We start from the raw sequence: 288,358 nt of genomic DNA on the forward strand, positions 1-288,358 counted from the left end.
CCTGTTTAAGTAAATATTGTTTGAAAATGACAAGAATTAATAGGTTCAGGTAAATTAATGTCCTGCAACAATGCCTCAGGTTTGATTAGTCTTAATGGATTTCTGCTCTAAACATTTATCTACAAAATAAGACACAGGTATCCCAAAGCTTATAGGGCAGGCGTTAACCTGGAGGTAAATATTTTAAAAATCACTGCATTAATTATTCAGGTAAAGCCACTCTTGGGGAACTATTCAATTCAATCATCTCTAAAATTTAGGAGAAAAAGATAAGGCTGTTTTCACACTCTGAGAGGCACAAGTAATTAGCAAATTAGTTTTCATATGATCTTTATAAAATTGTATATATGGTCATCTGTTTTAGGAATTCCTGGAAAAATACATATAGAAAGAAATAGATAAAGACTGATAATGCCCTTACATTTTGATTATATCAGTTACTCTATAGAGACTATAATTATCACTAATGTTTGTTGGGCAAAAATATGTTTCTGTCTGCAAAACATATAAAGTGATGTGTAGATATTAAATTTTAGTTCATTTGATCTCTTCAACATCAACTCTAGTTGATGTAGATGAAAGCACTAGTTGACCGAATATAGTACTCTAGTTCTCCTTCCTTCATCTGCCTTAGCAGACTAACAGATTACTTTCAATGTCAAAATCTTCATCAAGCCTTCTAAAGACTTCCCAGACAATCTCAGAAAATTATCATTAATATTAATGATAGCATGTTTCCCAAATTCTCACTGCCCCTCAAGTACTCTTGTAAACTGCTGAAAAAAACAGGCAAGTTTGAATTTAGACTATAAAACCTATACAAACAATTCAGAATATGGAAATTAAATATTGCATTCCTAGAGACATCACAAATAGAATTCTTTATTTGTCTATAACCCACACACATGGCTAAAGAAACAGTACCACTTCTAGGGTGATCTTCCCAAAGACTCAGTGTAAGAATCATGTTTATTCTTGTGACATTACTTTACCAACAACAGTCCATCTAGTCATAGCTATGGTTTTTCCAGTAGTCATGTATGGATGTGAGAGTTGGACTATAAAGAAAGCTGTGCGCTGAAGAACTGATGCTTTTGAATCGTGGTGTTGGAGAAGACTCTTGAGAGTCCCTTGGACTGCAAGATCAAACCAGTTAATCCTAAAGGAAATCAGTGCTGAATACTCATTGGAAGGACTGATGTTGAAGCTGAAACACCAATACTTTGGCCACCTGATGCAAGGAACCAACACATTGGAAAAGACCCTGATGCTGGGAAAGATTGAAGGTGGGAGGAGAAGGGGATGACAGAGGATGAGATGGTTGGATAGCATCACTGACGTGGTGAACATGAATTTGAGTAGGCTCTGAGTGTTGGTGATGGACAGGGAAGCCTGGTGTGCTGCAGTCCGTGGGGTCGCAAAGAGTTGGACACGACTGAGCAACTGACCTGAACTGATAGCCCATGAATGGTTCAGTCATTTATGGTATTGCCTCTCTTGTCCCCCCAGATAAGGTCCAGAAAAACAGGAACACATCCCACTCTTTAAAACTTAGATCCAAAGTCAGAATCACTTAGATCAAATTAAAACTCTGATGCCATTGAATCTAATGAAAACAATTCCAAATCATTAAAGGTAAGATTCACATCAGTGTCATAGAACCAACTACATTAAACTTAAAATTAGCTTAAAAAAATAGATGATGGCAAATAAGTTGAAACAAGGATAGAAGTGGGGCATCCTTGAATTCTTTCTTCAACCTCAATAGGTTTTCATGGTCAAACTTCTAGGATTAGTTACTATGTCCATATTAGATAGTTCAACAGATGAAAATGGGGGCTTCCTTGGTGGTCAAGTGGTTAAGAATTGCCTGCCAATGCAAGGGACATGGGTATAATTCCCGGTACAGGAAGATCCCAGATGCTGTGGAGTAACTAAGCCCATGCACCACAACTATTGAGCCCAAGTACTGCAACTACTGAAGCCTGTGTACCTAGAGCCCATGCTCCACAACAAGAGAAGCCACTGCAAGGAGAAGCCCATGAACCACAAGAGTAGCCCCCACTTGCCACAACTAGAGGAAGCCCACGCCAGCAACGAAGATCCAGAGCAACCAAAATGAATGAAGATATCTTAAAAAAGTATGGAAGTGGAAGGCAGCACAGGGTCTAGGAGAGTTATAAGCAGTATGGAATTAAGTAAGATGTAAAGAATTTGTATTTTCAAGGCACCTGAAGATAGGAGACAGGGGATTTGATTAAGATGATAATTTTTGACCAGCCCTAGCAAGCAATCTTTCAATTTCCATCAGAAGCAGGTGGTATAAATGTGTCAGATGGAAGGCCAGGTGGCATTTGGAAATCACAGTTTATCTCTGAGAATTCAATTTCTATCAGCATATAGTAGGTAACTCTCTTGACATATTGTGTTGTGTTCTGTTGCTCTTTCGGTGTGTCCCACTCTCACTCAGTATCATCTGGGTACAGACTGAATATTGATGTTTTGCTACAAACTTGTTACAGAAAAGTGTCAGGATAGTGTCAGGATATTTATCATGGAGTGATGTTTTAAGCATAGAAGTATATGCAGTGAGTTGCTGTGGGAAAACATGGTCATGGCCAGAGAAGGTAGGGGGTTGGTAGTTTTCCATTTCATTCTAATAGAATTGTAATAGTGTAGGCATTTCCCAAGGTCCACTTGAAATTTCTATGTAGTAATTGGATGATGAGTGATGGCTAATAGACAGGCAGCTACAGAAAGGGACTGTTTTGAACAATGTTTTTCAATATCATAATAAAATCTACAATGACTGCTGATGTTAAAATAGTTTCTGGAGACAGAAAACTTATTTGATAAAATAAGAGAAATTTGCTGAGGCAAGCCAGAAATGATAGTGATATTATTAAAGAAACCTTGTCCTAATAGACATTATGAGTGGAAGTATATTGATTTTAAATGTCATTGTGATGTTATAGGACAGATGGTATGTCAATGAATGGTGATTTTTGAAACTATCTATACTTAGGACATGCTTAAGGCAGGATGTGGATGTACTATTCCATAGACAGAACTATCAAAAAACTTAGTGAAGCACATTTAACATTTATAATAAACTATTTTGAACTCAGAGATGGGGTTGTATATGTGGTGGGCCATGAAGAGGCCCATTCTGCATCTTAATCCAGAGATTTGTATGTGTAGTTATTGTTTTATTTTGGCTATACCATACAATGTATCTTCAGCTATGGTTGAGAAATATAAATTTTCAAGAGTGAAGAACGCTTGATGTTCTTTCATGGAAATTCTGCTTCAATGAAAAGACATCTGTTCAGGTGTCCTCCTTTAGTGATCCCTACTGAAGAGAGGATTTGTACAAAATGCACAAAAATGTATTCACTTCATGAGCCTGAGATTTTTCCTTTGCTTATGTTGTTTCCAGTTTGAAGTTCCAGATGTTAAAGAAATGAGGTAACAGACTCTCATAAAGTAAAATCACCGTGTACTAAATCAGTCACGAATGGGTTCTGGCCCCACCTTATAACTGACTTCTGCTGTGAACAGTATACTTAAGTCAGTGGGTCAGTGTTTCTTACATCTGCTAGAGTCAAGTTATAAAGTTTTCTGGTCATTCCATGTGGGAAGGCATCTGGGGTGGGTGTGGTAAGATTATAACAAAGTAGAATTAAAGCTGTCACAGGTCATAAATTCCTGAAATACTGTGGTTGAGGCTGATGAAAGCACCAGAGATTGAGTCATTCGTGATTTATGGTTTCACAAGGACAAAGTCTTGATTGATATTTGTTGTCTTATCACTGGAATGTGAAAACCTCTTACTGAGTTCACACATGGAGGTAATGGTTTTTTTACATATTTTTCATGGCACAATCATTGAAACAGATATTGCCTACTTTTATCTCAATGAGGCGAAGAAGGCAATGGCACCCCACTCCGGTACTCTTGCCTGGAGAATCCCGTGGACGGAGGAGCCTGGTAGGCTGCAGTCCATGGGGTCGCTAAGAGTCACACGACTGAGCGACTTCCCTTTCACTTTTCATTTTCATGCACTGGAGAAGGAAATGGCAACCCACTCCAGTGTTCTTGCCTGGAGAATCCCAAGGACAGGGGAGCCTGGTGGGCTACCGTCTATGGGGTCACACAGAGTCGGACACGACTGAAGCGACTTAGCAGCAGTAGTAGCAGCAGCATCTCAATGAGGATCCAGTGTAGCTGTTTTTGCTGTTGTTTTCCTTTTTCTGGGAATGGTAGGCTGGTTTCATAATAGGACCCAAATAGTTCCTTTGTTACTGGAAACCCTGGGGTTCTCAATAATGGCTTTGATAATGTTCAAACTGAATTCCTATGATTGAAACTTCAGTAGTCCAACAACATAAGGAACAGGAGAAAGAAGTCACTGTGTTGTAGGTTAATGAAAACAAACAAACATAAAACCAACAAACAGAATCTCTTAGTATCCAAACATGTATCAGCCAGGGTCTCCAGAGAAACAGAAACAGCAGTAGCAGTGAATGTGTGTCTGTGTTTTGTGTTTCTGGAGGACAGAGAGTGGGGCCATTAAATCCAAAATCCACAGTGTGGCCCAGCCAGCTGTAGATCATCAGAAAAGTTTATGTTGCAGGTTGAGTTCAATGGCAATCTTCACTATAGCAATATAACCAGAACTTTTTACCATACTTGAATAAGTCCTAGAAATCCATTCATCCATTTTGTAAAAATTTTCTCAGTGCCTACTTTGTAGCAAGAACTGTTCCAGGTACTGAGGTGACTGCATTGGACAGAATCAACAAGATCCTGCCCCCAAGGAATTTTTTTCAAGTGTGATGGTGTTCAGAGAAGAATCTGCATATATACATAATATCAGAGGTTCAAATATGTTATGGGAAAAAATAAAGCAATGGAGGAAAAGGTGTCAGGTAATCTGATGCAATAGGCCCTGAAGAAGACTGCTGTTTTCTGACTGGCACTTTAAAACTTTTTGGCAGCCCAGTCAAATAGAATTCTAGAAATATTGTCTTCTTAGGTTTCTTCACAAAATAACAGCCAGCACAGTCCATAAATAGGTTATAGCAGCTGGGAAAGGCCACATATTTAAAGTTTTTTTGTTTTTGTTTTTCTAAACACACAGAAAGACTGCATCCAGAAATAAAAAAAGAAAGTCCAAACTCAACCTCAACTCTGATTGCTGGCTTCCAAAAGTAGACACCAGTCATCAGAAAGCTGAATTTTCATCGCATTTATTATATTTCTAAGTCCAGTCGATAAGAGTTGTTCTGACTTTCCTCTTGTCAGGTAGGGCACAATAATGGATTTGTAGCAAGTTATCTAAATCTTTCTCTCCCCTGCAGAACTGAACCTAACCCATAAAGGATGTGGATTAAATGTAAAGGGTAAGAGTTTAGGTTTCATAAAACTCAGATAAGGGTGAAGTTTTCTCTTTAATAAAGGAGGGTGTACAGTACCGATGTGCAACTTTAGTAAGAATATACTAAAAGATAATTAGAGAGGATTAATCTATTAGGAGAAAGTGAGATCTAATGACTGAGAAGATGAATGAAATCAGAAAATGCAAAGAATGGAAATTTGATTGTTAGTGACAATTGAGCTAAATACAGAACAGATAAGGAATATGCAGGATAGGCATTTCCTGGATTTACTGTTAGATCCACTTTGAGGTCAATCGGGATATGATGTAAGGACACCAATTTGTCTTAAAGAATAAAGTGGGCAAAACTAGGTAATTTTTTTAATGGAAAGGAAAGAAAGAATCTCCCAATCTTTTCTGAATTTTGGGAAACATTCCTAAGTCCTTTTCTATGATGCCACTATTTAAAGCTTTTTATTTTGTCATTTCCTGGTAAATTATTCAATTGAGTTTTCCTTTTTTTCATTGAATAAGCCAACCTAATTCTTTTAGGAGGTGACATCTAGCTAAACTGTCATCCACCCAAATTATAGAACAGCTATTACAGAATTATGACTCTTTACTATTTACTAGATATTGATACAATGAATGATTTCCTTGGATAAATATAAAATTAAAAATAAGTGATTGACAACTTTATTAAGTGTATAAATGAAATAAAATGAGAAACTGCATGAGTTTAACTTGGAAAATGTATGCTCTTTTCAGCCATGGAGAAGTAAAAAAGGGAAGGGGACTTCCTAATCACATAAGAAACAAAGCAGCTGTGGGTCTTAAAAGTTACTGAACTGGTTGTGCTTTCTGAGAAAACTCCACCAATGCTTCACACAGAGGGTAAATCGACTGAATAAAATGTAATCAAGCAACCTCTCCATGTCAGACATCCTGACCCCATTAGATGGTGTTGTAGGAAAAGGAGCATAGACCTACTTTCAGAATTCTCATTAAATTCATTGGAATCACATCATGACAAATTTTAAATTAGAAAGTCACCAATGCCACTCATAATTTTTCTTCAGTTTGAAAATACAGTTTTTAATGGTAGAGTTCTGATACTCACAACTTTGAACATTCTTTCCAAATTTTTATCAGCAGAATATTTATTTCCCAAATCAAAGAAATGAAAAGTGACATTGTAGAAAGATCTGAAAATCACCAACCTTGACTGCTCAGCATTTCTCTCATCATCTACAGTGATTCTTTTGCTGTTTTTGTGGAACCTAGAGTTGAGTACAGCTGTTTGTAAATCACTTATCTGGAGGACCTCAAGAGGATAGAATTTAATGAGCTATGATGATAATGGTCCTTTGGGAACTAACAGCTTTAAGTAAAATATAGTCTGCTACTCATTTAAATGAGTGGGAAGAATATGGTATAGTACATTTAAATCCTTCAGTTCATAAACTGCACCTAGTAAGAAATATGCTACAACATTTAAAAATGAATGAAGTGTATTTTTTTTAAACTACAATCTGGCTTAAAAAAGAAGATTCTGCAATGCTGAGTATGCAGCAAAGCAACAATTAACTGAATTGAAGCACTGGCCATCCTTATGGGTAGAGCGTGCACTCTTGAATTGCCAACTTCTTCATCTTCCTATTTTTACATATCTTGTATAAGTCACTGATTCACTGTTACCTGTATGAGCTTGCAAACTGTGTAGAAGGACGAGGACAGGTTCCAGGGTAAAAATTATTTTATTCCTTATCCCTAACAAAAAATCATACAATACTTGGAATTTTGGAGTCTCAATCTGTACAACAAGGATAAAACAAATTACATTTAAAACATCTGTGTGAGAATTAAACAAGCAAATACATTCTGAATAACTGTATTTAGAAAGTAAAAAGAGTATCATTACTTAATAAGACAAAAATCACTATATATGCTTCTTTACTAATGTAAAGTCAGCACTGAAATACTTCAAATTTGTATTTACTTATTCACTACCCTTTGATTTCTCACTATTGAGTCACACCTTCAAAAATATTACAAGACTAACATAAAAATTATAAGGAAAAGCAAATGTTGTACTCTCCAATGTGAGTAAACGCAGCTGTATTTTCATGCAATTATATCAACATCAATAGTTTTAGTGAGCTACTGACTAGAAAGTGTTGCCCTGCCTAGAAACATGTTCTTGATTTGAGGTTATGCTAATCCTGTAACCTTGACCAAAGAACTTTAAAATTAAAAATCAGATAACTTATAAGATGAAATTAACTATGTTAAGTACTCAACAGCCAATTAACTTCGTGACCTTCTAGGTATGACATGGGGAGATTATATAAAAGAATGTAGAGAGAAGAAGATATTCAGCTAGTGCCCTTTAGGATTAAAGAAAATTCTAATGATGAGCATAATGAAGAGAATTTCATTAGCAGATAATTCATGCATTTGATATAAACTGATTAATTGACTGGAATAATTACTTGGCTCTAACTTTTTTTAAGTTTATTTTTTTCTTTTACATGACTTTTAAAGGCACAATTAATACTAAGATCCCCTGAACTCTAGTTTACATTATTTATATGAGTTTAATTAGAAATCATGAGCAATATATCAAAGGTAAAGCCTAAGGACAATTTATTATATATTAAATTGATTTTAGCCTTATGGTTTAAAAAATTATTACATTGGTTAGACTTATGTTTATCAACATGTTCAAAGATATCAAACATATATTACACAGCAGGTTCTCATGTTGAGATAGAGTAAACAAAACACACAAGGAATATAGTCATCTTGAAGAAAACATTCTAGCAGGAGAGAAAGTTAATAAACAAAAAAATGTAGTATTTTATATGGTAACTACCATGGAGAATGAGTAAGTTAGAGAAGAATGGGATGCTAGCAAGAGAGTGTTAAGTTTCAAATAGAATATTCATCTGTGAATAAGATGACATAAACCCAATGACTTAAACATGGTCAGGGAGTAAACTGTGTGTATATATGTCAGCAGAAAATATAAAGGTAAAATAGAACGTTCCTGAGTTTTAAAATTAGCCGGGATATCTCAACTACAAGACTGAACAAGGCTGAAAAGGAATGATAGAGGGTGAGATGAAGGCTAAGAGATAACAAGGGTGTAGGTCATCATACAGAACATTTTACAGGACTGTAGGAGTTTGACTTTGATGGTGAGATGAGAAGTCATTGATATTGGGTGGAAAAAACATATGACTTTGCTTATATGTTAAAAGTATTACTTTGGCATTTTACATGGTCTGGGGATGGCAAAAATGAAAGCAGGGATACCATGATAGAGTCTGTATGATGGTGAAACGGTGACAGGATTATGATAGTAGTTGTGAATATTAAGTAAGTGTATTCTAAATGAGTCTTGAATTAGAACCAATGGGAATTAAGGATTGAATATGGGGATTGAGAAGGAGAGAAGGATTAAATATGATTCTAAATTATCTATCCTGAGCAATGAGGTTAGGAAATGAAAGCACATATTAATCAGATGGTCTGACTCTATTAAAATATGGTTTAAAATTTAACTTATAGGGGGCCTTCCCAAACTGTGGGAAAGTAAATTGGTAAAACCACTGTGAAGAACATTATGGACGTTCCTTAAAAAACTAAAAATTGAGCTACCATATGACCTTGCAATCCCACTCCTGGGCATATATCCAGAGAAAAACCTGATCTGAAAGCATACATGCACCCCAAAGTTCATTGCAGCACAATAGCCAAGACATGGAAACAACTTAAATGTCCATTGATAGATGAATGGATAAATTCATGTGATATATACATACAAAGGAATATTACTCAGCCATTAAAAAGAATGAAATGATCCCATTTGTAGCAACATAGATGAACCTAGTGAATGTAATATTGAGTGATGTAAGTCAGATAGAGGAAGAGAAATATGACCCCCCTTATATGTGGAATCTAAAAAAGAAATGATACAAATGAACTTATAAAACAGAAAGAGACTCACAGACTTAGAGAATCAATTTACGGTTTTCAGGGGTGGGAGGATGAGGGGGAGGGATAGTTAGGGAGTTTCAGATGGACATGGACACACTGCTGTATTTAAAATGGGTAACCAAAAAGGACTGACTGTGTATCATATGGAACTCTGCTCAATGTTGTGCAGCAACTTGGCTGGGAGGTGAGTTTGGGGGAAAAGAATATATGTGTGTATATATACATACATATATATATGTGTGTGTGTGTGTGTGTGTATTTGTATATGTAGGGCTGTGTCCCTTTACTCTTCACCTGAAACTATCACAACATTGTCAATTGGCTATACCCTCAAACAAAATAAGAAGTTAAAAAAATTAAAATTAACTTATATTGCATCTTAATTGCTAAAATATATAGCTTGGCACTGGAACAGCCAAGAGGAGATACCCTAGATCCAAGGTTAGTAGCGGCATCCATGAGGAGATACACCACATCTAAGGTAAGAGAAAACTCAGTAAGACAGTAGGCGCTGAGAGAGGGCATCAGAGGGCAGAGAGACTGAACCACAAGCACAGAAACTAACTAATCTAATCACATCGATGACAGCCTTGTCTAACTCAGTGAAACTAAACCATGCCATGTTTGGCCACCCAAGACTCATGGGTTTTGGTGGAGAGTTCTGACAAAATGTGGTCCACTGGAAAAAGGAATGGCAAACTACTTCAGTATTCTTGCCTTGAGAACTCCATGAACAGTATGAAAAGACAAAAAGATAGCACACTGAAAGATGGACTCCCCAGGTAGTAAGTGCTCAATATGCTACTGAGACCAATGGAGAAATAACCTAAGAAAGAAGGAAGAGATAGAGCCAAAGCAAAAACAACACCCAGCTGTGGATGTGAATGGTGATAGAAGCAAGCTCTGATGCTAAAAAGAGCAATGTTTCATAGGAAACTGGAATATTAGGTCCATGAATCAAAGCAAATGGAAAGTTGTCAAACAGGAGATGGCAAGAGTGAACATTGACATTTTAGGAATCAGGGAACTAAAATGGACTGGAATGGGTGAATTTAACTCAGATGACCATTATATCTACTACTGTGGGAAAGAATCAATTAGAAGAAATGGAGTAGCCATTATAGTCAACAAAAGAATCTGAAATGCAGTACTCGGATGCAATCTCAAAAACGACAGAACGATCTCTGTTCATTTCCAAGGCAAACTATTCAATATCACGGTAATCCAAGTCTATGCGCTGACCAGTAATGCTGAAGAAGCTGAAGTTGAACGGTTCTATGAAGACCTACAAGGCCTTTTAGAACTGACACCCAAAAAAGATGTCCTTTTCATTATAGGGGACTGGAATGCAAAAGTAGGAAGTCAAGAAACACCTGGAGTAACAGGCAAATTTGGCCTTGGAGTACAGAATGAAGCAGGGCAAAGGTTAACACAGTTTTGCCGAGAGAACACAATAGTCATAGCAAACACCCTCTTCCAACAACACGAGAGAAGACTCTACACATGGACATTACCAGATTGTCAACACCGAAAACAGATTGATTATATTCTTTGCAGCCAAAAACAGAGAAGCTCTATACAGTCAGCAAAAACAAGACTGGGAGCTGACTGTGACTCAGATCATGAACTCCTTATTCCCAAACTGAGACTTAAACTGAAGAAAGCAGGTAAAACCGCTAGACCACTCAGGTATGACCTAATGATTATATGATTATATGATTATATGATTATAAATCCCTTATGATTATACAGTGGAAGTGAGAAGTAGATTTAAGGGACTAGATCTGATAGACAGAGTGACTGATGAACTATGGATGGAGGTTCATGACATTTTACAGGAGACAGGGAGCAAGAAAAAGAAGTGCAAAAAGCAAAATGGCTGTCTGAGGAGGCCTTACAAATAGCTCTGAAAAGAAGAGAAGTGAAAAGCAAAGGAGAAAAGGAAAGATATACCCATTTGAATGCAGAGTTACAAAAAATAGCAAGGAGAGATAACAAAGCCTTCCTCAGCAATCAATGCAAAGAAATAGAGGGAAAAAAATAGAATGGAAAAGACTAGAGATCTCTTCAAGAAAATTAGAGATACCAAGGGAATATTTCATGCAAAGATGGGCTTAATAAAGGGCAGAAATGGTATGGACCTAAAAGAAGCAGAAGATATTAAGAAGAGGTGGCAAGAATATACAGAAGAACTATACAAAAAAGATCTTCATGACCCAGATAATCAATGATGGTGTGATCACTCGCCTAGAGCCAGACATCTTGGAATGTGAAGTCAAGTAGGCCTTAGGAAGCATCACAATGAACAAAGCTAGTGGAGGTGATGGATTTCCAGTTGAGCTATCAAATCCTAAAAGATGATGCTGTGAAAGTGCTGCACACAATATGCCAGTAAATTTAGAAAATGCAGCGGTGGCCACAGGACTGGAAAAGGTCAGTTTTCATTCCAATCCCTAAGAAAGACAATGCCAAAGAATGTTCAAACTACCGCACAATTGTACTCATGTCACACACTAGTAAAGTAATGCTTAAAATTCTCCAAGCCAGGCTTCAGCAATACCTGAACCATGAACTTCCAGATGTTCAGGCAGTTTTAGAAAAGTCAGAGGAAACAGAGATCAAATTGCCAACATTGAAAAAGAAAGAGTGTTCCAGAAAAGCATCTACTTCTGTTTTATTAACTATGCCAAAGCCTTTGACTGTGTAGATCACAATAAACTGTGGAAAATTCTTAAAGAGAAGGGAATACTATACTACCCCACCTGCCTCTTGAGAAATATGTATGCATGTCAGGGAGCAACAGTTAGAACTTAACATGGAACAACAGCCTGGTTCCAAATAGGAAAGAGAGTATGTCAAGACTGTATATTGTCACCCTGCTTATTTAACTTATATGCAGAGTACATCATGAGAAACACTGGGCTGGATGAAACACAAGCTAGAATCAAGATTGCCAGGAAAAATATCAATAACCTCAGATATGCAGATGACACCACCCTTATGGCAGAAAATGGAGAAGAACTAAAGAGCCTCTTGATGAAACTGAAAGAGGAGAGTGAAAAAGTTGGCTTAAAGCTCATCATTGTGAAAACTAAGATCATGGCATCCTTTCCCGTCACTTTTTGGCAAATAACTGGGGAAACAGTGGAAACAGTGACTGACTTTATTTTTTTGGAGAAAACTAAGATCATGGCATCCATTCCCGTCACTTTTTGGCAAATAACTGGGGAAACAGTGGAAACAGTGACTGACTTTATTTTTTTGGGCTCCAAAATCACTGCAGTTGGTGACTGCAGCCATGAAATTAAAAGATGCTTACTCCTTGGAAGGAAAGCTATGACCAGCTTAGACAGCATAGTAAAACACTGAGACATTACTTTGCCGACAAAGTCTGTCTCATCAAGGCTATGGTTTTTCCAGTAGTCATGTATGGATGTGAGAGTTGGACTATAAAGAAAGCTGAGAGCTGAAGAATTGATGCTTTTGAACTGTGGTGTTGGAGAAGACTCTTGAGAGTCCTTTGAACTGAAAGGAGATCCAACCAGTCCATCCTAAAGGAGATCAGTCTTGAGTGTTCATTGGAAGGACTGATGTTGAAGCTGAAACTTCAATACTTTGGGCACCTGATGCAAAGAGCTGACTCATTTGAAAAGACCCTGATGCTGGGAAAGATTTAAGGCAGTAGGAGAAGGGTACCACAGAGGATGAGATGGTTGGATGGCATCACCAACTCAATGTAGATGAGTCTGAGTAAACTCCGGGAGTTGGTGATGAACAGGGAGGCCTGGCTTGCTACATTCCATGGAGTTGAGAAAAGTTGGACACGGCTAGCGACTGAACTGAACTGAACTGATAGTGACACTCAAAGAATAAGATATTCCTTATTTGAAAATTGATTTTTAAATTTGCTTAGAGTCAAAGAGGAGAATACTACAGTATAATCCTCACTATATTAAGTCCTTAATGTCTTAAATAAATTCATGGTTTAGTAATTTTTGTAAACTTTAACCCTATGTATCCCATTATTGGACAATTTTGACATCATAACCTATTTAAAACAATTTTTTTCTCTTCTATCTCATACTTAGTTAAATTGCATCAAATCAGCTTGTACTTTCAGAGCTAAAACAGAGGCACCAATCCTCCCACTTACCTGCTTCATTAGAGAACTTAATCTAGTTTAAGTCACGGAGGAATTATTAAGCAATGCCTCATCTATTTTAGCATACTTACCTCTGTAAATGTGACAAAATTATTTCCATGCATTTTTGTTAAATTTAAAATAACTCAGAGATGTGAAGGTAATTGAAAAAAATTGAAATACTTACATGATATACCTATTGAAAAATACAGAGAAATTTCAGGTATTTAGATTGCTCTAAAACCCCTTAACATGATATCTTTAAATTTATAATCTGTAGCCCTTTTCATCATGCTTCATCCTGATATTCAGCTGCTTAGATTAATGGGGAAAGCTATCATTTTGACTATCATCATTCATTCCAAAGAGCTTGTTTTAGATTCTGCATTTTAATACAGTATTATCAATGGAAAATAGCAACATATTTTGTGGTTGCAAGTGACCTTATGGAACCTATTATGTTGGAATCACTTTAATAAACCTTTATTTAAACATGCAGAAAATACTGTTATTAAAGGTGCAGTATTTGTTATTAGTCTATCATTTAGGTCTCTTTCAGTGGAAAATGACTGGAAACATAATGCGTTCTAGACTATACATTAATGGGAATGTATTGACTCATTGATATAATGTGACAGGCCTGGATTTCCGAGATACTTGAGGTGTACTTTCTGAGCAACATAGTTTAGTCAAGTCAGGAGTGTGAGTCCTCTGTCCATCTCATTTCTAAAGAAAACTCATGGATTTTTTTTTTTTAAGTATTTTAACATGTGTATGTTTTTAAGAGACTCCATTATTTAGAAGAACTAGATTCCTCAAAATTAAGGACACACAAATAAATTCACAAATACAATAAATAAGAAACTAAAAAATCTACATATAGAGGGAGGGGAGAGCACAAATAATCTCTCTTAGCTGTGAAGTTTTCTCTAAGCTGTGACAGTTTCTCAGACTTTACTTGCTTTTAATGGTCTTGATTTTTAACATGCAGTTAGGGATTTTGTTTTATATTTGATAAGAGGGATTTCACTGATGTTTTCCTCATTATTAAACAGCGGTTTTAAGTTTGGGGGAGAAAGATCACAATGCCTAAATGCCACTTTCATCACAATATATCAAGGGTACATTCTATCAACATGACTAATCACAGCTGTTGACTCTAATTACATGGCTGGAGTAGTGTTTCGTTTCTCCACCTTCAATTTACAATCCCCTCACCCCTGCTTCATACTCTTCACAAGTAAGAGACTATGGGCATGCCATAATTAAGGAGTAGGGAGTTATGCTCCCCTCCTCAAGAGTATGAGTGTTTCTGATCCATTTGTCTCCAGTTAGTAAAATACAAATTATTACACCAAATTAACTACATATAATCTTCCTTACATGTAACAACTGACTAGTTCAAAATTGGGAAAGGAGTATGACAAGGCTGTATATTGTCTGTTGTTTATTTAACATATATGCAGAGTACATCATGAAAAATGCTGGGCTGGATGAATCACAAGCTGGAATCAATATTGCAGGGAGAAATACCAATAACCTCAGATATGCAGGTGATACCACTCTAATGGCAGAAAGTGAAGAGGAACTAAAGCGCCTCTTGATGAAGGGGAAAGAGGACAGAGAAAAAGCTGGTTTTAAACTTAATATTCAAAAAATGAAGATCATGGCATCCAGTCCCACCACGTCATGGCAAATAAATGGGGACAAAGTGGAAGAAGGGACAGATTTTATTTTTTGGGCTCCAAAATCACTGCGGATGGTGACTGCAGCCATGAAGTTAAAAGATGCTTACTCCTTGGCAGAAAAGCTATGACAAACCTAGATAGTGTATTAAAAAGCAAAGACATCACTTTGCTGACAAAGCTCTGAATAGTCAAAGCTATGTTTTTTCCAGTAGTCATGAATGGATGTGAGCACTCATAAAGAAGGCTGAGCACTGAAGAATTGATGCCTTCGAGTTGTGGTACTGGAGAAGACTCTTGAGAGTCCCTTGGAAAGCAAGGAGATCAAATCAGTCAATCCTAAAGGAAATCAAGCCTAAATATTCATTGGAAGGACTAATGCTGAAGCTGAGGCTCCAATAATTTGGCCATCTGATGTGAAGAGCTGACTCACTGGAAAGACCCAGATGCTAGAGAAGACTGAGGGCTGGAGGAGAAGAGGGCAACGGAGGAAGAGATGGTTAGATAGCATCACTGACTCAAAGGACATGAATCTGAGCAAACTCCTGGAGACAGTGAAAGACAGGGAAGCTAGGAGTGCCATAGTCCATGGGATCTCAAAGGGCTAGACGTGATTTAGCAACTGAACAACAACACATATCCTAAATAGTGATTAACTTACTTTTTTTAAGCCTCAACTCTCTCCCTCACCCCACACACTATTTATTAATAATAGCATTGCTTGGGTGGAAAAACTACAAGCTTAATTTGATCTTTGCTAGCAAAATGAATTTTAATTTACTTTTGTACTTAAAAGTTTTTCAATCCTAATTCAGATTATTCGAAATTTCGAAGCAGAAGCTTTTACCAGCTATGCAAACCTTCATCTTTAAATGCTATTGCTCTTTTATTTCATTTCTCTTTTCAAAAATATCTAGTCCTTTCAAGAGCTTGTCTGCTTCTTCTAGTACTTTATTAAATATAGCCAGGAATGACCAAACACACACATCTTCTGCAGCCTCTTCTTTTGCAGTAACATTTAGCAGCCAATTTGGTTTATTTGGGTGTTTTGATTTTTAATACAGGTTACCATAACATAACATTTCCTCCAAATTCAAGTAGTTTCTTTGTCCAACTACAACTTACCCTTTAAACCAGTGCTGTATACAGTCATTTATTCTTATTATTGCAATACCCTACTTAAGGAAAAGTTGGCTTAAAGCTCAACATTTAAAAAACTAAGATCATGGCATCCAGCCCCATCACTTCATGGCAGATAGATGGGGAAATAGAGGAAACAGTGGCTGACTTTATTTTTCTGGGCTCCAAAATCACTGCAGATGGTGATTGCAGCCATGAAATTAAAAGATGCTTACTCCTTGGAAGGAAAGTTATGACCCACCTAGACAGCATATTAAAAATCAGAGACATTACTTTGCCAAAAAAGGTCCGTCTAGTCAAGGCTATGGTTTTTCCAGTAGTCATGTATGTATGTGAGAGTTGGACTATGAAGCAAGCTGAACATAGAACAATTGATGCTTTTGAACTATGGTGTTGGAGAAGACTCTTGAGAGTCCCTTGGACAGCAAAGAGATCCAACCAGTCCATCCTAAAGGAGATCAGTCCTGGGTGTTCTTTGGATGGACTGATGTTGAAGCTGAAACTCCAATACTTTGGCCACCTCATGCGAAGAGCTGACTCATTGGAGAAGACCCTGATGCTGGGAAAGATTGAGGGCAGGAGGAGAAGGGAACGACAGAGGATGAGATGGCTGGATGGCATCATCAACTCGATGGACATGGGTTTGGGTAGACTCTGGGAGTTGGTGATGGACAGGGAAGCCTGGCGTGCTGCGGTTCATGGGGTTGCAAAGAGTTGGATACGACTGAGCGACTGAACTGAAACTTAAGGAAACTACACCTGCATTGTTTATGGTATACTAACTAGTGTATTAACAGTTTCAAATTTCTACACTTCATACATCAAAAGTTTATCTCCTGGTCCTACAAAAGCCTAAAGTAGCAGATCCTGAGCAGAATGGATGGTCCTAACAAACACTAATGAGATGATATTAGATCTTGATGACTGAGAGGATGGACTGAGGGACTATGATATTTGGGGACTGACTACCAGATTTCTAGTTTGAGCACCTGGGTATTTTACAGCACCGTTAACCATGTGAGGAAAGTATAAAGTTGGATCAGGTGTTAAGAGGTTGGACATGGATTGATTATATACATGCTGTATATAAAGTGTCAGTACAGTGTTTAGGATGAGCTATAAAATGGCAATTGCATAAATGATCCAAAAGAGATTTCTAGGTTAAAGATTTGTAATGTCATGTAGCCAAGTTCATTTGACCCAGCACAGCAGTTTTAAGTGAAGAATGCAGATGTTTGGTTCACTCAGGATTGCTCTTTTGCTGAGGAGGTAAAATGAAGAGGACAGAAGGTATATAATTGCTACCAGTTTGGAGTAAATAACATTCTAAGATGATGCCCAAGATTTCCACTGCTGGTGCAGCTGTGATTAGGATGTATGACGTGGCAAAGACTGAAGGTTTATACAGATGTAATTAAGCCCTTAATTGGGTTAACGTTGAGTTAAAGGTAGATTAACCTAGGCAGGACTTAAGCAAGTCCTACTTGCTCAATCTGTTTATCTCTATAAAAGAGGACTCAGGCCTTCCCTGAGTTCAAAGATGTTTTCCTGTTGGCCTTGAAGAAGCAAGATACTATAAGTTCTATAGATGTAAGAAAATGAATTCTGACAATAATTTCGTAAGCTGGGGAGAAGACCCTGGGCTTCAGATGAGGTCACAGAACTGATTGCAGCCTTATGACAGCCTGAGCAGAGGAGCCACATAAACTGTACCTGGGGTCCTGGAGATGGTGAGATAATAAAGGTGCTTCATTGTACTTCTAAGTTTGTGGAAATTTATTACACATCAATGGAAAATGAAAACAGTTTTATAGGTATTATTAAATGATTAAACTTTTGAGTCTGAGTTGAATAAGGAGAAAAATAAAGGCAGGAACAGGCTGACAAGATGTAGCTGGAGGGTTTAATATACTGCTGGTCCTTATGAGGTTGAAGAATAGTCATTTAAGTACATAAACTGAGGGCAATTGTGATCAAAAACAGTGATATTTTTATACAATGAATTTCTATAATTAATAGTGACCTGAATAAAAGTGCATGAGCAACTGGACTGGACAGAGAGACTCTGGGCCCTGATTAGCTGGGTTCTCTGCTTGAAATCTCATGAAGCTGAAATCAAGGAGTTGCTTGGCCTGTTTTTTTCTGGAGCCTGGGGTTGTGGTGGGGCAGGGCCCCGTTTCAAGATCATGTGGTTCTTGACAGAGTTCAGTTGCCTGCAGATACAGGACTGAGGTCCTTTCTTCGTGCCAGATATCAGTTGGGAGTCACTTTTATCCCTCCAAGGCTGCCCTCAGTTCTTTGCCATGTGACTTCCACTCCCATAGGCAGTTCACAAAAATGACTTTTTGTTTTTTTTCTGTGCCAGCAGAACTCTTTCTCTCTGACTTTTCCTTCGATTCCAGTCAGCTATAACAGAGTCTTATCTGATGGAATGTGACCACAGGAGTGACTATCCCACAACCACTTGCCTTATATCATAACATGAATACTCAGTTGCTCAGTCGTGTTCAACTCTTTGTGGCCCCATGGGCTGTAGCTCACCAGGCTGCTCTGTCCTTGGAATTTTCCAGGCAAGAATACTGGAGTGGGTTGCCATTTCCTCCTCCAGGGGTTCTTCCCCACCTGTCCCAGGGATTGAACTAGTGTCTTCTGCTTCTCCTGCATTGGCAGGCAAATTTTTTCCCACTGCATCATGTGGGAGGCCCCTGCCTTATAACATCACCAGTAACAATCCCAGCATACCCATCTGTTCCCAGGTTCCCTGGGCACTGGAGTTTCCAGGTTATGCAATAGTTGAACACCAGGATGCAGGATTAATCTTGGCCATTTTAGAAATTTGCCTAGAGCAATTATCAAGGATTAGGAAAGCAAGAATATTTATTCACATTTTATGGATTAGAAATTGATTAAAAGTCTGTAAGTAAATTTTACCAAAACTCCTGAATTTTTCATATCATTTAATTTTTCATATCATTTTTAGGGCTCAGTGGTAGTGAATCCACTTGCCAATGCAGGAGGGATGGGTTCAATCCCTGGGTTGGAGAAGGAAATGGCAACCCACTCCAGTATTCTTGTTTGGGAAATCCCATGGACAGATAAGCCTGGTAGGCTATGGTGATGGAATCACAAAAGAGTCAGATACAACTTAGCAACTGAAATATGTATGCATATATATATTTAAATGTAATCTTAAATGTAAAATTAAATATATATGCATATATATTTTGCATTTTTACATTTAAGATTTATTCTGAAGAAATAATCTTCTCTGAAACTCTTTGAAGTGTTTTTATAAAACATAAAATAAGATTAAAAAATAAGACTTTTGGAGGATATGTGATTGAGTATATAGGTTTTTAGTATCCACAGTGATGAAAATAATGTTTTCAAAATTGTAAATATATGATTAACACTAACAGAAAAAAATGAGACTGTCCTTTCACTTAGTATACCACAAGTACTCTATAAGTATACATGTGTATATATGTATACCTACAAAAATATTTAAGCTGTTTAGTGAATTAAGGGAAAAACTCTTAGTAAATCATTATCAGTGTTCTTTAACAATTAGGGAAAACTCTCAATATGTCATTATTTGAGAATTTCCTGATGTTCTTCAGATTGTCAAGATTCATTTTAACAAATAGCAACTTTTTTCATGAGATAGAGTTGCCCATATTAATCATCTTAAGACAGAAATTTTGACATGATAGAAGCATCCTATTGACTTACATTCCAAATATAAAAATTCTTTTGAAATTAAAATATACTGTTTCTTGCAATAAAAAATTAATTTGTTTATAATCAATGCTTTAGTTAAGAACATTTAAGAATTAAAAAGCAGAAACTCTGCAGAGTTTGGTGGATTTTTAAATAATATTAGTATAGAGCATCAATACAGACTTAAATTCAGTTTTTGATTGGGGTTATTAGGTATGTTTTTTATTTGTGTTGACCAGATGGATTATAATACTCATTAAACTGCTGAACAAAAAAAATGGGAATATATTTTCATGATAATGCTTTTTATCATGCCCCACATCTGCATTCCTAATTTGTCTTAATTATCTACATATACAATTTGGTCAATGCTTTGCATTTCAAAAATCTTTTTTAGTTTCAAATGTATCTGATAGTTCGTATGAGCAATTATGTATATAAATGAGACAGTCATTGTCTAATTGGCATATTTCAATTTCCACTGAGATGTGCCAATTAAGTAGAATCCACTGTAGACCATACATAATATCTCCAACAGAGAATTTATGGACTATCAACTAAACACACTGGTTTGAAGTAGCATACCCTTTTCGAAAAATGACTTTCATCAAGTTGGGTTGTGCTCCATCACATAAAATGCATTTCTACTAAAACATATATCATCATTGGTGGTGCTTTGCTTACTTTTAGATTCAATATCCTCCTGTTTTATATAAGCAAATGTAATAAAGTTAGGGTGTTGGAATGATATTTGATCCATTGCATTTGTATTTAACATCCCAGAAACAATGCTAATTTCTGAAGATGACTGAAAAAGCAGTGCTTTATTATTTTTACTTTCTGTAAAATGTCCAAACAGTGATGCAGCAAGATCAACCTTTCTGTCTATCTACCTCCATGTGTATCTACCTACCTATCTCTCTATGCTTTGTTCTACATGTGGCAGTGCATGATAAACTGTGTGAGTGACTTATACAAGTTTTTAGGAATACTGAATTTCAGACAAGGTTTCCCATGTTTTAATCTCTTAAAATAGATTTACTGAAATGAGCATTTAAGCCAGTACAAAATATCAAGTTCACAAGAATGAAGTCAAGAAATCTGTTTTAATATGAAAGTAAAGTCTTGCTATTACAGTATATGACAGCATTTCCTTCCTTTTCAAGGCCAAATAATATTTTACTGTTATGTGTAAGCCACACTTTGCACTAAGTGTAATATACCAGACACAAAAAGACAAATACTGTATAATTTCACTTACGAAGAATTAAAGTAGTCAAGTTCACAGAAAGAGAGAGTGAACGATTGTTGTCAGCGGCTGAGGTTGAGGAGGGAAAAGGGAATTATTTAACAGATTCAGAGTTTCAGTTCTGCAGATGAAAAAGTTCTGGAGACGTTTCACAACAAGGCAAATACTAACAATACAGTTCTGCACATTTAAAAATAATTAAAGTGGTAAATTTTATGTTATTTTTTACCACAGTAATAAATGTAAAAAAAGTTAAGTTTTACTAAATTGTTCTAAAAGTCTGGGAATCATAATCTGTATTGTTTGCTTATAAAATGGACCCATTGTCAACTCTCACTATCATACTTTGGAACTTCCTTTTTTGTTTTCGTTTGCTTGTTTTTAGATTTTGAAACTTATTAGTATCTGTTTCTCTTTACCCCATAAATTTCACCATTTTTTCTTAGCTTATAACATTACTTCTATTTTTCTTTCACCTTTATAAAATAATATGGCCAACAGTTTCTCATTTGAAAAAGATGGTTATGTTCAAAAAATCACTTTTACAAATTTGTCCAAATTTTACCTAATACAATTACATTATGTGATTGGGTCATATACCAATTTTAGATATTTTTTGTGACTGCTTTATCATTTTTAACACAGTTTTTTTGTTTGTTTTTCTGTTTTTGTTTTTTTTTTTACTAAAAAGTCTTTCAAAATAGTGCTTTATGGAAAAGATGTCCTCATAGATAGAAACTGAATTTCAATTGGAACTTTGTTTTTTAACCTTATATATCAGATTATAATAGTGCAACTTTGATAAGCTCAATCACAGCTGGATAATGACAATTTATGACTAGTTTCAAGGCCTCATTCTACTGGTTGCAGCTTTTAGTGTGGGAAAAATGTAGATTTCTGAGTTCTACCCCCAGAAAGTCTCAATCTATATTATTTAAGTGGATCCAAGTAATTGGAATATGAAAAGAAATTGATGTTGTATTTTCAGAAACTCTGACCTCTTCATATATAGGTATAAAAGAACCCCCAAACTGTAATTACCAGTGACAAATTTATGAACATAGCATGCCATAAAATTAAGCATTCAATAAAAATGCATTATTGTCATAAAAAATGAATCATCTTTAGCTTCAGATAAGAAAATACAAGGTCCCTAACTTAACTATGTATCTCATTTGCAGTTTCCACCCCAACCTATCTGTCAAGACCCTCCTACCAATTCATAGGCAGCTATGCAGCCAGACACAAGAAGATTCTAATAACACTTTCAGATACAGGACATGTGACTTAGAAGACTTTTTGCACAAATAAACACAGGATGAGAAAACAGTGAAGAAAACTCCTGCTCTATAAATAATATTTTAAAAATATAACTATAAAACAGCTTCTTCCATATTTAAATAGGACTTATAAAATATAGATGTAAGATTTCGGGAAACTGATCATTATTTAAATTCTAAATTTTAAGAGTAGATATGTTAACCCTGTAGCATGTCTTTTAAAACCTGAACTTACTTCTTCCACTTGCCACTTCACAAATTCTCTAAAATTAGTATTTCATCAATTTAGTCTAATTATTAGACTAATTATTAATTACATCACTGTAGTCTAAAATCTTTCTGACCTTTTTGGCTTTCCATATGTCTAGGATTTCACACTTCATCTTTACAACATAAATTTGAGTCTGAGCTCAAATTCTCCTTGTCTAGGACATTCTTAAGGTGTTGTGTTTATGCTGTTTTTCCTTTGGCATTTATACTTTCCCAAGAAGCAAATCTTGCTATTACTGTAAGTGGAAGGGCAATCTCACTCCCTTTCTCTCAATCTTTCTATTTTTTTTCCCCCTGGGCTAGTTCTGCTTGAGGTTGTTTTCAGTTCAGTTCAGTTCAGTTCATTTCAGTCTCTCAGTCTTGTCAAACTCTTTGTGACCCCATGAATCGCAGCACGCCAGGCCTCCCTGTCCATCACCAGCTCCCAGAGTTTACCCAAACCCATGTCCATCGAGTCGGTGATGCCATCCAGCCATCTCATCCTCTGTCGTCCCCTTCTCCTCCTGCCCCCAATCCTTCCCAGCATCAGGGTCTTTTCCAATGAGTCAACTCTTTGCATGAGGTGGCCAAAGTATTGGAGTTTCAGTTTCAACATCAGTCCTTCCAATGAACACCCAGGACTGATCTTTAGGATGGACTGGTTGGATCTCCTTGCAGTCCAAGGGACTCTCAAGAGTCTTCTCCAACACCACAGTTCAAAAGCATCAATTCTTCTATGCTCAGCTTTCTTCACAGTCAAACTCTCACATCCATGCATGACTACTGGAAAAACCATAACCTTGACTAGACGGACCTTTGTTGGCAACTTTCCCTAATGTCCTTTGCTATTTAGAAATAATCATTATTTATCTTAAACAGGGCTTCTCTAATGTCTTTATGAATTTATGCAATTAGAAATATGTTTAATGCTACAAAATGTATGACAAAATGTAATACAATTTTCACTTATCTAGATAATTACTAAATTTAATTTTTAAATAAAATTAATTCATGGTGGCTGTAGATGGCATATAAATTTAAACTTGTATGAGAAACATCCTATTTAAATCCAACAGTCTGTGATTGCATATGTAAAATTTGTTCATATATAACTTGATGTCTCTATTTGAGACCTTTATTGGACATGCAGTATAGCATCAAATGAAACAACTGTTCCCAAGCTCTAACTGGCCCTGAATTACACTAACTAATAAGGTAGTAATCCATCTCTAATCCCTATAATAAGGGGTGACACCATTACAAGGTTCAGGATGCAACTTGCATCTGTTTATTTTAATTTTAAATCAATTAATTTATTTTCATTAGAGGCTTATTACTTTACAATATTATGGTGGTATTTTCCATACATCAATATGAATCAGCCATGGGTGTACATGTGTCCCACAATCCTGAACCCCCTCCAACCTCCCTCACCACCCCATCCCTCTGGATTGTCCCAGAGCAGTGGGTTTGAGTGCCCTGCTTCATGCATCTATCTTGCACTGGTCATCTATTTTACATATGGTAATATAAATGTTTCAATGCTATTCTCTCAAATCATCCCACCCTCGCCTTCTCCCACAGAGTCCAAAAGTCTGTTCTTTGCATCTGTGTCTCTTTTGCTATCTCACATATATGGTCATCATTACTATCTTTCTAAATTCCATATATATGTGTTAACATACTGTATTGGTGTTTCTCTTTTTTACTTACTTCAATCTATATAATAGGCTCCAGTTTCATCCACCTCATTAGAACTGACTCAAATATGTTCTTTTTTTATAGTTGAGTAATATTCCATTGTGTATATGTACCACAGCTTCCTTATTTATTCATTTGCCAATGGACATCTAGATTGCATCTATGCCCTAGTTATTGTAAACAGTGCTGCAATGAACATTGGGTTACATGTGTCTGTTTCAATTCTGGATTCCTCAGTTTGTATGCCCAGCTGTAGGATTCCTGGGCCATATGGTAGTTCTATTTCCAGTTTTTTAAGGAATCTCCACACTGTTCTCTATAGTGGCTGTACTAGTTTGCATTCCCACCAGCAGTGTAAGAGAGTTCCCTTTTTTCCACACCCTCTCCAGCATTTATTGTTTGTAGGCTTTTTGATGGCAGTCATTCCGACTGATATTAGATGGTATATTGTTGTGGTTTTGATTTGCATTTCTCTGATAATGAGTAATGCTGAGCATCTTTTCATGTGTTTGTTAGCCACCTGTATGTCTTCTTTGGAGAAATGTCTGTTTAGGTCTTTTTCCCACCTTTTGATTGGGTTGTTTATTTTTCTGGTATGGAGCTGCTTGAGCTGCATGAGCTGCTAGTATACTGTGGAGATGAATTCTTTGTCACTTGTTTGTTTGCTATTATTTTCTCCCATTCTGAAGGTTTCCTTTTCACCTTGCTTATTGTTTTCTTCATTGTGCAAAAGCTTTTAAGTTTAATTAGGTCCCGTTTGTTTATTCTTTTTATTTCCATTACTCTGGGAGGTGGGTTGTAGAAGAACTTGCAGTGATTTATGTCAGAGAGTGTTCTGCCTATGTTTTCCTCTAAAAGTTTTATAGTTTCTTGTCTTACATTTAAACCTTTAATCTATTGTGAGCTTATTTTTACAACTTACATCTTATGTGGGACATTTCATCCAAAGATAAGAATGGTTAATTCTTTTCTCAAAAATGAGTCATTTTTGTTTGAGGTACCACAGATTTTACTTATATTTCCCTTGAAATTTGTTTCTTGGTCTAAATTAAGTCACATAACCATTTAGGTTAAATAGGTTTGAGGTAGAGTCATGAGGTGAACCATGGGTATTTTGAGAAATGGGTTTTCTCCAAAACTACATAGAAGGAGGTAGTATTACTTTTACAGACATTGAGCAAAGCAATCCTGAAACAAAACAAAACAAAACAAAACCCAGAGCCTGGAGACATAGCACTTCCAGACTTCAGATAATACTATAAAGCTACAATAATCAAAACAGCATGGTATTGCCACAAAAACAGATATGTAAATCAATAAAACAGAATATAGAGGCCAGGAAAAAAATCACACACCCACAGCCAACTAATCTACAACAAAGGACACAAGAATATACAATGGGGAGAAGATAGTCTCTTTAGCAAGTGGTATTGGGAAAGCTGAATAGCTCCATGTAAATCAAGAAAATTATAATACTCACTCACAGCATGTACAAAAATAAACTCAAAATTGTTTAAATGACTAAATATGAGAGATGACACTTTAAATTCCTAGAGAGAACATAGACAAAACATTCTCAGACACAAATTGTAGCAATGTTTTCTTATAACAGTCTTTCAATATAAAAGAAAGAAAAGCAAAATTGAGACCTATCAAAAGCTTTTGCACATCAAAGGAAACAATCAACAAAACAAAATGACAACCTTGGGGATGGGAGAAAATATTTGTAAATGATTTGAACGACAAGGAGTTAATATCCAAAATATAGAAACCGCTCTACAACTCAATAACAACAAAAACAAAAAAATCAGTCAAAAAGTAAGCAGAAGACCTAAATAGAAATTTCTCTAAAGACATACAAAATGCCAACAAACATATGAACAGATGCCTAATATCATTAATTATTACAGGAACACAAGTCAAAACTACAGTAAGGCATAATCTCACATCCATCAGAAGGGCTACCATCAAAAAGTCTACAAATAATAAATGCTAGAGAGGGTGTGGAGAAAATGGAGCCTCCTACATGTTAGTGGGAGTGTAAACTGGTACAGCCACTATGCAAAACATTATGAAGATTTCTTTAAAAATAAAAACTAAAAATAGAGCTACTGTATGATCTAGCAATCCCTCTCTTGGGCATATATTCAGAGAAGATAAAAACTCTAATTCAAAAAGATATGTGCTCTATGATATTCAGAGCAGCACTGTTTACTTTAGCAAGACAAGGAAGTAATCCAAGTGCCTGTCAAGAGACGTGGCATTTGTGTACACACACACACACACACACACACACACACACACACACACAGAGGAATACTACTCAGCCATAAAAAAGAATGAAAATATTGCCTCTAAAGCAGTGTGGATGAACTTAGAGATTATCATACTGAATGAAGCAAGTCAGACAGAGAAAGACATATTATACGGTAACACATATGTGGAATCTAAAAAAATAATAATACAAATTAACCTATATGCAAAACAGAAACAGACTTACAGACACAGAAAACAAAATTATGGTTAGTAAGGGGAAACAAGTGAGGGAAGTTTGAATTAGGATTATAGGATTAACATACAAAGTACTATACATAAAATAGATAATCAATATGGATTTACAGCACATGGAACTGTATTCGATATGTGAAAATAATCCATAATGGAAAGTAATCTAAAAAAAATATGTATGACTGAATCACTCTACCGTACACTTGAAACTTAACACATTATTGTAAATCAACTGCACTTCAGTAAATAGAAAGTTAGAGTAGTTTCTGACTTTATACTATACATACCTTATTTATATTTCTCTACCTACATACTGCCAGTGTTAATTGTCAAGGAGTATTTGTGTGTGTGTGAGAGATATAATTTCTGGTCATGAAACCCTCATGCTATAATGTGGGGGTATCAGTAAAATTGGTCAGGAATTTTTCTGGAAGTCATTCCTGTATTAGACATCTGACAATGAAGTAAATTTTGACATAGGTAATTATAAACCACATAAATATATCTAGGAAAAACAAACGATTGAGCTTCCAACTCAACTTCCCATTAACGTGTTCCCTATAATGCCCTCAGTAAATCTAGCACAGGGGTAAATAAGGGAAAAAAAATAATGAAGTTGGAGTATTGTTTTAATCAATTGCAATTAAAAAAATCTTGATTTTACTTACTTTACACAGAAGTATGACCATATGAACCCATTGGAAGGGTCCCTAGAAGGTAACTGGTATGCATCTATTTAGCTTCATGGTGATTTATCCTCTGGCTCTGAGTATAATACCGGCATTAAGTACTAGTTGTTTTTCTCACACACACTGGAATTCTGCCTTGCACACAGACCCACCAGGGTCTTTTACAACCTTACTCTCAATAGATTTTTTTAAACAAATTTATTTAGAAACAGACAAAAAGAGTGTGTGAGTGTGTGTGTTTCTTTCTAACTTATAGACTTCCTAAAATGCCAGAACGTTTAATTAGGGATTTAATTGAATGAGCTAGTTCCTCCATATTCTCTTAGGAGTGTGGTATTGCAATTATCAACAATCACTGGGACACCAAAACTCTGATTTAAAATGCACCCTGCTATCCTAGGAATTTAGGACATTTCTGTCATTCTGCCTGTAATTCCACATTCTGCCTGACTGCACCCAACACTGAGACTCCCAAGTCCAGTCCCCATGAACAATATAGTTTTGAATTGTGCCTAAAATTGTGATCAAATTGTATCTAAAAGCTACCAACTAGTATTCCTGTATGCATTACTTTCCCAGAAGGACTTCTAAGAATTATTTTCTAAAGCTAGAATAACACCTGAAATTTCTAGTGCATATTCATTGGTAAGTCAACTTTCAGTTTCCCTTTTTCAGTATTGTTGGTACTATTTTTCAGTTTAAGACAGTTGTGTTAATGCTATACAATTAGAAGGAAGGATACAAAATGGATATATAGTAGCTTATGTTTTTGAATGCCACCACCCCCTCATCTTTTTTGATAACACATTTAATGTACCTGATTACATAGGTGGACATGTGACTTATGCATCAATCATGGTGCTACATATCAGTGGCTATGGTGATAAAATCAAATATTAGGAAATATTAACTGGAAAAATCCATTTGTTCACCAAGAGTCTAGGTTTGTGAAGGATACAGGTAAACGAAAGATTGATATAACTTATTAGGGAGTTTTCATCAAATAAATGAGTTCTGAGATGCTTTCCATAGAAAGAAATGACGTTAATGAAATAGACAGAGTAATATTCCCCCCAAAATGGCCATTTCCTACTCTTCAGCAGCTATCAATAAGGTATCTTACATGGCAAAAAGGACTTTGCAAATGTCATTAAATTAAGAATTTTGAGAAGAGATTTTCCTGGATCATCTGCGTATGCCCAATGTAACTGCAAGAGTCATCATAAAAAGTGAAGGAAGAATCAAATTACAGGAGACAATGTGATGACAAAAGCAGAGGATCACAAAGAGAGAGGTTTGAAGATGCCACTCTGCAGGCTCTGGAGATGGAGAAGGAGCCATGATCCCAGGAAGCCAGATTATGTCTATAAACTAGAAAAGGCAACAGAATGGATCCTTCCTTGAACCATTAGCAGGAACATCTTGATATCAGCCCCATGAGGCTGATATGAATTTCTGCCCTCCAGAATTCTAAGGTCATACATTTATGTTGTTTTAAGCCACTAAGTTTGTAGTGATAAGTAGAAATACAAAACTAATACATTTATCTAAGATCTAAGAAAATTAGAATTAGTTTGTCAAATAATAAAGAAAAATCTATGCAGAGGAAGAAGATCCTTTAGCAAGAGTCTTCCAGTTACAAATAATAGAAAAAGAAAAGTCACTGGGAAAATAATGGATGCATTCTGAAAGAAGATATTGGGGTGGGACTGCTGCTGCTGCTAAGTCGCTTCAGTCGTGTCCGACTCTGTGTGATCCCATAGACGGCAGCCCGCCAGGCTCCGCCGTGCGTCCCTGGGATTCTCCAGGCAAGAACACTGGAGTGGGTTGTCATTTCCTTCTCCAATGCACGCAAGTGAAAAGTGAAAGTGAAATCGCTCAGTCACGTCTGACTCGTAGCGACCCCATGGACTGAAGCCTACCAGGCTCCTCCGTCCATGGGATTTTCCAGGCAAAAGTACTGGAGTGGGCTGCCATTGCCTTCTCCGATTGGGGTGGGAAGGAGTAGCCATTTACCAAAGAGCAGTGTAGGTCAAGGCCAGGATTCTGGGAGGCATGTATGCATTTTAAAATGAGACTATGTGAATGGGATATGATTAGACTTTCAATTTGAAAATACTTCTCTAACTCAACTCTGGAGAGGGTTATGTGTGCAGGGTGTTGCTTCAGGTCTGGAAAATTATCTAGTGGTGAGTGATGGTGGGGAGGGGCATGAGGGAAGGTAAACGTTTAGAAACAATGCAGGACCGATGCTGAAGCTGAAGCTCCAATGCTTTGGCCACCTGATGCGAAGAAATGGCTCATTGGAAAAGACTCTGATGCTGGGAAAGATTGAAGGCAGGAGGAGAAGGGGATGACAGAGGATGAGATGGCTAGATGGCATCACTGAATTGATGGACATGAGTTTGAGCAAGCTCCAGCAGTTGGTAATGGATAGGGAAGCCTGGTGTGCTGCAGTCTATGAGGTTGCAAAGAGTTGGACACGACTGGGCGACTGAACTGAAATGAAATGAACAGAAATCATCAGACAAGGTATGACAGCAGCCAGCCTGAGTGGAAATGTTAAAAGTACACAGAGGTTGACATGGTCAAGAAGTTTTTGGAAGATGAAATTCATGTGTGGGATGTGTGAGGCTATGGTTGTGTACAGTACATTCTCCCCAGTAATTTTATATGGGACACATCAAAGCTGAGACACAGGTTTTCAAAGGATCCTATGAATGCGGTGAAATTTTACTATTAATTACAATCGGAGAGAAGTAAATAACACCACCCAGAAATAAGGGGAAGTAGGGAGGGAAAATGGGAGAAAGAGAGAGACTGACAAAGAAACAGTGATTTTAGATCCTGAAACCACAGGTCTTTGAAACAAGTTCTACCTGGGCACTTGCCATATTTTTACCAGATGAACCAAACTTTTCCTTTCACTTTTTAATTATGGTTCCACAACCAGTTCTTGACAAATACTAATGCAATTCACTTCAAAATAGAATTTCCAAATGTAAATTGTTTTATAGTTAACAAGTCAAGCCATCTTCTAGTGGCTTCTAGAATTTGTACCTAGGCTCTGGGGTAAACCGTATTACTGTAAATGGAGGGTTTTGACCCGTCTGAGCAATTACATGTGTGGGGATGGGCCTCTGGAGGGGCTGACGTGTCTGCACGGCCTCAAGTGCTAAAGCAGCAATAAGCTGGATCCTGACATGTTTTTCAGGCTCAGTTGACTCATAATACTTGATGTAATTCCATCACAATTTTTTGAATTGAAGAATTTTTAGGTGTAACCTCCATTAGTACCTCCTTCAAGACTACTGAAGGTCAGTTATCTAGGATCTTTCTGTCAGCAGTAGATAATTTTGCAGCAGAAATAGCCTTCTCTCAGGCTCTCACAGTCATGTAGGGAGCAGATGGTAAGAACAAGGAGCATACAATAGACCTATTTTTTTTTTTATTCTAGCCAAAACTCAGCAGAAATCATACATCGTGATGATAATAAAGTAATACTTAATTATATGGCCACATCTTATAACACATAGCATTCATTTTATTAGAAAAATCATCTATGGGTCTTAATTCCAAAGCTGACCACAGATAGTACTTGCTGTACATACTATAGATTTATCATAATGCATTTTATGTTATTTTTACTAAAGAGAATTCACACATACATACTGGTGTACAATCTGCCTTTCACCTAAGTATACATCTCAATTATTTTATACTTTAAAAAATTATCCTATTTATGATATCTTGTGCTTTTTTAATAATTTTCAGATAATACATGCTATGTGTTGAAAAGAAAATCTTAGTCTTTTTTAGCACTACAAGCAGTGTGTCAGTCTCATAATCTGAAAAAAAAAATCTTGATTATCAAAATTCCACTGCATAGAGCTAACTGCTGTCAACATTCGGTTTATTTTTTCCAGACATATACATGCATGTGAATCCATATTATGTTACACTCATGGATTGCAAAATTTGGATCACATTGAATGTAACGTTTTGTATTTTTTTCAATCACACAGTATTATAGCCTAAATTTATTTCTGTGCCAGTGGATGTACATTAACAACTTCATTTTTATGATTAATACACTATTTTCAGATCATCTATAATTTATTCATTCACTTGACTGTTACTGATCATTTAAGCTACTGTAGATGTTCTGATATATCAGAGTGTTGTGGTGACTCTGTCTTTGTGGTTACATTCATATATGTGTAACTTCTGGATCAAATTTTGTGAAAAAATATATTTGGATTTCATTTCAATTTTTATTGAGAAGACAGTAATAGTCTCTTCTCTCCTCATATTCTTGAGTGTTTAGAGAGTTTAATAGAGCTTTACTTAATTATCTTTTTCTCATTATAATACGCAAATAACTCTTAAAAGTTATGTCTTCATCTGAAACTGATGTTAACATTGGAAGTGGCACTGAAACAGTGTTAGACTCCAGAGTGTCATTTAAACGTCACTGTATTTTCTCTTTTCAGGTTGGCTTTAAACAATTAACGGTGCTTTAAAAACCAATTAATGGTTACTTTTGCCCCAAGTACATACATACAGATACATTTCCAATATGATCAACTGAAGCGCAGTCCACTAACTCAACAATGAAATGATGCTTATTTTCTACTCTGGGTTATATATACATTACATTTTTTCACATGCTTCTAGTATAATATATTAAAATGTGTATAGATATAGGTACATTTGCCAACATCACCACTATTGATAGCAGGTTGTAGCATAGACTGCAAAATGTTCATCAATGAGCCTCTTTCATAGTAATAGCATACTTACCTGTACCTGTGGCTACTCAGAATAAAGACTGTGTTTTCAGCCTCTTTTTCAGGACACGATCATAAGTTGAAATAATGACAAGAAGAATGTCAGTAGAAATAGTCAGTACAAACTCTGTGAAGTGTCTTAGCAAAGAATATGCCTTTCTTCTTTCCGTTTTGTCTTCTTGTCAACATCAATAGGAGTTTTAGTAATTGAAAGTAGAAAAGCTATTTTGAACCGCATAAGGATGGAGATCGCACACAAAGCAAAATGACATCAAAAGAACGTGAGTCACTGACACTGTAGAGCAAACACCAGCTCTGGACTATTTACCTGAACTTTTATGTTGGAGAGAGGCAAACATCTATCTTGGGGTTCTGTCACTCACAGCTTAAATTAAACCTATCCAAACACAGGGGAAACACAAAACATTACTTTTTAATATCTAAATTAACCAAGGACTTTTATGTTTTTTTGAAAATAAATGTGTGAAATACATATGTATGTATTTATACATATACACACATATACATATACTACATATACTTACTATATATATATGTGTATATAAATGCATATATATATGTATATTTTTTATTACTTGAAATAAAAATCAGGGTTAAATAACTGCAAAATTCCCAAATAATTTTTAAAAGTTATATTTTCAATATATATAGTTGTCATTTACTATTATAATCTGGTATGTAAATGTAACTTTTTGCCATGAATGGCATGATTTTCTGTAGAAATTTTTTTTAATTTTTAGACAATGAAAATACTCAGATGTCATCATATTCTTTATGTGGAGGCAATATTAAAAGGATTTTTTAAAAATCTATATATATATAGATTTAAACCCTCTAAACTTTAAAATTCTCCTTGAGTTTTTGAAGGTCACTTTTAAGAACTGACTTGGAAGATGCTGTAGAAGTCTTCTGAAACATAAACATTCAGCTTTTTTTCCTATTATCTGAAGCAGGAATCTTCCTATAAAAGAATTTCATACTTACCCTGGTGGACATGTTAGTGAAAGTAGAATAAAGCTTTTTCCTACCTGCCACTGTTTACTTTGTCATTTCTACTAAAAATAGTTTGCATCTGTATTTCCCACGAATCAGACACAATTTCTATGTTACTAGAAAACTTTCAAGGGCAACTCAATAGTTAAAATGTAGCTTTGCTAAGGTTTTGGCTTTCTGCAAAGTTAAACCTTTTAATTGACTCATTAAGATGAAGCAGAACAATAATGAACCTGCTGGAAATTAGAGTTCTATATATTTGCAAAAGAAATGGAGTTCCATTCTTGATGATTAATTGTTTATTTCTACAGCAGTGTGTATCCACAACATTGCTTTTCTTGCTTGTATTTTGATTAGTGGCTGAGAACATTTACTGTCAGACTCCTTCTCTACCACAGTCAAATAAAATGAATGCACTTGTCAATATGTAACCTATGGCTGATTCATGTTGATGTTTGACAGAACACAATAAAATTCTGTAAAGCAAATATCCTTCAATTAAAAAAAAAAAAGAACCTTCACTCTTAGATGTTAAGCAGGTTTAGTGACAGTTCAGGGTCTAATTTTTAAATGTCACTTTATTACTACTCTGACTTCTGGATTCAAAAATTCTCTCTGAGGTTCTAGGCCTTTTGTTTCTTAGAAATCTTTACTTTGTCATTTTCATCTTTGCTTAGTTTCCTCAAATAGAGCCATGCTTACCTAAGCATGTTTTGTCACGACCACTTCTTCCTTAGGTGAATTCTCTGATCTTTCGTTGTGATTTGCCTGAATTATTGTGACTCAGTTCTTAACAGTTATTCCCCAGTTTTGTTTTTTACTTACTGGGCAATTAGTACTCTTTTTTTTTTTTTTTCTTTAAGAAGCCAGAATATTTCATTTGCATCATTAACTTCAGTGTATATTGTTTTGCTATTTTGCATTAAACCACATGTTTATTATTTTGCTTTTGTAAAAATAAGTAAAAGGTCCACACTTTCTCTCTCATACCAGCCACATTTGTAGTTCTCTTTTCTGTAATGTTTAAGCATGATGGTGAACAAATTCACATTTTCATATAGTTTAAATGGGATTAATAGTGACTATTTCTGAAGCAGATGGTTTCAGAGGCTTATTGTTTTCTCTATATTTACCTGATATTTTATAACCTTTATGAATCAGAATAATGTTCTTCACAAATTTGTATAATTAGAGTTATGTACTTGTAAGAGGACAGATACACAACTATTTGAGGTTTACAAACTACATCTTTGATAAGGGAAATGGTTTCTTGACATGTATACAATTGCTATTAAGGTATAACTATATTCTATAAGATTGTAAATATTTTATACAACAATACAAATAAAATATTTTGCTATTATATTTATTATGTTGAAACACAGACACTCTTTCCTGTTAGGTAATATAAACAACATAAATAACACTGTCAAACAACAAATTGGAAGTGTTGACAATCCTAGGCTTCAAGATTTAACTCATGCTGTAATTACACTTTTTTGTGCACTTTGGAATTATTCCAATATTTGTTCAATAGATTAAAATAAGAGCATATTTAAACACCATTTATATGCCATTATTTTGTATTTTACTAAAGCAGTTTACATAATAGTTTTGTTATGTTTGGCATAAAGGAAAAATAAAAACATTGTAGCATCTAGGCAAGAGAGTGTCAGAAACAATTTAGGATAGTTCATCTCTCAAAATCTTGGGAAGGGTAGGTAATAGGAAACACTACAACAAGTTGGAAATCTGAAAAGTGGAGGTTCACTTTTGGTGATAGTGGCATGTGCATGCTTCAGTGGAAAACATCTGGTGATGAAAATGGACAACAGAGGATCAGGGCTTCTACGGGAGGAAAGGGGGATTAGGAGTAAGAAATGTGGGTATTAATGTCCAACACTAATATTGCAGGTTTTGCATCTGGGATCTTTCTTTGCATTTGCAGTAGATAAACTCATGAGCTGATGACCAGTGATTTCTGCCATGGTGCCTAGAGAAAGATCTACAGGATCGGTGTAAATGACTTCTAAAATGACATCCTGGGCATGGTGGTAAACCAGCATCCCATCTTCTTCTCTGCAGGTCAGAAATTTATTATCCTGGTAATTTAGTTGAGGAAGGCACTGCTTACAAAATTCATCTCCTGAAGATCCCACAGGGGCAATGATCAGAATCACATAATGATAAGCAGTGTACATACAATAGAAGTCCCCAAAGTATAAATTAGTATTGGGGTTAAAAAGTTTTTCTGCTGCAATCACAAACCTGTGTCTTCCATAAGGTGAATCGTAGGGGTGGCCTCCCAGTACTGAATTCAGTGCTGCAGCTGAAGAAAGTGAAAGTGAGAGTCCTCAGTGATATCTGACTCTTTTCGATCCCATGGACTATATAGTCCATGGAATTCTCCAGGCCAGAATACTGGAGTGGGTAGCCTTTCCTTTCTCCAGGGGATCGTCCCAATCCAGGGATCAAACCCGGGTCTCCTGCATTGCAGGAGGATTCTTTACCAGCTGAGCCACAACGAAAGCCCAGCTGAAGACGCCTTCTAATTTTCCACTGGTAGGAGAGCCATGGCTGCCACTGTTATTCTTGACAGAGACCTGAACAGCATTCCCATGATGTTTTCGAATATAGTCAAAATATTCTTTGTGCTGGTTATGATAAAAAACATAAAATTTGAACATCTGTCCTGCAATGACTCCATCCTTCTCCAACAATTGTGTTAGATGAACTTTTGAATAGTCTGCTGTGTACAATTCTATAATTTCACTCCATTCAGACACAACATAATCACCATCAACCTGTTTTGAGGCAGTCTGCAGTGCTATTGAGGCACTTTGAGAGGGCATCAGAGGGCAGACAGGCTGAAACCACAGTCACAGAAAACTAACCAACCTAACCATATCGACCATGTTTTTGTCTAACTCCATGAAACTAAGCCATGCTGTTAGGGCCATCCAAGATGGACGGGTCATGGTGGAGAGTTCTGACAAAATATGGTCCATTGGAGAAGGGAATGGCAAACCACTTCAGTATTCTTGCCTTGAGAACCCCATGAACAGTATGAAAAGGCAAAAAGATAGGACACTGAAAGATGAACTCCCCAGGTCAGTAGGTGCCCAATATGTTACTGGAGATTAGTGGAGAAATAATTCCAGAAAAAATGAAGAGACGGAGCCAAAGCAAAAGAACACCCAGTTGTGGATGTGACTAGTGATAGAAGCAAGGACCAATGCTTTAAAGAGCAATATTGCATAGGAACCTGGAATGCTAGGTCCATGAACTAAGGCAAATTGGAAGTGGTCAAACAGGAGATGGCAAGAGTGAATATCCACATTTTAGGAATCAGCTAACTAAAATGGACTGCAATGGGTGAATTTAACTCAGATGATCATTATATCTACTACTGTGGGAAAGAATCAAGTAGAAGAAATGGACTAACCATCATAGTCAACAAAAGGGTCCAAAATGCGATACTTGGAGGCAATCTCAAAAATGACAGAATGATCTCTGTTCGTTTCCAAGGCAAACCATTCATATCACAGTAACCCAAATCTATGCCCTGACCAGTAATGCTGAAGAAGCTGAAGTTGAACGATTCTAGGAAGACTTACCAGGTCTTTTAGAACTAACACCCCAAAAAGATATCCTTTTCATTATAGGGGACTGGAATGCAAAAGTAGGAAGTCAAGGAACACCTGGAGTAACAGGCAAATTTGGCCTTGGAGTACAGAATGAAGCAGGGCAAAGGTTAATAGAGTTTTGCCAAAAGAATTCACTGGTCATAGCAAATATCCTCTTGCAACAACACAAGAGAAGACTCTACACATGGACATCACCAGATGGCCAAAACCAAAAACAGATTGATGATATTCTTTGCAGCCAAAGAAGGAAAAGCTCTATACAGTCAGCAAAAACAAGACCAGGAGCTGACTGTGGCTAAAATCATGAACTCCTTATCACCAAATTCAGATTTAAATTGAAGAAAGCAGGGAGAAACACTAGACCATTCAGTTCAGTTCAGTTCAGTTCAGTCGCTCAGTCGTGTCCGACTCTTTGCAACCTCATGAATCGCAGCATGCCAGGCCTCCCTGTCCATCACCAACCCCCAGAGTTTACTTGTGTCCATCGAGTTGGTGATGCCATCCAGCCATCTCATCCTCTGTCATCCCCTTCTCCTCCTGCCCCCAATCCTTCCCAGCATCAGGGTCTTTTCCAGTGAGTCACCTCTTCGCATGAAGTGGCCAAATTATTGGAGTTTCAGCTTCAACATCAGTCCTTCCAGTGAACACCCAGGACTGATCTCCTTTAGGATAGACTGGTTGGATCTCCTTGCAGTCCAAGGGACTCTCAAGAGTCTTCTCCAACACCACAGTTCAAAAGCATCAATTCTTTGGCGCTAGCTTTCTTCACAGTTCAACTCTCACATCCATACATGACTACTGGAAAAACCACAGCCATGACTAGACGGATCTTTATTGTCAAAGTAATCTTTCTGCTTTTTAATATGCTATATAGTTTGGTCATAACTTTACTTCCATGGAGTAAGTGTATTTTAATTTCATGGCTGCAATCACCATCTGCAGTGATTTTGGAGCCCCCCAAAAATAAAGTCTGACACTGTTTGCACTGTTTACCCATCTATTTTCCATGAAGTGATGGGACTGGATGCCATGATCTTAGTTTTCTGAATGTTGAGCTTTAAGCCAACTTTTTCACTCTCTTTTTTTACTTTAATCAAGAGGCTTCTTAGGTCCTCTTCACTTTCTGCCATAAGGGTGGTGTCATCTGCATATCTGAGGTTATTTATATTTCTCCCAGCAATCTTGGTTTCAGCTTGTGCTTCTTCCAGCCCAGAGTTTCTCATGATGTACTCTGCATAGAAGTTAAATAGGCTAGGGGACAATATACAGCCTTGACGTACTCCTTTTCCTATTTGGAACCAGTCTGTTGTTCCATGTCCAGTTCTAACTGTTGCTTCCTGACCTGCATACAGGTTTCTCAAGAGGCAGGTCAGGTGGTCCGGTATTCCGATTCTTTCAGAATTTTCCACAGTTTATCGTGATCCACACAGTCAAAGGCTTTGACATAGTCAATAAAGCAGAAATAGATGTTTTTCTGGAACTCTCTTGCTTTTTTGATGATCCAGCGGATGTTGGCAATTTGATCTCTTGTTCCTATGCCTTTTCTAAAACCATTCAGTATGATGTAAATCAAATCCCCTACAGTTATAGTGGAAATGACAAATAGACTTAAGGGACTAGATCTGATAGACAGAGTGCCTTAGGAACCATGGACGGAGGGTCCTGACATTGTACAGGACACAAGGAGCAAGACCATCCCCAAGAAAAATAAATGCAAAAAAACAAATAGCTGTCTGAGGAGGCCTTACAAATAGCTGCGAAAAGAAGAGAAGCAAAAGGCAAAGGAGAAAAGGAAAGATATACCCATTTGAATGCAAAGTTCCAGAAAATAACAAGGAGAGATATGAAAGCCTTCCTCAGTGATCAGTGCAAAGAAATAGAGGAAAACAACAGAATGGGAAAGACTAGAGATCCCGTCAAGAAAATTAGAGATATCAAGGGAACATTTCATGCAAAGATGGGCTCGATAAAGGACAGAAATGGTATGGATCTAACAGAAGCAGAAGATATTAAGAAGAGGTGGGAAGAATACACAGAAGAACTGAACAAAAAAGATCGTCACGACACAGATAATCACGATGGTGTGATCACTCACCTAGAGCCAGACATCCTGGAAAGTAAGGTCAAGTGGGCCTTAGAAAGCATCACTATGAATAACGCTATTGGAGGTGATGGAATTCTAGCTTAGCTATTTCAAATCCTGAAAGATGATGCTATGAAAGTGCTGCACTCAATATGTCAGCAAATTTGGAATACTGAGCAGTGGCCACAGGACTGGAAAAGGTCAGTTTTCATTCCAATCTCAAGGAAAGGCAATGCCCAAAATGCCTAAACTACCATTCTATTGCGCTCATCTCACATGCTAATAAAGTAATGCTCAAAATTCTCCAAGCCAGGGTTCAGCAATACGGGAACTGTGAACTTTCAGATGTTCAAGCTGGTTTTAGAAAAGATGGAGGAAACAGAGATCAAATTGTCAACATCCACTATATCATCAAAAAACAAGAGAGTTCCAGAAAAACATCAATTTCTGCTTTATAACTATGCCAAAGCCTTTGACTGTGTGGATCACAATAAATTGTGGAAAATTCTTAAAGCGATGCAGACCACCTGATCTGCCTTAAGAAATCTGTATGCATGTCAGGAAGCAACAGTTAGAACTGGACATGGAACAACAGACTGGTTCCAAATTGGAAAGGGAGTACCTCAAGCCTGTATGTTGTCACCTGCTTATTTAACTTATATGCAGAGTACATTATGAGAAGGTCTGGGCTGGATGAAGCACAAGCTGGCATCAAAATTGCTGGGAGAAATATCAATAACCTCAGATATGCAGATGACACCACCTTTATGGGAGAAAGCGAAGAAGAACTAAAGAGCTTCTTGATGAAAGTGAAAGAGGAGAGTGAAAAAGTTGACTTAAAGCTCAACATTCCGAAAACTAAGATCATGGTATCTGGTCCCATCACTTCATGGGAAATAGATGGGGAAACAGTGGAAACAGTGGCTGAGTTTATTTTGGGGGGCTCTAAAGTCATTGCAGATGGTGACAGCAGCCATGAAATTAAAAGACTCTTACTCCTTTGAAGGAAAGTTATGACCAACCTGGACAGCAGATACATTACTTTGCCAGCAAAGGTCTGTCTAATGAAGGCTATGGTTTTTCCCGTAGTCATGTATGGATGTGAGAATTGGACTATAAAGAAAGCTGAGCACCAAAGAATTGATGCTTTGAATTGTGGTGTTAGAGAAAACTCTTCAGAGTCCCTTGGACTGCAAGGAGGTCCAACCAGTTCATCCTATTGGAGACCAGTCCTGAGTGTTCATTGGGAGAACTGATGTTGAAGCTGAAACTCCCAATACTTTGGCTACCTGATGTGAAGAGCTGAGTCATTTGAAAAGACGGTGATGCTGGGAAGGATTGGAGGCAGGTGGAGAAGGGGACAACAGAGGATGATGTGGTTGGTTGGCATCACTGACTCAATGGACATGAGTTTGGGTAAACTCTGAAAGTTGGTGATGGACAATGAGGCCTGACATGCTGTGCTCCATGGATTCACAAAGAGTTTGACACAACTGAGCAACTGAACTGCACTACTATTGTATACTCTGTTCTTGTCCTCAAAAACCAGTGTCCACTGACAGTCATCGGCAAGGGAATAGCTTCTGCCACCAGATTTGTTGGAACTCCTTGTGTTTAAATATATTAGAGTTCTTGTTCTCTTTCTTATTGAGGTCAGTGAAATAGTGTGTAATATGGTCCTTTGATTTTTAATCCATTTCCCATGAAATCTTGTAAGAGTCACAGGTAATGTTGCTTATTTTGATGTTATGTGGTACAGGAAGTTCTTCTGCTATGCCACTGTCTTGTGATTTGTTCCCTAAGAAGTTCTTTGGTTATGCTGCCTTCAGCAGTGTTTCTCCAAGTGCATTTCTCCAAGGTATCTGACTCAACAACCAGTACTCTGGTTTTGAGATTGAACACAAGGATACTTTTGGTATTCCTCTTATTTTTCTTTTTAAGGTGAGACTATTTTAGAAATATTAATTCTGAACCCCAATTCTAATAACCTCTACATTTTCTTAGAAATATTTTAGCATATTCTTAAAAATAGCTCAGAAATGTTATCTAACGTATGAACTACATGAATGAATTAACCCAGATGATCAGATCTTCTATTAAACCTTTGTTGTTGTTCAGTCACTCAGCCGTGTTCGACTTTTTGCAACTCCATGGACTGCAGCACACCAGGCTTCCCTGTCCATCACCACTCCTGGAGCTTGCTCAAACTCATGTCCATCCAGTTGGTCATGCCATCCAACCATCTCATCCTCTGTTGTCCCCTTCTCCTCCTGCCTTCAATCTTTCCCAACATCAGGGTCTTTTCTGAGTTGATTCTTCACATCAGGAAACATGAGGAAAGGCAAACAATGTGTAGATTATTCCAGTAAAATGTCTAGTGCTTATATAACATGCTTGTGTGTGCTCAGTGTCCAACTCTTTGCCAGGTTCCTCTGTCCATGGGGTTTCCCAGACAAGAATGCTAGAGCAGGCTGCCATTCCCTTCTCCAGGGAATTTTCCCAATCCAGGGATCAAGCCCACGTCTCCTGTACCTCCTGTGCTGCAGGCAGATTCTTTGCCAACTAAGCCATCAGGGAATTCCGCCTATATAACATACAGAGGAGCCTGGCAGGTTACAGTCCTTGGGGTCACAAGAGTCGAAACATGACTAGAGACTATACCACCACCATACAGAAGATAACATGGTTAAACAACTGATCACACCACATTTTACTGATGAAACAATTACATTTTCATACACTTATTTTGGCAAAGTTAGTTTACAATATTGCATTGCACAATTTGGGGACAATGGATAGTAAAATTGGCACTAGGTATACTATAATTTTATTCCAGAAAATCCACTCCTGGTATATACTTTATAAGTATGTGCATATATTTTCACCACAATACATGTTCAAGAATGCTCTTAGCAGGGATATTGCTTGTTGTTCAGTCACTCAGTCATGCCCAACTCTTTGCGACCCCTGGACGGCAGTACGCCAGGCTTCCCTATCCTCCACCATCTCCCAGTGTTTGCTCACACTCATGTCCATTGAGTCAGTGATGCCATCCAACTTTTCATCCTCTGTTGTTCCCTTTTCCTCCTGCCTTCAATCTTTTCCAGCATCAGGGTCTTTTCCAATGAGTTGGCTCTTTGCATCAGGTGGAACTTCTGGTATATTTATACAATGGAATAGTATTAAACATGAAAGTGAATGAAATACAATTACAACACAATGCCACAATGAATCTCACAAACATGATATTGAGAGAAAGCAGCTAGATACACAAGATTTAATATATATAAAGTTCAAAAAGAGGCAAACAAGAAGTTAGTGGCTGGGAAAGAGACAAAAAGCAGTTTACAGGATATTGATAATATCTGATTTCCAGATCTAGGCAATGGTTCATGGTTGTGTTCAGTTTGTAGTAATTCACCAATGTGTACACTTGTAATTATAAATTTTTATTTTATTTTTACTTCCAAAAAGTTTAAGAAAGAAAAGTAAGCCAGTATTGAATTATTCACTCTTATTTATCTTTATTCTAATAGGTAAAATATTTGCCACAAATCTTCAGATATAATTATCATTAACCACCGAATAAGGCATTGGATTATTCCAAAACATTTTCTTTTATAAGCTTTAATAGTCAGAGTACTGTTAAGGTTTGCTAAGCCAAAGAAGTTGGGCTGTTTACTTCAGCATAATTTAGAACAATGTAAAGGTTGAGAAATAAACTCTCCTCAATGACAGAATTAAATGATAGCTTCTATGAAGGAGTACAAATTCTTTATTCACACCTCATACACTCTCAACAAGGAGATAATACATTATTTCTGAAGTGCAGCTCATGTTCCTCTGGCTGTCCACACAATTTATTGGATATTTATTGAGTATCTACCATATCCAAGTCACTCTCTCATCTTCACAGGAAATATGCATACTAAGGCATGGAGACTCATAAGTAGTGTACAGAAAACTAAAGGCAAAATATTAAATAATCTCATTTCATATATATTGTTTGTAAATAATTTCCTTCTTAGTTTTAAGCAGATTTGTAAACCTAATGAAAGGGAGGGTATACTTACATGTAAAAAGAATAAAGGAAGACATAACACTCAGGAAGCACATTAAAAGTATGATGATTTACATTTATTTAACAGATGATTTACATTTATTTAAGAGATTCCAATCATTATTAATTAGTAGTTTATATTATGAGACTTATAAAATACATGATTCTATCTCTTTGCCTAATATACTTATATACCGTTATGGATGTGTTCTTCACACTCTAGCCTGAGAATTCTCACGTATCATCAGAACACTGATATTTATACAAAGCAAAGCTTCAGAGCAACATGTGGCTCTTGTTATCTAATGATCTATTACAAAAATCTCTGCTGACTGATAGTCAATATTGCATATATTATAGAGAATTAAATAAAAAGTGAAGTCATCCTCAACATTAGGATATTTTGATTGCTTCTCCAAATTAATTTATCGAAATTTTTGAAAGTATAAAACCTGATCACAAGTTGTAAATAAATAAAAGCTTTTAGGCTATTAGTTTATGTATGCATTGAGTGTTTTATTCAAAATCAGTTAAGATATATTAATTCATTTATAGGACATATAGATTTAAAAGAATGAAACTAGAAATTTTCTAACACCATGTACAAAAATAAACTCAAAATGATTTAAAGACCTAAATGTAAGATGGGATACTATAAACTTGAAAAATAAAATGTTGACAGAACATCCTTTGACATAAATCATAACAGTATGTTTTTGATATAAAAAACAAAGGAAATAAAAACAAAAATAAACAAATCAGATCTAATTAAATTTAAAAGACTTCACACAGCAAAGAAAACCATCAACAAGATAAATGGACAGCCTACTGAATGGAAGAAGATATTTGCAAATAATATGACCAATAAGTGGTTAATATCAAAAAATATATAAATAGTTTATCAAACTCAAGAGCAAGAAACAAAACAAACACACACACACATACACACACACACACAAACACAGTCAACTGGATTAAAAAACGGAAAGAAGACCTGAAGAGACATTTTTACAAGGAAGACATACAGATTGCCAAAAAGCACATGAAACAATGTTAATCATCACAGAAATGTAAGTTAAAACCACAATAAGACATCATTTCACACTTATAAGAATGACTATCATCAGTATGAAAACAAGTGAAAAATTTTGGCAAGAATGTGGAGAAAAGGTAATCCTCATACACTCATACACTGTTACAAACATACACATTGGTGGGAATGTAAGTTGGTACAACCACTGTGGAAAACAGGATGGAAGTTTCAAAGAAATTAAATGAACCACCACCATGTGACCCAGAAATTCCACTCCTGTGTATGTATCAGAAAAAAAATAAAAACACTCATTTGAACAGCTTCATGCACCCAAATGTTCAAAGCAGCATTATTTACAATTGCCAAGATAATGAAGCCACCTAAATGTTTATTAACAGATAAATGGATAAAGAAAATTTGGTACACACACACACACACACACACACACATACTGGCATACTACTCAGCTATGAAAAAAATATGAAATTTTGTACTTCGAAATAAGTCAGATATATAAAGACAAATACTGTACATTATCACCTACATGTGGAATATAAAAAGTACAACAAACTAGTGAACATAACAAAACAAAAGCAGACTCACAAATACAGAGAACAAATAAGTGGTTACCACTGGAAAGAGAGAAAGTCAGAGAGTAAAGTTAGAGGCAGGAGATTAAGAATTATAAATGATGGTGTGTAAAATAAATAAGTTCATGAGACTATAATGTACAATACAGAGAACACAGCCTATATTTTATGATAGTTTTAAATTAAGCTTAATCTTTATAATTTGTGAATCACTATGCTGTACATCTGAAGCACAATATTGTACTTCAACTATATTTCAATTTTAAAAATCAAAAAAAGAAATATTCATTCATTTATTTATAAAGATAAATAATAGTGTTTCCTATAGACCTGGAAATCAGCAAATCTGGTTGATTAAACTCTTTTACCATAGATAAGATACTTAATCTTTCTGATTTTGTGTTCATATAAAAACAGAAAGTGTTAGACTTTAGAAACTGAAAAATCTATTCCAAGTCTAAATTTTCATGAATCTGTTCATACAATATGTGTGAGTTCAGATTCAAAGTACAGAAAAAAAAAGTAAAGGTTTGATTTATGTATTCCACCAATACAGTTTCATGAGGATCATACATAACTGATTTTTATGTAAATACTTTAAAAAATCAAAATCAATATAGTTTACAACCATTCTTAATTTTAAACTCAAAAATCAGCAAACTTCAAAGTATTTATCTTTTATAATAAAAATACACATAGGAAGGTAGTAAAACAGCAATAAAATTGAAAAAGAATGAAAATTGTATGATTTTTGTGGGTTTTATTTATATAAAATATACTTATTTGTTAAATTGTTTATGTTGCTATGAACAGAACAATGAATACCAAAAAATATGTTGGCATTCTGAGGTGTAATTTAATTAATTCCTTTACATCAGACCAGTTAAAACATAGATTATTTAAATATTATTAAGTGATCGAAATGTCCAAGTACATTTTGTTATTGTTATTAAATGTTTATACTATCTTGTATTCCAGGAGCTCTTCATTTAACATGTCTGCTTGTTAAGACATTTTAGGAACCATAGAGATAATATAAATGAAATTTTGGATGAGTGGATAAAAAGTACGCTTTGCTGGAACTCAGTAGACACAAGAACCAAAAATGGGCAGTCATCTTGCTTTACTTTATTATTTCTGAGAAGGAATATGAGCCCTAAGATAACAACTGGCCATATTTTCAAGATAAATAATAAACCTGTATTTAACATGAAATAGTCCAATTAAAAAAGAGACTAATAATTAAATAACAGAATGGGAAAGACTAGAAATCTCTTCAAGAAAATTAGAGACACCAAGGGAACATTTCATGCAAAGATGGGCTCGATAAAGGACAGAAATGGTATGGACCTAACAGAATCAGAAGATATTAAGAAGAGGTGGCAAGAATACACAGAAGAACTGTACAAAAAATATCTTCACAACCCAGATAATCACGATGGTTTGATCACTCACCTAGAGCCAGACATCCTGGAATGTGAAGTCAAGTTGGCCTTAGAAAGCATCACTATGAACAAAGCTAGTGGAGGTGATGGAATTTCAGTTGAACTATTTCAAATCCTGAAAGATGATGCAGTGAAAGTGCTGCACTCAATATGCCAGAAAATTTGGAAAACTCAGCAGTGGCCACAGGACTGGAAAAGGTCAGTTTTCATTACAATCTAAAAGAAAGGCAATGCCAAAGAATGCTCAAACTACCGCACAATTGCACTCATCTCACATGCTAGCCGAGTAATGCTCAAAATTCTCCAAGCCAGGCTTCAGCAACACATGAACCGTGAACATCCAGATGTTCAAGCTGGTTTTAGAAACGGCAGAGGAACCAGAGATCAAATTGCCAACATCTGCTAGGTCATCATAAAAACAAGAGAGTTCCAGAAGAACATCTATTTCTGCTTTATTGGCTATGCCAAAGCCTTTGACTGTGTGGATCACAATAAACTGTGGAAAGTTCTGAAAGAGTTGGGAATACCAGACCTCCTGACTGTCTCTTGAGAAACCTGTATGCAGGTCAGGAAGCAACAGTTAGAGCTGGACATGGAACTACAGACTGGTTCCAAATAGGAAAAGGAGTACGTCAAGGCTGTATATTGTCACCCTGCTTATTTAACTTATATGCAGAGTACATCATGAGAAACGCTAGGCTGGAAGAAGCACAAGGTGGAATCAAGATTGCTGGGAGAAATATAAATAAACTCAGATAGGCAGCTGACACCATCCTTATGGCAGAAAGTGAAGAGGACCTAAGAAGCCTCTTGATGAATGTGAAAGAGGAGAGTGAAAAAGTTGGCTTCAAGCTCAACATTCAGAAAACTAAGATCATGGCATCTGGTCCCACTACTTCATAGGAAATAGTTGGGGAAACAGTGTCAGACTGCATTTTTTGGGGCTCCAAAATCACTGCAGATGGTGATTGCAGCCATGAAATTAAAAGACGCTTACTCCTGGGAAGGAAAGTTATGACCAACGTAGATAGCATATTAAAAGCAGAGACATTACTTTGCCTACAAAGGTCCCTCTAGTCAAGGCTATAGTTTTTCCAGTAGTCACATATGGATGTGCGAGTTGGACTGTGAAGAAAGCTGAGCATAGAATTGATGCTTCTGAACTGTGGTGTTGGAGAAGACTCTTGAGAGTCCCTTGGACTGCAAGGAGATCCAACTAGTCCATCCTAAAAGAGATCAGTCCTGGATGTTCATTGAAAGGACTGATGTTGAAGCTGAAACTCCAATACTTTGGCTACCTGATGCGAAGTACTGACTCATTGGAAAAGACCCTGATGCTTGGAAGGATTGGGGGCAGGAGGAGAAGGGGATGACAGAGGATGAGATGGTTGGATGGCATCACCGACTCGATGGACATGAGTTTGGGTAAACTCCGGGAGCTGGTGATGGACAGGGAGGCCAGGTGTGCTGCGATTTATGGGGTCGCAAAGAGTCTGACACGACTGAGTGACTGAACTGAACTGAATAATTAAAAGAAGTCATAATAAGAACTTGAAATCCAAATCTATTCTGAGTGAAATAAAATGCGCCTATGAAAACTATTATTATACCAAAATTAATGTAAATTTCAACCTTAATCAAGCTAACAAAGTAACTAGCCAGTGAACTTTTTCTAGATGGTTGGTGACTGAGTTCAAATCTGAATGTAAAATCTACAATTTAGACAAAGTAGTATTTCCATATCATATTGATAGGAATTTTGGACATCTTTCAGATTTTTGTGAAGAAAAGTCCAATTGGCACAATTCAGAAACCTTAGTTCAAGTTCAGTATAGTGTTTGAATAAGAGACAGTGAGTCAAGATAAAGAGTTTTCTATCCCAGAAGTATCATCACAATGACACAGTTGGAGAGTGTAGAAGCACAGAATGGCACAAAAAGATTTGCTAAAAAGAGATACCCTAACGTAAGAAAATGATTAGTAAAAAGAAAAATAAGGTGACATATAAGATTCTACAATTTCTTCTGTTTGCACAAATTGCTTTCTCCCTCACAACTTGTTATTCTAATGTTATTAAATACTCCAAATTCTTCTTACTGTAACAATAGCACACCCCCAGTTCAGGATTTTTCCATGCTGCTTGAAGTATTTCAACAATATTGATATTATTATTTTAAAATTAGATGTTCTGAATTGATAGATGATATGCTCTGACCTTTGTGATCTGCCAGTATATACAAAGGTCATGCCAGTCAGGGTCTAAGATAAAAGAAGCAATACAATCTACAGTGTGAAAAGTAATGTCAGAGCACTGACACTGCACAGAAAACAGGTACAAGGAGAGTCCACAAGACAATGGGAAGCCAGATATCTGTTTTCAGTGAACATGAGAATTGGTGATGTTCAGAGTGGCTAAAGGGTCAAAAATCTATCAGCAGGTTGACAAAGGTGCAAGAGGGGTCCAGTGTCATAGGTACCATTGGAGATGAAAGAACAGGTATTGCTTCTCAGGAAAGAAGTGGTTTCATTCAATCTGGCTGCATCAAAAAGTTCTATGTTTTTCTATTTGGAAATAAATATACTTTGTGGGGATTTGTTCATTTCTTTGTTCTCTGGACACTTTCTTTTAACAAATGGGCCATTTTTCTATCCAAATTTCTAATCAATTCTATTCTGAATATATAAAGAAATCATTCAATGCTAGTAGATATCAGGTATTGGACTAGTTTCCTCAAAAAATGAGGCTAGAAGAAAAATGTTCTGAAATTAAGTCACTCAGGCCTGTCCGACTCTTTGAGACCCCATGCACTGTAGCCCATCAGGCTCCTCTGCCCATGGAGTTCTTGAGGCAAGAATACTGGAGTGGGTAGCCATTCCCTTATTTAGGTGACATTCCTAACCCAGAAATTGAACCCAAGTCTTTGGCATTGCAGGCAGATTCTTTACGATCTGAGCCAGCAGGGAAGCCCCTACTCAATGCTGATAGATGTTATGTATTTAACTAGTTTCCTCAAAAATGAAGCTGGAATATGAGGAACATTTCAAATATGCATGCAAATAAGTAAAATAATATATATTTACCCTAATAAACCACACTAACAAACATTCAGCTTTAAAACAATAGATATTCAGTGAAAAATCTGCTAGATATCCATAAAGGGAATGACCTTATAAGACATGAAGGAAAGTCTATACACCCTCACTGAGGCATGCATGGGTTTCTTTCTCTTTACTGTTTTAACAAAGTCTATCTGCTGCTGATATTTCTCCTTTAAAAACCTGGTTTCTTGGACTCCTCTAGAGTTTTTTTTTTTTTCCTTTCCTTTTCACTGTAAAGTCTCTCTGTATTGTTAAAATTTATTCATTTTACTACCTCCTTTTTTTCAACCCATAAGCTTGATGCCTTGTCCTTTAAAAACCATTAAACCAAAGGATAAAATCAATCCCTGGGCCTTATATTGGGCTTCCCTGGTGGCTCAGTGGTAAAGAATCCACCTGCAATGCAGGAGAGATCCAGGTTCGATCCCTGGGTGGGGACGATCCCTTCAAGAAGGAAATGGGAATCCACTCCAGTATTCTTGCCTGGGAAATCCCATGGACAGAGGATCCTGGTGGGCTATAGTCTACGGGTTCACAAAAGAGTTGGGCCAAATTTAGCAAATAAACCACCACCTTGTATCATTTCTATGCTGTGCTGTGTTTAGTCGCTCAGTCATGTCTGATTCTTTGTGGCCTCATGGACTATAGCCCACCAGGATGCTCTGTTCATGGGGATTCTCCAGGCAAGAATACTGGAGTGGGTTGCCATGCCTTCCTCCAGGGGAACTTCCCAACCCAGGGATAGAACACAGGACTCCTGCATTGCAGGCGGATTCTTTACCACCTGAGACACCAGGGAAGCCTGTATCATCCCTACTTAGTATCAAATTCATTTTCCCACAGCAAAGTAAACTTCTGAAAAGAATAGTCTATACCAAGGGTCAGCACACTTTTTAGTAGAAAATATTTCAGCATTGGGCTTCCGTGGTAGCTCAGCTGGTAAATAATCCACTTGCAGTTAATGAACATTTTTCCAATAGTTCAGTTCTAAAATCTTGTAATTATTTTAAATTCCCTTCTTTCTCAAATCCCCTGTATCAGAAAATTTTGTTGAATTTACCTTCACAATGTATGAAAAATTTGATTGCTTTTCATCATCTCCTATACTATTGTTCTAGTACCATTATAACAATCTTTTATCTAGATTCCTTAAAGGTCTGCTCACTAATACCCCTGCCCTCTACAGCCTATCACCAAAATAGTAGCCAAGATGCTCTTCCTAAATATAAATCAGATTTTGTCATTTTACTCAAAACCTATAAAGATCTCTCATTTCCTCAAAGTAAAATCCAAGGACCTTATAATGATTTATAAAGACCTGACTTATTTCCCACTTCTCCTTGAATCAGTCTCTTTGACATTTTCTCTACTTCCCTCCTTCCTATCTAGCTGCATTTACCTCAGTGGTGCCCTTACAACACATGCTTTGAGAACTTCAGTTGAAAATAGTCCCTCTTTCCAGAAGGTTCTTCTTCCAAATATCCTTAACATTCCAGATCACCTTAACAAAGTTTTAATTTTCTTCCATTTTCATAGTTCTTTAAATTGAATTGTATTCTTCATGTAACATTAATTTTTCAACCCACTGCAATTCGAATTTTATCCTAAGGTCTCCTTGAAAATATAAACCCTAAGGTCACTTTTAAGCTGCCATCATTCAGATCTCAATTTAAATGTCACTTACTCAGAAAAGTCTGTCTTAACTCTCAAATACAAATTAGGGAACTCCTGATTCTCTTCCCGGTCTTCTTTTTCTAATAAGGATTCATCATGATTTAGAGTAATGATTTTTCTTTTATGATTTTCTTCCCCACAAGACTGTAATCTCCATGATGCAAAGGAAGGTGTCGTTTTTTTTTTTTAACTCCATGTTGGTATTGAGCAGCACAAATTATCAGTAGATCTTCAGTGTGTATTTACAAAGAAAGTGAAAGTGAAAGTTGCTCAGCCGTATCCTTGCGACCTCATGCCAAGCTTCTCTGTCCATGGAATTATCCAGGCAAGAATATTGGAGCGGGTAGCAATTCCCTTCTCCAGGGGATCTTCCCAACCCAAGGATCGAAACCAGGTCTCCTGCATTCCAGGTGGATTCTTTACCAGCTGAGCTATTTACCAAAGAAGTGAATGTCAAATACCAAGGATATTTTTAGGTCTTAATTTTCTGCTTCATTTGACACCTTTCCTCACTCTTTTCTGAGACTCTCTACTTCCCTGCTAGTAATACATTATAATTTTTTTCTAACTAACCCTTCTTTGCTACATATATTATATTTAGGCGCACCAAATATATTTTTGTTTTACAAAATGCCAGCCAAAGTCAAAGCATTTTTTATTCTACCATCTCGTTTCCCTAGTTGATCTTAACCAACCCATGTCATAATCTAGTAACTGTGTGCTCATGTGTGCTGCACTAAGTCGCCTCAGTCGTGTTCAACTTTGTGTGACCCTATGGACAATAGCCCATCCTGTGTCTATGGGAGTCTTCAGGCAAGAATACTGGAGTGTGTTGCCATGCCCTCCTCCAGGAGATCTTCCCAACCTAGGGATTGAACTGGTATCTCTTATGTCTCTTGCAGGTGAGTTCTTTACCACTAGTGCCACCTGAAAGTGAAAGTGAAAGTTGCTCAGTTGTGTGGGACTCTTTGCGACTCCATGGACTATACAGTTGATAGAATTCTCCAGGCCAGAATACTGAAGTGGGTAGCCATTCCCTTCTGCAGGGGTTCTTCCGCAACCTAGGAATTGAACCCAGGTCTCCCACATTGGAGGCACATTCTTTACTAGCTGAGCTACCTGGGAAGCCCTCAAATTTATATCTTCCTCCTAGGTCACCTCCATGGTTATGGAAGCAGCTCCCCAAGTCGGGAATGCCAAACTTAAACTATGAAAATCCAAATTTTCCCCTTTAGACTTGTTTTTGTTACATACTCTATATTGTCAGCACTATCACCCACTCAGTTTCTTATCAAAAAAGAAAGAAAAAAAAAAAACTTTCACTGTTGTTTGTCTCTAATATCCTCACATTTATTTAGAAATTTTGTGCCTTTATGCCCTAAATATTATTTGGTCCTTTCATTACTTATGATAAATGTTCTACTTCAGAATATCATCTCCCCTTACTTGCAGTACCTTGACAATCTCCTGTTTAGTCTTCCTACCTGCAATCTTTTCTGGAACAGTCTGATATAAATGTTTCTACTTTAACGCTCAAAGGAAATGGTTCAAAAATCTACTCAATATCTTTAACTGTGGGTAACGGATATTTTGTACAAAGTCTCTGAGCCTCAGTGCTTTCAGCAATATGACTGGATAAAATATCACCTGCTTCATGGGTTTATAGTTAACATTACATGGTAAAAGTTATACGAAGTTGTACTCTACACAAAACAGTAATTGTTATTATATGCTAAGTGAATGAATTGAGGACAGTGTTCCCATTTATTGACTACTTTCTGAAGAAGCAGGAAAAAATGAACAGAAGAAAAATGGTATTTTGAAAAATAATCATTAAGAGAAATTCAGATAAGCCATGTCATGCCTCAGGCAAATCCAATTTTAAATGTGTGGTGGTAATAACATTAAATTAGATGTCAGAAGACTAGATTTCTATCAAGTCAGTTATTTACTGTTTTACAAGTTGTAATGCTAAGTACTTTGTTTAGTCATTGTTTAGTCACTAAGTTGTGTCTGACTCTTTGTGACCTCATGGACTATAGCTATCAGGCTCCTCTCTCTATGGGATTTCCTAGGCAAGGATACTGGAATAGGTTGCCATTTCCTTCTTCAAGCATAAATTAAACATTGCTTTGATAAAATTTTGTTATCCATAAAATTTTTCTGATGATCTCCTGGGATAGTGGAAAATTTGGTTAGTGATGATGAACATATATCTATCATTAATAGGTAAGAACCTAATTTTTATGGTCAAACCACCCTTGAGTTAAATACTGTTTTCTTTTTTCTGTTATTTTGATTGGTTACATGACCTCCTTGCAATTCCATTTCCTTCATTTGTTACATAAGATTATTGTAAAATTTAAGTGAGAAAACTAATGTAAACAGCCTCTCGAATAGTATTGTATTCGAATAACTGTAACTGTTATTAATTTTTATCAGCCATTTGGGTTTTAAAATCTTGTGTGAGAGATGAACTTATTATAAAATATATTTGGTTTGAATAAAAAATCATTGTAAACAACAAACTGAATACCCATATATTATCACTTCACTCTAAAGACTATTTTTTTCACACATTAGACTTCAGTCTTTTAGTAATTTAATAGTTCTTAGTGCACATACCATTAAGCCACCAAATGAAAAGCCAACACACACACTAAAGTTATATGATATACTAATGAACTGCATGATCCAAAGATATGGTTTACATTTAGTTTGAAGGTAGATTGAAAATAAAAATTAAGGATATACTTTTCACAGATGTAGTTGTAATACTGAGGGAAGGGTTTATTAAATGAATTCTAGAAAGTCAAAAACAGAAGTTAAGAAACATTTTGGAGAAGGAAATGGTAACCCACTCCACTATGGTTGCCTGGGAAATCCCATGGACAGAAGAAACTGGCGAACTAGTCTATAGGGTTACAAGAGTCAGATAGGACTTAGCCACTAACCCAGCACCACAAAGAAACATTTAAGGAATGAATCAGGACAATCTGTTTATTCAGGTTTGTCATGTTCTTAGCCCTCCCATTACTGGTGGATGGTTTCTCACGTTCCTCACAAAGGCTCTGAATTTCACCTCAGCCGTTTTGTCTGACATCTTCTTCCCCATGTTTATCATTTGCTTCTGGAGGGAAAAATAATTTAGTTATTTGACCAATTATTTATATTGAAATAAAATTTTTCAAAATCAATCTTACTTTTAAGATGTTAAGGTGATTTATGTTTACTACATTTCAGGAAATTTCTTAATGTTGTTTTAGATTCTCTGTGCTAAACTGCTTCAGTTGTGTCCAACTGTATGCAACCCTATGAACTGCAGCCTGCCAGGCTCCTCTGTCCATGGGGATTCTCCTGACAAGAATGCCCTCCTCCAGGGATCTTCCTGATTCAGGGATCCTACCAATGCCCCTTATGTCGCCTGCATTGGCAGGTGGGTTCTTTACCACTAGCACCACCTGGGAAGATCTCTGTATTGCAACAATCAGATCTCCAAAGTTATTTCCTTATTTTTTCTGCAGATATTTTAACATTTATTTTATGTATCCTAATACTCAGACCTAAGTCTAATACACTTAAGTTGCTCAGTCTTGTCTGACTCTTTGCAACGCTGTGGACTGCAGCACACCAGGCTTCTCTGTCCAACATCAACTCCCGGAGCTTGCTCAAACCCATGTCCATCGAGTTGGTGATGGAATTTAACCACCTCATTTTCTGTCGTCCCCTTTTCCTCCTGACTTCAATCTTTCCCAGCATCAGGATCTCCTCTTATGAGCCAGTTCTTCCATCATGAGGCCAAAGTATTGGAGTTTCAGCTACAGCATCAGTCCTTCAAATGAATATTCAGGACTGATTTCCTTTAGGATTGACTCATTTGATGTCCTTGCAGTCCAAGGGACTCTCTCAAGAGTCTTCTCCAACATCAAAATTCAAAAGTATCAATTCTTTGGAGCTCAGTCTTCTTTACAGTCCAGCTCTCACATCCATACATGACTACTGGACAAACCATAGCTTTGACTAGATGGACCTTTGTTGGTAAAGTAAGGTCTCTGCTTTTTAATATGCTGTCTAGGTTGGTCATAGATTTTCTAAAAGAAGCCCTCTTTTAATTTCATGGCTGCAGTCACCATCTGCAGTGATTTTGGAGCCCTAAAAAATAGAGTCTCTCACTGTTTCCATTGTTTCCCCATCTATTTGCCATGAAGTGATGATACTGGATGCCATGATCTTTGTTTCCTGAATGTTGAGTTTTAAGTGGGTTTTTTTCACTCTCCTCTTTCACTTTCATCAAGAGGCTCTTTAATTCTTCTTCTCTTTCTGCCATAAGGATGGTGTTATCTGCATATATGAGATTATTGATATTTCACCTGGCCATCTTGATTCCAGCTTGTGATTCATCCAGCCTGGCATTTCATATGATGTAATCTGCATATACGTTAAATAAACAGGGTGACAATATACAGCCTTGATGTACTCCTTTCCCAATTTTGAAGCAGTTTGATGTTCCATGTCCAAGTTCTAGCTCTTGCTTCTTGACCTGCATACAGATTTCTCAGGAGGCAATTAAGGTTTTCTGGTATTCCCATCTCTTTATGTATTTTCCACAGTTGTAATCCACACAGTCAAAGACTTTGGCATAGTCAATAAAGCAGAAGTAGATGTTTTTCTGGAATTCTCTTGCTTTTTCAATGATCCAATGGATGTTGGCAATTTGATCTCTGGTTCCTCTGCCTTTTCTAAATCCAGATTGAACATCCAGAAGTTCTCAGTTCATGTACTGTTGAAGCCTGGCTTGGAGAATTTTGAGCATTTTTTTGCTAGCATGTGAGATGAGTACAGTTGTGTGGTAATTTGAACATTCTTTGGCATTGCCTTTCTTTGGGATTGGAATGAAGACTGACCTTTCCAGTCCTGTGGCCACTGCTGAGCTTTCCAAATTTGCTGACATATTGAGTGCAGGACTTCCACAGCATCATCTTTTAGGATTTGAAATAATTCGACTGGAATTCCGTCACTTCCACTAGCTTTGTTCATAGTGATGCTTTCTGAGGCCCACTTGACTTCACATTCCAGGATGTCTGGCTCTAGATGAGTGATCACACAATCATGGTCATTTGGGTCATGAAAATCTTTTTTGTACAGTTCTCATAGTCAACAAGAGTCCAAAATGCAGTACTTAGGTGCCGTCTCAAAAATGATAGAATGATCTAGGTTTGTTTCCCAGGCAAACCATTCAATATCACAGTAATCCAAGTCTATGCTCCAAGAGTAATGCTGAAGAACCTGAATTTGAACTGTGCTATGGAGACCTACAAGACCTTCTAATACTAACACACAAAAAAGATGCCCTTTTCATCAAAGGGTACTGGAATGCAAATGTAGGAACTCAAGAGATACTGGAATAACAGGCAAATTTGGCCTCAGAATACAAAATTAAGCATGGCAAAAGCTAACAGTTTTGTCAAGAGAACCTACTGGTCATAGCAGACATCCTATTCCAATAACACAAGTTAAGACTTTACACATGGACATCACCAGATGGTCAACACCAAAATCAGAATGATTATATTCTTTGGAGCCAGTGATGGAGAAGCTCTATATAGTCAGCAAAAACAATACCAGGAGCTGACTGTGGCTCAGATCATGAACTCCTTATTGCAAAATTCAGACTTAAATTGAACGAAGTAGGGGGAACGACTAGACCATTCAGGTATGACCTAAATCAAATCCCTTATGATTGTATTTCTAATATCCCAATGTTAAATAAAAAGTGATATATTTCTTATCATATATATATATATATATATTCATTTTTTTCTCTTTTTAAAAAAAATCTTTATTTGTCTAGACAATTTGCAGAGTTATTTACTTCTGTTTTAAAGAGCAACAAACCATAACACTACATTTATTTCTGAGGAATATTATGTAATGATTTGATAGTTATCACTAGCTGACCTTTAGCAAATGTTTATGTTGGAAGTTGCTTTAAAGTTTGGTTTCACACAAGGAATAGAATGTATTTTGAGACTTCCCTTTTGGCTCAGATGGTAAAGAGTCCATCTGCAGTGCAGGATACCTGGATTCAATTCCTGGGTAGGGAAGATCCCCTGGAGGAGGGCATGGCAATCCACTCCAGTATTCTTGCCTGGAGAATCCCATGGACAGAGAAGCCTGGTAGGCTACAGTCCACGAGGTCGCATAGAGTTGGACCTGACTGAGCAATGAACACACACACACACACACACACACACACAGAGGCATTGAATGTATTTTGGCAAGACAACTGAAATAGCAATCAGAAAAACCTAGGTTGTGGGGAAATGGTAAAACCATGAATAAATTTCAAAATTCAACATATGTTTCCTCAATTAAGTTATAAAATGTTGACTTTAAGTTGTCTTCTAAGTTCAAAATTTTAATATACTTGTTTCCTTTCCACAACCTTGGTAATGAAATATCAGGATATTCACATAACAGTTAACTTTTCAGTTCTGAATGCCAAAGATATTATTTCAGGTACTAATTAGATTTTGTTTTATATCAAATTTGGAACTTGAAATTCAGAGTTAAAATTGTGATGTAAACTCTTTTAAAAGAAAGAGAAAGACAAGTAGTTCTTTTCAGAATAAATCTTCCAAAATAATTCAGAAGAGTTAACTTTTGCCATAATAATTTTCTGCAGCTACAGGATATGGTAGGCTTCTTTGGAGTGTGAATATGTGTTAAGGTAACCCATTTAAAACTGTATATTTAAACATTTTAATAGCTTCAATAATGACTATCACTTTTTCTGTGGAAGTGATAAACAATATGTCTTAAATTTTATACCTATCTGTTCCATTTATCAACTTTAATGAAACAAAAGACACAGACAAACTAACCAGAACAATCATTTAATGTACAACACTGAAAACAAAGAGTGCTGGTGGAAAGCATAATTTTAACAGAGTGAGATCTATACAGCACAATGTGCAATTATTCCTTTTTTGTTCCTTTTCTCCCTTTTTCTCTCCAACATACCCCATTGGAAATTACACATAAATGGCTGGGTTCTTTGTTTGTTTGTTTATTTTACGATATTGCAGGTTATAACTGAAGCAGCTATCTAACAGAGCAACTCTAAGATCAGGATGATTTAGGAATGTGCATCAGATTTGCAGGTACAAATCACCTTTGCAGTATTACCTCAAACCTTAGTCATCAATTGGCTTGTCCAGGGTGCGATACATAAAGTCACATCAGTGGCTAGCTTCCCTGGGATTTTTGAAGTTGAAAGAGAACTAACCAGAAGTTGGTTCCTGGACTGAAAGAAAAATGCTTAGGAGCTCCTTGCAGCCCAGTGTTCAATAACATAGACCAGAAGAGCAAAGAAAATTTGAATGGTGAGGTACTATATCAAGTTCTTACTTGTTAATAACGTGGAACAGGGCCAGGCAAAAATAAAGCATACTAGAGCTGGCCAATAGCACTCACTCTGATCCTCAGAAAGTAAGTCTTTGAACAGTGTGACACAAAAATACAGCCAAGAGGACTCAGAATAAGTTTTTCTGAGCACACCAAGCTTGCAACAGTAGTCTGAGTTTCAGACTTCTCCATATAGTTGAAGAATTAAGTGTACTGGACCTAAAAGGAAGCTCAAAATTTGAACTATGAAAAGACAAACTGACATATTAAAAATTTTAAGTTTACCTGTGCAAAAATTAATTTGAACTGGGATAGTGCCAAGCAGTAACTGCTTAGGGACACTCTACCCACAGGAGCTGGGGGAAAGATTATTACAGAAAAAAGGCGGAATGGAAACAAGGTAAGGGATTATGGATTGGCTATAACTTAAAGCCTCCTTGGCTGCTGGTGATTTGTTGTCCTTTAATTTTAATTTCATAATCTTGAGATATTTACTGGCTTAGATTTTAGTTTACTTACTTATATAGGCTGCCAGAACATTAGAGACACCTCAGTCTAATGGCTTCCTTGTTTAATTGACTTAATAGAGTTTATATTATCTTCATATCTTAATTGTTTGCAAGTATGTTGTAAGTCGGGGGCTTCCCTGGTAGCTCAGTGGTAAAGAATTTGCCTGCCAAGCAGGAGACATGGGTTTGATCCTTGGGTGGGAAAGACCCCCCTGAGAAGGAAACTGCAACCCATTCCAGTATTCTTGCCTGGGAAATACCATGGATAGAGGAGCCTGGTGGGCTACAGTCCATGGTTCACTAAAGTCCGACAGGATTTAGTGAATAAACAGCAACATTCTAAGTTGGCTAGAGGTTCTGTCTTTGTTTTGTGACAAATAGCACAGGAAAAATGAGAGTGTAAAACCCTGAATTCTATGCTTCTGGGATCAGCCAGGGTTAAGAAATCCCCTCTTTTTTTTTTGGTTCAGGAAATGGTTTACTAGAAAGAACCACTCTTCCTCCATGAGTCTCCATAATACTCATGAATATCCCCTCATTTGCATATTATAAGGCTGGACACAGACTGTCCAAATGCCAATTATTTGCTTCATAAAAGATTAACTGAATTGCTGGCCCCCACTACTCAACAGTAAAAAAGTGCTTGTTAACTAATTTAACTAAACTTTAGTTAAGCCTTTTTCCATTCTCCAGGTCCTGAAATTTAACTGACACTCATTATACAATCGCTCTTTAATGACCTCTTCTGCGAACATGATGAACTCAAAGGAAAACAGTCCATGGTGAACCGTCCTCCCCCCACACCCTATGCCCATCTTTCTAGCTGTATTTGATCTTCTCGATAATAAACAACTGCTTTCTTCCTGCCCTTTTCAATTGTTGTCTCGATCCTTATTGCAATAGTCTCTTTTCCCATTGCAACAGACTTTTTAGAAAACTCTCTCTTTACTAAGTTCACTGTGATACAATTGAATAACATCTAAATTTTTAATCATTGAATTTTCTTAATCTATACAGTTTTCTTGAGAGAAAAGAAGATTTTCTGCATCCATAACATAAGGGACATAAAATTATCTGAGGCCTAACAAGGAACACTGCTGTTTAAATACAAATTGACAGAGTTACAGTTCCTTGCTTTCTCTATTAGCTTGCCTTTAAAACACTTTAACTTTAAAAAAAAATCTTAAAAAAATTGAACTTTCTAAAGCCCTGTGAAGTACTAATCAATGCATTTTCTGTAAGGTTAAATTTCCTTACCTTGAAAATACCTATTAATTATGTTATAAAATTGTATATATGAGTACCTAATATGGAAGGATGAATGCCCTAGAGAATATATTAATGTCCCACTTTCAATAATAATTTTCTTCCAAATAAAGTTTAAAATTGTCCTTTCCTTCAAGGCCATGCCATTGTTCCACAAGAGGTTATATTATCTGAAAGTTCCTCCTGCTCTCTTTCTCCTACATTGACACCATTAATTTCTACATACTATATAAATGGCTGTGTGGCAGAGCAGAAAGGGCTTCTGATATGGAGTCATGTAAGCTTGAGTTCAGCGGCAGGCTCTACCATACATTTTCAGTTTGAACTCAGGCAGATACTATAGCCTGTCTATTCATAAAATGGGGATGATGAATTTATCTTGCAAAAAAGATCCCTCAGAAGATTAACTAAGATAAAGATGCAGGCCTTTGCAAAAAGCAATTCTTCCTTAATAAACAAGGATCCCTATTTCTTTTCTTGCATGAACTGCCAACAACTTTAAAAAAATCACTTAGGAAGTGCTTGTTTCATGAATTCTGGATAGAAAGGCATAGATGCTGTTACAATGTAGCATAATGAATAAAACTGCTACTGTTCTCTGTGGAAGGGCATTTAATGAATTCTCCATTTTTCTCCAAGAAAGGACATAGATAGAATTATTAACATATATTAGGAAAATATTTCAAATCACTTTCTATATAATCCTTCCTACCATGGTCATTTCATCCCTATACATTCTTTAAAAATATGTGTGGTAATGAATTCATCTAATTTTCCACTGTTTACATCATGCCCATTTCTTCTACTAATTGAGGTAAGCAAATTTAATACTTCTCTGAAAAAATAAAAAAATAAAAGCAGTGGGTATTGCAATTAACTAGGTAACAAGCTTTTCAAGTATTACAAACTATCTGTATTGCTCCCCTATTGTATCTTAATTTAGGGTTCTTCTTTGTTTTGTTTCTGTTCTTTCAGATAATGTTTGTTTACAGGAATTAGAAGTACATGGCCATTAAATCATATAGGATAGTAACAGATATGTGTTAGGCATTTAAAACAAATCATGAAATGTGAAGTGATTTCATTCATTCATTCAGCATCTGTCTTATACCATATTTCATTTTTTTTCCTTTTTTAACTAAAATTAACAAATTAAACTTATATTTTAGTTGTACAACATGCTAATTATATATTTCACTATATATAAACATAATTAAATGATTAATCGTCAAACTAATCAGCATATCCATCTCCTCACATAGCTGCCATTTTTGCATGTGAAGTTAGAACACCTGAAATTTACCATCTTAGCAAACTTCCAGTACTAGGTATAGTATCATTAACTGTAGTTATCATGCCTTTTGTGTTAGATCTTTAGAATTATTCATCCTGCTGCTGCTGCTGCTAAATCGCTTCAGTCGTGTCCGACTCTGTGCGACCCCATAGTGGGCAGCCCACCAGGCTCCTCTGTCCCTGGAATTTTCCAGGCAAGAATACTGGAGTGGGTTGCCATTTCCTTCTCATCCTACATAATGGTAATTTTGTCTCGTTTGATCAGTTTCTCTGCTTCTGGTAACTAACCTCCATTCTACTGTCTGATTCTATGCATTTGACTTTTTTTAGAGTCTGCATGTAAGTGATATCATGTATTTTTCTTTCTGGTTTATCTTATTCAGCATAATGTTCTCCACTTTCATTAGATTGCTGCAAATAGCAGAATCTCCCTTTTTAAGGCTGAATAACATTTTACTGTGTGTGTGTATGTGTGTATATCACAATCTCTTTAACCATTCATCCATCAATGGCCACAGTTTGTTTCCAAATTTTGGACATTTTGAATAAGCTGCAATGAACATGTTGTTCATGTAGAGTGTAGCTATCTCTTTGAGATATGGTTTCATTCCCTTTGGATATACCTTCAGTAGTAAAACTGCTGGACCATATGGTAGTTCTATTTCTAACTTTTTGAGAGACTTTCCTCCTATTTTCTATAATGGTTGTGCCAATTTACATTCCAATTAAAAGTGTCCAAGGGTTTCTTTTGTCCACTTTCCCACCAATGCTGTTACCCAACCGTTTCAGCAGCTCGCCACTTGAAAGCCAATATTGGAGAAATAAAGTTGGTAGGAAAGGAAAAATTGCTTTATTTAGGAGGCTGATAACCTGGGCACAATGTGGAGTCTTGTCCAAAAGCCAACTCCCAATTGCTGATCAGGGCACAAAGAACATACAGTCTGTGCTTTCTTGTAGGAGTTTCATGTTCTTAGGTCTTATACATTCAAATTTTTAATCCATTTTGAATTGGCTTTCCTGTATTGTGTGAGAGAAAGATCTATTTTTTTTTTTCATATGGCTGTCCAGTTTTTCCAACAGCATTCATTGAAGAGACTATTTTTCTCCATTGAATGTCCAAATTTATATAAATATAGAGCCCGGAATTGATTTGTATAGTTTTGAATAAATGTCAAATACCATTGTTTTCGTTATGTAACATAATTGAAACTTATTAGGTTTCCTCAGTATTCTACTATATCATTGCTGTCAAAAATCAATTGCTCACCCATATGTTTCTCTGATTCTAAAACATTATTCTTTGTTATTGATTTATTTTTCTATCTTACTACCTTTAAAACATTATTTTAATTAACATGGCTTTATACTAAATATATTTAAGATAGTAAAATAATCCCCCTCTTGTTATTTGCCTTCAAGATTGTCTTGGCTACTCTTTGCTTTTTGAATCATCATAGAAGTTTCAGAATAAGTCTGTCTATATCTGAAGAGGAATTTAGAAACAAATCAATTATTTTATTTTATGATCATTAGCTTATCTAATCATAATTCATTTGTTGGTAATTAAAAAGTAACTTTGTAATCTATTCTTACTGCTTTGGTAGGTAGTATTATTAATTCTATTTGCACATGGTGAAAATAATGTTGAGACTTAGGAAGCTTTCACAAGTGAACATAGCTGATGAGTCTTTTAAATTCATAGTTTCCTGAGATCTACTGATTTGATCTAATTTGATCTACAGATCAAATGATTCTGATTTTAAAGTCTGGAATAGGATCTAAGTATCTACATTTCTCACAAAGTTGTCCAAGTGATTTAGATGAATGGTTTGATTTGGAAAACAGAGATATGCTCGATGGTATTATTTTTCAAAAACTAGATTTAGCTAATTAGAAAGAAAATCATTAAAATAGCGAACTCAATTAAAACAACAGAAAATGGTGAAAAGGTATTTATGGCAGAATAAGAAGCTGGACATGATATAAGAATTTAATAGAATATGATGTTTACTTGTATTAGAATTCAAATAATGAAGCAAGAGTACTATGGGTATAATGAAATAAGGAATTATTCTTTAAACAACTTCGGAGGAGCAACAAAATTAAAAATCTAAAAAAGGGGCTAGAAAGATTAAAAAAAGGTCAGTAACTAGTCTGAGTGTAGGTTTCCAGGAAAATCTAGAGGCTAGGTTCATCTAGCTTCTAGAGAAGGAGGATGATAGAACCATGGTATTACTGCCTATGGCAGGATGTTGTCTCTTTGTGGCAACTGCCATCCTCAGTTTAAAAAGATCAGCACCTTGATTCATAAATAGCATTGAAACATGTATATTATCGTATGTGAAACAGAACACCATTCCATGTTCGATGCATGAGACAAGGGCTCAGGGCCGGGGCAATGGGATGACCCAGAGGGATGGGATGGGGAGGGAGGTGGGTGGGGGGTCCAGGAAGGGGAACACATGTAAACCCATGGCTGATTCATGTCAATGTATGGCAAAAACTATTACAATATTGTAAAGTAATTAGCCCCCAACTAAAATAAATAAATTTATTAAAAAAAAAATTCTCTGTCTAGTTATGCTTATAAATATTTTTAAATAAATATTGAAAAAGGTTGCCAAAATATAGACCAAAAAATAGAGAGATACAGTTACTCCTGGCGAAATAAGTCAGTACTCTATTTGTTGGAGCACTGTTAGTCAAAAATTTCCCCTCAAGATAATAGTTTACAGCTTCTCCTGCCTGTTCTGTACAAAAGAATTCAATATGCTTACAACTTCAATCTTGATTAATACAGCAGGTTTCTGTTACCTTTCTAAAGATGGGTTATTTTTCTAAAGATGATTATTATTTTTAGCACACTCTATTCTTTTAATTCGGAGAAGGCAATGGCAACCAACTCCAGTACTCTTGCCTGGAAAATCCCATCGACAGAGGAGCTGGGTAGGCTGCAGTCCATGGGGTTGCGAAGAGTCAGACACTACTGAGCGATTTCACTTTCATTTTTCACCTTGATGCATTATCTCTGTGTTAATTTTATTGATTCTGGTTTTGTGTTCTTTCTGTGGCTAGGGCCTTCTGAGTTTGAGGGTGGGAGTGCCTATCCTTGAGCCAAAAGTAACTGCTGTATCAGCAGAGTGAGCAAACAGAAAGAAGAGCTCTTAGTGATGCAAGAAAGAACGAGAACTGGACCCCACCAGCCCATCTGTATCAGCTTCTTATTTCCTTTAATCAGCAGTAACCTTTATAGCTAAATGGTTGCTGCTTTATTTTTATCTCTTAAATATTGCATGTTTTCACTTTTGTCTAACTCTTTTCAGGAATAAGACTCTGGGAAACATAAATCCAAATAACCTTATTTATAACAGAATAGTCTAGTACACATGGTTAGAAAAAAGGCAGTTTGAATGATAATGCTCATAGAGTAAGGAGGCAGAATTTTAAAGACTAAGAATACTGAATTAAAAGACATAGATCACGATGGGATATGGGTTGATAGTAAATATAAAGAATTTTTCTTTCTAATTCTCTATTTCAAATCTCACATCCTGGTTAATATTTATTTAGGATATTTAGTAAGACTAGAAATAATTACAAAGTCAGAAAATAATAAATATATCTCACCTTTCTCTCATCTATATTGTCTTACACTGGAATGACAAAATTTCTTTCCATGATTTGTTGGTGTTGTAGAAATAAAAAAATGTTTTCTTATTACCTTCCTATCTCTTAAACACTACTTCTCTCCTGATACACAATTAAGCAATTTTCTGACTTTTACCATGAGGCATGAGTTAATTTCTACTTTTTCTGATATTCTCATTTATTTTCTTCACTCTATTACTCTGAATGTAGTTAATTTTGTATCTCCCCAGTGGATCTATGCTTTTCATGCATTTATTCAAAAAGTTTTCTTTAACATCTGTGATTTTTAATTTAAAGAGTATAAATTGACTTTCACACATTGTATTTTATCCTTCTTTCTCACTGAGTTAAGCTTTTGGATATCTATTTTATACATACAAATTTTAATTACAGTACTAATTATATTTTTCAGAAATTGACTGCTTTTACAGTATACATTTCCATTCATTTTTACTTATTCAATTGTTTGTTATAACTTGCCTCAAGGACATTTTTTTCCTGTTTTAATCATTTTTCCTAAGACTATGTAATCCAACAAAGGCATGGCAGTTCAAATGTATGAGCAGATATAGAAATCAGTCAATGAAAACTGGGACTGAAAACAGACCTATGTTTAAAAAGAACACATGTACACCGATGGTGGATTCATGTCAATGTATGGCAAAACAAATACAATATTGTAAAGTTAAAAAAATAGATAAATAAACTAATTAAAAAAAATAAAAAGAAATATTTAAAATCAGTTATTTGGCCCAAACTAGGAATTATAATCAATCTATATTTCTTGAATATATTTAAAATACATAGGTCATAGGAATTAGGATATAGGATAAAACTACACAGAAACACGGGCTTTTTATTCAGTTTATTCCCTAGTAATAGAAAATGAATAGCAATGATCAGAATTCATTAGTAGGATCAACTTTAAGAAAAAATTATATGTGATTATCCAAGAATCCACATGCTGTCTTGTGTTATCATATGTGTTTGCTTTTCTCATTAGGAATAAAGCTCTTTGGCATAAAAAACTTATGTCATTTATTTTGTTGAATCTATCACCTCTGTCAAGAAGCTATCATGAGAATTAAAAAAAAAATCACTGTTTAGTAACTCATAATCTAATTAATCAGTTAATTAATATAGCACATGAAATGATACAAAAAGAACAAACCCAACTTTAGAACTAGTTATACCCAAAGTGGAATAAATGAGCAATAGATTCCAAAATTATGCCTTTTATAATCAAAGCAGTCACTAATGCTTCAAAGTTTCTCTTAATTTTCACTAAGCATTTAAATATATTCCCATGCACTTTTGCGGTTTTATGGCAATACATATATTTTCTCTTGTCCTTTATGCTTCTAAGTTAAGATGGAAAACCAATTACGTCTAAATTGAAAATACTTAGTGCAGTTGAAATGGGGTTCTCACATTAAGTTTGCAACCCTCAGTGTAATTATAAGAGATGATTAAATTTAAAACATATGTATTTATAGAAAATTAAGATGAGTCATGGTAAGTTATTGGTATGATGCTTTGTCTTTAGTGCATTGTCATAAATTCTGTCCAAAAGCCTGCCAGTATCTGTGTTAATGAAACTTCTTCCCACTCTTTTAAGACTTGGATATATCCTGATACTATCAAAAATTAGCATGGATGGATGGCAGTGATTAAAGGTGACAGGGTGAGAGAAGAAAGATGAGGGTTATTTGGACAAGTCTTTATTGAAGAGATATACAATCTAGCTTTGGGAATAATTGAATACAAAATTCCCACTGCAGTATCTAAACCGTGGGGCTTCCCCAAGACTCAGTGGTAAAAAATTTTCCTGCAGTGCAGGAGACGCAGGAGACAAGGGTTTGATCTCTGGGTCAGGAAAATCCCCTGGAGGAGGAAATGGCAGTCCATTCCAGCATTCTTGCCTGGGAAATTCCACAGACAGAGGAGCCTGATGGGCTACAGTCCAAAAGATCGCAAAGAGTCAGACACGACTGAACAACTGAGCATGCACACACACATCTTAACTTGGCTAATAACGTTTTCATACTCATTTACAGTTTGTAATAAATATCACGGTTTTAAAGATTTTTCTTCTGAAAAATTATAAAACTAATGTATTAAAATATACTTGAAAAGGTTTAATAAATATAATCTTGTTTGGTTTTACCTGTAATATATCTAAAATTATTAGTCTTTAAGTTCAGTTCAGCCTCTCAGTCCTGTCTGACTCTTTGCGACCTCATGGACTACAGCACGCCAGCTCCCGGAGTTTACTCAAACTCATGTCCATTGAGTCGGTGATGCCATCCAAGAATCTTATCCTCTATCGTCCCCTTCTCCTCCCTCTTTCAATCTTTCCCAGCATCAGGGTCTTTTCAAATGAGTCAGCTCTTTCCCCTTCTCCTCCCTCTTTCAATCTTTCCCAGCATCAGGGTCTTTTCAAATGAGTCAGCTCTTTGCATCAGGTGGCCAAAGTATTGGAGTTTGAGCTTCAACATCAGTCTTTCCAATGAATAGTCAGGACTGATTTCCTTTAGGATGGACTGGTTGAATATGCTTGCTGTCCAAGGGACTCTCAGAGTCTTCTCCAACACCACAGTTCAAAAGCATCAATACTTCAGCACTCAGCTTTCTTTACAGTCCAACCCTCACATCCATACATGACTACTGGAAAAACCATAGCTTTGACTAGACGGACCTTTGTTGGCAAAGTAATGTCTCCACTGTTTCATATGCTGTCTAGGTTAGTCATAACTTTTCTTCCAAGGAGCAAGCGTCTTTTAATTTCATGGCTGCAGTCACCATCTGCAGTGATTTTGGAGCCCAAAGCAAAATCGTTTATGGATATCTATGTATGCATTTAAAAGCTTTCCTCTCATTAATTTTAAAATTCTTTTAACTTATTAGCTTTTGAACCTCTGGGATGTGTCAGGCATTGTATAAGCAACTAAAGATACAAGAGAGACCTTTCCTATAGATTCTAGAGTCTGCAAAAAGATAGGGAATATGCAAAATAAATTAGTAACATGGAGAGCAGTTTTTTAACTTTGATATTTTGCGGCACAGAACTGCTGGTTGTGGAGGTGTTTTTTGTGTACTACAGAAATTTTAGCAGCATCTCTAGCTTTACCCACTAGATTCCATGATCTTCCACAGCTACTGAAACCAAAAATATTGTCACATATTACCAAATGTGCCCTCAGGAACAAAATCGTTCCTACCAAAATCCACATATAGCTATATGGAGTACAGATAAACCCACTGTTTCTTGAAATTAAGATAATTGACTTCATGTTATCATCTCTGTAATTAATTTAAGATGGGAGTTTTACTAAGATGTTAGTTTTATTCACATCAGAGCAATGACATAAAAATAAATAAATATATAAAACATATTTAAATAGATAAATGCATGCATTTATGAAAATTAAAGTGTAGAAAAGAATCTTATTAGATTCAGTTCAGTTCAGTTCAGTCACTCAGTTGTGTCCGACTCTTTGCGACCCCATGAAGCGCAGCACGCCAGGCCTCCCTGTCCATCACCAGCTCCTGGAGTTTACCCACACCCATGTCCATTGAGTCAGTGATGCCATCCAACCATCTCATCCTCTGTCGTCCCCTTCTCCTCCTGCCCCTAATCCTTCCCAGCATTACGGTCTCTTCCAATGAGTCAGCTCTTTGCATCAGGTGGCCAAAGTATTAGAGTTTCAGCTTCAACATCAGTCCTTCCAATGAACACCCAGGACTGATCTCCTTTAGGATGGACTGGTTGGATCTCCTTGCAGTCCAAGGGACTCTCAAGAGTCTTCTCCAACACCACAGTTCAAAAGCATCAATTCTTTGGCACTCAGCTTTCTTCACTGTCCAACTCTCACATCCATACATGACCACTGGAAAAACCATAGCCTTGACTAGATGGACCTTTTTTGGCAAAGTAATGTCTCTGCTTTTAAATATGCTATCTAGGTTACTAAATACTATATTAATAGTTAAAGTTATTCATTTATTGTCTCTTTTTTACCATTCCTAAAATATATATTTTTGTTATAACTGTGCAAACATTTAAATAGTCATTTTCACATTACATTTCAATCATCTGAATATGACATATGTAATGTAATATTGACTGATATTAGTCATGGTACTAGGGATTGAAATGGCCAAACTACCAAGAAATAATGCAAGTGAAAAGTGAAAGTGTTAGTCACTCAGTTGTGCCCCACTCTTTGCGACCCCATGAACTGTAAACCACCAGGCTCCTCTGTCCACGGAATTCTGGCAAGAATACTGGAGTGGGTTGCCATGCCCTCTTCCAGGGGATCTTCCTGACCCAGGGATAGAACTTGGGCCTCCCTCAACTCAGGCAGATTCTTTGCCATCTGAGCCTCTAGGTAAGTAATAAACTGGTTATTTTCTCACAGATTTTCCTCACACTGTTTTTCACAATATTTCAAAATTGTGTGTTTTATTCAGTGTTGTTACGGTGTTGGGGTCCATATTTAATGAGCAATGCATAAAAGGTTCCATGAAGGTATAACACTCAAAACCACCCACCTTCAAAAGTATTATTTAAGAAACAATATATGAGAAAAAGCTTATACAACTCAATTCTCCAAAATTAACACTGAAATCTACATAAGCAGGAAATATATATGAGAATCTTTTAATATTCTGGTTTTACTCTGTCACCACAATCCCCTCAACACCCATAAAATTAACTGATGTTACTGAATTGCACACCAATGTGGGCATTTTTCCTTTTTAAAAAGTGCTGTTGGAAACATACCTGCAAATTTTTGTTTGATCTTCTATAAGAAATATTGTTGATGATGTTAATTATATCATTTGATTTTATGGTTTTTCATAGGTAAACAAGAATCTAGTATTATTAAGTCTCTAAAATAACTAGCCATTTGATATCACAGGCATTAGCTATTTTGCAATTAACCTGAATTCTTTTCACTGATGGGATTTCTGGAATAGTATTAACAAAAACAAAATTTGTGTCCTAACGATTTCATGTAATAGGTTTGCATTGTATTGTATTATCCTCACTGCCAATTATATGATATGGTCTTTACCCTACTATTACTCATCTTTATTACTTTAACTTATATTATGTCCTAAGTGTCTCTATTTCCAGTCCTGTATCTTTCTGAACCAAGATCATATACAATTAAAATAAACTGTCTGATCTAAAAACCTAAGGTGCATATATGTATTAATTTATATAGATGACAAAAAAGGTTTTGGTTCGTACATATGGTTTAATTAAATATTCATCTGCAATTTCAAATTTAAATTGCTTACATAATCTCTGATTATGTAAAAATAAAATAAAAATTAAAAATAAAAAAACAAACAATCATAAAACTGTTTCCTGAAATTCTATAGTATCCTATAGCTCAACTTAGCAACTAACTAGTGGATCAGTAGAACTCAGAACCCTATTAAAGCCACATCCTTGTCATATTCATCTTCAGTTTGTCTTAGCTTCTGGTTCAACTTTTGCCTGATTTCATTCCACCCTGCATACTGCTGCCTGATATTTCCTTTTAAAATGACTCATTAAAAGTATTTTAAAAGCAAAGAATATTTGAACAGGAACATCTAAAAAGTATAGATACATTTCTTACATGTTTATTATTATCTCTTTTATCAATCTTTGTGCTATGAATAGATGGGAATGCATTTTTCATAAAATTTATAGAAGCAATAAAGGCAATACTTTGTAATTTCTCCTCATGTTCACTATATTTGTTTCCATTAAGCACCCTCTCTCATTTCTTTTTAATGACCACAAATCAATCTACCTAATGGACTTATCATAATATGTTTAGTATCTCATTATTAAGTGATTGAAATGATTCAGTAACATAAGCAATGCTTTGATTATAACAGTTTAAATTCTGAACAGTGGACTTATCATAATATGTTTAGTATCTCATTATTAAGTGATTGAAATGATTCAGTAACATAAGCAATGCTTTGATTATAACAATTTAAATTCTGAACAGTTTGATGTCCAAAGTTTAAGTTTTTGAAGAGAAATTGCTGAGGCAAAAAGCAAGACAAATACCAAAATTCTGACAGAAGATGTCAAGCTGCTTTAAAAGTTGAAAGAATATTTTATTACTTATGTATTACATTGTTCTTATTATGCTAACATATTTATTATATTGCCGTAAGCTTAAGAATCACTACTGTTTCAGTTCAGTCAGTTCAGTTCAGTTGCTCAGTCATGTCTGACTCTTTGCAAGCCCATAGGCCAAAGTATTGGAGCTTCAGCTTCAGCATCAATCCTTCCAATGAATATTCAGGACTGATTTCCTTTAGAATAGACTGGTTTGATGTCCTTGCAGTCCAAGGGACTCTCAAGAGTCTTCTCCAACACCACAGTTCAAAAGCATCAATTCTTCCAGGTTCAGCTTTCTTTATCGTCCAACTCTCACATCCATTCATGAATACTGGAAAAACCATAGCTTTGACTAGACAGACCTTTGTCGGCAAAGTAATGTCTCTGCTTTTTAATATGCTGCCTAGGTTGGTCATAGCTTTTCTTCCAAGGAGCAAGAGTCTTCTAATTTCAAGGCTGCAGTCACCATCTTCAATGATTTTGCCTTAGAAAATAAAGTCTGTCAGTGTGTCAGTGTTTCCATTGTTTCCCCATCTATTTGCAGTGAAGTGATGGGACTGGATGCCATGATCTTAGTTTTTTGAAAAGTGCCTAAGGTCAGCTCAAAACTTGTCTGTGAAAGGCAACCACTAATTGACTGATGCATTGATTTCTATTAACTCGACGAGGTGTATTCAATACTTCTAATATGAAAGTTATATTTTACATCTGGGCTGCAGTATTGAATAAAATATGGAGTAAAATACCTCTTGAATAAATTGAATACAATAAATTGAACAAAATACCTCTCACCTAGATTTTACATTCTAGAGGAAATTTAGTTTATTACCTACACATTACAGGCAAAGAAATGAAGACTTAGAGTGGTTTGATAACAGAACATTTCACACTGAAGCTGCACCATACTCTGTACATTCACTGTAAATGTTAACCTCATCACAAGTTTACTATCACGAGTTTGAATATTTGAGTATCACCTTCGTTCACTTATCTGCCTCAAAATTACTGTTAAAAAATATTCTTAGTTATTTCTCCTTTTGAGAATAATTATCAAAAGGATATGTAGATAACTAGCTAGTCACTTATCTAATTCTCTCTACCTATCTATAAATATACCTATATAGCCCAACCTGTATGTATAATACATATATCAATCATTTCACTTAGCTATTAAAGATGTATTATATGCACATTTACTTATTTTCCCTATACATTAAGAACTGATTTTTATCTTAGCACTATTGTAAAAATATATGAATATTTTAAATATTCTAACTAATTTTTTCTGAATCTAAAAGAATTTGCACATTTCAGATAAATCACATAACTCATTTGATGTTCAAGAAGGAGGGGGCACACATATACCTATGACTGATTCATATTGATACATGACAGAAAACAACAGAATATTGTAAAGCAAGTATCCTCCAAATGAAAATAAATAAATTAAAAAATTTTAAATACCATCTCTCATTTCAATTGTTTCTATTAATCAACTTAAAGTTTTGAGTTTCATTTCTAGAAAGAGAAGGAAACATTTTGTTTTAAATTCTTTTTACAATATATTTAAAAATAGGCATCATCCACTAGACTGATAGCATCACTAGAATCTCAGGGCAGGAGCCATGTCTATATGTTCTTTTCTGACTCCATAGTTTCTAGCACAGTATGTGACTAGAAGAAGCATTTTTAAGATTATTTTCTGGGAAATCAAACCTTACTTACATTTTGCTTTGTGTTATTTGTCTGCTCCTCTGATATAAGAACTGGAAACCAGAAGAAATAGTAGTAAGATAGGTTCAATTGAGCAGACTGAGAATAAACATTTGGACAATGATTTTTTTTTTAAATGAGTAGCTACAAAGAATGAAAGGAAAGACCAGAGAAACTTTCTCTCTAACACTAATAGGAGAAAGAAAAGATATAAATGTTACCTGAGCAACTGCTTTAAACCCAATAGACGATCTTTGTTGAACTAAGATTCTAGAGAAAAATACTGTAGTTAGAGAGGGTATCTGCACGTGGTGTTGTCATTCAATGCAACTTATTTCAGTGTTTATTTCCTCAGCACAAAATCTATTTAAATTAATTCAGAAATATGTTAGAAATAAATTTATTTGCAAAAAAGTTACAAGATGTGAAAATATATTCTGTGTTGTTAAGAGAATTTATTAAAACCTAGAGGGAAAAGAGACTCCAAACAATTTAGGCTGACTTATTTTTCATAGCCCCCAGCATAATAAAAATATGATTAGTTTATTATTCCTATAAACATGCTACTTTTATCTGTAAAGGAGTTCTGTAACTCTATACAGAGTAACACAATAGTTAAAAGTATCTAATTTGCCAACATCTATCTGCATTAAAATTTAATACTGGTATCAAAGTATCATTATGTAAAATGTATATATAACAAGAAGAAAATATTGTATTGGGAGGAGGCAGATTAATGATTCAACTTGAATGCACTATTGTATTCAACACATTTTCACAAAGAATTATTCTGTAAGGAAATCTATTAATTTATATGAAAGAAAAATCAAAACGGAGGTTTACACTAACTCATTTAAACAGCTTTGTCTATGTAAAATACAGGTATAAAATTATATTAGAGATATAATTTGAATCTATATTCAGTTCAGTTCAGTCGCTCTGTCATGTCCGACTCTTTGCGACCCCTTGAATAGCAGCACGCCAGGCCTCCCTGTCCATCACCAACTCCCGGAGTTTACCCAAACTGTGCAGTACACTTATGTAAAGTGTGAGGTGAAGAACTAATTTCATACTTTTCCTTCTGCATGTGATGGATTAATTGCTCCCAGTGGAAGATATTACATTGTCAAGGTTTTCCTGACTATTTTATAAAACTAATTCTGTCACACATATTCACATATACGTGGTTCTTTTCTGCCAATTTTTCTATATCTATATCAATATCCTACTGTTTTAATTACTATTGTTCTATTATCCAGGGTTTGATCCAGCCAACAGAAGCCATGCCAAAGAGTTCAATGAAGGGAATTTACTATGGGAATTATTTGTAAAGGTGGCAGAACTGAAAAGGCTAAAAGGGGATGGTGAGGCAACCCAGAGTTTGGCAGCAGCAGAAAGGCATTATGACCTCTAGGATTAGAAGGAGCCATGGAAGAGTTAGTATTTGCAAGATCCTGTGTTTACGATAGCAGGAACAATTTGGCCTGAATGTAGCTAAAACCTGGAGAAGATGCAGCCACTGCCAGAGATGCTGCTTGGAAGTAGAGAGAAAGAAGCAGAAATAATCCATCTGACTTGCATTCTTTAGTTTTCTAAAGTACCATCCATAAACCAAATCTCTATATAAGATGTTAAGTCATCATCTTTTCTTAGTATTTCATAACAAAAATTTCCTTTGCTTTGAAATTCACCTTGATTATTTTACATGAAATTTAGAAGTTAATTGTCAAGTTCATTAAATACATTTTTAAAAAGCAAGGGAAATGATAACTAATTAATGAAATTAATTAATGAATGAAAATTAATATATAACTTAATTTGGAAAAATCATGCCATATTGGCAAAGAAATGGTATGGTCTACTACTAGGATCAGGAGGACTAGTGAACATTTATGCACATACTATGACTTGCTATATAAACAGCATACCTCTGCATCAGCTTTCTCACTTTTAAGATGAATAAATGATAGTACACAATATAAACTGTTTTAAAAATAAAATGTATAAAGCACTGTGAACAAAGCCTGTTATATGGTAAGCACTCGATAATACAGTCATTGTTGCTGTTGTGGTATTACTATCATCATTAAGGATTTATTTTTTTGGTTTTCCTGTTTATCATAATTCTTTATCATCTTACTGAATTCTTTATAATTAAACAATATTTGTACAGAAGCCTTGTATATCTTAACATTCTTTTTATCCCAACTCTATTTTGAATTGTTAAGTTACATAGTATTCACTCCCAACTCACTAAAGTTTTTAAACACTGCCTATCCTATACATTCGTATATGCTAATTTTTATAAACTTCATTGCTTATAATTTTCCATTCCATTTTTAATAGATTTCTCTTTTCCTTATTATGTATTTTAAGATTTATTTTGGTTTCTTACCCATGATTCTTTTTTACATATTAGATATGAACATGTGAGTGTTGATATCATCGAATTGTTATTCATATTTCACTGGAAGTATATTTGTCACACACATGCATGTGAGTGTGTGTGCATGTGTGTGTGTGTGTGTGTGTGTGTGTGCATGCACATGTGTATACATGCCGGCTGTTTTCTTTAGTATTAGTACTCCTTTTCTATCTTTTTATTTTGTACACTTAATTTCAGTGGGATTTTGTATGTTCTTTCATCTTTAACCGCAATTTTTGGTTTTAAAGTTACTTCCTCCAAGTCCCTACACATCATGACTTTTATTGACAGTAGTGTCTCCCATTCTATAGTAATACAGAGACATCAAAGATCAAGCCACCCATCCGATAAGCTCCTTCATGGTACAGATTATGATTAGGATACTGAGTTCGTTTCTTTTCTTTCTTCTTCTCTTAATAATCAGATTAGGAGAAAAGAAAAAGACATAACTTAGCACAGGCATAATTTAGACATATTTCCCACCTTTTAGCCTTACTTATGTTTGAGAAAACTCTATCATATAATAGGATGTAATTATCAAATAATAGGATGAAATCCAGCCACTTATTCCACATAACTTTCCTGTTTACATGTACTGACAAATAAAATTAAAAAAAAAAAATGAAAGGCAGGCAAAATAATGAAAAAGATGACATAAATTTACTCCTTGTGAAATAAAATTACAAAGCAATTTCAGATTCTCCTGCCTACTTCTGTATGAGGAGTTCAACATACTTATGTATGACTTCCTTCCTAATTAACATTTTAACTTTCTGTTACGTATCCATAGATAGTTATAATTTTTAGTGTGTTGCTGCTCTTTTAATTATATCTATTCAAATTTTATTGATCATAACCTTGTGCTTGGAGTGGAGAGGCTTTCTTAAATATGAAATTATAAAGTCATTTGTTCACCAAGCCCATGTATTATATCAGCTGCATACACCATTTCTAATCCTCATAGCAACACTACAAGTGTTAGGCTGCACCCTGAAGGCTTATGAGGCCTGTGCTTGCCCAGCTTTAAGACCGAAGAAAGAGCAAGAGTCAGTAACAGAGACATCAATGATTTAATGGATGGGGGAGTGTACACATTTGAGGCAGGATTTTGGAGTAACATCCCACCATGTGCAGCAAGACAGCAGTCAGGACATGGTGGCAGACTTTGCTCCTATGGGGAAGGGGAGATTGCCAGTTAGAGGAGGAATTACATCAGATTGGCTCGTTAGTTAGCAGGGAAGCAAGAAGAGGGGCATGCTTCTTACCACTCCCTTGATAAGCTATCCCTAGCTGGGGCCTGGGGCAATTATGCACGATGGTTGGTCAAGTGAGTAGGGTGTAGGTGAAACAGGCATTTTTCAGGCAGGAAATAGACAAAGAGCAAGAGAACTGTCTTCTTGATTGGCCTGACCATACAGCAAGGGGTAGGTGTGAGACTGCAGAGCAGGTGCTTAATATAGGGTTTGAAGGTGGTTTTGTTTGATTCCAAAATGCATGATCCTTCCATTTTTTTCTCCAATTGTAGGGACAAGGAAATCTATTTTCACCTCTTCTTTGTATTTTTTGCAGTTGATAAAGCACAGTGAATGTGGGGTATAGAAAGAAACCAATAGATTAATTTGAGCTCAAAATACAAAGGATTTAAGTAGAAACTGTGTGGAACCTAAGTGATGGCTTATTGTCAGAGAGAAGCTCTCAGCACTGTCAGCGCTTTTGATTAGGGTGACTGCACATAAATGAATAGGATCAAGGATATGCAATGTTAGCATCACTTTCTACTACAGGTTAAAAGCTTCTCAAAGCCTGTCCCTGAGGCAAGTCACAATTCCTAGTTTCTGAAGGGCTTGTTTAATGTATGGTAGAGACAACTGAGGAATTTTTGAACATTAGTCCCATCAATATGGACAGCACATGCTCACTACATGGAAGAATGCAGCATAGAAACTTTATTTCTCTGGCAAACAAATAAGTAACATAGAACTTGAATTTGAGGCTCCAGAAAAAAATTCTAAATAGCATATTATAAGTAAGGGTAACATTATTAAAATAATTATATAGCCTCTTGATATTACCTTTCAAAAAGTGAATGCTAATTTAACAGTGTAAATTCTATAATGTTTGTTGAAAAGTTAGTCTTTATGTATAATTTGAATATATTCACAGTTTATGAACAAAATTTTGAATGACTTTTTTTTTCAGAACAAGACTAGGACTGTGAGAGACAAGAGTCAAATGCTACAAATGTGACCGATCTCCATCTACAATGACCCATTATCCCAAGTGCAAAGCCATCAGTAAGAATTTATAGTTTCTTTTGTTTTCAGTTTTTAATTTTTCTACAAACTGTCATTCTCAGTTTTTGTTTTAGTTTACCAAGGCAGACTGTACCAAATTTGAGATTACTATCTTAACACCAGAAAATATATTTTTGTTAATGTGAAGAAAGAGTAATCAATTCCTTTTAAAATATATTATGGAACTATATGAATCTTCTATTTATTCTTCTATAACACCATGTTTCCCTGGAAAAGGTTGAAATATATTGAACATTAGTTTAGGAATATGTAAACACTACAGTCCCAGTATAGTTCATCCTTCCTATTTAAATTCCCCTGCTCCATTTAAGATTAATATTGCAGCAATCAGCATACTGCTCTTTTCATCTTTACTGTGACATTCAGTTTTGCCAAAGAATTCTTAGATGGATGGAGTAAGTTATCTGTGCTAATTAATGATAACAAAATGCTCTTAAATGTTAAATCATATTCTTGGTGTATTTAAGACAGAAGCGTTTCCAACGTGCTCTTGGAGAGTTTTTTCTTCCCCAGAGATCACCTCTGAACCCCTAAATTAATGTATCTGGCATTTCAACATTGGAATGCTAATTTATGGATTGAATGAGAAGCAAATGATGGCAGACAAGTGTTCTTTTGCTCATTCTTGGGAAAATGTCAAGATCTAGGATAAAATTCTCCCTTCTTCTTAATTCATCTTTTCTCTCTCACTTTTTTTTCCCTTCATTCTTTTTCTCTTCCTCTTTTTTCTCCACATTTTTGTCTTCAACTAGTCAATATATTTTTCAAAAATATACTAAGAGATATAGTTATCTGTCCTTATATAACAAATCAGAAAAATGTGATGGCTAAAAGATCAACCATGTATTTTTCCCGTAGTTCTGTGGATTGGCACTGGCCTGCAATCAGCTGTGTAATTCTCCTAAACTGGGCCAGACTCAGCTGGGGTAACTCCTGTTCCTGTAGTCAGTTGACAGGTTGGGTGCAGGTTGTCTGGTCACAGGTGACCTCACTCATTTGTCTGGCTGCTGTCTGGTTGTCAGCATGGAAAATGGAAATTGTTGGGTCACCTCCTTCTCACCATTCACCATGCTAGCCCAGGCTGATTCACATGATGGCTTCAGGGTTCACGGAGTAGCAAGGAAGGCCAAGTTCCAATGTACAATCTCTTTAAAAGTCTCTACTTGTGTCTTGTTTTATTATTGCTCAGTGGCCAAAGCAAATCACATGAAAAAGCATCTCATTAAAAATCACTTCTGCAAAATCTTCTACAAGAGCCTGCTTTGCTAGGTATCTCTGTTGTTACTGGAAACACGATTTATGTGATAATAGTGGGCAGAACAGAGTCTAGCACATTAGGCAGACTGAGTAACTTTAGAGAAAAGAGGAATTACCAGTTTTAGAATGCCTGCTATGTCTGTGGACTTTGCATGCCTTATTTAAAAATCACAAAACTCCTGTGAGGTAGGACATGTTACCTTACTCACTATGCCAGTGACGAAACTGAAGTTCAGAATCGTTTGTTCACAATTACAGATTATGTGAGTGGCAGAGCCAGGATCTGGACAGAAGGATGACTTATGTCAAATGCTGCTGTGTTTTCCATTTGTAGCATGCTGCTATAAATAATGTGTATGTGCTCAGTCGCTCAGTCATGCTCAGCTCTTTGCAACCCTATGGACTGTAGCCTGCAAGGCTCCTCTGTCCATGGAATTTTTCCAGGCAAGAATACTGGAGTAGGCTGCCATTTCTTTCTCCAGGGGATCTTCCTGACCCAGGGATTGAACCCACGTCTCTTTTGTCTCCTGCTATATAAGAAATAACACCCTTTAAATGACACAGAATATTCAAAATTCACCGAAGCTATGAAGGGACCATCTGACAAACCAAGTGTCAACCCTGCCTAAAGGAAATAGAGTTAAATTTGCATGTTTCTCAATGAATCAGCAGCTGTGTTCAGCTCTCACTAACTGCCTCAGGGACAGATTAAATTAAAGTAAAAATTAAAAATAAATTAATTGCTGAAAACTTTGTAAATAGGCTGATGGCTATACTTAGTGCTATTCTTAGATCACTGACTTCAGATTTTCTTTTCCTCAGAAAGTTCTAGCTGGATATCCAAATTTGATAAGGTGACTGTTCCTTCACTCCTACATATACAAAAGTCTGTCTGTTGATATTTCTTAAATCTTGCTGCTTATTTGACTAATGTTTTTGTCTTAGGCTTAATATTAGTCTTGCTCTTTGAAAATCACTGCTTCATCTACTTCTTTGCAGAGTCCATGGCCCAAAGACTTTCTTTCCAACTTTCTCACCCCCTTCCTGACCATCTGACACCATGGTAGTGTTCCAAATCAGGAGTAAATGAACTGTTAAATATTTAGAAGCTTGTTCTTGACTTTTGGTCCAAATAATTTTCAAATATCCTGCTCTCGTGGAAATTCAAATAATACGAAAAAAAAATACTTTCTTTACTAGGAAGAAAAGACTGTATTAAAAAACACACACAGGCACACAGGAAAAAAAAACAACAAAGCCAAAAAAAATGTGAAAAAAGAAGAAAAAAATTCTATCTACTTATTGGGCTTCCTGGTGGCTCAGCAAATAAAGAATCTGCCTTGCAATTCAGAAGACACAGGAGACGTGGGTTCCATCCATGGGTCAGGAAGATCCCCCGGAGGAGTAAATGGTAACCCACTCCAGTCTTCTTGCCTGAAAAATCCCACGGACTAAGGAGCCTGGCAGGCTACAGTCCAAAGGGTCTCAAAGATTCGACATGACTGAGCACACACGCATGCATGGGAGATATTTGTGGTAACCATTGATTACCTCTCCATATGTGCTATATAATGTGTTAAAAATAGTAATAAATATAAGTAAAACCATTTCTGCTATCAAAGAATTACTATTTCAGTGGTAATAGGTGTAAAATAAATGCAATCATATACAGAAAGAAAAACATGTACGAGGATGAATTGACATAAATAAGAAAGCAATTAATTTTTACAGGTTTATTTGGGAGAATTAATTGAAGAATGGTGATTTCTGAGTTTAGTCTCAAAGAAGAATATAGTTCCATTGGAAAAATCGGAATGAGAAAGCATATCCCAGTATACATGAAATCAGAGAAACGAATGAGTCTGATTTGTGGAATTAGTTCAGATCTAAACAGTAAAGAATTAGCTCATTTTGTATCATTATGCATGATATAATGACAAAAGTTAAACAATTCTTCAAAGTTCTATACCTATTCTTTCCTCCTATATATACATTCAATTTTAACAACTGAATTGATGAGTATTTTTAAAACTCATTAAATTTCTATTTTGTTTCAGTGTTTTTCTATGTAATATATATGCACATATATATGTGTATATTTGAGTGTATTGTATGCATACAAATACACATACATATACATATAAGTATATGCAATATATGCATGTAATAGGAAGGAAATTAGCTGAGAGCACCCAGAGGTGGCCCCTTTAGCTAAAAGTTCAATAACTGCCTAATCCCATCAAGGGCAATTTACCAGCCCCACCCCTAATATAGGGCTTACCTCATGTGTTTGTATGTGTGTGCATTAGTTGCTTAGTCGTGTCGGATTCTTTGCAACCCCATGGACCGCAGCCCACCAGGCCCCTCCATCCATGGAATTCTCCAGGCAAGAACACTGGAGTGGGTTGCCATTTCCTTCTCCAAAAGAAAATATAGAAAGAAAGAAAGTAAAGTCGCTCAGTCGTGTGTGGACTGAGCCTACCAGGCTCCTCCATCCATGGAATTTTCCAGGCAAGAGTACTGGAGTGGGTTCCCCAGTCCCTAAAGAATCTGCCTGCAATGCAAGAGACCTGGGTTCGATTCCTGGGTTGGGAAGATCCTCTGGAGGAGGAAATGGCAACCCACTCCAGTATTTTTGCCTGGAGAATCCCATGGACAGAGGAGCCTGGCAGGTTACCATCCATGGGATCACAAGGTTCTGACATGACTTAGCAACTAAACCAATGGACCCTAATATGTCCCCCACCAGTACTCCAAAAATAGTCAGGGGGCAAGAAAAACCCCCCCACCAGGCAACTGGTAGGAGTTCCCCCACTTTAGCACATACATACACCTCACACTATCCTGTACTAAAGTAATCTTTTGAGCCACTGGACTCATTAACTGCTCTTTAATATTCCATAAATACATACATCTAATTGTAACAGACTGAATTATGGGAAGGTTTTGGGTGGTAGAGCATCTAGTTATATTACCTGCAGCTATCAATCACCCACCCCCTGCTTTATGCAAATGACTCTGCCTTTAAAATTCTGTATCCCAGCCCTCCAGGCTCATTTGCCTCCCTTGGCATGATCCATCTCTCTCTTGGGATGTTCTCTGTGTTCTTTCTTTATGTGTTCTCAGTTGCCCAGTACTGTCCAACTCTGTGACTTATTCTTTCTTTCCTTATTGTTAATAAACTTTCTTGTAATTGGTAACACCTTAGATTCTTCTTTGTGTCCTTAGCAAGACTGAGGCCCACAGGAGAAAGGGTCTCTAGACTCTCCTTCCGTTAGCATATTTATTGTGCACATACACATAAATGTACATGTATACATATATAAATTCAGTGACAACAATTTGACTTCAGTATATTTAAAAATAAAATTAAGGTCCTCAAACTATTAATGAAAGCTTTAGTAGTCTTCCTGGAGAAGGAAATGTCAACCCACTCCAGTATTCTTGCCTGGAGAATTCCATGGACAGAGGAGCCAAGTGGGCTATAGTCCATGGGTTCCCAAAGAGTTGGGGACCCAGCAGAGGGACTAACATTTTCACTTTCACTTTCAGATAGGGAGACAGAAAGATGGTAAGTGAATAGACAGATAAAGCCATATTCTAAGAACTCTTGAAGGTGAAGGTGAAAGTCGCTCAGTTGTGTTTGACTCTTTGCAACCCTGTGGTCTGTACAGTTCATGGAATTTTCCAGGCCAGAATACTGGAGTGGGTAAGCTGTTCCTTTCTCAAGGGGATCTTCCCAACCCAAGGGTCAAACCCAGGTCTCCCCCATTGTGGGCGGATTCCTTACCAGCTGGACCACAAGGGAAGACCAAGAATACTGGAGTGGGTAGCCTATCCCTTCTCTAGCAGATCTAGCAGTTTACCTAGGAATTGAACCGGGGTCTCCTGCAGTACAAGCAGATTCTCTACCAACTGAGCTATAAGGGAAGCCCACAAAAACTCTTAAGAGGATTCTTTTATTAACTCAAGTGCCTAGTCTTGAAACACATTTTGGTTTTCATACTATTGCTTTTGCTAAATATTTACTAAGTCTACTTAACAGCTCAAAACTAAGAATTTGACTATCTACTTTTTTATTTACCATTCCTATCTTAAATAGGGGTAAATAAATATCTCATTGGTTGTATTAAAATATATCACAATATTTATTATAAGGAAAATCACTTAGTAGAATTATTTGGAATCACTACACCAAAACAACTTCAGTATTAAGACATTTCACAGAGCAATTTTAAAGTAAGACTGCAACAAAATTGAGTAGTATTATTTTTGTTGAAGTTGTTAGCATGTTCTGGTTGATATCTACAATAAACAGCTTCAATCCTCCTTTTTTTCCATGTTGCTATCATGTAGAACAAAATTAGAATGTACTTGGCTGTTTCATGTAAGATATTTCACTATTAATTATCTCACATCAGGAAGTTATGACTTCCCTTCAATTATAAAAAAATAAAAATAAAAATATAACAAAGTAATATCAATTAAGCTTTATTTGGCTTAGTATAAACAAAGAACAGCCTGCATAGGACTTTGAGGGATATGAAAATTCTCAGAAACTACATAAAGTCCTATACAAAATTTCATACCTCCATCCTCCACTTCAGGTCTGCTCTTCTAACCACATGTGGTTGAAGTCCAATCTTCTAGCATGAAGTGAAAAAAAAAAAGTGAAAGCCTTATTCGCTCAGTCGTGTCTGGCTCTTTGCAACCCTATGGACTGTAGCCCACCAGGTGCCTCTGTCCATGGAATTCTCCAGGCAAGAATACTGGATTGGGTAGTCATTCCCTTCTCGAGGGCATCATCCCAATCCAAAGATGCAACCCAGGTCTCCTACACTGCAGGTAGATTCTTCACCATCTGAGCCACCAGGCAAGCACTCTAACCATACATGTGGTCGAACTCAAATCTTCTAGAGTACTTCCAACTAAAGGTTGGTACTTGCCATCTACAGCTACAAAGAATAAAATCACAGCTGCTGTGACTGTTGACCTTTACTACACACTTTAAGGATGGATGATCAGGAATGGAGATCAGAAATGAGGTACTCTGTGTGCTCTGGGAAAAACCAGCAGATCATGTTTTCAGATGGTTAAATGTTTTCAGAAGATTTTATAAGCCTAATTCTTGAATCTCCTCTTATTGAGCAAAGCACTAAAATTCTTCATGGTTATGTCTAATCCTTGAAACTAGCAGTAACCTTCACGAGGCTAGCACTGATCTTTTGCAAAAAATATGTGCTTGATTGCATGTACTCCCCCTGCACCAAAATCAGCTATACACTGAACTTTCCCCCTACCTCTTTGAAGCAGTTTCTCAGAATTATCTGAAATACTGTCTCCCAAGCTAGAGTCCTCATTCACCCCACAAAATCTTAGCTCACAACTCTCATGTACATTTTTTTCCCCAGTCAACAGTACATATCAATACAGAGCACACAAAATAAACATATAACTCCACACAAAAGAAGCACACATGCTTTTCTTTTTTTTTTTTTTTGTAACTCCATAACTTATAGTAGAGTTAGTTATTTTCTTGTTATTGTTGAATTATCAATCAATGCTCACATGCTATACTTTTAATACTCCAGTTAGTTTATTAAAGCAACTTCCTCCTAAATTCCAAAGCAACATATTTACCTACACTTTTGTGGTCAAAAAGTTATTCACATGGACACATCTGTGAACATGAGAACAATGGAAAAGCTATTCTTTAATTGCAGTGGCAATATAACTTGAGCACCATTATCCCAGAGCAATCATAGACAATAATATCTACTAAAGAGCATATTTTTGCCCTCAAGATGTGTGTTTTATTTTTTTCCAGAGCATTCTGGTATTATGATTAATATTAACTTATTTAACATGCTGAGAATTCCAAAAAGAGTCTGAATTTTCCTTTGTCTAGAATTAATAGTTTCTTATAATTTATACTGTTGTTTTGGTCTGTTTTTCATGTTGAAAATGTTCTTTAAATACCAAGTGAACCTATGCTGTTCACTCACATGTAAGTGTAGGACACACACAAAAAGCTAACCGAATCATAACTGTAAGAAGGAGGAGAGGCTTCCCACGTGGTCCAGTGGTTAAGATTTTACATTTCCAGCAGAGCACAGCCGAAACAAAGAAACAAACAAACAATAATGATAATAATGAAACACAAAAAAAGGAGGAGGAAACTTGACAGAAACTACAACTCTCAGAAATATTAGATTTCTTTGTCCCTGAATTTCTCTAGAAAGAATAATCAGATTTGCAACCGAACAGATAAATATTCATCTCACATTTCAATGGTAAAAGAAGGTTTACCACGGAGTTATTACAAAAATTCATTATATTGACTTGAGTAGCCTAGACTTCCTCTAGGCTATATGACACTAGTCTTCAGAGTCCCTTTTCTTTCTAGGTAATTCTAACTACTTCCAGTCTTCACTTCCTTACGAGAAGTGCCTTCTCCCTCTCTGGCATGGTAAAGAGGATCACAAGAACCAGTTTCTAATGGACACATTTTAATGAGGGATGTTACCTGAGCAAGAATATATTTTACCTCACTGAAGCCAGTGCAGAGAACAGTGAGGATGGAGATAACCTGGAGAACGGGAGTACTTAGCAAGTAAATGTCATGCCCAGTTAGCAAGTGATAAAGGCTTGCAATTAAGGGGGAGGCAGCTAGAATGGAGATAATTTCCTTCCATTCATTTCATGTAGATGTTGAAGTATTTGCATGCCTGCTCAGTCCTTTCAGTCCTGTTTCCCCCAGGGGATCTTCCCAACGCGGGAACCTGCGTTTCCTAGATTAGCAGGCTGATTTTTTTTACCTCTGAGCCACAGGGGAAGCCCAGTTAAGTAACTGTATCCATGTAATAAAGGCAGATTTTGGGGATGGTGGAACAATTATGAGCTTATTTCTTTTTGTGAATTGGTTTGTATACATTTACTATAATGAGCATATGCTATTTATAATCAGGTAAAAATATTACAAATGCTATTTAAAAGCAGATTGTTAACTAGGTTTCTGAACACCTGGAGTAAAATATTCCATTGTGAGGAGAAAAGGGCATCTTATAACTAAACTATAAATTCCTCTTTGTTATCTAAAACTTTCCACTGCTGTTTGTTCTCCACAACAATCATTCACCTTCTGGATTTATCTATTTAAATAAACAGTTTGATACCATGCACATTGTGTCTCTGATAATGTACTCAGTGCAAAAGAGCATTCAATTCCAAAGAAATCCATCATACTTGGAAAAAACAATTCCTAGATTTATTTTGTACTTTATGTAATACATATTCATTAGGATAGGTGACATTTTAGCAAAGTTTCAGCTAGGGATTTCAAACTGTTAGGGGAAGCACACTGACTGAAACTGCCCACCCTGGCCAGGCACCATAGTAACTATTTGCATGAGTTGTTTTATGACAGAAAGTCCTGGTAAGGAACACTGAAAGAATAAGCCAGCACCAACTGGAAGAGTTCAGGAAAGGTCAAAATGAGACACCACATGTCCGACCACCTCCCAGAATCCTTCTCTCTGGCATCCATCTTGGCTGAACAAGGCGTGCACCGCCAGGAAGGACTCTGAGTCAGAATGATTGGCTAAAGACAACCCGGAAACTAATCCCATCACCATAAAACCCAAGACTGTAAGCCACATGATAGAGCTGTTCTCCTGGGTTCCCTTACCCTACTGCTCTCTATCTGGGTGCCCTTTCCCAATAAAATCTCTTGCTTTGTCAGCACATGTATCTCCTTGGACAATTCATTTCTGAGTGTTAGACAAGAGCCCAGTTTTGGGCCCTGGAAGGGGTCCCCCTTCCTGCAACAAAACTGGACTTGAATGAATACAAATTGAAACAAACATGGCATCTTACAGTTAAACTTCTTTCAGTGAAAAAGTAAAACTACAGAGCAATAAAGTGAGAGTTTTAAAAATTAGATTTTTTATCATTTAATGTAAACAACAAACCATAACTCTTTACAGTTCAACAAGATGAATGAAAAAGTATTAAACACTGTAAGTATTTTTTAGTAGAAAATTGCTAATTTCATGGGCAATTATAACACATGTATGTAATGCTCTCTAATCTCACAGTAATTATATTTCATGCTTCATAGAAAAATTTAATCACTACAGATGTAAAAGAAAGACTATTTATCATCTCAGAAAGCAAGATGGGACAACCTAGGTGTAGCAGTTAATTTATCTTTGTGCAAGACCTTCAAAGGTCAGGATTTTCAAGGCTGTGGTCAAAGAACCACTTATTTAACATACTACTGTGAGCAGAAGATGTTGCCAGATTAAATTGCTACTAAACATAATGGTGTGCTGCAGTCCATGGGGTCGCAGAGTTGACATGACTGAGCAACTGAACTGAAGTGAAACATAAATATTCACTGAAATTTAAGTTTAGAAGTACCGCCTTCACCTGTGACTACCTGTCTCCTTTTTTTCATTGTTCATTTGTTAGTTTTCTATGATTAGGTAGAATTCTTGATACCATTAATGACTAAAATTATAGATTTGGTTAAGGAGAAAGAGAAATATTTTCTCATTTTAGTTTAACCTTTATATTTTTTACTGTGTGTTCTGTTGGCTCACATAGTAATGAATCTGCCTGGAATGTGGGAGACCTAGGTTTGATCCCAGAGCAGAGAGATCCTCTGGAGAAAGAAATGGCAACCCACTCCAGTATTCTTGCCTGGAGAGTTCCATGGACAGAGGAGCCTTGTGGGCTACAATCCATGGAGTTGCAAAGAGTCGTCACAACTGAGTGACTAAGCAAGCATGCATGCACACATAGTAAGTATTTAGTGGAGAAAAAAAAAAAACACATGTAAGTGTACCTGTACAGTTCAAACACATGTTGTTCAATAGCCAACTGTACATGTCCAGAAGAAATAAAAAGAGGGGTTCAAATTGATATTTGTATTATAGTATTTATTGTAGCAATATTTATATTTAGCCAAAAAGTAGAAACAATGTAAGTGTCTATCCACAGGAAAATGAATAAATGAAATGTGTAGTAATGTATACATATAATGGAACAATATTCAGCTTCAAAAAGGAATGTAGTTCTGATACTCCCTACAAAAGGGATAACGCTTGAAAATATTACGCTAAGTGAAATAATATATGAAAAATTTAGGCAAGTTCATAGAGAAAGGCAATTGATTCATGACTGCCATGGGCTAGGGTGAAGTGGTATGGGGATTTATTGTATCTGAGTTACAGAGCGTCTGTTTAAGATGATAGAAAATTTTTTACATAGATAGTAGTGATGGTTGTATGACACTGTGAATGTGATTAACACCAGTGAGTTGTACACATTAAAATGGTCAATTTATGTTGCATCAGTTCAATTCAGTTCAGTCGCTCAGTCATGTTTGGCTCTTTGCGACCCCATGGACTGCAGCATGCCAGGCCGCCCTGTCCATCACCAACTCCCAGAGTTTACTCAAACTCATGTCCATTGAGTTGGTGATGCCATCTAACCATCTCATCCTCTGTCATCCCCTTCTCCTCCCACCTTCAATCTTTCCCAGCATCAGGGTCTTTTCAAATGAGATGGTTCTTCACATCAGGTGGCCAAAGTATTGGAGTTTCAGCTTCAACATCAGTCCTTCTAATGAATATTCAGGACTGATTTGCTTGAGGATGGACTGGTTGGATCTCCTTGCAGCCCAAGGGACTCTCAAGAATCTTCTCCAACACCACAGTTCAAAAGCATCAATTCTTCAGTGCTCAGCTTTCTTTATAGTCCAACTTTCACATCCATACATGACTACTGGTAAAACCATAAAATATATATTATGTTACATATATTTATCATAATAATTTTTTAAAATAGTTCAATTAAATACATGAGGAAGATTTTGAGATTTCAACCAAATTACATAAACTCTGTGTTCCTAAAATGCTCTGTAAAACAGGAGAAAATCCTGTCTTGAAAAAGGAAGAGTTTGGTGTTTTAACAACTTGCAAGTTATTAATTAGCTTTGAGGCACCATATAGGTTACTAGCAAATTACTAAAAGAGAAAATGACACATTCTTTAGAATATAATGATTTTTAAAATCCTGATGTTGTTAACTGATTCATCATATACTCCTAATATATCATAAAACATGATTCAACCTAGTTAATAAAATATTCATTTTAGTTCATGCTATAGTCAGTGGTCAATAAATGTTGAAAAAAAGTAATTTAAAAATAAAATAAACCCTATAATAAGATGTAAAATATAACAGGATATATTTTTGTTGTCCAAAAAAGCATGCCAGAGGGCACAGTGAATATTATGGAAATAATAAGAATATTATGGTCCATAATTAATGATAAAATTCTAGCCAATAGATTATTTCCCTCTCTTACCTTTAAAGTTATAATTGAAAGTGAAAACGAAAGTCACTCAGTCATGTCCTACTCTCTGCGACCCCATGGACTAGTTAAGTGTAGGGAATTCTCCACGCCAAAATACTGGAGTGGGTAGACTATCCCTTTTCCACGGGATCTTCCCAACCCAGGAATTGAACTCGTCTTTTACACATAAATAAATACACACACACACACACACACACACACACACACACACACACGGGAACTTCCAAGGTGGCGCTAGTTGTACATAACCTGCCTGCCAATGCAAGAGACTTAAGACATGTGGGTTTGATACTTGGATCAGGAAGACTCCCTGGAGGAGGGCGTGGAAACGCATTCCAGTACTCTTACCTGAAGAATCCCACGGACAGAGGAGCCTGGCAGGCTATAGTCCATAGGGTAGCACAGTCAGACACAAATGAAGCGACTTAGTACATACACACATGAAAGACAGATGACATAGATGAGATACACAGATAGAAATTTTGATGTAGTGATAGACAGAAATACTTTTATGTCATCTCTTGCTCTGGTGGCAAAGAAGCTCTCAGATTGCGATAGATTAGCCATAATCAGCCTAGGCAGCTGAGCCATACCATGAAGTACAGCTGCTCTAAAAGAGCACCTCAATCTGCAATAGTGTAGACACATTGACTGAATGTACAGACACACACAAATCTACACGACTCTTTTTGACTCCACGGACTGTACAGTCCATGGAATTCTCCAGGCCAGAATATTGGAGTGGGCAGCCATTCCCTTCTGCAGGGGACTTTCCCAACCCAGGGATTGAACCCAGGTCTCCCACACTGCAGGTGGATTTTTTACCATCTGGGCCACCAGGGAAGCCTATGAATGTGAGAGCGGATGTCAGTTAAGCCATGGACTAATTTGGGACTGTTTTGTCCCATAGCACAATCTAGCTTAAACTGAATGATGTACGTACAAAGAGATTCTTTTTCTACTTCTGATTTTTTTTTAATGATTTATGTATTTATCACATTATGACTGAAATATTTATTATAGCCTCCTAGAGCCTGTGGTTCCATTAATGCTGGATATATAAATACTGGAAAAGAAAACTGGTAGGGATTTTTTTTAAAATCAAATCTACATATATATTCAGTGGGTAATTACAAACAACTCCCTAATACATTGGGTCATTTACACGCTTTTCTTCAGTGCAAACAGATACTGAACAGATTCTCTTATCAGGCTTTCTTGCAGAAGCTAATATGCAAACACAAGGCTTGGATTTACTTTCTCTCATTTTCTTTTCTGGAGATCTCTCACAATCTGGGCATGAATTGTGTTGCTCCTCTGAGTCTATAATAAGCTTTGAAAGTCTTTGGGTAACTGTAAAAAAGACTGAAGGATTGTGGTTAAGAGTAGATGGAACAGTCATTGGAAAATTTGCACCTCTAATTCCCTATCCCTGTCACGCCTTTCCTCCTTTCCCTCTCCCCATTGGTGACCACTGATTTGTTCTCTCTACATTGGAGAGTCTGTTTCCTTTTTGTATACTCACTAGTTTGTTTTACTTTTTGGATTCCACATATAAGTGATATCACACACACACAAAAGAAGCAATCACAAAAAGCTGATACTTTCTAATTACATCTAACTAGTTACTGCTAGTTTTTAATTACAGCTAAGTTTCCTTAGGGGAGAGTAAAAACAGCTATGGAACAATAGAATCTTACTTTGGAAGCATGTCTCTGCATTGTTAAAAGCACATTTGGTTATTTAGCAATAAGTCTTGTGAATGAATCACAGAGAAAAAGTGAATGAAAACAAAACACAAAATCTGTATTTTTTGAATTTAGTTTTAAGTTCAGATTTAAGTCAGTATCACAAACATTTTTTACAGACAAAGCTATAACACAATTACAGCCAGAAAAACAGAACACTATGGAAAGCATCCTCTAGCTAAAACTAGACTCTCAGTCCTGACTCTTCTAGCCTCCTCTGCACCCATTCAAGAACACAGCTTCTCTCAAAAGTTTGCAAGATGAATTTCTGGTCAATGCATTCACCTCTTGTTGGATTTTGTACTAATGTCCATTCTTCTAGTCTATTCACTTAATATGTCCTTCACATATGCTCTGCAGATGCTCTGGTAAGATGAATATCTTTTTTCATATATATAATTTTTCAGGTTATCTTACATTACTGGTTATTATGTTGTTATTGTTGTTGTTCAGTCGCTCAGTTATGTCTGACTCTTTGTTACTCCGTGGACTGCAGCATGCTAGGCTTCCCTGCCCCTCACTATTTCCCGGAGTTTTTTCAAACTCATGTCCATCGAGTTGATGATGCTATCCAACAATCTCATCCTCTGTTGCCCCATTCACCTGCCTTCAATCTTTTCCAACATCAGGATCTTTTCCAATGGGTTGATTCTTCACATCAGGTGACCAGAGTATTATATTTAACAAAGTCCCCTGCTCTATACAGCAAATTCATTTTGCTCATCTACTTTATGTACAGTAGTTTGTATTTGTTAATGCCATACTCCTAATTTATCCTTTTCCTCTTTCTTTCACTTCTGGTAACGATAAATTTGTTTTCTATGTCTGTGAGCCTGTTTCTTTTTGTTTAGATTCATTTGCATTATTTTTTAGATATAGTTTAAAATTGTGTCAAAAAATAAACATAACCAATGAAGTGAAAAATCTATATGCTGAAAACTAGAAAACACTGATAGATAAATTGAAGATGACTCAAAGAAATGTAAAGATATCCCATACTCTTGGATTACTGGAATCAATGGCTATATTACCCAAAGCAATTTCAGATTTCGCATAATTCCTATCAAAACATTTTCACAGAGACCCAGAATTGCCAAAGCAATCCACAGGAATAAGAACCAAACTGGAGGCATAACTCTTCCAGATTTCAGACAGTAGTGCAAAGCTATTGTAACAAAAGCAGCATGGTATAAACACAAAAACCGATAACACAGATAAAGGGAACAGAATAAAGAGCCCAGAAATAAACCCACACAACCTATGGTCAATTAATCTATGATGAAAGAGGCAAGACTATACAATGGAGAAAAGGCAGTTTCTTTAGCAAGTAGTATTGGGAAAAGTAGACAGCTACATGTAAATCAATGATATTAGAATACTCCCTCATATCAGATACAAAAATATATTCCAAATGGTTTAAAGACCTAAATATAAGACATGACACCACAGAATTCTGGAAGAGAACATAGGCAAAACCTTCTCAGACATAAATTGTAGCAATATTTTTTTGATCAGTCTCCCAAGGCAAAAGAGATAAAATCAAAAACAAATAAATGGGATCTAATCAAACTTAAAGAGCTCTCTTGATTTGGTATCCTCATTTCACTGATTTTCATACTCATGAAGTTTTGCAGAGCTGGTCCTAATAAGCTTCCTTTTCATCTCTGGATCTTAACAACTAAAGAACAAGGATCTGGTGACACTATACGTTCTAATTAATTGATAGTATATGGGCAAATAAAATAATATCCCATTCTTTTATTGAATATTTTTGTGGTCTTTATCTCCCTTTTCTGTTACGGAGTGCTGTTCTTTCTTATTTCAGTTATATAAGGATCAGTGGACATGCTATTTCAATTCCAAATGTGAAAGAACAATCCCCAAATGTCAATGTTAGTGTTCTCTTTCCTTTGTATATAATATAAATCATGAAGTTCAACTTCTATAAAACCATCCCCAAATTTAGATCATATGATTCAATTTTCTCATATTTAAAGATTTCATTGTAACAACATAAGATTAATCAGATAAAACTCATTAGGATGTTAACCAGAAAAGTATTCAATTCAATATAAATAAATCAAAGAAACATAAATATATTAGTTGAAATATATATATTGTACCTAATTCATTAGAGTAATAGTATATGAATTACAGAAATTATTTCAACCTGGGTTTCATTCTTTAATTCATACTGCATGCTTGACTAAGAACACTTGACCAATAATCAGATGAAATTATAAAATGCACTTATTTTTAAGTCTGATTTCTGGAGCCACAAAACATACCAGAGCTGTCAGATACAGGTATGATATTCTGTTTGTGTATTACAAGTAGTTTGAGATGGGACCAGCTACTTTCACTGACCTAATTCACTGAACATTAATTAAACAAGTAAATTTCAACCTACTGAATATGTAGACATGCAAGTAGTACTTGTTCAGGTGACAGATGAGTCTCTGACCTAATGAAAGATTTTACTAAATGATAAAGTATAGGTTTTAGAGGTTTTAATGAGTGATAGAGTTATACATTAAAACAAAGAAACATCAGGCCCTAAGCCCTGAAAAAAAGAAAATAATGGAGTAAAAGAGAGGTAGATGAATGAGCTATCTATTTTTTTAAGGATGAGTAAAATGTAAGGCCTGTTACATATGTTGACAACATCAAATAAAGTAAATGGCCAGACATACAAAGGAATTGAGTGCATTTACAAAGACACTTGTGACAGCAATCTCTGATTATAGAGAAAGGCTTTAGTTTTCAAAGGACACTCTGGAAGCAGGGAAATCTGTAATTGCTTTGTAGAGTAGTTCAAATCACTGAGGCAGCATTGTGAATTCAGTATAAAACTGAACAATTCTTTGTGGAATGAAAAGACACTGAATTGGTTGTTAACACAACCTGGCCTTAGAAACAACATAATACTAAAATTCTAGGAACTGTGAGGACCATAGTAAATGGTAGAAGAAATAACTTTCAAAATGAATTCATGTTCTTATATAAATCAGTTTGAAAATTGGAAAATATCCGCAAATACATTTTTCTAAATAGCATCGATCCAATTCATTGGTGCTAACTTTTTGATGTGCATAACGTCATATGGGAAACCAGATAAAATTTAGACTTCAAGCCTTCTCATTCCAAGAAACGTGGATTAACACGTTTGGAATAGAATCAAATCCCCACATTTTTACTGAGCACATTGTGTGAATCTTTAGATCTCACTTTGAAAACCTCTGCTAATCAGTTCAACACGTGTCAGGGAAAGAGAAAATAACATCAAAAATGAACAAAGTAGTTATTTGCTTAAACTGCATGGACATCACTTGCTATAGGGCCATTATTAGGAGGGGAATAGACTAATCACCAAAGTGGCATAAGTGGAATTAATGAAGTTTGTTCCTTGGGTCAAATCCCTATTACCTGCATAAATCATAGAAATGTCCTAATGTGAAAATACCAAGAGATAATTCTAAAAGTGCATTTCACTGAACAATGATACAAATCGAAGATAATCTAATAAAGACAGCAAGCAGAATGCCACACCATCTTGCCTATATAATAATAAACATATGCTGTTTTATTAGAGGGTTTTGTGGGTTAGTTTTATTTTATTGTATTGTATTTCATTTCCAAAATATTTCTAGGATGTAAGCAAGAATAAATAACAAGGAATGTTGGTCTTTTCTAAGCTGTTTTGAGGAAAAAACATTTGCATTTTGGCATTCAATATTGCAAAATCTCAATTTCCCCAGTATCCATTTTGTAATTACACTGACAACATCACAAAACATATTTTTCTTCCCTATATTAGACATGGATATAAGAAATATTATTTTTTCTGGCCTCACTTCTTTCTCACCCCAGATCATAATTCAATCAAAAAATAATGATAGCAACAATTCATAAGTGTGCCTGAGCACTCCTTATGGAGACAATCTGTGCTGGGTGAATCATCTTATTTAATCCTTATGCCAGCCTTTGACATAGGTACACTCATTATGTGTGCAGTGCAAAGGAAGAAAGAGTCCTAGATGGGATAAGCAATTTCCCCAATGTCACAGAGCCAGCTAACTATGTAGGAAGAGAAGTGGGTTGAATGTGACGTAGACAGTGCATCAGAATGTGAGACGTGGGGCCTGACTTGTCTTGCTTCCACAATTTGCTTCAAGCAAGGAATATTTTTCTTTGGAGGGCCTAGCATTTTTGATGAAATGTGCTGGAAGAGATATATTAAAAGACATGATCTCTTCCTTCAATGAATTCACAGTCTAGTCTGAGAAAAGACATATAAAAATGATTCTGAATTCTAAATGTAAGTAAAATTAATATGACACATGGGTTCTATAACAGAAATATTGTATGCTGTCTTTGGAGGAACAGAACATATTTGATATTACTATGTGTGAGCGTACTAAATTCTTTCAGTTCTGTCTGACTCTTTCATGACCCTATGGACTGGAACCTGTCAGGTTCCTCTGTCCATGGGATTCTCCAGGCAAGAATACTGGAGTGGGTTGTCATGCCCTCCTCCAGGAGATCTTCCTGACCCAGGGATCAAACCCACATCTCTTATGTCTCCTGCACTGGCAAGTGGATTCCTTACCACTACCGCCACCTAGGAAGCCCTTGCTATCACTCTGTGTGTTTAGTTGCCCAGTCGTTTCCTATTCTTGCGACCCCATAGACTAGTCTGCTATTACTATATTGCTATTTAATTTGATTCTTGCACAAGAGATTGCTATTGAAAGTGGTAGAAGCACTTTAGGCTGAAGGAACAACAAAGGTAACCAAAACGACAGAAATCTTCTACCAATTACAATAATGAATAACAAGCATGAGTGCAGGAGGGAGTATATTATCTATTTATTATTTTAATTCTATCAGCTTGGTCTTATTTTTCCAGGAAATTGAAATATAAAGAGATTGAAGAATTTGTCAAAGTTTACCACCAAATAAGTGGTGTCACCAGGGATTCAGTCTAAGGAAGTCTGACTTCACTGCTCAAGCTCTTAACAACAGCACAGCAATTATTCCCACCTGAGAACTTGGTTGACACATTTGGGAACCAGCAGAAGAGTACAATTAGATTGCAGTGATTTTGAAGGACATAATGTGAAATGAGGCTGAAGACTGAGATTAGGAACAGATTGTGGATGGTCTAGTATGTCTTACTGCAGAATTTAGAACTCAGTCTATAAGCAATACTCAGTGACTGTTAAATACGAGAAACTTAATGACCAGATGCATGTCTTAGAGAAGACAACTGTAAAGGCAGGACAGAATCATCAGGAAGCCTGAGAATTCTGGAAAATATTAAAATAGTCTACATGCAAGTTTGAACAATAAAGTCAAGGCAGTAGGGATAAATCCCCAGAAATAGAATTGTTTTAAATGACATTATAATGACAGAATTGATCGGAATCTGCCAATCTATTTTATGTGCAGAAAGCAATCCAAGGATAGTTTATTACACTAGCAAAGGCCTGTAAGAGTTTACTATATAGCAGGCCTTGCCTTACAAACATTCAGCCAATTAATCCTCTTAAAACCCTGAGAGGAATATTTCATTATTACCCATTATACAGTGAAGAAACTGAGGCAAAGGATTCCTAAATATTTTGCAACAAATCCTTCAACTAGTAAGAATTAGAGCAAAATTTGAACCTAATTAATTTATTTCATTAGAAGGACTGAAACTGATATTTGCAAAACAAGTAATACGTTGTTATGCTTTAGAGAATATAATTTAAAATAGAATATTATTCATCATAATTATGAAAGGGGTATTACAGGTGGAAACTGGAGGGTTGCCCAAATGCAACCCTCACCAGATGGCTTTGATCTGTGTAAATTTGGCAAGCTTAGTTGTACCCTGTCTTTAAGGCAGGGGAACCTGAGATTACCATGCTCCCAAAGTAATCCAATTTAAGAACTCTAATTCATAATAAAGTTTATGAGAAAAGGATACACACTATCACAATGTCAACTCATGTTTTATAAGGAGAAATACAATTCTCAGGATCAGATCAGCTTTACCATCATTTCTCAGTGAGCATGGAAATGATGCAAATTGATTTAATTATATGACACATGAGCAATATCAGACTCTGTTAGCCTAACATGCCATACTCCATGATTGGGATTTGCCTAAAAGAATGATAAGATATCCAAACTAACCCTGAGAAAGACCCTCTCCCAGGTGAAGTCTTTGTATAGTGGTGCCAGTATGTATATAGGTGACTCTCCTTTCTTTGCTGAGCAACACCATCCATAATGACTTATGCATGCATATATATGTGTAGCTACATATTTAAATATCACTCCACGGAGGAGCCTGGTAGGCTGCAGTCCATGGGGTCGCTAGGAGTCAGACACGACTGAGCGACTTCACTTTCACTTTTCACTTTCATGCATTGGAGAAGGAAATGGCAACCCACTCCAGTATTCTTGCCTGGAGAATCCCAGGGACAGCGGAGCCTGATGGGCTTCCATCTGTGGGGTCGCACAGAGTCGGACACGACTGAAGCGACTTAGCAGCAGCAGTAGCAGCAGCCACATAGTCCATGTGCTACATATATGTACTACAGTATATACAACTATATACAATATATAAGATAGTGATTCACCTTACAAACTGGTACTTACCCATCTCTATTTTTCTCCATTATATGATAATTCAGAGTGCAGTGTCAAGTTCTCAACCTTATTCCCTCATTTCCAAAAGCTTACTGGGTGAAGGCACTTTTTACCCTCATCCATTTTATTTTCTATACTCTAATCAATTATGTACATGGTAAGTAATAACATCAGTTCTAGAGATTTGGTCTCTAAATCATATCAGGTGGTTCTTAAAAGTTGCTTCATCAGCAAACATTAATATTTCAACATGTGACTTCATTGTGTCACCTATTTAGGTGTGGAAATGAACAGTAACATCAGAATCAATGCACACTTGAAAATATATACTCTGAGTTGTACATGATAGTGTATGGTTGGAGAAATACTTGTATTCAAAAAGCATTTGCCATCATCTTGTTAATAGGCTTTATTGCTTTAAATCTTCAAGGAATGCAAATAACTGATAATTCTACACTTATTGAGGAAATCTCCAGTGACTTACTTCAGTTTAATGTTCCAACAGGCATGTTTAGCACTACTTTTGGGACTGGTAAAATTCCAGAAGTCTGTAAATTAAAGTTCTGCAGAGTGCTATCAAATATGCATAATGAAGCCCAAGATGTAAATTAAGAAGATTTATATGGCTGCATTCTGCTTACGTTATTCAATATCAACGCCTCACAGGCTTTTATGAAGCAAATGAAGTGTTCTTTTTCTTGAATTCCATTTTAAATGGTCACTATGGATTCATTCTTACACTACTTGGTTCACGCATTATAGGATGAATTGTCGTTTTAAACCTACAATTCATCCTAAAGGTTTATCACAAAACACAGTCAAATTATATGGTACTCCATGCATACCATTGCAAAAAAGCTATATAAACAACTCAAGCAGATTTAGAGATAAATGCACACCATTTATATGATGACCTTTCCAAACATGATTCAGGAATTATGATGTGGCACTCCAACAATTCCCTTGTCACTTTAGACTTAGAGATGCTCATCTTGCCATATTCACTCTGAAATTTGAAGAATGTTATTATAAGTTTGATAAGTAATACTAAGATCGATTAAGAGGAATATATGAATTTTATCTAGATAGAGACAATTCACCACCATATATAATTCTGTTGATAAGATAGGCATGTATCCTAATATTGGAAGCCTAGGTTCTTGAAAACATACATTATTTTATATAACAGTTAACCAACAAAATAGCATCTAAGTCTTCAGATCGTACTTTGTAGTTAGAGTAAAGGCATTTGAAAAGAAGAATAGAGACAAATAGGAAAATTTGGCATTCCTTCCCTGGTGGCTCAGACAGTAAAGAATCTGCTTGCAATGTGGGATAGCTGGGATTGATCCCTGGGTGGAGAAGATCCCCTGAAGAAGGGAATGGCTACCCACTCCAGTATTCTTGCCTGGAGAATTACATGGACAGAAGAGTCCCCCGGGCTACAGTCCATGGGGTAGCAAAGAGTCAGACACGACTGAGTTACTAACCCTTTCATTTTAAATAAGCTATTAGAAAAGATTGTAACGAAAATGTACAGGGGAAGGATGTCAAATGGAATTAAGACGTTAATGCTGAAGATTAAAAAGAAATGCCTAACAAATTTAGAGCTATGCATATCTTCGAATGTTTATGTCTGCATGTGTTGGAAAAATGAATGCTATTTTCACCTTAAAAGGATTGGATCGTTCTCTAACCAAAAACTAAATTTTACTGGCACAAATTAGAAATCAGTTTTCTTTAAGAATCTGTTTATTTCCAATTTATTTCAGGGGATGGAAAGCATGTCAGACATAATTTCATATTGAGTATTTTAAATAAAAAGAACTACAAAGCAGGCTGAATAATTATAAAAATCCATTAATATCAAAGCTTGTTCATAAGCTTTAAATGCTGACACACATACTTTTCATTTAAATTTTTACTCTTACACATAAAATACTGTCTCCTTGATTCATTGTAAATGTTTTATTTGCTCCCATTTTGAAGAAAGGTCTTCATCACTGTGGCAAGAAGGAATAGGTGAGAAAGCTTCTTATTGTAACCCTCTCTCCAATCTGCTCCATCTAAATGAGACTACCTTGACAAGATCATTATTCAGTAAACTCCAGTTTAACTTAAAATAGAATAGTGACCTTAACATTTTAGTTTAAAGGGTTTACTTTAAATTAAAAGCTACATGATTAATAAAATGAGAGTGATATAACCTAGGCTTTTTGTTGGGTACCTTCCTTTTCTAGCAAGAGATTACAATGTTTATAGTAAGGGATCTGGTTCAGACTGGGTATCACCAGACTTTGCATTGTTATAGCCACAGTGATTTGTAACAGGAGTTGGATTAAGTCAGCTCAAAGATTCTGAGAATATTTGGTTAATGAACTGGAAAAAAATATCATTTTTTGATAGTCTTCATCTTGTAAGGAGAGATCAGAATTTTTGTGCTCATTAGAAGACACAGAGACAGTGAGAGAGAGAGAAAGAGAGAGAGAGCAGTAAGAGAGAGGTGCAGAAAGAGATAGAAAGAGAGAGAGAGGTAAAGCTATGGAAAACAGCAACCACACAAGATCATTGTATGTAATGGTTAACTTTATATGTCAGCTTAGCATGGCTATGCTGTCCAGATACTTGGCCAAGCATTATTCTGCACATTTCTGTGAAAGTGAATTTGTATATTAACATCAAAATCAGCCGACTTTGAGTAAAGTATATTACCCTCCATTATGTGGATGAGCCTCATTTAATCAATTGAAAACCTTAATAGAACAAAGACTGACAACTCCTGAGCAAGAAGGAATTATGCTAGCAGACTGTTTTTGGATTTGAAGTTCAACTCTTCCTTGAGTTTTCACATACCCTGTTGGTTCTGTTTTTCTGGAGAATCTGGCTAATACATCATGTATTTTTGGTTGAATCAATGACTGAAACCATATTCACTTCTGATCTTCTCAGTTACTTCAGGCCATTAAATCTCCTTTTTGTTAAAATTATTTTCTCTTACTTACAGATGAAGGAATCCTGATGTAGTTTAGATATCTCAAAAGAAGTAGAGTAAGAAGAAAAGGGGAAAGATCTTAATTGATAAATGCTAACATGTCTGTAAAATGTCAAAGTAAAATAAGCTTACTCTCTGAGCCTCGGCTTTTTCATCCACAAAATGAACATAATTATAAAGAATTATTTTATGATATAAAATGAATATGTGTGGTAGTGTTTTATAAACTCTAAAAGGTCATAAATGCAATATATTATGTGACCACTTCAAGAAGTTTGGGATTTTACTTTCTTTTTATTTAAAATATTTTAAAGTATCATTCTATTAGTATTATGCTTCTTTGTAATGTTCACAATTTAAATAATATAAATTATTAGAAACACTGCAAGGAATCTATAAAATAAATGGATGGTTGAACAAGACAATCTGTGTAGTATATAACAAAGTCATTAATTGGATTTTTATGTAATGGTGAGAAAGTTAAGAAAGCAGCGATAGACTTTATTCCCATAGGTAGTACAGCTGTGTTTTTTCTTTAAGTATGTTCCTGTGTTGTACACCAGCCTCTAGAAATTTTTCTGCAGATAAATAAAGCCAGTATGGATGTATGAAGCATTTCAGTATGCTGTATGAAATAGCTTTTCTAAAAGGTCTTCTAATTTTAAAAATCTGCTTTAAGTATGTTAAATCCATATGTTCCAAATTAATATAACCACAGATATTTTTATTCACATGATATATTATATCATCCTCTGGAATCGTGTTACAGAAAGCATGGTTCAGTTCAGTTTAGTCGCTCAGTCGTGTCCAACACTTTGTGACCTCATGAACTGCAGCACGCCAGGCCTCCCTGTCCATCACCAACTCCCTGAGTCCTCCCAGACCCATGTCCATCGAGTCGATGATGACATCCAGCTATCTCATCCTCTGTCATCCCCTTCTCTTCCTGCCCTCAATCTTTTCCAGCATCAGGGTCTTTTCCAATGAGTCAGCTCTTCGCATCAGGTGGCCAAAGTACTGGAGTTTCAGCTTCAACATCAGTCCTTCCGATGAACACCCAGGACTGACCTCCTTTAGGATGGACTGGTTGGATCTCCTTGCAGTCCAAGGGACTATCAAGAGTCTTCTCTAACACCACAGTTCAACAGCATCAATTCTTCGGCGCTCAGCCTTCTTTATAGTCCAACTCTCACATCCATACATGACTACTGGAAAAACCATAGCCTTGACTAGATGGACCTTTGTTGGCAAAATAATGTCTCTGCTTTTTAATATGCTATCTAGGTTGGTCATAACTTTCCTTCGCAGGAGTAAGCATCTTTTAATTTCATGTCTGCAGTCACCATCTGCAGTGATTTTGGAGCCCAGAAAAATAAAGTCAGACACTGTTTCCACTGTTTCCCCACCTATCTGCCATGAAGTAATGGGACCAGATGCCATGATCTTAGTTTTCTGAACGTTGAGCTTTAAGCCAACTTTATCACTCTCCTCTTTCACTTTCATCAAGAGTCTCTTTAGTTCTTCACTTTCTGCCATAAGGGTGGTGTCATCTGCATATCTGAGGTTATTGATGTTTGATTCCAGCTTGTGCTTCCTCCAGCCCAGCATTTCTCATGATGTACTCTGCATATAAGTTAAATAAGCAGGGTGACAATATACAGCGTTGGCATACTCCTTTTCCTATTTGGAACCAGTCTGTTCCATGTCCAGTTCTAACTATTGTTTCCTGACCTGCATATAGGTTTCTCAAGAGGCAGTCAGGTGGTCTGGTATTCCCATCTCTTTCAGGATTTTCCACAGTTTATTGTGATCCACACAGTCAAAGGCTTTGCCATAGTCAATAAAGCAGAAATAGATGTTTTTCTGATACTCTGTTGCTTTTTTGATGATCCATCGGATGTTGGCAATTTGATCTCTGGTTCCTCTGCCTTTTCTAAAACCAGCTTGAACATCTGGAAGTTCACGGTTCACATATTGCTGAGGCCTGGCTTGGAGAATTTTAAGCATTGCTTTACTAGTGTGTGAGATGAGTGCAATTGTGTGGTAGTTTGAGCATTCTTTGGCATTGCCTTTCTTTGGGATTGGAATGAAAACTGACCTTTTCTAGTCCTGTGGCCACTGGTGAGTTTTCCAGTTTTGCTGGCATATTGAGTGCAGCACTTTAACAGCATCATCTTTCAGGATTTGAAATAGTTCAACTGGAATTCCATCACCTCCACTAGCTTTGTTCGTAGTGGTGCTTCCTAAAGCCCTCTTAACTTCACATTCCAGGATGTCTGGCTCTAGGTGAGTGATCACACCATCATGATTGTCTGGGTCATGAAGAACTTTTTTGTACAATTCTTCTGTGTATTCTTGCCACCTCTTCTTAATATCTTCTGCTTCTGTTAAACCACAAATTAGTAGTAGGTCTGTTTTCATTCTGGACATTTGAATCCAGTGGCAAATCTGAAAACATATAATTCTCCCCCATTACAGATTTCTATAGCACTCAGCAGATTATATTCTACTCTGATACATTTATTAAGGAATAAAGGGAAATAAAGGAAGCTCAAGGAATAAAAGAAAAATTTGAAGGAATAGACAGAAAAATTGCATTGTTCTTTCCGTGTGTTATATGTCTATGGACAGAAACAAAAGAGGAAGAAACAATAGGTAAATAAGCCTGGAATTGTTAGCAGGACTCAGGTTTCTGGGGAAGAAAATTAGATATGATTTTTAAATAGAGAGCTTACAGAAGCACAAGATACTGTAGTATTAGTAAATACTGTAGCATTTCTTCCCAGTCCACTGAAAGCAACACTGCATATAGAAATCTCCTCTCAAACTATTTAACACCATTCAGGTTTATTATCAAAATTATTTTCAAATTTTAAGTGATATTTCATATAATTACAGAAACACATTTTTTTCAAAATACAGATATATTATATATTCTCATTATGTTTATGTATGTGTATACATATATACTTGCATGGGAATTATACTTTTTTGGTAAATTCATGCTTAGGGATTTTATTTCTTCTTTTTTATATTTTAAAAATCAACCGATCAAAGTTGAGTTAAATTCTCTCTTTTGGGTAATGATAACCCCCCAATAAGTTAATATGATTGCTGTATTAGTCACATATATTCAATAACATGATGCCACACATCTGGCCAGTAGCCTGAGTATACAAAATCCCAAGATTCCCAAGAAATCTGAACATTTAATTCAAGAGGTCCCTGTTTCGACAGTCATACCAGCTGACTACCAATGCTGGCTCTCACTAGTCATTACCTACACAGGGAATGCGATGAGACTTTCAAATCAATGCTATCCTACCCACAGCTGAGAACTTCTAGAGATTATGGCATAACTATTCTCAATGTCAATACAGAATTTTTTGAATATTAATAATTGATATAATTTGATCATGAAAGAAAACCACATGTTGTTAGTATGGATATTATTTTCTTTTTTTTTCTTAAATCAGCTATGGGATGAACTATAGTCACCTTCCTAAGGAGTACTACTGAGTTGATGATGAGAGGAGAGAATTTCAAAATGAAATTTGTGAAGTGTTTATTTTTTTAAAGTAGAACATAATTCAAATAAAAAAAAATCACAATCAATAATCTGAATCATATTTCTGAAAATTAATTGAGACTATAGATAAGTGGGTGCTTTGTGAATTAAGTTTCTAATGGATTCCCTGGTCGCTCAGTGGTAAAGAATCTGTTTATAATGCAAGAGACATGGGTTTGATCCCTGTTTTGGGAAGACTTCCTGGAGAAGGCAATGGCAACCCACTTCAGTATTCTTGCCTGGGAAATCCCATGGAAAGAGAAGCCTGGTGAGCTAGAGTCCATGGGGTCACAAAAGTGTTGGACATGACTTAGTGACTAAATAACAGCAAAGAAAAATTAAGATAGTATTTCTTTGAATATTTAGATTTAATGAGTTGATACAGTAATGCCAATTGCCTTATAGACTGCATGAGATGTGTGTATATATATGATTCTTTTAATTGAATGCATGCAAATAACTTTGCTGGAACTTGTAAATATAGTTACTAATACTTTGGCTTCAGTTCTTATTCTGCTTCTTAGAAGAAGCTGAGGTTGAACAGTTCTATGAAGACCTACAAGACATTCTAGAACTAACACCCAAAAAAGATGTCCTTTTCATTGTAGGGGACTGGAATGTAAAAGTAGGAAGTCAAGAAACACCTGGAGTAACAGACAAATTTGGCCTTGGGAAACAGAATGAAGCAGGGCAAAGGCAAATATAGTTTTGCAAAGAGAATGCACTGGTCATAGCAAACACCCTCTTCCAACAACACAAGAGAAGACTCTACAGATGGACATGACATGGTATGTCAATACCATGGTCGTCAATACAGAAATCAGATTGATTATATTCTTTGCAGCCAGACATGGAGAAGCTCTATACAATCAGAAAAAACAAGACAGGGAGCTGACTGTGGCTCAGATCATGAACTCCTTATTGCCAAATTCAGACTTCAATTGAAGAAAGTAAGGAAAACTGCTAGACTATTCAGGTATGACCTAAATCAAATTGCTTATGATTATACAGTCAAAGTGACAAATAGATTCAAGGGACTAGATCTGATAGACAGAGTGCTTGAAGAACTATGGACAGAGGTTCATGACATTGTACAAGAGGTGGGGATCAAGACCATCCACAAGAAAAAGAAATGCAAGAAAGCAAAATGGTTGTCTGAGGAGGCCTTACAAATAGCTGACAAAAGAAGAGAAGCAAAAGGCAAAAGAGAAAAGGAAAGATATATCCATTTGAATGAAGAGTTCCAAAGAATAGCAAGGAGAGATAAGAAAGCCATCCTCAGTGAACAATGCAAAGAAATAGAGGAAAACAGTAGAATGGGAAAGTCTAGAGATCTCTTCAAGAAAATTAGAGATACCAAGGGAACATTTCATGCAAAGATGGGCACAGTAAAGGACAAAAATGGTATGGACCTAATAGAAGCAGAAGATACTAAGAGGTGGCAGGAATACACAGAACAATTATACAAAAAAGATCTTCATGACCCAGATAATCACAATGGTGTGATCACTCACCTAGAGCCAGACATGCTGGAATGCGAAGTCAAGTGGGCCTTAGAAAGCATCACTATGAACAAAGCTAGTGGAGGCGATGGATTTCCACTTGAGCTATTTCAAATCCTAAAAGATGACACTGTGAAAATACTGCACTCAATATGCACTCAAATCTGGAAAACTCAGCAGTGGCCACAGGACTGGAAAAGTTCAGTTTTCATTCCAATCCCAAAGAAAGGCAATGTCAGAATGCGCAAACTACCGCACAATTGCACTTATCTCACATGCTAGCCAAGTAATGCTCAAAATTCTCCAAGCCAGGCTTCAACAGTATGTGAACTAAGAACTTCCAGATGACCAACCTGGATTAAGAAAGGCAGAGCAACCAGAGATTAAATTGCCAACATTGCTGGGTCATCAAAAAAGCAAAGAGTTCCATAAAAACACCTACTTCTGCTTTATCGACTATGCCAAAGCCTTTGAGTTGTGGTTATAACAAACTGTGAAAAATTCTTCAAGAGATGGGAATTCTAGATGACCTTACCTGCCTCCTGAGAAATCTATATGCAGGTCAGGAAGCAGCAGTTAAAAGTAAACATGGAACAACAGATGGGTTCCAAATCGTGAAAGGAGCACATCAAGGCTGTATATCGTCACACTGCTTATTTAAGTTATATGCAGAGTACATTATGAGAAAAGCTGGGCTGGATGAAGCACTAGCTGGAATCAAGATTGCTGGGAGAAATATTAATAACCTCTGATATGCTGAAGATAGCACCCTTATGGCTGAAAGCAAAGAAGAACTAAAGAGCCTCTTGATGAAAGTGAAAGAGGAGAGTGAAAAAGTTGTTTTAAAACTCAACATTCAGAAAACTAAGATCATGGTATCTGGTCCCATCACTTCATGGCAAATAGATGGGGAAGCAATGGAAACAGTGGTTGACTTTATTTTTGGGGGCTCCAAAATCACTGCAGATGGTGACTGCAGACATGAAAGTAAAAGACACTTGCTCCTTGGAAGGAAAGCTATGACCAACCTAGACAACATATTAAAAAGCAGAGACATTACTTTGCCAACAAGATCTGTCAAGTCAATGCTATGGTTTTTCCAGTAGTCATGTATGTGAGAGTTGGACTATAAAGAAAGCTGAGCACCAAAGAATTGATGTTTTTGAACTGTGGTGTTGGAGAAGACTCTTGAGAGTCCCTTGAACTGCAAGGAGTTCCATCCAGTCTGTCCTAAAGGAAATCAGTCCTGTATATTCATTGGAAGGACTGATGTTGAAGCTGAAACTCCAATACTTTGGCCACCTGATGCAAGGATCTGACTCATCTGAAAAGACCCTGATGCTGGGAAAGTTTTAAGGCGAGAGGAGAAGGGGATGTAGGGGATAGATGGTTGGATGGCATCACCGACTCAATGGACATGAGTTTGAGTAAAGTCCCAGAGTTGTTGATGGACAGGGAGGCCGGCATGCTGCAGTCTATGGGGTCCCAAAGTGTGGGACACGACTGACCAACTGAACTTTACTGGACTGAACCTCACATAAATTTATTAAACTCCTTGGCCCTCATCTGCTTGATATGTAAAAAGGGAGAGTCAAAACTAAATTAAATTTTGATTGAGTTATTTGTAGGTCATGCAATCTAGAAAATAAAAAATGTTTAGCATCGATTTGATTACCTCGGATAGAGTAGTTCCAAAAAACCATTTTCTCAGTGAATCGGTGGACACATGTATTCACCTAGATATTGCTGGGATATAAACGAGTATTTTTTGAAGCATATAGTGAAGTAAATTAGAAAATATTTTTTTCTGGGTATCAGTACTCATTCTGATACTAATGAGTAAAGTAGACACCTATCACCTCTCTGAATGTACTATTTCTCCTGCTTTATTCCCTTTGCTGCAGTCCATACTTGCCTTTTTAATGCACTGGGAGTGTTCCAAGTGGACCACATATATGCCTGCCTCAGATATTTGAATTAAACTTTTTTTTAAAAAATTGAGGTATTGTTGATTTATAATAATTCAACTCTTCCTTTTATTTAAACCAAGGTCCACAAATTTTCTGTAAAGTACAGATAGTAATTTTTTTTTCTGTGTTTGTGGACAATATGGTCTTCATAGCAACTCTGCTCCTACAAGCAGTCATAGGTAATATCTAACAATAGATGCAACTGTTTTCCAATGAAACTATTGACAAAATGGGCTGGAGTAGGAGGAGTAGCAGGCAGAAGTTTAGGTGCTATATAAGGTCTGTAGGCCTTGGTTTGTTGATCCTTGGCTTAGATTGCTTTCCTTTCAGATATCTGCATGACTTGCTCTCTCCCTTTCTTTAAGTTTTTGTTCAAATTCCACCTTTTCAAGTCTATCCAGAGAAATTAACTTACAATTGAAAATGACTCCATCCCTCACTGGGCTTCCCATGTGGCTCAGTGATAAAGAATCAGCCTACTAAGGCATGAGACACAGGTGACACAGGTTCAACCTCTGGGTCAGGAAGATCCCCTGAAAAGGGGAATAGGAACCCACTCCAATATTCTTGTCTGAACAATCCCATGAACAGGGGAACCTGGCAACTATAGTCCATGGGTTGCAAAGACTCGGACACAATTGAAGCTACTAAGCACGCACGAACCACCACTCACCAACACAAACTTTTCCCCTTCCTTAATTAAATTTTCTTCAAAGCAATTCTCATCTTCTAAAAGACTTTACTGGTTTTGTTTTAAATAATCTGCATCCTATTGTAATATTCCATAAAGTCCAAGATTTTCAATATTCTTTTTCTTTCTCTTTCTATTCAATGTTGTATATCTCCAGTGTCAAGTATAGTACCAGACTCATAGTAGATGTTTAATAAATATTCATCCTAGTTTTTGGAATCTGAAGTGAGGTCGGTTAACACTATATAAAGAATATCTTGAAAGAAGAAAGAGGGGAGAGAGAGAGGAGAGGAGTAGTGATTTTTTAAGACTGCTGGGGCAGTGGTGATGGAATTGTTAACATGCTCTAGCACTTGCTTTTGCTGCCAGGTTCAATGATGCATGCTACTGCACTCTGACCTAAATTTTCTTATCTGTTAAATGATGATGCCTATTGAACGCCTTCCATTATTCGGTAACAGATAACAGTACTAACTTTCTTCCTTGATGATATTTAAAATCTTCCCTCAGGATATTATTAGGAATCCACTAAAAAAGCAGTGCCTTTTCAAAGAATGCCACGAGATGCCAAAAGTTGGGAAATAAAAGATAAGAGGAGACTTTTCTAGAAAACATCATTGATGTAAGGATAAGGGTTATGGTGGCATGCTCTTTTGCCCTTTTCTTCTGATAATGATATTCCTTTACAGTCCATGGTTACTGGTATGGGTTATTATAGAGTGGGGAAAAAAATCTGGATTTGAGTGATATGGAGTAACACTTGAAAGTTTTCTTTCTCTTGTTTAGAAAGCCTATTTTAAAGTGAACTGGCATCATCAAACAAATAAAATGTCTGAAGATTCTTGTGACTGATGTACCAGCATGAGATTCTCAACCCTGCTAGAATCTCGGGGAGGTGAGGGGGTGTAGAGGACTGTTATTCTAGAACACAGCAAACGTGATTCATTTGTAGACATTTGGGGTGATCCTTCAGCTCCTTTTCTTAATAAACTGCTTGTCAAATGAGTTCTCAGAGTAATGAACATAAACTCACACTAATTATGATTATTTTAGGGTCAAAGTAGAAAATCCCCTGTAGATAATAAACTTCTGCTTTATTTTATGAAGAAATAACAACACTGTGACATGTAATTTTAAAAATTATTATTTGAGCCAAAACTCATATTTACTGTGCTATTTGTTAAAGTCTAAAAATGGTGTTATGATTTAAAATAAATAATTCAATTATAAACAAACTAGATATTAATTACAGCAGTGAAGATGAAAATAATGAAAGGGAGAAGAATTGCATATTTGAGATATTATTTAGTTTTATTATTTAAAAATGGAGAATTAAAAGTAAATAGAGTTACATGACCTCAAAGATTCACTCTTATTGTATTATTCTACATTCCTTTATTTGAATAACTATGACTTTTCAATAAAGTGTTTATTTAACTAAAATAGTAACATTGGTTATTCCCACTTCTTCACATAACTATTTTAATGAATAAAACAAAACTTAAAAAATTCACTGAATGAACACAGAACAAATTAACATTCCAGATAAACAACTGTTAATGAGAGCTATAATGTACTGCACAAAACAGAAATCATGGATCAAAGGGGTAGACAGTAAACATAGGCATACAGGCAGTGTCCATAAAAATCAACACAACTGAACCGAATATTAGGATTCATCCAGAAATCTAAAGTCCAAATACCTAGATGACAGTTAAGACTCTCCTTATTCATTTATATGTTTAACATAAATAGTCTTGCATTTTTATATATTTTTACTATTTCACAGGGTTTAATTTAAAACTTAGACAAATAAAGGAATATTAAAATTACTCTCCTATCAAGGTCTTATTTTTGGTTGTCTACTACAGATACTGTTTAAATTTAATTAAAATTGATATACCATAGCTCTTTTAGTAGTATGCAAACGCACACACTACGAGGGCTTACCTCATAGCTCAGTTGGTAAAGCAGCTGCTTGCAATTCAGGAAACCCAGATTTGATCCCTGGGTCAGGAAGACTCCCTGGAATCATTGCATTGTATCACCAAACACATGTTCTGACATATGACTTCAAGAGTTTTACAATTCATACTGGTTCATCTGAAGGACAGAGCTATAATCTACTTCTTTCTAAGAGTGATAATAATCTAACATTTTTATGAAGACAAATCTTAATTGAACTAAATTTAAATTAAAATTTTAATTGAAAGGGGATTTTTACATTGTCACATCAAGAATCCATTCAATTTAGGGTAGTGCCAGATTGGTCATTTTCCTCATTTATTTGAGGATGTGCCATTTTCTCAAGGATACTTCTCAACTCCATGATAATAATGTAATATTTTAATCTCACTGGCACTGGTAAATATTATGATTAGCTAGATATATCTTTAGTTCTGCAGTTACAGTGTACATTTACTGAACAGCAAACCAATTTCATTTACTGGAATTAAACTTCAGTCATGATTATGATCTATTTAGAGGAAGAGAGGACTGTTTAAGAGGCCATGCAGAAAAGATTTAAGTGAAAAATATATACATTTGCAATGACTCATTGACCCCTTTCCAATAAATTCAACTTAATTTTAAACACTACTTTTAATGTATCACGGAAAATTTGAAATGCAAAGAACTATTGCAAAGCATGTCTGGATTTTTAATATGCAGTTTATCTGTTATGGTAAAAGAACCCTACTTCGGTAAAAACAAAAGTGATTTGAAAGTTTGTCTTATAATTGTGAATACTTTCATTAATAATCTGTTAGAATATACACAATGGCTCTGTCTTTTATGCTAAAGGGCTTGCAAGGGTTTTGCCAAATTTTAGTTGTAGAAGAAATGAAATCCTGCGGAATAGACCTGGAGAATCAAATAAAGACAATGGAAGATAATAATTTAAAAACTACATATGAACAATTCAGCTACCTTATTTGTGCTCTTTTTATCAAAGGTTTAACTTAATAGCCATAAAGATAAAAAGTAGAATATTTGCCCTGGTTTGACATGTTTGGAAAATATGGTAAGAGAGTTTTCCTTTCTTTAAGTGATGGAAAAAAGTCACTGAATGTGTTGCAAAATATTTCCAACATATATAACCCTCAAAAGGCTTCTATCCAGAACATATAAAGTACGCCTATAAAGGAATTAAACAGAAAAAAAAAAAACTGGGCAAAATGGAAATAGAATATATAGAATAGAAAAAATGGGCAAAAATCATATTGTAGCTTATAAAAGAAGCTTTATAAATGAAAAATAAACATCTGTAAAGCAAATAATATCATTAGCTATTTTATACATATGTACTTTTCTGGTGTGGCATGTATAATGACTGTAAATTCTTGAGAAAATCCAAAAATTAAATGACCTCATGGCACTTCAAAGTGAACAGAAACAGGCAGACTCTGGTGGTGAGACAAAACTTGAAAAGAAAGAGACAAACGACAGAGAAAATTAATAGAGACAAATGTTGACTCTATGAAACACTAAAAACATGATGAAAAGCAAACTAAACCTCTAGGTAGACAGACCAAAAAATTACAGTATGGAGTTTACCAGTATCAGGAATTTAAGTGATGTACATGTAAAGATGTTCCTTCATGGGTCTGATAAGAGATTAAAATGATAAATTCTACTATGAATCCTTTCTATGTCAATAAACTTTTTTAAAAATTAGAAGATACACTAATTTAAAAATATAATTTAGCAAAAATGACACAAGATGAAATAGAGAATATTCATAGTATAATATCTATTAAATGCATTAAAATTTTATTTTAAAACTTTCCATCAAATAAAACTCTAGACACAGAATCTCTTCATTGGTAAATTCTTTTTAATACTTAAGACAGAAATAACTATTTAATGGGGAAAGAACTGTGTTTTCAATAAATGGTACTGGAATAACTAGGTATTAATATATGAAAAAAAAATTAGCCCCGTATCACAGTATACACAAAAATTACATTTAGATTGATCATAAACCTCAACATAAAAGTTTAAACTATAAAAAAAAAAAAAGTTTAAACTATAGAGTTTTTGGGAGAAAAGTATATAATACTCCAAAATTTATGTCTTTATATTTGAAAAAGTATTTTCCAAGACAGTATATATTTGAATATTGCTTTTTTTTATACACTCTGAGATTTTTGCCTCTTAATTGATGTCTTTATACCACTTTGATTTAATGTGGTTACTGATACTTATGTTAGCATTTCTGTTGGCTCCATGGGTTTTTTAATTCATCTTTCTGCCATTTTGAAATAACTAAATGAAATTTTATTTTTCTAAATACAGATTTATTGAGCTATAATCTTTAGCAAGATTCATCTTTAAAAATTATACAGTTCCAAAGAGTAGTTGTTTTTATTTTTAGACAACTGTACTGAGATATAATTCACTTATGTGAACACCTATGTCTACTCCTGCAATGAAATATACATTTTCTCCATTTAACTTGTACAACTCAATGTTTTTGGTATTATGTTATCAAATTTCTTTTTTATCACTTTGCAAAAAAAATTATACAGTTCAACAAGGTTGGACAAATGTATACATTCTTGTAACCATCAACTCGATCAAGATGAATAATTTTTCAATAGTTCCCCGAGGTTTCTTCAAAACTTGAGTTAATTCTCCTTTTCTTAATAAGTGTAAAAATGATATATTCTAAGTACATAATTTTATCACATGTATGTTTTCTAAATATTTTCTTTCAGGTCTATGGTTTGCCTAAGCTGCTTTTTTAACTTTTTACTTTAGCTATGGACTTAAAGAAAAATAGGGAAGATGGTAGAGAGAGTTCCTATATACCCCACATCCAGTTTCTCCTATCAGTAATATCTTACATCAGTATGTTACACATTCCAATTAATAAACACATGTTGAGAAGTTATAACTTAAGTCCTTATTTTATTTAGACTTCCTTAGCTTTACCTAGTATCCATTTTCTACTCAACAATTCCATCCAACGTGCGTGTGTATGTGTGTTAGTCGCTTCAGTCATGTCTGACTCTTTGCAGTCCCATGGACTGTAGCCCGCTAGGCTCCTCTGTCATGGAACTCTCCAGTCAAGAATACTGGAGTGGGTTGCCATTTCCTCCTCGAGGGGTCTTCCTGACCCAGGGATCAGATTCTTTACCATCTGAGCCATCAGGATACTATGTTATGTTGAGTTGAGGCATTTCCTGAGGCGCGCCTCTTGGCTGTGAAAGTTACTCAGATTCTCCTTGTTTTTATTGCTCTTACTATTTGTGAGAAGTCGTGATTAGGTAGTCAGAAGAATGTTTCTAAATCTGGATATGCCTGATATGTTTTTTTCTTGATTAGATCTAGGTTATTGGTTTTGGGGAGAGATACCACAAAGGAGAATATTCTCATCATCTCATCTCAAGGGTACCTACTACTAACATTACATATCACTACTGATTTACTTTGATTTTCTGGCTGAGGTAGTAGTTTCCAGATTTTTCCACTAAAGTTACTCTTTTTTTTTTTCTCAGTTTCTATATAGGATGTTTTGGAAGCAACTCCATGTGTATTCCACACATAAGGAGTGGGCACTAGGCTTACCTCCCTAACAGTTAATTTATTTGGTATTCTTATGCACTGGAGATTTATCTATCTTCTCCCATTTATGTGTGAATTCAGTCACTTATTTAAATCAGTACGGACATATGAATATCTACTTTATATTTTGGGTATAATTAAATACTATTATTGTATTTTATATGGCTTAAAATGTTTCAGCCTTCACCAGTTAGAGCTCTTTGACTTGTTCAGACAACTTCCTGTATCCTTTTTTCATATCCCCGTCATTCTTTGTCACAGCACTTTCCTACTTTCTGACACTACTCATTTTGTCTTTTTCCCTGACCAAGTCTTACAATTAGCCATTTCTCCAAGGAGCTTTGCTTCTTTTTACTAGAAAATGGTATTAAATCAACATCTGGATACTAGATATGCTTGTTGCTACTGGGGAGTCATTGCTTCTGGGTACAAAAGCTAGATATATAGGAATGCTATTTGAATTATTATGTATTTAATAAACTTGATATTCTCTTAAAACTGACTCTCAATGGTAGCTTTATTTGGGGGTTAAGTTTTCTTAGCACAAAATTGAAGAACTGCTGGACACATTTATTTTCAGGTTAAAATATTTGCTGTATATATTTTTTCTTCCATTATATGCTAATCTTTATTTTCTTACCTGATTTTTGCTTTGTGGTGCATCGTTCACCTGTGAGGTTTGGTCTTTAGGATTAAGTTTGCTTAGCCCAAATTCTAGCACTTAATGATAAGTTGAATAAAACTGTTCCCTAATTATTTGTTCTTATAAGTAAACTGCACCAAATAGATTGTAAGTACCATGAAGACGCACCAGCACATTCAACAATGAACTTATAGAGCAAGTTCCTATTGAGCACTCCTCTCTCTCTTTCGGCAAATAAGAATCCATCTAAAGTCATAGATAGACAGATAATATATAGACACAGGTATTGGTATAGATGTAGATATAGGTATAGATACAGCCACATGAAAGCCAGCAATAGTTTGGATATCATATTTAGAACCATACAGGTTATTCTGAATCTCTATGCTTGGAATTGAGCTTGACTTTTAGTAGCATTTCAATGAATACTTGTTGAACAAATAAATTGTCTCTTTTCGGGACACAAGCATGATCATCCACATTTGACAAGTAGCTTCCAGCTGTAATCTACTGTAACCAGGCCCTTGGCATGTTGTCATTCTGATTGATGCCAACACATAAAACCATGTTCACATTTCTTGTATTGAGGTGCAGTAGTTTTGTTTTCTGGCAAAATTTTGCTCATGGCCCTTGGAAAGGAGCTGACACTGATTAAGTATCCTACTCAAATTTAAGTCTGCCAAACAAAGCAAAACCTTCTCTGGGCTGTTGGCAACACAGACAATTCTGACACACATAAACAGCCTCAGGGGTACCCAGACAAATATCGTCTTGAACCTACTGCTTACATGACTCACTTCATGAACCCAATCTGCCACAGACCCAGTTTGCCATCTTTAAAACCTATGCCAAAATTTCAGCCTTCCCATTACAGCATTTCACTCCTTCATATGCAGTAACCTACAATTACAATTCAAAAGCTTATACACATTTTCACAATTTTTATCCCTAAACAGAAATGTTCCAACACCTTTTACTAGTCTTTCTATTGGAACAGGTAGCTAGAGTCAAAGTAAATGCTTAAAGTAAAATTGGATGGTTTTGTATCAGGTTTGGTTTGCATACTACATAAAAATAACTTAATTATGCAGATTAGACTTTTTTTCTTCAAAAATCATTTTCTAAACTGGATGAATGATTCAAGACTTCCAAACATAATCCTTCCCAGTCAGTAAGATGATACTCTCAGTAAAATGTACTTGATCTTTTCCTTTGAAATTTAAAGTTTCCAATGTGAAAAGCAATAAATAAAATATAATGATGGTCTGGCTTGGATGATCTCAAAATAGCTGCTACTTCATGATGGTCTCCCTCTATTCTCATGCACAAATTTCGTCTCATTAGAAAATTTTACGGAGCTAATTGCATGAAACACACAACTGCTAAGATTCCGTCCTGTGGACACCTTCAAGATTGTGGTCCAGGAACTTGGAGCCCAAGGCTATCTATCTAGTATTTACTTTTCATTACATTTTGGGAGCATTTGAAAAATAGGAATATTTGTATTTAAATGTTTTATTTGGATTATGGGAGAACTTCTCTCAATGTTAATTTTCCATTAAAATTAAAATAAATTATTAAGGCTTTGAGGGCCACAAAGTCCTCCATAATCTAGCACATATGTAACATTTCAAACTCATTTTCTAATACTGTCCACCTTCTTCACTACTTTCTGTCTACTCTGGCTTTCTTACTGTTCATGGAATATACTAAGCACACACCATTATCAGAACTTTTGCACTCACATTTTCCTCTGTCTGAAATGTTTTTTCCTCAAATAGCCACAAACATATGTTAGTAGTATCTCATATCATTTCAAGTGGTACTCAAATATTACTACCACTATGAGGACTTTTTTAACAACCCCATATAAACTAGCATTTTTTATCACAATTAATCCATTTCCATGTTCAATTTTACTCAAAACATTATAATCAGAAATTTATAGTTTATATTTATTGATAGTCAAATTATTGGCTGTTTCTCACTCTAGATTGTACATTTTAATAAAGCAAGAAGACTGGCTGCTTGATTCACTTGAATTATTGTATGCAGTTAACCAAGTACCAATAACTCTATGCCAGAGTTACAATTATCACCTTAACCTATGAGAATTGCTCTATGGCAAGGACATTGCACTACTCCAAATGGAACTCTCTTGAGTCATGTCGTGTGCAAGCTACTTTCTGTATATGTTAACGTTAACTGCATCCCTGGAATGTATAAAAGAGACTGGCATAAAGAAAGCCCCATAAATATTTTTGGACTATTATTTTATAAAAGCAAAAGGGCTTCATAGAAACGTGTGGTCCCAGAGCTACGTGAGACTCTTCAGTCATCTTGTTCACTCTCAGCCAGTGTTAGCTACTCTTGCAGCATGTAGCTGTGTTAGAACATTTTCAGTTTTAAGGCCTGAAGGCACTTTTGCATTAGTTAGGGTATACTAAACCTCTCTAAGAACCAAACCAAAGATAAATAAAGCTCAAAGACAATAGTTGTTTTTTTTTTTCTTGCTCACTTATGAGTCTAAGGCAGATTTCCGTAGTTGGCAGATGGCTTTCTCCCACATAGTTATTAAAAATGCAGGCTTTTTCTGTTTTGTGTCACTTGTACCCTCAGAATGTTATCGTCATTTTATTCAGATGTTGGAAGGGAAAGAGTATGGAGGAAGTACACCAGTTATTCAATAATCTTTTACCAGAAATGGCACTCATTTCTTAATTGAAAAAAAATATTCACATGATCATAACAAAGTACAAAGAGGACTAGGAAATCTAGTATCTAGTTCTGCAAGTGCATTCTAGCTATAACTGTACATTATAAATGAGAAAATAGGATTTTAGTAAAACACAGCTCATGAGATATATGCACACACTTATCTCCACAGATAGAATACATTCATGCCACACCCTCTGGAAGATGAGAGAAGGACAAGGGGAGATGGAACCCAGAGTTTCAACCATCCAATCCATATATGCTACATTCCAGGATCTTCACTGGATGTATCTCAGGTTTAGAAATAATATTTTGAATTTGGATATTCTGTTCCTGCTTTTGATAAACCTTAACCCGTATTTGGTAAGTTCATTTAAATTTACATCCCTCAGCAAGGACTACACAGAGGGCCAGGCCTAACTGCCTGGCAGCCAGAAAAGGAAATCCCTAAGTGAGGAGCTATTTCCTAGCTATGTGCATTCTGTAGAAGATGATGGCATAGCTATAGTTCATACCATAGAAGAAATGCTTGACTTAAATGTATTTAAAGGGTATAGTTTGTCATGTCTGTTATGCCCAAGTAGTGATGCCCAAGCAGTTGGCTTCTGGTAGAATCTCCAGACAGTATGAGATCTTCTACCATATTTCTTTTAACAAAATGAACAGATTAGAAAAATGAATATTCTTAAAGGACCTAACAATACAGCTTTTTTCTACATACAATTTTTTTTTTTTTTATTCCCCAAAACAGCTCAGTCAGCTCATCCTGTTGCTTCTTTCTCATTTAAAGATGGCATTTTTATATGTCACTTGTTACAGCTTCCCAGGCGGTGTAGTGGTAAAGAATCTGCCTGCCAATGCAGGAGAAGCAGGTTTTATCTCTGGGTTGGGAGGATCCCCTGGAGGAGGAAATGGCAACCCACTCCAGTATTCTTGCCTGGAAAATTCCATGGACAGAGCAGCCTGGCAGGCTATCATCCATGGGGTTGTAAAGAGTAGGACACGACTGAGCACTATGTGTCATTTTTTAGATGGTATCAAAAGCACACTTCAGTTTGAAATACAATTCTTCTAAAATGCAAATGATAATAATCCTTAATTATTTCTTATCTTGATATGAGATTTGAGGTAAGAGATTTTATTGCTATTATTTGTTTTTGTGGTTCTTGGTTTTTGTGGTAATGTTGTCATTGTTTGGCAATATCTGAGTAGTCTAAATACAAGTCATTTTCACTTTGGCTGGATTGACCAGTCAATCTCAGAATGCCATGTGTTATAATAACTTCTTCATATCATAAAACTACTTCACTGTCTATGACTTCTGCTAATATTATACTATAAGGAAATTAATTATAAAACAGGTGCTGGTTGTCACCATTAGATATTTCCCAACTATGTCCCATTATCAAGAAACTTAACATAACCTGTTTGCATTACATGAAGACATACTGCATATATAGTGGCTTCTTAAAAACATCTTCACTATGTTAATTATGTGGGATTATGGATGTGTGAATTATCTTTACTTTAGTAACTGTTTTACAACATTTATGTATATCTAATCATGTTGTACATTTTAAATGTATACAATTATATTTGCCAATTATTCCTTGATAAAGTTAAAACATAAAAAAAGGATATCTCAAGATTCTTTGATACTCCTTTCATAGAATACCTGTAACCTGATTCTCTCCTTGGCTGTGGGATTGACTCAATAACTCATTTCTAACAAGTAGAATAAGGTGCAAATAACCGTGGGTGATTTTGGAGATAGAAACTCGGTTATAAAATACTTTCACAGTCTCTGATTTCTCTAGGGGCTCTGAGGAAAGTTAGGTACCCTTTTATGAATAGAGGCTCATGTGGTGAGGAATGAAAGCCTTCAGCCAACAAACCTGTAGAAGAGCCATTTTGGAATTACATCATTCAGTCACAGATTAGCCTTCTTATTAACAATGCCTCTGCTGACATGCTGACTGCATCCATATGTAAAATTCACTTGTGTAAACTACTCCTGAATTCTTAATGTACAGGAATGGTAAGAAACCCTTTTACTTGTTTTTAGCCACTCACTTTTGGGGGTAATGTCAAGAGTTGCTAAGGTATTCCCTAGCATTTCTATCCACTTTGTTTGGTCAAGCGGCCTGCAGGAACCTTAAACGTCATCAAGCATATGTCCTAGAATGCACTCATAGTGTCAAAAGCAAATGTAAGTCCCTGATGAGACTACTTCAACAGCATCTGTTGAATATCCTTTGCTTCCCAATGCCTTATGTAACTCTTTGATGAGATGCTTCTCCCCTGCCTGCCCTCACAACCCACGGAATTTACCAAAGGCCTGCTCGTTTGGTTTGAATTCACCAATATGACCTCAGTCTGAGAACTCCAAAGCACTTTATTCATAAAGCCTAATAAAGACATGTTCCCCAGGTCCTTTCTCTTTCTCTTTGCTTGCAGGCTGCCTTAACCTCCCCATGGGGTCCCAGGAGGTGCGGCAGGTATTTCTTCTAGAAACTGCTAATAATAAATTTTTCTATTTCACTTGCTTTTGAGGTCTTTTGCAGAACCATAGCTCACCATCCATATCCTTTTTTTTTTTTTTTTAATACATTTATTTATTTTAGTTGGGGTCTAATTACTTTACAATATTGTAGTAGTTTTTGCCATACATTGACATGAATCAGCCATGGGTTTACATGTGTTCCCCTTCCTGGACCCCCCACCCACCTCCCTCCCCATCCCATCCCTCTGGGTCATCCCATTGCCCCAGCATCCATATCCTTTGCTCCACTTAACAAGCGTTAATTTGACAAGTAATTTGCTATGCAGTAATAGGTGACTAATATGCATTTCATTCCATATGTATTACCCTCAGCTAGCCTCTGAGATTGAACCAGGAATGATATTAGCAAGTTTGATTATGTTCAGCCTGCTTAACATATTTTACCTCAGGTATCATGCCAGTGGAGGAATGCCTTTATGGAGTCCCCTGTGATCAACTGTAATTCCCAAGTTTCATTCTGTTTTACATATAGTAACCAGGTCAATCTATTATACAAAGTGTCACAGGTATCAACTCCTCCAGTGAACAGTTCTTAATAGTTAGCATTAATTCTAATTAATCCCCAAAGAAGTCTAAACTGCCTCAAATCCTGTCCTTTGTAAATCATAAGATTCTCATTTATTCTATTAATTTTGTATGAAATGCAGTTTTTTCCTTTCTAATCATTTATCAAATTGAAACTAAAGGTACATATATTTTGTGTCAGCCATCATCTCTCAGAACAAAATTTATTTATTACTTAAAACATTCCCTAAAGCAGCACATGATTCTACCACCAATAATCGGTTTAATATTGAATGCTTGTTGCAATATCATATAATCACAGTACATAAATCTCTTTTCTCTACTTGGGGAAAACTGGTCCTCACCTCCAGGCAATTGAAGCTGCACACATGACCTCATATCTTCTTTCATGACCTAGAGCTTATCATCTACTACAGGATGATTCCCTTCCCAGAGCAAGACAACAAGTCTATCTCCTTACTTACAAAATTTTTTGGACATTTTTCCTCTTCGCTCCATCTTTGAATTGAATTGTCAAGTCTAAATCATGTAGATTGGAACAACAGACTGGTTCCAAATAGGAAAAGGAGTACGCCAAGGCTGTATATTGTCACCCTGCTTATTTAACTTATATGCAGAGTATATGTCATGAGAAATGCTGGGCTGGATGAACCACAAGCTGGAGTCAAGATTGCCGGGAGAAATATCAATAACCTCAGATAAGCAGATGAATCACCCTTATGGCAGAAAGTGAAGAAGAACTAAAGAGCCTCTTGATGAAAGTGAAAGAGGAGAGTGAAAAAGTTGGCTTAAAGTCCAACATTCTGAAAACTAAGATCACGTCATCCTGTCCCAACACTTCATGGCAAATAGATGGGGAAACAGTGGAAAAACTGGCAGACTTTATTTTTTTGGTCTCCAAAATCACTGCAGATGGTGACTGCAGCCATGAAATTAAAGGACACTTACTCTTTGGAAGGAAAGTTATGACCAGCCTAGATAGCATATTAAAATGGAGAGACATTACTTTGCCAATGAAGGTCCATCTAGTCAAGGGTATAGTTTTTCCAGTAGTCGTGTGTGGATGTGAGATTTAGATTATAAAGAAATCTGAGCACCGAAGAATTGATGCTTTTGAACTATGGTGTTGGAGAAGACTCTTGAGAGTCCCTTAGACTGCAAGGAGATCCAACCAGTCCATCCTAAAGGAGATCAGTCCTGAGTGTTCATTGGAAGGAGTGATGTTGAAGCTGAAACTCCAATGCTTAGGCCACCTGATGCGAACAGCTGACTCATTTGAAAAGACCCTGATGTTGGGAAAGATTGAAGGCAGGGGGAGAAGGGGACAAGAGAGGATGAGATGGTTGGATGGCATCACTGACTCAATGGACATGAGTTTGAGTAGGCCCTGGGAGTTGATGTAAGATAGGGAAGCCTGGCATGCTGCAGTCCACAGGGTCGCAAAGAGTCAGACATGACTGAGTGACTGAAATGAAGTGAACTGAACTGATACATTAATCAGTTGCATTTCTATACACTATAAACAAAGTATTAGAAAGAAACATTAAGAAATTAATCCCATTTACAATTGCTTTGAAAAGAATAAAATACCAAGGGATCAATTTAATCAAGGAGGTGAAAGACTTGTACTTTGAAAACTCTTAGGTAGTTAGAATAGGAAAAAGGAGTCCAAAATGGCGGTGGCTAAAAGACAAAGAAGGTAAAAGCCCATGAAAATAGAACAAAGGAAGGTCCAAGGACCAGAGTGAGGACCTCAGATAGAACAAACAGCACTCCTGGCTGGCCCAATTTATATAGGGCAGGCCCAGGGGGGAGGAGAAAAAACATACAAAAAGAGGAGCCAAAGAGCCAGGGTTTCTCTCTCTCTCGATGTCTTTTTGGGTTGGCATGCCCTCACTCCTCGAGAATGTATTTTCCTTTATTTTCTAAATAAAACTGAGCTGTAACATGGAACTGTAACACTGATCTGTCCGAGAGCTGTGACATGGTCTGTTCGAGGGCTTTAACATCCATTGCTTCAAATTTTTGTTATGACGAGACAGAACCAAGGAAATTACACACTCCCAAGACAAAGTCTATAAGACATTGATGAAAAAATTGATGATGATGTATATAAATGAAAAGATATATTGTGTTCCTGAGTAGCAAGAATTAATGTTGTTAAAAATCAATACTATTCAAGCATTCTATAGGTTCAATATAATCCTTATCAAGATATCAATGGAATTTTCCCACAGAACTAGAGCAAACTATTAATTTGTATGCAACTACAAAAACTCCTAAACAGCCAAAGCATTCTTGAGAAAGTACAATACCATAAGTATCACGGTCTCTGATTTCAAATTATATTTCAAAGCTACAATAATCAAAAACAGTATAACACTGCCACAAAAACAAACACACAGATCAATGAAAAAGAATCAAGAGCCCAGAAATAAAACCACACTTACATGGTTAATTAATCTATGACAGAGGAGGCAAGAGTATACCATGGGAAAGACAGCATCTTCAGTAGATTTGAAGGCATCTGGAAAGACAGATAGCTATGTGTAAAAGAATGCTACTGCTGCTGCTAAGTCACTTCAGTCTTGTCCGACTCTGTGCAACCCCATAGACGGCAGCCCACCGGGTTCCACCATCCCTGGGATTCTCCAGGCAAGAACACTGGAGTGGGTTGCCATTTCCTTCTCCAATGCATGAAAGTGAAAAGTGAAAGTGAAGTCGCTCAGTCGTGTCTGACTGTTTAGCGACCCCATGGACTGCAGCCTACCAGGCTCCTCCGTCCATGGGATTTTCCAGGCAAGAGTACTGGAGTGGGGTGCCATTGCCTTATCCATGTAAAAGAATAAAATGAGGCTATTTTATATCATATTAACAAAAACAATTCAAAATGGGTTAAAGGCCTACATCTAAGAACAGAAGCCATAAAACTCCTAGAAGCAAATGGCAGCAGTATACTTTTTGACATAAGACTTAGAATTATTTTGTGGATCTATCTCCTTTGTTGTCTGTCTCCAAGGACAACAAAACAATTCTTTTTTTTTTTTTAATGGACTTCATCAAACTAAACAGCTTTTGTACATCAAAGGAAACCATCAATAAAAGATAAAGGCAATTTAGTTAATGGGAGAATATATTTGCAAATGGTAAATCTGATAAGTAGTTTTTAGCTGAAACATACAAAGAACACATACAACTCAATATCCAAAGAAAAGAAAAAAAAATAAAGAAAGAAAGGTTGGAAGGAAAGAAAAAAAGAAATACAAAAGAAAGAAACAAGTAAATAAACAACTAAAAATGAACAGATGTCCCGAGTAAGCATTTTTTTAGGGAAGACCTACAGATGGCCAACAGACACATGAAAAGATTTTCAGCATCAATAATCACAAGGAAAATATAAATAAAAAAAAGAGCTATCACTTCATACCTGTCAGCATGGCTATTTTCGAAAAGACAACAAATAAATATTGTCAAGGATGTGAAGAATAGGGACCACTTTTGCATACTTGGTGGAATGCAAATTGGCACAGACACATGGAAAACAGTGTGATGGTTTCTCACAAACTTAATGATAAACCCATATTATCCTGCAATTCTACTTATGAGTATTTATCTGAAGAAAATAAAAGTCATAATTTTAAAAGATATATGCATCTCTACATTTACTGCATTATTGTTTAATAAATCCAACATATCATTTAAAATATCCAATATGTGTTCATCTGTGGATGAATGAAAAAAGAAGATGTAGTATATATGTATGGAGAAGTGACTAGCAACCCACCCCAGTATTCTTGGCTGGAGAATTCCATGGACAGAGAAGCCTGATGGGCTATAGTCCACAGGGTAGAAAGAGTCAGACATGACTGAGCAATTAACATGCAGTATATATGTATAATGAAATACTATTCAGCTATTAAAAAAAAAAATTAAGCCTTGACATTTACAGCAAATGGATGGACCTTGAGGGTGTTATGCTAAGTGAAGTAAGTCTGACAGAGAAAGACACAGATCATATGATTTCACTTATATATTGACTCTAGAAAAACAAAACAAATGGAAAAACATAAAACAGTGACAGACATGCAGATACAGAAAATAGACAGGAGACTATTAGAGGGGAGGGAAGCAAATTGATAAGAAACAGATGAACAGGACTAAGAGGCAAAACTTTCTAGTTATAAAATAAGTAATCATAAATACATAATCTATAACACAGGGAATAATAGTAAATACTATTGCTATAAATTTGTATGGTGACAAATAATAATTAGACTTATTGTTATTTCATAATGTACAAAATACTGAGCCAATACACTGTACAATGGAAACTTACATAATATAATAAGTCAATTATACTTCAATAAATGAATTAAAGGGCTTTTCATTTGCTTCAGTGAGTAATGAATCTGCCTGCAATGAAGGAGACGCAGGAGACAAGTGTTTGTTCCCTGGGTTGGGAAGATCCTCTAGAGGAGGGCATGGCAACCCACTCCAGTATTCCTTCCTGCAGAATCCCCATGGAAAGAGCATCCTAGTGGGCTATGCTTCATAGGGTTGCAAAGAGTCAAACACAACTGAAGCAACTGAGCAAAAATAAAATAAAATATTCTATGCCTTATTTCAAGCATCTCTTATTTGGTGTAAAAATTATAATACTAATTTGTTGCATTTGTTAATTCCATTAGCATCCAAGGAACCAAAACATTTATATTTGATGTTATATTATTCTTTGGTTACCAGTGAGGACAATTTCATAAATTTATCAATGGGGGACCCCAAGTAAAAAGAGTCAGGAAATATTTTCCTTCTTTTTTTTTAAAGCACTGAAGTATAAATTTCTGTGAGATTTGGAAACTAGAATGTTAGAACTAGGAACAATGCTGAAGAGAACACTAACAATTAGTAAACAACTTTAAAGAGGTTAATGATTCTAAGTTGAAGACCAACGGAGAAAAGGATATTCTGAGTCAGTCATAAAAATCCTTCCCCACTTTCTTGCATTCACACTTTCAATTCTCAAATAAAGGAACAAAATTTCAAAGGCAAATTGGGGAGTTCTGAATTTTATATATGCAATCATGTATTTATGCACAGTAGTTCTTCAAAACCTATAATCAAGAATTCTACATAATTTGCAGAACATTAGGAAATCACTCAGCAAGAACACTTTATTAATGGTTCTATAAAATATGAAGGGGGCTTGCAAGAATTAGATTTTATTATAGTTAAACTGAATGTATGTAATCTGAAGCAAACATTGTTGGTGGTAAAAATAATTAATAACCTCTTACCCTCACAGAAAAGATACTTATCAAGAAAATTTTTATTTTAACAATAATGATAATATTTTAGTATCAAATGAAATATTTTTTCTTGAAAAATTCCTAAGGCAAATTATGCCTTGTTCTTAGTATGTATAACAACATTGCTGTTCTTCAACTGATTAGCCTACAACTATCAGATACAATTTTATATCAATATTTCCAAAGATTGCCTTGTCATGTATTAAAATACTGTGTAAATTTTATCAAGAAATGTCATGTAAACAACAAATCATTGGGATATTCTCAGGAACTCCAGTTGGTTCTCTCTCAAGAAGATGCCCAAGGCATCATCAACTTAGTAAACTTGCCATAGCTTACAAATTCCTTATTTTTAAAGGCTTCAAATACTGATTTCCTGTCACAGGCAAAATAAAGTTATCTTCAGAGAAAGCTTTGTATTCACCTTACATATTAAACAGGATTTTCTCTTTTTGGAATGTACACTCTAACTAGACTTATTTTTTTTTTTAAGGGAGCACGTATTAATTCTCTATTCCTTTCTTCAACTTAGACTTTGGCTCTTAAGGAAAAGCCTAAACTTTTCACCATCACTTATCTGGAGTGATGTGGAGTGGAATGGAAAGATTTGACTTTCTTAGACTCCGGGCTTCCCTGGTGGCTCAGATGGTTAAAAATTTGCCTGGAATGCAGGAGACCCTGATCCCTGAGTCAGGATGATCTCAAAGATTGCAAAGATTCAGACATGACTCAGTGACTAACACTTTCGCCTTCACTTTAGGCCTAAAGGGTAAAAGGCTCCTTATATCTCCATCAATGTCTTGGTTGATCTACACATGAAGAGAAGATGAGGGAGATTAGCTCTCTGTTATATATCAAGATGATTTGGTTTCCATTTCAGCCTTCATTAGTGTTACCTAAAATGAGCCTTTTTGTGTATTATATGCCTTTACCAATTCTCACCATCTAATACATAATTAACAAAAAGTTAACTCATTATTGGATACCATATGCTGTGCTGCTCTCAGTCACTCAGTCGTATCTGACTCTTTGTAACCCCATGGACTGTAGCCCACCAGTCTCTTCTGTCCATAGCGATTCTCCAGGCAAGAATACTGGAATGGTTTACCATGCCCTCCTCCAGGGGATTTTCCCAACCCAGGGATTGAACCCAGGTCTCCTGCGTTGCAGGAGGATTCTTTATCATCTGAGCCACCAGGGAAGCCCATTGGATACCATGTACATTCTAAATTTTAAAATATTTATGATTTTATTAGCTCATGGATTTTTTACATATTGTGCTTACATAATTTCAAAAACAAAGAAAACCTACTTGAAAATCAAATTATATTATTCATTTTTGTATTTAAGGGTATTGAGCAAATAATGTAGAGTTTAAGAAAGCACATGCCTTTTGAGGATCTTCACAAGTTAAAGAATTTGAATTTAACTGTATTCTTAAAAAAAGTTTACAGTTGAACCAAGCGATTTACCCACTATGAAAAGTAATTTAAAATTTTTAACTAAGAAATTCATGAAACCTTACTAGGAAATATCTAACTTTTCTACTGGAGGGATGACCAGAGATATAAGGAAGCAATTCTAGTTGGAATATCTTCCCATTTGAATTCTTTTTTTTTTTTTCAATCTGACTCTCAACACTATTTTTTTGTAAGTCCTTCAATTTTCTTTTATAGTTTAGTATTTGTTTTATACTGGAATATAGTTAATGTACAACTTTGTGTTAGTTTCAGGTGTACAGCAAAGTGACTCAGTTATATGACATATATCCATTGTTTTTTCAGATTCTTTTACCATATAGTTTATTACAAAATATTGAGTTGATGTCCACTTCTTTTTAGAAAACTGTTTAGCATGAAAATCATTCTAGTGTTATTTCCTTCCACATTTGTGAATATGCTAATTATAAGTATGGAGATTTTCTCCAGATTTTATTTTACTCAGCTTTGTCATTAAGTATAATGATGGAATCATTGACTAACGAAAATAATAATGATAATAATCTTAGATAGTTTAAGTTTAGTGTTCTATCTATGCCTTTCATATGCTAAAGTGTACCCCAAAGGACTGATAACAAATGTCAAAGGGCTATATAATCCAGTAAATTAAATAGCTAATTATTTAATTATTGCTAAAATATTACAAATTGCAGTATTACATTTACCTTGCAAAATTAAGTTTCACATTTTCTTGTTAGTTTTCTAATATGTTGATATTTATTTAAGTATACAACCATAAAAACAAATATTTACTTATTTTTGTACCACTTACTACATGTTATACCTTCCCCACCACACACAAAATTGATAATGTAGGAGGATCACAATCATATATAGATAAGGAATATTTAGGTTTTCTAAAAACTTTGCTTTTTAACAGACTTCAATCAAGATGTCTTTTGTAATGTCTGTGTTTTGCATCCAAAATGCACACTAAAATGAGATTCATTTTTCATTATATCGGTCATTTTAGAGCATAAAAATGCAGAATTAGCATCAGCATTAGTTCCACAATGTACTTTCTTCAGATTAAAAGTCAGCAATTAATGTAAACAACATGATTGAATTCATTGGCAGTGATATTTTTGGCAACTCAGTCACTGTTAAAGAGTTAGGCTAGAATAGTTTTCTTTTTATTAGCAGGCATGATGTAAGTGATGTGAGAAACAACTATGAAATTATAATCTGCATAATAGACAATTCTGAAGCAGTTCTTTTTCCTGTTTGCATGTGCTTTTGAGAATGTGAAAATAAATTTAACATCCAACCATTCTTCATATGTTTCCCTGTACTAACTACGAATACCAAATGTTCATTTGTGATAGCAATAGAACTCAAGAACAAACATAATCCAGAGATTTATGTAAGCAAAATTTATGGCATAATAAAATATTGTTTTTGTAAAGGAGCTCAACAGCCATTTGAGTAAACTTTCTGAATATTTAACAATCTGGCCAATGACATATTTTCTCAGCACTGAAAGTTTTGAGTTTTGGTAGTTAATTTGGCCATTCACTATAATTACCCTCTGAAATGTACAGGTTATGTATCTTAAAAAATTCTCTATTTTTGATTCTGTCAAAGTATAATTCTATTAATATTGAATAATTCATATAGTAGGTAAGCTGATGAAGTATCAAAAATCTTAAAAAGATATATGACGAGAACAATGAAGTGCTCTTATAGAAATTGGACCATATTTGATATTTACATATTTAATTTGTGTATTAAGGAAAATATATACAGAAATAAATGAAGAATTTTTAATGAAATCTATTATAGTTTAAATAACATGGAACAATGAATTTCAAACATGTGAACCTTTGATCATTTCAGTATCTAGTTTAACTACATCTAGGTGTAATACACTTGAAAGTGAAAGTCACTCCATCGTGTCCAACTTTTTGCGACCCCCTTGGAATTCTCCAAGCCAGAATACTGGAGTGGGTAGCCTTTCCCTTCTCCAGGGGATCTTCCCAACCCAGGGATCAAACCTAGGTCACCCACATTGCAGGAAGATTCTTCACCAGCTGAGTCACAACGGAAGCCTGTAACTTAATAATGTTAATAAAACATCACTAAAATACTTAAGGATGCAGTGGAAACAGTGGCTGACTTTCTTTTTGGGGTCTTCAAAATCACTGCAGATGGTGATTGCAGCCATGAAATTAAAAGATTCTTAATCCTTGGAAGGAAAGTTATGACCAACCTAGACAGCATATTAAAAAACAGAGACATTACTTCGTCAATAAAATTCCGCCTAGTTAAGGCTATGGTTTTTCCAGTAGTCATGTATGGATATGAGAATTGGACTATAAAGAGAGCTGAGCACAGAAGAATTGATGCTTCTGAGCTGTGGTGTTGGAAAAGACTCTTGAGAGTCCCTTGGACTGCAGGGAGATCCAACCAGTCCATCCTAAGGGAAATCGGTCATGGGTGTTCATTGGAAGGACTGATGTTAGAGCTGAAACTCCAGTATTTTGGCCACCTGATGCAAAGTGTTGACTCATTTGAAAAGACGCTGATGTTGGGAAAGATTGAAGGCAGGAGGAGAAGGGGACGACAGAGGATGAGATGGTTAGATGGCATCACCAACTCAATGCACAGGAGTTTGGGTAAACTCCGGGAGTTGGTGATGGACAGGGAAGCCTGGCGTGCTGCAGTCCATGGGGTCGCAAAGAATCGGACATGACTGAGCAACTGAACTGAACTGAAATGAACTGATGTTAACAAAAATATATTTATATTTGGAAGTCTTTTTTGGTACATATCATTTGCACTGAAAATTCATTTGAGAGTAAAACCATCAAAAATTATACAATATTTTCTGAATCCACACATTGGAAAAGAAAACATTTTCCAAAGAGTTACTTTAAATACCAGTGATAGGATGACATAAGGGAATAATTAAAAACATTATAAAATAGAATTTGATGTATAGTTTATTATGAGGATAATTTTTTCTAGAAAGATAGAAATATGGAGGCTTACATACTGTCAAAATCATGTTACCACTAATGGTCCATCCTCACTTCAGCAGAAAATGTAACGTCCACAGACATCTGGAAAGATAATGTAAATTTTGACAAAAAAATGCAATCAATAATTAAACTCTACTAAAGAATCTGATTTACCTTAATCAGAGACTACCACCAGAACCCAACTCTAAGCCACTGTATATTCTGTCATATGCAATCTCTTCTGCTCTTATGGCCTCCTCATTTCAATAAGATCTTGTAAACTTGGACATTTTATGTCACCCTACTGTGCCTGCGTGCGTGTGTGTGAGCTTGTGTTCAATTTCACCCAATGCATATTTTATCTGAAATGCAGTAAATACAGAATGTGAAAAGAATTTCAGAAGAATAGAAGGAATTACTTTATCTCTTTTTCCCAGAAGACAAACCATTTTGTGACTTTCTGATGTATAAGAACAATCAACAGGATCTGAGCTACAAAATATCTTTCATATACTTATGTTACCAATATGACAGGAAACTTATATAAATCATTTCTAGTTTAATCCTTACAATATTAAAATAAACATCATTATCTTTATTTTACACTAGAGAAATTGAGGCTAAGAAACATTAGAGATAGCTAAAAGATCACATATTGCTTATAGAGGGAAATTAGATTTAAATGTCAGTTGACCAGCTTCACAGCTGATGTATTCTTGAAAAAAGGAACTGGTTCATGTTCCTTTGATGTCTTCTGTCCTTAAGTTGTTTCATGAGGTCTTCTGTCCTTAAGTTCACCATCTCATAAAGATTTGTATTTATAGTTTGCATAATTTTTAGATTATGCCAAAGATCTTATGAATTAAATTCCTATAAATCAGTGAACATATACTGTTAAGGCACGTGTTTAACCAAATAAAACAAGAATGAGCAAAATAACATGTTTCCAAAAACTGTAACAGTGTATACATTCACTGAAATATGGTAATTTAAAGTATAAATTGCTATTAAATAGTGCTTTTAACGAAATAAATGCCACAAACATGGGGTTTTCTAGATAAACCATTACAAATAGCAATGCTATTGTCGTCACTCTTCAGATTGGAGGATTTTTTGTTGTGGTTACCTTAAGTTGAAAATGATGATGGGTTTTCTCTTACTGTGTTAGAATAGAAATAGAGATTAAAATATTATAATAATTATATATATGCTATTATAGCACACAAATGCAATTCCTTTCATACTGTGTGTTTAATACATTTGTACTTAACCTAATTACTATAGTCTTTAGATATTTCATCTATACAGAGGTAAAATAAGGTAAAGGAGGAACATAGTAGAATATAAAAATGAAAAATATTGTTTTAAATATGTTTCTTTACATTTTTATAATTTAACTGTGAATTTTCTCTAAGACATGGAAGATTATTTTGTGGAAATTTACAAGCTAATTCTTAAGTTTATATGCAGAGGTCAAAGAACCAGAAAAAACAACACAATATTAAGGAGGAGTAAAGTGAGTGGACTGACACTATTCAATGTCAAGACTTACTAGAAGTACAGTAAGCAAGACAGTGTGGTATAGGAAAAAATACACAAATAAATCAGTGGAACAGAACTGATAATCCAGAAGTAGACTCACATAGATATAGTCAACTGACAGTTGCCAAAGAAGAAAAGGTAATACAATGGAACAAAGAAAATCTTTTCAACAAATGGTGTTAGAAAAACTGAATATCCACATGCAAAATAATAACAATAAAGAAGCTAGCTATCAACATTTTAGGAACCAATGAACTAAAATGGACCGGAATGGGCAAATTTAATTCAGATAACCATTCTATTTACTACTGTGGGCAAGAATCCCCTAGGAGAAATGGAGTAGCCCTTCAGTCAACAAAAGAGTCCAAAATGCATTCAGTACTTGGGCAATCTCAAACATGACAGAATGATCTCGGTTCATTTCCAAGGCAAACCATTCAATATCAAGTAATCCAAGCCTATGCCCCAACTACTAATGCAGAAGAAGTCGAACCATTCTATGAAGAATTACAAGACCTTCTGGGACAATAACCAAACAAGATTTCTTTTTCATTATAGGGGACTGAAATGCAAAAGTAGGAAGTCAAGAAATACCTGTAGTAACAGGCCAGTTTGGCCTTGGTGTACAAAATGAATCAGGGCAAAGGCTAACAGAGCTTTGCCAAGAGAAGGCACTGATCATAGCATACACCTGCTTCCAACAACACAACAGATGACTCCACACATGAACATCACCATATGGTCATACTGAAGTCAGATTAATTATACTCTTTGCAGCCAAAGATAGAGAAGCTCTATACAGTCAACAGAAAAAGACCAAGAGCTGACTGTGGCTCAGCTCACGAACTCTTTATTGACGGATTCAGACTTAAATTTAAGAAAGTAGGGAAACCACTATGCCATTCAGATATGATTTAAATCAGATCCCTCATACAGTGGAAGTGACAAATAGATGTAAGGGACTAGATCTGATAGACAGACTGCCTGTAAAACTATGGACAGTGGTTCGTGACATTGTACAGGATGTGGTTACCAAACCCATCCCCAGAAAAAGAAATGCGAGAAGGCAAAATGGTTGTCTGAAGAGGCCTTACAAATAACTGAGAAAAGAAGAGAAGTGAAAGGCAAAGAAGAAAAAGAAAGATACACCCATCTGAATGCTAGTTCCAAAGAATAGCAAGGAGAGATAAGAAAGCCTTTCTAATGATCAGTACAAAGAAATACAGGAAAACAATAGAATGGGAAAGACTAGAGATCTCTTCAAGAAAATTAGAGATACCAAGGGAAAATTTCATGCAAAGATGGGCACAATATAAGACAGAAATGGTATGGGCCTAACAGAAGTAGAAGATATCAAGTAGAGGTGGCAAGAGTACACAGAAGAACCATACAAAAAATAACTTCATGACCCAGATAACCATGATGGTGTGATCAATCAGCTAGAGCCAGATATCCTGGCATGTGAGAAGTCCTTAGGAAGCATCATACGAACAAAGCGAGTGGAGATAATGGAATTTCAGCTGAGCTATTTCAAATCCTAAAAGATGAGTGTTGCACTCAATATGCCAGCAAATTTGGAAAACTCAGCAGTGGCCACAGGACTGGAAAACATCAGTTTTCTTCTCAATCCCAAAGAAAGGCAATGCTAAAAAATGTTCAAACTACCACACAAATGTGCTCATCTCACCCGCTAGCAAGCTTAGTTCAGTCACTCAGTGGTGTCTGACTCTGCAACCCCACGGACTGCAGCACACCAGGCTTCCCTGCCCATCACCAATTCCCAGAGCTTACTCAAACTAAGATTTACTCAAACCAAAACTTACTCAAAACAAAAATTTTGAACAAAGTAAATGTTCAAAGTCATGTTTGAACAAAGTAATGTTGCTCAAAATTCCCTAAGCTAGGCTTCAACTGTACATGAACTGAAAATTTCCAGATGTTCAAGCTTGGTTTAGAAAAGGCAGAGGGACCAGAGATCAAATTACCAACATCTGTTGGATCATAAAAAATGAAGAGAACTCCAGAAAAAAAAAATCTACTTCTGCTTCATTGACTACACTAAAGCTTTTGACTCTGGATCAAAACCAACTGTGGAAAATCATTAAAGAGATGGGGATCCCAGACCACCTTACCTGCCTCCTGAAAACCTGTATGCAGCTCAAGAAGCAACAGTTAGAACTGGAAATGGAACAACAGACTGGTTCAAAATTGGGAAAGGAGAATGTCAAGGCTGAAAATTGTTACCCTGTTTATTTAACTAATATGCAGATGATATCATGCAAAATATTGGGTGGATGAAGCACAAGCTGGAATCAAGATTGCTGGGAGAAATATCAATAACCTCAGATATGCAGATGAAACACCCTTATGGCAGAAAGTGAAGAGGAACTAAAGAGCCTCTTGATGAAGGTGAAAGAGGAGAGTGAAAAAGTTGGCTTAAAGCTCAATGTTCAGAAAACTAAGATCATGGCATCTGGTCCCATCACTTCATGGCAAATAGATGGGGAAACAAATCACTGAAGATGGTGACTGCAGCCAAGAAATTAAAAGATGCTTACTCCTTGGAATAAAAGTTATGACCAACCTAGACAGCATATTAAAAAGCAGAGACATTACTTTACCAACAAAGGTCCATATAGTCAAAGCTGTGATTTTTTCAGTAGTCATGTATTAATGTGAGAGTTGGACCAAAAAGAAGGGTGAGCATCAAAGAATTGATGCTTTTGAAGTATAGTGTCTGAGAAGACTCTAGAGAGTCCCTTGGACAGCAAGGACATCAAACCAGTCAATCCTATAGGAAATCAATCCTGAATATTCATTGGAAGAACTGAGGTTGAAGCTGAAACTTTAATACTTTGGCTACCTGATGGGAAGAGCTAACTCCTTAGAAAAGACCCTGATGCTGCAAAAGACTAAAGGGAGGAGGGGAAGGGGACAACAGAGGATGAGATGGTTGGATGGCATCACCAACTCCACGGACATGAGTTTGAGCAAGCTCTGGGAGATGATGAAGAGCAGGGAAGCCTGGCATGCTGCAGTTCATGGGGTCACAAAGAGTTGAATATGACTGAGCAACTGAACAACAACAAGACACAGACCTCACACCATTCACAAAAATTACCTCCAACTGTATTATGGACCTAAATATAAAACTGTATTTTATACATACTTGGTAAAATTATATGCACAAGATATATCTGGTAATGAGCAGTATCTAAATTATACAAAAAACTTTTTTAACAATATTTTTACAATCTGCCTTTTCTAAACCACTTGAACTTTTGGAAGTTCTTGGTTCACATACTGCTGCTGCTTAGCTTGAAGGATTTTGAGCATTACTTTGCTAGTATGTGAAATGAGTGCAACTGCATGATAGTTTGAACATTTTTTGGCATTGCCCTTCTTTGGGACTGAAATGAAACTGACCTTTTCTAGTCCTGTGGCCACTGCTGAGTTTTCTAAATTTGCTACCATATTGAGTGCATCACTTTAGCAGCAGCATCTTTTAGGTTTGTGAATAGCTCAGCTGGAGTTTCATCATCTTCAGTAGCTTTGTGTGTTATAATGCTTCCTAAGGTCCACTTGACCTCACACTCCAGGATGTCTGGCTCTAGGTGAGTGACCGCACCATCATAGTTATCCGGGTCACCAAGATCTTTTTTGTATAGTTCTTCTGTGTATTCTTGCCATCTCTTCTTAATCTATCTGCTTCTGTTAGGTCTTTACCATTTTTGTCTTTTACTGTTCCTATCCTTGAATGAAGTTTTACCTTGATATCTCAAATTTTTTCCAGCAACTATGCTCCTTTGTTTTACCCAAAGGAACACACAATGTTTATAGAAGCTTTATTCATAATTATATGGTATACACAGTTTGTGTACCATATAATTAGTACTATAAATATAGCAGCTTTATTCATAATTCATATAGTACACACAATGTTTATAGCAGCTTTATGCATAATTGCCAAAACTTGGAAGCAACCAAGATGTCCTTCAGTAGGTGAATACATAAGCAAACTGTGTTATATCCAAACAATGGACTATTATTCAGCGATAAAAATTAATGAGCTATAACATGATGGGTAGACCTGAGGGAACCATAAAAACATATTAAAAAGTGAAAGAAATCAATCTGAAAATCTAAATTCTGTGTGATCCCATTTACATGACATTCTAGATAAAGCAAAACTACAGAGACAAAAGATCAGTGGCTTCCAGGCTTAGAGGTGGAGTGATGAATAGACAAAGTATGGATTTTCAGGGTAGTGAGTGAAACCAATTTGTATGCTGCTACAAACTTGAATACATATTGTTATACATTTGACAAAAACAATAGAAGGTACCATGGGGGAAGGCAGAAGTCCAAGGTAAACTGTGGACTTTACCAAGGGGGAAACCCAATGTGAATTCTGGACTTCGGAGGCTAATGGCGTTTCAGTGCAGGACCACTGCTTGAAATAAGTGTACCATGCTAGCAGAGGATGTTGTTGCTGAGGGGAGCTGTGGTGGAGATTGGGGAGAGAAAGTATATGGGAAATTTCTATACCTACAAAAAAAAATTTGGTATGACTTCTACTGAGCATAAAGCATAACAAAAATTAGCACATAGGGTATATCATGAGTTCCTGACATCCCATTTATATGCTAAGATGATTAAGAAACTTTTAAAAAGAGATGCTGCAACAGTTGGACACAAATTCTGCTTTTCAACACTGGGGATGTGTAACACTGAAACATGTTACCACCCTCCTTGATCTCACACTGGATGTACTATTAATATACTTTTCATAGAACTATCTGCAATTGGGAAAGTAGCTTACTCCTAAACAGATACACTTGCTCCTGTTCATAGAGTCCACAGCTCATGACATGTTGATTAAAGCAACAAATAAGCTAACTTTATCTTTAATAGATTTTCAGTGTTCTCAAGTGCAATAATAATAGAAAAGAGGCTTAAGCAACTTAGTCTTTTATTTTATGAAGCGAACAAAGTTAAATGTAAATGGAATGTCTTATAAAGTGTTAAGCTTCTATTTTGAGATAGTTAGACTTGATCCATTTGAAGATGAGACAAATAAACTCTTTTTCCATAGCAGTGGGACTATGCTTATGGAATAATATGATAACCTCTTCCTAGAGTCACGTGATGCACAGTTGTCACAACTGGAAGCGTTAGTCGCTCAGTCATGTCCGACTCTTTGTGACCACGTGGACTATAGCTCACCAGGCACCTATGTTCATGGGATTTTCCTAGGCAAGAATACTGGAATAGGTAGCCATTTCCTTCTCCAGTAGATCTTCCCATCCCAGGGATTGAACCCAGGTCTTGTGCATTGCAGGCAAATTCTTTACTATCTGAGCCAGAAGGGAAGCACGAGAACGAGTATAAATAAGTTATTTAATACCTAAAACTGCTGCTTTGAATAATATCAACACATGTCTAGAGGAAAAGGAATTCCTTACGTTGCTTACTTTTCTATAGTGGGAGTTTTTTATTTTTATTATTTTTTAAAATAATAAATATATTATGACGTGATAGCTCATTCTAACTTCACTGAAACAGTTTTCTAGAAAGAAAGAGGAAAACAAATGTTACAATAGAGGGATTTACAGCTGGCAAAGAGAACATTGCATCATTCTATTTATCCAGTAACTTCTAGTTCCTGTTGTAGCCCAAGCAACAGGCTATATTCTCTAACATATTTTTTAATGTGATCTTGACCAAGTACAAGCAATATATATTGCTGAAGCAATATATATATATATATATATATATATATTTCAGAAGTAGCCAAAAATTACACTGTCTATAATTTTCACAATGCCTCAGTTTCCAGTAAGTGAACGTATTATACCATTTTTAAGAAGGGAAATTATGGTTCAGAAGATTTAAGGAAAGTGAAAAAGTCAGAGTGAAAAAGAAATGTTGAAAATGATGCTGTGCTTTTCCATTTTTTTCCCTTCAGCTTAGATTCAGCCTGAATCAAGGCAGAAGCACTTCAAAGGCTTTTCATAAGTGATGTCAAGTAATTTCAACTGAATTGAAGCCACCAGGTTCAGGAGAGATATTGAAGGTGTCAGGACCCTAAGGACACTAGAAACTTCACTAGTTTCAAATTAATTTAAAGTATATTAACATCAAACACTGGAAAATACAGGTTAGTGATGGCATTAGATGAAGACTTTGGGGTACAATTCTCGGCTTTCCTTTTGAGTTGTCAGTTGTCATGGAAAAGCTATGTATAGCCTATACAAATGCATTTTTGTTTGTTGTTTGTTTCACTTCCAGAGATCCAGATTCTCTTTTTCTTAGAAATTAAATTCTGGAATGACTGGTTTTGGTTTATTTACCCTGCTTAAGATATATTTGCTTCTATGAGAAATTATCTACAAATTGATGCATCAGCATAGAAGGTAAAGATAAACATCTTTGTGCTGCAACATGGATTCTAGTTAATGTAGAACAAAATGAGTCAAATCTTATTACAGCATTATTAATAGAATTATCTTTTTTTTTTTATAACTGTTTACTCTTATGCAATACAAAAAATGGAATTGTAGGTTTGTTTCTTCACTCCTCAATCTGAAAATTAGGATAGAAGTGACTTTAGACATTGTTTTAAGCAAAATTCTTGGTGCCCGAAATCTGGAACATCTGATCCATATCACACATAAAATGGTATAACTGGATAGTGTTTGCATTAGGATTTTTGTGGGTTTTTTTTGATAGAAGAAAGATTTAAGTGAGACTTCAAAATGCTTGTTGTCACTTTACCTTTCCTATAACTTCACACTTATTGGAGCGGCATTCTCCAAACTTATTTAAACAGATATTTGGAAGTGTTTCCTTGACTGATAGTCATGTATTTTATAAAATTTAATAACTGAAACAATATTGAATCCATGATTGTGCTTCCAGAATTTTGGATAAACTTTAGAATTTTAGTTCTCATATATCCTATATAGTTAAACAAGGATTTGAAGGTTTCTACTTGAAGGTCATGTGAGTGACTGGGAAAAACTTTTAAACTTCCTCTCTTGCATTGCCAAATAATTGAAATTTCTTGTGTCTAGCTAATTCACAACCCACAAGCTGTTATTGTAAGAAGGAAGTATTATTGCTTTTTATTGAATTTTTATCCAACAGGATCAGGAATCATTGGTAGTAAATTTATCCAAAAAATGTTACCACAGGCAAAGAATCACGAAAAATAATACACATACATTGCTCATTTACAGCTGGGAGGGAAGCAATTTTCTCAACACTAAGTTTAAAATCCTCTAGATACCAATTAAAATATGCTTCCCATTCATTTTGTCTATCTCATATTTTCTCTAGTCATGCATGAAGATAGACAAATTTGGGGATTTTGAGAGCTCCCTATTTTAGCCAACAGAAATTTAAATCACCCTAGGTTAAATGGAACCATTTAGATAAGTAATTACAGAATAGGGGTGTAATTACAGGTGTTAAATATAAAGTTGGCACAAGCTCCTAAGGGTTCATTTTTCTTTAAATTTTTCCTGTAAGAACTTCCCATTATTCTGAGAAGTCACGAAAAGAAGAAAGAAAACCTGAAACTCACATCTCTTACCAAGCCATGAAGACAGAAAACCTGAAACATGAATCACAAGATGGAAAAACCTTGACTCTGCATGCTGAGCTTAAAAATAAAATCTAAAGTAAATCCCCAAATAAAGACCTAGACCTCAAGCAAATGGGAGGTTCGGATCCAGGAGCACTCACCTGGAGCTCCCATGCAACTGAAGAGAAGGCTGGACTCAGTGGGTCTGCATAGGTACCATACTTAGGGTCTGAACAGCTGCTGGACTGCTGAGGGAGCACTGATCTGGATCATGTCAACCATGCCAGCTATGTTCACCAAAACTTCAGAAACAGAGACCTGATTGAAATAAAGAAACATTTAAAGGGCTACCCAGGTGGCTAAGCCAGTAAAGAATCTGCCTGCAATGCAGGGGACTTGGGTTTGATCCCTAGGTTGGGAAGATATTCTAGAGAAGGGAATGGCTACTCACTCCAATATTCTTGCCTGAGGAATTCCATGAACAGAGGAGCCTCCTGGGCTACATTCTATAGGCTTGCAAAGAGTTGGACACGACTGAGTGACTAACTCTACACTACTATCTGAGGGTTTTTTAGGACTACAGCCCCAGGGACACAGATTAAGAAATGTCTAAATTGTGTTCCACCAGACTACAGTATGGAGGAAGCCATAAAAGCAAAAGCTGCTAGGTCATAGTATTACATAAATTATCTCTCAAGAATTATAATTGGAGCTGGCAAGAAGTGAGGGTTTGTGTTAAGCAAGGATTGGTTAGAGTCTGAAATGGTTGCATACTTGAGATCATAAGATTGCAGGTTGCAGATATTGTCCTGAATGTGGCTTGTGGTGACCTTGGGTTTGGTTCAGTTTAGAGAAAGTTCAAGTCCTTAATAGTGAAGGAAGGTTTCTGATACCAGATCCTCAGTGGCTGCCCAGTTCCAGTTTTGTATGCCTGAATGTTAAACTTTTTTTTTTTATCTTTTATAGTCAAAAAAGGGAGAGGAAGAGTTGAATGATGTGATTAAGGATCTTGAAATGGAAGGATTATCCTGGATTATCTAAGCAGGCTAGTAATAAATGCAATTAAGTGTATCTTTTAAAAAGAAGCCGGAGAGAGATTTAACATACACACAGGAACAGGTAATATGAAGACAAAATATAGAGATTTGACCAGTTGGGCCTTGAAGACTGGACTGATGTGACCACAAGCCAAGAAATGCTGGTAGCCATCAGAAAATGAAAAAAGCAAAGAATGGATTAACCCCTAGAGCATCCAGAGGGAATGTGACCTTGCTAACATCTTGATTTTGACCTAGTGATACTGATTTTGGACTTCTGATCTCCAGAATGATGAGAAAACAAATTTCTGTATTTCAAGCCACCAAGTAGTAATTAGTTACAGCAGCTATCAGAACTTACATAGAAGAACATAGGGTTGTATGGGGTGGCACAGCATGGGAAAAAAAATGCTATAGACCTTATAAACCAGCTTTTATTTTGGGGGCTCCCAGATTTTGATTTTTATTGACCCTTACAATTACAATAACAACAGAAAGTCAGGGCTTACCAACTTTCCATTTTGCCAAACAATAAAACTTTCAAAATTACTCTCATAATTTCTATCCTTTTATGAGATAACTTTCTTGACTTATTTTTCCTGTTAGAGACAACTTCCCTAGCCTGTTTTAGCCCTGAAAGGGGGATATATGAAGTCTTCTAGGAAGGCTGATCTTGCGAGGCATACACAATAGTCCTGGGGAGATCCTTCTCTTGCTCCCACATGCTATTAATCAATCATCATCAAATCCAACCAGTTCTACTTTCAAAATATGACCAGATCCTAAGCATGTCACCTCACCTCCATTGTTTTCACCTTGTTCCAAGACATCTTGTTAGTTTGTCTCCAGGATTCCTGCAGTTGGCCCTGACCTGCCTGACTTACCTGTCTCTCCCCCTTCAGTCTGTTCTCAACACATCACTTGGAGAGATGCCTACTAAAAGCCAAATCATGTGACTCCTTCACTCAAAACCCTCCAGTGGCACCCACTGCACTCATGATACCATCCCAAGCCCTTACCATTATCTACCAGGTTAACAAAATCCATTTCCACTATCTCTTATCACAGTCTCCCTCTCTCTGCCCTAGACACATTGCCTCCTTTTTCTCTCTCTCTCTCACACACACACACACACACACACACACACACACACACGAGTACATTCCACCATAGGGCCTTTATACTTGTTGCTTATTGTCCAGATACCCTCATGGCCATGTCTTCACTTATCTTTGTGCTCATCTTATAATCTCAGAGAGGCCTCCTTTGTTTTGTGAATCACCTTGTGAACCCAAAACACTCAGTAAGGATTTGACCTCAACCCTATTACAATCAGACATTCATGCCAGTTGTTGGTATTCTGACTTCTACTTGGAATCCTGAGAGAGTCCCATGCCAGCACTTCTTCAACTTTAATGTGAGTATGAACCAGAAAGATGGCTGGTCAGTGCTTCTCACACTGCAACATGCAAAAATCCATTTGCACATTCTGATTTAGCAGGTTTGAGTCAGAGCCTGAGATTCTGCATCTCTAAGGTAAGTCCAGGAGATGCTGATGCTGTTGTCCCTCAGCCCGTACTTTAAGAGTAGTTTCATCCTGACTTAGGTGACGAAACTACACACATTATCCCAGACACACAGGCTGAAGGCTAGACCCCACTTCTTTCTACTCCTCTTCCCTACCTGTTTATAATTTCCTCCATCAGCCACAGGGCAGTCAGATATTCCAGCCTCATGGATGTAACGGCATGATAGCTGAATCACTGTGAGGTCCCAGCCCAGCCTGCAGGATGAATACACAGCTGGACTGAGATGACTGCTCTGGGAACTTGACTGGACAAGTCCCCCTGCATTTTTTCCACGCCCACCACGCACACCAAGACCACCAGACCACCACGCCCCACCCACTCACCACGCCCCACCCACCACCCCTGTACCACGCACCACTCCCACCACGCACAACCGCGCAGGACCCCTCATCCTGCGCACGATGGTGCATCACGCCCACCATGTGCTCCAAGCACCTACCGCACAACAAACGCGCTCCGCGCAGGTTCAGGGTGACATTGCGGTGGAACAAGTTGGCAGTGCACGGCACAGAAAAGGACCTAAGGTGAGAAAACAGAAGACCAGAAAACCGTCAGAGAAAACGAGGTTTGTGTGCTGAGATCTGAAGAATGGGAGGGTTGGGGGCAGGTGGAGAACACGGGTGGCATTTCTGGCTGGGGAACAGGAAACAAGAAGGAGGATCTCACATTCAGCAGGGTGGCAGAGGAGTGGGGGACACTGTAATCTGAAGGCTCAAACCCCAACCTGGAAACGTTTACATTATCTGTAAAAAGTTACACAATCGTAGGTAATTTGCTACGATAAAGTACAATTTTCGAAAGCGTATGAAAAGGAAAGAGAAGAAACGAAAGGGAAGACAAGGCTCCTTTCTGTTTCTTCTTTCCATTCTACTCTTCAGAAAGGTTGGGAAGGGAACTGCCCTTCAAGAACTTTTAATGAAATCCTTCTAGTTGTTTTGCAGCTAGCTATTTCAACAAAATATACTGGATCCATTTATAGGCCTATAGTTTCTATTCAATTTATACAACATTCTCAAAATGTCAAAATTAACGATGATAGAGGTAGAAAGCACATTAGTGCTTCCACATTAGGGGTAGGGAAATGGATGTGACTACAGAGGTAGTTTCAGGGGGAACCTGTATTTTTTTCATGGACTAGTTTTGCATCCTGGAAGCACTTAATTGCATGTAATTGAATGTCATAGTACTATACACACCTACTGTGCCTACGTCAGATTCTTGGGTTAATTATGTAATATGTTACCATTGGGAGAACTGGGCAAAGAGTATACTGTGCCTCTCTGTAATACTTTTGCATCTTCCTGTGAATCTGTAATCATTTTATGTTAAAATAAGTCTATACATTTGAAACTGAGACAATTACTACAGGGCTGTTTCTCAGGCCTACTGAGCTGTTTATGAGTCATTTATCAGCTGAGCCACAGAAGCCCCTTCTGGCTAGTGGGCAATGGTAGGATTTTCTGTTCCCAGGGATTAGTGTCAGCTTAAAGGACATTTCCAAACTTCTTCCAAAATGTGCTTTCTCCATTAAACATTTGCCCTGATAAATGACTGCAAATCCATTGAGGAACATCAGAAGGAAGATGTACTTATGGAGTTCTCTCAGGGTTCTTCCATTCTCAGCTTGTTTCAAGGAATTCTGTAACTGTGAATTGACTTCGGGATGGGAATTCCATCAGGACCATGTAAGGAGATGCAAATAAATCTCTAAAATTAGAGGGCTCCCTCCTCCCACCTTCCCCAACTCCAGGTAAGTGAATAAAGAAGATCTTAATGGGGTTTCACTGGTGGCTTAGATGGGTAAGAATGCACTTGCAATGCAGGAGACACAGGTTTGATCCCTGGGTCAGGAAGATCCTCTGGAGAAGGGAATGGCAACCCACTCCCGTATTCTTGCCTAGAGAATTCCATGGACAGGGGAATCCTGCAGGTTACAGCCCATGGGGTCGCAAAGAGTCAGACACGACTGAGAAACTAATGCAATGAGACTTAGTCTTAGGCATCATACCATTGGTTGGGCAAAGATTTATGAAGTTGACCTTCTGATTACAAATGCAGGTAGTTGACGGAGTAACCAAGACAGCATGGCTTTAGCAACTTTGTATTATTGTTTTGTTTCTGCCACTCCAGGAGTCTGTAAATCAAGTCCAAATAGAGAATATACTTCAGTAGTAGCATTTCCTCTCTGACAAATAGAACAGTTTCAAAGAGTTGTAAAGTTGGTAATCTATTCATCAGTGTGTTTCTCAGTGACCTGCAAAGTGCAGTGTTTTCTGGATTCTCTCAGGGACATAGGTAGGGGGTGAATGTTGTATCACACACAATCCATAAAGTCCAACATTTCAATTCTCTTCAGTGTTTGGATCTCTTCCTCTATATTTTATCATGGAATTTTAACTTCATATAAAGTGAACCATTGACAACACCCAGATTAAGCTAACAAATGAACCAGTAGTTAAAATGACTCCTAGTCTTTCAGCCTAGGAGATTGATTCAGAAACTTCTGGCAAATGTTCCACATTAATAAATTGGGCCTAATACCCTATTATGTTATTTTCTTCTCTGTTGAGCTATCTCAAAATCTTCACACATAACTCCTAGGTTCCTAACCTGAATGTGTGACCCAAATCTTGCAATTATGTTGGTATGTAAAGCTTTTTATACAAGTTTGGCTTTGCAGTTTCTCCCTCAGAACATCTTGAACATGGTGTTTATTGTATATCTGGTGGCAATAAAGGGAAAAAAAAAGGAATATGAGATTTCCATTCTCATTGATATGATTTTCTCATGAGATTCATTGTATTTGTTTGAAGAAAGGCAATAGCAGCTTTATCATATTTCAGCAGAGATTTTTGGAGAGGTTTGGAAATTGTGCCCCTCCTACTAGAATCCTGTCAATGATCTCTTTCCAAATTTCACTATCTTATTTTCTCTTAATATATGTCCTAATTTTGACATATTTGAAAAGACTGTTGTTCAATCTACCCTTATTATGGGTTGGATTGAGTACCTCAGAGAATACATGTTAAAGCCCTAATTCTCAGTACCTCAGAACATGCCCTTGTTTGGAAACAAGTACTTTAAAGAGAGAATGAAGTTAAAATGAGCTTAGTTGGGTGACTCCTAATTTAACATGACTAGGATCCTTATAAAAATGGGGACATTTGGACGCTAGACACGTGTGCGCAGAGGGAAGGCACTGTGAGGACACAAAGGGAAAAGTCAGTCATATGACTGGAGTGATGAGTCCACAAGCCAAGGAACACCAAGGAATGCTATTGAATAATAGAAACCAGAAGAGGCAAGGAAGGATTCTGCTCCAGAGCTTTCAGAGAGAAAGCTGAAATGAAAAGATGCTTACTCCTTGGAAGAAAAGTTATGACCAACCTAGACAGCATATTAAAAATCAGAAACATCACTTTGTTGACAAAGGTCCATCTAGTCAAGTCTATGGTTTTACCAGTGGTCATGTGTGGATGTGAGAGTTGGACTATAAAGAAAGCTGAGTGCTGAGTAATTGATGCTTTCGAACTGTGGTATTGGAGAAGACCTTTGAGAGTCCCTTTGACTGCAAGAAGATCCAACCAGTCCATCCTAAAGGAGATCAGTCCTGGGTTTTCACTGGAAGGACTGATGTTGAACCTGAAACTCCAATACTTTGGCCACCTAATGCGAAGAGCTGACTCATTTGAAAAGACCTTGATGCTGGGAAAGATTGAGAGCAGGAGGAGAAGGGAACGAACGACAGAAGATGAGATGGTTATGATGGCATCACCGACTCAATGGGCATGGGTTTGGGTGGACCCTGGGAGTTGGTGATGGACAGGGAGGCCTGGTGTTCTGTGGTTCATGGGGTCGCAAAGAGTTGGACACGACTGAGCGACTGAAGTGAACTGAATTCCATATAAAGTATTTTTTTTAACTTTTCTTGAAAAGCAGGTCTACTACGAACATATTTCATCAATTTTTCCTTCTCTGGGAAGTCTTTATTTCTCCCTTGCCTTTGAAGGATTGTTTCTCAGGGTACAGAATTATGGTTAAACACTTTAAACATTTTAGACCACTTTCTTTTCTTGAATAGTTTCTTGAGTAAAGGTATGTCATTTTTATATTTGTTCCTCTACAGATAATGCATTTTTCCCCTCTGACTTATTTCATATTTTTTTAATCTAATTATGAGTAGCTTTAAAATGATTTCCCTCTATGTAGGTTTTTTGGCATTTAATCTACTTTATGCTCTTTCAGCTTCCTAGATCTGTGGTTCATGCTTGGTATTAATTTGAGGAGCTTCTTGGTTATTCATATTTCCAATATTTCTTCTATTTTCTCTTTTTCTCCTTTTGATATTCCCATTATATTAATGTTACATATTTTGTAGTTGTCTCTGAGTTTTTAGAGAGTAGTGTTGTTTTTTCCAGTCTTTTCCCGTTTACTTTTCAGGTTTGGGTGTTTCCATTGAAATATCCTCAAGCTTAGAGAGTCTTTCTGCAGCTGTGTCCAGTGTACTGATAAGCTCATTAAAGTAATTATTCATTTGTGTTGTAGTGTTTTTGATTTCTAGTATTTCTTTTGGATTCTTTATCATTTATATTTCTCTGCTTATATTGCCCATCTGTCTTTGCATGCTGTCTCTTTTATCCATTAACACCCTTAGCATGTTAATTGTACGTATTTTAATTTTCCAGTCTGATCATTCTGATGATTTAACATTCCTAGCATTTTTGGTTTTGATGCTTACTTTTGCCTCTTAATTTTTTTCTTTTAATCTTTTGGTATGGCTTGCAACTTTTCCTTGATAGCTAAATATGTGAACTGGGTAAAAAGAACTGCTTTAAATAGGTCTTTAGTAATGTGGAGATAAGGTGTTGGGGAAGTGGAAGTGTCCTGTGGTCCAGTGATTAGTTATCAGCCAATGCCCCTGGAGTGTGAGCTTCACAAGAATTTCTGGATTTTTTTCTAAATGTTTAGATGGAAGAGGATCGCTCACGTGGGCTGGAATTGTTTATTTCCCTTCCCCGTGTCAGTTAGGCTCTAACAGTAGAGCAGGTTAGGTTTGGTTATTAGTTTCTCCTGAGGGCAGTCCTTATTAAGAACAGAGTAACCTGACATATTTCTGAATTGTTCCTTTTCCCTTCTTTTTGCAGGAAGCAGAGGGGCTTTTTCCTTCAGTGTTTACTGTGGGAACCTGGTCAACCTCCTGGAAGCAAATCTCGCAGTATTGTGGGTACCCCCTCCACCAGCAACTGGTTCTTCATGAAGTTTTTAACTCTCAGAGTTGGCCTTCAGCAGCTCGTCAACTGCAGTTTCAGTTTTCCTACCATAGTATTTGTTCCTGTGGCAGCTTCATTCTTGAGTCTCTGCTCTGGTAAGTCATGACTCCCTATGTTCACCTCTCTGTCTCTAATATCAGGGGCGACCTTTTGCTCTGCATCCTCTCCTCTTTCACTGATGCAAGGTGAGTTGTTGTTGTTGTTTTTCAGGCTCTTCAGTTTCTTACTTGTTATTAGAATGGAGTGCAAACTTCCAGTCTCCTTACACATGTAACTGAAAGCCAGAAGTCCTCATTTTTTTGTTTAATTCACCCTTAGAATGATTGAACTTTAATATGTTGATGGTAGTACAACCAGTAAATACAGTGGATAAATTATAAAATATTCAAAAAACTTTCATTTGAGTTTAAATGAGTGTGATTGCATAATGTGCCTGTTAGTTAGAGCTTAAGAAAAATACAATTATAAATTTTGAATCCTTTAAGTTTACAATTTCCGGGTTAGGAAATTTTCCACTGTTTGAGGAATGTATGATGTCTTATCTAAAGAAAATCACTACTTTGACATGTGTTTCTCTTCCCTCATCACAATGATATTTATCACAACAAAGGACTGAGGTAAGTTATGTGTGAAACAAACACTATTAGCACTCTTAGAGTTTAATCATGAAAGAGCTAAATGTAACACAGACGTATGGCTGGTATCACTGCTAACAACTGATGCTCTTAACTTTGACAAGGTAATAGGCTTCTTCCTAACAATTTCAGTCAGTTGATGGGATAATGGTGCACCTGATAACCTCAACTTTCTATAAGACACAGAATGACTGGACCAGATAATTACACATATGGGTTGATCTATACAATATACACAGTATACAATAAATATTGAGTTAAAATTAACCGGTATTATTGGACAATATTAGTAGTCTCTGAGAAGTGTGACCCAGACTTGGAGGCAACAAAAAGATGGAAAGTGTCTTCATTCTGAATAAGAAAAACATGTTATTTAAAGGTTTATTTACAAATAGTATGTCACTGATTAATATCACCAGAATAATCCAAATTTCTTTCATTTCTTTTTGAATGTTTAATTCTTAAGTCTACTTTTTAAAAAAGCTTTTGTAAAATAATATAGAGTAATACATTTTGATGATAAATTAGATTTTTACAAATTTTGGTTAAGTAATAATACTAGTTAAAAATACGTTCATGTATCATAGCACAGAAATATGAAGCCTTAACTGACTATGCTACTTTGTGTTGGATTAGACTCCAAACAGTATTTAGGGGAAAGGCTGTGTCTGGCAATTGTACTTGTCAAATGCCTGCAAGTAGATAATGTGGCTTTATAATTAGGAATGGGGTCAGGTCAAGCTTTTCTATAACCCTCAGGGATAGTAAGGTCATGCTGCTGCTGCTGCTAAGTCGCATCAGTCGTGTCCAACTCGGTGCGATCCCATAGACGGCAGCCCACTAGCCTCCCCTGTCCCTGGGATTCTCCAGGCAAGGATACTGGAGTGGGTTGCCAGTACCTTCTCCACAGTAAGCACATGTTATACTATAAAACATATTTGGTTAATAAAAATGAAAGGAAAGCTATACCAAAGCTGATGCTAAAGCTGAAACTCCAATACTTTGGCCACCTGATGTGAAGAACTGACTCGTTGGAAAAGACCCTGATGCTGGGAAAGGTTGAAGGCAGGAGGAGAAGGGGACATTGGAGGATGAGATGGTTGGATGGCATCACCGACTCGATGGACAGGGGTTTGAGCAAGCTCCAGGAGTTGGTGATGGACAGGGAGGCCTGGTGTGCTCCAGTCAATGAGGTCGCAAAGAGTCTGACACAACTGAGCTACTGAACTGTACTGATACCAAAGCTTGTACCAAAGCTCCAACCCAGGTGATAAAGCATGTGGATCTGTACAGGAATATCAGTATAAGCTCTAGATCTTCATTTACATTTCAAGATAGGACCAACTGGTGAAAATAAGAAAAGTTATTATTATTATTTTTTTAACAAGTCATTATATCTTCCAATGTCTCTCAGACTTTAGGTATATTGTGTCCTCTAAAATCATCGAATTCAATGCCCATTAAAATTTTCTTGAAACATATAGATCTTTCTCTTTAAAATAAGATTAATGGAGAAGCCAGTTGTTAACACACACACACACACACACACACACACTTTTTCCTAGAAACTTAAATACTGAATATGAAAGAACTAAGCACAGTTCCCCCTACTTTATCTCATTCTATATTTCTTTCAATTTAACCTTCAGGAAATGGATTTTCATGGGGACATTAAAGTACTACTTATGTTCGTACTTTCTAAATTTTTTACACAGATGGAATTTTTTGTTTCAAACACAAAAGATGGCTGAATAAGATAACATGGTACATAAATGCTTTGAGAAAAATAAGTTATTTGGGAATAACTATTTGTAGTCTATTATAAATGTAGCCAAAAATACAAAAGGAATTTATCTAAAATTTATTGTAAAATTATAGAAATTGGTACACTCATTTTGATACTTAAAGTTCAGCCACTTCTTTGTAAATAAAATAAGATCTAAACATAGCAAACTATTTTTATCCTTTGCTTTTCAATTGAAATATAACCCCCACAAACTAAAATGAATAAATTTTAAGTGTATAGATACTGGATTTTTTAAAGTAAGCATTTCTGTAGAAATATCAAATATATCAATAACTAGAATATTAATACCCTCCAGCATATTCCCATTATGGCTTTACTCAGTTATTAGTCCTTTCAAAAATGTAATCACTCTTCTGGTATCTACTGCCTACTGATATCTCCCTACCTAGATATCAGTAGGTAGATATTATGGAAATAACAGGAGGTAGATATTCTCAAACATAACCAGTGTTCATTGCTTTTTATGAATTTCTTTTTCATTAAATATTGTCTGTGAGGTTCATCTGTGTAGTTGTACATAGTTATAGATTGTAATTCTGAAGTTTTTCATCCTGCCTTTCCTGTTTTACCTTGGTGATAATTTTGCTAATGTCTATTTTGGCGAAGACTATGGATAATACTTCCTTAAATATTCTTGAACTTTGGTAACACGTGCAGATTTCTGTGAAGTGTACGTATAAATTTTTAAAATACTATAGGAATTTAATTGATTTGTAAGTATAAACAGGTTCAACTTTGTTAGATACTGGTTAACAGCTCAAAGTGTAAAATTTTACAGCTTTACCAGAAGTGTGTGAGAGTTCCTGTTATTGTATGTTCCTACTAACATTTGACATTGCTATTTTCTGTTTAGTTGTAACCATTCTAATTGTTTTATAATGATATTTTATAAACTTACTTTTGAATAACATCTTCTTAAAGTACCTACCAGTTCTCATTTTTATTTTAGATGTAATTTAACTTTTCATTATTGATTATTACTTGTTTTTATGCATTCTAAGAATCTTTACTTATATTGCAAATATCTCGCTCAAATCTGTGGATTGTCACTTATGGTCTTTCAAAACCGGTTTTTGATGCATTGCTGCTACTGCTGCTGCTAAGTCTCATCAGTCGTGTCCAACTCTGTGCAACCCCATAGATGGCAGTCCACCAGGCTCCCCTGTCTCTGGGATTCTCCAGGCAAGAACACTGGAGTGGGTTGCCATTTCCTTCTCCAGCTCCAGAAAGTGAAAAGTGAAAGTGAGGTCACTCAGTCGTGTCCGACTCTTAGCGACCCCATGGACTGCAGCCTACCTGGCTCCTCCGTCCATGGGAGTTTCCAGGCAAGAGTACTGGAGTGGGTTGCCATCACCTTCTCCGTTTGATGCATTAAGAATTTATTAAATTCAATAAGTTTCAATTTATCAATCTTTTTATAGTAAAGACTGTGTGATATTGGAGGATATAGTAACATATTCAAATGTCACTCCTCTATGTAATGTTGGAGAAAATTTATTGTTTCACCTCTTGGATTGTTATTTATGATCCATCTAGAATTGATTTTGTACATGGTGTGAATTAGAAATCATCATTTCTCCATATGGTACTATAATTCTTATACAGTTTATGAAAATGGCTATCATTCTCTCTTGCACTGAAACTATTTTTTAATGTAATTCAGGTGATATGGAAAGAATACACAGAAGAACTGTACGAAAAAGATCTTCATGACCCAGATAATCATGATGGTGTGATCACTGACCTAAAGCCAGACATGCTGGAATGTGAAGTCAAGTGGGCCTTAGGAAGCATCACTATGAACAGAGCTGATGGAAGTGATGGAATTCCTGTTGAGCTATTTCAAATCCTAAAAGATGATACTGTGAAAGTGCTGCACTCAATATGCCAGCAAATTTGGAGAACTCAGCAGTGGCCACAGGACTGGAAAAGGTCAGTTTTCATTCCAATCCCAAAGAAAGGCAATGCCAAAGAATGCTCAAACTACCACACAATTGCACTCATCTCACACGCTAGCAAAGTAATGCTTAAAATTCTCCAAGGCAGGCTTCAGCAATATGTGAACCATGAATTTCCAGATGTTCAAGCTGGTTTTAGAAAAGGCAGAGGAACCAGAGATCAAATTGCCAACATCTACTGGTTCATTGAAAAAAGCAAGAGAGTTCCAGAAAAACATCTATTTCTGCTTTATTGACTATGGCAAAGCCTTTGACTGTGTGGATCACAATAAACTGTGGAAAATTCTGAAAAAGATGGGAATACCAGACCACCTGACTTGCCTCTTGAGATATCTGTATGCAGGTCAGGAAGCAACAGATAGAACTGGACATGGAACAACAGACTGGTTCCAAATAGGAAAAGGAGTACATCAAGGCTGTGTGGTATGATTTTGGATACTTTAAGTGAAAAGTTGTGGAGTCTCTGGATAATATTATTATCCTTTAGAAAATACTTTATCCTTTTCTCTGCAGGCAGATAGAACACAAGCAAATCACCTTGCTTCAACAGTAACTGTGAATGCTTGAAACTTTAGTTTGTGAAGTTTCTTCTAATATTTCTTATATGTCTTTCTTTTAGGGCATAACCCTTTAGAACTATGACATAAACATGGAGTGGCTGTAGAGTCTGACTTCCTTTTTAGGACTTCAGCCATATCAGTTTTCCCCTAGAACTCTGAGGCTGCCAGAATCTTAATATAGCTTTTCTTTCTTTTTTTTCAGAATATTTAAACTTTTTATTTTGTACTGGGGTATAGCCGATTAACAAACAATTTTGTGGTAGTTTCAGGTGAACAGCAAAGGGACTCAGTCATGCATATAAATGTATCCCTTCTTTCCCAAACTCCCCTCTCATCCAGGCTACCACATAGGATTAAGCAGAGTTCCGACTGCTATGAAGTAGGTCCTTGTGGTTATCCATTTTAAATATAGCAGTGTGTACATGTACATTCCAAACTCGCTAACTATTGCTTTCCCCTATTCTTACCGCCAGCAGTCCTAAGTTTGTTCTCCAAGCCTGTGGGTCTCTTTCTGTTTTGCAAGTATCATTTCTTTTTAGCTTCCACATATAAAAGATATCATAATTGGCTTTTCTTTCTTAGCAGCTGTTTTACTTTGTTGTTGTTAACCTTTTACTCTGGGCACGTCCAACTCAGGAATTGGTAAATGCCTTTTGAGGGATTGTATACAGAAGACCTGAATCAACTTTGATCCTTCTGTTCATGTGCCATCCTCTCCTCTTAATTCCTGTGGTATCCATAAACTTCAAAATCTGCTGCACCAGCTCAGTGGAAACAACACAAGTTCCAGATCTTATTCTCTGATCAGACTACAAGGTAAACATAATGAAGGCAAATAGCTTTTCAGGAAGAAGGCTACTTTGAATTCAGTCTTGGTGAACCTCTATCGATACCTTAGTTGCATTCTGGTGCTTTCAACCAATATTTTTTATTCATTTGTTATTTTCATAATTTATAAGACATATCTGTTTCATTGACTAATATGATGAGGTTGCTTATTATACGTAGGGATGAAACTCAAGGTTAATCTTTATCAAGTTATATGGATAGCAGTAAAAAAGTAAGCATACATGAAATGCAAGTCTTTTGATTCCCTAACACTCACAAGGGGTAGATTTGCAGAAGGTTCTAGATAGCAGATTTTCAACATCAAGTTCCCCTAATGTGGTGCCAAATCATATCTTCTCCCTATGAGTGACACTGGTTCCATTTGCAAAAGTCTCTGAAATTCATCTCTCAAGGGTTAAAAAGGGGCTCTTCCTAGAGCTCCTTATCTATTCTTATCTATTTTTTTATTCTGTAGAATTGTCTCTCATTCCTTATTATTCTGATTCTCTGTTAACGTTAATAAATTTATGTAATAAACTTTCTCTCTCAAATTATTCTGTGATCCTTCTCTCTCCTCATTGTACCCTGACTGATGCAAGCACGTAAATAAGGGTGTTGAGGAATATCCAGACGTACATAGCACAGGTATAGCTACTCTAAATATAGTTTATATCCTTGGACCTTGGAAGATTATATACAGAGAAGAAAACAAAATATAGGTAAAATATAAATTTGGAATTGTAATATTGATAATGTAGTCTTGATTCTAAGACAGTGAGGTGCAAGCCTACTTATACTCAGAGTTCTTGCAACTCAGAACTGTTTAGAATTCAACAAAGGGTGCCACCCTAGTTAAGGTTGTATAACCTAGTCTATACTGGTCAATTGACTTCAGAGCCAGGAAGTTGGGTGGTTTACAACAATAGAATAAAAATTCAGTGGAATAAAATTTCTGGTGGATATTCTGGAGACATGTTATTAGCATGATGATTAAAAACCCTAGATTTAGAGAGAGAATCTGAATTGTGAAATTGCATTTAATAATGAAAAGTTGTCAATTTTTAAAGCTGCAGAGTACATCATGAGAAACGCTTGGCTGGAAGAAACACAAGCTGGAATCAAGATTTCCGGGAAAAATATCAATAACCTCAGATATGCAGATGACACCACTCTTATGGCAGAAAGTGAAGAAGAACTAAAGAGCCTCTTGATGAAAGTGAAAGAGGAGAGAGAAAAAGTTGGCTTAAAGCTCAACGTTCAGAAAACTAAGATCATGGCATCTGGTCCCATCACTTCATGGGAGATAGATGGGGAAACAGTAGAAACAGTGTCAGACTTTATTTTTTGGGCTCCAAAATCACTGCTGTTGGTGATTGCAGCCATGAAATTAAAAGACGCTTACTCCTTGGAAGGAAGGTTATGACCAACCTGGATAGCATATTTAAAAGCAGAGACATTACTTTGCCAACAAAAGTCTGTCTTGTCAAGACTATGGTTTTTCCAGTGGTCATGTATGGATGTGAGAGCTGGACGGTGAAGAAAGCTGAGTGCCGCAGAATTGATGCTTTTGAAATGTGGTGTTGGAGAAGACTCTTGAAAGTCCCTTGGACTGCAAGGAGATCCAATCAATCCATCCTAAAGGAGATCAATCCTGGGTGTTCATTGGAAGGGCTGATGTTGAAGCTGAAACTCTAACACTTTGGCCACCTCATGTGAAGAGTTGACTCATTGGAAAAGACCCTAATGCTGGGTAGGATTGGGGACAGGAGGAGAAGGGGACGACAGAGGATGAGATGGTTGGATGGCATCACTGACTCGATGGACATGGGTTTGGGTAGACTCTGGGAGTTGGTGATGTTCAGAGAGGCCTGGCGTGCTGTAATTCATGGGGTTGCAAAGAGTTGGACACGACTGAGTGACTGAACTGAACTGAGTCCTAAGTTTCTTACAACTGGGGAAAAAATGTAAGTCAGTTTTGTCATAGATGTGTTTAGGATGTATGTAGTGGAAGGGAAACAGGTAGAAGGATAATACGAGCCATTGTAGGGGTTTTCAGCATCATTAGCAGCAGCAGCAACATCAGTATCTTCAAATTAATAATAAAAAACTAGTGAAATCGGAGCAAAAACTATTTGTCAAAGAACTCTGTGTCTGAGGAGTATATAATCTCTTGATCTTCCAATTTTTTGGAGCCTGAAAAGTCTGAGGGCATGAGGGGAGTTTTTGATTAGGAATCTTGCCTGGAAGACTTTAGGAAATATTGCTATAATATATATTTCTGTCAGTATAGTGACCAGAAAAGCAAGTAAAACTTCCAACATTTTTAAAAAGGTTTTAGTTAAAATTTTGTTGTTGTTGAAATGTGCTTCTCGTAGGACATTAATCAAGCATTGAACTATTTTAATTATGATTTGTAAGTGGCCCAGAGCCCCATACCTTTAACAGTAATATTTGTATTTCCTTTTGCTAATACCATGCTCAAAACATTTCAGTAATTGTATTTAGTATGTCACTTAATCAAGAAGGAGAAAAAAAAAATGTGTTTGACAAGCACATTGGCAATCCAGTTCTTTATTTACCTTGGAATAAATGCATTTTAAGTTAACCTGTTGACATTGAGGATTACAATGTGTTAAATATTCTGTGAATATAAATCAACTTCTTTGTTTTTATTCCACTCTGTAGAAGAAACTGAAATCCTAACTCATTTGGATGTAGAACCAAATTCACGACAAGGGTGAATTCACCAAGCTTCCCTAGTGGCTTAGACAGTAAAAAAAATGGATCTTTCCAACCCAATCCCTGGTTTGGAAAGATCCCCTGGAGGAAGGCACAGGAACCCACTCCAGTATTCTTGCCTGGAGAATCCCCATGGACAGAGGAGCCTGGCAGGCTAAGGTCCATGGGGTCTCAGAGTCAGACACAACTGAGAGACTGAGCACAATATGACCTTAGCATTTGATCATTTGATAACCGCTGTCTTCCCAGGAACTTTTTTGCTGGAAACTTTCTCAGTTCAGGTTCCCCAAGTGAAACTGCCACACATTGATCTTTTTTTTTTTTTCAGTCCAATTTATTATGCTCTCCTTATAAGATACCTCAAGCCAAAGATATTAGAAATAGCCACTCCAACAAGATAGAGAGCTAAAACAATATATAAAATAAGTATAATAAGAGGAGATAACTACAGTGATTATGACTTATAGATAGCTAAAATAATATATGAATAAATGTAATGAGATAAATTCAGTGACATAAATAGTAAAGATCATGTGGATTCATGTAATATTCAAGAGGAAAACTAATATATAACCTTGTTCATACTTATAAGACACACTTAACCAATATGATGAATAATCTTATAATTGTGTTACATGTATAAACAGTAAAAATTTAATTATTGGTTAAAATTATATTGTTGTTGCCAGGAATTAAAATTTAATTCTTTTTAATATTAGCTTTGAAAAGAATGCTCAGAGGATTGTGAATTTTTCCTTTCAATTATAATATTGCCATTTTTATTAATGAAAGATAATTATGTGATAAATGGATAACTCTACTCTTGGAAACTAATTTTCTTTCACAGTTTTATAGAGCTTACTATTATTACTGCTTTTATAACAGACAATGCTTTGAGTCTTGGAAGATCCTCAAACTGTATTTATTAAGGTGATTATTATCTAAGAATTTAGTAACACTAAATAATATGTATTTTTATATAATACAAGGTTGTGCAAGGTTTAGTTTTAAAACATGAAAATTTGGTACAACAAATAAAGGAAAAAAGCAAATGTAAATTAGAGATTTCACTTTCTCCATTAAAAGTAAATTAAGATGTTAGTAAATGGTTATCTATGCTACCCTCCCACACAGCTCAATCCAGCTGCATCTGTGAGTCAGACTATTTTCAACTGCTTTTAATTAACAGTTTTTTTGAATATTTCAGAGGTTGCAAATTAAAGAGCACATTGACTAGCAGATTCTGAACTGCTTAGAAAGGAAATGTCCTAGGGAGAACTCCAAATAGTGATAAAGAATCCCAGTAGTAATTGAAGGCAATGATGGGGCATGTATGAGGAAACTGTTTTAAAAGTGAGAACTACCAAAGTCTTAGACTTGGATGCTCTGAAATTAAGATTTAGATGAAATTAGTTGAATTTCTCTCCTATGATTAATAGAATGTTTTTTTTTAATCTACCATTTCACTAAAAGCAATATAAACTGTGGTACTGATAAAGTGAGGTGATCTGATTATTATAATTTTACGTATGACATAGATTTTTTTTAAAATTACCAAATTTAGAACAGATGATACTGTCAAGGTTTTATTTTATCCATGTGCTGTATGCTGTGTTTAGTTGCTCCGTCGTGTCTGACTCTTTGCAACCCCATGGACCATAGCCCTCCAGCCTCCTCTGTCCATGGGGCTTCTCCAGGCAAGAAAACTGGCGTGGGCTGTCATGCCCTCCTCCAGGGGATCTTTCCAACTCAAGTATCCAACCCAGGTCTCCCACATTGCAGGTGGATTCTTTGCCTTCTGAGCCACCAAGGAAGCCCATATCATGTAGTAAATACTGTATTTCAAATTATGTACTATAAAAAATGAAAACATGTGTTCTTAGACAAGTGTTGCAGACAGAGATTCACATATGGTCATTTAGTGTTTTTTTATTTTCATTTTTTAAGATACTTTATTTTTTTATAGCAGTTTTAGATTGACAGAATTTGAGATGAATGTATAGAGATTTTCCATGTACCTCCTGTTCCCATGTATACAGCCTTCCCTGTTATCAACACACTCCCCCTCCACCAGAGTGGTACTTTGGTTACAATTGATGAAGCTACATTGATGTATTATCAGCCAAAGTCCCATAATTTACCCAAAGGTTAACTTTTGATGTTATGCATTCCACAGGTTTAGACAGATGTGTAATTACATGCATCCATCATAATAGTATCACACAGATTATTTTCATTGCCCTAAAATGATCTGTGTGCTCTGCCCATTCTGTCTAATTATGGTATCTCAAATGCTGGATTTTTTTTTATTAAGGTAAACTGTGCCTAAGATACTGTCCTGAAACAAACAAAATTATTCCAAGCCTATCTTCAACTTAGAACAGTTCTTTTTCTTCTAAAAATCAGCTGGCAAATTAGTTTAAAAAAACAGTAGGGTATATTTCATGTAAATATTACTGTATTTATTGATTTATTAGGCTAACCTATAAAGTGCCTATCTATTTCATATGTGTGTATGTATGAATAAGTATGTATACATTCATCTACACTTCCCATATCTACTCCCCCCAAAATAAAGATTTAAATCAGTTTTATTATATGAATCAAAAAATATTAGAAAAAGATCAAAGTAGAGGTCTTGCTCTTTTGAGGTCAAGAGAACCTTGAAATACTTTGCTTCAGAATATATGATTTTTCTTTTTTAAATTCAGGATAGTCAAAAACCATGTGCTGAGCAAATAAATACACTGATATGTAGCAGCTAGGTCACTATTGGACCATTCCAAACAGAACAGTTAATAAAATGTTTTGAGTAGAGGCTTTGTTTTGTTTTGTCCCTATAGGCCAATTTACATAGCTATGTTAGTTTTACCTCATTATTAAAAACCATGTTGGTTTAATGTATTTTCTAAAATATCCCTCAGGTATTGAATATGCACTAATATAATGCTAGTTATTGGCTATAGAGAGATGAAGATGGCATTTCCTCACATGTAAAAGTCAAATAGTTTATAGAAGTTCTTGTATGGTTCTGTTATTATAGTTTAGAGGGCATAATCATGTGTGATTATTCATGTATTGTTATAGAAATTAAGAATAGTATACTCATTTAGTCAATTGAATATAGATATGTAAAGTTTACTTATAGTCAACAGAATATAAATTAAGCCTAACAGCTCTATGCTAATAATAATATTATCTAGCATAGTGATACTTTATAGACAACAATCTATATATTCTTATTGTTGTGATGTTTGTATTTTGTGGTAATTTAAGGAAGAATACTGTTTTAATTTATTTCTATTAGCTATAATGATTATAGAAGAATGTAATAAGTGAGATCATTTAAAATAGAATGGATATATAACCATGTTTATTTGATCATGTTAAGAATGAGGTAATATGCTTATTAAAGAGTCAAAACTTCCCAGTTACTTTTAATTAGTTACTTAACGCAAGAATGCTGAGCAAATGTTGATGAAAGATCAAAGTCTTTTTGAATTTTCTCAACTGATTCAAATATGAACTAAAAGGAATAAGAAATTGGCAGAGGTCAGGATCTGCTCTTTACTCTCTTCTGTTTCTTTAACTATATTTGGTTCGATTGAAAGGACATTGTCCTGTTATAGAAGTTAAAGATGTCCAGTCTGTTGCTTTGGGCCTTAAAGTCTCCTCATCTGTAAAGTCATGATTAATAACTTAAGGAGTTAGTAATAGTGGAATAATTTAATTATATGAGTATTTAGCATAGTGAGTACCACATAGTAAGAGAGGTATTTTCTAGGATTTATACTTTCTAGTCATTCACATTGATTTTATTCATTTTGATAGGATTAAATGAAATATTTTAGGTTAATACTATTTAAAGATAATTAGAAATGTTTTTCCTAACAGGAATCAAATCTTCTATGAGCACTTAATCATCTTTAACATTATAACATTGATTTAACTGTGCAAATAGTTAGATTTAAGAATAAAATTTTGTTTAGTAGATTGACTGATTGATTCATGTATAGATGATACTCTGTTTGCTTTGAAACTTAGCACTATTCTCCCTAGGCAGTTTTCTTTGTACTTTGAAATAAGTTCCAGACAACCAAATAGTTACAAAGATTTACAGCACCAACACAATTGTTAAAGTAACTTTCTTTTCTTTTTAATTTTCAAGAGTTACTTGGGGGGAAGTTGCTGACAAAATGGCCAACCACAGTAGATAATAAGAACTAACACTGATAGATAAATTACTATTAAATGCTCAGACCTCAAGTTTTGTTGTGGCCCAGTAAAGTCCTTTAAAAGAAAAGGATCCAATCAAGTATAGCATGTTGCATTTATTTTTCATTAATCTCTCAGTTTACTCAAAAAAAGAAAAAGATGTGTCCCTTGGGTATACAACATACACTAGAGTTCCTGGTATTAATACGAGAATGCTTTTAGGTTAGGCTCAAGGAACTGAGAAATATAGATTAGCAAAGCAGCAAGGACACATTCTCTCACATATTCATATGATAAAATAAAAAGGATTCACCATTCATTAATACTGGGAGTATTAATATTCAGAGTGCCATGTCATGCAATACTGGTTGAGGCAAAAAAAGGAAACAAAGGACATTAATACAAAGAAAAATAATTAGTATTCTTCTAATATTTTGAAAATTGAGTTAAGTTTATCAAAAGAACAGTAACTGTTAAAATGCTAAATTGTTCCCCAAATGTTCACAATAAATCTGAAATACAAGAATGCCATGTAAGACACAGCAATTTTCCAGTGATTTCAGAGGATTTCTATTGCTTCAAATGGCTGATTGTTATATAAGCAATTTTCCAGAATGTGAAATTTAAGTCATTGAAATAGTTTTTCATCTGACTTTTTTTTAATGTATAGAAATAGCCTTAATGTAACTTTCATTACTTATAGATGAATCATGAATCCAAATGTGTTAGACAAGCAAAGGAAGTTCTAAATAAAATTATCCATTTTTCATAAATGCTGTAATTTCTATACTAAAACAGATTTGATTACCTCATATGGAAAGGTTCATGTGCTTTAAATTTATAAATATATGTATGAATAAGACCTCAAACAAATTAGATAAATTAACTGACCTTTGAGAAATAAAAGATAAATCTTATTTTTCAATGTTTTCTAGATCTTGATCACTGTTTTGAAGTGTCAGAGTTTAGAATTTAGACTATTTTGTATTATAGATCATATAGCATTTTATTCTCAAATTCTAATAGAACTATTATATTTTTGCTCAGAAAATCAAAGCCTTATTTCAACTATAGAATTGGCTTTTTTTGGTACTAACATCTTTATTAAAAATGTAGTTTATTAAAAGATAAACTAATGCATATGAAAATTTTAAGAGTTTGAGTGAAAATCTATTGGAATGGGGCAGCACCAAATCAGAAGTGGTGAGGAGCATTCCTCCCACAGTAGTTAGGGGGAAGAAATAGAGAAAGTATGGAAGCAAAGAAAGGGAAATTTTGGTTGCCTATATCTTAAAATCTAGTTGGTTATTTGTGATTGGTTGTCCTTAATGTTTCATTTCATAACCTTGAGGCATTTACAATCTTAGATTTTTGGCTTGCTTAACTATGCTACCACCACATTAGAACCATCTCAGCCCAATGACCTCCTGTTTTAATCAACAGTTCTGTTACTTTAGAGGATTTGATATTCAACTTTAGGTATAATAAGTTGGTTCCTAGCATTGTTCATTTGAAGAATTTAAATTTAGATGGTTTGACAAGTCTGTATATATTGTAATATGAAATCTATGATGCCATTTTTCCTTATAAAAACTCAGAAAAATCAGACAAGTGTTTCTTAATTTCCATATGATGAGATACTAAGATTTACAGTGTTGGTATTCCTTGAAATTTGAAGAATAAGACATGCTTTACAGATTAAATACCTGCTGTTACTGAACAGGTGAAGAAGATTTACCAGTATTGATTTGGGAAAGATTGAGGGAAGGCAGAGAAGGAGGCAGTAGAGGATGAGATGGTTGGATGGCATCTTCAATTCAATGGACATGAGTTTGAGCAAACTCCAGAAAATAGTGAAGGACAGGGAAGCCTGACATGCTGCAGTCCATGGGGTGGCAAAGACATGACCGGACTGAGCGACTGAACAACAACAGCAATTTGGGATAGAGACCTAGAGGTAAATGCATCTGTGGATCAAATGGAAATGTATGTACTTTTTGGCAGATATTGTAAAATCTCTGTCTGTAAATTTCATCTTTTTTAATGTCATCAGAAATATGAGAATACTATTAATACCTCACTTTTCTAGTCATTTACCTACCTTCTTATACAGGCTTAAATCTCAAAGGCTCTGAAATCTATGCTGTGGGTATATTAATATAAATTTTGTAAACAGTCAAGTTAATTGGGAATAGGATGCTCATTTTTCAGAGAGAATTTGTACTTGACTTTGATTCTGTTTCCAATGATTCTGTTTCCAAATCCTCTCTGATGTACTTATCAAGTACAGCTAGAAAATAGATTTGAGGCCAAAACACCCAGGTGAAAATTGAATTTAGGGATTAAATATTCAATTGTAGCTCACTTATGCTCAAAGGTAAGCTAACATTCTGAGTTAACTTATGCCTGAGGTTTTGGGAAAGTAAATCCTCTCCATGCAAATATCCAGCATTTTAATCCAACTAATTTACACTTAGAGTTGACCTCTTTTAATAAGTAATAATTAAAGTTCACACAACCGTATTTTTTAAATTCGGATCAGAAGAAATATCTGGACAAGATATCATTATAAAAATATGATTAATTTTATACCCAAACAGACACAGAGTAATATATATATATATATATATCAGAAAAACAAAACAGAAATTTAAATTTAGTTTTAAAATAGCATATCAAGAAGTAGTCTTAGCCATCTCAAAGAACATTGGGCCTAAAATTGTGGCTGGAAGACAGAAACATAAAATCTTAGGAGACAGTGAAAATGTAGCACAGATTTGCTGAACACATCTGATGATGTAAAGTTTTAAAATTTAGGTAAATGGGTTTAGAGAAAACACTGCTCTATTTGAAGCTATTTGTGGGGATAAGAGGAACTATGGGAAAAGCACAGAGTACAGCCCTTTTAACTAAAAGACTTCGTCTAATGCATAGGCATGCTTATGTTTTGAAGCAAGTCATTTAAAGAGAAATCCTATGGCTTTGTTGGCATTATTGTTGTTGTGTTCAGTCGCCCAGACGTGTCCAACTCTTTGTGACTCCATGGACTGCAGCACGCCAGGCCTCCCTGTCACTCACCATTTCCTGGAGTTTGCCCAAGTTCTTGTCCACTGCATCAGTGATACCATCCAGCCATCTCATCCTCTGATGCCCTCTCATTCTCATTCTGCCCTCAATCTTGCCCTCAGTCTTTGTTGGCGTTATTATTTTTATTTGATTCTAACTTTTTATCCTGATTCCTCAGGAGGTTATGAGTACCACTTTTGTTGTTAACTACTCAAAACAATGAGCTTAAAAAGCAAAAACACACTCTTGTTTTTTCATTAAATTACTATGTGAAGTCAGTGACTTTCAGGCCATTGCCCTTAAGAATAACTTCTATTTTCCAAAAAAAAAAAAAAAAGGATTTTGTTAGTAAATATCTCCCTGGATTCTATCAGCATGATTTGATTGTAGACATTTGATTTTGTTCAAATTTAATCTTTGAGGAATATGCCACAGGGGATGGAAAACTCTTGGAGATAAAATGGCCGTCCATGGGTAAATATTTTTAGAAAATGAGGGAGGAAGGCAAAAGGTCAGCAGATTAAATTAGTACACGTTTGAACTGAACAGCCAGATCCAAACACAATGTTGAAAGTGCAGTTGAATGCCAGAGGCTGAGCTTGCTTGAAGTCACTTTCTGAAGGGAATCTGAGGAAGAAACATCATTGTCCAAATGAGCTGGAAAAAATGCTGACACTTTATGCTGTCTGTTTGACTTTTCCAAGAACAGAAAACAGCAACATTGCCCATAACAAACAGCACTTGTCTTCTTTACAGAAAGCAAAGGTTGGATGACAGCCAAAGTCAGTCTTGCTGTGAAAATAAATTAAATAAAAGCAAATACAGCATCACAGTTCAGCCAGGAAAGACAAGTGGAAGGAAAAACAAAAAACAAAAACGTAAGAATTCAGAAAAGAAAGCAAGTAGAGAAAAGGAGGCAACCAAATGGATTAAAAGTGAAAAAATAACCTTGCTGAAACTCTTTAATATGTTGATTTACCGAAGTGTAAAGAGAATTTGTTAACAGGGTAGAGACCACAGGACTCACAAACCTATGTATTAGGCTTGGTTCTATTATGTATGAATAGCTAAGGCCTCTCTGGGTTTAAATACTACACTTATTTATAAAAATAAATAAACCAACAGATAGGATAGTTAAATGAAGATGAGCCTATAGAACCTTCCTGCTATAAGACCTCAGGGATAATGAGTGCTTGGTCTATGATTTTTGTAAAGTTGTACTTGTTTTGCTATCAAAGAGTGTACTCAGTCATCTCTGACTTTTTGTGACCCCATGGACTGTAGCACGCCTGGCTCCTCTATTCATAGAATTTTCCAGGAAAGAATACTGGTTGCCATTCCCTTCTCCAGGGGATCTTCCTGATCCAGGGATCGAACCTGTGTCTCTTGTGTTTGCTGCATTGGCAGGTATGTTCTTTACTATTAGCACCACCTGGGAAGCCCTCGTTATCAAGGTACTTAATCAAAATTTAGAAGGACTACACTTCTATAATTTTTCCAGATATAACTTGTAGTAAAGTTATGATATATGTAATTTGTAGTAAAGGTATGACTTTTTGCAATTTGTTTATCAGTAAACAAAGAGCAACATACAAGTAGCATCCCTGCAGAAAACAAAAACAAAAACTTGGTCAATGGAAGTTTTTGGAAGCCAACATTTTGTCATTGTCACCCAGAAAGTTGTACTTGGCCACAGTTGTATGGTTGTAGGTGTTGGTAATCCACAAACTGCTTCTTCCTTCTTCCTTCTTCCCTTAAACATATACTGATTACTAACTCTGCACCTAAATATAGCTAGAACAATTAAGTATATTTTACCACAATGAAAACTGTACCCAAAAATATATTTTGATTAATTCCAGCAAGAATATGTTAAGGAAAAAACATTGAAGTTTTGTTATTCACTTGGTTGAAATGGGATATGTGTGTGGGGAATGCATCCTGGTTTTCTCCAAGATATTGTTTTTATAGGTTGGATATATTTCTAAACTTTAACCATTTCTTCAACTAGCAGTTGGAAACTCTCAGTGCAATAGGATTGCTTACTGACCTTTACAAAATACAGCTGCCCAGAATTCATTCTCAAGAGTTCATTTAAATTACTCTATGGTACAGCCTATTCAACCGGATTGTTCAATTCTAACATGCAGTCAGGATTGAAAACTCCTGCTCTACAATGTAGAATCTTTGAAGGCAGGGATTGCATTTGTTCTGTTTACTAGTACAGCCCTTGCGTATTAACTAAGTATCCACAGACTGAATGAAGGATTGCATAAACAATAATCTCCTAGTTAATTGTACCTGTGCATTTAATTTCTATTATATTTTCTCTGAAGTAGCAATAGTCATGCAGATTCCACAAAATCAGGCAGAAAAGTTGGAAATAAATTAAAGAGTCAGTTACCTCTTCTATTTTCCTAATCTCTACCACTACCCCGTTGATAAATATAGTAAGTTTGGTACATGAACTTTCAAGTATTATATCTCTCTTAGTGTGCAGTTAAACACATATATGTATGCATTTGTCTTTTACAAAATTACTTATACTTTGTTACTCAGGAAAATAGGATGAAAATATACGTAGTGGTCTGCACTTTTTCCACTTAAACATTTTACTTAATTTTTTTTTCAAAAAATCACACCACAAGTAATAGTTTATTCTTTAATACAGAGCTAAGTCATATTTTAACAGTATCTGTTCCCTAAGCTGTTTAACCATATTTTCTCTAGTCACTTTTCTTCCTTTCTCTTCTGCACACACTCCAGTAATATTTTTGCTTCCATCATCCCAGAAAAGCCAATGTTAAATTGTTAGCATCATTCTCCAGCTATATGTAACATTTGATCAAGTCTTTAATCCTTTCTTATTTCAACTTTTTTTTTTTTTTTGCCTCTTAGATATCACTATCTCTCAATTTCCTATTTAACTGTTGCAGCAACATTTGTAGGTAGTACTTATCTTCTCTAGCTGTAAGTTAGTAACTAAGTCCCAAAGACTTTTCTCTTTTATATACACTCATTGTCTTATTTCATCTAGCACCAGGGCTTTTAAGATGCCCTGTAGACCATCTATCTAAAGTTGGCTACTGATATCTCCAGTTTTGCATTCAATTGGCATCTTATACTTAAAGTGCCCAAATTAGGACTTTGGACTTTCCACTGTTTTCCATTATCTTTTCCAGTTCACCAAATGGCAACTCTGTCTTGGAGTTCTCAGGCAAAAATTCCTTAAGTCTTCCATGAATTCCCACTTTCTTTTATACTGTGCAACAATTTATTGACAAATTCTGCTCTTATCTTAGAAACCTATTCAAAATGCAACCAGTTTTTACCACTTCATAGTCAAAGACAACACTGTTTTTCACATGGAATGCGTCACACCCCAGTCATTCTCCCTGTTCTCTCCTGGTCTCCAGAAATCTCTATACAGCAGCAACAGTTATCCTTTGAAAATATTAATTAGGTCACATCATATTTTACCCAGGTCTCACCTTCTTTCACTCATTGAGATCCTGTCCCTATGTACGTGTGACTCCTGTCCCCCAACACACAGACCATTACTCCTCAGATTTCCCTTTCATTGTCACTTCTTCTATTCCCATCCCACCTCTTTACTTAGGCTTCTTCGGAGACACCAGACATACTCTAGCCTTTGGGTGTTTAGAATTTTCATTTAGCCGGTATAATTCTTGGGTAGATATTTGTAAGGCTTGATCTGTCATTTCATTTAGGTCTTAGCTTAAATATCACCTAACTAGAGAGGTTTTCCCTGATATTTCTAAACTAAGATTATCAGAACTTGTTGCACTTTACCTGGCTTCATTTCTTTTAACATTTACCATACAGTTGCTGAATAAATGAATTATGGTTGTTGCCAATATCTTCCCTGCATAATATGCTTTGTCAGTCATCTTACATTCATAGTTCTTTATATATTGGTCTGTTAAAAATGGGGGACTTCCCTGGTGGCTCAATCAGTAAAGAATCAGTCTGCAATGCAAGAGACCCGGGTTCGATCTCTGGGTCAGGATCTGGAGTAGAATGATAAAAAATAACAGTATTCTCAGGGATTTATCAGATTTCTTTCAAAGAAAGAGTATAGTTTTTGTATTCAATGTGTGTTATATATTTACCTGCATAGTCACCTCTACTGAAGTTTGCTGATTGCTGTTTCTTTCTCTCTCTTTTCTCTCCACTCTTTCCCTCCCTCCCTGCCTTTTTTCCTAATAACTACAAATTCTTTTAAAAATGTGGAAAAGTAATTTCTTCCTCTTGATTTTGGGTTGGCTGTATAAAATGTCTTGCTTCCTATAAATAGAATAAAATGTATATAATGATGTACATACTTGGAAGAGTTCTGGATATGTGTGTGTGCATATTAGCATGTATATACAACTATATATTTATATCTATATATAAAAAATATTCTTATACATATGTAGTTCAATATTTTTTTATAGTAGCCTCTTCAGTTTTTAAAATTAGACCTTATTTGAATGTATATATAAAAATAATTTTGGTTTTTAATATTTTTACAGGTTTAGTCTCATGTTGTATCATATGGCTATGAAAATATTTTAATATTTTATAACAAAATATATATATTGAAATTTGTAAACACTTTCATTTTTTAAATTTTCTTCTGTTTTGACGATTTATAAACCTTTCTTAACATAGTTTATTTCACCTTATTTTAAAGTAGATGTTATGTTATTTAAGGAAGTTTTAATGTTCTGGGACCCCTGTGTACTTTTATAGACACATATCTCTCACAAGCAGTAGGGAAATATTTTAGACATATTTTTTCTAGGAACTTTGTAAACATCGCATGTTCCATTTGTCTAATGGGATACAGAGAATCGTGCACACAGACGGCGATGAGACTGACTTGAGAATCGTAGTTAACAGTTCAAATATTTTCCATTTATTTTCAAAACTTAAGAGATAAATTTATTAAATTCAGATTGCTCAACTTTATGAAAGGAAAAACTCTCAAACAACCTCTAGACTCCCAATTTGGCTTCTAAGTACAGACAATGTTTCAGGAAGAAAAGTACTGACTAAATACAAATAATGGGGATTTAGAACAAATGTTTATTATCAACAAGGACTCTGTTTATTGATTCACCTACTGTTTCTTTCACCTGCCTTTTTCATTGATGGCTGCATGCTCTGTTCCTCAGAGATTACATGGATTCATCTGGTTACCTTCCTTTCATAGAAGTCCCACAGGAGCATTGTAACCATTGTAACCATAAAAGGGACTTCAAAATCTTATTATTTTCTTAGTTTTTCACCTTGTCCTAAGAAGGGATAAGAACATTTAGAAGAATAAAGTTTAATGAAGGCACTTTTTGTTTGATAGTTTTACTCTATAACTTATGCAGGTCAGGAAGCAACAGCTAGAACTGGACATGGAACAGCAGACTGGTTCCAAATAGGAAAAGGGGTACGTCAAGGCTGTATATGTCACCCTGCTTATATAACGTATAGGCAGAGTACATCATGAGAAACATGGGGCTGGATGAAGCACAAGCTGGAATCAAGATTGTCAGGAGAAATATCAATAACCTCAGATATGCAGATGATACCACCCTTATGGCAGCAAGTGAAGAGGAACTAAAGAGCCTCTTGATGAAAGTGAAAGAGGAGAGTGAAAAAGTTGGCTTAAAGCTCAACATTCAGAAAACTAAGATCATGGCATCCGAGCCCATCACTTCATGACAAATAGATGGGGAAACAGTGGCTGACTTTATTTTTTGGGGCTCCAAAATCACTGCAGATGGTGATGGCAGCCATTAAATTAAAACACACTTACTCCTTGGAAGCAAAGTTATGGCCAACCTAAACAGCATATTGAAAAGCAGAGACATTACTTTGCCAACAAAGGTCCATCTAGTCAAGGCTATGGTTTTTCCAGTGGTCATGTATGGATGTGAGAGTTGGACTATAAAGAAAGCTGAGCGCCGAAGAATTGATGCTTTTGAACTGTGGTGTTGGAGAAGACTCTTGAGAGTCCCTTGGACTGCAAGGAGATCCAACCAGTCCATCCTAAAGGAGATCAGTCCTGGGTGTTCATTGGAAGGACTGATGTTGAAGCTGAAATTCCAATATTTTGGCCCCCTGATGCGAAGAGCTGACTCATTTGAAAAGACCCTGATGCTGGGAAAGATTGAGGGCAGGAGGAGAAGGGGACGACAGAGGATGAGATAGTTAGATGGCATCACTGACTCAATGGACATGAGTTTGGGTAAACTCCGGGAGTTGGTGATGAACAGAGGCCTGGCGGTGTTGCAGCTCTTGGGGTCGCAAAGAGTCAGACACGACTGAGTGACTGAACTGAACTGAACTGAAAGACTTTTATCTTCATGAAAGATAGGTGTTTGGGAGAAAGTAATACATTTTTCCCTTTAGATCTTTATTCCTTCAATTATTTTTAAAATAAATCCTATGTTCTACATGATATAGTAAATGTCTTAAACTAATCTTTGTAGCTTATCAATATATCCTGTATTATAGTCATGCAGTATATTTCTGTCAGTTACATTTCATAAATATATTAGGAATATAATTATGTTTTTATTCTACTTAATGCTTATATATTAGGAACTTTTGTCATAGATGATTTAATAATTTATATTCATGTTACTTTATCAAATTATATATATAATTGATTTTATAATTATATAACTCTCCCGCCACCCCAGTCACCACCAACAGGATTGCAAATGACAATGCCAAAGTTTCTTCCACTTCTTTACTCTGTGCCTACTGGGTGAAGGAAAGTCAAACTTTGTTAATCAAATTCCTGAAATGCAGACTAGAAAACAGTCTTATGGGTTACAGCTTTCATAATAGATTGAAAGGTAAAAGTAATAACATGTAAAAATTTATTTCATCTCTCTTTTTATGATCTCTTAATCTTTTAGAGGTTTAGTATAGGGCAGGCCCACTTATTTTCTCATATGGAAGATAGAATGTCTCTGTTTTATTCCATCTGCTTTGTTCTGAATCTCCTACATTCAACTGTGAAAGTGCTAAGCTGCATTTTCATAAAATATTAAGTCCTTGTTATTTCCATTTAAGGTTTCCTCTTTCTTTGCAATAGATGGAAAAATGAAAATAGGTTTGGGAACTGCTGTACTTGACTTTGTCAAGATGTTACTGGACTCGCCTTACTTCTGTTTCCCTTTGATTTGTTAACTTTTCCAGCCCTGGGATGGTTTCAAAGAAAGGTGAGAGTTGGATGAGAGTTGGATTAGAGTCAAACAACTCCTAGCAAACAGAACCTGAGTCATAATTCACTTAAGCCATTTTGGGTCTTAGGACCCAAGCTCCAATAGAAGTTATGCAAGGATTTTCAACTGCATGGAGTTGGTACCCTTAACCTTCCTCATTTTTACAAGGGTCAACTGTATTTTATTTTACTTCAACTTCTTCCTCTAGAATTGAATAATCTGATTTTAGTTCCATACCAATTTTGTTTAAAAAGAAGAATAAAATGTTACTTATGTTGACATATAAGCGTGATTATGCTGTATGTTCTCTTGTGTGTATACACAAATGTATTATGTAAAAGTTTCATTGTGGGTGTGAAATAGTAAAAGAATTATATAATCAAAATTAAAATTGAAGTTATTTATCTGTATGCATCTGACATTTGATTCTAGATATTCTAATCAGTGATACCAGTCATATTGCCACTTCATCTGTAAATCAAAATGTAAAATTCTCTGCAACTAGTTGATATTAACTCTTTTAAAGCAGGAAGAAATTACTCAAATCACACTATCAGCACTTGAGGAACTCATTAAACATCTTAAGCATGTTTCATATAAAATAAAGATCTCTCTTTATTATTACCCAAAATGTAAGCACTGTTATCAAAAACAAATCTCTCAGCAGTTTTATAGTCAAAGCAGAATACGCTGAATGTTTCAGTTAAAACAAGCATCCTATTGTAATATCTTATTTGTATCTATTTTTTATATGGGCTTCCCAGGTGGCACAGTGTTAAAGAATCTACATGCCACTGCAGGAGATGATAGAGACACAGCTTCAATCCCTGAGTTGGGAAGATACCCTAGAGCAGGAAATGGCAACCCACTCCAGTATTCTTTTCTGAAGAATCCCATGGACAGAGGAGCCTGATGGGTGGCAGTCCATAGGGTTGCACAGTTGGACATGACTGAATTGATTTAGCGTGAATTCTTTATATATTTAAATTAAGGTATTTTAAAAGTCATAGTGACATATGTACTTTATTTTCTGTGTTCTTGTATATGTGAACAGTTTTATTTTTATTAAAATGATATTTAAGTATAACATATAACAAGAAAAATTCACAAATTGTAAGTGTATATTGATTCATTTTCAAAATCTGAGGATGCCCATGATTATAGAAGTATCAGAATTTAAAAACCGTCAAAAATCCCCAGCAGTCTGTGGGCCACAGTTTGGGAACTGTCATCACATAGAATGAACAGAGTCTGTTCTGGAAATCGGGTTCCAGAGCCAGTATTCTTGACCATAATTGTATTGATTTAAAAAACAGAGACATCATTTTGCCAACAAAGATTCATATAGTCAAAGCTATGGTTTTTCCAGTAGTTATATATGGATGTGAGAGTTGAACCATAAAGAAGGCTGAGTGCTGAAGAATTTACGCTTTCAAATTGTGGTACTGGAGATGAAGACTCTTGAGATTCCCTTGGACAGCAAGGAGATCAAACCACTCAATCCCAAAGGAGATCAAACTTGAGTATTCATTGGAAGGACTGAAGCTGAAGCTCCAATACCTTGGCTACCCAATATGAAGAGCCGACTCATTGGAAAAGACCCTGATTATGAGAAAGATTGAAGGCAGGAGGAGAAGGGGCCAACAGAGGACCAGATGGTTGCATGACATCACTGATTCAGTGGTCATGAGTTTGAGCAAACTCTGCTAGATAGTGAAGGACAGGGAAGCTTGGCATGCTGCAATCCATGGGGTTGCAAAGAGTTGGACACAATTGAGCAACAACAGTTTATTGGATCTATAGCTTACCTTTAAGGATTTAACTGCAGTACCACCTATAACTCAGTAGTTTTTAAATTAAGAATTCTATGAATTCATCTTTGATCAACATTTAGACAAATCTTCTTGACTTCAGGAACAGTTAGAAGTATGTCCATAGATGTCAACATCTTCCTTCATATTAGTAACTAAAAATAAGAAAGAAACTGACAACCATCTTACTAAACAGGAAATCCATTAAAAGTACCAAACTGCACAAAGGTGAAGTTTGATAATTGAAAGAAAGGCTAAATTTATTCATATGACAATATAACACAACCTTAAGTAAAACAGCTTTACTGAGAGAATCTTGAGAAATCATGCTAAAGATCTTTTAAAAGATATATCCTAAAAAAAAAAAAAAAGAAATCAATTATCTCTAAAGAATACAACTGTAAGGTAGGGACCTACTCATCAGTGATTTTCTTTATATAAAGAGGACTCTAGCTGCTATATAGTAACTAGTTCGTTGGAGATTGGACTAAAAAGTATAAATTCTATTAGATTCCTGTCACAGTAACTCAGGCCAGAGAAGATGGTGGGGACTGGGATAGGAGGAGTGCAGGTGAAAAAGAATTCCAGAGGTCTTTACAGATGTAGATTTGTCCCAGCTTTGCATATACTGTGAACAGAGATTTAGAGCAAACCACCAAGTATCATACCTAGAATTAAGATACAAAAAAATGAGAATATGAAAGGAAAAGCAACTTAGAGGAAAATGGTAACTGTTTTATGTACATGTTAACTTTAATGTCTTTGGTCCATCCAAGTATCGGGCCTACTAATCAGCTGAAAAAGAAAATGTGCCAGGGAAAGAGACCTGGGTGAAAGATATTCAGGGAAAAAATAGATGTTTTCTAACAGCTAAGAAATAGAAGGACAAGATGAGACAGCCTGATTACAATGTGTAAAATGAGAAAAGGTAAAGAATGCTGGAAAGTGAAATTATGAAAAGTTATTTGAGGGATAAGAAAAAATAAGCATTATTAGTATAAATTACATACCAGGAAACTTCTACCTAGAAAAGCATAACCCAGCACAAAACTGGCATGAGAAGTAAACAGCCTGAGCCACAAAATGACACTAAGAATGCTTAAAGAAGAAAAACAAACAAAAAGCAAAAAAAGACTGGAGTCAAATTAAAAAATATGTATATTTGCTACATAAACCTTCCTAGGGACTTCATTTTTTCCTGCAGAGTGAAATCAGAGAGTCTCTGTATTATACTCAGTATCTGTAGTTTGCATATAGAAAGAGCTGTATATTCCTGCAAAAAATCACATGTATGATTTGCTTTTCATATCATTGATAAGCAAAAATTCTTTGCATGTGACAAAATCTGTCACATAAGCACTATATATCAGTATTATATATATATGTATATATATATATATATATATACATATATATACATACACACACACATCAATTTCATTTAAAATCCAGGTGTTCAGAATGTACATACTTGTTAATTTTTAGGGTACTATTCAGAGGAACCTCATTTCTATTATGTATGTTATAGTTCTATATATCGTTTGCTTATTTCAAAGATATTAAGGTACTGTAATATAATCAGTAAATGATGATTATGTAGTTTTAGTTCATGTCCTTTTACAGATGATGCTGACATACTTAAAGAAAAAAAGATTAGCTAGTTGGCAACAAACTGGGACAGACTGAAAAGATTATCTTTCTTCTTCCATTATTCACAAATGGGGCAATTTTCTCATCTTCCCTCATTAAGAGTTTTGGAGAAATAAAATTACATCGCAGTAGAAAGTTTTCCTTAGATACATGTCTTGTTGCTAGGGGCAGTCATGTTTGTAACCTCTTGTAACCTTGGTGACAGATAATAATGTACTTTGTGCTCTTCAGTTTTAAAAATTTTTCCTCTTATACAATATGCAGTTCTTTACTTGGCTCCATGTACTTGGAACTGTCCAAAATTTGTATAAAGATGCATATCACAAAAATATATAGATGGAGACATAAAATCTTAGATTATGAACAGTCAACTTATGTTTCCCCACATTTCCCCCTCACACTCAAAGAGAATCAAGAAACCTCTGTCATGCATGTGCATGGTTTCAGAATCCTTTTCCAGGTAACAACACAGGCATCAAACACATTAAGCTGGCTTTGACATGAAATTGAGTCCTAAATGATATTTTTACTTTGTTACAAATTGTAATGGAGTTATTGGCATACAACATTATGTTAGTTTCAAATGTACAATGATTATATATACATTTACATATATATATATCTCCTGCAAAATGATTACCAGAGTTTAGTTAGTATCACCATACAAAGTTACCATTTTTTCCTTGTAATAAAAACTTTTTGTATATATATATATATACATCTGTGTCTCTTTTAAGATATATTCTCTTAGTAACTTTCAAATATGTAATATGGTTTGATTACATTTATCATTTTCATTAAAGAAACTGAAATGGATGAAACAATTCCATCTTAGCTTGATAGCAGCAAAAATAAGATTAAGTTGCATGTTCAACCAGGCAGATTTTCAGGATTAATAATAATAATAATAATAACAATGTTTGGTGAAATTAAGTGTCTTCTTGCCAAAGGATATTAGATGCCATTGATTCATCTAAATTCTTCTAAGTTCAGAGCTTCTTCCCCTAGAACAAAGCTCTTATTGAAATTCTTCTGTTTAATTTTCAGTTTCAGATCCTCTCCGTGGTCTTTATTTGCTAGTACACTGTGTGTGGATCTCTAATGATTAATGCTGAAAGATAAACAGAGAACTTGTGGGCTCTTCCCTTTCCTCCTCAGAGCTTGCCTTTTCTACAGTGTTCCCTTAGCTTGGCCAACGCCACCAGCATAAACAGTGCTGAGAATGCCTGAACCTCTGCTATCATCTTTGAGTCCACTCAGTCCTTTGTGCCTTACCCCTTTCCTCACTAAATTCTAAGTGTTCCTCCTGGCTATCTCGCAGATCTATTAATCTAATTCCAGGTGTTTTCAGCTTTCATTTCTTTCTAGTATGATAGCCTCTTAAAACCGATCGTCCTTTATTTTCTTTTTTTCAACACCTTCAATCCATTCACAGCTCTGCTCCCAAAGTATAATAAGAGCTTGAACATGTCTCCATAGTAATTAAACTTTACTATGACTTTTCTTTCTCTTAAGGTCTGAAATATTTATTAAAATTTATGTCCCAATCAGTAAAACAAGTCTGTCTCCTTTTTCCTATGACCTCTTAGCCTAGATCTGTTTTGTTTTTGTTTTTAATGGACTTTATTTTTCAGAGCCATTTTAGATTCACAGCAAAATTGAATGAAAGATTCAGATATTTCTCATATAACCCCTGCTACTGCACGTTCATAGCCTCCTTCCTTATTCACATCCTCATCAGAGTGTTATATTTGTTGCAGTTGATGAACCTGCATTGATAGATCTTTATCATTCAAAGTCCATAGATTACTTTGAAGGTCAATCAGTTGTGTCCAACTCTATGTGACCCCATGGACTATACAGTCCATGGAATTATCTAGGCCAGAATACTGGAACGGGCAGCCTTTCCTTTCTTCAGGGGATCTTCTCAACCCAGGGATTGAACCTAGGTCTCCCGCATTGCAGACAGATTCTTTACCAGCTGAGCCACAAGGGGAGCCCAAGTTTACATTAGGGTCCCCTTACTGCTGAGGTTGAAGCTGAAATTCCAATACTTTGGCCACCTCATGCGAAGAGTTGACTCATTGGAAAAGACCCTAATGCTGGGAAGGATTGGGGGCAGGAAGAGAAGGGGGTGACAGAGGATGAGATGGCTGGATGGCATCACCAACTTGATGGACATGGGTTTGGGTAGACTCCAGGAGTTGCTGATGGACAGGGAGGCCTGGCGTGCTGCAATTCATGGGGTCGCAAACAGTCGGACACAACTGAGCGACTGAACTGAACTGAACTGCTGATATCCATTATAGCAGTTTGAAAAAATGTATCATAACATGTACCCACCATTATATTAATAGCATCATGCAAAGTAATTCCCCTGCCCTGAAAACCTCCTGTATTCACCTAGTCATCTATCCGTCTCCCACAACTGCTGGCAACCACTAATTTTTTAGTATCCATAGTTTTGCCTTTTCCAGGATGTTACATAGTTGGAATCATGCAATATGTAGCTTCTGTCTAACTTGTTAACTCCAATAATTTTTTAAAAAAGAATAAAATTACTTACCTCTTTAGTTAGGCCCAATTGTTCTACGTTTTTTTTTTTTCTTCTGCATATACTTTGACTCAACCTACATAATTTTACCTGTCAGTTCTCAGTTGAGATGCCATTTCCTTAGGAAAGCTTTATTGAAATTTCCCAAAATAGGTTCTATACATACTTCCATGGTATGGTATACATCTATCCTTCCAGTATTTCAAAAATGAGATTATTCTTAGTTATATGTATACAATACTTTTGCCCTACATATTTTAAGCTGTGTTTGGACAAGTATTATGTCTATGATTTACACTGCTCTATCTCTAGTAACTAGCTTGAAAATTAGTATATAGTAGATGCTTAAAAGTATATTGAATGACTAAATAGATTAGTGCCCATGTACCAAGTGGGTAGGAATAAGGTGCTATAACTTTAGTAACTGATATTAAATAAATACATAGACTATGAAAACTGCATTTAAAAGTCATATGGAGAAACAAACCTGATTCATTCTGGATAATAATTTTTGTGTTACACATGCTTTTAGAGAATCATATTTTTAAGAATTGATTAAGCCAATCTAACATCTTAGACATTATATATATATATAATTTTTAATACTGTTTTTAATACTGTTCTTACTTGTCCTTTTTGGAAAAGCTATACAGATAAAAAGATAGGAAAATTACAGTGTTTTATTTTAATTTTTTTATCTTAAGCAATACTTTTTGACCCAGTTGTGGAACAAATATAGAAATGAGGTGGCTGACTGTAGAATTCTGTTGGGCAAATAATGTCACTTGCTTTAAAGATACTAGTGCTCAGAATTGAGCCAGACAAACAGATGGAGAAGGTACAAAATAAGTCTGGGTAAGCTCCATTGAGGAGTGTGTGTGTGTGTGTGTGAGAGAGAGAGAGAGAGAGAGTGTGGGTGTGGGTGTGGTAAGCTCCATTGAGGAATGTGTGTGTGTGTGTGTGTGTGTGTGTATGTGTACTTTTTTCTCTTTATAGAAATTTTATAGAAATCTCTCCCTAGTGAAAGTTCTCTTGCAAAATGTATAACTATATGTAAAGAGTGAACAGAATAATACAAGAGAGTAGTCTAAGATTTTTTTTTTTATGTTATAGATGAACCTTTATCAGTCACACAGGAAATCAGTAGGTTTCTTGGGGTCAACTTTATATGGATAGTAACAGCTGCCTGTAAATTACATTTGATTGAATACCCATCTCATTTAAGTTTCTTTGGATTTTTTAAAGATATATTTTATCTCTATAATTTTCAATAGACAAGAGTTCTGATTGGAATAGTATTTTTATAGTTTATACTACTTTCTGCCATTCCCTTTGCTGCATATTTAACTGACATTATATTGTGAGATGATGTCATTTACAATATTGAAATTGATAAAATTTACCAAAAGATTATTTCAAGTAGCAAAACAAAATCTCCAGAAATATTTTTTATTTCAAGCACTTTTTCATTACATATTAATAAATGAGACACATATATCATGACAAAAGTGATTATGTGCTTCAAAGAGAATAATTGATTATCAAAATTTTAATTTAAAGCACACATTTAATGTCTCACTACAGAGGTCAGCAGCACACTGATTAGTGTTCTAGTGAATGTTTTACTGTTATCAACTAGCTTGAAGATGTAACATAAGCATTTTAGACAGTACCAGTGAGACTACTTGAACCTGTGATCAATAATATCCCTGTAGATTTACAACATAGGCTTCCCTGGTAGATCAGATGGTAAAGAATCTGCCTGTGATGCAGAAGACCTGGGTTGGATCCCTTGATTGGGAAGATCACCTGGAGAAGGGAATGGCCACCCACACCAGTATTCTTGCCTGGAGAATTCCATGGACAGAGGAGCCTGATGGGCTAGTTCATGAGGTTGCAAAGAGTCTGACATGACTGAGTGACTAACACTTTCACTTTCAGATCTACAACCTAGACAAATGTCATATAGAAACTTTACCAACCCATCAGTTAATTACTCATTTGGATCATGGAAATAGCACATTTTCAAAGTGTTAATGACACATAATGTCTAGCATCCACAAAATGAGTATTTGGTTCAGTTCCGTTCATTTCAGTAGCTCAGTTGTGTCCGACTCATTGAGACCCCATGAGCTGCAGCACGCCAGGCCCTCCTGTCCATCACCAACTCCCAGAGCTTACCCATACTCATGTCCATTGAGTCGATGATGCCATCCAACCATCTCATCCTCCGTCATCCCCTTCTCCTCCTGCCCTCAATCTTTCCCAGCATCAGGGCGTTTTCAAATGTGTCAGCTCTTCGCATCAGGTGCCCAAAGTATTGGAGTTTCAGCTTCAACATCAGTCCTTCTATTGAACACCCAGGACTGATTTCCTTTAGGATAGACTGGCTGGATCTCCTTGCTGTCCAAGGGACTCTCAAGAGTCTTCTTCAACACCACAGTTCAAAAACATCTCTTCTTCGGTGCTCAGCTTTCTTTATATTCCAACTCTCACATCCATATGTGACTACTGGAAAAACCATAGCCTTAACTAGATGGACCTTTGTTGTCAAAGTAATGTCTATGCTTTTTAATATGCTGTCTAGTTGGTCATAACTTTCCTTCCAAGGAGTAAGCATCTTTTCATTTCATGGCTGCAGTCACCATCTGCAGTGATTTTGGAGCCCAGAAAAATAAAGTCAGCCACTGTTTCCACTGTTTCTTCATCTATTTGCCATGAAGTGATGGGACCAGATGCCGTGATCCATGTTTTCTGAATGTTGAGCTTTAAGCCAACTTTTTCACTCTCTTCCTTCACTTTCATCATGAGGCTTTTAGTTCTTCTTCGCTTTCTGCCATAAGGGTGGTGTCATATGCATATCTGAGGTTATTGATATTTCTCCCGGCAATCTTAATTGAGCTTCTTTCAAATCATGCACAAATGTCATTTTCTCACAGAGACCCACTTTAAGCCTTCTATTTCATATTTATACCTGTCCTCCCCTTACATATTGATGTGTGTGATTCTGCTTACTTTTGCTCCATTTTTTCCCTTCAGTAACACTGTGACCTCCTAGTTTGCTAAACAGCTTACTGTTTATTATGCTTCTTATGTAATCTCTGCAGGGGAAGAGGTTGTTTTCTTTTTTTTTCAATCTGTTTTGTTCAGTGATGCCTTTCAAGAGCCCAGAAGAGTGATTCTGGCATCAAATAAATAAGTGAATGAATGAATGATAATCCAGCATCTGTGTCTTGATTGCTTTCCAAAAATGAGATTTTGTTTGTATGGTTTTGGTTGACTTTTGATAACAGAGGATAAACCAGATGGTCAGAATGCTCATGAGCTGTGAGCGGCATTTATTACTATATATTGTTAGATTTTGAGATATGAATTGATGCTTACACTATAGCATTTTGATGTGGTCAAGGTGAATTCTAGAATCAAAATAATATATTACTTTATATCAATATGTCTTTAACATTTTTCATTAATAATTTCTAAGCTTTTTCCACTCCTTGGTAGCTCAGACAGTAAAGAATCGGCCTGCAGTGCATGAGACCTGGGTTTGATCCCTGGGTCAAGAAGATACCTGGAGAAGGGCATGGCGATGCACTCCAGTATTCTTGCCTGGAGAACTCCATGGACAGAGGACCTGGTGGGCTGAAGTCCACTGGGTCTCAAAGAGTCTGACAAGACTGAGCAACTAACATTTTTTTTTGCTTTCAAATTTAGGACAATTGTCTAATCATGAATATATTTTAAAATTTTTATTTAACTATACTTTTAACTTTCAGAATTTCAATAAAAATATAATCATTTGAAAAAATGAAGCTAAAAGTATATTAATGAAGTAATGGACATATCCTTTATGTTATATGATATTAGACACAATACATACACCACACATAAATACACAATTTGATATATGCAATTTGATCTCTGGTTCCTCTGCCTTTTTTAAGTCCAGCTTGAACATCTGGAAGTTCACAGTTCGTGTACTGTTGAAGCCTGGCTTGGAGAATTTTGAGCATTACTTTACTAGTGTGTGAGATGAGTGCCATTGTGCAGTAGTTTGAGCATTCTTTGCCATTGTCTTTCTTTGGGATTGGAATGAAAACTGACCTTTTCCAGTCCTGTGGCCACTGCTGAGTTTTCCAAGTTTGCTGGCATATTGAGTGCAACACGTTCACACATCATCTTTTAGTATTTGAAGTAGCTCAACAGGAATTCCATCACCTCCACTGTCTTTATTCAAAGTGATGCTTCCTAAGGCTCACTTGACTTTGCATTCCAGGATGTCTGCCTCTAGGTGAGTGGTCACACCATCATGACTATCTGGGACATGAAGGTCTTTTCTGTATAGTTCTTCTGTGTATTCTTGTCACCTCTTCTTAATATATTTTGCTTCTGTTAGGTCCATACCATTTTGGCCTTTTTTGTGCCCATCTTTGCATGAAATGTTCCCTTGGTATCTCTAATTTTCTTGAAGAGATCTCTAGTCTTCCCCATTCTATTGCTTTCCTCTATTCCTTTGCACTGATCACTAAGTAAGGCTTTCTTATCTCTCCTTGCTATTCTTTGGAACTCTGCATTCAAATGGGAATATCTTTCCTTTTCTCCTTTGCTTTTCACTTCTCTTCTTTTCACAGCTATTTGTAAGGCCTCCTCAGACAGCCATTTTGCTTTGTTGCATTTCTTTTTCTTGGTGATGGTCTTCATCACTTCCTCTTGTACAATGTCACAAACCTCTGTCCATAGTTCTTCAGGCACTCTATCAGATCTAATCCCTTGAATTTATTTGTCACTTCTAATGTATAATCATAAGGGATTTGATTTAGGTCATACCTGAATGGTCTAGTGCTTTTCCCTACTGTCTTCAATTTAAGTCTGAATTTGGCAATAAGAAGTTCATGATCTGAGCCACAGAAAGTTCCCAGTCTTGTTTTTGCTGACTGTATAGAGATTCTCCATCTTTGACTGCAAAGAATATTTTCAGTCTGATTTTGGTGTTGACCATCTGGTCCTGTCCATGTGTAAAGTCTTCTCTTCAGTTGTTGGAAGAAGGTGTTTGCTATGGACAGTGCATTCTCTTGGGAAAACTCCATTAGCTGTTTCCCTGGTTCATTCTGTACTGCAAGGTTTCTTTTCCTATTACTTCAGGTATTTCTTGATTTCCTACTTTTGCATTCCTGTCCCCTGTAATGAAAGGACATCTTTTTTGGGTATTAGTTCTAAAAGATCTTGTAGGTCTTCATTCAACCGTTCATCTTCAGCTGTTTCAGCATCACTGGTCGGGGCATAGACTTGGAGTAGTGTGTTATTGAATGGTTTTCCTTAGAAATGAAGAGAGATCATTCTGTCGTTTTTGAGACTGCATCCAAGTTCTGCATTTGGGACTCTTTTCTTGACTATGATGGCTACACCATTTCTTCTAAGGGATTCTTGCACACAGTAGTAAATATAATGGTCTTCTGAGTTAAATGCATCTACTCCAGTCCATTTTAGTTAGCTGATTCCTAAAATGTGGATATTCACTCTTGCTATCTCCTGTTTGACCACTTCCAATTTGCCTTGATTCATGGATCTCACATTCCAGGTTCCTATGCAATATTGCTCTTTACAGCATTGGACTTTGGTTCCATCACCAGTCACAACCACAATTGGGTGTTGTTTTTGCTTAGGCTCCATCTCTTCATTCTTTCTGGAGTTATTTCTCCATTGATTTCTAGTAGCATATTGGGCACCTACTGACCTGTGGAGTTCATCTTTCAGTGTCTTAGGTTTTTGCCTTTTGATACATTTCATGGGGTTCTCAAGGCAAGAATACTAAAGTGGTTTGCCATTCCCTTCTCCAGTGAACCACATTTTGTCATAGCTCTCCACCATGACCCATCTGTCTTGGGTGGCCCTACATGGCATGGCTATAGTTTCATTGAGTTAGAGAAGGCTGTGATCCCTGTGATCAGATTGATTAGTTTCCTGTGATTGTGGTTTTCAGTCTGTCTCCCCTCTGATGGAGAAGGGTAAGAGGCTTATGGAAGCTTCCTGATGGGAGAGATTGACTGAGAGGGAAACTGGGTCTTTTTCTGATGGGCGAGGCCATGCTCAGTAAATCTTTAATCCAATTTTCTCTTGATGGTGGAGCTGTGTTCCCTCCCTGTCATTTACCTGTGGCTAAATTATGGTGGAGGTAATGAAGATAGTGGCGACCTCCTTCAAAATGTCCCATGCATGCACTGCTACACTCAGTGCCCCCAATCCTTCAGCAAGCCACCACTGACCCATGCCTCTGCTGGAGACTCCTGGACACTCCCGGTCAAGGCTGGGTCAGTCTCTTGTGGGGTCATTGCTCCTTTCTCCTGGGTTGTGGTGTGCACAAGGTTCTGTTTGTGCCCTCCAAGAATCTATTCCCCAGTCCTATGCTAAGTTCTGGCAGCTCTATGGTGGGGTTAATGCTGACCTCCTCTAAGAAGGCTAATGCCATACCCAATTCTGCTGCACCCAGCCATACCCATGTCTGCTGCACCCATAGTCCCTACCCTTGCAGCAGTCCTCTGCTGACCCATACCTCCACAGGAGATGCTCAAACACAGTTCTGTCTCAGTCTCTGGGGGGTCTCTGGGTCCTGGTGCATACAAGGTTTGTTTGAGCCCTCTGGGCATCTCTGGTGGGAATGGGGTTTGATCTAAATGTGAATTTGCCTCCTCTACTGTCTTGCTGGGGCTTCTTCTTTGCCCTTGGATGTGAGGTATCTCCTCAAACTGCCGCTCCATCACCTAGAGTCTTGCTGGGGCTTCTCCTTTTCCCTTAGATGTGGGGCATCTCCTTGCAGCTGCTCCAGCATTGTGCAGCCACTGCTCCTGTGCCTACCATCTTGCTGGGGCTTCTCTGACCTTCGACATAGGATATCTCCTCACAGCCGCTGCTCCAGTGCCACACAGCTGCCCATCGGAGGGCAGACAGACTGAAAACCACAGTCACAGAAAACTAATCAAACTGATCACATGGATCACAGCCTTGCCTAACTCAATGAAACTATAGCCATGCTGTGTAGGGCCACCTGAGACAGATGGATGATGGTGGAGAGTTCTGACAAAACGTGGCCCACTAGAGAAGGGAATGGCAAACCACTTCAGTATTCTTGCCTTGAGAACCCCATGAATAGTATCAAAAGGTAAAAATTTAGGACACTGAAAGATGAACTCCCCAGTCGGTAGGTGCCCAATATGCTACTGGAGATCAGTGGAGAAATAACTCCAGAAAGAATGAAGAGATGGAGCCTAAGCAAAAACAACACCCAATTGTGGTTGTGACTGGTGATGGAACCAAAGTCCAATGCTGTAAAGAGCAATATTGCATAGGAACCTGGAATGTGAGATCCATGAATCAAGGCAAATTGGAAGTGGTCAAACAGGAGATAGCAAGAGTGAATATCCACATTTTAGGAATCAGCTAACTAAAATGGACTGGAGTAGGTGCATTTAACTCAGAAGACCATTATATCTACTACTGTGTGCAAGAATCCCTTAGAAGAAATGGAGTAGCCATCATAGTCAAGAAAAGAGTCCCAAATGCAGAACTTGGATGCAGTCTCAAAAATTACAGAATGATCCCTGTTCATTTCCAGAGAAGTAGAGGAAGTTTTAAAAATCTTCACCAAGATGGAGTAATTTAATGCCTTCTTATCTACATAATGCAAATTAAAATTAAAAATTATAAGCTTTCATGTAGTTAACAATAGGTGCTTATTCTTATGACTCTAATAATGATTTCTTTGTCTTTTGTAAATAGAAATGTTAGTAACATTAACAGTAGCATACAGGATCACAAAAAGCAATGACAATACATATTGGATGGCTATGTTCCAGTCCTTATGTTAAATTCTGTATGTATGCCAGTTTTTCCTATTCCTTCGGGATAATGCTTTAGTAACCTAAACTTAAGCGTTCTTCTTTTAATCATTGTGCAACTGTTATGGAAAGAAAACATCATGAGACATTATTATTTGAGAACAGAAACAGTTTCCATTTCCTTAGTAGAAAGACTGTTCATCAGTTTTGAAATTTATTTTTGAGAAAACCTTTGCCATCTATATATCTGTAATGTGATATCTTCAATCTGGTCACTGATTACTATCCCCCAAATAATCCATATTTATAAGATCAACTTGAACTAAAAGTTAGCATATAATAACTGACTAGTAAAGATATCTAAAGTTTTGTTACACAGTAAATGTCATTTTGAGAAACTATGAGTCTAAAACAATTATGGTCAGATGACATGTTTCAGAGAAGGAAGATTTCTAATGATCTTATTTTTGGTATTATGTAAACTCTGTTGTTTATGATTTCTAACAGGGCTTACTGTTGCTGAATTATTGGAATTTTATTATAGATAAATGATATTGGAATTACATGCTATGGCTAACTTTGCAAGAAAAAGATGAAATGTTTACTGAAATCAAACAAGCAAACCAATATCAAGCTATTGTCTAATGAAGGTACCTTAATGAAAGCATGTTCGATTTGTCATTTAGCACCTCAGCAGGACTATTTTAGTACTGAACAAGGCAGTTTGATGTTCAACTTCAAGATCACTGTTGACTATTTGCATAGACTAAAGTCATCAACATGTGGGTTTCTCAGTGATTTTAAGCTAGTTTCATTGAAAGATAATTTTCAAAGTCATTTTCGTACTGATTAAGAGTTCACTTCTTGCAAAATAGTGTAAAAGTCAGAAAGAGGAATGTAAAAATTCTTAAGATTTTTATTATACAAAGAAAATTAATTCATATAAATACGTTCAGATTACATTAGCTAATGTAATTAGCTACATCACATAAGCTAATAATAAAGATTGGCCTGCTTTGAATGGCAGAGATGGGAGCTGTTTTGAACATTATATATAAGGCTCTGCTAGAAATACAGTGTTTATAAGTGCCATCTCTTCAGTGTTCTAAGCTTCCTTGCTATTGTAGAGATTGTACCAAATTTTACATGAGCTATTTTTTAGCAAGAGATTAATAAATAGCCTGTTATACATACATTTAAAAAATGGCTTCAGTCAAAATAGTTGCTTTTGTTCAGTTGTGAAATCGTGTCTGACTATTTGCAACCCCATGGACTGAAGCATTCCAGGATTTCCTGTTCTTTACTACCTCCCAAAGTTTGCTCAAACTCAAATCCATTGAGTCAGTGATGCCCTGCAACCATGTCATTCTCTGTTTCCTCTTCTCCTTCTGCCTTCAGCCTTTCACAGCATCAGAGTCTTTTCCAATGAGACAGCTCTTCACATCAGATGGCTGAAGTATTGGAGCTTTAGCTTCAACATTAGTCCTTCCAATGAATAGTCAAGGTTGATTTCCTTTAGTATTGGCTGGCTTGATCTTCTGCTGTCTAAGGGACTCTCAACAGTCTTCTCCAGCACCACAATTTGAATGTATCAATGCTATTAATAGTAGTGCTTATGAATCCATTCTGTGTATATATATTTTTTCATTTTTATACATAAAATTTAAAACCCCATTTATACTTTCATAGTGCCTTCCATCCCCACCCCACTGTTTTCTTTTAGTTTGTCTTGACTCATCACTTAATTTCCTAACCTGCAATACTTTTTTAAGACCTGACCTTGACTCTCCTTTCCTCACTGCTAGTGAGCACCTGAAACTTCAGAATCCCTTTTCTTGGGTTTTCTCTGAATTTCCTCATTAGTGACACTTGCCTTCTCAGTATCCCACCTCACTAACTGAAGCAAACCCTGACTCTTCCCTGGAAATAGGTTTAATTTAGCAGTTAACAATTTAACATTATATTATGTGTGGTGATCTACACAGCCTAACATCCTGGTGCAGCCAGGACATTTCCTCCTCTTGGAGCTCACCTAGTCCTTTGGAAGAGCCTCGTGCTAAAATCATTCTTACTCTTCTGGGATTTTCACCATCATTTATTTGGGTTCTAGTATCTCTTTTTTTCTTTCCTGCTATCCCTCTACAATCACAATGTAAGTGGTTACATAGCATCAGCAATTAGTTACCATCATTTATTTAATCTCATATTTCAAACTTTTAGCCAATTATGTGGTCTTAGCTACTCAGCTGAGTTTTTGAAAAATGTATTGATAAAAATGTACTTATAAAAGTGTATATGTAAAATGTATATATAAAAATGTATTGATTGCCTTTTTAGATTAAATTCTTAGTTTCTCCTCTTAGCCTTGGTGGTTGAGTTCTAAACTCTCTATAAGGGTAAATAAATACACAGTGCTAATGAATGAAGATTTATGCTTAATTCTGAAAACTATATAATTGGATTAGCCAGAGATGCAGAGGAAGGGATTCAGTTAAAATAAATAAATAAATAAACTGCAAGTTGAAGGACATTTATTTGGCTTATTAGAACATGTAGAAGTGCTGAAGAAGAATTTGGAGTTAGGGGGAGGAAAGAAAAGAATCATTTCAAGGGAAGGGAATATGGAGGAAAAAGTGACCTAGTTATCTTTATACTAAACTTGTATTGGATGGGGAGGGAGTGCAAATAATGGAAATGGAATTTCAGAGATTTAATTTATGGCAAAGCCTTATATTAACAAATGATAAATCCCTGAAAGAAGTGTCCCTATGAATATTCTTCTGAATTTCTTCACTTGCTCTGGCCTTCACATCATTTTTAAATGGTTTGTAAGATGACTTTGATTTTTCAACTTCAAATTAGAACTTTATTCTTTCCTGTTGAAGATATTTTGAGTCACATTAATGATTAGTGAGAAAAACATGCACTCCTTGGATGCTAATACTCTCCTTAAATGTGGAATTCTTCACAGAAACCATCTTATTTTTTTTTAATTTTTTTAATTTTAAATTAGTTTATTTATCTATTTTTTAACTTTACAATATTGTATTTGCTTTGCCATACATTGACATGTATCCACCATGAGTGTACATGATTTCCCCTTCCAGAACCCCCCTCCCACCTCCCTCCCCATCCCATTCCTCCGGGTCATCCTGCTGCACCAGCCCCGAGCACCCTGTATCATGCATTGAACCTGGACTGGCGATTCATTTCACATATGATAATTTACATGCTTCAGTGCCATTCTCCCATATCATCCCACCCTCGCCCTCTCCCATAGAGTCCATAATACTGTTCTATTTATCTGTGTCTCTTTTGAAGTCTCACATACAGGGTTATCTTTACCGATTAACTAAATGCCATATATATGTGTTAGTATACTGTATTGGTGTTTTTCTTTCTGGCTTACTTCACTCTGTATAATAGGCTCCAGTTTCATCCACCTCATTAGAACTGATTCGAATGTATTCTTTTTAATGGCTGAGTAATATTCCATTGTGTATATGTACCACAGTTTCCTTATCCATTTGTCTACTGATGGGCCTCTAGGCTGCTTCCTTGTCCTGGCTATTATAAACAGTGCTGCGATGAACATTGGGGTACATGTGTCTCTTTCAATTCTGGTTTCCTCAGTGTGTATGCCCAGCGGTGGGATTGCTGGGTCATATGGGAGTTCTGTTTCCAGTGTCTTGAGGAATCTCCATATTGTTCTCCATAGTGGCTGTACTCAGAATGGGAGAAAATAATAGCAAACGAAACAACGGACAATTAATCTCAAAAATACACAAGCAACCCCTGTAGCTCAATTCCAGAAAAATAAACGACCCAATCAAAAAGTGGGCCAAAGAACTAAACAGACACTTCTCCAAAGAAGACATACAGATGGCTAACAAACACATGAAAAGATGCTCAACATCACTCATTATCAGAGAAATGCAAATCAAAACCACAATGAGGTACCACTTCACTCCCATCAGAATGGCTGCTATCCAAATGACTACAAGCAATAAATGCTGGAGAGGGTGTGGAGAAAAGGGAACCCTCTTACATTGTTGGTGGGAATGCAATCCATCTTATTTTAAAAACACATCCAGAGATGCAAAGTATCTTGTTATTTTTTTTTCTGTTAAATAGTGAAGTATTTTAAAGGGCTCTCTTAGTAGACTTTCAAAATGCATTCATTTATTTGTTTGAATAAAGGAGATATGCTCAGGAGCCATTTAAAAACCTTACTTAATGTCTTTTCTAAAGCCCTAGACAAGACTGGGAAGTAAATGCAAAAGATAGAAAACCTCTGAAAATACAGCTTTACAAATTCAGTACTAAACTCTCCTTGGAGTTTTGGTTTTCTGTTATCAAATTATAGAATTCCCAGAAGACCCTGAAGGGTCTGATATTCATATCAATAACTCAAATGCACAAAGCCCCAAGTTTATCATAAGGTTTTTGAAAGAAAAAATAGTTCTGACTCTAACTTCTGTGAGAGCCATTAAAACAACCGACTGCTTCACTTTGCTATCATGTGGACAATAATTTATCATTAAAATGATAATTCCTGTTGGGCAACACAATGTTTCTGCTCATATCAAATATTATTTCAAAAGGAATTATGATTCTGAATCTACATTCTTTAGGTTTCCCTGAACAAAAAGAAAAAGAAAGCAGGAAAAAAATGATGAAATCCTTGTAGTGCTTTTATAATGTTACTTTTCAAGATTCATGCTGCATTCTGTCCTCTGTTTTATGTGGTATTGTGCAGGACATTTAGTTAGAATACTAGTCTAGATCTAATGACCTCCTAAGTAGAGTGGTTATTCTGTTTATAAGCCTATATTATAAATCTTGTGTTTAAGCCTCTGCAAGAAATTATTAATATACAATTGGTCAACCGTTATAATGAAAGTTTCATTATTTTTTGTTCCTGATAATTGTTTGCTTTTGATGTGACTTTCATGATTAGAAAATAGAATCTAGTTACCAAAGCGAAATAAGGAACTTTGTAAACATGAAAACAAACAATGAAAGAAAAGAGGACAGTGACAAAATTACAGATAGTTCTTGTTATTTGGTCAAGTGGTAGTTATATGTTATCACATTGTGTGGATATTAAATTAACAAACATGTAAATTCAAGGTTAGGTTCCTGCAGAACCTCTGTTTACAACACTTAGACAACTGATCAATACATGCTTTTATGTCTGTTTCTGCTTAAAAACACCTCGTTTAATGTATATTATTAATTCATTAACATTGAACTCAGGGCCTGCAGAACTATAACTCATGCCTAAACAGTTGTCTAACATGCATTTTTCCCATAAAGCATATCACAGCCTTTTTGTGTTTAGAAGCACTATGTCAGCCTTTCAACACCACACTTGTGGGCGTTTTTAAGAAATAAAATGCCGATAAAAGCACACAAGTGTGTTAAGTGGTACTAAATAGACTATAAACAGAAGACTTGTTTACAGAATGAGAACTGTTACAAGAACCACCTCAGCTGGGAAGTACAGTGTGGGGAATTCACATTTTTTTGCAGCCCTGTATCATGTCCATAGATGATTGTGAAAATATTGTGAACATTGATTTTGAGGTTATAAATACATTTTTGTGAGTATTCAGATTCTTAAAAGCCAACTCTGTGAATAAGGAGAATTGACTGTATATCTCAAGCGATTTAGAAAACCATATATTTTCTCTTTTTTTTAATTTTACAAATGACCACTGAATTGGATACTTCATAGAAATATTTCTTAAGAAGATACCCATTTCACAGACCTAATGGATAACAACATGTCTAAAATATCAATCTAGAAATATTTGCAAATCCTGGAAAGATCAAAATGTTAAATGCTGCTGTTATGCTTTAATATTTTACTCTTTCACTATCTGAGATGTATAAAATATTACATTGATAATCACTTAGTGTTTGGGTTGTTTCTATTTTTCCCTTAGAGAGTTACCACTGTTTTTTTTTAACCCAAACCTTTTATTTTTCTATTGATATATTTTCCAATGATATTTAATATACTTTATGTTTAAATGGTGCTATTTTTATATTTCTTGTTAATAATTTCCCTTGTTTTCCAATTTAATTATTTGTTTTTTCAGTTGAATTTATTTGTGCCTGATGGGCCATAATTATGCCATGGAGTTGGCTGCCTGGGACTGGGAAATAGTATAATGTTTATCAAGCACAGGACATCCTCCTTCTTGTGACATAACTCTGTTCTTTTATTATGAATCTAATTTGTAAAATGTGCTTTTTCTGTTAAAACCTCCTTCAGTTCCTTTATTTTTTTTCTTACGGCTGTATTTTTAAGCATGCAGTGTCTGATAATCCCGTTATTATGATTTCTGGGTTGCAACTATGTACTTCTTCAGAATCTGGGGTCAGAAGCCTTGTAGAAATGAGTTGAGTTCCTTTGCTCATTCTGACTCCATAAGCCTGTTTTCAAGCTTTCATTTTATTTTTTGTTTTTCCAATAAAATTTAACTGAATTTAAAAGTCAACAAATACATAATGTCTCTTCCTGTATAGGATTATGACTGTTGTATGTTTTTTATATTTAGTATTATGATAGGTTGTGGATCATATTACATTTCATCTTCCTCTCTGCCTGTTTTTCATGTTGGCTGTTTATAGTTCATTTGTTTCCAGTAGTTTATGATGAGTAAACAAAAATGAAAGCCAAATATGTGTCAGAAATAAATGAGCAAGAAAAACATATTAGAAAATATTCCAATAGTATAATATGTATAAAAGGAATAGAGTAGACATCTAGAAAGAGGTTAATCAGTGAAGCTTTATTAGAAACATAACAAGAACTTTTAACAACCTCATGATATAAACTCATTTAAAAGTTTTGGGCGGCCATGCTGGAATCTAATTGTTTCATTCATTGTTTGGCTAAAATAAAAAATAAACAGAAACAAACAGGAATACTATTGGATGAGTGCAGCTTGTGCTTGATTTCAGTGACTTTTGAAGAAATGTAAAGGGGGCAATTGCAGATACTAAGAGTTAACAGCCGTGGAAAATCAGAACTGAAAGAAGTCATAAATGTCCTTGGAGAGTTTTCTGCTAGAACTCTGGTCAGTGAGATCTGTAGACCTGCAGCATTGCCATTATCTGGAAATTTGGTGGAAATGCAAATTCTTAGATCCACCTCATGTATACTGATCAAATTTTCTTAGAATAATAAGATCAAGCTGTGTTTATAGAAAAAGCTCCTGTGTATTTCTTATGCACTCCAATCTAAGAACCACTGAAGAATAAGTAAGAACTCTGTGTGTGTGTATGTCTGCATGTGCTACCCTGTGCATAGAAATACAATTCAATAATATAGTAAGTGAATATTATCAAAGGTAATGACATCTACATGTCCCAGACAGTATGAAATCTGGAGTCCATCAGGTTGTCAATAATTCAGTTTCTTTTCTTATATCCAAGATGTGATGATGCTGGATACTGATTCTGGTAAAGTGAAGACAGGCTTTTATGTCTCCTCAGAGGTGGATGCTAGTGTGTTGTTTAGCACATGGACAGTGTAATCACACTGCCTGAGCTTAACTCCTGACTCTCCCACTTACTATCTGCATGACATCAGACCAGTTACTTAATATCTCTTTGCATTTGTTGCTGATTTGTAAAAGGGAGAAATCAATGATAGGTACAAGTTTGTAGCAAGGATTAAACAAATTAACACTTTTAAGGTAGTGGTACCTAAAAGGTTTATGAAAAGTAGTGAAATTTAACATCAGGTCTGATTTGTATGGATCCATTGCTAGAAATAGTAGTGTATGTGTTCTTAAATAGAATTGTATGAATAGAGTCCATGCCCTTATCCCCTAAAAATATCTAAAACTTCAAACTGATTTGCATGGGAAGCTATAGAATGATATTTTGTCATTTTTGTTTGGGATGTATATATTTCCTATAATCCTAGAAGTCTTGTATCCTTTTGTTCAAATGGAATTTTCCCATGTCCTGTCTTGGGCACAGTCTCCTAATTTTGAAGCAGAACTTTTATTGTAACTAGATGGATGTACTTTTGCTAGTTTCCCCTAGCTGAACAATGTGCCTGATGCTCCATTTTCCTGACAGTTTGGTAAAATCCCTTTACCAAAGGTTCTGTGTTTTGAAAGGAACTCTTTTACCCATTCTTTAAAGAAGAACCTACCTGTCAGTCACTGTAGCCCTACTGTATTGTTCTGTGATTTGCACATTGATCCTTAATCTGTGTCCCCTGAAAGTCTGCTATTTTTCACTGTTTCATTTGACTTGCTAAGTTTTTGGTTCCAATTAAAGAATCGTGGGTCACAGTTATAGCAGTTGAACACTGTCATCCAAAAGACCACAAATCTCATACATCAGTCTATTCAGCCTTATCCACATCCATCAATTACAGCAGTCCTAGAAGTGTCTAGCAGATTTTGACATTTATGTCTTTATTGGCAATAATCTTAAGGGAGCCTGTCCTTCTATTTGAAGCATGAAGGTAGTTAAAAGTTACAATCTGTGATGCCAGCGTTGGGAGATTCGAATGCCCAAATCTGTCAGCTTCTTGAATGATCCCATATGCTTTATAGATGCTTTTAAAGTACCTTCAAATAGTTGAGCTGGAATTAGGTGAATCCTATAGTTAAGCTATCGGTGAACGCCAATGAGAGAGGAAATTGAAGGCCTTTCAGATTAAAAGTTCAAATTGTGATGATTGCACCTTTTAGCCTCCAAACTGGCTTTTACCTTGATCTCCCTAAGCCTGTTCAGTTCATCATATTGAAAAGATTATGACATTTTCTAAATCACCTGGGGGGAGTATTCCATTTCAATTCAATGACTAAGTCATTCCCTGGGCCCGCAGTACTATCCTGCTGCGTTTAGTCCTTTAATGTGGAAGTAATTCTTATGTTTATAAAGTTTTGTGGCTTTTAAATCCCACAAGGAAACCTCACACTTTAATGTGAGATAAGCTGAAAGAAATTATTCACTGTACCTCAACTGGTCTAAAAGGAAAAGCTTATCAAAGTAGGGAAATGCTAGGCACAGCCACTTTAAACATCAGTAAAGAGACATCACTGAAAATAAAATCACATGAAATAGCCTTTTGATGTTGGGAATTTTGAATTGAGATGCCCAATCTGAATCTTCATTTTTCACAAATAATGCTTTCATATTTCAAAAGTTATATGTACTCTTTGGAATAGATTTTTAAAATATTAAAGCAATAGAAAGAAATTACCTTCAGTTGACTACAACCATAAATTTATACATCTTTTCTAGTATTATTGTATATATGCACACATGAATTTAAGTAGTTATCTGAATTTAGCATTACTTATTAATTTTATCCAAGTCATTATAATTTTGAAATTATTTTTAATATTTGATAGATAAATCATAATACTGGATTTCCATATTTTATTAAATTTTTTGAATTATAAATCAATTATAAAGTCATGAACATCTTTGCTCATCCAGTAGATCTTGGCTTATATTATTTATTATTGCCTTAGGCTAAATTCCTTGCAATAAAATTGATGGTTAATGACATTAAACATTTAAATATACTGCCAGTATTTCCTCCAGAAAGATGGTACCGATTTTTGTGCTTAACATTAGCAGCAATAAGTTTTATAAACTCAAAAAAAAAAAAAATTAACCAAAAAATATGTTAAAAAAATATTTCATTCCAAATTTCTTTTACTGTTTCACTGGAGAAAAAAAAATGTTTTTTATTTTATTATTTTTCTTTATTTTGCAGGGGAGTAGGGTTTGTCTGTTACTTATCTTTACCATTTCTATGTCATTCTTACCAACACTGCAAAGGGGAAATCTGCTTCCAATTTTAGTAATTGGGTTAGGGTTATCTTTAGGTATATCTATTAGATATATCCTTATCTAATAAAAAGTTTTAAAATGAGAAACTTTATTTAGCTTTTATAGATATTGTATAAGTAGAACTTTTAGTAAAACATGAAATGTGTTCCTTACCATTTCTTTGCTAGTTTGTCAGAAGCTAGATAATACTTTTAAACCCTCTCTGCTCATATTGAAGTTTATACCTGTTAGAAAACTTGAGAGTTATAAGGCTAAAAGCAGAGAAGAAAGTCACTATGCTTGAATTAATTTTAGCTGAAGGATGTGGGACCTTCCTATTATTGTTTGTTGTTGTGTCATAAAAGTAGTTAACCAAAATGCTGATATTTTGAACTATCCTTTTATTGAGAATGTTTATGTGATGTGTTAAGCTGGTTTTTAATGCCCCTCCCTATGAGAGATTTCCCTGGTGTCTCAGACAGTAAAGGGTCTGCCTACAATGCAGGAGACCTGAGTTCAAACCCTGGGTCAGGAAGATCTCCTAGAGAAGGAAATGGTAACCCACTCCAGTATTCTTGCCTGGAAAATCCCATGGATGGAGGAGCCTGGTCGTCTACAGTCCATGGGGTCACAAAGAGTCTGACACAACTGAGCAACTTCACTTTCTTTCTTTTCCTATGAGAACTGTTTATAAGTGGTATGTTTGGGCTTTGTCTTGCTTTACTATGCAAAGCAAGTCATGAATCTGCAGAAGTAAAGTATTTGAACAGTCATCTTCATCTGTTGTCTCAGCTCCTCTAAATTATTGATTTTCTATACATAGGTAGGAAACAGATATTTCTGTCTACTATGTAGCACCCAATTCTTAGTTTTTAACTTCACAGATGTTTCACTGTATTAATTTGATCTGATCCTCTAATTAATTATTGTTCATGGCTGCATAATATCCACAAGTTTATATGTTCCATTGTTTTTTTATCCAAGTTTATAATCAACATATCTTTTTTCTGTTATAAAGAGGCCACAGTAAATACAAATATCCTCATATATGTAAATGTAGATGTTATTCATAGCATTATGGGATTGACTGATATATAATGTATGCAAATACATCTAATTGTAATCGATGTTTTCAAGTTCCTTTTGCAAAATTATGTAATGATTCATATTTCTGACATGGTATGTAAACACAGACCTTTTTTTTTCAGATCCCTGACACAAATAAATTGTTGACTATCACATGTTTGCCAGTCTGATGAGTATAAAGTGATATCCCGCTTTTACTTTAATTTGCATTTCTCTGATTACTGAAAATGTTGGACATTTTCGTACATGTTATTTTGTTCATTTTGGGTTCTGTTCTGGGACCTATCTTTTTATATATGTTTTACCTATTTTCTATGAGATTTGAGTTTTTCTTCATGATTTGTAAATCTCCTTTTTATAGCCATCACAAATATGTTCTTTTCATCATAATAAAAAGAATAGAAAGGAATTTTATTTGAGCCAAACGAGGACTAGCCTGGAAGCCCACTTCTCAGATTACTCGTAAGAAATGGCTCACTTATTGAAAAAGAGAAAAGAGACAAAACTCCTTTTTTCAGAATGTTGAGAAATGTCCCCTCAACAAGAGGTTAACTAGTTAGGTTAAGAATAAAATCATTAGTAAAACTAACAAAAATAATTAGTAGATTTTTCAGCAAATAGAGCAGACCTGCTGCTCAGAGAGAAAGCAGAATATTGTAATACTTAATGCCCTTCAATCCTGCAGCCACCAACCTGGGTTTAAAGAAACAAATAAGTAACATAGCTCTTGTAATTTTGATTTCAACCAGAACACATTCTCAGTATACAAAGAAATTCTAGTTTCTAACTCAAAAGATAGCATTTAAAAAAAGAAGTGCTGGATTGTTACATAGAAATTGGTTTTGGTAGGGGTACATTATATCTTGAGGCAATGGTGTTTCCATTATACACAGGAATAAATGCCAATCAAAAGGAAAAAATAACTCACTAAATAAAGCAAAATAAATAAATAAAATGAGCACACAAACAAACAAACAAAAATCCTAAATCTAAAACAACACTCTGGTAGCTAGGCATTCCAGGAAATGCAGATTTTTGAGTTAACCACTATTTTAGCTTGTCAACAGAACTGTGTGATGTGAGTAGTACACTCTATTTGGCTTACAGAAATTAATGCCTGTTATCTGCATGTAATTTAGCCTTTATTTATATCTGAGAGTTGGACATAAACAGTTTCCAAATAGTGTGTGTATGTGTATGTGTGTGTTTAGATAGAAGCTAAATAATACAGAGGAAAAAGTAGTACACTAAAAATGTTTTGCTGTAAAAATCATTATGCTCACTGTTCGATAAATATAATACAAACTATTTAATTATGTGGAGGAACAACTTCTGAAATTTTCCTTATTAAGAAAAAAAAACCAACACTAAAATGGTTGAAATGAGAATAGATTTCTCTGTGAACAATGTATCTTACTCAGGAATAATAGAAATTCAATTGAATAAAAAAAAATTCCATTAAAAAAGACAAATTGAGTTAAACGTATTGATGAGTCCTCATTACATAAGATCAAATAAATTTTTAAAATTTATTTCAAGGTTAAAAATATGCCTGAATTATTTAAGCAGAAAAGTGAAATTATGCTGTGGGGAAAATTTGCTTATCTTTGTAGATTTGAATAGAAGATAAAAATGGATCATTAAAAATTATGTAAGATATTCAGCTTTAAGAAGGAATAGAGATTTGAATGATTTACAGTATTTTAATTTTGTTTTCAGATGGAAGATATTAGTATATGTACATAAGTATATTTTGAGATTCCCCCTGTGTTAGTATGTGATCCAGCAGAATAATAGTTGGTAACTGCAGAACATGTATGATATACAACTCAGAGGACCCTGTGTAGTCCTCGAGTTATTAGCACAACATTAAGAAGAAAACTTAGGAATCCCTGTACATACTGAGATGTGTTTAGTCCATTGGAGAACCTCCAAATTGCACCTAAGTAAATTAAAAAAATAAAAGTGAAATCAGCCATACAAATTAATGGAGCTGGGGAAAGATATTCTTTGTGGTAAATTGCTGAAAAATTTAAAAAATTGATCTGTAGTTTCTTTCTAGAAATTTATATGAACAGCACATCACAATAAACTAAAAGAATTGAATTGTTAACCTATCATTAAGTTCCACATTGAAGCAGTATGTCATATGATTAACAGAACTTTTTGCCAACTGAACTAAACTCATTTTTTCATGCGCAGTAACTATGTATCTCTACAATATGACCGGTCAGTTCCCAGCTTTTGAACTACTGTTATATTTGCCAAAGAAACACTTTTCTCACATCCATTTACTAATCAAGTAAGCCATTCATTTTGCCAATGATATCCAGTGTCTTAACATCATTAGGCTTAGTTAAGATTTTGTTGAGACTGCTGGTAAAGATCCAAGAAAAATATTAAACTGATAGTGTAATTCTGTCTAAAGTTGTGGACATTTGAATAAATACTCACCATCCTTGATATTTATATAACTGATTAGGTAAATTGAATATCCCCTAAGGTGAAAATAAAGCTAACAAATGCCTAAAATGCACATGCACATCAATGGTACCATGTTGGGGGAAACATTAAACACAATATTATTGTGGGATTTTATGTCAGGAAGACAAATTTAAAACTGATTTTGTTTTAGGCATTTTGCTTAATAGCCATGAGCCTTAGATCCATCATGGGTGAAATGGATATAATAGAGACCACCCACAATAGTATTGTAAATATTAAATTAGATAATGAAATAAGAGAACAGCGTGGTGCCTGGCTTGTCAAAAATTGCAGTTGTGTTAATGATTATATGAGGATAATTTTCTTTGGAGGATAACTGTAATTTTTCCTTGAAAAATTATTCAGTATTTGAGCACACAGCTCCTGAGACATGATTCCATATATATATGCTTTAAGATTGTGTTACAAAATCTCTGATGAAGTATTCTGGAACCTATACAATTAATCTCCCCAAATATATTTACGAATAAGGGATCGTTCTTAAAAGTTTAAATGCAAAATCAGAATAGATGTACATATGTATAGTGGAATATTTATGTAAAATGATCTGAAAAGGCAAACTATTAAAACTTGACTGAGATAATTAATGAATTTAAGGGGTTGTTGATTTTTTGGGGTTGTTGTTGTTCAGTCACTAAGTTGTGTCCCGACTCTGAGACCCCATGGATTGTAGTACATGAGGCTCCCCTGTCCTTCACTGTCTCCTGGAGTTTGCTTAAATTCGTGTCCATTGAATTAATGATGCTATCTAACCATCTCATCCTCTGCCACCCCTTCCTCCTTTTGTCTTTAACCTTTCCCAGTATCAGGGTCTTTTCCGATGAGTAGGCTCTTCACATCAGATGGTCAAAGTATTGGAGCTTTTGTAAGGCACATGCATAATTACTATGAGAGCAGACAAGAGACAAATGATTATATCCATACTGCAAAGGCCCTTTATTGTTAGTTTGCTGAGTTTTTTGAGGAGTGTGAGTTTGCACCCGGGGGAACATGTGGGAAAGTTTACATAGAATTTGAAGCTGCCGAGGTCATTCTAGAAAGGACAGAGGAAGGAAGTTAGAAGATTGAAAAAAGCAGAACTGAGACTTTGGAGATATCAGAATGTCACAAAGTCTTCCACATGTCCCTTTGGTTACCTTACAAACCTTCAAAATTTTTGCTCAATTTCTGAAAATCTTGGATTGAGGATAATATTTGCCAGCCATTCAAGGGAATGGATTTGAACATCTGGGCCATTAATGGTAAAGTATAGCCAAACTTGAAGGAAAAAAAGGCAGAAGAAAAATCAACCTTTAGTTATGTGAAAAAGTCTCAGGGATGGGTGGATTTCAAATTTCACAGCCCTTGAAAGAAGCAGGGATTGAAGTTTCTCCAAGGAACAAAGGGGACCTAAATGTATCTAGGTCACAATATAAAAAGTAACACATTTTATTATTTGTTTCTTCTTTAAACTAGAGAAGGTGATATAGTTATAATAGATTTTCATTTAATCACCACTGTTTCTATTTGATATTTTTATTTCAAGGCAATTTTAATTGAAAATGTCATCATCTGTGTCTGATTCTCTTAACCTTGATTTTTCCCGTCATGGGTCATATTTTCCTGCTTCTTTGAATGACTGGTAGTTTTTATTGGTTGCCACGTATTGTTATTTACTTTATTGGTCTCCGGCTACTTTTGCATTCCCTTAAATATTTTGGGCTTTGTTCTTAGATGTAGTTACATTGCTTGGAACACTTTGATACATTTCAGGCTGTCTTGCTCACTCTATCTGTCTATCTACCTACCTATCCATTCATGCAGCAAGAACAGAGCAGCTGTTGTCTAGGAATAGTTTTGTCCTACAGTGGAGACAATACCTTTTTGAATACTCTGTTCAGCAATTCATGTATTGTGAGGTTTTTCCCCAAATTGCTGATTAGTTCAGTTCAGTTCAGTCACTCTGTCATGTCCGACTCTTTGCGACCCCATGAACCGCAGCACGCCAGGCCTCCCTGTTCATCACCAACTCCCAGAGTCCACCCAAACTCATGTACATTGAGTTGGTGATGCCATCCAGCCATCTCATGCTCTGTCATCCCCTTCTCCTCCTGACCTCAATCTTTCCCAGCATCAGAGTCTTTTCCAATGAGTCAGCTCTTCACATCAGGTGGCCAAAGTATTGGAGTTTCAGCTTCAACATCAGTCCTTCCAATGAACACCCAGGACTGATCTCCTTTAGGATGGACTGGATGAATCTCCTTGCAGTCCAAGGGACTCACAAGAGTCTTCTCCAACACCAACAGTTCAAAAGCATCAATTCTTCTGTGCTCAGCTTTCTTTATAGTCTAACTCTCACATCCATACATGACTACTGGAAAAAGCATAGCCTTGACTAGACAGAACTTTGTTGACAAAGTAATGTCTCTGCTTTTTAATATGCTGTCTAGGTTGGTCAAAACTTTCCTTCCAAGGAGTAAGCGTGTTTTAATTTCATGGCTGTGATCACCATCAGCAGTGATTTTGGAGCTGCCTCCAAATAAAGCCAGCCACTGTTTCCATGTTTCCCCATCTATTTGCCATGAAGTGATGGGACCGGATGCCATGATCTTAGTTTTCTGAATGTTGAGCTTTCAGCCAACTTTTTCATTCTCCACTTTCACTTTCATCAAGAGGCTCTTCAGTTCCTCTTCACTTTCTGCCATAAAGGTGGTGTCATCTGCATATCTGAGGTTACTGATATTTCTCCTGGCAATCTTCATTCCAGCCTGTGCTTCATCCAGCCCAGTATTTCTCATGATGTACTCTGCATAGAAGTTAAATAAGCAGGGTGACAATATACAGCCTTGACATACTCCTTTTCCTATTTGGAACCAGTCTGTTGTTCCATGTCCAGTTTTAACTGTTGCTTCCTGACCTGCATACAGGTTTCTCAAGAGGCAGGTCAGGTGGTCTGGTATTCCCATCTCTTTCAGAATTTTCCACAGTTTATTGTGATCCACACAGTCAAAGGCTTTGGCATAGTCAATAAAGCAGAAATAGATATTTTTCTGGAACTCTTCTTGCTTTTCCGATGATCCAGTGGATGTTGGCAATTTGATCTCTGCTTAACACAGGCATTATTTCTAGCTTTCTGTAAGCACTGGTGCATATTCTATATGCTCTTTTTTGGTAGCTCACTTTCTATCATTTGTAGTTCCCTTTCATGTGATGGTGATCAGTTCTCAACTGAAGCCTTCAGTGGAATCTTCTGTAGCTCCTCTCAGCATCATCTGTCTGCATTGCCCTCCTCTTAGTGCAGTGTTCTCCTATCTTGTCATCTGTCCTGAAAATTGTAGCAGCTTGGCCAATCTGAACTGTCAGCATTTCTCTCTTCAATTCATGGAGACTAACAGAATCTATTTGGGTTTTCCCTCTTTGTTCTTACCCTACAGAATTTCTCCATTAGTAAGTTGAGACAGTGGTAGACCCCGACTTGTTTTTTGACCTTTTCTCAGGGATCACTGCCATGTGCTTCCAGTATCCCAGCGTGTAAAAAATACATCCATCAGCCAACAGTGTTCTGCTGCTGCTGCTGCTGCTAAGTCGCTTCAGTCGTGTCCGACTCTGTGCGACCCCATAGACGGCAGCCCACCAGGCTCCGCCGTCCCTGGGATTCTCCAGGCAAGAATACTGGAGTGGGCTGCCATTTCCTTCTCTAGTGCATGAAAGTGAAAAGTGAAAGTGAAGTCGCTCAGTTGTGTCCGACTCTTAGCGACCCCATGGACTGTAGCCTACCAGGCTCTTCCGTCCATGGGATTTTCCAGGCAAGAGTACTGGAGTGGGGTGCCATTGCCTTCTCTGAACAGTGTTCTACCTTGCTCAATAGCAGAAAAAGTTCCATGGACTTTCAATTCAATGACACTTGCACTCTCTATCTTACAGAAGAGTATGATTTTATATATAATAAATATTAGATTCAGAATTCAGGATTCTTAATAATGAGATGTTTTGGGATATAGACATAATGGCATTCATCAAATGTTATTTATTTTCTGATTGTCTTATACATAGTAGAATAAATACACAATGAAAATTCTGTAATTAATAAACATACTTTTTTTGCACATACTATGTATTTATATGATTTCTTTCGATATTTAAAAAATTTTGGTTTATCTTTGGCTCAGGCAAGAATATTAATGGATTATACTTGTTAATGCTAAGCATAGAGGAAATAGCAAGTGATAATGCAGGCCCTATAGAAGTTGAAAAAAACATTAATCATGAATGTATTATTTCAATCTTTAATACCCATGTAAAAGAGTTTAAGTAGATTAATTGAAAATAAAACCACCTAGTTAAAATTGAAGAGTAGGCAAATTAATTTGTAATTTAATTTCAGTTTTCATTTTCTGCTAAAAGACTTGAAATGTCAACTGAAAAGACTGTCACATAGTAATCAGGTTTTTGTGTATACATATTTTATGTAGATCATTATTTGTGTGATTTGTAATTTTAGACATTGCTTAGAATATGTCATATTTAAATCTATTAAAGCATATTTACTATAAAAATTAATATCATAAATTGATTAACATTCTTATAATCTTTGTTGCATAGACCATGTCCTTTGAAAGGAACATGCTTATTCAAGAACCAAAATTTTGGCATTTAGTTTACTTGAGTTAAAAATATGCTTTTAAGACCAAATTATGGTATGTGAACAGTAAAAAGCAGACAATACTCAGTTCAAAATTAGATAGTATTGAATTACTACTTCTATTAATCCAGTTTCCTTACTTTTAGTTTATACCATGTAGGTCATTAAGAAATATATAAAAAGCTTTCTACAAAACCATTTACAAAGTATTTAACAGGTTTTAATATTTAACAGGTTTTAAAAGTATTGTTCTCAGCTATTCAGAATTCCTCTAAGATATTACTGCCATTTAGAGATTTAATATTCAGTTTGTAACCTTTCCCTCATTTATTTCATCTTTACTTTCCTGATTTGTAAAGTGATTAATCCACTGAGCTTAACAACATAGATCAAATGGGGGAAGCTTTCAGTGTCATTTAGCTGAAATCATTACCACAGCAAACAATTAAAATGAAATGAAATGATAAAAGTATATCAGGTGATGCTTTTGTACATAGAATGAAGTCTATAAATATTTTCATGAGCCAAGTGAAGTGAAATCACTCAGTTGTGTCCAACTCTTTGCGGCCCCATGGACTGTAGCCTATCAGGCTCCTCCGTCCATGGGATTTTTCCAGGTGGGAACACTTGAGTGGGTTGCCATTTCCTTCTCCAGGAGTTCTTCCCGACCCAGGGATTGAACCCGGGTCTTCCTGCATTGTAAGGAGATGTGTTACTGTCTGAGCCACCAGGGAAGTCCTTCATGAGCCAAACTCAGTGTTTAAAAGTTATTTAGAATTTTTTAGTTTTGAAAATAAAAAATAGAAAAAATGAACAGAAGTAAATTTCAAACAAGCAAATAGAAATACTCAAAGTGTACATTTTGGTTTTGTTTTTAAGTGGACGACTTGTTTTATCTTCTATTTATAATGGGAATTTAGCCTAACATATACTTTTCAGTTTGGGGAGATTCTTGCCATTGATTTTTAATATGTCTATATATGATTCATTGGAAATATTTAGAAGTAGATTAACATTTTAAATGGTACCCTTGTTCTTACATTTTGTTCCTATTAATTATGAGAAGTATTTAAAGGTTAAAAGATAAGAAAATTATTTTATAATTATAGTTTTATAAAGAATTGTAATAAAATAAGTATATGTTACCATGAATTCCGTAATGTTAAATGTTAGGACATGTTTTCAAATATTTTTCCTCAATTTCATGTCCTGGAATATAGACTTTTTAAAAATTTACCTTGTAAACTCTCATTTCATAATGAAAAAAATATTTCAGTCACTTATTTAATTCTTAGTAATAAATTATTAAAGCATGCTCTAATTTAAATGAATATTTTTTTGTTTTTCATTTTGGAATTTGCTCATGATTTAGGATTCAGCTAAGATCTACTGGACAAAACTAAAGCAGAATTTTTGTTGCTTTTGTAAACAAACACTCAGTAAATAAGTATCATTCCTGTCTGAAAAGAAGTGCTAATATGTTTATTTAATACCCTGTGTTTAAGCTTTTCATACTGTTATGCTCATTGTTTTTCAGTGACCATCTTAGAAGATAATGTTCTTTGCCCAGGTGACACAATTTTTGATGATCTTTCTTTTTCCAGTGCTTTGAACTTCTCTTTATGTTCACTGATTACTCAGGAAATTCAAAATATTTAATTTCATTTTTCCAAACATACCATGTTGAGAAGATAATATAGGTGATAAAAAAGATCAAAAAGTCTTAAAACTCTAAGCAAAGTTGAAATCTTCCTACTCATTATCGTTTTTGTATACTGTTGCTAAAATATTTTCTTATAATGGTTCCTATCTTTAAAAATTATAGCTACATCTTAACCATTTAAATAATCCTACTTCCATACTCCATGCTCTTGGACACTCGGCAATGTTTGATTGTCCTTCCCTGAATCAGTGACCAGCCAGTCTTTTAAATTCACATTATAATCTCAGCCTTCCACTTAATATCCTCCTGATTCTGTATAATACTCTGTGCATTTTGCTCCTTCCAAAATATATTTGAAAAGCTCACACCTTAGAGAATATCTTTCAGGCATAATTCATCTTGAGTTATTTGACTCATATTCAGACACTCGCCTACTCAATTTTTCTAGATAGTGGTTTTTTTTTCAATAATATTTTGTACTTTCAAAACATTTGTTAGATATTTCTAAAAATCATTTAAACCTTACTCAATTTTGTTGCACCAGATGGATTTAAATAAACAATTGAATTAAGACATAAGGGAAAAAGAGAAGGAAACACATACTAATAAGCATATTTATTTATATTTTATATATTCACTAATACAAAAACTGAAAATATATAATTGGTGAGATATAGCTACCTCAATATCATCTATATGTATGTCTCACTAGTTTAAATTGCAAGTGTCCTGCAGTGCTTTCTCTCCAGAGGCAGATATCAAGTAATTTGAATATAAGGACATGATGATTTTGCCAAACTTTAAGATCCTTCTAAAGTGACCTGCTGATAAGCAGGTTCTTGTGGTTTTGAAGTAAATGTGAACTTCCTTATATGCTGGTAAGTGATAACAGGTTACGGAGAAGGCAATGGCACCCCACTCCAGTACTCTTGCCTGGGAAACCCCGTGGACGGAGGAGCCTGGTGGGCTGCAGCCCATGGGGTCGCGAAGAGTCAGACACGACTGAGCAACTTCACTTTCACTCTTCACTTTCATGCACTGGAGAAGGAAATGGCAACCCACTCCAATATTCTTGCCTGGAGAATCCCAGAGACAAAGGAGCCTGGTGGGCTGCTGTCTATGGGGTCGCACAGAGTCGGACACGACTGAAGCGACTTAGCAGCAGCAGATAACAGGTTATATGTGCCATAATTGTAGTGATTGACAGCAGTATTAATGGATATAAAATAAATATTGGTTTCCAGTACTGACTCTGTGATTCAGGGTAAGTTATTTCTCCTTCCAACACTTCCGTTTCCTCATTTGCAAAACTAAATATTACCTATCTCATGGTCTTACTGCAAGAAGATTAAATGTGAAAAATGCATGTGGGAGTGCTTGCCGTGTATTGGCTGACTAGTAGGTACCCTCTACACATTAGCTAGGACTGTTGGTATTCTTAGAAGCAAACCTGACTGTCTCCAACTGAAAATTACAGATTTCTCTATAGAAGCAATGGATTCAGGGAATACATTGGGGATATGGTGAGAAAGTTGTCTAAATACCTCAAGTTCTTTGCTTCTTTTTGTCAGGGCTGAGGAATGGAGGTAGATATTAGACAACAACAGACAAGTGAGAAGTAGGGTATTTTGCTGGGGGAGAGCCTAGGTTTACAACAATCTGAAAGTGAATGTAGTGTTTTGTCCTCTTTGCCTCTTTCTAACACCCTGCATTTCTGAACTCCGAAACTTTGTCGACTATAGTCTCTGTTGGGATATATTTCCTTCTAGAGAGAAAGTGTTATTGGAGTAACATTTATGTTTAAAAATGAAACAAATGGAATTTCATCCAATCTATGGCATGTCTAAGGGTATACAAAATATTTACTGATTATAGCACTAAGCTGTTGGGAGAAATACAATAACTGTTTCTGCTAGTTTAGTGCCAGAAGCAGAATAGTTTTCAGACATAGTTTGAGGACGTAAAGATGGAGATAATGCTATCTAACATGGATCAAACTCAGTCCAAAATTCACTGCATTGCAAATAAAATAGGTTATCCTCAGGAAATATATAGTACAATTTTAAATTTAAATGGTACACATATGTTAGATGAAAGGTGGAGAATTATATAATGAACAGCAGCACTTTGGAGTAGCCATTCTTCTGAGACTACAAGGTCAGTGTTTCTGTATTTTGATCCTGAAATACCTAAGCCAAAATTATGTATTAAATAACTAAACAACTCGGTAAAATACAATTAAAAAAATAGAAAGGTTTGTTATTTTCAATCTACTAAATATTTACCAAATTATAAATTCCTTGTGGCTGAAAATTGAATATTCATTCAAAGCCATAACTTTAGCACCTAGTAAACTGCTAACACATAGTGACATTCAAAATATTTGTTGAGTGAATGAATGAAAGAGTATTACTAAAAGGCAAAATATCATCTAATAACTATGTTGACTCTAAGCTAGGATGGCATCTAAAAATTAAACTGATTGGGTACTCTCACTTATTAGGACAACTGATGAGACAACCATGTCTGTTACGGTTACATTTCATGATACAGGATACCACCATGTGTCTATGGAAACTATCAATAGGATCTGCAAGATAAAGGCAAATAAGCCTTTGGATTCTGCATATATGGATTTGAAAAAAATCCCTTTTTTGATATATATATATTTTTATTTAGAGGTATTGAGAGACAATTATTTTAGAAACTAATCTATTATTTTAGATGTCATTTTTCTTGGATGAAATATTAAGGATATTATGATATGAAAAAAAAATTTAGTATAGATGCTTGCTATATATGTGAACATATGAAACTGTAAGATTAAGTTGAAATCTTTTCCAGTATAAACACTTCAGAGTGACCATTATGAAATACCAAAAATGAAAATTATAGTCCTTTAGAAAAATCTTGACAAGATGCCATGTTAAAAATAATCACCTGATCTACTTAAAATCACAATACAAGGAGAGAAGGCTTACAGAGTCTTAACATTAGTGAATTATTTTTCATTACACCCAATAAATCTAATTTTGTAAAAACATATGCTCATCAATGACTTCAAAGCTGAATTTGGCACAAACAGTGTGAAGCATATGGATTAAAATTCTGTTATTGAGCTCTATAAAGCACTTCACACAACAAAGCATGGATCAATATGCTCTGAATTTTTAATTTTATTTCAGTAATGTTTTTCTCACTGAGGGTTTTTACCACTTGTGAATTTTTTAAGGTAGCATGGACATTGTTTATTTTTTGATTACAAACATTCTCACTGAGGAATGCTTTTGCCATCAATATTGGCACTCTGTTGGAACCTGATAATAAACACATAAATTAAAATTTCTTTTCTAAAACTGCCACAATTTTTAGATTAAGGCATAGGCAGTGAGATACACACACACACACACACACACACACACACACATCACTTTATATTTACTATACCTCCATATTTACCATAATTTCTAATGTGTCATAAACACTCATTTTACTACTATTTTAATAGTGCTTATTATTTCCATTTCTTGGCAATCTGACCTTTTTTAAAGTTTTGAAAAATAGTCTGTTTCTTAAAAAGGTATTAGACTTACTCTGTCAATTGGAGAAGGTACCTTTAAAGTAAAAACGATTCTGGAGGAAAATAATAAATGTTGACTGTTTAGTGGCTTCAATTAGGCTACGCTTGCTACATTAAAAGTCAATCTCTTGCTTCTCTTTTCAATAATAGCTTGCTGATTCTAAAGATAAAAAGAAATGTGATATTTAGCTCTCACAGTGACTAAAATCAGTTGCTTTTTATAATTTCTGCCAGGAAATTAAGGTTTATAACATTTTTTTTTATAAAATACTCAAAATAACTCGATTCCTAATTGCACTTTGCCACAAATTCTATTCTTTCAATTCAGTTTTGCCCTCAAATATCTCTGTGTCTTCTGTGATATTTTTAGTTTGTGTAAATCCAAACAAAAGTGAAGAAAAAAATGAATATGATTATAGCATGTGTTGCCCATAAGATAGCTCGAAATAATTAAATAGTAATATCCTTAAGCCACTACTGTGCTAATGTTGCCAGCAAGTATTAAAAGTGTTCAACATGAAGTGCCATGGAATTACTCCCTATACCCAAAATGTCCTTTCATAAGGACAAGAGTCTAGATTAGCATTGTTTGATGGAAATATAATGTAAGCATATGCTATTTTAAATTTTCTGTTAGTGACATTAGAAGATAACAAAGTGAAAGGAAATGATGCCCTATCTGCAAGCTAATATGAATAGATGGATGTATTATACTAAATATATATTAACATGTGTATATATTTAGTTGCAAGTAAAATATATAGGATAGCTGATCCTTGGGAAAGAGTACAGTATAAATTTAAATGGCAGTTTTAAATTTATAATTTTAAACTTACGTTTTAGGCATATCTATATCAAATATCTAGTGGGATAGGGAGAGAGAGAGGGTGAGGTAGGGAAAGAAAGGAGGGTGAAGAGAGAGAACTTACATGTATACTCTGGGAGGAAACACAGCCTTGTGGATTAGACTAATAAACAGTTATTATTCATAGCTTGTGCCAATTTCTTGTTACCCAAAGGACTGTTTGAATAAAGACATCACCTTCGTATGCAGTGGATTTATTCTCAAGAAACTTATCCCAGAATTAGGACAATTGAAGTTACATAAGGTAGTTGTCATATCTTATGAATATGTTCAAGTCTCTGCATGGTTTAGGCTTTCTGAAGAAAGGGCACTAACAACCTGACTGAATGGAAATTGTGTACCGAAGCTAGTGATAGTACATCACTCTGCAGAAACTGCGCGATTTACATCCCTGCAGCCAATTGCAGTTTCATGGTAGTGAACCTACAGTCTTTCTCCTTCACTCCCTGGATGAAATTTGTTTAAATTTCAAAGTAATGCTCTCTGTTTATCTCTGTTTTTGTCTCTTTCTCACCTCTTAAACCATGTGAGGTAGATTATTGTATTCTACTATTTTATAGATGATGAAATTGAGACACAGTTTTTAAGTACCTTTTTTCATGTATCCAGATCTGTTTTGTATGACAGAATCAGCTTTGAAGTATAGTAAGTTATATGTTCCTGTAATTTCTAATTATTTAGAGATCTTTCAATAAGGAACAATTTATACTTATTTTCATTCACTTATTCAAAAAATTATCTGTGTGTCTATTCTTTTCCAGACACTAGGCTAGTATAAACAGTGGTGGCAAGTAGGAATGAGAAACCAGAGATAAATAATGTGTGATTTATACTTTTTAGTTCCCATTTAATTGTGTTTTCAAAAGTTATCCTTTATATTTAGAACTTTACAATGCATTTCTATGAAGCTTTCTTGTTAGTGGTAAATATATTGTAATTTGTAAAAATGATAGTACCCTAAGTTAACAAAGCTCCCTCGGAGTGTTTTATAAAAGTAACTATAAAACATAAATGTCAGCTTTTGGACAGAAATTTATTTCTGTTGAGCTTTGTTGTGTTTAATTAGGAAAGATTATGGAGCCTGTTTTATATTCCTTTTGACATGAGAGTGTCATGACTGTGAGCTGACATGACATGTATTACAAAAGTTTTTCACATTGTGAGACATCGTCCAAAGCTCTGCATGGAGAATCATATTAATAAAAGCAAAAGCTATTGAGCATATAACTCCCCATGTCTTCTTCAAAAATTCACTCCAATGGGTTATTTTTTGTTTGTAGGCTACTGGATCGGTTACAGATACACTTTTTAGCAGACATTTGTTACAAGTAATAATAATAAATATTCCCAGTATAAAAGTATACAAATAAAATAGTAATGGGGGAAATAGTCGATGTGACCTATAAATTTAGATTTTCTTATGAAACTTGACTCTGGAGGAGGGGATGGCAAGTCACTCCAGTATTCTTGCCTGGAGAATCCCATGAACAGAGGAGCCTCATGGGCTATGGTCCACGGGATCGCAGAGTCAGACATGACTGAAGTGACTGAGCATAGCACAGCACACATGAAACCTGAAGTGAAATTCATGGTCACAGTCATAGGTATAGCAAATCTTTGGTTGAAAATAATATAATGAATATTATTAAAAATTATAATGAATTTAAACAAATTGGATGAATTATCATTTTGACTTATCTCTAAATATACCAAATATTCCCATCCATTGTTTACTAAAGGTGCTTGAACATTGAAGTGATATGGAAGTTAAAATCTCCCTTTTAATTATAAATAAGGGAAATGAAATTATTAGAGATATTAATATAAATATTAAGTACTTACTAAAGCAAAAACAGTTTATTTCCAAAAGTGGAAATGTTAAGGGAAAATAGCTTTATTTTTATATATTCCAAATGTAAAGTAAAACAAACCATTTCATATTCTCTAATCAAAAATATAATGATTGTTAAACATTGGAAATTTATGATACCAATAAATAAAGCTGTGAGCATATTTGTGTGTGTGTACATGCATGTACTCAGTCATGTCTAACTCTTTGCAACTCCATGGACTATAGCTTGTCAGGATTCTCTGTCTATGAAATTTTCCAGGCAAGACTACTGGAGTGAGTTGCCATTTCTTACTCCAGGGGATCTTCCCAACCCAGGGATCAAATCCGTGTTTCCTAGTGTCACCTGCATTGGCAGGTGGATTCTTTATCACTGCACCACATGGGAAGCCCCATTTAAATAAAACTGTACATGCTAATAAAATGAATATATTTCCTTCAGACATGCTATTACTATTCATTTACATGATGGACTCCATAAACCAACACTACTACTAGTGATGATAATACTAATTATGAATTTCAGATAATATTCATTTGTCCAGATGTAAAGATTCTGTCAAAGTCAGCTAATCAGTAACAATCTAGAACAGATCAGAATAGAAAATGTGATTTAAGTGATAAACAAATATCAAAAAGACAAAACTTATCACCCTTTATGTAAATGGGGCTCAGCACAGGCTCTTATCTGGCTGTCCATATAGAATGAGAAAGCATGTGAGGAACATGTTATGAATACACATATAAACATTAACAAGTGGCAAACTATCATCTGAAAGGCTTCCCCGGTGACTCCATCAGTATAGAATCTGTATGCAATGCAGGAGACCCAGGTTCAGTCCCTGGGTTGGGAAGATTCCCCTGGAGAAGGGAATGGATACCCACCCCAGTAATCTTACCTGAGAAATCTCATGGACAGAGGAGCCTGGTGGGCTACAGTCCATGGGATCACAAGGGTTGGACATGACTTGGCGACTGAACTACCCCACTACTATCATCTTAAAACAGTTGGAAAACAAAGGCAAATAGGTAAACGTATAGTGATACAGGATAAATGTAATATAAAAAATACATGTTTAACTTAGAAGCCCTAATATACTACTCTGTATTTCTGCAGATATATGATCTTAAGGATGATAATGAATCTGTCAATGTGATATGTGTTGAAAGAACGAATGATATTTGTCATCTTTGAATTACTAATATGAGATGAAATGAAATATATGTATTTGATTTACCATAGAGTTCTAGTGTGTGTGTGTGTGTGTATGTGTGTGTGTGTGTGAGAGAGAGAAAGAGATAGGGAAGGAAGGAGGGAGGCAGGAGGAGGAAAGAATTATATAAGACAGGATTTCTGTTGAAGGAGAAGATATGTTTGGACGTGGAAAAGTTTGAGTTCACTGAAGTTAACCAGTAGATGATAATTTTTAGATTTAATATATTATAATATACATTCAATAATATTCACTCATTTTAAGTGTATAGTTTTCTAAATTGGTAAGCTTATCTAGTTACCTCCACTGTAACATAACATAACATAGAAGAGCTCTATCACTGTAAACATTTCCTCAGGACCTTTTGCAATCAATTCTCTGACTCCTGGCCAGGATGACACCTGATCTTTTTTTTTACTACTATCCTTTTGTCTTTTCTAAAATTTCATATGAATAAAACCAAATATTGTATAGTTCTTTTGCTCAACCTTAGCTTAGAGCAATACTTTTGAGATTCTTCATTGTTGTTTTATGTGTTAGTATTTAATTTTTTTCAGTTTATTAATAGTATTCCACAGAACTGATGGCCCATAATTTCGCTAGTCACCAGTTGATGGATATTTCAGTTCCTTTTTATTTTTGACTACTAATAATACTACTGAGAATATTTGTGTAGAAGAATTTGTGTGTGACATGTATTGTTTATATTTCTTCTGGGTATTTAAAAAATATTGAAAGGTAGATAAGCATTTCATTTTGTAAATTGCTAAAAGACCCAGATGCCGGGAAAGATTGAGGACTGGAGGAGAAGGGGACAACAGGATGAGATGGTTGGATGGCATCACCAGCTCAGTGGACATGAATATGAGCAAAATCTTGGAGATAGTGAAGGACAGAGAATGCTGGTGCCCTGCAGTCCATGGGGTCCCAAAAAGTAGGATGACTGAGTGACTGAACAATAACAATGATAACTGTATTCTAAAGTTGCTAAAGATGATCCTCACCAGGCAAAATGATAAATGATATTTGCACATCTCGTTCACACTTGTGTTTGTCTATCTTTACAAATTTAGCCGTTTTACTGAGTGTGTAGAAGTACTTTACCATAGTTTGATTTTTGTTTCCCTAACAACTGGAGATATTGACCTTCTTTTCATGTGTTTATTGGCCATTTGTTCATCTGCTTTTATAAGGTTAATATTCAAATTTATCATTTTTTTAAAAAAATACAAGTTTTGTTTTTCATTGTGTATATTTTATATATTCTGAACTTGATCATTTTGCAAAAGTAACTTTTCAAATATGTTCTCACTGTGGCTTATATAGTCTGTTTTTAGATTTTGAGGATAAGAAATTTTAATATTGATAGAATTAATTATATTTTAAAAATTTTGGTTTTTTTCGTGTTTGAGAGATTATTTTCATACCCAATGTCACAAAGATTTCTTAAGTTTGTCTTTATCTGAGAATATCTGATTCTCTTTTGTATATGTTGTAATTCAAAGGTCATATTTATAGGCAGACGTAGCTAGCTCTTTTCATTCAAGAATGTCCTTCAGCCACAGATTAATTGATTTATTGATTGATTTAGGGTTTCATGACAAGGAGAGTACAGTTTTTCTCTTCTTTTCTTTTACTGGTATATTTATCCCTCTGTAAGTTTACTCCAGTGGATTCAGCCGTGGGCCACAAGCTGCTTAATGGGGAAAGTTGTTCCTTAGAGTTCTTCCTATAGAAGGAGTCCTTCCTCCTCCAGATACATACTTACCACCAGATTCTCTCTACTTTCATTCTTTCTCCAGTTTATTTGTATGGGTTGGGAGTTGTTTTTTATAGGAAGGTCCTCTGATAGGATCTCCAAGTATTATTACCAGAAGTGAAAAGGAAACTTTTCTAAATATGCGTTCAATTAATTTTTGAAAATAGCATTTCTGATATGTGAATGTAAACATTAAATTGAAAAGGAAATAAATAGAGTGAATATTCAGTTTTTGGTGAAAAATAATTTTCATGTATAGTCTTATATCTAATGGCTATAGCTATTTTCATTCCCACATTTGATTGTCTTCAAATTTGGATCCCCTGGTGGCCTGTTCTTTCATTCTGCTTTCAGTTATTTGTTCTTGTCTCTGATGTTCCTGGCAATGGTTTATTTAATGCTAAACAGTGTGTCAAAAATAGCCAGATTATGTTATCTTTTTCCACAAAGGACAGCTTTTTCTTCAGTCAGGAATTTACTGTATAATTTACTGTATAATTTGATCCAGTCAAGGGAAATGAACTATGTTGTAAGTACTATGTAATTAAAACTAGTTTTCACTTATAAGAGTACAGTTCTTTAAGGATATTAACTAGTAATCTGGGGAATTTGTATCTCTTTTAGTGGTGTACCTTCTCCAATTTCACTCTCCCTATTCTTTCACCTATATATTTATTAATAGCTTTTTTAGCCTCTTAGCTATTGCCTTTTGCCTGATTCTTTTGTCAGTCTCTACATGTGAAGGTTCAAATTGAATAATTCTTCAAGGGGAAGTATACATAGAACAGTGAACTAAATTTTTTTCGTGATTCCCTATTATCCAGGTCCACAGGTCCTCAATTCAAGTAATTTTAGTAGTTTTCATCTCAAAAGTTTGTCTCCCTAGTGACAGATGGTACTGTTGGAAGCTCTAACCTTCTGTTTATGACTATGCCTTTAGTATTCCATATTAGCAAATGACCTGAATGGAAAAGTAGTAGTGAATGCAGAATTTATCTCAATATATCACCTTTTCCTAGAGTCCTAATCATTCAAATCTTGACTGCTAAATATTCTCCAAAACCTTCAAACTCTTGTTCTGTTTTGTTTATTGTTCTAACTTTTAGGATTATTATTTACTAGGGGACTATGTCTCAGCAAATTTCTCTGTCATACCTTGCAGTAGAAGTCTTTCGAAGTATTTTAATATAGCATACTTTAGTCTTTGAACTCAAGAAGCATTACGTGTTTACACCCTTCGAGTTTCAACATTTGCTCTGTTTGAAATTTCTTTCTGCCAATTCTTAGCTCTTTCTTGGAACACTATGTTGAAAAGGTCCAGTAACAGCCAACATTCATATCAATGCCCAGGTTATTTCCATCAACCTTCCCTTGAGTTAGTTGCTCAGAGACCTGTATTCTCTGTCTTAAGAATTGCAATAAGAAATGGGCTTCCCGGGTGGTTCAGTGGTAGCAAATCCACATGTTATGCAGGAGCCGCAGGAGATGCAGGTTTGATTATGGAAAATTCTCCTTTAAGTGATGACTGAGGGATTCATGCTCTGAACATACTGTGGCCCACCATTCTCTAAAGCTATGTTGTTCACTACAGTATCTACTAGCCTTGTGCAGCTATTTAAATTGCATTTATATTCATTAGATTTTTTTTTTAAGTAAAAATTAGTTCTCCAGTCCTCAGTCCCACTAGCTGTATTTCAGATGTTCAGTAGCCATGTGTGACTGGCAGTGTGTGTTTTGGACAGTAGAGATACAGAATCTTTCCTTCACCACATAAAATTATCTGATTCAGACTTCTCTGATTTAAGAGTCTCCTAAAATTCTCCACTGGAATCTTTCCCTCCTGCCAGCCAACAAAGAAAATGAATCATTTATATTTAGTAAGATGTTATATTGGGCTTTCCAGGTTGTGCAGTGGTGAAGAATCCGCCTGCCAATGCAGGAGACCTAAGAGTTGTGGGTTCGATTCCTGGGATGGGAAAATCCCTTGGAGAAATAAATGGAAACCCACTCCAGTATTCTTGCCTGGAGAATTCCATGGACAGAGGAGCCTGGTGGGCTACAGACCATGGGGTCCTGACCAGTACAGAAGTGAGGTGCATCATTTTATCCTACATGCCATTGAACAAATATCATTCAAACAGAGCTTTTCATTTGTAAAGGAAGCTTAGAAATCTAGGTTTCTTATATTCTTTGAAATATGAAACAAAATTGGTGAGCAATTAGTCTCTTCCACATACAGTTGCTTTTGTTTTTTAATTTCGAAGGATAAGAAAATGAGAATCAGAACATTTAGAAGGCTGTATGTATTTTAGTCAAGGAGAGGGAGAAGGAAAGGGAAAGATATGTTTTACGTTTCTGCTTATACAAATGGGTACACAAGTGGATGTATAAAGATGATATTTACTAAGATGAGGAGTACAAGTATATTAACATATTGTGTGGGACAAAAAGTTGGTTCGGGTTTTCTGTAAGATGTTATGGAAAACTCTGAGTGACCTTTTTGGCCAATCCAATATATAGGTCAACAGTTTGGGTATACTTTAGATACATATGAGTGGAGATATTTAATAAACAGCTAAATATGTAGATGTGAAGCTGAATATAGATATATTCTGGAGCTCTACATTGAGAGTTGTTGAAACTTAGTAGTTATTAATTCATGTGGAATTTGAGGACTATGGAAAGTAAGATAGAATGCTCAGAACTGCAAATCTCAAGCAAAAAAATCATTAGAGATTGGGTAAGAGAAAATGCAAGTCAAATCCAGAAGGTGTCTGAGAGCAAAGAAGGAAACCTAAAGTATAGTCTCCTAGAAGCCAAAACAAGATTAATTTTCGAAGTTAGTACTTATTGTGCAAATAGTGCTAAGAAATCTAAATAGCAATGATTAAAAAATGTACACAGACTATTTCTCTAAAAATATTTGAAATTATATGCAAGTAATAATTGATATGCAAATAAAATTTTTTAAGAGGGCTAGTGTGTGTCTTTATTCTCTTTTATCAATAACTATAAATTACCCTAATATCATAGATTGTCTTTTTAAATAAACCTGCTTAGATTTTACTAGTGAATATCTTTTGACTTAATGTTTGAGTATTTCATATCTTATAACCCAATTGTAGCTGTAGGAAAAAAGTGATGTAGATAATTTCTAGGATCATTGTTCATTTATGGTTTTTAGAAAAAAAATTATCCTATTGAAATAAGTCGCCTTTGACTTGAACCAAATGAAGCATCAAGATTAATATCGGGTTTTGTACTTTATTAAGTGTAATGATAAATGATAAATCATTTAGTATCAAGGAACATTTCAATAAAATTTCATTTATACTTGAAGAGTAGGTAAGAAAAAAAATCAGTTATTAAAGAGCAGAAAACATTTCACAGTGGCAGTTTCTTCTGCAGATTGTAAAAGGATAAGGTTTATTTAAAGCCATATGCTTTCTTTATTCTCAGTGCTTCATAAACTTAAAAAATTAAAAGCACTTATTTTAGAAATCTGCAGTACAAAACACTGTTTTGAGGATCTACAGATGAATGCCAAGAGGTTATCCCACAGTGAAAATAATTGGATGCCCCAGAGGTTAGCTTTTTTTTTTCAGCTTCTGTTTACTTATCTTATTCCTTACTTATCTTATTCCTAGCTTTTCTATCTTATAAAATCCTCTTAAAAAGTAAAAGTATTAGCATGGTGATTTTAAGGAAAAAAAATTAAGGCTGAAAAAGAAGGCTTTATGAAAACAAAGTAGGAAAATTCATTGTGATTAAAACAAATTGCATAAAATTCTCCTACTCTTTCTTTGGACTATGAGGCATTTTTTTAAGAAGAAAAATAAGTTACCAGAAGCATATAACAATATTGCATATTATAGAGCACTTATTACAACTTATATTGCATTCAAACTTGTAATTAAAGTGTTAAATATTCTCATGTGATTAAAGGTTATTAAAATGTGCATAGCACCAATTATCAAGTAAATTTTACTATTATAATCTTATTGGTAGGGTGATGTTTTGGCTTCCAGTATGTAATCACCTGATTGTTCCATTTTACTTGAAAACAAGAAATAAAGGCATTCAAGTTTCATTATCATACAAGAAAAGTGACAGTATATATTCTTTGATGAAAGTATTTCAGTCTCATTTTTAAAATGCTTGTGATGATTAAAGGCTTTCATAAAGCTTTCTCTATAAACGTGCACACACACACACACACACACACACAACACACAGACTGATAATTACCAAAAAACTGAAGTACATTTAATAAATTCCTTCAGTATAGAAAACAAGCTAGACTGTACGGTCCTTTACTTGGGATGTCATCTTTAAAATATAATTTTCATTTCTCTTTCTCCTACAGTCTTACTTGAAAATTTTATAGACTGAGAACTGATAAAAACTAATACAATGCTGTACTGGGACCCCATTAAAGAAGGTGAAAATGTTGATATCTGCATAAACTTGCTTGGACTTTGCACAATTCCTGATTGATATGATGTACATAATGACCATTTGCTAAATGGAAGAATAAATGAAGATTTAATGTTTATACCTGCAAATGTCATAGCATAATGGTCATAGAATCTAACTAAATGAAGGTTAAATCTTGGCTTTACTACCTACTATGTGATCCTAAGCAAGTTATTTTACCATTGGCTAAATTTCAACATCAGAGAAATGGAGAAAATTATTATTGTGCCTACTTTAGGATTAGATGTTAGAGCATGAGTAAAATTCTTTGATCAGTGCTTCTTGTATAATCAGCTCAGTATATTTTCGCTTTTTCCTCTCTAATTTTAATCACAATTTGAAAACTATCAAAATAAATCTAAATCAAAAATAAGAAACATTTGTTAGATAAATAACTATTGTTGAAATTTGAAAAATAATATTGACAAAAAGGAAGTGCTTCTGAATAATGCCTAACAGCACATTTTCTGAATTTTGATTGCTTACTGCATGGCTTCCTGGATGGCGCTAGTGGTAAAGAACCTGCCTGCCAGTGCAGGAGACACAGATTCGATTCCTGGCTTGGGAAGATCCCTGGAGGAGGAAATGGAAACCCACTCCAGTATTCTTGCCTAGAAAATTCCATGGATAGGGAGCCTGGCAGGCTACAGTCCATGGTGTCACAAAGAGTCAGACATGACTGAATGACTGAGCACACAGCACAAAGAAGAAAAGTACAGATGTTAAAAGCGTGTGGGCTCTTGAATCACCATATATGAATCTAATCAAAGCTCCTTCATATATTAGCTTAATCAAGTTGGGTCTTAGTGTTCTGTTCTCTGTACTGGAGACAATATCTAACTTACAAGGTTGAATATTATATGTAAAGAGTTTAAAAGAGTGTGGTTACAAAATAAGATCAACTGCTAGCTTTTATTTGTTGAGCTATAATTTAGGGGGTGGAAGTCTGATTTTTGGCATCACTATTCAGTTAGTAGGCTGAGTATTTGAAAGTACACAGAATTATCAAGAATAAAATGTAGAAGGAAAACAATGATGAAACCTGGGAAATTCATTACAATTTAAATTTGATTTAAATTAATCACGATTTTAATTTGATTAAAAATATAAGTTGAGACCACATGTGGACTTCAGAAGTCATTAAATCATGAAAATAATTCTTACTATTACTTAAAAAGTTACATAAGAGAAGATAGATACAATTTGACAGTGGTTTTTATAGACATATTTTTATAGTGGTTATTCCAGAAGAGTGCCTATGACACAGGAAAGGGTTCTGATTGTAATAACTGAAAGTAGGTACCAAATTTGAAAAAACTCTTTAGAAGACTTCTGATAGATGGGATATGGCAGACTCAGGACAAGAAGAAATCAAAGATACATTTAATAACCTGATGCTGCTGCTGCTAAGTCATGTCAGTCATTTCCGACTCTGTGCGTCCCCATAGACGGCAGCCCACCAAGCTCCCATCCCTGGGATTCTCCAGGCAAGAACGCTGGAGTGGGTTGCCATTTCCTTCTCCAATAGCCTGATGAGCTAGGATTATAATGATATTGACAGTGATGGGAACACAGAAAAGACAGAGAAACTAATGAGCTTGGCTATAGACATGTTAAATTTTAAGTGTCAGCAGGATAGTCAACTAGAGATATCATGCATGTAACCAAAAATGAGGGCCTGGAGAGCACATGGGGATTAAATTTCCTTTTGTAGCTTTGTATGTGTTACTTTCATCTTTTAAATTTTATTTCCCTTGGTTATTTGGCCATGTGATTTCTTTACTAGCGGCCGTCCCTTCTGCCTTTTTATTACTTCATATTATAAATGCTATTTTTTATTATAAATATCTGAATACATTTTAAGTTGCCTTTTATTTCAGTAAAATTCCAATATTTTCTCATATTTCTTAGAAAACATTGAGGTTATTTTATTCATTTCCCTTAGTTTTATTTTGAAACACTTACTATGATACTATGTCACTTACTATGACACTTACTATGATAATATTTAGGAAAATACGTAAAGTCTGCAGGCACACACCTACACATACTACCCACAAAACTACTAGTTTAGGAAAGTTTCTGCGTTTTCAGTTATTTGTCAAGAACTTGTCCATATCATCTCTTGTGTTTTTGAAATAGTTTCTTTTGGCTTGGACTGTAGTCCCTCAGGCTCCTCTATCCATGGTGTTCTCTAGGCAGAAATACTGGAGTGTGTTGACATTTCTTTCTCCAGGGAATCTACCTGACCCCGGGATCGAACCCATATATCTTAGGTCTCCTGCATTGGCAGGTGGGTTCTTTACCACTGGTGCCACCTGGGAAGCCCAGATTGATTTACCTAAATATTTAATTATATGGCATTATTTCAAATATGCTGTGAAAGCTGCGGAGGGTTCAAGCGTTTCTTGTCAAGTACAGGATGATGACTAACATACTTGGAGAACTACATCATTTTAAATTAAGTTCTCTTACAGTTCCACTGTAGTTCACAGTAGTGTAACCTCACTTCTATGCCAAAGTGTGAATAAACAATCCAAAAATACATTTTGTCAGAGTATAATATAGGATTACTGAACATGTGAGTGGAGGATTTGCCAAAAATTTGGTTGCATTAAATATTAAAAATTGCCTAATGGATAATTATTCATATGCTCTAGCAAAGTTTGCAGGGCAGGGAAACCTCTGTTTATCTGTTCTTTTCAAAGTGTAAGAGAGCTAACCAGATATGACATTTTCTGGGGCTTTAAGCCACATTTGCTAGTTGGTCTTTTTCCTTTCTCTAAGTTACTCAAATGGATATCCAGGTCTTTTCAATCTAGGGAACCTATTTTATCCAAGTTAAATCATCCACTACTGTAATTTCCTGTTCAAAAATAAAATCTTTTGTTCAGAAGAAGCTTATTTTTCTAATATTATATGTCATTTAGATGCATATTATTTGTACCAGAAGTTATTTCTTTTAATATCCACAACCTTCCACACAAGCTACCATAAGATGTTAAACCATTTATACTATAAACCTACCAAAATCTTGATAAGAAAAATTTAGCTGAAGCATTTTAATGGAGGATTTCACCATAAAAATATTGATGATCTGATTTTGGCTAAAAAAAAAAACAAATCCAGGTAATGATTTTAATCTTGAGGTGTATTAGCTTATTTCAGTTGTGAAAGAGCTGCACTTAATATCAGTAAAATTCCTCATGGTCCCAGCTTTTCAAGCTGATCTTTTGAGAGCCTGGTTTCAAAGAATAATGTAAGAAAGATTTTCACATAGATTCTACATACGCTTATATTTGTTCTATACTGAAATAATAATACCTATAACTGGCAATGGTTTTATATCTTTGTTCTCTGGTCAGACACATTTCATTCTTGAAAGATGTTAGACATCAGATATCAACTTTCATATAAGAAAAAATTTGGAGGTGTACCAAATTACCCAGGATCCTTCTGAGGCTATATATAGCAGTGCAGGAACCATCAGTTACCACCTGACTATAATATCATCTTAGACTTGGATATCCTATGAACTCTAGACATTTTAAAGATTCTTGAGAAACTTTAAAGAAAAATAAACTCTGGCTTCAAAAAAATGTTTAAAAAAATCAGGTAGTGACAGACATTGATAAGTATACTGATTAGATAGTGGTATGGTTGCCAGGCGTTTTCATTCACCAAAACTAATCAAACTGCACATGCCAGGTCTGTGTATTTCACACCATGTAAACTATATTTTAATAAAAATAAAAAAAATATTTACATTTTGACTTATTTGTCCCATCAAAAGAATTTTTAGTATATTTTGTTCTCAGATTCATTTTCTCTTAGCTCTTAATTTCTGCAATGGATACTTGTCATTAAAAAGATTGACCTGATAAATATTATTGTTTATGTAATATAAAATGATTACACCAAGAAGCTCTGTATAAAAAAGATAATCCAACAGTTCAGTTCAGTTCAGTCGCTCAGTCGTGTCCGACTCTTTGCGACCCCATGAATTGCAGCACGCCAGGCCTCTCTGTCCATCACCAACTCCCGGAGTCTACCCAAACCCATGTCCATCGAGTCGGTGATGCCATCCAACCATCTCATCCTCTGTTGTCCCCTTCTCCTCCTGCCCCCAATCCTACCCAGCAGTAGGGTCTTTTCCAATGAGTCAGTCCTTCGCATGAGGTGGCCAAAGTATTGGAGTTTCAGCTTCAACATCAGACCTTCCAATGAACACCCAGGATTGATCTCTTTTAGGATGGATTGATTGGATCCAACAGTAATCCAACAGTAAGCCATGCCAAAACATAAATTTTTGAAATTTTAGTTGAGAGTTTTTTAATTTAGTTGAGAAATTTTAGAGAAATTTAGTTGAGAAATTTTCAAAGTTGAGAAGTTTTAAAAATGCTGTTAACATCTCAAGATTGTTTATTAAGCTAGCTCTGTAAGCAAGATATTCTGATGACTTTTCCTACTTTTCCTTTAGCAAACTGCTGTAAAATGGCTTTGAATATGATTACAAATGAGAACCCAATTAGACAACTTTCAGAAACCATGTATATTCCAGTTTACTGTATTTGATCATGTTAGTGTTAGTACTAGTTATAAACAAAATATAATTTATGTGTAATAACATAAGATCCATAAACAGAATGTGCTTAGTCACTCAGTCATGTCCGATTCTTTGCGACCCCATGGACTGTAGTCTGCCGGGCTTATCTGTCCATAGGGATTTTTCAGGCAAGAATACTGGAGTGGATTGCCATGCCCTCCTCCAGGGAATCTTCCCAACCCAGAGATCAAACCCAGGTCTCTCTCATTGCAGGTGGATTCTTTACTGTCTGAGCCACCATGGAATGACACCTAGAAAAAAATGTTTTGGTTTAGAAGTTTAGAAACATACTTGTTAAACATATTTATTAAGCATTTACTATATGACAGGTGCTGTTTTAAGCACTGGCAATCAGATAGTTGACAAAAAAAACTGGCATAATAAATCTTACATTGATGCAGAAATAAAAATATGTCTTGGTTATGATTCAGTTGATGTGGATGGTATATATCATGTGTGTTAGTCTCTCAGTCGTGTTTGACTCTGCAATCCCTCAGACTATAACTCGCCAGGCTCCGCTATCCATGGGATTCTCCAGGCAAGAATACTGGAGTGGCTTGACATTCCCTTCTCCAGAGGATCTTCCCAACCCAGGGACCAAACCCTGGTCTCCTACATTGCAGGCAGATTCTTTACTGTTTGAGCAACAGTAAAGTCCTGGTATATATCACACGTAGTTTTATTTCTTAATGGTAAATCCTTTGTCTCTGAAGCTGCCACATAAGGGAATATGATCTGAAACTATGTCCTAAGGTATATACCACACACATACATGAACAAATAGCACACATGAAGGAAATTCTCAAGTATGATGAACAACCTGGTGACCCTGTAGAGAAGAGCATAACAAACGACTAATAGCGAAAACATATCATGGAGTTGCTCTCGAAAAAGGTGAGAGAAGACATGACAGGAACAGAGTTTGAGTAATACAGGGAAATAATTTCATAGACTTTCAGCATCCAGCTAAGAGACATCACTAGGAACCTCAAGCAGAGACTATATCTCTACTAATAGGTCCCTCTGTGACTACACACAGCACACATCCTGGAGAGTGAGGAATAGAGAGGAGTCACTTAGCTCCTCTCTCCACACATCCTGCAGAGCTTCCTTGGTCCAACATTTTCAAATCTTTCTTTTATACTTCTGGATATTGCTTTTCCTTGGGGAGAAAAATAAATCAGAAAATAAAAAGTTACTATAGTTGTTTGAAATAGTTTTTTTGGGGGGACGAGTAAGCCAACAATTTGATAGTAAAAGGGTGGATGGTCACAATATTTGTGGGAAGAGAATATTCCATCTAGTATCTAACACTATACAAGATTTTAAGAATGCATAATGATCTTTGGGTTATATGTAAAAAGGAAAATTAAAAAAGCATAAATAATAAAATGGATCCAACAGGGTTTATGTAAAAATTTGGCTAACATTGCACAATCATTACCCAGACCTGAAATGATATTCACAGGTCCAGAGGGCAATTGTCAGTTAAATATTTCCTATTTCCCCGTCTTGTTTCAGTATCTTCTGTGGCCTCCAAGGTAAATATGTAGATGTATCGTGAACCAGAAATGTCAATAGTTACACAAGTGAGATATCAGGATCTCTGAAAACTGGTTTCATTTCAGTTGAAAAAAAGTTTTTAAAAGCAGATGGCACCTGAAAAGGGGGCATATTTAAGATACACTGAACATAGAAACTCTCTGCTAAGTACTACTGGCCTTTTTAGAACTGCCCAGAATCGTAGGCTGGATTCAAAATATGAAACTTTCTTCATGTTTTGTGGTGAGATGGGCGATTGTCAGTAAAATGTCTGTAGCAACTTTCTTATACAGAACCAAGCTAATTCTGTTTACTACTTCCCAACTCAGCTGAAAAATGCATTGATATCTAAAAATTGAGATTCAATATGAAATAGTCATAGAGGAAAAAGAGATTTTTTTGCCTAACATGAGTAGCATGTAGTTGTCTTAGAAATACAGTGTCACAAACTGCACTGTAATTTCTCCCAGTATCAATTTTTTCTTTTAACCTTAGAGTTAGTGTGTTGAGAATATTTTCTGTTATTTATATTTTGTAGTTGTTGTAATAATGATGAAGCTTTCTAGTTTTGCATGCTTATTTAAGTCATTAGCATTTCAGAGGTAGATCTGTGATCTTTTCTCTCGTTTATTTTCAATACTTTGCATTCTATCGGAGCACCAGTTTTACAGCTTACAAATATAACCCGGGTCTCCATAACCTGGGTCTCCCACATTGCAGGCAGACTCTACTGTCTGAGCCACCAGGGAAGCCCTAGATGTAACACTTATTTATTTATTTAAATAAATAATGTTTTAGAATAAATTAGCATACAAATTTGCTTCTTAATTTAATTATCTTATTACTCACAAACATATAAATATTTACTATGTACTTATTAATGCCAAATGTTAATAAGCCAACTATTCACATTACAAAATACCATCCTCTAAGTCTCTGTGGTCTTGAAAAGGGAGATAATTAACATAATATAATGGCATGAGGATACATATACTCTTGAGTTTATAAGGAATGAGAAGTCGTTTATTTTTGTGAATGTTAAGGAAAAGTTTTGACAACTTAGTCTTGAAAATGAGAAACTATGACATATTGGAGCACATGACAGGCCGATGGAGAAATGTGATCAAAGAAAATGCAAACATATAGTGGATGTTTTGGGGAAGTCGGAGTTGTAAGAGTTCTATTTCTCCCTTCTACAATACCAAACAAGCTCTGTAAGGTCCATTTGTAAGGAGAACTTAGAGCAGTTAAGCTTCCAAATTCAAGACACATCAAGTTAAGTTGCTACCTATGGCAGTCTGTCTGTCTTAAAAAAAAAAGAGAGAGCCACTTTCTCTAAAGAAGGACATAGATGTAGAACAAAGAGACTATTCAGTCTGGAGATATCTTTTAAATATGAATTCATTTTCTCTTTTGTGTGAAAAACATGTATCCCAAAGTAGTTTATAGAATTTTCTAAGGTTCCACAGGTAACTGATAGAATAAAATTGAATCTTACTAAAATAGTTCATAGCTGCATTTCTTAAAAATAAAACATTGTCACATTATATAGCAGTTGTAAGACTATCTTTAGGGGAGTTTTAACAAAGTTTAAAGCAAAATTAAAAGGGAAGTACAGAGATCTCTCATATACCACCTGCATAGCCTCCTCTCTTATCAGCGTCACTCACCTGAGTGGTACAGTTTTTACCAAGGATTAAACTATATTGACTCACAATAATCACACAAAGTCCATAGTGTATCTTAACAGTTTACTCTTGTTATCATTTTACGGGCTTGGACAAATGTCAGTGACATATATCCATCTATATATCACACAGAGTAATTTCACTGCCCTAAAATTTGTGCTCTGCCTATTCATTTTTCCCAACACCAACCCCATAGCAACCAAAGATATTTTATTGTCTCCATAGTTTAATTTTTTCTCGAGTGTCAGGTGGTTGGAATAATACAATATGTAGTCTTTCAGTTCAGCTTCTTTCACTTAGTAATATGCATTTAAGATTCCCCATACTCTTCATTACTTGATAGCTTATTTTTTAACCCCAGTATCTCTTTGTCGAAGATGTACCATAGTTTACAATGAATTTGAGTTCCAGTTGCCTCAAATCCTTACCACCATTTGGCATTGTCGGTGTTCTGGATATTGTCCATCGAATGAGTGACTATTGGCACCCATTCTGCATTAATTTGCATTTCCCTAGTGACATGCTATAGAGCATCTTTTCCTATACTTATTTACCATCTGTACATCTTCTTTGGTGAAGTGTCTGTTAAGGTTTTTGGCCCATTCTTAATCAGGTTGCATGTTTTCATGTTGTTGGATTTTAAGAGTTCTTTGTATATTGTGTATGACAAGCTTTTATCAATGTGTCTTTTGAAAGTATTTTCTCCTAGCTATGCTTTGTCTTCCAATTCTATTTACATTGTCTTTGCAGAGCATACGTTTTCATTTTAAGTTTTTCATTTTCAATTATGTCTATAATGTATATTTATTTATGGGCAGCAGTACCACCTAAGATGCCTACATTTAGGAAATTAGCCTATCTAAAAAGGCATCACCATTGCCAAGGTCATGTGATTTCCTTCTATGTTATCTTCTAGGAATTTTATAGTTTTACATTTCACATTTAGATCTCTCCTTATACAGTTTAAATTAGTTTTTAATGAAAGAGGTAAGGTTTGAATCTAGATTCATCTTCTCTGCATGTGAATTTGTAGTTATTTGAGCATCATTTGTTGACAAAATTGTCTTTGTTTTATTGTGTTACCTTTGCTCCTTTGTCAAATATTAGTTAACTATATTTTGGGGGTTCGTTTCTGAGATCTCCATTTTATTTCATTGATGTGTTTGTCTATTCTTTTGCCAATACTACACTGTCTTGATTACTGTAGCTTTACAGAAAGTCTTGATGTTGGGTAGCATCAGTCCTCCATTTTTTTAATTTCAATATTGTTGACTGTTGTGTGTCTTTTGCCTCTTCCTATAAATATTAAAATCAGTTTGTGAATATTCATAAAATAACTGCCTAGAGTATTGACTAGGATTGCAGTGAATCTATAGATCAAGTTGGGAGGAACTGTCATCTTGCCTGTAATCTCATTTTGATGATATGCAAGTTCTTGTGGTTTCCCAAATCATCCTGATTGTGATAAGACTTTTGTTCCAGTTCACATATTTAGCTAACAAATGTTTGAACATATACCATAACATATAATCAGGAACTAAAATACAAACAGATGGATATGATTCCTATCATGCTAGGGTTTTATTTACTGCTGGAAGATAGCTATTGGGGAAAATGTTGAAAAATTGATAATTCTAGGAAAGAGAAAAAAGCCAGTATGATATTGCATTAAAGTGAAAGTGAAAGCTGTTCAGTCGTGTCTAGCTTTTTGCAACCCCATGGACTACACAGGCCATGGAATTCTCCAGGCAAAAATACTGGAGTGGGTAGCCTTTCCCTTACTCCACGGGATCTTCCCAACCAGGGACTGAACCCAGGTCTCCTGCATTGCAGGTGGATTCTTTATCAGCTGAGCCACAAGGGAAGGCCATGATATTGCATATATATAGCATCAAACACCTGAATTCTTAGGATTGCAACTTAATCCTTCACTGCAATTTAGCCATAGTTCTTTGATATGTGCTAGTAGGACATTTGTATAACTTCTTTGGAAAATTCCTATTTAAGATTTTTTCCCATTTTAATTGGGTTTCTTGTGTTTTGATTGTTGATTTGTAAATATCTTTTATTTATCCTGTATACTAGACCTTTTTCAAACATATAATTCATAAGTACTTTTTCCATTGTACAATTTGTCTCTTTTTTCTTTTTTAGTAGTGTCCTTTGAAGCACAAAAGTTTTCCATTTTAATAACTTTTGATGTATATCTGTTTTTCTTGGGTTTCTTTTCTTTTATGTATCATATCATGAAACTAATGCATAAAACAAGTTTATAAACATGTATTCCTATATATTTTCTAAGTTTTTTAAAGTTAGTTCTTCCATTTAGAAATATAATTCATTTTTAGCTAATTTTGGTACTTAATGTGATATAAATGTCAAATTTATTCTTTTGCATGTTGATGACCACTTGTCATAGCACCATTTCTTAAAAAAGACTACTCTTTCCACTTTGCATTATCTTGGGCATCTTTGGTAGAAAAACAACTGACAATAAATGTAAGGATTTATCTATGGACTTTCAATGCTATTTCATTGATCTATATTTTTATTCTTATTCTGACATCTCACTGCATAAAATATTTAGATTAATTTGGGATGTATCTTGCCATTTTAACAATATGAAGTTTTCCAATCATGAACATGGTATATATTCTCATTTACTTATATGTTCTTCAGTTTTTTTGATGATGTTTTATAGTTTTAAGAAAACACAAGAATACAAGTTACTGCTTAATTTGGTTCATCTATTCCTGAACATTTTATTTTTGATACTATGATTATTGAAATTATTTTCTTAATTTTAATTTCATTTTTCACTATTATCTAGAAATACAAATAAATTTAATTTATAATTCTTATATTCTGAAAAATTGATTAACTTGTTTATTAGCTCTGTTTTATTATAGATTTCTTAGTATCTTTTTTCTATTTATCATCGTGGATAATCTCAATTGACTTATCTTCAAGTTCACTATTTTCTGCTAGCTTCAATCGTCTGTGAATCTAATGAATTTTTCATTGTAGTCATTGGACTTGTTAACCCCGAGAATTTCTATTTAGTTCCTTAAAAAATAACTTCTATCTCTTAATATTCTCTATTTGATGAGGCACTATTCTGATAGTTTGTTTTAGTTTGATCCATGTTTTTTTTTTTACTTCTTTGAAAATATTTAAAATAATTGATTTAAAGTCTCTATTTAATAGATTCAACATCTGAATCTTCTCAGTTTCTATGAAGTCCTTTTTATTCTTGTATGTGGGCTATATCCTCATGTTGTTTTGGCATGACTTGTAAATTTTGGCTGAGGACACTTTTAAAGTGGCTACACTTGACATCAACCCCTCCCCAAGGTTCTTGTTATTGCTGATTATTGTGGTTGTTTTCTGTTTAGTAACTTAACTGTAATAATTCTGCCAAATCTGTATTCATTGTCATATGTATCTACTGCAGTCTCTGTTTAGTCAATTGAGTGGTCAGCTAATGATAACACAGAAGTTTCCTTAACTCCCAGGAAACAGTAAGTTTCCCGAACTTTGTGAACAAATTCCATGTGAATGTTTTGATACATCATACCTTAGTATTCATACTGGTAGTTGACAGCTCTGTCTTAGACTTGACTTCTTACTCAATGCATGTCCTTAAAGTTAGCTAGAGAGGAGACATTAGGGCCTTCTCAGATTTTCCTAAGTTGTGTACAGCCCTGGGAAGGCAAGATGTCCTCTGTGCATGTGGCCTTCTAGATTCTCATGAATATATAGAGCTTCATGAAGCTGCTGTGAACACATCATTACAATCATTTTCCTTTACAGATGTTTTTGTTGTTATTAGATCTTTGCCCTAGCTCTTGCTTACAGTTTAGGCTGTGACATTTAATAATTGCTTGTAATTATTTTTGACAAATACCTTTGGGGAAAAGACTTTTCACACAGACTGGTCTCTAAGTAAAGTCTGAGGCAGAGAGGTTTTGCCAGTGGAAGTCTTTTAGGAAACCATAAATGGATAAAACAATGACAATTATCTTGGAATGAGCTTTTTTGAAGGAGCTCCTGCACTGGTCTTTTCCCTTCAGTGCCTGCAAGACTGCTGATTTTCACCATGAGTGCACATTATTAGTTTTCAAGGCTCACAAACAGTTTGGAGAATGGGGAATGGGACTACAGAAAGTAAAAACAAAACAAAGCTCACAGTTCTGACAAAGATTCAGTCATTTTTCTTGAAATAACAATCCTAGATTGCTGCAAGTCTTTGATTAATTTCTGTTCTTAGTTGCTCAGTCATGTCCGACTCTTTGCGACACCATGGACTGTAGCCCACCAGGATCCTCTGTCCATGGGGATACTTCAGGCAAGAGTGGATTGCCAACCTTCCTCCAGGTGATCTTCCCAACCCAAGAATCAAACCCAGGTCTCCCACATTGCAGGCAGATTCTTTACTGTCTGAACCACCAGGAAATTTCTAGGCTTCTGAAAAAGATGATTCCAGTAATTCTTGCTAGTTTTCTTGTTGCTTTCATGGAGCAGAAATTTTCAGAGATCCTTATTTCAACATTTTTGCTCACATATGTATAGTAGATCAAGTATGAAATTCAGTTGTGACAATTTCCATTTTTTATTTAACATACAATTAATATACACACACACACACACACACACACACACACACATATATTATATATATGATCTCCGCTGGTGGCTCAGACATAAAGAATCCAGCTGCAATGTGGGAGAACTGGGTTCGAAACCTGGGTTGGGTTGAGAAGATGCCCTGGAGGAGGGCTTGGCAACCTAGTCCAGTATTCTTGCCTGGAGAATCCCCAAGGACAGAGGACCTGGCAGGCTACAGTGCATGGGGTCACAAAGAGTTGGACATGACTGAACAAGTAAGCAAACACACACACACACACACACACACACACACACACACACACACACACATATATATGTGCACACTTAGTTGCTCAGTCATGTCGGACTCTTTGCTACACCATGGACTGCAGCCTGCCAGGTTAGTTCCTTGGAGATTTGCCAGGCAAGAATACTGGACTGGATTGCCATGCTCTTCTCATATATATGTATATGATTCCCTATCAAGACACTACAAAAACTACAGTATTCAGTGACAATTGTTTTTATAAAATGTAATTCTGTTAAGTGGACATTATAATTTGATTCAGTTCACTTCAGTTGTGTCCAACTCTTTGAAACCCCATGAACTGTATTACACCAGGCTTCCTTGTCCATCACCAAATCCTAGAGAGTTTGCTCAAACTCATATGCATCAAATTGGTGATGCCATCCAACCATCTCATCCTCTGTCATCCCCTTCTCCTCCTGCCTTCAATCTTTCCCAGCATCAGGGTCTTTTAAAATGAGTCACTTCCTCGCAAACTAGTGGAACTTCAGCTTCAGCATCAGTCCTTCCAGTGAATATTCAGGACTGATCTCCTTTAAGATTGACAGGTTGGATCTCCTTGCAGTCCAAGGGACTCTCAAGAGTCTTCCCAATCAACACAGATCAAAAGCATCAATTCTTTGACACTCAGCCTTCTTTATAGTCCAACTCTCATATCCATACATGACTACTGGAAAAAGCAGAGCTTTGACTTAATGGACCTTTGTCAGCAAAGTAATATCTTGGCTTTTTTAATATGCTGTCTAGGTTTGTCATAGCTTTTCTTCCAAGGAGCTAGAGTCTTTTAATTTCATGACTGCAGTCATCATCTGCAGTGATTTTGGAGTCCAAGAAAATGAAATATGTAACTGTTTCCATTGTTTTCCCATCAAATTGCATGAAGTGATGGGACCAGATGCCATGATATTAGTTTTTTAAATGTTGAGGATTAAGCCAGCTTTTTCACTTTCCTCTTGTACTTTCATTAAGGGGCTGTTTAGTTCCCCATCACTTTCTGCCATAAGGGAGTTGTCATCTGCATATTAGAGGTTATTGATCTTTCTTAATTCTGGCAATTTGATTCCTGCTTGTGCTTCATCCAACACGGCATTTCTCATGATGCACTGTGCATACAGAATAAATAAACAGGGTGACAATATACAGCCTTGATATACTCCTTTCCCAATTTGGAACCAGTCTGTTGTTCCATGTCTGGTTCTAACTGTTGCTTCTTGACCTGCATACAGATTTCTCAGGAGGCAAGTAAGGTGGTCTGGTATTCCCATCTTTTTAAGAATGCTCCATAGTTTGCTGTGATCCACACAGTCAAAGGATTTGGCATAATCAATAAAACAGAAATAGATGATTTCTGGAATTCTCTTGATTTTTCTGTCATCCAATGGATGTTGGCAATTTGATCTCTGGTTCCTCTGCCTTTTCTAAATCCAGCTTGAACAACTGGAAGTTCTTGGTTCACGTACTGTTGAAGCCTCGCTTGGAGAATTTTGAGCATTACTTTGCTAGTGTATGAGATGAGTGCAATTGTGCAGTAGTTTGAACATTCTTTGGCACTACCTTTCTTTGGGGTTGGAATGAAAACTGACCTTTCCATTCCTGTCACCACTGCTGAGTTTTTAAAAATTGCTGGCATATTGAGTGTAGTACATTAACAGCATCATCTTTCAGGATGTGAAATAGCTCAACCGGAATTCCATCACCTCCACTAGCTTTATTCGTAGTGAGGCTTCCTAGGGCCCACTTGACTTCACATTCCAGAATTCTGGCTCTAGGTGAGTGATCACACCATCATGGTTATCAGGGTCATGAAGATCATTTTTGATAGTTCTTCTATGTATTCTTGACACTTCTTCTTAATATCTTCTGCTTCTGTTAGGTCCATACCCTTTTTGTCCTTATTGTGCCCATCTTGCATGAAATGTTCCCTTGGTATCTCTTAATTTTCTTGAAGATATTGCTGGTCTTTCCCATTTTGTTGTTTACCTCTATTTCTTTGCATTGATCACTGAGGAAGACTTTCTTATCTCTCCTTGCTATTCTTTGCAACTCTGCATTCAGTGAGTATATCTTTCCTTTACTCCTTTGCCTTTAGCTTCTCTTCTTTTCTCAGCTATTTTGCCTTTTTGCATTTCTTTTTCTTAGGATTTGTTTTGATCACTGCATCCTGTACAATGTCACAAATCTCCATCCATAGTTCTTCAGGCACTTAGCCTATCATATAACCCTTGAATCTATTTGTTACTTCTACTGTATAATCGTTAGGGATCTGATTTAGGTCATACCCCAATGATCTAGTGGTTTTCCCCACTTGCTTCAATTTAAGTCTGAATTTAGCTATAAGGAGTTCATGATCTGAGCCACAGCCAGCTCCCAGTCTTGTTTTTGCTGACTGTATAGTTTTTCTCCATCTTCTGCTACAAAGAATATAATCAATCTGATTTTGGTATTGACCATCTTGTGAGGGCAATGTGTAGAATCAGAATGAGATGCGGATTCCCACACAGTCAGTCTCTCCCATTAGGAAGCTTCCATAAGTCTCTTATCCTTAACCATTAGAGGGCAGACAGAATGAAAACTATAATCAGAGAAGACTGACAAAACTGATCACATGGATCCCAGCCTTATCTAACTCAATGAAACTATGAGCCATGCCATGTTGGGCCACCCTAGACGGATGGGTCATGGTGGAGAGTTCTGACAAAACAAGGTACACTGGAGACAGGAATGGCAAACCATTTCAGTATTCTTGCATTGAGAACCTCATGAACAGTATCAAAAGGCAAAAAGAAAGGACGCTGAAAGATGAACTCCGAAAGATAGTAGGTGCCTGGTATGCTAATGGAGATGAGTGGAGAAATAACTCCAGGAAGAAGGGAGAGACGGAGCCAAAGCAAAAACAACACCCAGTTATGGATGTGACTGGTGATGGAAGCAAAGTCCGATGCTGTAAAGAACAATATTGCTTAGGAACTTGGAATGCTTGGTCCATGAATCAAGGTAAATTGGAGTGGTCAAATAGGAAATGGCAAGATTGAACATCAACATTTTAGAAATCAGTGAACTAAAATGGATTGGAATGATCAAATTTAACTCAGATAACCATTATATCTACTACTATGGGCAAGAATCCCTTAGAAGAAATGGAGTAACCATCATAGTCAACAAAAGAGTCGAAGTGTAGTACTTGGATGCAGTCTCAAAAACAACACAATGATCTCTGTTCATTTCCAAGGCAAACCATTCAGTATCACAGAAATCCAAGTTTATACCCCAACCAATAATGCCAAATAATTGAAGTTGAACAGTTCTATGATGACCTACAAGACCTTCTAGAACTAACACCAAAAAATGATGTCCGTTCCATCATATGGGACTGGAATGTAAAAGTAGGGAGCCAAGAGATACCTGGAGTAACAGGCAAGATTGGCCTTGGAGCACGACATGAAGAAGGGCAAAGGCTAACTGTTTTCCAACAGATCACACTGGTCATAGCAAACACCTTCCTCAATAGCACAAGAGATGACTCTACACATGGTTATCACCAGATGGTCCATACCTATATCAGATAATTTGATTTTGATTATATTATTTAATAATTTACTTATATAATTCTGGGCACTCAATCATGGTTGAACTTTCCAGCATACACACACACACACACACACACTGCTTTTCTTTATGGAACAGTTTACATACCACCTGAAATCCTCAGTTAATCCATTCCTTAATTCATTCGTGTATCCATTCATCTATTCATTCATATATCTGTTAATTTGAAAACTATTTATTCAGTAGCTGTTTTTTGGGTTTTTTTTGTTAACCTTACTAGAAGCAGAGAATAGAATGAGAAGCTTTGAGTAAAATGATGAAAAATATTATCTATATTTATATCCATATCTATATCTGATGAAAAGTGGAAGGATCCGGAAAAATAGTCATACAGTTGAATTCCTGTTACATGCTACTATGAAATAAATAATCAGATACATATGAATTGCTTAGTACATGAAACATCATCTTGAATAATCTGGTATAATTAATAACTGTATTTGTCAAGTTACTATCTGTATATGTGATGCATACTTATGTCTATTCTATTAATTTAGGGACAGTCAGTTTTCTTTTTGATATTTTTTTAAATTGAGATCTAGTTGACATATAACATTATATTAGTTTCAGGTATACAATATAATGATTCGATACATGTATATATTACAAAATAATCTTAGATGATGCTCAATAGCATTACCAAATTCCCAGGTACAATTGCTCATTTTTAAGAATGCCTCATACTGTAAAACTATGCATATTGATCATTTATTTTAGAAGATTTGTATTTGTACACATATTACACACAAATTATACGGCAGTCTCAAAAGAAAAAAATGTAAGAACCTTTGCAGTTGCTGTCCCCTAGAATATTATTTTCCTTGGTATCAGCACTTGTTATCCACATAGTTTACCTTCTTATCTCCTTCATATTGCTTCACTACCTTATCTGAGAGACATTTCCTCTTCAGCCTATTGAAAAGTGGTGCTTCTCTTACTTTGTGCTTTATTTTCCTTCATAATGCTTATCTCCGTCTAAAATATTTTATATTTATATTTTCTACCCTACTGTAAGTTTTGTTTACTGCAGTTTCCATCTAATCTAGAATAGATGTAGTATACACTTGATAAATCTTTGTCAAATTTTATGCTTCTGTGCTGATCAAGCCCTGTTCTTTCTTTCCCCATAATTCATGCTGTTCTGTAGAGCACAACTTAGTTTCCCCTTTTTTGATAAATATTGCTGTATTTTTTCCCTGGATTGAAGAATAGAAAAGTAAAATACTTTCTTTATGTTATCCGAAATTTTAAAGCGAGAGTAATGTCTCCTTTCTTAAATTACTGAATTTTGTATGTAAATTACGGTAAGGATGTTTTCAGTCTTTTTTGAATACTTATTTAAGAATTCCTGAAGACTAGTAGTGTATTTTGAATGGATATGTTTGTTACTTGACCGACTAGTTAGTATAATATATAACTTCTCAGACTGTAATATGATTGAACTAATGGTCAGTGACATGTGATTTCAAGTATTACCAAGAGGAAGTTCTTTGTTATAAGAGCCTAAAGTTTCAGCTGATCCTATAGCAAATTTGTAACATTCTGGGTTCCCATATTAACTCTTTCACCACTATTATATTTAAAAGAATTATTTTTATGGGTTTTTGTGGTGACAATTTAATGAGTGCCGGCCTTTGTTTCAAACAGTTAAACTAGACACTTGGCCTTGGGCAACCTTTTAATGATTTCAGATTTAAAATGAAGTGTCTACTCATGGTATTCATTATACCTTTTAAAACTAAGCAATACTTTCCTAATGCCATTATTCAATCACCTACCACACATAATTCTGCTTACCTCTAATTACTTTAAAACCTGAGACTGAGGTCTACATTTTAATATATGGGATGGAAAATCAATACAAACCTAGAATGATATTTATCCTATTAAGGGCATCTAAACATTATTAAAGATATAAAAGGGAACAGTTTGGCCAGAATTCATTTCATTGTGTTTGCTGCCTTGTTGCTGTAATACAAGACTCACTGGATTTAGATGCCCATCAGCAAACCTCCCTGTCAGTGTTGCACCAGAAAACAACTTCCAGCTTTTTAGAAAACTAGATTTGTCAATGTTACCGAGTTGTGCGGCACAATACACAGTAGATGAGAATGAAAGATTATAACTTAAGCCTGTAGAGTCCGTTTTATTTATTTATTGTTGAAAACAATTGTATTCTTGCCTTCCTCAAGTCTGTTCTGAATGTGCTATTCTTTATAAAAGCCATGTAAGACATTAAGTTCACTATTTTGACTTGCAGGCAGAGTCTTGACTGTCTGATCCACCAAGGAAGCCCAAAGGACCCTATAAACCAAATTAAGGGAACTTGGATTTTAACCGGTCACATAGCAACCATTTGGGCTTCCCTGGTGGCTCAGATGGTAAAGAATCTGCCTGCAAAATGGAAGACTCAGGTTTGAACTCTTATGTCAGGAAGATCTGGAGAAGGAACTGGCAACCCACTTCAGTATTTTTGCCTGGAGAACACCATGGACAGAGGAGTCTGGTCGGTTACCAGACAATCTTACCAGCCTCCTGAGAATCTTGTATGCAGGTAAAGAAGCAACAGTTAGAACCGGACATGGAACAATGGACTGATTCCAAATTAGGAAAGGAGTACATCACCGCTGTATATTGTCACAGTGCTTATTTAACTTATATGCAGAATACATCATGCGAAATGCTAGGCTGGGTGGAGCACAAGCTGGAATCAGGATTGCCAGGAGAAGTATCAACAACCTCTGATATGCAGATGACAACATCTTTATGGCAGAAAGTGACGGGGAACTAAAGAACCTCTTGATGAAAGTGAAAGAGGAGAGTGAAAAAGCTGGCTTAAAACTCAGTATTCATGGCATCCATTTCCACCACTTCATGGCAAATAGATGGGGAAACAATGGAAACAGTGAGAGACTATTTTGGGGGGCTCCAAAATCACTGCAGATGGTGACTACAGCCATGAAATTAAAAGACACTTGCTCCTTGGAAGAAAAGCTATGACAAACCTAGACTGCATATTAAAAAGCAGACACATGACTTTGCCAACAGAGATCCAGCTAGTCAAAGCTATGGTTTTTCCAGTAGTCATGTATGGATGTGAGAGTTGGACCACAAAGAAAGTTGAACTCCAGAGAAATAATGCTTTTGAATTGTGGTGTTGGAGAAGGCTCTCTTGAGAGTCCCTTGAACTGAAAAGAGATCAAACCAGTCAATCCTAAAGGAAATCAGTCCTGAATATTCTTTGGAAGGACTGATGCTGAAGCTGAAGCTCCAATACTTTGGCCACCTAATGCAAAGAGCCGACTCATTAGAAAAGACCCTGATGCTGGGAAAGATTGAAAGCAGGAGTAGAAGGGGATGACAGAGGATGAGATTATTGGGTGGCATCACTGACTCAATGGACATGAGTTTGAGCAAGATCCGAGAGATGGTGAAGAACAGAGAAGCCTGGCATGCTGCAGTCTGTGAGGTTGTGAAGATTCAGAGATGACTGTGTGACTGAACAACAACAAATTTTGACTGTTTCTTGTTATCATGCATTAGAATGTTGTTTCATTGTTTCCCTGTGTAGAATTTCGGGAGCACTCTTCCTATAAGAGAGAACTCACAAATTCATGTTTTAAATAAAATTATTTTGGAAATGGACATATCTCACATGGCACAAGATATGTATTCACTAGCTGAATTGAGGATAGTTGTGAGGCATACACGTTGTGAGGAAGATCTAATTCCTCCAATTTTAGGAATATGTAATTTTGAACGAGTGGTATTTAAAATCATATTGTTTTATATATGTGGATAGCTCATCACAAGTTTATTAGTTGACTTCATGTATGTCAAACAGTTAAGAAGGTATCTGATTAACTATGGCAGGACTTCTAGTTCTGTGAACTTCTACAAGCATGTCAACTTTTTATCTATGTTTTTCAGTGAAAATAGCCATAATTATTGCATAGTTATATGCAGTATTTGAGGATTTTTATAAAGAAAAGTATTATGGGCATATAAATTTATGTCTATTTATGTAAATATATAGATGCTATTGGTGAATATATGTGTTTGTTGATGAACACACATGACACTGTGGAGAGAATTCTCAGGAAATAAAATGTTTATTTGACCTAAATTATTATTAAATATAGTTTAGCCAGTTTGGAAAATTTCACTTTATATTAATCTCAGTGCTTGTTGAAGAATGTCTTTTTGCTCTTTTTTAATAACTAAGTTTAAGTGTATAATTTATATTACATGATTCTCTCTTCTAAGCTAATTTTTAATAACCTAAGATTCTTGATTGAAGTTGTAATTACATAGAATAGAAATATTACACTAAAATATTAAATATGTGCCTGAATTTTAAAAGTTAATTGCTTAATAATATTATATTCTATAATATCTGATTGAATATTATCCACAATATTCTTTCCTCTCTATCAACTTGTTATCTATATCCCAATCGCCTATTTAATGGTCTATGGAAAGGTAAACCTGATGAACAATATTTAATAAAAAATATTTTAAGTAATCATTATAATTTAGAAGGGTCTGAATCTCAATTCATAATCCATAAATTCAAGAGTACCAAGAAGTTAAATTTTTTTTCATGGAAGTTATTACTGGGATACTCATGGTTCATTTAATTGAGTGCCTTCTGTAGCAGTGGTTCTGTTGCTTTTATGAAATGACTAAGATTAAGTATCTTCGATGATTTGAGTCTTAGGTGTTGAATCCAATCTTTGTTGATGTATCACGGGTATCTTTTTTGAGGTCTTGCTACATCCCACCCGAGATACTCCCAAGAGCACAGAGGAAGCATGCTTGGTATCTTAGCTTCAGCTGCCATGACAAAATTTCAAAAACTAGGTAGCCTGAACAACAGAAATATATTATCTCACAGTTCTGGAGGCCACAAGGCCAAGATCAGGGTGCCAGCATGATTGAGATGTGGTGAGAGCTCTCCTGATGGTTTACAGATGGCTGCCTGCTTACCATGTCTTCACATGGCAGAAAAAGAGTAAGAACGACTCTCTGGTGTCTCATCTTATATGAGTATCAGTCCCATTCTGAGAGCCCCGGTTTCATGACCCCATCTAAACCTAATTACATCCTCTACTCTATTTCCAGTACCATCACATTGAAGGTTAGGGTTGCAACATGTGAATTTTGTAGGAAGACACAATGTAGTCGCAAAGCATCAGACATGGCTGAGTGACTAACAATTCAGTCCATGTTATTCAGTTCCATATTATTTACATAATTGCTACACACAACCTGTTACCTCTTCCAAAAAAATACTTTTTTTTCCTTGTTCTCAAAGCGAGCTGACAGACATTGTGTTTTTCTTCTGGTAGCTACTAAAATATGCTCTTATGGAAAAGAATATAATAATAAATAAATAATGATAAATAAAGCCAAAACATTCAAATTCCCTAATATCCTAAAAGGAATGGTGGAGGGAAGGGCGATGTGAAATATCTTGCCACAAAATGTAACAGGACTATCTTTTTCAGTTTGAATTTTATTGAACAGTAAGTAGCTCTGGCTTAAGATGGTAGGTCATAATATATCATTAACTACTTTATTACCACCATCAAAATCATTTTCCTAACATCTTATAAGAAGAGCATTCAGTTTCCAAATATTTGTTGTTTTGTTCCATGTCACTTTCTTTTGAGATTAAGATTTTTTACACTTTTAAATTTCTTTCAACTATTCCTAGAGTGATAATTTTAAGACATTCTGTTAAGTCAATAAAGACACTTCAAGAAAATTAACCCAATTTTACTTCCAGCCAAGTCAGTATCGTATTTGTTAAAAGGAGAACAAACTTATATCTATAAACAATTTTGAATAATCTGCATCTGAATAATTCCAACTGACTTAGATTGTCCCCATTAACTTGTCCTAACTCCCTAAATAGTAAAATTTGAAAATTCAGGGCAATTCAGTCGTGTCCAACACATCAGGGCAATTAGGCTTTCTTAAAACACCTTTAAAAGATCTTTTTCAGTTAAACCTAAAATGGAAGAAGTGTTTTAAATATTTTTTCATAAAATTAATGAAATACTTTTCATTAAATTAAAAAAAATAATAGTAAATGGGCACCCAGGGTTTATATGAGTCTGAGAATAGAGTGAAGAAAATGGATTCTAAATCCATGGGCATGAGTTTCTATGTCATGAAGAAAAAAATACAAGTTCCTTTTGAGAAAATGGAAGTTCCTTTCAGTTCATTTACTCTAGCTTGTCTACTTCTCTTGAGTTCCAAGGGTAGCTTTGAGAAAAATGAAAACAGTAACAGATGACCTTGCAATTGATGAATCATTTGACTTCATACTGAAACTATGCACCTGGTGATAGCAAGATGTTTTCATATTTGTTACAGAGAAACAGAAGTTAAATGAGGATTTACATTCATACCCCTTGAATTCTCAAAAAGATGATATAGTATGAGGTACTTTAATACAAAAACTCTGTTTGTTAGAAGATTATTTCGCATTTCCTAGAACAAGTTATAGTTATAAAGAATATATTTTGATAAGCTATGTAGTATGGCTTTCCCTGGTGATAAGATATGTAGTATATGGAACCATAATAAAGGTATAAAAGTTATTAATTTCTAGTCAATACTGTATACAAATATTTAATGCTTGTTAGTATCATAGAAATCTGGATCCCACCATTATCATATACCATTTTACAAATCATTGATTCACAGTTTGTGAATTATACTATCAAATTGCCTTCTAGTTATTGTCTTTCTGGTTTAAGCTTCAACAAAATTGGAAATAGTCCACCTTTGTTATTTCCTCCTTTTATAGAATTACAAAAACAACCCACTGAGGCATTTCTTCTAGTATATACTACCTCTTTCTCCAAGTCACTTTCACATTGTTCTCATTAAGTTTGATCATCTCAGTTGATTGTGAAAATAATGATATATATTCTTAATAATTTGTACTCACTAAACATAAGCTTGGAATAACTGAATACCAGTTTAATTGAGTCCTCCAAGATAGCTTCCACTTTAAAAAGGAAATTTTAAACAATACAGGAACTGTTTAAAAGGAAATTTTAGATAGTTTCTAAAAGTGGCATGTCCAGCAGCAAGAGTGTGCAGTAGTGATAATTTTAAGAACAGAAGTTCTGTAAACTACCTCTCACTGTGACTGAACAGTCTTTTTCTCTCATGGGCTGTCCCAATCACTGCAGCCTCCAAGTTCCATTCTTTACCTCTATTCTGACTGTGTCACACATCCATAGCAGTCTGTTCACCTCAAATTTCTTCCTACTTTCTAATCTTTTAAGGATTGGCATAGGAAATCCCTCTTTCCATCTATAATCTATCTTTCCTATGTTTGTGTTACTGATGCCTTCTTCTCAACTGATAAAAGAGAGGGATGTATCCTGTCCTGTCAAAATCAGCATCTCCACAAATGCATCTCTCATTTTATATTCTCAGTGATTTCACTTTTTCAGATATCCTCTCTTGCTGTTTCTCATGTCTGGGGTACTTTTGCCAGTAACCTAGAAACACATATTAACTTCTATAATTTTCAAAAGGAAACCAAATAAAATGAAACCCCCTTGGATCTCCCCATCCCTCTATGGTAACTGTTCCATTTCATTTGTTCCCTTCATATGTGCACTTTTAAAAAGATAGACTTGTACATGCTGTTTTCCATTTCCTGTAAAGCTCATTCATGTTACAGCTCCCATGAAATCTTGCTCATACTCCATCATTCCAAGTGTAGAGAGGTCCAAGGCAAACAGTCACCTCTCTTCAGCTGTCCTACTGACTTAAATTTAGATATCAGAGCAGCCCTTAGCTAAACTGACCTCTTTCTCAAGAAATTACTCTTCTATTTCATGGCTTACTCACACTCTAGAAGTTTTGCAACCATCAGTTCAGTTCAGTTAAGTTCAGTCGCTAAGTCATGTTTGATTCTTTGCCACCCCATGGACTGCAGCACACCAGGCCTCCCTGTCCATCACCAACTCCTGGAGTTGACTCAAACTCATGTCCGTTGAGTTGGTGATGGCATCCAACCATATCATCCTCTGTCATCCCCTTCTCCTCCCGCCTTCAATCTTTCCCAGCATCTGGGTCTTTTCAAATGAGACAGTTCTTCACATGAAGTGGCCAATGTATTGGAGTTTCAGCTTCAGGATATGTCTTTCCAATCAATATTCAGGACTGATTTCTTTAGGATGGACTGGTAGGATCTCCTTACTGTCCAAGGGACTCTCAAGAGGCTTCTCCAACACCACAGTTTAAAAGTATCAATTCTTCGGTGCTCAGCTTTCTTTATGGTCCAACTTTCACATCCATACATGACTACTGGAAAAACTATAGCTTTGACTAGACAGACCTTCATTGGCAAAGTAACATCTCTGCTTTTTTTAATGGGCTGTCTAGGTTGGTCATAATTTTTCTTCCAAGGAGCAAGTGACTTTTAATTTCATGGCTGCAGTCACCATCTGCAATGGTTTTGGAGCGCAAAAACTAAAGTCCGTCACTGTTTCCATTGTTTCCCCATCTATTTGCCATAAACTGATGGGACCAGATACCATGATCTTAGTTTTCTGAATGTTGAGTTTTAAGCCAACTTTTCCACTCTCCTCTTTCATTTTCATCAAAAGATTCTTTAGTTCTTCTTCGCTTTCTGCCATAAGGGTGATTATATCTGCATACCAGAGGTTGTTGATATTTCTCCTGACACTCTTGATTCTAGCTTGTGCTTCCTCCATCCCAGCGCTTCTCATGATGTACTCTGCATATAAGTTAAATAAGCAGGGTGACAATATACAGCCTTAACGTACTACTTTCCCTATTTGGAACCAGTCTGTTGTTCCATGTCCACTTCTAACTGTTGCTTCCTGACCTGCATACAGATTTCTCAAGAGGTAGATCAGGTGGTTTGGTATTCCCATCTCTTTAAGAATTTCCCAGAGTTTGTTGTGGTCCACAGAGTCACAGGCTTTGGCTTAGATAATAAAGCAGAAGTAGATGTTTTTCTGGAACTCTCTTTTTTTCGATGATCAACTGGATGTTGGCAACTTGACCTCTGGGTCGTCTGCCTTTTCTAAATCCAGTTTGAACAGCTAGAATTTCATGGTTCACGTACTGTTGAAGACTTGTTTGGAGAATTTTGAGCATTGCTTTATTAGCGTGTGAGATAACTATAGTTTTGCGGAAGTCTGAGCATTCTTTGCCATAGTCTTTCTTTGGGATTGGACTGAAAACTGACCTTTTCCAGTCCTGGGGCACTGCTGAATTTTCCAAATTTGCTGGCATATTGAGTGTAGCACTTTCACAGCATCATCTTTTAGGATTTAAATTAGCTCAACTGAAATTCCATCACCTCCACTAACTTTGTTTGTAGTGGTTTCCTAAGGCTCACTTGACTTCACTTTCCAAGATGTCTGGCTCTAGGTAAGTGATCACACCATCGTGACTATCTGGGTTATGAAGATCTTTTTTGTATGGTTCTTCTATGTATTTTTGCCACCTCTTCTTAATATCTTCCACTCTGTTAGGTCCACACGATTTCTGTCCTTTATTAAGCCCATCTTTGCATAAAATGTTCCCTTGATATCTCTAATTTTCTTGAGGAGATCTCTAGTCTTTCCCATTCTGTTGTTCTCCTCTATTTCTTTGCATTGATCACTGAGGAAGGCTTTCTTATCTCTCCTTGCTATTCTTTGGAACTCTGCATTCAAATGGGTATATCTTTCCTTTCCCCTTTTGCCTTTAGCTTCTCTTCTTTTCTCAGCTATTTGTAAGGTCTCCTCAGATAACCATTTTGTCTTTTTGCAATTCTTTTCTTGGGGAATGTCTTGATCTCTGCCTCCTTACAATGTCCATAGTTGTTTAGGCACTCTATCAGATCAAATCCCTTGAATCTAAATCCTTTGTCACTTCCACTGTATGATCATAAGGGATTTGATTTAGGTCATACCTGAATGGTCTAGTGGTTTTCCTTACTTTCTTCAATATAAGTCTGAATTTGTCAATAAGGAGTTCATGATCTGAGCCACAGTCGACTCCCAGTCTTGTTTTTGCTGATTGTATAGACCTTCTCCATCTTTGGCTGCAAAGAATATAATCAATCTGATTTCAGTGTTGACCATCTGGTGATGTCCACATGTAGAGTCTTCTTGTGTGTGTTTGGAAGAGGGTGTTTGCTATGATCAGTGCATTCTCCTGGCAAAACTCTATTAGCCTTTGCCCTGCTTCTTTCTGTACTCCAAGGTCAAATTTCCTGTTACTCCAGGTATTTCTTGACTTCCTACTTTTGCATTCCAGTCCCCTAGAATGAAAAGGACATCTTTTTTGGGTGTTAGTTCTGGAAGGTCTTATAGGTCTTCATAGAACCATTTGACTTCAGATTCTTTAGCATTACTGGTTGGGGCACAGACTTGGATTACTGTGATATTGAATGGTTTGCCTTGGAAATGAACAGAGATCATTCTGTTGGTTTTGAGATTGCATGCAGTTACTGCATTTCAGACTCTTTTGTTGACTCTGATGGCTACTCCATTTCTTCTAAGGGATTCTTGCCCACAGTAGTAGATGAAATGGTCATCTGAGTTAAATTCACCCTTTCCAGTCCATTTTAGTTAGCTGATTCCTAAAATGTCGATGTTCACTCTTGCCATCTCCTGTTTGACCACTTCCAATGTACCTTGATTCATGGACCTCACATTCCAGGTTCCTATGCAATATTGCTCTTTACAGCAATATTGGACTTTACTTCCACCACCAGTCCCATCCACAACTGGGTGTTGCTTTTGCTTTGGCTCCGTCTCTTCATTCTTTCTGGAGTTATTTCTCCATTGATCTCCAGTAGCATATTGGGCACATACTGACTTAAGGAGTTCATTATTCAGTGTCATATCTTTTTGCCTTTTGATACTGTCTATGAAGTTCTCATGGTCAGAATACTGAAGTGGTTTGCCATTCGCTTCTCCAGTGGACCACGTTTTTTCACAACTCTCCACCATGACCCATGTGTCTTGGGTGGCCCTACATGGCACGACTCATAGTTTCATTGAGTTAGAAAAGGCTGTGGTCATGTGATCAGGTTGGTTATTTTCCTGTGATTGTGGTTTTTGGTCTGTCTGCCCTCTGATAGAGAAGGATAAGAGGCTTATGAAATATTCCTGATGGGAGAGACTGACTGAGGGAGGATTTGGGTCCTGTTCTGATGGGTGAGGCCATGTTCAGTAAATCTTTAATCCAAATTTCTGTTGATGGGTGGAGCTGTGGTCCTTCCCTGTTATTTACCTGTGTCCAAGCTATGGTGGAGGAAATGAAGATAATGGCAACCTCCTTCAAAATGTCCCATGCATGCACTGCTACACTCAGTGCCTCCAGCCCTCTCAGCAGGCCACTGCTGACCCATGCCTCTGCTGGAGACTCCTGGACACTTACGGGCAAGTCTGGGTCAGTCTCTCGTGGGGTCACTGCTCCTTTCTCCTGGGTCCTGGTGTGCACAAGGTTCTGTTTGTGCCCAGCAAGAGGGTGTTTCCCAGTCCTGTGTAAGTTCTGGGGCTCTGTGGAGGGGTTAAAGGTGACCTCCTCCAAGAGGGCTTATGCCATACCCAGATCTGCTAACCCAGAGGCCCTGCCACTGCGGCTGTCCACTGCTGACATGTACCTCCACAGGAGACACTCAAACACAGTTCTGTCTCAGTCTCTGTGGGGTCTCTGGGTCCTGGTGCAACCAAGGTTTGTTTGAGCCCTCTGAGCATTTCTGGTGGGTATAGGTTTGATTTTTATGCAATTTCTCCCCTCCTACCATAGTCCACTCATGAGGACTTCCATTCTTCTACCCTCTAATTGGTAGTATTCTTTGGAATTCTAATCTTACACTTTCTCTCTCCTTTTCTTCTCTTTCTAGGAGATTTAGGCAACCTTGATTGCCATATATATGGCAATGATTCCCAGATAGTGACCTTTATTTGAGAAAAATAGAGATGAGTCTATCTTTACTTCACTTATCTACTTATCTTTGGTACAGCTATCTTAGATTAATGGATGCAAACTCTTTGGCGTGTTTGTCCTTAATTCCATGTTTTCACTTTAATTAATATCCAACAGCTTGCTAACTTTTGCCAATCACCCAACCACGCAAAAGAAGGTCTCCTTAACCAACTTATATCATCTCACATCTTAAAACCCAATTTGTAAAATCCCCATAATCAGTAATTTTGAATATATAAATTTAATTATGCATTTTTCCTCCATTTGCTAGAGTCTGCTTTAATAGGGACAAATAGTGCTCATATCTTTAATATGTAACTCACTTTATTCCTGTCAGTCAGGGTAGCTGGTACATCTTTGAGCCAGGCGCTACTTTGTTTGATTTCATTAAAGAATTTTTTTTTAATTATCAAGAAAGAGAACTTTTCAAAACATTTCCCAAGCTTTGAATAGAATTCCACTTTTAACTTTTGTCTACTTGCCAAACTTTATTTTTTATTTTAAGATACGATTCAACTCCTCACAAGTTAAATGCCTGATTCTGAATTCCAATTCTACCAGCCCCTGTGTATGTGATCTTTGGCAAAATATAGTGTGTCTTTGTGCCTCAGCTTTACTGTCTGTAGAAAAGTGACAATCTCATGCTTGTGTGCTTAGTCTCTCAGTCGTTTCAGACTCTTTGAGTGCCCATGAACTGTAGCCATCCAGGTTCCTCTGTCCATACGGATTCTCCAGGCAAGAATACTCGAGTGGGTTGCCATACATACCTCCAGGGGATCTTCCCAACCCAGGGATTGATCCCAGGCCTCCCACATTCCAGGTGGACTCTTTACAGTCTGAGCCACCAGGGAAGCCTGCCAATCTCTCTCTCCCTCTCTCTCTCTCTCTCTCTCTCTCTCTCTCTCACACACACACACACACACACACACACACACAGACTAACTGGAAAAGACCCTGATGCTGGAAGGATTGAAAGCAGAAGGAGAAGAGGGTGACAGCAGATGAGATAGTTGGATGGCATCATCGATGCAGTGGGCTTGAATTTGGGAACACTCTGGGAGAAGGTGAGGAACAGGGATGCCTGGCATGCTGCAGTCCATGGGGTTGTGAAGAGTTGGAATGACTTGATGACTGAACAACAACAGCTGTATGTATTTAACAAATACAAGTATTGCTTTCAAGTTTATTTGTGTGAAACAATCAGAAATATTCTTGGTGCCTATTGAATAAAGTAGGGAAAACCACTAGAACATTCAGGTATGACCTAAGTCAAATCCCTTACGATTATGCAGTGGAAGTGAGAAATAGATTTAAGGGATTATATCTGATAGACTGCCTGAAGAACTATGCATGTGGTTCTTGACATTGTACAGCAGAGAGTGGTCAAGACAATCCCCAAGAAAACAAAATGCAAAAAGGCAAAATGGTTGTCTGAGGAGGCCTTACAAATAGCTGAGAAAAGAAGAGAAATGAAAGGCAAAGGAGAAAAGGAAAGATACACTCGTTGAATGCAGAGTTCCAAAGAATAGTAAGGAGAGATAAGAAAGCCTCCTCAGTGATCACTGCAAAGAAATAGAGGGAAAAAAAATAGAATGAGAAAGACTAGGATCTCTTCAAGGAAATTAGAGATACCAAGGGAACATTTCATGCAAAGATGGGCTCAATAAGGACAGAAATGGTGTGGACCAAACAGAGCAGAAGATTTTAAAAGAGGTGGCAAGAATGCACAGAAGAACTATACAAAAAAAGATCTTCATGTCCCAGATAGTCATCATGGTGTGACCACTCACCTAGAGCCAGACATCCTGGAATGTGAAGTCAAGTGAGCATTAGGAAATATCACTATGAACAAAGGTAGTGGAGGTGATGGAATTCCAGTTGAGCTATTTCAAATCCTCAAAGGTGATGCTGTGAAAGTGCTGCACTCAAAATGCCAGCAAATTTGGAAGAAGCAACAGTGGCCACAGGACTGGAAAAGGTCAGTTTTCATTCCAACCCCAAAGAAAGGCAATGTCAAAGAATGCTCAGACTACTGCAAAACTGCAGTCATCTCACACACTAGCAAAGTAATGCTCAAAATTCTCCAAACAAGGCTTCAACTGTATGTGAACTAAGAACTTCTAGATATTCAAGCTTAATTTAGTAAAGGCAGAGGAACCAGAGATCAAATTGCCAACATCCACTGGATCATCGAAAAATCAAGAGAGTTCCAGAAAGACATCTATTTCTGCTTTATTGATTATGGCCAAAGCCTGTGAATGAGGACCACAAAAAAAACTCTGGGAAATTCTTTAAGAGATGGAAATACCAGACCACGTGACTTGCCTCTCGAGAAACCTGTATACAGGTCAGGGAGCAACAGTTAGAACTGGACATGGAGCAACAGACTGTTCCAAATCAGGAAAGGAGTAAGTCAAGGCTGTATTTTGTCACCCTGCTTATTTAACTTATATGCAGAGTACATCATGATATATGCTGGACTGGATGAAGCACAAGCTGGAATCAAGGTTGCCTGGAGAAATATCAATAACCTCAGGTATGCAGATGACACCACCCTTATGGCAGGAAGCGAAGAAAAACTAAAGAGCCTCTTGTTGAAAGTGAAAGAGGAGAGTGAAAAAGTTCGCTTAGAACTCAACATTCAGAAAACTAAGATCATGGCATCTGGTCCCATCACTTCATGGCAAATAGATGGGGAAACAGTGGCTGACTTTATTTTTTGGGCTCCAAAATCACTGCAGATGGTGACTGCAACCATGAAATAAAAAGTCAATTGCTCCTTGGAAGAAAAGTTATGACCAACCTAGACAGCATATTGAAAAGCAGAGACATTACTTTGCCAATAAAAGTCCGTCTAATCAAAGCTAAGGTTTTTCCAGTAGTCATGTATGGATATGAGAGTTGGACTATAAAGAAATCTGAGCACTGGAGAATTGATACTTTTGAACTGTGGTGTTGGAGAAGCCTCTTGAGAGTCCCTTGGACAGTAAGGAGATCCACCCAGTCCATCCTGAAGGAAATCAGTCCTGAACATTCATTGGAAAGACTGATGCTGAAGCTGAAACTCCAATATGTTGGCCGCCTGATGTGAAGAACTATCTCATTTGAAAAGACCCTGATGCTGGGAAAGATTAAACGTGGGAGGAGAAGGGGCAACAGAGGATGAGATTGTTAAATGGCATCACTGACTCAATGGGCATGAGTTTGAGTAATCTCCAGGAGTTGGTGTTGGACGGGGAGGCCTGGTGTGCTGCAGTTCATGGGGTCGGAAAGGGCTGGACACGAGTGAACGACTGAACTGACTGAGGAATCGCTCAGTGAATGCTCTGCTACTGGTTATCCTCTTCCTTTTCCTCCTTGTCATTATTTTCACTGTTAATCCTTGGATAAGAGAAACCGTTATTATACTGGTTAACTCACTTAAGAAGAGTGGGCTTATCTTATTTATTTTGTATTCTTATGTGCTACTTATTCGTGGTTTCGGAAACAACTTACCACAAACCTAGTGACTTAAGAGTACAAATTTTCTATCCTACAGTTCTATAGGTCAGAAGTCCAACATGGAAGCATTGGGCTAAAATCAAGTTATCAGTCAGGCTAATTTCCTTACCAGAGGCTCCTTGGAAGGTTTCTGTTTCTTTTCCAGTTCTGAAGCTGTTTATAGTCATTGACTTGTGCCTCACACCATCTTTCTTTAAAGTCAGAAATATTGCCTCTTCCTTTTTTCTCCTTCTTCTTTGATTTTTCCCTCTGACCACAATCAAGAAGGGTTCCATGCTTTCTAGGATTCATGTGGGTAGATTGGATCCACTTGGATAATCTAGTCTAATAGTCCCATTTCAAAGTTCTCAGCATTTATCACATCTGAAAATTCCCTTTGGCTGTGGAGATTGAGACACTGACATCTTTGGGAATCCATTATATTGACTACTATACCTACTTTGTAATATACCTACTACCTTACTGAGTCATAGGTGTCATATGGAGTCATATGATGGGTGAGGAAAATTGCCAATGTAAATCCCTTATATTTTTGCCACAAATCCTTTTATTTAACAATATTGTAATTAAAAGTTACTCTTGAAATTTATTTGTACTCTTTACAATAGATTAATACTTCAGATATAATGCAATTTTGGATGCCATGTATTTCTTTTTGATGTGCGTAAACAATGTCATAAAGGAACATATTTAGTTTAAAAGACCATGCATTATTGAGAATGAGTAAAATAATTACCTTTAAATATTAAATTATCACCAATATACATTAATATTCAAAGATGTTTACAAACACTGAATGGAATTTCAAATTTATCCTCCGTGAGCAGTATTTTCTAATAGGAAGCCATCTGGAAGCCATTATGTTGGAGAGCAAGAAAATTATAACAGTTCAAAATGTTCTCACATTCTGCAGCATAAGTTTTCTTAGGGGATGTTAGGGCTGTTATAGTGTTAGGCTCTTTCAGAAGTCATGTAAGTGTTATTTTCAGTCCATTAACACTTCTTCCATATTAGCTATGAGGATTGCTTTGTTGTGACTGCTACTGAGAAAGGGGTTGATTATAAAGGGAGAGTGTATCTATATAAATGAATCTAAGATGAAGGAAAGGATGGATGTAGATTAATAAACTAAAATAGACAAAGCTATGGATTTATACATAGTAGGGGAATTGTGAAAAGATAAAGATAAAACTTGATAGATTCTATAACCAGTTGCAGAATTAGTGATAGATTTTTTGCCTATTTTGCATTTCTGTTAAACTTTCTAAGCATTCATGTGAAAAATAAGTAGTTTCCAGATACTGAAAGACATTTCTCTTTCCAAGTCTTAGATAGATGTTGCTTTTTCTAGGTGTATTCATTATTCTTTTAATTTAATTGAAATTTAAATGTTTCTAAAATATTGAACCTAGGTTGAAATTTTCTGCTATTTTAAAAAAGAAGTGTTAATTCATGAATGCAGTCTAACTGTAAATGATTTATAAAATACATAATTATATAGAATACACATTTTGAATCTTTTATGGCCCTGGTCTGTCACATTTCTTACTCCTTCACAGAAATAAACATGGCTAACATTTTGACAGGTGTATGTGTTAGTACACTCACATATGCATGTGCATGCACATGCACAATTACACAAATATTTCATTTTAGTAGAAATTGGATCATGCTTTTACATGTCTTTTTTTTTGCTTTTTATAATGTATAGCCACTTCATGGATTTTCCCTCTCAGCCCATGTAGGTGTTAATTCTTTATTTTTAATGACTTCCATTTTATTCATTGTACATAAATAACATACTATTTTCCTACTCCTCTTTTAAGGAATATTTAAGATGTTTCTAGTTGATTACCATTTCATATTAAGATATAATAATCACATTTGATACATATATTTTTATGCATAGATGTGGTTATTCTTTGAAGATAGATTCCTTGAAATTACTGTCTTCCAAGATTTATTGTTGAATATGATTGTCAGTCCTGCATACTTCTAAGCCACAATAGTGTTTCATTTCTGCCACAGTTTTTCAATAATTACTATTTGTTTTTAGTATTGCATGACTTTAATATCCCTTTATTTAAAATTACTAAATATTTGCATTCTGTTACCAAAAATGGATGTTTTACAAATCACTGTTACAGTGACATACTTTGATTTCACTTAAAGTTGAAGCAATCATCAGTTATCCTCCCTTACTCTCATTTATTTATTGAGCAGTTATTTATTGAATACCTACTATGTGCCAGTCTGGCAATAAAGATATAAATGAAGCAAATAAAAAGTCTTGTTCTCATGAAGGTTACCTTCTAGAGGGAAAGAGACTCTCAATGAAAGAAAAAAAAGAAAAAAATTGTATGTAGTGTGTCATATGGTGAAAGAGCTATAATTTTTTTATTTAATCAGATAAAGAATATATGGCCAATGAACATGTGAGAGGAGAGAATTTACGATTTTAAATATAGAAGTAAGGAAACGTTAATTAGTGGATGGGATTTAGGCTAAAAAAAAACTAAAGACATCATACTTATATGTACCAGAAAGCTCTCCAGCTTAAGGAGCTGACACAGGAATGAGCCTGCTATGTTTGGGGATCATCAGGGCTGCTGGTGTGACAGCAAAGAATGAGCTGGGAGGGTAGTGGGTGGTGAGATTAAACAGGCAACAGAGATAGAACTATGTCTATCCTGTTAGACAATAAGGAGAACTTTGGCTTTAATTATGAATCATGTGAGGGGCCAAACTTTTGAAGGTTATTGAGTAGGTGAGTAGGTGAGTAGGTAGTGGCAGCATAAATTACACGTTTAACGGATTGAGGCTTGTGTGTGGGGGAAAAAAAGCAAATTATAAGTAAGGAGAATAAAATTAGCTTCTTGCATTTTCCTGTGTGTGACATTATGGCAGCTATTTACAAAATGTTAATTAGACAAATGGTGATAAATATTCAGATTCTAGGTATATGGTAAAAGCAAAACTATCTAAATTTGTTGATTCATTTAAGGAAAATTTGAAGGAAAAAAAGAAAAAAAAAAACACTAGAGAAATCCCAAGATGATTTCTCAAGTGATTGAGAATGAGCAAATTGAAAGATGAAATTGCAGTTTGCTAAGGTGGGAGAGGGAGAATATGTGCCATGGAGGAAATGACAAATAGAGATTGCTGATCACTGTATTTATAGCACTTTACTTTTGAGTTGTCTGTTACAAGGGGAAATGTTAAGAATGCTATAGTACATTCAACTCACGAGTTCAAAATATTGTTAGGAGATACACCTCTGTGAAATAGATCCTATTCAAAGCAATGAAGCTGAGTGAGTAAGTGTGAATAAAGAAGAGTGCCACGGATTGAACTCTGGAGTTTTCCAGTATTCAATATTTCGGTTGCTGAAGAGTCTGAGGAGAAGCCAATGAGGTAGAAAGGGAAATCAGGAGATTGCTTCAAGCCAAGTGACAAAAACATTTCTAGGAGAAATCAAATACATATGAAAGATCCAGTAGGATGAGGAGAGAAAATTGAAGACTGAGTTGAAGACATGCCTTCTTAAAGAGATGAGAATACCAGACCACCTTACTTGTCTCATAAGAAACCTGTATGCAGGTCAAGAAGCAACAGTTAGAACCAGACTTGGAACAAATGAGTGGTTCCAAATTGGGGAAGAAGTACTTCAAGGCTGTATATTGTCACCGGTTTAACTTATATGCAGAGTACATCATGCACAATCCCAGGCTAGATAATCACAAACTAGAATCAAGTTTGCCAGGAGACATATCAACAACCTCAGATATGTAGATGATACCACTCTAATGGCAGAATGTGAGTAGGAACTAAAGAGCCTCTTGATGAAGGTAAAAGAGGAAAGTGAAAATAGTGGGTTTAAAACTCAGTATTCAAAAAACTAAGATCACAGTATCCAGTTCCATCACTTCATGGCAAATAGATGGGGAAAAAACAAAAACAGTGACAGACTTTATTTTCTTGGGCTCCAAAATCACTGCAGCCATGAAATTAAAAGACACTTCCTCCTTGGAGGGAAAGTTATGACAAACCTGAACAGTGTATTAAGCAGCAAAGACATAACTTTGCTGACAAAGGTCAAAGCTATGGTTTTTCCAGTAGTCATATACAGATGTGAGAGTTGGACCATAAAGAAGGCTGAGTGCTAAAGAATTTACACTTTCAGATTGTGTTAACTAGAGAAGACTCTTGAAGAGTCCCTTAGACTGCAAGGAAGTCAAACAAATCAACCCTAAAGGCAATAGACCTTGAATATTCATTTGAAGGATTGATGCTGAAGCTGAAGCTCCAATACTTTGGCCACATGTTGCAAAGAGCCGATTCATTGAAAAAGAACTTAATGCTGGGAAAGATTGAAGGCAAAAGAAGAGGAAAGCAGAGAATGAGATGGTTAGATAGTATCACCAACTCAGTGGACATAATTTGATCAAACCCGGGGAGATAGTGAAGGACAGGGAAGCCTGGCGTGTTGCAGTCCATGGGATCACAGAGTCGGACACGACTTAGAGACTGAACGGCTAAACAAAAGACTTAGGTAAAAATATAGATTCTACCTGGACGTACTAAATCAGAATTTTTATCCTAACAAGATTTCGGGTGGTTCATGGCATTTTAAGGCTGTTAAAGTGAGTTTCCTGTTAAGGATGTATGGTGCATGTATGTCTCTGATACATCACATTTTGCTAAATCAGACAGTGGTGAATTATTTGATAGTATTTTAATCATAGCATTAAGTAAATTGTTCTGAAATCAGTCCAGAGATTAAATTTGCTTACATAGCTGATGAAATGGAAAATGAAAAGAAATGTTAATTATCATGAAGTTTTTAGTGTTGTTTTATATTACAGAAATAACACATTGTTCTCTCTTTTTGGAGAATTTTTATTTCACTGCATTTATTCAGAGATGACTTCCCAAACCCTCCCCCATCCTCCAGTCCAGATTTCTTTCAGTACCATAAACATTTCACCTTAGCTACATTAATCAAATGTGGGGTGGCAAGGATTGGGAACTAAAAGATCATTGTGTACCCTGGTATTTCTTTATATGAGAACTTTGACATTTCTTTAAACTGGTTATAAATATTTACTTTTATTTTATTTTGGGGGAAAATTTGTTTGCTGAAGATTTATACAAAGATTTGCTTACTAAGCCATGTCTATATGTTGAAACAAAGTAAAGAGTACGAAAATGGCAAAATATTTATCACTTTTATGTATTCTTTTTTAAGCAATGTTTTTCTTTGTGATTTCCCAAATTTAATAACTTTTACAGGGAATATTAAAGAGCATAAATTTAGATGGTTAGCTTAAAAAATATTTCTGAGTAGTAAGTAATAAATACATGCATTGATTCCATTGTTTCTCAGATTTAAAGTAATATTCAATTTACATTAATGGAAAAATTTTTAGAAAAACTTTGAAAGTACTTCTTGGATCCTAATTGCATATAATTACCATTATAAAGAAAAAGTATGCCAGTTTAATTTGATAGGTGAAATAAATAATTTTTGAACCATCATGAAAATGAATAACACACACCTATTAGAAAATTTAAAAAAATTTCACTACCAATTGTTGATGAGAGCATGTAGCAAATTTAACTTTTATATACTTCTAATAGGAATTCAAAATTATATAACCTTTTACAATTAAATATAAATTATCTTATCATTTAATAATCCTAATCTGAGATATTTACCCAAGAGAAATAAAAATATATGTCTTCACAAAGACTCTTATGTGAATGTTTATATTATGATCATTAAATATAGAATACAACCCAATGTCCATCAACTGGTGAATGGATAAGCAAACTGTGATACATCAGTACAATAAAATAAGAAAAAAATAATGATTTCATGTAACAACATGAAGTATCTCAAAAACATAATGATAAGTCAGACCAAAGGGGCTGTAACCTGAATGTTACCATTTACATGCTCTTGTGAAAAAGGTGAAACTAAAAGCTCAGAAATCATGCTAGTAGTCCCAGGGAATAGGAGCAGAGGGAAGGAAATTAACAACACAGCTGAGCGTGGGAACTTTTACATGCATGTATTTGTGTGTGTGTATACATTACATATATATTACATGTATTTATATGTGTGTGTATGTATTGAATATATGTGTGTGTAACAAATATACAGCTAAATGGAATATATTACACTATGTTTAAATTATACCTCAAAAATTCAGACTTAGATAAGGAAAAATGCAATTATAAATTCTTACAGATTAATATACTATATATACTATTTCACTTTGAAAAAATACTGACTTTAAGCTTAAGGTAATGTGTTTACCAAAGAAGGCAATGGCACCCCACTCCAGTACTTTTGCCTGGAAAATCCCATGGACGGAGGAGCCTCGTAGGCTGCAGTCCATGGGGTCGCTAAGACTCGGACACGACTGAGCGACTTCACTTTCACTTTTCACTTTCATGCATTGAAGAAGGAAATGGCAACCCACTCCAGTGTTCTTGCCTGGAGAATCCCAGGGACGGCGGAGCCTGGTGGGCTGCCGTCTGTGGGGTCGCACAGAGTCGGACACGACAGAAGCGACTTAGCAGCAATGTGTTTACATATTCCCCTTAAAAAGGTTTTCAAAAGAGACAATTTTGACTAGAAAGAAGTTTTAGTTATTTTCCTGCACAAAGTCCCTACTACTACCTCTGTTTCTCACAGTGTTCCTGAGATTTGACTTTTAGTAGAAATAAGGCAGGCTGTATTTCAAAAGTTTAGTTCAGTAATGTTTCATGGAATCTTATATTTCTTTATTTAACTTGCCCAGGGCTGGCTTCTCTTCTTCATCAGTGTTAATAGTAATTTAAAAATATGATGTATATAAATGATTAACTGAATGTGTAAGAGGTCTCGTCAGCATTAACTTTTGTTATTACTACTAATATATTTTAGTAATTAATTGCACAATCAATTATTTTAACATTGTAACATGTATAAAGAATATAAGGTTTGTGAGAGGAGGCACCGTGGTTTATTCATGACTGCTATATTCAGAGTCTGGCATTGTGCTGTGCAAAAATTATATTAATAAATATTTCTTGAATAAATAGCTATGGATAAATAAGGTCATAAACAAAGGAACATAAAATAATAATAGTATTTAAATAAATGTAAATGGGATAATAGAAAAAAGACCAAGCCTTATTAAACTCTTATTTTGTATTTGAGCCTCATAGGGGGAAGAAAGAAAAAAAAAAACTAGAAAGGGATATAGAGGGAAACTGTTAAATTTAAGTATGTACTATAAAATATTTTAAAAATTGCTTTCTAACAACCCACATTATCACTGGTTGTAAGACATCTGTACTTTTTCTAAATGAAAGACGTTGTGTTCATTTCAAGGATTAATCTTTGAACCAGTACATTCAAGTTGTCCTTTTATTAGCCCTTATAGTCTCTGGGACATCAAGAGATGTCAAATGAGGTTCTCGTCCTTTAGCTCCTTTTTCTGAGATAGTGTCCCTTTTTGATGTGGGGAAGTCTGTGCCCCACACTAGACCTGCAGAAGATAATAAGAGTAGTTCTGTTGGCTTGATTTTCTCTGCTTCCCCATGACTCCTTTGTCTATCTGGTCACTCCTTGTCTGATTAGCATCTGTGGCAGAGATCTGAAACCGTCCCTCAGCTTGACTAGGCCGTTAATTCCCAACTGTCTTGGCTTCACCCTGCCTCCTATGATGCTAAATCCCTATCATTTCTATCCCCTATCTCTCACGGTGGTGCACCTACCTTACCCTGCTGCAGCGAGCCCCATACTACATTTACTAGCTCTCAACTCCATGCCCACCCACTCAAGAGTGGGACAAACCTGGGGTCAACTTTGACCCCAGTGTGTTAGTAGGGTTGATCTATAGCTACACTATGGGCATGCACTGAGGAAGCCAGAGAGCAACTGTTTTTCTAGAATTTTAATTGATGAGTGGGTGTATGAGAGCTTTGTATTTTACTTCTCACTTGTCTAATCCCTTGAGCTAAAGCCCAAAGAGGAGAAAAAAGTGGGCCAGATTGGGTCAATTTACAGTCCTCCCTCTCTCTTTTGTTTTTCTTCTCTAATAATTTCCTCAACTCCCAAGCTCTCTAGAGTTTTCCTTTTGTTGTTGTTGAATTTATTATTATTATTATTATTAATCTCATTGCCATGCATCTGTTACTTAGTCTGCTCATAAGGGACAGAAATATGGTTCTGGTATCACAGGGAGGTTATTTTCTCTAGACAGTAGGAGACTCCTAGGAGATGTTTCCAGGCCTTAGCTCCTGGAACTTTAGTGGAAGTTTTTGGGTGAGGAAAAAGGTCATGAAGCAATTTCAAATATCTTCCTTCAAGATAACAATCTAGCTGAGGTTATAGGTTCCCTGAAAAATTCTATTCATTGTGTTGGAAACTGAATATTGTCTCTTTACTTTCCTTTATAATCTTTCTATAGTGAACCGTATTTTAACTCCAAGCAACTACATTTCTTACAATGACTGGGGTAAAGGTCATATACTCTGAAGGAGATAGGGAGGAGATGTGGACGGACATTTTTTTAAAGTTCACAATTTTGTGTTAACTACATCTGACATATTTTCTCATAGTATTCACCATGTGCTATGTTATAGTATTTATTTATATATTTAGTTTTTGACTTTCTGTCTCCTCTTCTGAAATGCAGGCACCATGAAATATATGTTTAACTTGTTCGTCATCCTATCCCCAATGCCTGCAATTGTGCCTGGCAAAGAACAGGTTACACAGTTACATTTTTAGAATCAATAAGTGAATGGAGTATAGTAAATAGTTTTTGCAGCTTTTAACACAAATGATAAAAAATTGAAATGTTTCATAATGTAAGAGAAAATTTAAGAGACTGACAGCAGTTCTGAAATCTCAACATTGATTCCAGTTGTGTTTGTTTCTTAGTCCAGTGACTGTGTTAAATGCATGGTTCAATTTACTTCATTTATTTCTTCTATTTTTATGTTCTCATGCTGAAATTTCCTCTGTTCTATGCCTTATGAACACTCATATTTTCAACTCGGACATAGCTTCTGCATTTTACATTCTATATTCCTTTTATCTTCTCACAAAATATTCTTTTCAGTTTGTCTTTCCTACATCTGTAATGTTAAAACAGGTTGATTTGATTTATGCCTTGCATCTAGAATAGAGATCTGGTCTAGGCTTGACTCTGACATTAGACCACAGCATGTGTCATTAGCCTTCTGTTGATGGCTATATTTGGGTCAAGTATCAAATCACAATCCAACTAGTAGGGATGTGCAATACAAAATATGATAAATATACAAATATATATCTTCCTGTAGTGCTAAATGGAAGGAGAACATTCTAAGAATTATCATAAAAAATGTTGGCTTTTCAAATTGAAAAGTCTACGGAATGAGAGAAAATATTTGCAAATGATGTGACTAATGAGGGCTTAATGTATGAAATACGTAAGCAGCTAAAAAAAAAAAAAAGCCAAAAATAACCCAACTAAAAAATGGGTAGAAGACCTGAATACACATTTTGCTAAAGAGGGTATGCAGATAGATGACTAACAGACACATGAAAAGTTTCTCAAGATCACTAAATATAAGAGGAATGCAGGAGCTTCCTCGGTGGTGCAGTGGTTAAGAATCCAGCTTCCAATGCAGGGGACATGGGTTTGATCCATGATCAGAGAACTAAGATCCCACATGCTGCAGGGTAACTAAGTCTGTGTGTGCACCTACTGAGCTTCACACTCTGGAGCGTGCACACTGCAACTAGAGAGTAAACCGCACACTGCAGCAAAGAGCTGATGCAACTAAATAAATATAAATAAATAAACATCAGAGAAATGCAAATCAAAACCACAATAAGATATCACTTGACACTTTTCAGAATGACTGTCATGAGAAAGAACACCGTTAACTAATGTTAGCAAGGATATTGAGAAAAGGAAACCCTAGTATGCTGTTGTTGGGAATGTAAATTGGTGCAGCCTTTGTGGAAAACAGTATGAAGATTTCTCATAAAGCTAAAAGTAAAACTAGCATATATGACCTAGCAATTCTACACCTGGGTATATAACCAAAAAGAAAAAAAAAAAGAAACACTAATTTAAAAAGATACATACACCCCAGTGTTCATAGTATTATTTATAGTCACCAAGAAGTGGAAGCAACCCAAGTGTCCATCAACAAATGAATGAATGAAGACATGTTTTATATATATATACACATACATATATATATGTATATATATATATAGACGCACACACATATGTAGACACACACACACATACACACACACAATGGAATACTACTCAGCCATAAAAATAATGGAATTTTGCCATTTGCAGCCACATGGATGAACTTAAAGGGTATTACGCTAAGTGAAATAAGTCAGATAGAAAAAGACAAATACTATATGATACCACTGACATGTGGAAGCTAAAAAATACAATAAAATAGTGAATATAACCAAAAAGAGACAGACTCATAAACAGAACAAGTTAAGTTACCAGTGGGGAGAGGGAAAGGGAAAGGGACAATATAAGGGTAAGAGATTAAGAGTTACAAATTATGGGAGTCCTGATCAAGATGGAAGAGGAATAAGAGTAAAGTTCACCAACCTTAACAAAAACATTGAAAATACATCTGCAAGTGGCAAGATTCACACAGAACAGCTACTGAATGCTAACAGAAGACTGCAGTTGTCCAAAAAGACAAAACCACAAAGTAACCAGATAGGACAAAAGGAGAAAAAAAAAGTAAGAAAAAATTAAGACAGGACCTGCATCCTGGGGAGGATGTTGTGAAGGAGGAAAACTTCCTGCACCTTAGGAAGGCTCCTCAACATCAGAGAAATTAGATTGGACAGAGAGGGGACTTTTGGATCTCAAAAATGGGGAGAGCAGCAATGGGTTTGTGGAAGGCAGAATGGAGAGTAACCTTCACAGAGGATAGATACCACCTCCTTGCATTCCCTAACCTGAGATACTCCTCTGTTGGAAGGGTTGGGGGTCCAGTGCTGAAGCTCAGACCCAGGGAGAGGACCAGGCTTAGGTGCAGAAAGAGCCTGAAGTGTTTGGGTCATGGCAACTGAGTGTGTACTAGAAAGAAACCTAGGCCTCCAGAGGCAAGTCACTATTATTGGGAGGTGCATGAGGAGAGGGGCAGCACTACCATAAAAGCTTCTTTCCTTGTGAGTGTTCCAAGGTAACAGGACACATTTATGGGAGCTATGGGGGTTGGCATGAATTGCCACCACCTCTTCCAGACCTATGGGCAGACACAAGGCCCCACCTCATCTAACCTAGAAGAGTATGAATAGCTACTGAAACTAGAAATACTGCCAGTGGGTCACAGGACCAGCAATTCTACCAACAGACCCCAGGGCCCACCCCCACTGACCTGGAGGGTGTGGAGACAGATACAGCCACTCAGACTTTTGTCAGTGGGCCTCAGAAACTGCCCATGCTATCCCAGGAGGGTGCAGATGGCTTCCACAAGTAAAAGGTCCATCAGTGGATTCCAGAACTCACCCTGCCACCTTGAGAGCACTAAGATAGCTCTCTCTCCTAGGAAATTCATCAGTGGGTACTGGAACCCTTCTTACTATCTAAGGAGTGCTGTCTCAGGATAGCTCTAGATATCGGGAAGCCAGCCAATGAGTGCTGAGACTCACCCCACTGTTTTAGGAGGATGCAGAAAGTGTGTATGACTAGGAAATCCATCAGTGGCTGCCCGAACCTGCCCTGCTGTCCTGGGAGTACACAGATATCTACCCCTACTAGGAAATCCATCAGTGACTGCCAAGAGCTGTCCCACTGTCCTAGGAGTGTGCAGAAACCTCTTGCTACTAGGAAATCTGCAGTAGGTACTGGAACCCACTTCACTATCCTGGAAGGGTGCAGATAGATCCCACCACTAGGAAATTCATCCCAAAGAAGTACTAAAACCACAACACCGGGAACTACACAAAGAGCTCAAATCTCTTCTCACAGGTGTGCAAACTGGGGGATTTACACCTCAGCTGATGGCTTTCTGTCAATAAATTCATTCCCTGTGAAACATCCAAAATAATAAGTACTCTTGCAGCTGGGACAGTTCTGAGTGTAGCATCTGTGTGCTCTGTGGGCATGTACACATAGGGGTAAGACAAGACCAGAATTCAAGCTGCCTTCATAGATCCCACAGTGGGTTCAAATGCACAACTACTGCAGTATTTGAATCTAACTTCAGTGTACTAGTGCCAGTGGCTGAGTGAGAACAATGCCTGAGAATCATCAGGGCCAATTGCCAGCATGCCCACAGTTAAGGCAGGACCAAGGACCGCACCATCAAATTTACTTTGTGAGCCCACACTACAGACAGAAGGGGGGCCACAGAACATGTTTATAGGTGAACAGCTCCAAAGGAGTAAAATTCAATGACTTCTGTCCAGTGTCAGTGCTATAGTCCCCTCTACCTCACACCGTAGATCAGAATCACAGCTAAGAAACAGATCTGGGGGCACCTACCCCAACAACTAGGGAGCAGAATCTGCATCTTAAAGGGCAATGAGGACCACCGAGCAAAGGGTAGGCCCCACTCAATATCTTGGACTGGCTTTGATAACCACACCAATCAACCCCCACAACCATCACAGGGATAAGGACACAAGGGTACAACTTCTGAACCAAACTCACTCACCAGGGGGTAGACACCAGAAGCAAGGGGAACAGTGATCCTGCAATGTCCAGAAAGGAAACCACAAACACAGTAAGTTTGACACAATGAGATGACAAATATGTTGCAGACAAAAGGAGCAAGATAATAACCTACAAGAACAAGTAAATGAAGAGGAGATAGCAATCTATCTGAAAAAGAATTCAGAGTAATGATAGTAAAGATAAACCAAGATGTCAGAAACATAATGGAGGCATGGGCTTCCCTGGTGGCTCAGATGGTAAAGAATCCATCTGCAGTGCAGGAGACATGGGTTAGATCCTCAGGTCGGTAAGATCCCCTGGAGAAGGAAATGGCAACCCACTCCAGTATTCTTGCCTGTAGAATCCCATAAACAGAGGAGCCTGGTGGGCTATAGTGCATGGGGTCACAAAGAGTCAGACACGCCTGAGTGATTAACACACACAGATCAAGAAGATAAAAGACAAGTTTAACAAAGACCTAGAAGAACTAAAGAACAGACAGAGATGAACAAGAGAGTAATCAAAATGAAAAATACTCTAGAAGGAATCAATAGTAGAAAAATTAACACACATGAATTGATAAGTGATCTGGAAGACAGTATGGTGGAAATCTCTGCCACAGAACAAAGTAAAGAAAACAAGTTAAAAGAAATGAGGACAGCCTCAGAGACCTCTGGGACAACATTAAAAACACCAACATTCAAATTATAAGGGTCACAAAAAAAGGAAAAAGAAAATATTTGAAGAGATCATAGTTGAAAACTTTGCTAACATGGAAAAGGAAATAGTCACCCAAGTCCAGGAAGTGCAGGGAGTCCCAAAAGGATAAACCTAAGGAGGAAGACACCAAGACATGTATCAATCACACTAACAAGAATTAAATACAAAGAAAAATTTCAACAAGGGAAATGCAATGAATAACATATAATGTAATCCTCATAAGGTCATTAGGTGATTTTTCAGCAGAAATTTCAGGCCAGAAGGGAGTGGCAAGACATATTTAAAGTGAAGAAAGAGGAAAAACCTACAAACAAGAAAACTTTACCCAGAAAGGTTCTCATTCAGAGTCAATGGAGAAATCTAAAGCTTTACAAACAAGCAAAAGCTTAGAGAATTTAATACTATCAAACTGGCTTTACAACAATAGCTAAAGGGGATCCTCTAGGTAAAAAGCACAAGAGAAGAGAACAAAAGAGACTGGGAAGGAAAAATACCTAGAAAAAGAAACACAAAACAATTTTAAAAATGGCAATAGGAACATACATATTGATAATTACCTTAAATGTAAATTGATTAAATGTTCCAACCAAAACACATAGACTGGCTGAGTGAATATAAAAGCAAGACCCATATATATGCTCTGTATATATAAGAGACCCACTTAAAAACTAAGGATACTTACAGACTGAGAGTAAGGTGATGGTAAAAATTATTCCATGCAAATGGAAATCAAAAGACAGCTGGAGTAGCAATGCTTGTATCAGACAAAATAGACTTTAAAATAAAGACTGTTACAAGAAGCATGGAAGGACAATATGTAATGATCAAGGAATGAATCCAAGAAGATACAATAATTATAAACATTTACGCATCCAACATAGGGGCCCCTCAATACATAAGGTAGATGCTAACAGTCATAAAAGGGAATCTCTTGCATTCCTATACACAAACAACACAAGATCTGAAAGGGAAATTAAGGAAACAGTCCCATTTACCACTGTAACAAAAATAATTAAATACTTAGGAATAAGTATTTGGTTTTAGGAATAAACCAAACTCAAGGAAGCAGAAGACCTATACACAGAAAACTAAGATACTGATGAAAAAAAATCAAAGATGACACAAAAAGTTGGAGAGATGTATCATCTTGTCGTATCAAAAGAATCAATATGTGAAAATGATTATACTACCCCAAGCAATCTACAGATTCAATGCAATCCCTAAATTACCAATGATACTTTTCACAGAATTATAACTTTTTTTTTTTACAGTTTGTATGGAAATAGAGAAGACCCCAAATAATCAAAGCAATCTGGGGAGTGAAAAATGGAACTTGAAAACTAAGGCTCCCTGACTCCAGACTATATTAAAAGGCTACAGTAATCAAGACTGTATGATACTGGCACAAAAACAGAAATATAGATCGATGGAACAGGATAGAAATCCCAGAGAAACCCACACATCTATGATCACCTAATCCTCTACTTAAGGTCACCTGATCCTCTACTCAAATGGGAAGGAAATCTAGAAAAGTGTGAATATACTGTATGTGTATATATAACTGATTTCATTTTAGAGCAGAAACTGGTGTAACATTGTCCTTTTCATCATAGGGGATTAGAATCCAAAAGTAGGAAGTCAAGAGATATCTGGACTGGTAGGCAAGTTTGGTCTTGAATTAAGAGCAACTATACTCCACTAAAATTTTTAAAAATTAAAAGCAAACAAAAAAGGGGTATTTTATACAAAAACTATTATTTTATAAAATAAGTTATAAGGATATAATGCACAACACAGGGAATATAGCCTTATTTTATAATAACCATAAATGGAGTATAACCTTCAAAAATTGTGAATTACTGTATTGTATACCTATAATTGATAAAATATTGTACATCAATTGTATTTCAGCAAGAGAAGAAAAAAAGAAAAACAAAAACATGGGTCTTTATTTAATGAATTTTAAGAATTAAAGTTCTGAAAAGATTACTTACCCACTGATTAATGCAATGTATTAGGAGAATTCTTAATATTAGATTACCTTGACATTCTTAAGATTACCGATAGGTAAATTATTCTTTGAATATACCATTGAATTATTTTTCTTACTCTGTGATTTTTAATATATAGTGCATTTGTTAATTAGATTATTCTTTGTGTTGCAAGAATCAGTCTTAGCTTGACTGATAATAATCAGAATTAGCTTGATTTATAAAAATTCACAGCTTTCCATTTCTCCTTCCACCTGCTACCGCATTCTAATGACAAAGAATCAGCTGTGTGTGCTAGGTCATTTCAGTCATGTCCAACTCTTTGTGATGCTAAGGACTTTAGCCCGCTGGGCTCTTCTGTACATGAGATTCTTCAGGCAAGTACTGGAATGTTGTGTCATTTCTTTCTCCAGGGGATCTTCCTGACCCAGGGGTCGAACTCATCTCTCTATGTCTCCTGCATTGGCAGGCAGGTTATTTACCACTAGCACCACATGGGCAGTATTGGCTACTTAAAGATTTAAAAGAACACAAGAGTGAAACTTGCTGAAGACATCAACTTGTGTGGAATGACTCTTGCTATTGCTATTGTTTATTCAGATTATCTACTCATTATGAGATCATTTGATACTTATTTTTTGAGCAGAAAAAGCGAAAAGTGAGATGAGGGAAAAATTTCATGATTTCCACACCTAACCCCACTGAGTTGTTCATGCAGTGCATATTCTATCCTACTCAGTAAAACTGAAAGAATAATGAATGGAATTCAAATACAGGTCAGAAGGGAGACTTGAAGTACTTTTTTCTCATTATTGTTGTTGATGTTTTAATGTTGTTTTTGCTTTTTGTTTACTACTCATTGTAATACAGGGAACCTTCTTTAAACATGATGAAATTGAGACCATCTGCAAAAAACTTAGGGACTAAAGTGAATGTCTTAATCCTCATTTTTCTTTCAAAATAAAAATATCAACACAAGACAAATTAATGTTATGGAATATTATAGTTCCAATATTTTATGAAGACTTCAATGCTATTTTTGAAGTATCAACTATCAAGTTCCTTTCAAACTAAATATTTGATATGGCAGTTTTTCAAATCTTTATATTTTTAATCTAATTGGTTTATCCTATAATGCATCTTTGATTTCTAGAAATAGTATTGCAACACTTTGAGAAGGACAAGAGGTCCTCATGTGAATTTAAGAAAGATATTTTGAAATTGTGAGTGTACTCTGAACTTGACCCTATATTTGCCTACATATTGGCAATGTGCAATAATATTGCACATTTAGTTGGAGCTAAACTAAAATATTGTTATGAGGAGCATTTTGAAACTTAAGTAGCACACATTTGGAAGGAAAAATGTGGTCTTTTTTTCATTTGTATAGTAATAAACTTATGCATTTCAACTTAACAAATTTTTAGGAAGTGAATGTTTGTAACTAGAGTTCACCAAAATTTAATATTTTGTCTTGTGTAAATAAGACATATAATTTAGCTCCAAGACTGTTAAAGAGTGTTTTTTTCTTACCAAGTTTGTGGAGATAAAAGCTCTTATGCACAGTATTTATTTAATCTAAGATATTGATAATTATCAAAGGTAATATACACTCCTGCAAACAGTATTGAATTAAGTATGTTTTCAACTTTTTTGCATTTAAAATTCTTATGTGTTTTCGTGCATGGACAAAAAAAATATGTAGAACCTAAAAATAATTCTAAACAAAATAAAATGTTTTCTAAATTAAATCAGTATTTTGTGGAAATATAATGCAAAGCATATTCTTTGTATATTTTTCAAGTTGTTTTCATAAAGTTAAAATATATAAACACAATGTACCTAAAACAGGTCTTTTGTACATGCAGACTTAAGGTAAAGTATAAGTCATAAGTTTGTATTATCTTCAGGGATTTTTAATTATCTTACCAATACAATTTGCATACAATTACTTTTTATGTATGGCATTTAAAATATATTTTGATGTTGTCCAAATACTATTCTGGCATAAGAATTAAATAATTAACTGTTGTAGGGATCAGACAGTTTTTTAATGGACTTTATTGTTAAGGATGTTTTAGGGTCACAGCAAAATTGAGTGGAATATACAGAGATTTCTCATATCTTCCCAAGCACTTCAAGTATGAATTCTGTAAAAATTCTGGTATTTTAAAAAAATTTTAAACCTTTATACTTTTTATGATAATGGACTAATAAAAATCAGTGTCTTCCTAAAATTAACTGGTTGAAAATGTGCACAGGAAAGCTATGAAAAACCTAGACAGAATATTAATAAGCAGAGAAATCACTTTGCTGACAAAGGTCCATATAGTCAAAGCTATGATTTTTCCCGTAATCACGTATGGATATGGGAGTTGAACCATAAAAAAGCTGAGCATGGAAAAATTGATGCTTTTGAATTGTGGTACTGGAGAAGACTGCAGGGTGATAAAACCAGCCAATCCTAAAAGTCAACCCTGAGTTTTCATTGCAAGGTCTGTTGCTAAAGTTGCAATACCTTGGCCACCAGATGTGAAGAGTCAGCTCATTGAAAAAGACCCTTATGTTGGGAAAGATTGAAGGCAAAAGGAGAAACCGGTGGCAGCGGACGAGATGGTTAGATAGCATCACCAACTCAGTGAACTTGAATTTGAGCAAACTCTGGGAGGTGGTGGAGGACAGAGGAGCCTGGTGTGCTGCCATCCATGGGGTCACAAAGAGTTGGACACAACTTAGCGACTAAGCAACCACAAAATGTTGTATTATCATGCAATCCAAGGATCACACTCCTAAGAGTTTACCTAAAGGATTTGGAGACATATTCACACAAAAATCTGCACCTACGTGTTCATAGAAGTTTTATTCATAATTGCCAAAGCTGAAAGCAACCTGGATACCCTTGAATAGATGAATGTATAAACAAACTGCATTACTCTCATACAATGGAATAATTTTTGGTGATAAGAAATAAGCTATTAAATCACAAAAAAATACTTGGAAAGATTTTAGAAGTATGTTGCTAAGTAAACTCATTCTGAAAATGCCACATATTGTTTGAATCCAATCATATGACATTTTAGAAAAGCCAAAACTGTAATGACAGTAAAAAGATCAATGGTTGCTTGAAGTCTGGTGGAAAGTAAAGCACAGGGGAATTTTAGGCGAGTGAAACTATTCTCTGACCCAGTAATTGTGAATATATGACAGTATGCATTTGTCAAAACTTATAGATATTCACATCACAAAGAGTGAGCCTTAATGAATGCAAATTAAACAAAAATCATTTAGAAGCTCAGGGTACCCCAGGGAGAAATGCATAATATGACAGGAATGTCTTTTTTTTTTTTTTTTTTTTTTGGTAAAAGCAAAACTCTACTAAAAAAGTTTTAAATGTCCATCTGTCTAGACAACTATATTATATCTTTGGTTACTAAAGCCTTTTATTTTCTTATATAAAATATAGAATTAAGTCCCACATTTTAGAAACTATTAGAATGTAAGAGGATAGATTTAATATATTTTAAAATCATGTTTAAACTCTTATAGCAATCAGTGCCATCACTTTTCATTAAGCACTGAAATGTGAAGCAAAAAATACTTACTAGTATTAAATACTAATAATTCTCTGTTTCACTATGCACCAGTGTTGGACTCTAGGGTATAAATTGTTAATTGGTTCCCATGTTTAGGGTCTTTCTCTGCTTCTTTATTTAAAGTAAAAATCAGTTTGTGAATAGCGTTTTAGGCCGAAGTAAGAGATGTTGATTGTGCTTAGTTCTTTGCTACTTAAAAGAACATTGTTTTTTTTTCTTTTTCTTTTTTTTCCCCTATGTCCTCAAGCTACCTTCCCTTTCCTTCCTGTCTTTCTCTGAGAAATGATGCATTTGAAGTGGGGTTATTTCCCAGGTATTCCACAAGGCTAGATTGTCTCTCATCCAGCTTCTCCCTGAAGCTATCTAAAGCTTCTGTCAACAACCCAACCTTTCAATTCTTAATAGTTGACTGGGACCATTTAATCAATGATTAAAAAGTGTTAGAGGTAGTTTAATCTCAGTCTCTCTCTCTTATCTCTTATGTCTCATCTCTCATCAACTGAACCACAGAAAACATTAAACCCTAAACTCTGGGGAGCAATGGGGCAGTATAGAAGCTTCTTAAGAGAACTTTAAAATATGGTGCAATATAACTCCTTCTAAGCTGCAAACCTGTACTGTTTTTGACATTTCCAATTAGAAGAAGTCACAAAGACAACATAAAAACTTAAGTACAACAAAATAAAATGAAAAGTTATGTCTTCTTTCAGCTATTTGATAATTGTTATAACTAATAAAAACATGATTGAAATATCATACATCTTGCTTGATTTGCCAGTGTGGCAGTGAATAAATAACTTCACTATATTTAAAAATATGATACAAATATTCATTTTCCTCCTAAAAATTGATTTTAAGAAAGGAATAATGTGCCTGTTTTTAAAAGTAATATAAGGAATTTCATACTACCCAGAATTTGCATTAGGCAAAAATATCTTTGTTTTAGGAGGTAATAAAATAAGCTCAAGCATTCCTAGTTCCAGATGTTTAAAAATGTTAATTGGTAAACGAGGTAAAATAGAAGACAAAGAAATTATCAAAGACATAGTGATTTTCATGAGGAGTATGACCACATATTTATTCTAGTGTAATATTGTAAAAAATATTTTTAAAAATAATCAGTTGACATATATACATATATTGGAGGAATGAAAAAAATAAGACACTGATATTAGTGGGTGTGTATGATTTGGAGCATATTTTCAGTGACAGCATAATATATGAATGTTTACATTAAGATATATATGAGAATAATGCACTCTAAAAATGTTGGATGACATCAAAAAATGTTTAAGTGATACTGAAAGCATTATGTGTATAAATGATTTTAATAAACATATTTTATGAGATGTACAAAAGATAGGGTTTCTAAATGAACACATGCTAATTAAATGTGTTTAAATAAGTTAACTTAAAAATTATTCATAGATTACTTTTATCATTTTTGCCCCTTTAAATGTTCATGTATTTGATCAATTTTTTTGAGACTTGTAGGAAGAGTAGGCCTCCATTTTTATTAGAAATTGTCTTAAATCATGGCATAGAATAGATGTGAGTATTGTGTTTAGTCTGTTTGTAAGGCAAGTGTAATAATAATTATAACAAAGGAATGCTTTAATAAAGCTCAAGCTAGGGAGAAATTCAAGATAGATATTTATTCTAAAGTTTAATGCTCTCTTGCACTCCAATTTGACTGTATGTTTTCTGAAAAAAAACCATCAAAGTATAGCCCTTACCAGTAGGATAGACCCAGTATTTGACTGAAGAATATGAACTATCATTATTACTAGGTCAAGTGTTGTAACTCCTTTAAGATATAAAGATCCAGGAAGAGAGATCAAATGTGAATAAAGAATAAAGGAATTCACAAGAGAGATTTGTTTAATGTACCATTTTGTAACCTGAAGAGCTATAGGTGTCATTCGTCAGTTATCTCAACATTATTTCAACTTTAGGATTTAAATTGTAAATGTTTACATTCAGCTTCCTGAAAGATAATGCTGTGAAAGTGCTGCACTCAATATGCCAGCAAATTTGGAAAACTCAGCAGTGGCCACAGGACTGGAAAAGGTCAGTTTTCATTCCAATCCCAAAGAAAGGCAATGCCAAAGAATGCTCAAATTACCGCACAATTGCACTCATCTCACACACTAGTAAAGTAACGCTCAAAATTCTCCAAGCCAGGCTTCAGCAATATGTGAACCATGAACTTCCAGATGTTCAAACTGGTTTTAGAAAAGGCAGAGGAACCAGAGATCAAATTGCCAACGTCCGCTGGATCATCGAAAAAGCAAGAGAATTCCATATTCTGCTTTATTGACTATGCCAAATCCTTTGACTGTGTGGATCACAATAAACTGTGGAAAATTCTTAAAGAGATGGGCATACCATACCACCTGACCTGTCTCTTGAGAAACCTATATGCAGGTCAGGAAGCAACAGTTAGAACTGCACATGGAACAGACTGGTTCCAAATAGGAAAAGGAGTATGTCAAGGCTGCATATTTTCACCCTGCTTATTTAACTTATATGCTGAGTATATCATGAGAAACGCTGGGCTAGAGGAAGCATGTATGGATGTGAGAGTTGGACTGTGAAGAAAGCTGAGTGCCGAAGAATTGATGCTTTTGAGCTGTGGTGTTGGAGAAGACTCTTGAGAGTCCCTTGGACTGCAAGGAGATCCAACCAGTCCATCCTAAAGGAGATCAGTCCTGGGTGTTCATTTGAAGGACTGATGTTAAAGCTGAAACTCCAAAACTTTGGCCACCTGATGCAAAGAGTTGACTCATTTGAAAAGACCCTGATTCTGTGAAAGATTGAGGGCAGGTGGAGAAGGGGATGACAGACGATGAGATGATTGGATGGCATCACTGACTCAATGGACATGGGTTTGGGTGTGGGTGGACTCCGGGAGTGGTGATGGACAGGGATGCCTGGGGTGCTGCGGTTCATGGGGTCGCAAAGAGTCAGACACAACTGAGCAACTGCCGAACTGAACATTCAACTTTAAAGTGAAGAAGAAGTGAAGGAAAATGGTCCATTGTTCATTTCTCAGAATCCATGTGCCAAAAGAAATTCTGGGACATATCCACCATTTCAATGCTCATCATAGAGGCAAGATGAATAATCAGAACTGCTTTCTAGCCATGACCCAATTGATTGTGGGTCAAGAAATCAGTTATGTGGCCCTCAGAAAGTCATAAAGCCACATACAGACATCTGTGCAAAGCTTCTGTGTTGTAGAAGCAGTTCTTTGGGTGAGATTACTTCTTTCTTCACTATTCACAGTGTTTGGAACACAAAATAATCATTGTAAAAAGAATAAATATATTCAAGTGTTAAAAGTTCAAATAGTATTAAATGATACATAATTTAAATATACCTCTTATGCATTCTTATCTTCCTAAATCAGTTTTATTCATTGACTCACAGAGCAGAGAATGTAATTTGACTAATTATTTTTTTTCATTTATCCCTAGGATGAAACGTAACTAGTCATTGTAGATTAAAAGGTATGAGATTAATTTGTTACATAGCTGGATGTGTTAGGACACCAGTGATTAGTTCTTTCAGAAATTACAGAGAATCCTACTTTTAAAACAATGTAGTGCTTACACATTCATGCAACCTCTTCTTGGGTAGGTGGTTTCATTTGAGGTATAACAGTTCATAAGAATCTAATGCATATAAAAGCATGCAAGCAAGCAAGGATATACACATATAATTGAGTGCATAAGTTTGTATGCATGTGTGGCTGTATACCATTTAAAAATAAAAATATGCTATACTCCTAGCTACTCTAAATCTTTGACACTCAAAATCTATATTTGAGTTATTCCTTATCATATAACCTAAATTATTGATTTTTAAATGACTATTATTTCATTGTAAAAATGTAGCATTAATCACTTAACTTTCCCCTAACTTGTAAGTAATTAATTTGGTTTTAGTCTTTTGACATTAAGAACAGTGCTAAAATGCATAGCTTTTCATACTTTTTTTGCACATATATATGTCTGTAGGATAAATTACATTAAGCAGAAACTCGGTGCATAAAAAAGCACCTTTCAAAAGTAATGTGTATTTTCACATTTTTCCCTAAAAAAATTGATCCAGCCTATACTCTGAACATCAGTGTCTGTTTAATTCATCTTGAGTATTTTATACGTCTTTGTGTTGATATATTAAATATGACATTATTCTTAGATATTTTATAATTTTTATGCAGCAGAAAATGCACTTTTCCCCTTATATTTTACAACTGGCAGCTGTTTATATAGGGGAAGCTATAAGAAAACTCTGCTTTAATAGCTTTACTTATTCCTCATATGTTTAGGATACTGTTTTAATATATTATCTTGAATCAGTATTTTAATATATTTTCTTGTATCTTTTAATTAGTTAAAGCATTGTGTGTGTGCTCAGTCACCTCAGTCGTGTCCAACTCTTTGCAACCCTATAGATTGTAGCCCGCCAGGCTTCTCTGTCTATGGGATTTCCCAAGAATACTGGAGTGGGTTGTCATGCTTTCCCCCAGAAGAGCTTCCCAATTCAGGGATCGAATGCCATCTCCTGCGTCTCCTGCATTGCAGGCGGATTCTTTACCCACTGAGCCAACTGGGAAGCCCCAGGTTATAGCATTCAGTTCAGTCGCTCAGCCGTGTCCGACTCTTTGCGACCCCATGAATCGCAGCACGCCAGGCCTCCCTGTCCATCAGCAGCTCCCGGACAGAAACCCATGTCCATTTAGTTGGTGGTGACATCCAGCCATCTCATCCTCTGCAGTCCCCTTCTCCTCCTGCCCCCAATCCTTCCCAGCACAAGGGTCTTTTCCAATGAGTCAACTCTTCGATTCTTCAGCGCTCAGCTTTCTTCATCGTCCAACTCTCACATCCATGCATGACTACTGGAAAAACCACAGCCTTAACAAGACGAACCTTTGTTGGCAGAGTAATGTCTCTGCTTTTCAATATGCTATCTAGGTTGGCCATAGCCTTCCTTCCAAGAAGTAAGAGTCTTTTAATTTCATGGCTGCAGTCACCATCTGCAGTAATTTTGAAGCCCAAAAAATAAAGTCTGACACTGTTTCCACTGTTTCCCCATCTATTTCCCATGAGGTTATGGGACCAGATGCCATGATCTTAGTTTTCTGAACGTTGAGCTTTAAGCCAACCTTTTCACTCTCCTTTCACTTTCGTCAAGAGGCTCTTTAGTTCTTCTTTGCTTTCTGCCGTAAGGGTGGTGTCATTTGCATATCTGAGGTTATCGATAGTTCTCCCAGCAATCTTGATTCCAGCTTGTGTTTCTTCCAGCCCAGCGTTTCTCATGATGTACTCTGCATATAAGTTAAATAAGCAGGGTGACAATACACAGCCTTGATGTACTCCTTTTCCTATTTGGAACCAGTCTGTTGATCCACGTCCACTTCCAACTGTTGCTTCCTGACCTGCATACAGGTTTCTCAAGACACAGGTCAGATGATATGGTATTCCCAATTCTTTAAGAATTTTCCACAGTTTATTGTGATCCACACAGTCAAAGGCTTTGTCATAGTCAATAAAGCAGAAATAGATGTTCTTCTGTAACTCTCTTGCTTTCTCGATGATCCACCGGATGTTGGCAATTTGATCTCTGGTTCCTCTGCCTTTCCTAAAACCAGTTTGAACATCTGGAAGTTCATGGTTCACAAATTGCTGAAGCCTGGCTTGGACAATTTTTAGCATTACTTTACTAGCGTGTGAGATGAGTGCAATTGTGCAGTAGTTTGAGCATTTTTTGGCATTGCCTTTCTTTGGGATTGGAATGAAAACTGACTTTTCCAGTCCTGTGGCCACTGCTGAGTTTTCCAAATTTGCTGGCATATTGAGTGCAGCACTTTCACAGCATCATCTTTCAGGACTTGAAATAGCTCAACTGGAATTCCATCACCTCCACTAGCTTTGTTCATAGTGATACTTTCTAAGGCACGCTTGACTTCACATTCCAGGATGTCTGGCTCTAGGTGAGTGATCACCCCATCGTGATTATCTGGGTCATGAAGATCTTTTTTGTACAGGTCTTCTGTGTATTCTTGCCACCTCTTCTTAATATCTTCTGCTTCTGTTAGGTCCCTACCATTTCTGTCCTTTATCGAGCCCATCTTTGCATGAAATGTTCCCTTGGTATCTCTAATTTTCTTGAAGAGATCTCTAGTCTTTCCCATTCTGTTCTTTTCCTCTATTTCTTTGCATTGATCACTGAGGAATGCTTTCTTACCTCTCCTTGCTATTCTTTGGAACTCTGCATTCAGATGAGAATATCTTTCCTTTTCTCCTTTGCTTTTCACTTCTCTTCTTTTCCCAGCTATTTGTAAGGCCTCCTCAGACTGCCATTTTCCTTTTTTGCATTTCTTTTCCATGGGGATGGTCTTGATCCCTGCCTCCTGTAAAATGTCACGAACCTCTGTCCATAGTTCATCAGGCACTCTGACTATCAGATCTAGTCCCTTAAATCTATTTGTCACTTCCACTGTATAATCATAAGGGATTTGATTTAGGTCATACCTGAATGGTCTAGTGGTTTTCCCTACTTTCTTCAATTTAAGTCTGTATTTGGCAATAAGGAGTTCATGAATGATTAAATTTCTTCTTTTCAATTGTCATATGTTGACCGCTTTCTTATATCTAATTTTATTAACTAACCAGAAAACATTTTAAATAATAATAGTGTTATTATATGTTTTGTCATTTTAGTCCTGATTTCACTTTTTTGCTATGCTTTTGCTTACAGCATATCATGACTAAAATTTCTAATTATTTCCTGGTGATTTCAAATACTGATTAACTTTCTGTTTTTCATAGTCTCCATTTTGGGGATACATAAGGTAATAAAAATGTTTTTATTTTTCTTCTTTTTTTAAGTCTGGTATTAAGAGTCAATGTCCTATACATAATAGAAATGACAAAGGGTGTTGGAGATTTAGGGTAGTAAATCTAGTAATATATACCTCCTTTCTTACAGTTTTTACTAATTGCTAATTAAGGAAAAAGAACCAACTGTGGATGGACCAAGTCAGTTAATTGCAGTGAAAAAAGTGGAATGGGTAGTCGAGAGGATCAGTTCAGTTCAGTCACTCAGTCATGTCCAAATCTTTGTGGCCCCATGGACTGTGGCACACCGGACTTCCCTGTCTATCACCAACTCCCAGAACTTGCTCAAACTCATGTCCATCAAGTCAGTGATGACATCCAATCGTCTCATCCTCTGCCACTCCCTTCTCCTCCTGCCTCAATCTTTCCCAGCATCAGGGTCTTTTACAACGAGTCAGTTCTTTGCATCAGGTGGCCAACGTATTGGAGTTTCAGCTTCAGCATCAGTCCTTTCAATGAATATTCAGGAGTGATTTCCTTTAAGATGGACTGGTTTGATCTCCTTGCAGTCCAAGGGACACTCAAGAGTCTTCTCCAACACCCAGAGGATAGGGAAATGCATTTCAAAGACATCTCACCTTGCATTTCAGGCAGCTATTTCCTGTGGGCTGCTAAGGCACTGCTCACTGGGTAATCTAACCAATGTTTGCTTGGGGAAGAGATATTGAGTAATAGTTCAGATAGGGGTGGTCTTCCCCATGTAGTTCAGTGGTAAAAAAATCTGCCTGCCAGTGCTGGAGACGTGAGTTTGATCCCTAGGTTGGGAAGATGACCTGGAATAGGAAATGTCAACCTCCTCCAGTATTCTTGCTTGGAAAATTCCATGGACAGAGGAGCCCTAAAGAGTCAGACACTACTGAACACGAAAATTATTAATGTGAGGGAAGAGAGAAGTAAGTCACCAAAAGATGTTTTCTATCTTTTTTGAATACCCAAAACTAGGCAGAGGGAATAGACTAAACCTCATCTTTCTCTACTATTTCTGAATGAACATATCATTATATGTGTCTATATATACAGTATGCATATATTTTGTGTATGTACATATATAGTATATATAAGTATATAATATATATGCATACTCATTCTGGAGTAGATGTTATGAATCCAGGAAACATATCACAAGCCAGTGAAAGACTGAAAGACTTAAAGACTTGTAGTAACTGTAAGATATGCAGTGGGGTAGGAAACACATGCAGCTTCTATGGTAATTAGCATCATTATATGAAATAGTGCAGCAGGGGCATCGCACGTGACTTAGATGAGATTTTTGATTAGGTGAATAAAAAATGCTGTCACTAGATATCTTTCAGCAATGAAATATTGTATTTTCTATTTTCTATATATCAATATTTTCTGTAAAGAAGGAACATCAGTCTAACTCAGTGACATCTTTAGCTACAACATTGTTTTTTTGAAAACAGCAACAGTTCTTTCTTCTCCTGGAGGGGTGAAAAACAAAGAAAATGAAAAAAAATACAGCCTTAAAAACAGATGAAACCTATGTAGAATTTTAGGATCTTAGTTTTCAAAAAGTCTTAAGAGTTAATTTAGTTCACCTTTCTAACCAATCTACTTAATGTCACTGTGTGGAAAAACACTATTACTCAAAGCACACTAGTCATCTCTTCCAACTAATTTTTTCTTTTTGTTTAGTCATGGTGCCTTACATTCCCTTGATTAATATCATGAACGTCCTTTTGGAATTTCAGTTTCTTTCTTGGATGGAGTATTATAAAGTCCAGGAAGACTAAAACGTGACTATTTAATCATAATTAGATAAACTAAGAATTTTTCCATACTAACATTTCCATACTAACATCCATTTGATCATAGAAAAAGCAATAGAATTCCAGAAAAACATCCACTGCTGCATCATTGACTACACTAAAGCCTTTGACTGTGTGGATCACAACAAACTGGAAAATTCTTAAAGAGATTGAAATACCAGACCACCATACTTGCCTTCTGAGAAAACTGTGTGCAGGTCAAGAAGCAACAGTTAAAACTGAACATGGAACAACTGACTGGTTTAAAATTGGGAAAGGAGTAAGTCAAGGCTGTATAATGTTACCCTGCTTATTTAACAGATGATACCACTCTAACGGCAGACAGTGAAGAGGAACTAAAGAGCCTCTTCATGAGGGTGAAACAGGAGAGTGAAAAAGCTGGCTTAAAACTCAGCATTCAAAAAACAGAGATCATGGCATTTGGTCCATCACTTCTTGCCAAATAGACGCGGACACAATGGAAACAGTGACAGACTATTTTCTTGGGCTCCAAAATCACTGCAGATGGTGACTGAAGCCATGAAACTAAAAATGCTTGCTCCTTGGAAGAAAGACTATGACAGACCTAGAAAGTGAAAAAAAGTGAAAAGTGAAGTCGCTCAGTCGAGTCCGACTCTTTGTGACCCCATGGACTGTAGCCTACCAGGCTCCTCCGTCCATGGGATTTTCCAGGCAAGAGTACTGGAGTGGGTTGCCATTTCCTTCTCCAGGAGACCTTCCCACCCAGGTATTGAACCCGGGTCTCCCGCATTGTAGGCAGACGCTTTACCATCTGAGCCACCAGGGAAGTCCTAGACAGTGTATTAAAAAGCAGATATATCATTTTGTTGACAAGATCTGTATAGTCAAAGCTATGGTTCTTCCAGTAGTCATTCATGGATGTGAGCGTTGGACCATAAAGAAGACTGAGCACCAAAGAACTGATGCTTTCGAACTGGAGAAGACTCTTCAGAATCCCTTGGACAGCAAGGAGATCAAACCAGTCAATCCTAAAGGAAATCGATAGTGAATATTCATTGGAAGGACTGATGCTGAAGCTTAAATACTTTGGCCACGTGATACAAAGAGCTGACTCAGTGGAAAAGACCCTAGTGCTGGCCAGGAGAAGGGGGCAACAGAGGACACGATGGTTCAATGGCATCATCAACTCAATGGCCATGAGTTTGAGTAAACTCCAGGAGGTAGTGAAGGACAAGGAAACCTAGAGTGCTGCAGTCCACGGAGTCACAAAGAATTGGATAAGACTGAGTGACTGAAAAACAGTAACAACAATATATTTTTTAAGGTAAATATATATTTTAAATTTAATTTCTTAGAGACTTTGAATGCACACTGAAATAAAAACTCTAAATATGCAACTATGTTTCATTGAGGAAAGGTAATTTTCAGAAACGTACTGCTTTGTATTTTTAAAGCAGTGAATTTTGTGTGACACATATTGCTTTAATTCATTATATTAAAGCTGTTGAGACCATTGCTTTCAAAACATGTCCTAAAATACCTGGAAATTAGAATGACTAATAAAGATGGCTACTGAAAACTACGGTTATATTTCATAGACAGTCACATTTTAAATCTTTCTTTTTTTTAATTTTTTAATTTTTTAATTTTTATTTTTTTTATTTTTTATAAATTTATTTATTTTAGTTGGGGGCTAATTACTTTACAATATTGTAGTAGTTTTTGCCATACATTGACATGAATCAGCCATGGGTTTACATGTATGCATCATGTATCTTCATTTCTGTAGCACAGTTGTCAGGGAGGTTAAACATTCTGTTCTATAGTTCAATATACTATAGGCATCCATATATACCCATATGTTCTATAGGTATATACCCATTATACCCATATATTCTATGGGTATATAGCATCACATTGCCAGTTAGGAGTATTCTTCTGGGTCGTTGAATTTTAATAAACCAACTGTCTCTATGGGTGCTCACTTAAATTGGCAGAAACAGTTGCTAATTGATCAAATTAGATTTCTTAACATAACTTTAAAAATTGTGGTTAGTGACTAGTTTCAATTTCTTCTTCAGGTTTGTCTTGATGTACACAAATTCTTAATTCATGTTTGGTTTGATTCAGCCTGAATTGCTTTTTCTGTTTAATAGACAGGTGACCTCACTTAGAACTGACCTTAAATAAGAGTTTTAGTTTGTTTTTGGTTTCTTTACATTAAAAAACGGATATTTAGAAGAACATTATTACCTCAACTATTATCTCAGTATGTCATTGTATGAAGAAACACATTTGATTTCTTAAATAAAATGAGTGTTATATTCAGTAGCAAGAACAAGTATTCTTGTTTAAAATATGATAAGATTAAAATATGGTTATAATTAAAATATTTAGAAGTTAAGAAACAACTCCTATTCATATGAATAACCATATTTTATATCTTGAACATATCATTTGAAGAATCATTTCACACACTGAAACCATAATCACAGAAAACTAGCCAATCTGATCACATGGACCACAGCCTTGTCTAACTCAATGAAACTAAGCCATGCTGTGTGGGGCCACCCAAGACTGTCAGGTCATGCTGAAGAGGTCTGACAGAATGTGGTCCACTGGAGATGGGAATGGCAAGCCACTTCATTATTCTTACCTTGAGAACCCCATGAACAGTTTGAAAAGGCAAAATGATAGGATACTGAAAGAGGAACTTCCCAGGTCAGTAGTTGCCCAATATGCTACTGTAGATCAGTGGAGAAATAATTCCAGAAAGAATGAAGGGATAGAGCCAAAGCAAAAACAATACCCAGTTGTGGATGTGACTGATGATAGAAGCAAGGTCCAATGCTGTAAAGAGCAATATTGCATAGGAACCTGAAATGTTAGGTCCATGAATCAAGGCAAATTGGAAATGGTCAAACAGGAGATGGCAAGAATGAATGTCAACTTTCTAGGAATCAGCGAACTTAGATGGACTGCAATGGGTGAATTTAACTCAGATGACTATTATATCTACTACTGTGTGCAGGAATCCCTTAGAAGAAATGTAGTAGCCATCATGGTCAACAAAAGAGTCCAAGTGAAGTACTTGGATGCAATCTCAAAAACAACAGAATGATCTCTGTTTGTTTCCAAGGCAAACCATTCAATATCATGGTAATCCAAGCCTTTGCCCCAACCAGTAATATTGAAGAAGCTGAAGCTGAACGGCTCTGAGAGGACCTACAAGACCTTTTAGAACCAACACCCCAAAGAAGTCCTTTTCATTCTAGGGGACTGGGATGCAAAAGTAGGAAGTCAAGAAATACCTGGAGTAACAGGTAAATTTGGCCTTGGAGTACAGAATGAAGCAGGGCAAAGGCTAATAGAGTTCTGCCAAGAGAACACACTGGTCATAGCAAACACCTTCTTCCAACAACACAAGAGAAGACTACATGTGGACATCACCAAATGGTCAACACCGAAATCAGATGGATTATATTCTTTGCAGCCAAACATGGAGAAGCTCTATACAATCAGCAAAAGCAAGACTGGGAGCTGACTGTGTTTCAGATCATGAACTCCTTATTGACAAATTCAGACTTAAATTGAAGAAAGTAGGGAAAACCACTAGACCATTCAGGTATGACCTAAATCAAATCCCTTATGATTATACAGTGGAAGTGACAAATAGATTTAAGGGACTAGATCTGATAGACAGAGTGCCTGATGAACTATGGACAGAGGTTTGTGCAGGAGACAGGGATCAAGACCATCTCCCTGGAAAAGAAATGCAAAAAAGCAAAATGGCAGTCTGAGGAGGCCTTACAAATTGCTGTAAAAAGAAGAGAAGCAAAAAGCAAAGGAGAAAAGGAAAGATATTCCCATTTGACTGCAGAGTTCCAAAGAATAGCAAGGAGAAATAAGAAAACCTTCCTCAGTGATCAATGCAAAGAAATAGAGGAAAAGAACAGAATGGGAAAGACTAGAGATCTCTTCAAGAAAATTAGAGATACCAAGGGAACATTTCATGCAAAGCTGGGCTCAATAGAGGACAGAAGTGGTAGGGACCTAACAGCAGCAGAAGATATTAAGAAGAGGTGGCAAGAATTCACAGAAGACCTGTACAAAAAGATCTTCACGACCCATATAATCACGATGATGTGATCACTCATCTAGAGCCAGACATCCTGGAATTAGAAAGCATCACTACGAACAAAGCTAGTGGAAGTGATGAAATTCCAATTGAGCTATTTCAAATCTAGTGGAAGTGATGAAATTCCAATTGAGCAGTTTCAAATCCAGAAAGACGATGCTGTGAAAGTGCTGCACTCAATATGCCAGCAAATTTGGAAAACTCAGCAGTGGCCACAGGACTGGAAAAAGTCAGTTTTCATTCCAATCCCAAAGAAAGGCAATGCCAAAGAATGCTCAAATTACCACACAATTTCACTCATCTTACACGCTAGTAAAGTAATGCTCAAAATTATCCAAGCCAGGCTTCAGCAATACATGAACCATGAACTCCAGATGTTCAAGCTGGTTTTAGAAAAGGCAGAGGAACCAGAGATCAAATTTCCAACATCTGCTGGGTCATCGAAAAAGCAAGAGCATTCCAGAAAAAAACATCTATTTCTGCTTTATTGACTATGCCAAGGCTTTGTCTGTGTGGATCACTATAAACTGTGGAAAATTCTGAATGAGATGAGAATACCAGACCACCTGACTTGTCTCTTGAGAAACCTGTATGCAGGTCAGGAAGCAACAGTTGGAAGTGGACATGGAACAACAGACTGGTTCCAAATAGGAAAAGGAGTACGTCAAGGCTGTATATTGTCACCCTGCTTATTTAACTTATATGCAGAGTACATCATAAGAAACGCTGGGCTGGAAGAAGCACAAGCTGGAATGAAGATTGCTGGGAGAAATATCAATAACCTCAAATATGCAGATGAAACACCCTCATGGCAGAAAGTGAAGAGGAACTAAAAAGCCTCTTGATGAAAGTGAAAGAGGAGAGTGAAAAGGTTGGCTTAAAGCTCAACATTCAGAAAACTAAGATCATGGCATCTGGTCCCATCACTCCATGGGAAATAGAAGGGGAAACAGTGGAAACAGTGTCAGAGTTTATTTTGGGGGCTCCAAAATCACTGCAGATGGTGATTGCAGCCATGAAATTAAAAGATGCTTACTCCTTGGAAGGAAAGTTAATGACCATCCTAGATAGCATATTAAAAAGCAGAGACATTACTCTGCCAACAAAGGTCCGTCTAGTCAAGGCTATGGTTTTTCCAGTAGTCATGTATGGATGTGAGAGTTGGACTGTGAAGAAAGCTAGTGCCAAAAATTGATGCTTTTGAAATGTGGTGTTGGAGAAGACTCTTGTGAGTCCTTGGGCTGTAAGGAGGTCCAACCTGTCCATCCTAAAGGAGATCAGTCCTGGGTGTTCATTGGAAGGACTGATGTCAAAGCTGAAACTCCAATACTTTGGCCACCTGATGAGAAGAGTTGACTCATTGGAAAAAACCTTGATGCAGGGAAGGATTTGGGGCAGTTGGAGAAGGGGACGACAGAGGATGAGATGGCTGGATGGCATCACCGACTCGATGGACATGAGTTTGGGTGAACTCTGGGAGTTGGTTATGAACAGGGAGGCCTGGCGTGCTGCGATTCATGGGGTTGCAAAGAGTCGGACATGACTGAGGGACTGAACTGAACTCAACTGAACTGAATAATGATTTTAATGTTATCAACAATAATATAAATGAAAGCTTTGCATTAGTCTGGGTTTACCTTTAGTCATTAGCAAAAAATCAGCTACTCACTAAGAATTTTTTTTAGCATTAAAATTTTATTTCCTAGAATATAGTCATGTTTACACATTTCAGTAAATTGTTAACTTTTACAGTTATGCTGTATCTTGAAAACATTATTTAATTTTAGATTAATGCCATAAAGAATGAACCATAAAAAGAAACCTCAATTTTTTATGCTGTCTATGATGTTTATTTACTAGATGACTTGGGAATACTCATTTTTCTCTTTGTATAGATCTATTTTCATAAACCCTACTATGACATAATCCCTTCTAAAAGCCTGTAAATATAGCCTCTATCTCTTTACATTATTATTCAAACAAATAAATCTAGCTAGTTAATCAGTTTTATTTATCATTAGCTAACTGGCTCTTTCTAATTTGTCACACTGTCTTTTACAAGCTTTTCCACTTTCAAACCCTCAATTACCAGAGATCTATTGATGGTCTCCCAATCTGTATATTCTGTTCAGACCTTGCTTCCAAAGCCTAGGCCTATTTTTCAGCCGTTCCCTGCTAAGAGATGAGACATCCTCATCTGAATATATTAGTTCAGTTCTGCTATCATGGCATCCTGTTTATTTTCTTAATAGAATGTGTTCCAAGTTCCAGTTATCTTTGTATTTGTTTGTTAATCTGCTTATTATCTATGTTATTTACTAACTTATAGTATCTCATCCTGACTATTTGATTTATAAATAAAAAGCCAGTGCCTAGTATTTAATATGTTATTAACAGTCATACAGTTTTAAAATTATTGAATGGATACATCTCAGAAATTCCAAGCATATACACAAGTTCCAATTTATAATTCTGCCTCTGAAATTCATAGTTTTTATTATCATTATTATTATCCTCATCACACTATTTTGGTTTGTTTCATTATTTGACAACATTGCCATCTGCATAATCATCCACTACCCATCCATCTCTTTTGTTCTTAAAATCTAGATGATCATTAAATACTTAGCATCAATCTTTTCCATACTTCATGACACTTTCTCAGTTTGTTCAATTATGACAGATCATTGCAACATCCTTTTAACTTTTTAGTTTGTTTTCTTTTTCTTTGTCTTTTGTTTGTTTTGCCAACAACTTATATTTCTCTACAGACTCTACTTACTCTCCAAGTTATCTTTACCAAAAGAGATTTGACCTCATCAGTTCTTGATTAACCTAGATAACATATTAAAAAGCAGAGGTATTACTTTGCCAACAAAGGTCCGTCAAGTTAAAGCTATGTTTTTTCCAGCAGTCATGTATGGATGTGAGAGTTGGACTATAAAGAAAGCTGAGCGCTGAAGAATTGATGCTTTTGAATTGTGGTGTTGGAGATCCAGCTAGTCCATCCTAAAGGAGATCAGTCCTGGTGTTCATTTGAAGGACTGATGCTGAAGCTGAAATTCCAATACTTTGGCCTCCAGATGTGAAGAACTGACTCATTGGAAAAGACCCTGATACTGGGAAAGATTGAAGGCAGGAGGAGAAGGAGACAACACACGATGAGATGGTTGGATGGCATCACCAGCTCGATGGACATGAGTTTGAGCAGGCTCCAGGAGTTAGTGAAGGACAAGGAACCTGGTGTGCTGCAATCCATGGGGTCACAAAGAGTCGGACCTGAGTGAGCAACTAAACTGAATTGTTGCTTAATTAAAGATCTCCACTGTTTCTTCATGAACCAACTGTTTACATAGAGATCTTAGCCTATATCTTTTCACCATTCATCTGCACATGGCATTTTCTCTAACCTGATATATATATATATTTAAACTATGTCATAAAAACCATGAATTTCCTTTGTGATTCAACATAAACACCAGTTTTCCACAAAATCTCTTTTGATACATCAAGGGGGACAGTTGTTTGTATCTCTTTTTATATATCTACTGGCGATAATGATAGTAATTTCCCTATCATGAAACATTGTTCCAATCAATGGTGAGTGATTGATTATAGATTAATGATAAATAACTTAGTCTCTGCTATTTCTGAAAAACTGTGTCCACTCACAACTTGTAGGATGATGGTAGTAGGATGAGGACCTTCGGGAGTTCATGATTGATTAAGTCATGAGGGCAAAGGCATCATGAATGGGATTAATATCCTTATAAAAGAGGAGTCCTAAGAGAAATCCCTCAACTGTATGAGGACGCAGCAAGAAGTTGGCGGTCTTCAAGCTAGAAGAGGGCCTTCACCACTTAGTGAAAAGTTCCCTTAGGATCTGACTATGAAATAGAGATACTATATACTATATAGAGAGAGGCTTTGAGATTAAAAATGGACATAGCTAGCATTTCTGGGTGTCTATTCCTCGGTTTCTAATCAATAGCACATGCCATTGTCAGAAAATTTTCTGGAAACACTGTTGCTGTTTGAGACTCATATAAAGAGATCCCAAAGATTATGGGAGTTTATATTTTCTTTTTCATCTCACAGTTAATGACTTTCAGTATAGAATTATGAAAGCTGACTTTACTTGACTCTGCAATTGTTGACTGATAAACCCTAATAATGGTAAATTTATGTTTTAGGATTGTCTGTAGGATTCGACTTCATTGGGTCTTCCTCAGAAAGAGCATACTTCATAGACTCTCTACCATCTCTCCTCTTGCTTCCTTGCATTCTTCCTTAGTAAGTCACTTCTCTAATTGATTACTTCCTCAATAAGTCACTGACATATGAATCTTTACTTCAGTGTCTGCCTTTGGGAAACTTTATCTAAGATAGTATCATTATTCCACTCTAGATCTAAAGAGTCAAAGCCATAAATATGAAGAGAAACTAGAGGAAATATATAAATATATGTAAATATACAAATATGTATGAACATACACATGCTTGCATGCATAAGTATATAGATATACAGATATACCCGTGTATCTTTTTTCTTAGTGCATTTACTTTAAAAAACTTGTAAATTCCTTTTCTGCACCTCTGCACCTTTCAGATATAAATCCTTTAAGGAACTTCTTGCCACTTTGAAAACCCAGGATTTTTTTTTTTCTCAAAGACTTATGAAGGCATCGCTTTGAACCATAATGGTCAAGGAAGATAGCATCCTTATTGCACAGTTTCTGTGGGTGCATAAGTGTCTAACTTCTCTGCATGTATTAGTCCGAGTTGTAAGACTACCTTCTGTTTTAAAAGATACGAAGTTTATTTTGCCTTTGGATAAATCCAATTAGCAAACACAGTGCCCTACCATCCTCCAGTACTTTTCCATTAACTCACTACAGTGCTTAAAATCCTCTTGCCCTTTATTTCAGTAGAGTTGTGTTCAGACTAAAATAACTGTCTCTCTCCCCTGTTCCAATAGCCTTGAATAGTCATCCTTGCCTGTTGAACTTTGATGCAAGTTTTGCTATAACAGTGATCAGAACTTTGGCTTTTATTGAGTGAAATAAATAGAAAGATATTTAAAAATGTTGAGCAGATGAATGACATGATATGCTTTGTTTTTAATGGAATACAAAATATACTAAAGGAAGGTAAAAGCATGAATAGTTAGAGTTGGAAAGATATTACAGTAATCCTATCTGCAAATGACAGTGGTCAGGTAAGGAAGGTGACAAAGAAAGTAAATGACCATACGTGGATGTATTTTCCAATTAGAGCCAAAAGACTTTGTTGGTGGATTATATGTGTGGTGTGGCAGAGAAAGAGATTTAGAGGGACAGGGGAGGAATGAGTGAAATAGTGACAGAGAGACAGAGACTGAAAGAAGGCCAGTCATTGGTGACTCCCAAGATTTTCTTTCTCAGTTTTATTTACTAAGTTTCATTATAAGAGGAACACAATTGGGACATAGAAGAGGAGTTCATTTTGCCACATATTGAATTTAGATGACTCTGAGATAATGAATAGCCATTTGGACATTATGGATGTCAACTTAATGAAGAGGTCAAGTTTGGGAATGTAAATATAGCATCCCAGTATAGGAAGTTATTTCAGGAGAGGAGACTAATTGAAATAGAATGGTTGTGTGTGCATGTATGTGTGTGTGTGTGTGTTTTCTACATGTATTCTGCTGTGCAGATGCATATGTCATGGGGGTAGAGATTAGATTTATGTAGGATTGTAATTTAGCTATACCAGTACAGCAAAGCAAAAGAAAAAAGAGAGAGAGAGAGAAAGAAATTAGGCGTTATATAATGACTAAATATTGGTTTAAAACTGCAAGCAAAGAAAGAAGACTAGAAGCAGGAGGAGGGATATTAGTGGAAGCACTGCTTCACAGTTCTCATAAGACTGAGTGTAGTCAATGAAGAAATTGGGAAAATGGGAGGTGGTAGCTGGAGAGTGAGCTATTGATAGTGATAGCATCTAGTATATGTCTACGATGGGTCTGGATACCTGACAATTGTTAGAGATAACATCATGAAACAGAGAGGCTATGGTAATAGACACTAATATTTCTGAAATTCATGACAGTGACTGTGTTGGCAAAGTCATCAGTGTGGCAGGAGCTAAAGTCATTTTATCAGGAGGAAGGCTGGCCCAAGGATCATCAGATAATTAAAACAAGCAACAACAGTTGGTGGTAGAGTCTGATTTCACAGCTGAATAACTTTTCTCCCTGCTCTGGGGGAGAAAGAAAGAGCAATTTGAAAGAGACAAGGAAGAGTAAGGAAGAAAGCTAGCCCACCTTGAGTTTCAGTAGATCAAGAAGTATGGGGAAAAAAACAAAACAAAAACACTGACACTGTGTCACTGAAACAGTCAACTCAAAGCAGAACCAGGTTTCAGAGTGAAAAAGATGAAAGGATCGTTCAAGGAAAAGTTATAGAGTATCACCAAAATTGCTGATGACTGACTTTGAGTTATAGATTATTTAGTGCAATATTTTGGTAGTTGGTGAGGTTTGGGAGATAGAAACAGGGAACTCCGTGTATAGAACCCTATGGGTACTGAAATCCCATGCAAAAGGACTGATCTGGCAGAATTGAAGTCCTTGTGCTGAATGACAGAGACAGGTTAAAAGGCATAAAGAAATTTTATATGGTGTTCCCGAGGCAGTTGTGGGGAGCAAAGAATGTTGGAAGGGAAAGAAGAGTAGATGATCTGGCCAGAAGTGCTCAGTGTTGAGAGGATCCTACATGACTCCTGGTGACAGGTACCAAGACTGGCAAAACAAAGATCTTATTCCAATAGTGCAGGCTCCCTTTTTGTGATGGAGGGTTTGAAATCTGCCATGTCTGCAAATGTGGGCTTCTCATTTGACTGAAATCTGTTGAGGCTTACAAGCAGCTGATCTAACTTTATGGGCATTCT

General features: G+C 35.9%; 2 long non-coding RNA genes and 1 pseudogene across 2 annotated transcripts; 2 read left to right on the top strand and 1 right to left on the bottom strand.

Moving 5' to 3' along the window:
• Window positions 1–35,437: 35,437 nt before the first annotated feature.
• LOC145538710 (phytanoyl-CoA hydroxylase interacting protein-like) lies at window positions 35,438–43,205 on the bottom strand (annotated as a pseudogene).
• An 8,722-nt stretch (window positions 43,206–51,927) lies between these two features.
• LOC145521130 (uncharacterized) lies at window positions 51,928–139,902 on the top strand. The gene is made up of 5 exons (XR_014065168.1): window positions 51,928–52,081; window positions 77,776–77,870; window positions 137,935–138,126; window positions 138,258–138,382; window positions 139,500–139,902. It is a non-coding gene; the product is annotated as an uncharacterized LOC145521130 (long non-coding RNA).
• Window positions 139,903–147,390: 7,488 nt separating this feature from the next.
• Window positions 147,391–154,422, top strand: LOC145521287 (uncharacterized). The gene is made up of 3 exons (XR_014065295.1): window positions 147,391–147,545; window positions 151,556–153,226; window positions 154,306–154,422. It is a non-coding gene; the product is annotated as an uncharacterized LOC145521287 (long non-coding RNA).
• The last annotated feature ends 133,936 nt before the right edge of the window (window positions 154,423–288,358 follow it).

This window comes from Giraffa tippelskirchi, chromosome 1 (genome assembly GCF_054371585.1).
Source record: "Giraffa tippelskirchi isolate mGirTip1 chromosome 1, T2T-mGirTip1v1.2.pri, whole genome shotgun sequence".
Classification (NCBI taxonomy): Eukaryota; Metazoa; Chordata; class Mammalia; order Artiodactyla; family Giraffidae; genus Giraffa; species Giraffa tippelskirchi.